The sequence below is a fragment of the Culicoides brevitarsis genome, chromosome 3 (genome assembly GCF_036172545.1).
Source record: "Culicoides brevitarsis isolate CSIRO-B50_1 chromosome 3, AGI_CSIRO_Cbre_v1, whole genome shotgun sequence".
In the NCBI taxonomy this organism is placed as follows: domain Eukaryota; kingdom Metazoa; phylum Arthropoda; class Insecta; order Diptera; family Ceratopogonidae; genus Culicoides; species Culicoides brevitarsis.
In genome coordinates, this window is record NC_087087.1 from 34,654,436 (window position 1) to 34,884,205 (window position 229,770).

Genomic DNA, 229,770 nt, shown 5'->3' on the forward strand with positions numbered 1-229,770 from the left:
TGAACGGAACAATAGCCGCAATAAAACATAAGCGATCACAAGTTTTTGTCGGTGTCTCGCGGTAATTTTAATTAAATTGTGAATTAAGTTGTTTTTGAACAAAAAAGTGAAAAAAGACAGAAAAGCTGATAAAATATGTGATGTTCTGCAAGTTTAAGGTCGAAAGCAGGGTTAAGTGCTTACATGAATAATGTGATTCAATCCAGAGGGCAAAGAGAATAAAAATATTCGTATCGCGCTTCACAAATTAAAATAACAAAATAATTGTAAGTACCGCATTTTTTTACGAAGACGTGCAATATGGTCTTATCTTTTATTATTTCTTGTATTTTTTTACGTGTCGTTTAATTAATTCCTTTTTGTAATGCAATTGCTTTTTGTGAAAGGAATAAAGCTTTGCATCCGTACATCTGCAAGTTAATTATTAATTTTCGATTTTAGCCACGAGGCTTTTTTGAGCTTGAAACTCGTAAATTACGATCTTACACCTTTTTAACTGCAACACCTTGGCTGCAAATAAAACATTGGACGAGAGTTTGTTTAACTTTAATGCGATTTTTTTATTTTCTTACAACAAGAGCCTCAAACAACGCATTCTTTCTTTCTTTTTATTGTTATTAAAATTATATTATTGTAAATTGATGATGATTGTTTGTGTATTTCTCTCTCGCACATATGAGCTTTTTCTGCATCCATAAAATATAATTAAAAATAACAATATAAGTACGCATAACTCATCATTTACATATTATTTTTTGTGGTATATGTTTCATATGCTATTTTGTTTTTGATGCACTTTTCTTTTAATTTTCTAAAAATTTAAAAAAAAAAAATTGTTAAATCAAATTTTTTAATTATTTTTTTAATAATAATAAAATTTTTAATATTATATAAAAAATTATATTGATTTAATTAAATAAAAAATAATTAAGTAGAATTTTAAAAAATTATTTTAAAAGTAAAAAGAGCATAAAATTTTTAATAATTTAAATTTTTTTTTTTCATCATTAGTTTTTAATTAATTAGTTAAAGATTATTTTTTTATTCTAACTTAATTTGTATTTTTTCTAATTTCTAAAAATTAAATTATTTTTTTATTTTATTTATAATTAATATTTTTTTATATTAATCGTTATAAATGAATAGGTATATGTAAATCTAACTTAATTTTAATCATTTCTTTCTCAAAAAAATTTTTTTTTAGTCTAACTTAATTTGTATTATTTTTTTCTTAAAATTTAATTAATTAATTAAAATTGAATAACTTTTAATTTTATTATTTTTTTAATATATGTAGGTATTAAATATAATTTTTAATTTTTTTAAATTATTTTATTTTAATTTTGTAATTTGATTTTAATGAATTAATTATTTTAATTCTAACTTAATAAGTTTTTTTCTAAATTAATTTTTCAATTTTTTTTTATTTATTATTTTTTTAATATTTTTATTTTTAATTTTTACTTTAATTTTATTTGTTATTATTTTTTTTTATTATTTATTTTTTTTTTAAATTTTAACTTAATTTTATTATTATTTCTAAAATTTCAATTTATTTTATATATTTTAGGAATTTTTTTATAATTTTTTTCAAAAATATACTTAAATAAATTTTTTTCGCTAATTCAATATTCTTTTTCTCTTCAGATTACTTGCATCTGTGGTTTATTGTGAGTCCCGTGGTGTTCACCGAAGATGCAAAACAGAGAATATGAATATTAATGTGTGTTACGATTATAATGATGGCAAGTACTTTATTGGTGTTGATACTTGAATTATTCGCGTTCGGATTCTAAGCAAACAAAACTTTAACTCTTTTTGCCATTTTTTCTCCTTTTTAGATTATATCGCGCGAAGCAGCCATGAACGACGACGATAAACGCTTCAACAATCGTAAAAAGAATTTATGACAAAGCACACAGCAGGTTATTAACGCGTCTGTGTCCGTTTCGTAGTAGCTCTCAAAAGGCTTGGAGAACGTTGAAATATTAATGAGTTTAAAAATTATTGCTGTTCTCTCTCTCCTGCGAATTTTTACAAATGTGATGTGACTGTAATTACTTCGAGATTCGTGGTGTGTGCGAATTTGCCTGACAATAATGCGCAAGAATGCCGAGACTCCAACGACTCCGATGCATAACATAATTCAAAAGTGCTGCCTTAATGTCTAGCACAACCAACCAAACTATTAACTTAACGTTCGTTTCGTGTTGCGTTCCATGAGGTACACGAACGACATGACGACGGTACGTGCATGCATTTCAGTTCAGATAAGATATTATTTTTATGTTTTGTGTTTTTTTTTTGTAGCCGCAAAAAATTCTTTGGTCAGGTATGTTCACATATTGGATCAGACAACAACAACTAAAGATGAAAAATTACTTTTTAGGCTTGCATCTGCTTTTCAATAACATTGTATCGCTTGATTTGGGGCAGCAACGAGTCTAGCAATAACTGTCAAAATCAATAATTGAATGTGATTATCGCCTCTTTGACGGGTCTTTACGTTGAAATGATCAATGAATGGAAAAAAATCGTACTAAAATGAAAAAAATAATATTTTTTAAGTTTTTCGGAATTATTTGTATCATTTATTAATATAGTTTAATTAATTTTATTGAAAAAATTAAAAAAAAAAATATTTTTTTTTAATCAAGATAATTTTTTTTTATTAATTATAAATTTTGTTTAATAACTTCTAAGACTTTGAAAAATTATTATAATGAAAAAAAAAATATTTAAAAATGTAATTTTATAAAAAAAAAAAAATTAAAAAAATATTATTTTAAAAAATTAAGTTAAAATTTAATTTTTTTTATTAATTTTAATTTAAGTTTATAACTTTAATAACTTTTTTAAGAAAATTATCAAAATTAAAAAAAAATAAATAAAAAAATTATTAATTTTATGATAATTTTATAAGTTATAATAAAAAAGTATCAGAAAAGATATTTTTAAAAAAAACCTATAAGAAATTTTTAATTTTTTAATGAACAAGTTCATATTTGATAATTTTTTAATAGAATTTTAAAATTTTTGACAAAATTAAACATTGATTAACAAAATAATTTTTATGATTTTTCAATAAAATTTAAAAAAAAATTATAAAAAAAAATAAAATTATAAAATAAAATTATAAAATAAAATTAAATTAAAAAGAAAAAAAATTAAGAAAATGTTTATAGAAAGTATCAGTTCAAAAAATTTATGTTCTTGATAAAAGTTTTAATAATTTTTAATAAAAATATAAAAGTTTGGCAACAATAAAATATAAATGAAAAATATTTTAAAATTTTGATTAAAAAAATATTTAAAAAATTAAAAAAATTATAAAATTTTTAATAAAATAAAAGAATTTAGTTAAATAAAATTAAATTTGGATTTAAAATTATTAATTATAAAAATTTATTATTAATTATTTATTTAATTAAAATATACAATTTTTAACATTTTTGTATCTTAAAAACTCAATTTTTTAATTTTTTTCAAAATTAATCGATCACACACAGAAAATTAATGAAATAAAAATCATTTATTAATGAAGAAAGTCATGAAAGACCACACCTTATATTAATACCATCATCATCAAATGGACAGATGGATGCTGTGCGAGTGAATAATAATGATTCAACAAATGAAAACAATCACAACTACACAAGAAGACGAAGAAAAAAAAATTAAAATAAAAAAAAACGAACTTACCTGTGTAAAAAAAAAAGAATTAATCAAGAGTAAACCATCTGAGGATTTATTTTATTTTATTATTATTTTTCTGCCTTTGCGTACACGACAACGCACAAACATGTAAATGAATCGGAAAGTAATGAAGAGTTTATTCACATTTGTACATTTTGCTCTTTTAATTGTTACTTTTTGGTGCGCGCGTGATTTTTAATTTTGATTGTGTGTGGATGGAACGCCCGAGATAGAGTAATAAAAAATTATTTCTGACCTCTTGGCATTTTATACAAGAAAAAAAAATTTATTCACATTGAATAATTTCCGTACCGATATTTAAGAGGATGGTCACTGAATGAAATAGTTTCGAGCGATTTATAGAAAAACTTTTTCTCATCGTCATCGAGTTCATCTTCATATTTCAGCGTTATCTCGCATCTCATGTTAGTTCGATTATATTTAATTTTGAAATAACAATGAAACAAAACAAAAAATGTATCATTAAATTTATCTACGAGAAGAAATCGGTAAACAATTGACGATTAAAAAAAATATTCTAATCATATACCACACAGTGATTCTCAAATGAGGCTCTCTTCATACATTTAATCATTATTTGTTAAAAAAAATAATTTAAAATGAGGCCATGGAAAAAAATCCATACGTAACTGAAAAAAAATAAAATTAGTGATGTGACGCACAGATTTATTTATATTTATTTATTTTAATTTTTTCTCGATTTGAATTGTTTCGTAAAAAAAATCTGATTTTAGTTAAGAAGAAAAAAAAAATACAAAATTAAAATCTTTAAAACGACAAAAAATATTCATCACTGATAGAAAGGAAGGAAAAAAAAATATAAAATGTACATATTTTTAACTACATATTGTTATGTTTTGTCCAAGCAGTTGGAGTGACGGAGGAGAGTGATGCATTTTTTGTCTTATTATCATTCTTATTATATTTATTTATATTTTTTTCTACCTCTTTTTTATTTAATATAATACCTTTTAAAAATTCTCTTTTATATTATTTTTATTATTATTATTTTTTTCAGTGCAACAACAAAAGTTAACTTTTTTTTTGTTTCAAACTCGTATTTATTATTTTTTATTATTGTGTTGTTGATGAATCGTTTTGCATACTAAACAGAAATGACACAGAATATAACGAAGACGACGACGTTTTTTTAGCATTTTTTTTATTACTATTATTTTGGTCATGGCTGCTTATTTTTCTCTCTTTGCACGCTGCACCATCATCAAAAACTTTTAAATATATTTTAATATCGTTTGTTTTTATTTTTTTAAGTGCATTTAAGTTATAATGAAGGAATGGTCTCGAATGCATTTTTTTATGTTTTTTTGGTTAAATTGTCCTTTGTTTGAATTTTTAATGAAAATTTTTATTTTAATGAGTTTTACGGGTTTTTAACTAAATTACATAAATTATTTTAAAAAATTAAATTTTTAATTATTAATAATTATTTTTTTTAAATAAAATTATTATTATTAATTAAAAAAAAAAAAAAATAAAAAAATTTGATTTAATAAATTAAATAATTATTATTTTAGAAATTAATATAATTTTTAAAATGAAAAATAATTATTATAAAAATTTAAAAATATATATTTATTTATATAATTTAATTATTTTATTTAATAGATTTATTATTTTTTTTTTTAAATAATTTTTAATTTATTAATAATAATAATTTTTAATAAATTTATTTTTTTTATAAAAGAATATACTTATTTATTAATTATATGTCAACATATATGTTATCTTATCTTATTAAAAAAAATATGAAAAAAATCAACTTCCTGACAAAAAAAAAATAAATAAAACGACACAGACAATAATTTCTTTCTTAACAAGTCTTTCAATACAAAATAAACATACCTAGACGACAAACAATAATTTTTGATTTAACATGCACTATTTCATTCATTTTTTTTTATTTCATGAATTATCTGTCGATACATAAATATATATAAAGTTTTTTGTGAACAAACAACAATAATAATAAAATAATTTAAAATGCGCTATCAAAGATGTGACAAACTGTGTGTTGTAAAACAAATAGTGAAATAAATGGTCGATAAAATAAAATGTCAACACACTCACATGCATCTGGCTTATTCTACCATAAAATTAATTCCATTTATAAATTACATTTATTAGCTAAATAACAAATTAATGTTCATTCAAATGCAAATGTGACTTTTTTTTCGTACGTTATAAAATATTCAAACGTGCTCGCTGCTGCCCTGCAAGAAGTTAATGATAAATTGAATATGAATAAATGAGGTTGCATTATATATTTTAAATTGAATATTTATCAAAAATGTATGTTTTTCTATTCGGATAAAGAGTTAGATGTATTTTTCGCAACGGAATGCTCGACGCGCATTAACTAATCAAGCGCATTCATTCATTTCGTTTGCTCGCCAATTTACATAAATAAACTTGAAATCACTTATTTTTGGCATCGAGTCACACATGCTGAAATTTTAAAATAATAGTGCGTCGTTATCAAGTGCAGGCAACAAAAGAACGAAGGTATCTACAGAGAATTATATTCATTTGAGAAATTTGTATAAATTGCATGAATTTTGAACTAAAATTATTTTGCATAAAAGAGAAATGTTCATAAATTTATTATATTCATTTAGAGATATATATGTTGTATATTTTAACTTATATAACATAAATCATAATGATGATTGTTGGAAAATGTGTTTCGGTCAAAAATGAATAATGTGTCAAAGGGTAAACTTCAAATACTCACAAAAAGCAACATATTTTAATATATATTGCTGGCGGGCTTGTTAATTACGACTACTAATGAACGCTTTGAAAACTTTATCTTTGCTTTATTGTTCTTCTCGTCATCAAACAAATTTATTCACCGTAATAATAATTAAGAACTAACATCACATATATGCAAATATAACATTTAATATTATTAATTGATTTTTTCAATGAATAAATAATCATATAAAACTAAATATATAATAATATTAAAATATTAATATATATTTGAATATTTTTATTTAATTTTTTAATATTAATTAATTAATAATAAATATAGATATTTTTAATTTTTATTTAATTAATTAAATATAAATAATATAATAATTTTTATAATTTTTTTATATAATTTTTTATATTTTTAACTATAATAATAAAATTTTCATATTTTAATATTTTTTTTACAAATAAATACTTATTTTTAATTTATTAATTTATTTAAAAATTGTTGTTTTTTTTGTAAAAATAAAAATTTTAAAATAATTTTATTCAAAGGTGTTCAATTTATTTTTTTTTACGAATACGACATGAAGTTGAGTTATTAACCACCCAAAAGTATCACTTGTTTAAATGTTTGTATTTTTTTGCGAATATTGTTTCTTTTATAAAATTCTTCTTTAACAGCATAATTTCTGTTATCTTAATTTTCTCATATATGTCCATTAAAAAAATTTAAAAAAAACTTTTTTTAATAACAAAAAAAGACAAGTATCAAATTATAACGATGAACAAGAAAATCTGTTTAATCAATGTTTTTTTTTTTGCTATACTCAAGTTGCTACGCTAGGATTTTCCATTTAATGATATCATTGAGCATAATTTCTATATAAAAATTTATCATACTTTATTAGTGGAGAAAAAATTTCCCGAAAATTTATCGCCAAAAGACAATCCAAAAATATTTTTTGGCATTAATCATGCATTTCTTGTGAACGCAAAAAAATAAAAGATAAAACTTAATGACTACTGAAAAATCTGGAGCAAAGTTATTATTATTATTAATGCACGAATTATTTCACAAATTAGACTTTTGTTTGATGAATGAACAATGGGGACAAAAAGCAAACAAAATGAGACAATTTTAAGAGGGTGACGTTAAAACTAAAAATTTTAAAAGAAATTTCACTATAATTTTTCTCCTTGTTGTTGTTTGTTATCGGGAATATTGTGGGAGGAAAATCCTGGGAGGCACTGAAAAAAAATTATTATAATGAAGCTGATATCTTTTTTCACAGAGGTTTGATTTGATTTTTCTTTTCCTTCTTTTTTATTATTTTATGTTTTATTTCTTTGTTCTACGCTTCTTTTAAAAGAACGAAAAAAAAATTTTTTTTGTAATACAAAAAAAAAATAAAATAAAAGAAGCGTAGAACAAAGAAATAAAACATAAAATAATGCCAGAGAAACTTTTCATCAATAAAATTAATGATCTCTTTAAATACGAACAAGACGATGCCGAACGATTTTTTATTATTTTAATAGGGGTGCCAAGTAGAGAATATTCCCGATAACAAACAACAACAAGGAGAGAAATTATAGTGAAATTTCTTTTAAAATTTTTAGTGCTTTAACATACCCTCTTATATGTCTCATTTTGTTTGCTCATAGTTGGGGTTCCTTGTTCATTCATCAAACAAAACTAATTATGCGAAAAATGTTTGCATTAATAATACTGACAGATTTTTCTGGCAAAAAAATTGAATCGAAAAGAAGCTCAGTATAATTAATGCCTTTTAATATTTTTATTTTTTTGCGTTAAATTTGCATGAAAATGCCAAAAAATTTTTTGGATTACTTTAATAAAGTATGATTAAATTATCTTCAACGTGAATGTATAATAATAAATAAAATAAAATGCTATCCAAGCTCAATATATCATTAAATGAAATCCTAGCGTAGCAATACTTAATTAATGAATAAAGTTTTATTTTCTTGTTCAAAAAATTTGATCATTGTCTTTTTCCAATATTATTAAGACCAAAAAGAAAAATTTTTTTTTTTCTTATTTTAACGGATATATAAGAAATTAACTTAACAGAAATTATGCTCGTTAAAGAAGACATTTTATAAAAAAGAAAAATATTCGCAAAATAAACATGTTACAAACTTGTTAAACAAGTGATACTTTTGGGTGGTTAATAACTCAACTTCATGTCGTATTCGCAAAAAAAATAAATTGAACACCTTTGAATATTTTTTTATTACATTTTTAAGTTTAATTTCGAGTTTTTAATTAAAATATATGTTTTTTATGATTGAAAAGTAATTTTTATAATAATTTAATTATAATATAACATATAATATAATTTTAATTATAATATAAAAGTAAATTAATTAAAATAATATAAAAATAATATTTGTTTTAAAAATTAATTAATAATTATGTAATACATATTATATTAAATTTCAAATAATTTTTAACTTTATTTAGCTTATTTTATTAAACTTTTAATTTTTTTTAAAATATATTTTTGTAATTTTTTACAATTTTTAAGAAATTTTTTATTAATTTCTTGATGAATTAATTTAATTTCTTTAAAAACTCTTACCAAAATCAATATGAAACGTTAAAAAATTAATTCTAAAAACAAAAGACAAAAATCTCTTAATCCAAAAAATACATCAAAGTCTCACTTAACACCAATTAACCCCTTTTTGCTAAACAAACGCACTCAATTCGACAACTTTATTTACATTTTAAACCGACACCAGCTAAAAATCTCTATTTATTACCATTTATTATGTTTTTAAATGCTCTTTACACACCACATTATCCTCTTTTCATCATTTTTCACACAATGTAAACAATTTTTCCGAGTATCATCCCCAACGTATATTCAAATTTTAACCCTTTTTTCCATTCATTAACATCATTTATTATTACTGCTCTCTTGTTTCAATTCACAAACCCTCTGGCGATACAATTGATGTCACTCGAGCGAACCGGGAGAGAGAAGAAGGAGTAACTTGCACGCAAATACAAACATTTTATTAGGCCGGCAGCAAGCAGATATCATTCATAAAATAATAAATGAACGACAATTAGTACCATTTACATGCCATTGACACAGCTTTTCAACCCTTTTTCGCCGTACTTGAGCAAAAGTAAGTGTTGAAATTAATTATGAAGTGTTCGAACGAGGGAGCAGCTTCCCCATAATGAAATGTATTATTTCAATATGACTTGATGATGATGATGATGTTAACAAGGATTTTGAAAGGGGAGTAACAATCATAACAATTATGATAATAATAATAAAAATTAATCAGCTTCGTTAACAAAAAAAAAATAATAATAAAAAAATAGAAAAAAAAACATTTTTTGAAGTTTCAACTTATTAAAAAAAAAAATTAAAAATATAAAAAATTTTTTTTTTTTAAGTTTTCAACTTCTTCACGAAAAACATCTTACACGTCATAACTAACATTTTTCTCCATGAAACATATGCTCTGAGACGTATAGTTTTCGAGATTATCTCTGAGCAACAAATTTTGTAAGGCAAAATCAATATAAAAATTTTAAAAAATTCAAAATTCAACATTTTTATCATCTTTAAAAAGGTAAGTGTGAGACTAAACAAATATTTTTTTTAATTTTATCACAAAAAATTATAATTTATGCTCTAAAAGTAAATAATTTTTGTTGCAAGACATAATAGTTTATTTCCGGTTCAGTCGAAAAAAAATTCGATAACAAATGTTTGTACAATTTTTTTTATTATTATTTATAACATTAAACGTAAAATTTGTTGAGAAGGACATGGTCTGACAACTCAACTCAAAATTTCGTGAAAGGGGTTTCGTTGATTTTATCTGAAACGTAAAAAAATAAAAAAAAATGATCAAAAACGATCCGATTATATTTTTTTTATTTTATCACGTTTGACTATTGAATAAATAAATTGAATGTTTATTTAATAATATTTTATTGTATGTTTTTTTTTTCGTTGAATATTATTTATAAACAACTGCGACTTCCATTATTTTAATAAACTTCAGTCTTCTTACGCACAGAACTTCACACACACGGTAAAAAACATAGTAGAGAAGACAATTATTATCATACTTACTCGATCAACATATTATACAACAACAAGCTCGTTTTTTTTTAAATATATATAAATTTTATATTTTGTTTTGTTTTTACTTTTAAATATTATATTATACACCTTTTTTATTATTTTTTTATTTTTATTATTATTATTGTATTCCCAATTTTCTTAGAATAAGGCGTGATTATGTTTATTATAAATGTACATAATAATATAATAAAGAAGTGAAGCACACACATACAACATCCTTCCTTGCACTTACGAGGCATTGTGAACAGCAACAACAACAACGTCATTGATGCTATTATTTTATTTAAAGAGTATGAAAAAAATTACATTTTTTGCGCTGTTTTAATGTATATAAAAGTTTCGCGAAACAAGAGCTCTTGTTTACCATATGAGCATATCAATTGTTTTATTTATGTATATTGTAATGATGTGTAACTTCAACACCAAGTATAAACATGTTCCTTTTTTTTCGCTGCAATTGTGTGTGGAAGGAAAGAGATTGCGCTACTCATGTGAGATAAAAAAAAATAAAGTTGATGCAGAGGATGGGAGTGATGATTCGCGTGATGTCAGGTAAGAATTTTACTTTTTCCAAAAATATATTTAAAAAAATATATATTTTTTTGTTTTTTAATAATAATTTAAAAAATGAATTTTTATGTAATTTAATTAAAATTAAAAAAAAAATAATTTAATAACTTAATTCTATTTTTTTTTAATTTAATTTTTTTTAATAATTTAATTTAATTTACAAAAAATATTTATTTTCAATTTAAAAAAATATTTTTTTTAAAATTTTTTTACCGTATTATATATGATGAAAATTTAAGTTAATAAAAACTTTGTAACGCAATAACTCAAGTTTGGTTTCAAGAATCTCTTTTCGGATTTTTGTAGTTTATCAATATGAGCTTAAAGAAGGTTTTGTACAAGAAAAATTAAAAAATATTTTGAAATTTTTTAGAAAATTAAGAAAATATAGTTTAAGGTTCATTGCATATCTTAAGGAGCTATTAAATTAAATTTCTTTAAAAAAAATTATATTAATTGCATACTTTCAGGATTTTATATATATTTTTTGTAATTATCAAAATTGTGAACATGTTCATTTATACCTATTTTTTTTTAAATTTTTTTTTTCTAAAATCTAAGGAATAAGAATTTTAGGTTAAAAAATATTTTTCTTAAAATAATTAATAATTAAAATAAAATAATTTAAAAATTGAAATAAATTAAAAATTAATTTAAAAAAATAAAAATTAAATTAATTAATAAAATCATTTTTATATTTATTTATTAAATAATTTAAAAAATAATTAAAATAAAATAAAACTTGAAATTAATTTTTTTTAAATTATTAAAAATATACATATTAGGTATATTATATATATTATTAAATTATTATAAAAATATGATAAGGATTTTTTTAAAAAATTTAATTTAATTTTTTTTTCAGAAATTCGTTAAAATAAAACAACTTTTTACTGTACATCGCCGCTGTTTCCATCACCGATATTGATAAGCTCCGCAGAAAATGTCGCGCAAAAACGACAAAAATTTTAATCCTTTACATTACCGCGCATTGGCATATGGTGCAGCAGAATATGTAACAACAGCATGTTAATCTTTTTTACTTGATTTTTAATTCATAAAAGGAGACTTGAAGCTTGGGAATTTAATTAAAATCTTGAAGAATCAAACAAAAAAAACTTTGCGGCATTTTGTCGAACATTAGCTCGAGCTGATCATCAGTCATTGATAACGCATGTCGTACAAAATGGATCTGAATTGATGTGCAAGAAAAATACGGAAAATTTTAATAAAAAGTTGTTGAAATGAAATAATGATGAGACGAGTTGAAGACAAGAACAAAGGGGTTCCCAAATGAAATTGTATCGAATTTAAATGTAAATTAGATTTTATTTTGCATGTGAGCACACTTCGTATATATCTTGATTACGTCCTTCATATTTCAAGCACAAGAGAAAAGAACGTACCTTAATTTCCCTGTCCACTGAAGACTTCGACGACGACAAGCGTCGTGAATGTTCATGAGTTATTTTTATTGTAATAATAAGAAGAGAATGCAGAAAATAAATAACAATTCCATTGAAAAGATTAAAGCAAATTTTAATTGCACATGAGTTTATTATTATAACCATAAGCGAGTAACGTTGCGTATGCAAACGAGATCTTTACAACACAATTTACAGCACTTGTAATATTTATTATTCCATATAATTCCCCCGATGTCTCGAAAGAAGAATGTAACACAAAAAATACACCCAAGTAACGAACGAACAAAGAACGCAGCATCAGCAACGACCGAACCGGAGTGCATTCAAATGAATTCCTTTTAAGATTACGATTAATTATGTGGCTTGGCTTACACCGAACCGGTTATTTGCATATTGTTGGTGGCTTTCTTCAGAATATTTTGACGAAATCTATGCAAATAATCATTTATTATTATTACACAGTCATTCCTTCCTTCGTCTCTCTCGCGCTTTTCTTCCCTATGGGCGAAAAACGGGTCAAATTGAGTCCTTAAGGGATCAGGTTGACCCCTCAGGAGTCAAATTGTGACATTTTTTTTTTAAATTTCGACACAATTTGACTCCTGACGGGTCAACCTGATCCCCTTTCGAGTTGGTCATCCACAGACCCGAAAAATTGAGACCTTCAAGAGATCATTCTGATCTTTAAAGATCATTTTGATCCCTTAAGAGATCAATACGAACCCTGAAGGTCATTTTGAATCCTTTTAAGAGGTCAATTTTATCCCTTCAAGAGGTCAACTTGATCTTTTAAGGGGACCAACTCGAAAGGGGATCAGGTTGACCCCTCAAGAGTCAAATTTATCTCTAAATGGAATTTTTTGACCCCTTAAGAGATCAACCTTTCGAGGATTTTGATCCCTTGAAGAGATACAAGTGACCTCTTAAGGTTCCATATTGATCTCTTGAAGGGTTTCATTTTTTTGGGTCTGCTGCTTAAATTCAAAAGGGGATCACGTTGATCCCTTAAGGGGTCATGTTGAACCCTCAGAAGTCAAATTGATCCCTTAAGAGATCAAAAAATTCCCTTAAGTGTTCAATTTGACCCGTTTTTCGCCCATAGGGTTTCATTAAAAGCACCTCGAAACGACACAGTGTGATTAAATTAGTGCTAAAATGCATTTGCCAATGACACTGACAACTTTGTTGGAGGTGACTGAATTTTCTCGGAACATGCAATTCTATTGAAAAACGATCATTCAATCCCGTTTCCTGCTGCACTAATTAACGTCTTGCCACGTTTTATAAAATTAATTCCTTGATTAAAACTCGATTTTTTTCTCGGAATTTTGCTCTGCGAAATATAATTATCCCGATAAATATTTAATTGCATAATTATAGAAGACTCGCAACAAAATTAACAAAACATAAAAAAAAATTGCCGAAGAAACGTAAGGCACGTCAATGTTTTCGTCAGTCAATATAATAATAGGTATTTTCAAAGGTTTTTTGTACAAGTGACCAGCGTACAAGGATGCAACAATGTAGATTTTTCGTGCTCTTCCATGATCATGAGAGAAAGAGCGAGAAGTTTGTCTGTCGCCTTCAACAATCGGCTTGTAATCTCATCGCAATTCAAATTAAAAATGAAGATAAGTGTTGTATTTTTTTTTTTTTTGCTTTGCTTAAAAAGTAATTTGTAGCTCGTGAATTGTGCGAAATTTACATTTCTCAGTCGAAAATTAACTTACAGGATATTTTTTAATAATTATTTTTTTTTAAATTTAATTAATATTTAATTTTAATTTTTTTTAATTTATTATTTTTTTGTTTGTTTTATGATATAATTTTTTTTTATTTCATAATTTTAATTTTCTTTTTCTTTAATTTATTTTAAGATTAAATTTTTTTTAATGTTCTTCAATTTTTTTTTATTTTTTTTTAATTTAATTATTTTTTAATTTATTTTATTTATTTTATATAATTTTTTTTTTTGTTTATTTTTAAAAAATTATTTTTTTATTTTATGATTTTAATTTTTTTTAAATTTTCTTGAATTTTTTTTAATTAAATTTTAATATTTTAATTTTTTTTAATTATTTTTTATTTATTTAATTATTTTAAAATTTAATTTCAGACTTTGAAACAACTTTGAGTCCATAAGAGTTCAAATTTGTGTCTTTGAAATCAAGTTTGAGACTTTAAGAGAAATTTTTGGGACTTCAGGAGCAACATTTAAGACTTCAAGAGCAAAATTTAACACTCAAAAAGGTAAATTTGCATAAAATTTAATCAAAAATGTTAAAAATAATTAAAATTTTTTCAAAAGTTCTTCTAATATTTTTTTAGAAACGTCACGAGAAACGTAAATTTCGCACAATCGCATCTATCTTGCACCAAACCTTCACATAATAATTGTCCGATGAGTGAAGACTTGAAGAGTAAGTAACGAAGAATTAGCACCCAGCTATGAGAACATCATTATTTCCTTGTAATTTGTTAAAATGTGTAGGTTGAGTACTTGCTATTGCTGCGCCGAGCTGAATGAAACATGATCTAGCGTTTGCCCCGTAGCTCGTTTCAATGCGTTTCCAATACATTACGACGACGATGCGAAAGGTGAAGGACCCGTAATTGAAGCAAAGAAATTTTCATATCTCACAATTTCCTCGTCGAATTTCTTCAAACAGAGACACGTTCTGCCATCTCGTGACCAACTGCGAATTACATTTTCCCTTCTTGCACATGCAACAATCAGGAATAACAATTTTTCGGTAACAGGCTAGCATGTCGTGCAGTTTGCTGAATTTTTCCTTTGCGACGAGGACGAGCTGTTTAGTATGCAAAGTACATTGTTTTTATCAAGGAGCAACAAAAAAAGATTAATTTGCATAATTCTACCCCAATTTTTTATATTTTTCCTGTGCTATACCGTTTGTACATGGAGACACGAACGAAAATATGTCTAAATAACAACCAAAGGTCGTTCAGGAGAATCTTCGAGATAAATTACATGATTTAAGAAATATTTTTTGCATGAAGAAATTCGGATAATTTAAGCAAATTATGATATTTTCTGTAAAAAAAAATCATAAAATTAAGATTTTAAATGAAAAATTAAAAAAAATATTTAAAAATCTTAAAAAAATAAAAAAAAATTTTTTTTTTACAATTTTCATCGAATAAAAAAAAATAAACTACATAACTTCTGCAGTAAATCGGAGAAAAATTTTTCTCATAAATAACATTCAAATTTATAGACAGACATCATCACATTGAAGGAGAGACATTTTTATTGATTTTCCTTTTGTCGATTTTTTTTTTGCCTTCTTGGATTTCTGTACAATATTACATTTGAGACGAGCAACAGAAATTTAATATTTAGCGTGAGGTTGTGAACTCTCACAGTAGCACATGAAAAAAAGTATGAAAAAATAATAAATTTTATAAAGTTTCACGATGTCGATGATTATTTTATGACTGAGAATGACTTGAAGTAATGTTTAAAAATTTAAACGGAAATAAAAAAAAAGTGATTGAATATTAAAAGAATTTTTTTATGATGAAAAATACAAAAAAAAAATATTTTAATAATTTTTAAAGAATTTTCATTTTAACTTCAATTTCTTTAGATTTTTAAAGAATTTTATAATATTAATAATATTAAATTAAATTAAAATAAAAAAAAATAATAAAAAAAAATATTTTTTTTTAATTTAATTTAATTTAATTTTTATTTAATTTTTTATTTATTTTTTTTTTTATTTTTTTTTTTTATTTTATATTTGAGTTTTTAAATTTTCTTTGAAAAAAATCTTTAAAAGGAAAGATTTTAATTCTGTCTTATTCAATAATTCATTTAGAACGCTTCCATACAAAAAAAATCTTTTTACAGGAAAAAAATACAAAATTTACAACATATGAGAGAAAAAGAGACTTAACAAGTAATATTGCATGTAATTCGATTCCCAATCAATATCCTTTGAAGTGAAATTCTTTTCAAAAAAGCTTCGACAAATCATCTCTACTTTTCTCTCTGATTGAATAAATAAGAGAGAAAATAATTAAATTACGTCATTTGAACAACAACCCCTTCCATTCACCCGTTCACAAAAACTTTCTCGATAATCAACGGAAAATAAAAAAGATTCAATTAAATAAATCAATAAATGAGATGCATTTATTTAACAGGCACGTGTACGAAATTCGCAATAGTTCTGCGAAAATAATCCTGCGAATAAATAAAAAAAAACTATTTAAAAAGTTTGGTGACATTTAAAAAATTTGTTTTTCCCTCGAAAAAAAAATTTATAAAAAATTCGGGTATTTAAGAGTTTTTGACAACCTCAAGGGACAAAAAAAGTCCTTATGAAGTAATAAAAAAAATGTTTATAAAAATATGCGCGATTTCTAGACTCACATAGCATGTCAGACAACAATTATATCATTGATGGTTATAAAGTCTAGATAATGAATCCTTAAAAAAAATGAAGAAAAAATATAATTCGTTTTGTGTGAGTCGTTGTCTTGTGCCTGCCGCATGCTGCTCGTTGTCTATGTCGTTGTCGTCGTCGTCGTCAAACAAGCGAACGAACGAAAAAAATGAAAGATAATAACATTTTTTTATTGTTCACATTCATTCATGCAAAATTTGCAATTCTAAAACGAAAAAAAAAATGAAGAAATACAATGAAAAAAATGAATGACGAGTCGCATAACGAAAAAAATGAAGAAAAAATCAAATATATTATAAAACGCTATCAGAACATTAATAAGCTGTATAATGATAGAAAAAAGAATGAATGCACTTTAGAATCTCATTTTCTTTTATATTTCGCTCTATAATGTCATTAAAAGTAGATGAAAAAAAAATATTTGAAAAAATATTTTAAAAAAAAAAATAAAAAAAAAATATTTAAAAAAATTAAAAAAAAAAATTTAAAAAAAAATTAATTTAAAAAAAATAAAAATTTTAAAAATAAAAAAAAATTTTTTTGAAGTTTTTAAAAATAGATTAAAAAAATTAAATTAAAAAAATATTAAAAAAATAAAATAATTAAAAATATATATATTAAAAAAAAAATATTAAAAAAAATTTTTTGGATTTATTTTTAGGCGCAAATTTTTTTCGCGAATAACATCAAGCACGTCATAACTAACATTTTTCTCCATGAAACATATGCTCTGAGACGAATAGTTTTCGAGATTACCTCTCAGCAACAAATTTTGTAGAGCAAAAACAATATAAAAATTTAAAAAAAATTATAAAGACCCTTTATCTTCATTCTCTCATACTTTATAAGACTTCCTCTGTAAAAAATTTAAAATTCGCAATTTAATTACGTGCATCTCTTGTCAAAAAATGTTCCCCCATCAGAAAAATGTTCGACACATGTCACAGCAGATATTCGCAATTTCGCAAAAAAAAAATATTTAAAGTTTTTCACTTTCACTCGCGCATTTAAATGACATGACAGTATAATGGATGTTTTGTATTGATAAGAGAGAAATGAGATGAGAGTGCATTAAAAAAAATTGCCACCCCCTAAATTTTTTTTCCTGTTTCGCACTCTTAGATGAGGGGTGAAATGCATTATTAATGTTGTTCTTATTTTAACTTTTTTTTTGTGTGCTTGTGAATTTTAATTGCCAAATGATGCATAAAATCAATCGATCGATATATTTAAATGAGAATTGATGACGTCGACTTCTCGCAAAAAAAAATCTCGCATTGAGACAAATCAAATTGCGATAAGAATCAAAAGAAGATCGACTACGTGTTCTATTACTTTTATCGATTGCGCTGAGACGGATTTTCCATCATGACGGAGATAAAGAAGGAAATTGTCGTAAGAATGGCAAAAAAGGAGAAGAAGAAGTACGACATCAAAGCGTCGTTTATAAATGCATGAATAGTTCGATAAATTTGATGAACTAATCAAATAGTGTAACGATTGTAATAAAAATGGCAGTTTGAGTTGTATTTTGCAGTGAAACGATGACAAATAAATTACGACACGTAAAAGTAGTAAAAAAATGAGAGTGAGAAACGGTCTCGAGTAGATTACGAAAAAAAATAAATAAAAAAAACTTACCAAAATTTATTCGATGACGAGTCTTCTAAGTGTTAAGGTAAGGCAACAAATTCTATCACCTGAAAAAAAAATTAAAAAAAAAAATTATTAAAAAATTTGATTAAAAATTTAAAAAATATAAATTTTTTAATTTAAATATTTTTTTAAATTTTTATTTAATTTTTATTTTAATAATTTTAAATTAATTTTTTAATTTAATTTTTTTAAATTATTTTAAATATTAAAAAAAATAGTTAAACAAAAATTATTAAAAAAATATTTAAAAATATTTTTAAAAATATGAATTTTTTAACCAAATTAAGGAATTTTCGGATTAAAAAATATTTTAAAATTTAATTCTTTTATTACTTTAAATATTTTATCATATTTTTTCTAATTTTCTAACATCTCAATAAACACTAAATACCGACTCAAAACTCACAATAAAACATTTAAAATCAACAAAATGCAACTTTAACGACTTTTTATCAAACTAACAAAAAAATTATATCACAACTCATCATAAAACAATAAAATATAGCCATAAAATTATGAAGTAGCTCCCAATAAAACCCGTCAGTCGTCATTCCTAAACTAGGTAGCTAACAAAACAGCTGGATACGCCGTCATTATTTTAATAGTCCACACTTTTAATTTAGAACCTATTTCATTAACATTATTATTATATCATAATATAAATATAAAATAAACTGAATATTAATTAACGAAAAAAATATTCTCGTTCCATAAAAAATTCATATTTATAGACTTGCTTGTGTAGGTTGTGTTTTTCTCAAAAAAAAACGTTAATTTATCGCATTTTTAATGAAAACTGACAGTGAGACCAATACTGTTCCGCGCTCAATTAACACAAATAATAATTTTTCTTTTTATCTTTGCGAGAAAGTTTTTTTAAACAAACATTTTGCGAAAATTTTTAATTTTTTTTATAATTTTGTCTGAAGAGGATTCGTTCAAGCTATTAAGTATAAAAAAATAATAAAAAAAAAATAAATCAAAAATTATTAATTAAAATTAATTTAATAAAATTAAAATTAATAAAAATTTTCAAAATTAAAATTAATAAATTAAAAAAATCTTGAATTGTTTTAAAATTAATTTTTAATAAAAAAATTTAAGTAAAATTAAAATAATAAAAAAAGTTATAAAAAAAATTTAAAAAAATTAAAAATGCAAAAATAGAAAAAAATATTTAAAAAATAAAAAATTAATTTAAAAATTCTTTTAAAATAAAAATAACAAAAATTTTTAATTAAAATTTTTCATATAAATTAATACAAAAAAAAATAAAAAAAAATATAAAAAAGCAAAAAAGAAAAATAAAGAAAATATTCAAAAATTAATTAAAAAATAAATAATTATTAATAAAAAAAAATTGTTTTAAATTTTATTATTAAAAAAAAATAATTAAATAAATTATAAAAAATATTTAAAAAAAAATAATACAAAAATAAAAAAAATATAAGAAAGCAAAAATAAATTTAAAAAAATAATTAAAGATTATTTTGAAGAAAAAAAAATATTTAAAATACGTTCAAATCCCCAATTTCTCGAAACTCTTCATATCATCTTCTTAATATTAATAATAAATTTATTTGCGTGTCTTCGTGTTTTTTTTCTTCATGGGTAAAAAAACTGTTGATTATTCATTAAGAAAAAAATCATATCGACAAAACAGCAGCTCGCCATAAATCACTCGGAATAAAATTTCAATTTCATGTTAATTTTCCAATAATGTTTTCGAGCACACACGAGACATAAATAGCAGCATTGTCTCTCTCTCTAATAATAATAATAATAACAAGTTTTCAGTGGTATTTTTGTCGTCGTCATGTAATTCGGTAGTTTATATGATAATTGAAATGAAAAGGAAAACCGAACGATGACAAACGGGTAATGTTTACTTTAAATGGCACAAGTTCTCGTTCGTCGTGTGCTGAAATCAAATCAACTCTTGTTATAATGAAACTATGTGTGTTTGTGTGTAATAATAGGAAAATAAACTAGAAATTTTGATTGGAAAACAATATAATGTAAAAATTATGCAACATTTTTGTAATAAACTTGGAAAATTATTTACGTTGACTTTGTTGTCAGTCGATTTTTGTGTTAAATTGTATTTATTTACTTTGTTATTTTTTTTTCCTGACTTATCAATATTTATTAGAAATTTTTCTGAATCATCATAAATGTTAATGAATTTTTTTTTTTCTTAGAAGAAATATTTCTTGTCGCCCACGTATTTTTTTAATTACGCGCGTCGATTTTTTTTCTTCATTTTTTTTTCGTACCCATGAGACACACAGATCGCTCGAGAAAAAAAAAGTCATATGCATATCTTTATAATTAATGATGAGAGCGTTGATTAATGAAGTACTTATTTGTTTGTTTCTGTGGAGAATTAAAAAGACGAATAATTTTTCTGCCACTGCGGTTGTTGTGACACACACGAGAAGCGACGATTATTAATAAATAAAATAAATTCATTCGATTCGGGACAATAACCTCATATTTTTATTAATATTCCGAGGATTGTGGATAATTTTTAATGAATCGAAACAATATAAATGATCGCGAGATAAAGAAATCCTGGATAATAACAATAAAATGACAATAAAAATATAATTTTTATTTTAAAATAATTAATGAAGTGAGAGCAAATCCATTAAGGATGGACATAAATAGTGATCGTTACGGTACGTCGCTGGCATATGGAGAGTACATCAAAAACCAGTTGGACCATTAAAAGTGATTTGGCGGAATGTGCCAACAACAACAACATGCTGCAGAACTACGTGTGTCGAGTTTCGTTGTACGAACGCGCGTCAGAATTTTATCGTAATAATCATAAAACATTGCCTTGTTAGTTTGTTAATGCATTCACGGATTTTTTTCTTAAATGTCTCTTGCGGTGACAATTTGTCTAAATTTTGTCTTTATCATTAATTTTAAAAATTATTTTAGTTTCTTTAAATAAAAAAAATTATAAAAAAATTTAAATATTAAAAAAAAAATTAAATTTAATAAATTAATAATTAATAATAATAAAGAAAAATATTAAAAATTTTTGAAAATTAATTTAAAAATATAATAGGAAAGAAAAATTCAAGATTTTTTTTTAAACAAAATTAATTTATAAAAAATTATTTAAAACTCATTTAAAATGAAATTTAAGATATTTAAAAAAAATAATAATTTGAAATATATTTTTAAAAAAATTAAAATAACAAAATAAAAAAAATAAAAATTTATTTAGACTTAAAAAAATTATAAAAAGTAATGAAATTAATTTAAATTTTTAAATTATTTATAAATTTAAGAAAATTATTTAAAATTAACTAAATAAATTATTTTATAATTTTAAAAAATGTTATAAAAAAAATAAAATTAATTCAAAAAATAATTTTAAATTTTTAAAATAAAACTATTTTTTTTAAATATTTTAAATTGGTTTTAAATGAAATTTGAAATATTAAATAAATTTTGAGATATTTATTTAATAAAATATTTTTAAAAAATATTTAAAATAAAAAATATTTTTTTTAAAAAGCTTAAATTTAAATTTAAAAAAAATAATTTGAAATAAAAATTTAAGCAATTTAAGAAAATTAATTAAAATTTGTAAATTTTAATTTTAAAAAATTAAATTAAATATTAATTAATTAAAAAAAAATATATTTTTAAGCAAATTTTAAAAAAATTAAAAATTTAATGTAATTTATTTTCTTTAAAAATTAATATTTGAATAAAAATACGATTTTATGCTAATCTCAGTCAACTTTTAACACAACTTCTTAATATCACATTTTGATGATTCTTTTTACACTTCTTTGTGTTAAACATCTTGTTGCTTGCCTTTATTTATGAAAGGCAACAATATGTAAATTAGTGCAAATATCACACAAAAAAAATAATAAAACAAGGTAAAAACAAATTATATTGCATTCCACGAGGGCATAAAAACGAAAATTAATTAAAAATTCTTTGTCTCTTTATTATTTTTTAAAAAAAATTGTGAAGAAAATGCGAAACCGAACATCGAACTTGTTGGTTTTTATTCAAATATTATTGTTATTATTATTGTATGTAGTTATAATAAAACAAGATTATCTTCGAATTTTCGACTCGGCAATGCAAACAACATCATTTTGAACAACAAACATTCACTTGTCTTGTCATTTTAATTTCTCTTAGAGTAAAAGAGAAGAAAAAAGCGATTTTTGATGATTTTTTGTTCGCTAAAGCCACACCTGTGTTTTTAATTTATAATTTTTTTTTTTTTCGTATAAATATAATATTGGTGACACAACGTTCGCTTTTTTTTCCACACACAAAAAATGCTCTAAAAATATTTTTGTGACAATAAATTAATATTAATTGCGATATTATTTATATATTTTTATCTTACGACACATGATTATAATTTTTTAATGTTAGTTGTGACAGATTTGGATTATGATACAATGTTGTTTTGCACTTTGCGTCACATTTTTTCGAGGAATTTTTGGTTTTCTTGGAAAAGTGTGACTTTTTTCCAACGGCTAATCGCGTTTGAATGCGCAAGGAAGGAAAAATCAACAAACAACCACTTGTTTGATCCCGTAATTAGCTAAGAAATTAACTAATAGATGTCAGTCCATTGTCCGAGTGAGAGAAAATATTTCATTTTCTTCGTTTTTTTTCGCACACATGTGAACACAATGCACCGTATGAGGCTTTTGTGTGGCATGCGGTATGTGTTTTGACCACCCTTCGCAAACCACAGCAACCACGATAATAGAAATGACCATTACGTAGAGGGATAAATGTTAATAGACTTAATTGGCGTTACAATGAAAACAATTATGATGAATTTTTGGGTGAATCATACCTGTAAAAAGAGCAACGTTACAGAAAAGGTGAGAATTTTATGCAAATTTATTATTATTATTTTTTTTTCAACAAAAAAAAATATTTTAAATTATATTTAAATATATTTTTATTTTTATTAAAATTAATTATTTAAATTAAATTAAAATAAATAATTAATTAATTAAAAAAATAAAAATCCGAAAAAATTATTTTAAAATTTAATTTTTTTCAAATTATAAAAAATTAAAAATTTATTTTAATTTTTTTCAAAATTTATTATTTTTAAAAATAATTTTAATTTTTTATTTTAATTTTAATTAATTAATTTAAAAAAATATTTTTTTTATTTTATAAAAAATTGAAAATTAGAAAAAATTATTTGTATTAAAAAAAATAAAAACTTTAACATTTTAACAAAATTTGATTTAAAAAAAAATATTTTAAAATTCATTTCATTTTTTTTTTTTTTCAAAAATTAATTTTTTATTTATTATAAAAAATGTAAAAACAAAATTTTAATTAATTTTTATTTTTTTAATTTTTTTTCATTTAATTTTTAATTAATCTTTAAATGAAAAAAAAATAAAATTATTTTAATTTTTTCATAAACAAAAATCGATATAAAACGATATTTTTAAGCCGTTTGTTGTAAAAACAAACAAATTGCAAGTCGTTTTATCGGGTATCAGTGTAAAAAAAATTACTAATTGGCTTAAATTTTCTTCTACAATTGAAAATACTTTTCACACCGCATAAGACGACAGCTTGAGCCTCTTTTCTTGTATTTTCATAACGAGAACTGCATTAAAGTGTAACCACATCTTGACCTATGTCAAGTAGTCGATGACGCATTTAGCAACAGCTGATCGTCACGGCTCCAAAATTTTAATTAAATTTAAAAAAAAAAAAATTTTCGGTAATTAAAATGACACAGAAAAAATCACAGTTACACGCGTCATCTAAATTAATTTCCTCGCGTTTCATCATCATCCGACGACGTCTCATGAATTTATGAATATGTTAATTACTAATTATTCGAGTGTCGTTGAAGAAAATAATAATTAACTTTAATAAACATTTTAAATTACTCGCAAATTATATTTTTGTGTGTTGCCATCAAAATTGTGCGCGATAGACATTAATATCTCTTTTAATACGTTGTTTTATTTACACGACACATTACAAATTAGTGAAATTATTAATAATAGAGAGCGCAGTGCACGGTCAATGTAAATCATTTTTATTGCAAAGCGTCATTGATGTTTCTTCAAAACGCGAAAAAAGGCACAAGTTTCATGAAAACAATGTGAAAATGTGACTTTTCTTCATAAAAAAACGTGCAGATGCAACTTGATTAGAAGGAATTTGTCGAAAGATACAGAAATAATAATTATTTAATGGATTTGGCAAACATTGATGAATTAAAGACGGAAACAGTTTCTTTACAACGACGAACATAGTCGACAATTAATTTTGCTGATAGTCACTTAATCCATGAGACGCTCTTCTTAATTAAAAATACAAATATAATTATTCGTATTCGTGACGATTCTGATCTGAAGATATTGGTAAAAAGCTCCGAAAAGGTTTTATTTTGTCTTTCAGAACAAATTTTGGGTAAGTTTTATTCGAAAAAGTCTCAAATTTCTAAATTTTATTAATTTTTTTTAATTTAATAATTTTCTTAAATAGTTTAAATCTAAGTTTAAAAATTATTTTAAAATTACATTTTTAATTTCATAAAATTTTAAATAATTTTAAAATATTTCTTAATTTGTCAATCTTTTTTTTTTATTTTATTTCTAAACCATTTAAAAGCGCATTTTTAAATATAACGGATTTTTTATTTGAATTTGAAAATTAATACAAATTTTTTTAAGGCAATAACTCAAATTTACTTCACGAATCTCTTTGGTTTCTTTTGAAAAGTATGAAGATTAGTTCCGAGAATGTTTATGTAAAGAAAAAATAGAAAAATCAAGTGAAAACTCGTAGAAATTTAAGAAAATAGAATGTGAGCTTCATTGCATACTTTAAGGAGCAAAATTTTTTTCAATTAATTCATTATGAAATTTTCAAAAATTGAATCAAAAATATTTTGACATTTTCAAATCTAACTTAACTAAATTTGGTTCTTAAAGACATTTTATAATAAATTAATTTTAATTTTTAAATTTAATTTTTCACAAATTTTAAGATGATTTTCAAGTTTTTTTTTTGTACAAAAACATTTTTGAAACTAATCTTGAATCTTTTCAAAAGACTCCAAAGAGATTCGTGAAGCAAAATTTAATTTATTGCGTTACAAAATTTGTATGAATTTTCAAATTCAAATAAAAATTCCGTTATCTTAAAAATGCGCTTTTAAATGATTCTTTCGTAACAAAGAAAAGGGTTCGAACATCTTAATGAATTCATAGACAAAATAATTTGTAAAGTAACTTTAATTAAGACAACGATAACGATGAGATAATCTCCGAGCTACAACGTGCCGATGAATACTTTTAATTAGGAAGTACAATTATTATTACCGCTATTATCTTAAATATTTGTCATAAAAGCGACAACAGCATTTAAATGATAAAGATATACACAAAACAGTAAATAAATTCCAATTAACAACCAAGACGATACTTTCGCTGCATGTGTGGGGTACATTGTTGCTAATTTTTCAGCATGCATGCGCGACTCATTAAGGTCAGACGTAATCAAGTTACGAACGAAGAACGAACGAATGGGGTTAAGAAAGTCTTTAATTAAACAAAATATTCGCGTAACGAGCTCCTTGTGTGCATCGTCTATCGTCGTCGTTGCCATATCCTTGCCGAAGTAATTATTTCGTACACACATGCGGCGATAATATCGTAGCAAGTTGCGGTCAAGCAAGAGTTGTAAACTTCTTACGAGAGATAGGATCTTCGTGTGTGTGCGGGGAAAAACAAAAGCAAGAAATAAAAACGGAGCAAAGAGTATTTAGTTGTGTGTTTTTTAATTAAATTTCTTTTTCTTTGCACACAACTATCTATTCTGAATGACGGCAGCACACTACTAATATATTTGATATTTAATTAAAAGCAAAAACTAGATTAGATAAAAACCGGAGCATGCTTGATGAGGACGTTTCTTAAAAAAAAAAGTTCGAATAAGAGCCGCATTTTGCTCCGTGAGGGAACGCAGTCCGGAAACTTGCTCCATGAAAATTTATCCCCCTTTTATATCAACCTCAAACCCATTCATCCAACATATCTGATTTACGCCACAAACACTCACTCACACACACATTTGCACTTAAAATGCCGCACAACAGAAATATACAATTTAATGTGTAGACTCATTAGGACATCGATCGTTTCGCTGTTGCCTTAATTAACTAAGTTTTTTCTTATATTAAATGTTCTTTCTCTCCAACTATTTCTACCAAGGATTTTTCAACTGTTTTTTTTTCCGATGATGATGCATGTGTTGTCTAAAAACTTTGTGGAAAGTACTGAAAATGCATATTTTTTGGAAAAATAAGACGGTACAGAGAGACTTTTTGCACAAAGATAATAATCAATGCATGTCCAAGTACTTTATTTTTCCTTAACCTTTATATCCTGATTTTAATTGAGAACACACATGCATTCATTTTTACGTATGTCTTGTGAGGAAATGTTCGCATTAGAGAGGGTCAGTTTAACCAATTTCTGTTTTTTGACAGAATAAATTTTTATCCATTTGGAGCAAGATTTGACAAAAATTGCTTTGACACAATTTTTGACACAGTTTTTGACACAGTTTTTTTGCTCTTGATTTAGTTTTTAAAACAAAACTGTGTCAAAGAAAAAAAAATTTTTCAGTTTCAATTCTTTGGCAGTTTTGAGTTATAAAATGCTTAAAAATGATAAATTAGAGCCCTCTGATAAATTTTTATCCATTTGGAGCAAGATTTGACAAAAATTGCTTTGACACAGTTTTTGACACAGTTTTTTTGCTCTTGATTTAGTTTTTAAAACAAAACTGTGTCAAAGAAAAAAAATTTTTTCAGTTTCAATTTTTTGGCAAGTTATAAAATGATTAAAAATGATAAATTAGAGCCCTCTGATAAATTTTTATCCATTTGGAGCAAGATTTGACAAAAATTGCTTTGACACAGTTTTTGACACAGTTTTTTTGCTCTTGATTTAGTTTTTAAAACAAAACTGTGTCAAAGAAAAAAAATTTTTTCAGTTTCAATTTTTTGGCATTTTTGAGTTATAAAATGATTAAAAATGATAAATTAGAGCCCTCTGATAAATTTTTATCCATTTGGAGCAAGATTTGACAAAAATTGCTTTGACACAGTTTTTTTGCTCTTGATTTAGTTTTTAAAACAAAACTGTGTCAAAGAAAAAAAATTTTTTCAGTTTCAATTTTTTGGCAGTTTTGAGTTATAAAATGCTTAAAAATGATAAATTAGAGCCCTCTGATAAATTTTTATCCATTTGGAGCAAGATTTGACAAAAATTGCTTTGACACAGTTTTTTTGCTCTTGATTTAGTTTTTAAAACAAAACTGTGTCAAAGAAAAAAAAATTTTTTAGTTTCAACTTTTTGGCAGTTTTGAGTTATAAAATGCTTAAAAATGATAAATTAGAGCCCTTTGATAAATTTTTATCCATTTGGAGCAAGATTTGACAAAAATTGCTTTGACACAGTTTTTGACACAGTTTTTTTGCTCTTGATTTTGTTTTTAAAACAAAACTGTGTATTTTTCAGTTTCAATTTTTTGGCAGTTTTGAGTTATAAAATGATTAAAAATGATAAATTAGAGCCCTTTGATAAATTTTTATCCATTTGGAGCAAGATTTGACAAAAATTGCTTTGACACAGTTTTTGACACAGTTTTTTTGCTCTTGATTTAGTTTTTAAAAGAAAAAAAAATTTTTCAGTTTCAATTTTTTGGCAGTTTTGAGTTATAAAATGCTTAAAAATGATAAATTAGAGCCCTCTGATAAATTTTTATCCATTTGGAGCAAGATTTGACAAAAATTGCTTTGACACAGTTTTTGACACAGTTTTTTTGCTCTTGATTTAGTTTTTAAAACAAAACTGTGTCAAAGAAAAAAAATTTTTTCAGTTTCAATTTTTTGGCAGTTTTGAGTTATAAAATGCTTAAAAATGATAAATTAGAGCCCTCTGATAAATTTTTATCCATTTGGAGCAAGATTTGACAAAAATTGCTTTGACACAGTTTTTGACACAGTTTTTTTGCTCTTGATTTAGTTTTTAAAACAAAACTGTGTCAAAGAAAAAAAAATTTTTCAGTTTCAATTTTTTGGCAGTTTTGAGTTATAAAATGCTTAAAAATGATAAATTAGAGCCCTCTGATAAATTTTTATCCATTTGGAGCAAGATTTGACAAAAATTGTTTGACACAGTTTTTGACACAGTTTTTTTGCTCTTGATTTAGTTTTTAAAACAAAACTGTGTCAAAGAAAAAAAAATTTTTCAGTTTCACTTTTTTGGCAGTTTTGAGTTATAAAATGCTTAAAAATGATAAATTAGAGTTTTTTTTGCTCTTGATTTAAAAACAAAACTGTGTCAAAGAAAAAAAAATTTTTCAGTTTCAACTTTTTGGCAGTTTTGAGTTATAAAATGCTTAAAAATGATAAATTAGAGCCCTCTGATAAATTTTTATTTTGGAGCAAGATTTGACAAAAATTGCTTTGACACAGTTTTTGACACAGTTTTTTTGCTCTTGATTTAGTTTTTAAAAGAAAAAAAAATTTTTCAGTTTCAATTTTTTGGCAGTTTTGAGTTATAAAGTGATTAAAAATGATAAATTAGAGCCCTTTGACAAATTTCTATCCATTTGGCGAAGATTTGACAAGTTTTTGAAAGTTTTTGACTCTAATTTAGTTTTTTTGTCAAAGAAAAAAAAATTTTTTCAGTTTCAATTTTTTGGCTCTTGATTTAGTTTTTAAAACAAAACTGTGTCAAAGAAAAAAAAAATTTTTCAGTTTCAATTTTTTGGCAGTTTTGAGTTATAAAATGCTTAAAAATGATAAATTAGAGCCCTCTGATAAATTTTTATCCATTTGGAGCAAGATTTGACAAAAATTGCTTTGACACAGTTTTTGACACAGTTTTTTTGCTCTTGATTTAGTTTTTAAAACAAAACTGTGTCAAAGAAAAAAAAATTTTTCAGTTTCAATTTTTTGGCAGTTTTGAGTTATAAAATGCTTAAAAATGATTTAGAGCCCTTTAAATTTTTAATTTGGAGCAAGATTTGACAAAAATTGCTTTGACACAGTTTTTGACACAGTTTTTTTTGCTCTTGATTTAGTTTTTAAAACAAAACTGTGTCAAAGAAAAAAAAATTTTTCAGTTTCAATTTTTTGGCAGTTTTGAGTTATAAAATGCTTAAAAATGATAAATTAGAGCCCTCTGATAAATTTTTATCCATTTGGAGCAAGATTTGACAAAAATTGCTTTGACACAGTTTTTGACACAGTTTTTTTGCTCTTGATTTAGTTTTTAAAACAAAACTGTGTCAAAGAAAAAAAAATTTTTCAGTTTCAATTTTTTGGCAGTTTTGAGTTATAAAATGCTTAAAAATGATAAATTAGAGCCCTCTGATAAATTTTTATCCATTTGGAGCAAGATTTGACAAAAATTGCTTTGACACAGTTTTTGACACAGTTTTTTTGCTCTTGATTTAGTTTTTAAAACAAAACTGTGTCAAAGAAAAAAAAATTTTTCAGTTTCAATTTTTTTGGCAGTTTTGAGTTATAAAATGCTTAAAAATGATAAATTAGAGCCCTCTGATAAATTTTTATCCATTTGGAGCAAGATTTGACAAAAATTGCTTTGACACAGTTTTTGACACAGTTTTTTTGCTCTTGATTTAGTTTTTAAAACAAAACTGTGTCAAAGAAAAAAAAATTTTTCAGTTTCAATTTTTTGGCAGTTTTGAGTTATAAAATGCTTAAAAATGATAAATTAGAGCCCTCTGATAAATTTTTATCCATTTGGAGCAAGATTTGACAAAAATTGCTTTGACACAGTTTTTGACACAGTTTTTTTGCTCTTGATTTAGTTTTTAAAACAAAACTGTGTCAAAGAAAAAAAAATTTTTCAGTTTCAATTTTTTGGCAGTTTTGAGTTATAAAATGCTTAAAAATGATAAATTAGAGCCCTCTGATAAATTTTTATCCATTTGGAGCAAGATTTGACAAAAATTGCTTTGACACAGTTTTTGACACAGTTTTTTTGCTCTTGATTTAGTTTTTAAAACAAAACTGTGTCAAAGAAAAAAAAAATTTTTCAGTTTCAATTTTTTGGCAGTTTTGAGTTATAAAATGCTTAAAAATGATAAATTAGAGCCCTCTGATAAATTTTTATCCATTTGGAGCAAGATTTGACAAAAATTGCTTTGACACAGTTTTTGACACAGTTTTTTTGCTCTTGATTTAGTTTTTAAAACAAAACTGTGTCAAAGAAAAAAAAATTTTTCAGTTTCAATTTTTTAGCAGTTTTGAGTTATAAAATGATTAAAAATGATAAATTAGAGCCCTCTGATAAATTTTTATCCATTTGGAGTAAGATTTGACAAAAATTGCTTTGACACAGTTTTTGATTTGGTTTTTTTCTTGATTTAGTTTTCAAAACAAAACTATGTCAAAGAAAATTTTTTTTTTTCAGTTTCAATTTTTTAGCAGTTTTGAGTTATAAAATGATTAAAAATGATAAAGTACAGCTCCTCTGATAAATTAAAAATTTTTTAAATTTCTTAAAAGTTAGGTTCAAAAATAATGAAAAATCCAAAAATTAACCAAATTCAACCCTCTCTAATGAACTTTTTGCCTCGACTCTTGTGCTCTACAGGACATAGATAAATTACGAGATACACAACACACGTTTTCAACACAAATCTACAGCAATCCGTGAAGTATATGTGGTGCCAAATTGACTTCTAGCCAAGTTGATAGTAATTACTGATTACAGAAAATGCTTTTAATTGATCCCTTTGTTCTGTAAAAATTTCATTCCATCTATTTTTACTCATTTAGCAGCATGCTCTTAATGAAAAATTAACCCAGTTAATATGACAAGTCCATAAAAAAATAGACATGCATGCAAAAAAACATAATCCGTCTCAAATGTTGTCTGGCTCGTTTTTTTTACACGACTGCAACGAAATAAGGAAGGAAATTTATAATTATGTTTGAAAATATTCTCGACACACGATATTAAATTGTTGTTGTTGTTTTGCAAAAATAAACAAAAAAGGGGTCAGTTACTCACGTCACGTCATTTTGGATGGAAGAACTTCAGACGGTTACAATTTTGTGGTTTTCTAAGCTGAATGGACAATTAAAAGCGAGGATATTGGATGGAAACATGCAAACTTTGTGCATATGAAATTTTTTTTGAAGAAGTTTCGAGTGCAATCAAGTGTTAAATTGGTTTTAAATGAAAATTCTTCCTAAAATATTTTTTTTCTTTGTTCTTCGGCAACAAACATCCCTCTAATTTGACCGAACGATACAAGACACCCCATAAAAGAGTTTTCCATGTTTTTAGTGTCGACGCAAGAAGACGAAGAACGAGAAGGAGGAGGAAAAAAAGAAGAAAATGAGTATTAAATACCACATATGCCAGCAACGCCACTAATTAGTTTTGTTCATTTAGGACTTTCAGACGTTGTTTGTCTATAAACACGAGTGTGCAGCAGACTAGCAAACATTAAATATTGAAAGAAAAGGAGCGCCCCGCACACAGCCACTCATTAAGCAATCGATCGTTTTTGTTTGAAACTTGTCTTAATTAACCCGGCACAGACACAGAGAAGAACAACGAATCAATTAAAAGGAAAAGTCGAGTTTTCTTTCGTATTAATCAAGTTCGAGTGTCAACTTTTCCAAACAAAGAAAAAAATACTTACACAAAAAATTCTTCGGTTTTTGTGTTAATTTAGATTAGATTCTGCGATATCCTCGAGAAATTACATAATTTTTATGCCGGCGAGTGTGTAATTATAGCAGTTAGTCTCGATTTTCGATTCAATATTTACATTTCCTTCACAATAAAGCACTGGTTATTACAGATTGAAAGATAACTTTGTCATAAAAATGTCTCTTCGTGCATTTATTGTCGGTTTTGTCGTCATCATGCCCCGCAATTCTACTCAATTCTCGACTAGACTCTTATTTATTAATTATATTTAAAAGGATTAAGCCACTAATTGAATTAACATTGTATTGTTGTTGTGTGTAACGAGAGAAAATATTTTTCATTTGTTCACAAAAGTTCTTCGTCGTGTGCGATGTTTAATCACATTTCACCCTGTTGTGTGTCCTCTCTGTAAATATAACGCAAAGAAATTATTATGGAGACACACATTACACATTACGGGGCAGTATGTGTGGGGTGGTAAGTTGATTTTTAGCATTTGGTTTGGTGGTAATTAGACACAACGACGAAGGGTAAGCATGTGAGTTGTTAGGCAGGGATGCGTTTTTATGTTGAATTTTCATTAAAATTACGAAAATTTTATCTTGAAACATTTTTTCAGAAGAAAATTTTATTTTTATTAATTATAAAAGTATTTAAAATTGTTAAGATTTTCAAAAATTTCTCAAAAACGTTCAAATTTCATTTTTTATTTATTTAGAAAGATTTTTCTAAAATTTTTAGTTGAGTTCATGAAATGCAATAACTCAAGTTTTGCTTCAAGAATTTTTATACTGTTTTTTGTAATTTTTTCCTAAATCCTTTAAGAAGGTTTTTGTAAAGAAAAATTTAAAAAATGTATGAAAACTTCTCAGAAAATGAAGAAAATAGTATGAAAACTTCATTGCATACTTCAAGGGGCATCAAATTCATAATTATTTGTAAATTAAATTTTACTTCGTTCTTTATTTAATTTTTAATTAATTAAATTTTTTAAATTATTTTAATTTTTTTAATGGAAAATAAATTTATTTTATTTTAAAAAAAATGAATAATTTTATTTAATTTTTTATTAATTTAATTTATTTATTTTTTTTTTAAAAAAAAATTTTTATAAATTAAAAAAATTAAATTAATTAATTTTTAAATTAAAATTTTTTTATTTTAATAATTTTAAAAATTTTTTATAAATTAAATTTATTTATTTAATTCAATTAAAATTATTTAAATTCAATTGAAAATTAACTAATAAAAAAATTAAATTGATTAATTTGAGTTTTTTTAATTAATTATCTTAATTAATTTAAATAAATTTATTAAATCCAAAAAATATACTTTTTTTAGTAGAACGAAGTATACGGATCCAATTATTTGATTTAAATCAAAAAATCTAACCAAAAAAAATCTCTTTAAAATCCAGTTTTAAAATTAAAAACGAAATTTTTATACAAAAATTTGAACAACATTTATAATAAGTGCATGTAATGAGCTCATTAAACTCTAAATTATAATATTTTTGAATTTTTTCGAAATTTCTCATCTATTAAAGGATATAACAAAAACGCATCCCTATCTAACAACTATCGCCTTCCATGTACGGATTGTACGATGAATCACGCTCATATGTAATAAAATATTGTAAACACTTTTTTTTCGTTACATTTCGATTTATTTTTCTTTTTTTTTTTTGCTTTACGATTTTCCTTCGATACGAGACGTTCACTAATCACTTCACTTTATTTTGCATTAATTTTCACTTCCTTTATCGCTGCATTCATCACTGCGAATTTCTCGCGAAGCGCAACACGAGAACGAGGTTGAAAGGTCCACAATATAAATTTATATCCAGCAATGATTAATATCGACAAGAAGGTAATTCACATTCGCATTGTTTTTGCACTTTACGATTATCATAATGCGGTATCGTCACAATCATAAATTGAATAAAATTGCATTTTATTTTAAGGAGTTTTTAATGTATGATCTTATTGTTTTCATTCCGCGTCGTCCATATGCCTCGTGTTTGTTTATTTTGGTTCGTTGTTTAATGATTGTTAACACTAGTTCTGCACTGCATGCAATTCTTCGTCGTCTTCGCACCAAAGTGGCAAATAAAGGAGGTACTTAATAATATTTATTTCTCACTTTTTGTTATTATTTATGAGATTCGTCGTATTTCTTGCCGTTTTTCCCGTAAAACAGCAGCAAAATTTATACACCGCTGCTAACAACTACGAGCAATACGCTCTGACTGTCTTTGCGTTTGCCGTATTATTATTATTTTCTTTTAGTGTCCGTTTGTGCGCGTGCATGCCCACAGAATCATGTGTTGTTGGTCACAATAACACAAAAATTACACAGAACATCGACGACTCGCACACAAAAAAAAAAGATTATATATAGTCAGTCGGTAAGTCCATTTCACATATCATCGCGTTCGTTTTGCGAGCAGAGCACGACTTCGACAAACACACATACGAATGCCATATCGCCAAGTGTGTGAGGCAAGAAGTGTGGAAAACACACTCATCTGGACAATTTTCACCGTGCACGTTGTCCGGCACGACAGAATTTATAAAAAGAAAATTATGTGTGTTTCTCTCTATTTTTAACACGCTTCTCTACGACTTGTTTATTACGCCATGCAGTGATGTTCCTCATGAAAATTGAGTTGAAAAATCTAAAAAAAAAATTAAAAGTCCATTAATTTTCTTATTTTTAATTTTTTTTAATATTATTTAATTTAAAAAAAAATAATTTTTATTTATTAAAATAATTTTTTAAAAATTATTAATTAAATAAAAAAAATTTTTTCTTTTAAATTTAATTAATTTTTATTAATTTTTAAATAAAAAAAAAATTAATTAATTTAATTTTAATTTATTATAATTTTTTACTAAAAAAATAATTTTAAATTTATATTTTATTTAATCAGAAAATAATTTATTTATTTAATTTTTTTTTATTTAAAAATTATTTATTATTTTATTTTATTATTTTTTTTTATTTTAAAATAGTTTAATTTATAATCGAAAATATTATTATTTTTATAAAAAGTTAAAAAAATTTTTTTTTTTTGCAAAAATTAAATTTTTATATTTAGTTTACTTACCTGATTTTTACTTTTGAATTTTCTTGAGACCATTACCTAAAATTAAAAAAATAAAAATTTGTTAAATAAAATAATAACTTAGTTTAAATTTTTAAATTAGAATTTAAATTTAAAAAATTTGAAGAATTTTTTTTATAATTTTTAAAAAATTAATTAAATTTTGAAAAATTTTAATTTTTAGCCCCTTTTGAAAATTTTCATATCCGCTACTGACGAATCATATGTTTTTCACTCACACCAAGGAAAATTTCATGCATTTTCCACAGATACCGCCGTACAACAACATAAACATGTGATTTACACGTTTAGTGTGAAATGCAGAAAATTGTGTCTGTCTTTCACGTCGCCATCAGTTGCCGGTTTTTTGCTCTTCGGAAAAACGTGTTCATAGATAAATACTAAATGACGAAGGGAGACTTCATGATGTATGTCAAACAAAAATTCAGCTAATCGCTTTGAAGTCGACAAATGTAAATGAGCGGCAAATTCAAGAATTCTTCCTGTCACTCAATTAAATTCCATTTTGACTTCTTCTCTCTCTCCCGTTTACGAATCAATTTTCATTTCAGCGCGAAAAAAACGCAATTGATACTGAATTTCAATCGAGGTGCCCGCGTAAAAACGAGTCAAAAATTATTTATTCGCGAATTTCAATTATTATAAAATATTGAGCGAAAAATAAAAGAGAGACCGATTTCACATTTGAAAAAATATATAATAAATTTCGGCATTTTTAGTGTCTATGCGCGTCGCTCTGCATGACTTCCAACTGCCTTTTTTTCCCTGTGTTTTGCGTCTAATGCAAGAAAACATTCAAACATACATAAATTGAAGTCGATCAGAAACTGCAGTTTGATGATAATAATGATCGAAACCGTGTGTTGCGATATTTTTGCGGAATTATCATTTTGATGCCACTTTTTTCCTGCCATGTTATGTACATGAGAAAATTATTATGCTTCACTTTTTGGTTAACATTCGTATATATTTGGAATTATTGGTGACGGTGAATTCATCAAAGATTTCTTTTAATAGAGCATTTTGGTGAAAAAATTGATTTTTTCGTTTGAAGAGGTTTGTCTGAAAAAAAAATATGGAAAAAAAAATAAAATAATTTGAAAAAAAATTCAAAAGAATTTTTAAAAAATTTAAAAAAATATTAACAAATTTATAAAAAAAAATTATTTATAAAAAAAAAAATTTTTAAAAAATTAAAAAAAAAAAGAAATTTTTAAATAATAAAAAAAAATGATAAATATTATTAAAAATATAATAAAAAATTTAATAAAATATTTTTAAAATATTTATAAAAAAATTTAAAACTTTTTATAAAAAAAATTAAAACTTTTTATAAAAGAAATTTAAAACTTTTTATAAAAAAATTTTAAAAAATTTTTAATAAAATTTTTAAATTTAAAAAAAAATTAATTAAATATTTTAAAAATATACCTATAAAAATATTAAAAATTTGAAAATGATAAAAAATTAAAAAAAAAAATAAAAAAAAATTAAAAAAATTTTTAAATAATGAAAATTTCAAAAAAAAGCTAAATAAATTTATAAATTTTTTTTTTCAGAAAAATTTTTAATCTCTTTAAATAAAATACGCTTAAGTATTTTGTTTTTCATGAATAAAAAAAACTTTTTGACTTGATTTATTTCCAATTGACATTCACAAATGGAATAAAAATCGCATTTCCGGTCAAATATTCATTAAGGACTTTTGAATATCAAGACAAAAGTTAACTGCCATAAATTAAGAGCTCTCTCAAAGAGATGAAAAGTCATAAAAAAATTATTATTAATAAACACGACAACAACCACGATCGTTATACTTAATTGCCATACACGATTTTTTTATCGTCCCATATTTTTATGAACTATGAGATATTTGTCTGGTCTATTTTTAAGCGAAATTATGAGAATTTTAATAAATAAAATTAAAAAACTCATGACACAACAATTTTTTGTCTGTTTTTCCATTTCATTATTTTATATTTTATTAAAAAATTTATTTAAAAACGAATTTTTCTCTCGAATGTGTGACGAAAGAATTTTCTTTTTGATGATTTTTTCTCGACGATAATCATCCCTTTGAAACCTTTATTTATCGCGACACTTTTTATTTTTTTTTCTTTCCTTGATGGAGAGATGCGTCTTCTGAACATGCATAATATTAAATTTCAGATAAAATTCGAAGAAAAAAAAAGAAATGAAATGAAATTGAATGAATGCCGACTTTAGCTCGAGAGACATACACACAAAATAATCGATTTTAATGTAAGTGATTGGTCCCTTTTCTGCAATCTATTTAAAAATTCCTTTCCTTGTGTGTGAGCTTGGCTCCTGCTTTTATTTTCAATATCTTTTATTTTACATACCATGGCTTGTGTGACTTTGAGCTAAGAGAGTAATATATAAATTCTAATCTATGCAATATATTTAATGGTTAAGGAATGGAAATCGGAAAATGGGAAAAGCATTAAAGCATTTTACTTCGTTCCGTGCCTTTCTTTTATGTATGCAGATTCGTCGTCGAACAATAATATCTTTTCTCTCGATTTTGTGTGTGTCTCTTCTGTTTAAGTCTAATGTAAAACACATTATAAATATTTCGGATTTTCATTCCAATAATATATTCCCTGATATAACATATATGGCATCGGTATATGACAAGTGTGTAGTTTTATTTTTTTGTAAAAGGGAAATTTTAAGAAAAAATTTCAACATTGATGTCTGTCTGAGTTAAGTAGAAAATTACTTTGAAAAATAAAATATTTTTTTAAATTTTTTAAAAGCTTCTAAAAAAAATAAAATTAATAAATAAAATAAAAATAATTTTAAATAAAAAAAATTAAATTAAATTTAAAAAATATAAATTAAATTTAAAAATAATAATTAATAAAAAATTAAAATAAAATAAATTAATACTAATATTTTTTTTAATTTATTCTAAATTAATATTAGTATTTTTCAAAAAAATAATTTTAAATAAAAAAAATTAAATTAAATTAAAAAAAATTAAAAAAATTTTTAAATAAAAAAAATATTAAAAAAAAATAAAATATTAAATTAATATTAAAAAAATTATTAAAAATACTAAAATTTAAATTTATTAAAACTTACCTCTAGTTTTTCAATTTTTTTTATTTAAAGCTCTTTGTGATATTTTTTTCATCCTTATTTTAATTAAATTTATACATCTTGATTATATTTTTAATTGAAAATATTTGGACCTGTATACTTCGTTCTACCATAGAAACTTTTTTCATGAAAAAATAAACTCCCAAAAGTATGCAATTAACATAATTTTCAAAAAAAATCAATTTTATACCTCCTTAAGGTATGCAATGAAGCTTACATTCGTTTTTCTTTAATTTTTGCTACTTTTCTCATACTTTTTGAAATTTTTCTGATACAGAAACCTTCTTAAAGCTAAAAAGAAATAATTACAAAAAAAATTTAAAAAATTCTTCGAGTAAAATTTGAGTTATTGCATGTCAAAATTTGTATGATCTCTTGATGATCAAAATACGATCTCTGAAGAAAATTTTTTCTACTCAAGTTTTAATAATTTTTTTTATTATTATTTTACAAATGAAATACTATTGAGCCTTGCGTTCTCTCTCATGGTCTCCATACGACGACGAAGAAAAAGAAGAAAAGTACAATTTCAAACAAATTCTTTAATCTTTTACCATTTTCCGTACACGAAACCTTCGAGAAAAACTTTGCAAAAAAAAAGTGCAGCAATACCACACGACTTGAGCGAGACAGGATAGGAGGATTTTCATCCTATTTGACTAAATGGATGCTGCACAGACAAACTGTAGCAAGAAGTATTGTCTCTCTCTTGTTAGCCTTCGTCTTTTTTTTTCAAATTTTATTTTTCTCGAATAATATGTGAATATGTAAAATTTTTTAAATCCTCATGCATATATATTTTGCTCAAACGATTATAATAGGAAAATGTACATCTGTAAGTATTTTGTAAGAGGAGCTTCAGAGTCAATGTTGATGACGATGCGATGATAAAAGTTGCATAGAATAAAAGAAAAATTATCTCCTGCATGCCGAGACAAGAGGAAAATTGCTGAAATTGAGTGGATGGACAACGTCGTCTCTCTCTTGCATTTTTAAATAAGTGCAACGAGGAGGCGGCATCGGCAACGTAATCACATTTAAATTGATTTTCATATTATTAAAGTCTGAGCCCAAGTTTCAACAAAAGATGCCAAGCTCTTTCTTGGAAGTAAAATAAGAAAAAAAAATCTAAACAATAAAAATGACAACGTTCTTTATGGTAAAATTGCCACCCTTTTTGCTCGAGGCACACATACGCATGCCATTAACTTGGTCACCCGCTGTATCTTTCGCTTCTTCATGTACATTTATCGGCACAGAAAAAAATCCTCAATTCCTTATTTTATTTTTATTTTTTGGGAGAAAAAGAGATTAGATTAAAAAATGTTGAGCACAAAATAAAATAAATATATGACTTTCGGAATAAAATGGATTCTAATCATCATATATTATGCATTATGTAGGATTTTTCTCAAAAAAAAAAAAAAATAATAATAAAAAAGGGTGATCAGCGGCGTGTGTGTGTTCGTGTCCTCAACATGTCCTCATATGCGAAAAAGATACAAAAGGAATTTAATTTTTTTCTCGGCGTTATCTGTGGGACTGCGATTCGGGGCAAGAAATGAAAAATTTAATCATTGATAATGTTTTTTCTCCCATTTTTTCAAGGGTTTATCTTTTTAAAAAGTAATTTCAATTTTTTTTCGTGAACCACACTTTTTTACGCGCGGTGAAGATAAACAAAACAGCAAAATTTGGTTAGCAGCCAAAATATCCGCTCTCGGTTCTGAAAATTATATTCAATATTCAATCCATAAATTTTGCGCAAATACAAAAGAAACAATATCGTCTAATAAATTTTATGTGCGAGGAGCTTTTTCAGAACAAGGCAAGACGAAAAAAAACGGAGAGAAGAAACGCAGGCAGGCAAGTATTTATAATAATCGAAGAAAGACGCGGCAAATTCAATAAATTCAAAACAAAAAAAAACCTGTGCATGGCTTGCTGTAGCAGCAATAACATGGTGCTTGAACAAATTTTCCAAGAATTGAAAACATCATTGAACATTTATAATAACAAATAATAATAATAAGAAAAGAATGAGAAGTCGATGGAAATGTGTGTGTGTGAATTGGATGCGAATGAGAAAAAAGATGTTTGGTTTTTTTTTTTGCAGGACTCATAAATTATTTTTGTGGGAACGGATTTTTTATTTTAAACTTTGTAAGTAACCAAGTTGAAGTTTTTCAATGTTTTAAATGTTTAAAAATTAAAAAATATTTTAAAAATGACAAATTGTCAAAAAATAATTAATAATTTACAAACAAAAATAATTTTTTAAAAAATATATCTACTTAATTTTTTTTCCATTATTAAGAAGAATAATAAAAAAAAATTATTAAAAAATTATTTAAAAAAAAAATGTAAAAAAAATAATAATAAAAATAAAAATTATTTAAAAAAATTTAAAAATTAAAAAAAAAATTATAAAAAATTGTTGTAAAAAAATTATTTTAAAATACATAATTAAAAAAAATATTTTTTAATATTTTTTATGAGAATTATGTTGAAATAAACATTTTTTAAATTAATATTCAATACAAATTTTCTGAAATTTGTGAAAAAATAAGAAACTCTATATTTTTATTTAAATAAAAAAAATCAAAGATGTAAAAAGTAAAAAATCTAAAGGGCTTCGTCTTTATAGAAATTTAAAACAATATGAAGGAAATGCTTAATAACATTTTGTAACAAAGAAAAAAAAATTATAGGATTTCTTATTTTTTACATATTTTACAAAATTAGTTATTATTTTGATTTTTTTTAAACAAAATTTTTATAAAAAATTTAAAAAGTAAGAAAATTTCGAATTTTAAATAGATTTTAACTTGTTGGAAGCAAGTTTAAATTTTTTTTTTAAATAATTTTTTAAATTAAAAATTTTTTTTTTAATAATTTAAAATTTTTTTTTAAATATTTTAAAATAAATTTTATTTAGAATTTAAAAAAAAAAATCCTTTTTAAAATTTTTCAAATAAATTTAAGCATAGGTACAATAAAAATTTAAAAAAATATATTTTTTAAAATTTAAATTTTTTAACGATTTCGCTTAATTTTTTATCAAATTTAACTTTTTACTTGATATTCTGTTGATTTTTAATAAAAAATATTATTTTACAAAATTAACTTTAAACAACTAAAAATTAAATTTAATACAAAAAATAATATTTTAATAAAAAATTAACATAAAATCTTCAAAAAAAAAAAAAATTAAAATATAAGGAAAAATTCAAGTCTTCCATTACGCGAGTAAATAAATCCATTCACTCTGTAGCCGGCACATCATGAAATCTTTAATAACACAAAAAAGTGCTCTACATACAACACTCACAACTAGTCACTTAGTCTGGCAGGCAGCATGGGAGCACAACAACACACGACGACGACGAACAAGGTGAAAAAGAGAATATCATTCGAAATATTTTCTCTGAGCATTTTTTTTCGCAACTTCTCTCGAAACCCATAGCTCTGTACTGACGACAGCAACGTAGTTCCGAGTAAACATTATTAAAATCGAATATTTACCCGCGCGCGCGAGTTTGTCATTTTATTTCGCATTTACCTCCGCACACATTAAAAGTTTTTAAAGTTTAATCATTTTCTGCTGTGTTCTCGTTTTTCATATACACTTTTTCTCACACAAACACACTTTTTGCCATTATATTTATCTTTTTTCCTCCGCGTTCATTTATCCATTCATTTTAAAGAAGCGCGAACCTGCACGCACAACCGAAATGAATGAATGAATAAATGAGAAAAAAAAACACACGGGCGGAGTCTATTTTGCATATTGAAATTTTTAGTATGCGAACCAATCGTTGTTACGTTACCAAGGCATGTCTGTACGCTGCTCGTGACGTTAAATTTTTCAACGAGGAGCGAACGCGTTATCATTATGTATTACTTTTAGGTGCCAGAGACATTTTCATTATGTGTTTAAATATAACGACGCGCGAGTTTTTCCTCCGTGCTCGACGTGCCAAGATGCTCGAGACAATGTAGAGTCGAGGTAATTCCATAAAAGTAATGATAATGTTGTTGGAGAAACTTTTGATATGATGCTTTTTAGTGTAAGTAGTTGACAAATATATGCAAGAAACTCCTTCGTTGATGAGAAAAGTTTTCTGTGTCAGAGACTTTTATTATTTCTCGAAGGAAATTTACCCAATAATTCCTTAAAAATCCCTTAAAAACATTTTTTCTCTTTAAAAATTTAATTTTTTAACCAAAATTTCAAAGAAATAAAAAAACGATGATGACCTTCGACGATGACCAAACAACATTTGACACACATTTGATACCTTTTCAACTCATCGTTCACCTGTTCGAATACACAAACCGAAAAATAACCCCAAAAAAATAACCGACAATGTCCAAATTCATGACATAACAGCAAAACACATGTTTGGCACACACAAAAAAAAACTACAACTACCTCTAAGGCATTTTTTTTATTGATATCGTTTCATTCACCTTTCTGATAAATTCTGATAAAAGACGAATTTTTGTATGGAAAAACAGTGACCTATCCAATATTTATTGACAGATGTTTCTATGGAACGTACGAGCGAATTTTCCGTGTTACGTCACATTCCTTGTCTCGTATTTTTTTTTTGTATGCTTTTATTGTATTTGCTCTAGAAGATTTGTTGTGACCTTATAACGATGAGAACGATGCGTCTCCGAGCATATGTTTCATGGAGAAAAATGATTCTTATGACTCAAGGAAGGTTTAGCGCGAAAAAAAAATTTCGAAAAAATTTTCACTGAAATCCTCTTATCTGAAATATATAAAGTTTTGACAATATATGTATATTTTTTACATTTTTAATTTTTTTTTTTTTTTTAATTTTTTTTTTTAATTTTTTTATAATTTTTTTTTTTTTTTTTTTTATTTTTTTAAAATATATTTATTTTAAATATTTTTTTATATTGTTTTTTAAATATTTTTTTTATTATTTTTTTGATTTTTTTTTATATTTTTTTAAATTTTTTTTGAAATTTTTTAAAATTTTTTTAAAATTTTTTTTTTATTTTTTTTAATTGTTTATTCAGTTTTTCTTTTAATTTTTATTTATTTATTTATTTTATTTTTTTTTTTTTTTTTTTAGAAAAGGTGAGTCTGGACATCAGTTTCAGGTACATAAACGCCGTTTTTTTTTGAATGAAATTTTTTTTTATGATCGTCCATTTTTATTTTTTTTTTTTGTGGATTCATGAATGCATAAAATATGCGATTTTTTTTCGACCAAATGATATGTTTTGGGTTGTCCAGAACGGAAAAAGGGCATTAAATTGGCCCATTGTTTTTAAATTTGATGATGATTAATGTTACGTCTCTCTTTCTCTCTCGGTTTTATGGAAATTTTATGTTGATGAACTTTTTGCGACTTGTTGATTTTTTGGTCAAGAAATACAAAAAAAAAAATATGTCCCTCGAGAGTTTTTCCCATTTTCACATCATGACCATGAACTTTCGTGTGATAGGACATAAAAAAAACATTGATTTTTTTTTGCGTTCAAATTTTGCTTTCACTTTTTTTATTATTGTTATTTTATGTAGTCGCTCGTAGGAGTTGTCTGACGGTTTGTTGTGTCTGTCTAGAATATTTTATATAGTTTTGTGTCGTTTTTTTGTGTGTGCACGTCACCCGGCAGATGATGACGACGACATTTTCATGCTTTTATGTGCTTTGGATGATGTAACGGAATTTGCTTCGGAGAAATATTCAATTGCGGTTAAAACGGAAAATCAAATTAAAAATATGTTATTGTCACCACGGCACCTATTTAAGCTCTAAATTAAGTGCAATTACGGGCATTAACAAAAAACACACAATGAACGCATATTACACGGAAACGTAAAATTATAACAACAACTAGTCACATTGTCAGTCACTTAATCAAAGCTAATGATACCCATCTGCGTTTTTTTTTGTGAAATCTCCCATATTTATTTAATTTAAATTGAAATCAAGCCAGAACCGTGATACTCTGGTCAATATTTGAAACAATTTATTGGTCATGAGCATTTAATAAACATATTTTTTTTTTCGTTTTGTAAAAACAAAGGTGAAGTTTAAAAAAAAAAAAAAGTGCAAAGCCATGCGCAACGACATTGTCTCGTTCTCGTATTTTTTTATATTTCTCATATTATTATTATTATATTTTTTGTTTATACCCCAATATAACCTTTAAATATGAAAAAAATAAAACTCGCACATATTATGTATTATTTCTTTATTCAACATTTCTCGGAATTACTGAAACATAGAGACGACCACATATCTACCCATTTCGTTTCATTTCACATGTTGCTTGTGACTGTGTATATTTATTATTATCTTATGATTATTTGCATTTTAAATGAAATAAAGAGGAAAAATTATGTTGTATACAGGGTTTGCATTAAATATGCAAAAATAAGAAGGTTTGTATAGATTTTTTTTTTCTCTCGAAGCACTGTGAGAAGGAAATTTTACTTATTTTTTTTATTTTCATCAAAATTAAAATATTTTTTTTTATTAATTCAATTTACTTAAATTTTTAAATAAAAATAAATAAATAAAAATGAAAAAAAATATTAATAAAAAGTAAAAAAATAAATCAGATAGAAAGCTTTAAAATTTGGTTAAATTAATTAAATTTTATAAATTTATTTAATAATTTTTTCAAGCACTTTGAGAAAAAATTTTTTTTATATTTTTATCTGAATTTTTTAAAATATAAATTATTTAATTTTTAGTTAGGTTTTTAAATTTCATAAAAACAAAATATTCATTAAGGTTTAAAATAATTTTTTTTTCAAAAAATTTGGCTAAAAATAAAAAAAAAATATTTAATTAATTAATTTAGTAAATTTAATTAATTATTTTCTATTTTTTAAATTATTTAATTTGTTTTTGATAAATTTCATTAATTTAATAATTTTGGTTTAAAGTTAATAAAATTTTAAATGTTTTATATTGACGTAAGTATTTTAAGTCAACTTGAAAAAAAATATTATTAAAATTGAAATTTTACTTAAAAGTTTTTATTCAAATTTTATACATTATACAGGAAGTTTTATAAATAATATATTTTTATTAAAAAAAAAAGTTTCGTAATTTAATCTTTGAATTTTAAGAGAATTCTGAGCACAATTTTTTTTTTCAATTTTCTTCAAACTTATGAAAAAAAAATATTTTAAATTTAAATTAAATTTAAAAATATTTTTTAAAATTTTTTTTTTTATTAAAAAATTTTCTTGAAATATTTTTTTTATTTTTTACTAAAAATATTTTTTAGATATTTATGATTTTTAAGATATTTTATTTCCTAAAATAAAAATAATTTTTTTTTTAATTTTTCACAACAAAAAAAAAATTTTTTAAATTTAAAATCTCAAAAAAATCAAATATTTCCTTAAAATAATTTTTTTAAAAATAATTTCCGACAATTTCCTTCTCACGATGTCAGACGTATTTATAATGTCATAAGTTAATGTTTTATATTTATTTTACTTTATTGAATTATAAATGCATGAATTTTCAGTTAAACAGATTAACAAACAAATAAAGAACTGCATGTTGTGCCCAGATAAGAACAAGGCCAATAATATACACACATCATCATCGACCGACACAACTACGAAAAAGCAAAAAATGCGATATTTGTATCAATAAATATGCATCAGAGTAAATATTGAACTTTGATCTCGAAAAAAAGAGAAAAACATTTTTTTTTGTTCCCTCTCCCATTAAATTGTTGACAAAGCACCAAAGAAACCGACAAAAGCTTATTAATAAATAGTGACGATTTGCCTCATAAACAAAAAAAAAGTCAATTACCTTGTGGAAAAAAAAGTCTGGCGAACGGGGAATCGTAATTTTTTTTTGTAAAAAGTAATAATTATCGTTAGTTGTTCGATTTGATGCATAAAACGGGAGAAATTAATTGCAACGTGTCAAAAATTTTGAGAGACAAGACATGAAAATTGTTACTTTTTGTCATCTCTCATTATTTCAACCTGTTAGGGGAACGTATTTCTTGCCCGATTATTTCTCGGCAATTATAATTTCATCAGCATGTTCGAGTTTAGCGACCGCCAACAATGGCTGCAACTCGTAGAGAAACGACAATAGACACTGTAATTAAATGCATGAAATGATAATTAACGCTTCGTTGCATCCAAACCTATGATTGGATGTCTGTCCTCATGCTTCGGTTAGACCATGAAAGGTGTTCTGATTTCAGTTGTTGACGAATTTCGTTGCATCACGTCATCGTGTCACTAAATAAATTTTGGAAAATTAAAATTCAAACTCACAAAATTCGTAGTTAGAAATTATTCAGTTGGAAATTTTTCGTGTGTTTTGATAAATTGTCACCTCTCTCGAGTTACAAAAATTCTGAATGTCAGCCGAACGAGAGAACGTGTGATGTAAAACAAATTTTCCAATTTCCCATTGAATTTTGTAGACAGACATCGTTGTCTAATTTATTATGCATCTGATAATTTGAACCTCTGTCTCTCTCTCGTGTACGGAGTTTGGTCTGGTTTTAATCAAAATTTAACACAGAATGGAATACAATTATTATTAAAATATTTTTGATTGTCCGTGTCACAGGAGATGTTCAACCTAAAATAATAAATTGTGAAAAAATTACTTTTCGCTGATGATTTTTTTTGCAAAAATTTAAAAGAAGAAATTTTAAAAAAAATTAAAATTTATTTTAAAAAAATATTAAAATATTATTTAAAAATAAATTTATTTGAAAAAAATTAATTCTAAAATCTAAAAATTAAAATTTTTGGATAAAATAAATTTTTAAATTATTTTTTCTTAAATTTTACTTCTACTTCATTTATTTTACTAAAATTAAATTTAATTTTTTTTTAATGAATTAGGATTTAAACTAAAATTTAAAGAAATTTAAAGAAATATTATTTTTAGTTCGAGTTTCTTAAAAATAAAATTAATTCTGAAATTACCTAAAACATTAAAATTTTTAAAATAAAATTATTTTCCAAAATTTTTAAATTAAAATACTTACTTGAGAAAAAAATATAAAAAGTCATATTAAATTAAAAATTTAAAAGAAAATAAAATGAAAAATAATTGAATTTAAATTTTAGTAAAATATTAAAATTGGCAGTAAAATTTCGTAAAATTTAAAAAAAAAATGAATTTTTAAATTTAATATTATTTTTTTTTTTTTTTTGAAAATGTTAAAATTTTCTGAAAATTTTTTTTTAAAAAATTAAAAATTTAATTTTTTCATTTAAACAAAACAAAAAACTATTAAAAACTATTAACAAAAAAATATTAAAAAATAATTGTTCAAAAATTTAAATTTTAAAATATTTTTCAAAAAAATGCGAAACTTTTCACCATTTCACACTTTCAGATCAAAATTTTGCTCCGAAGTTGATTCCGCACGATTTGTTAGTTAACGACAGACACACAGAGAATGATTTAATGATGCCAGAGAGTGATGATTATTACGATATAATGGAAAATATTCGAAAAATATGTAAATTTCGTCCGAAAAATAATGTTTATCACTCGATTCATTTTCATTACTATTATTATAAATTTCCATCATTTAAATATAAATGAAAATGAATAAATAATCGGCATGCAGTGGCAGGATAATAAATGTTGATTATGAATGCATAATTAGCAAAATCATTTCCAAATGGTGCAGTGACGTGTGTTTTATGACTTTTTCACGTCGTCGTCGTCGTTCATCATCCATTGGTTAATTAGTACGCATAATCACAGGCAGGAAATGAATTTAACGAATCCCGTATCCTGTTTTGAAATTTTCTCATTTGAGCCGGAGAAAAGGGTTGATTGTCATCTATATGCAAATGAGTCCCCCTTTTGACACGCGTTTCGCTTTTTCTACACAGAATCTGCGCAAATTTAATTAAAATTCTCCTACAACGGTGTTGTTTTAGTAATAAAGATAATTAAAAAAAGTGCTTGATTGGCTCCAATTTCAACGAGGGCGTAATTTTAAAGGCAAAAGAAAAAAAGGAGTGATGTGAAAAATTTCATTAAATGCACGTTTTTGTTCGTAATTAGAGGGAAAAATTACTGCCCACTTTTTTCTGTAATTTTTTTTTCATGGAGCTGCCCATTAACTTCATAACTGCTGAAACTAATAATCATTTAAATACAGGTATTGTCTTATTCTAATAAAGCCCCCGATATAATTGTATGTCGATAGTTATTTATAATAATGGCCTTTTGATGTGAATTGAATTGAGTGTGCAGGCACACATGAACTTTGTGGCGTATTTAAAATTTCATGCACGCAACAATTCAATGCTCAAGCAGTAATAATTTAATAAGTCACTTCTTTTTCTAATAATCTAACGTTTTTCTTACACTACAATGCGTCTTTGTGCAGTTTCGGTACAATATTGCTCGATTGCATTTATTCATGATTTTTGTTTAATTTTTTTTAGGGGTAGCAATTTCTTTTTGTGGATTAAAATGTTAGATTTGAGGTTGATCTTAAAAATTAATTTATTAAATTTTAGAAAAAAATATTTTAAAAAAAGTATTTTCGTTCAATAAAATTTTAAATAAAATAAATTTATTTCTAAAAATTAAAAAAAATAAATTATAAAAATGTTTAAGTCAAATATGTATTTTATAAACAAAAAAAAAATAAAAATTTTAAATAATTAATTTATAAAAAGAATTAAATTTTTTTTTTAAATTTTTTACTCTAATAAAAAATGTTTTATTTGCCTAATATTATTTATTTTGAAGATATAAAAATGTGTATGTTTAATAAATTTTTAAAATATTTTTTAATCGTTTAATAAAATATTTTTAAATTTAAAAAAAAATTAAAATCAAAAAAAAAACTATAAAAAATTTTTTTTAAAAAAAAAAAATATTAATATAAAATTTTATTTTTACAATCAAAAAAATATTTATTTATTATTGAAAAAATTTTTTTTAATTAAAAATTTTCAAAAATTGAAATATTTGAAATTTGATATATAATTATTATTTTTTTTTAATATTCAAAAATTTATTAAAATATAAAAATTAAAATTAAAAAAAATAAATTAAAATTCTCAAAAATTGTTAAATTTTTCAAAAAAATTATTTTTTCAGTAGTTTTTTTGTAAAATAAAAATTTAAAAAAATTAATAAATTGTAAATCTGTACAACTTTAAAAATTTTTACCTCATGCACTAATCTCTCATCATACAAAACGATTGCATTTAAAAAATAGAAATAATTTCTAGTTTGTACGTTACAATCATTATAATAATGCAAGTATTTATTTGCAAGCTTAATTTAACTTGATTAGTTCCTTACACAGAAACTTTGTGTACGTGAAAAGAAAAGATTTCGCTCGGGTACAATATTGTTCACCTTGTCATGCGGCGTGCATGCATGAAGTTGGATGACTCGAGAAATTATGCACATATTCATAGAGCGAGAGCGAGACTTCTTAATGATAATGACAACATTTTATAACAACGTAATGCAACTGATTATTATTCATATTTATGCGCGCTGCACGGAGAGACACACAACTTTAAGTAATAAATAAATGCTTGATTGAAAGCCATTTAATTTAATTTAATTTATCGATGCACATATTCGTGTCTTTGAAAATTATTTTTTTTTTCGAAAATTTTCTGTAGATTGCGGTTAGAAAATAAATAATGATAAATATTTGCATGTGTTTATGCATGAACTGAAGCTCAAGTCAATTTTAATTTAGTTCAAGTACCTCGTAATTTAAAGAAATTAATTTTCTCTCCGTTTCGTTTGCCTGCTCCATTATCGTCGTCGTCATGATTGTGTTTGTCATTATTACTTCCATCGTGCGCTATGCGTAAATGTTCAAAATGATGGATTTGATTCAATATGAAAATTGATTAAATTAAATAATTGAGGCTTCTTTTGCTTTGCTTACGTATGCAAAGTAGTTAAATTGTTAAGAAAGACTCATCATTATGGCGAGAGTAATAAATCACCCCATTTAGCTGAAGAAATCTCGCGATTGTGTGAGAAAAGTTTTCAATTACACGACAAAATGGCACAAAATTTAATTAAAGTTTCTTCGCTCGTCTCCGTTTTTATTTTTCTATTTTTTTATTATTTTTTTCTGAATGCACTTGTTCAGCTCAGAGGTGTGTGCAAAGTGCAAGACAATGGAAAAATTATGCGGTATGCACATAAAATGGGTATAATAATGACAATTTAATTTTTCCTCGCATTTGCATTGTGTTGGTCTGCTTCTTGTCTCTCTCCATCTCTCTTATTAAAAGTCTCGCTCGTATGAATGCAAAATTAAAATCCAATTACAGAAGTCAAATTTGCGGTTTATTTTATTCAATTTTTTAGTTTCGTTTCGTACGGTTAATAATAATTACCTACGTGATGAATAAAGAGACTAGAAATAATAATAATAATGAGAATAGAGGAGAAATGAGTTGATTGTTTTTTCAGTTTTTGTTGCGATTGCGATGGCAAAAAAATAATGATAATGGAAGAGATCTGCTTTGAATGTCATTTTGTGAGAAAATTATCCGAAAATTTAACAAATTATCAATTTAAATATTATTTTTGCCAAATTTAATTTTTTTTTAAATTTCATTAATAAATTATTTTGTTTATAAAATATATTTTTTTAAAATAAATATTAATAATATAATTTTTTATTAAAAAAAAAATTGTTAAAAATTAAAAAATATTTTATAAAAAAAATAAAATAATTTTTAAAAAATATTTATTTAGGTATCTTGGTTGAATTATTTTATTTAAATTTGAAGAAAATTTCGATAAAAATATTTTTTTTAAAAATAAATTTTTAATAAAATATTTTTTTTTTAATTATGTATTTTTTTTTTTAAATTTTTACCTAAATTTATTTAAAATTTTAATTTTATTTAATGTTTTAAAATTTTTATGAAATAAACTTTCACAACTTTTTCACAAAATTATTAAAAAATTTGTTAATCTTTAATTTTATTAATTATTTATTTATTTTATTTTTTTTTTCTTTTAGATATAATTAAATAATAATTAATTAAAAAATTAATTTATTTTTTTATTTTAAATATTTTTTTTAATATCATTTAATTTTTTTTTTTTTTTTTTTTTTTTTATAAATAAATTTAAATTAAACTTCAAGCAAATTTCGATTAGAAATTTTTTTATGATATTCAGTTTAAAATTTAAAAAAAAAAATTTTTAATTTTTTTAGATGATTAAAAATTAATTTTAATTCAATTTAAATCAAATTTAAATTAATTTTTTAATTAAATAATTAATTAATAAAAATTCAATTTAAATTTAATATTATTAATTTTTAAAATTTTTTGAATTATTGTTCAATTTTCTCACAAAATAACAATCCAAATTTTTTTTCAAAACTGTATTCAAACATGCTCTGATTTCCTTCTAAACATACGTTTCAAAGACATTTAATTAGAAATACAATTTCGTGACATCAACATGACTTTTTCGTTCATTTAATTACACTTTTCTACCACAAAAGTCGTTTTTTAAATATTATTCAGGTAATAATAATAACATGTCGATACAAAAAAAAAAATTTGTCATTCAAGATTTATTTTTTTTTAATTCTAGGTAATTATGAGAAGATCCGTTAGAAATGTTTTTTTTTTTGGTAACAAATGTTGAGGGAGTCAATTATTGGAACAAAAGACAACAAACACGAATCAACAGATTTGAACAAAAAAAAAACGTAAAGACAAAAGAAAAACAGAGACAACACGTACAAACAACATTTTGTCGTAAATGAGACATTTTTACGTGTCCTGCAAGGAATGCACGTGGTCAATGTGTGAAAATGCGAAAAGGGGACTTTTCTTCCTTTTTGATGTTGATATTTATCTGTAATTTTGTGGACATCAACAGTCAATTTCCAATACAATTAGTTGCGCATTCGTGCGGAATTGAGATGTTTAAGTTTCAATTAAGTGTCGCTTTTGGTAGAAGAAAAAGAAAAAAAATCTCAAAAGGAAGTGTTCCCGCATTGTTTCCTCGTTAACGACTGAAAATAATAAAATAAATGTCACCCATGATTAACGAAATTATTATTTAGTTAAAATGTTCTTGACTGCAACAACAACAACTAATTTAAAAAAATTTAAATCTTTGTGTGTGAGAAAATAAAAGAGAGTCAATTTCAGCTTCAATTATTTAATCACCAATCTAACGAGATATTTTTTTTAGGAAGACTGTTTGTGTGAGAGTTTTCAGCCCCAACGACCAGAGACGAAATTAATCTCAATAGCTTTCATTTTAAACCACAACAATGGCAACCAGATACCTATTGTTCAATCATTATTGCCTCAAATGTTTATGTTTGCTCTTGGTGTAAATTAAGAGCGTCGTTATTATTATTTCTATTTATTATCACATACGACATTTGATGAATATGAGAAGCCACTAAATTGGATAATTCGTCATTTATTCAATCATTTAAATGAATAATAACGCAGAGAGTGATACTCGAATCATTATAAATGGTGTCATCACAACAAACAAAAACATGATTTTTTTAATGGAGAACATACATTTTTTTAGAAGTTTTTGAAGAATTTTGTACTTTTGACGAAAAATATTTGATCGAATAATTTTTATCAATTGAAAAATTATTTTTTTAAAAAGATTTTGATCGATTTTAAAATACTAATTGAAAGAAAAAATTTTCAAAAATTATTTTTTGTTGACATTTCTTTGATTTTTTACTATTTTTAACGAAAAGTATAATAAAAAATTATATTTAAAAAAATATATTAAAAAATGTATATAAAAAAATATATTAAAAAATATATTAAAAAAAATATTTAAAAAAAAATATTAAAAAAAATATATTTAAAAAATATATATTTAAAAAATATATATTAAAAAATATATATTAAAAAATTATATTAAAAAAAATATTTTAAAAAATATATTAAAAAATATATATTAAAAAATTATATTAAAATATACATATTGAAAAAATGAGTTTTTTTAAACTTTATAGAATATAATTCTGATCAAATTAATACCTCAAAACGAGAAAAAAAATTAAACGTTTATAAAATAAAATTAATTTTAATTTTTTGTTAAATTTCGTTGAACTTAATCAAAGTTAATTTTTTTAAAAAATATTTTTGTTAATATTTTGACTTAATAGAAGTTCAAATTTAATAATGACTTGAAAAAAGTTATAAATAATAAAAAAATATTTTTTATCAAATATTTATAAAAAAAATATAATTTGTGTAAGAGCTTGAAATTTTTTTATATTATAATATATAATTTTTTAAAAAATTTTAAAGCTCAAAATTAAATAAAAGTCTTTTAAAATAACATTTTAATTAATATTAAATCAATTTTTGACGAAAAATGAACAAATATGATACCTTTGCTTTTTTGCTTCCATTCAAAAAATTCTCATCTAATAAGATTTTCATCAATTTCAAACCTCAAAATGAAAGAAAAGACCTTCAAAAATTACTTCCTGTTGATAACTTATCAATTTTCGATGAAAATGAACAAAAAACTTCAATTTCCCATTAAAAACCCTCAAATTGCTACACAATTTTTTTATATTTTCTCCTCAATAATCGAATAAATGAACAAACAGATGTTGCTTAATTCCACATCTTCAAGTTGTAACGACGCATAAGATGCTTCCTCTCGCAATGGGCATAGAAATCAGAGAAATGTGGGTCAACCAAGGTATCCTTTGGCAATAATTTGTAGACTGGTTCACCGTACCACGTTCCAACTTCCCATCCTTTGACGTTCTTCATGAGTTCAGCTTCCTCATCACGATTACGACGAAGTTGCTTGAGGTATTCCCTAAAAAAAAATTTTACCGTGTAAAAAAATCTAAAATCGAAATTCGCGACTCACCGATCGCGTTCCGCCAAGAGAATCGGATACAAGACATTCACGGCAGATCTGTTTTCGATATCTTCGCAATGAAGCTTCTTGTCGTTCAAGTAAAACAAGTACAAGGCTCCAATTGTGATGCCAACGTAACCGATGAACATTTGCCTGCCTGAAAAATCCAAAGAAAAAAATTGTAAACAAAAAATTTCGAAAGAAAAAATTTACACGAGCAAACTTACCGCTGAAATAAGTCTTGACTGGCACGCGTTTGTACACAATTTTCTCGTATCCGCCTTCAGGAGGCAAATCCTGAAGCCGTTGTGCGGCCTTCAAAATATCCGAAAGTCTCATTCAGCTGGATTTTTGTGGGGAATTTCGATGAAAAAGTCTTAAATTTTCAGCTGTGCTTGCATAACACGAAAAGAAAATCGCAACTTTGCTAATTCAAAATTCAAATGAGACGAATGAAAATGATAAAAGTCGATAGAGGGCGTTATTTCCGTTAAAAGCGCCCTCATTACGGAAATGCGGATAAGAATTGAACTAATTTTGAGACGAATAAAAGTGATAATTCTGCAGTGTAATGTGTTCGTGCGAATTTAAACGCGCGATCGGTGAGGCTTTCGTCCGGTTCACAACCCACACGGAGTTTGTTGTTTGCCGGAAAACAGTACTCTGAGAGAACACCTCTGAGACGAATGAAATTGATAATGGAATTAACCACGTAGGCTGATTTTCGAGCTCCGATATTTTTGACAAAAATAGTCACAGTAACTACCGAAAACAATGAACTAAATGCCCGTAAACTCCATCAGAGACTAACAAAGAGATATTTTTCGCTGGAATTGTCGAGGGTTTCGTGATTGCAAGCAAGGAGACAGGTAAGTAAGTAGTTCGCCAGCTGGCTTTCTTCTTCTTCCATTTGATGAGGTGTCTCTTTTTTCACCGAATTTTAATTTTTATTCAAAAACCTTTGAACTTTCCTCGATTTTTGAGACACTTGGGCAACGAAAAACCTCAATTTTTAATTTTTTCTTTTTTTTTCAGAAAATCCGGTCAAAAAATTGATTTTCTGCATCCCAAGGAGGAAAAAAAATCAAAGTCGTGGTATAAAAAACAGTAGATAGGTGATAAAGTGATTGATTTGTGATACGTTCTGTTGTGTTGGAAGTCTGATAATATTCATTAAGCATCATCATGGAGACCACATTCGACGTCAGTCAACTCAGTTTAATTATTCCGGCATTTGCCGTATCGATATTTGCCGTTTTGGTGTTCGTATTTGGCTTCAAAAAGCCCAATCCGCTGCCCGAATTCGACAAAAACATCAATTTGACAGAATCGGTGACGAAGCGAAAGAAGGAAAAGCATGCCGCTGCCACAAATGGTGACGTCAAAAAGTCGCAACCCAAGAAATCCGCAGAGCCGAAGAAGAAGGCTGTCGTTGCCGCCGCTAAAAAAGTCGCCGCTCCCGTGGTTGAAGAACAAAAAACCCCCAAGGCTTCCAATAAGCCCAACTTTGCTGAAATGAAGGCGCAAAAGAAGCAAGAACTCAAGGAATACAAGGAAAGTCAATCGGATGATGGTTGGACCGTGGTCAAGCCAAAGAAGGGAGCAAAGGCGGAGGAAATTAACGTCGCTGCTTTGGTAGAAGCTGCAAAAGCAAATCTCGCCAATAATGCTGACACCGGCAAAAACAACAAAAAGGGCGGCAAAAAGGAAAAGAGCAACGAAAAGGAGATTAAAAATCGCGTCAACAACGAGCTGAAGAAGGAAGAGAACATTAAAGCTGTCATCGAGGAGATTCATGGTAAGTTTTTTTTTTTTTTTTTAAATCCACTCCAAAAAAATTTTTTTTTTGAACTTTTTGTCCCATGCCATTGGTTTCGATAGCCGAAAATAAAAAAAATTAAAATTAAAATAAAAAAAATAAAAATTAATTAAAATTAAAGAAAAGTAAAAAATTAAAATTAAAATAAAAAAAAATAAAAATAAAAAAAAGTAAAAAATTTTATAAAAAAAACTTTTTATGATTTTTCAAGAAATTTATAGAAAAAAAATTTTATTTTTTTTTGAAAATGATAATTTTACAAAAATTTCCTTCTCTAAAGATATTTTTTTAAAAAAAAAGATGTTTTCAAATTTTTCTTATAATAAAAAATTATTTTTCAATTTTTTAGTTGAATTGAAATCAAATTTTAAAAAAGGAATATCAATGTAGATAACTTAAAAACAACAAAAATATTTTTAAAATAAATTTAAATTAATTTTAAAAATTTTTTAATTAAAACAAAAGTTTTTGGGACAAAAATTTAAAAAAAAAATTGGAGCGATTTGATTTTTTAATAAAAATAAAATAAAAAAATTTTTTTTTCAGCTGAAGTCACTCAACCAACTCAGAACAAAACAAAGAAAAAGGCTCGTCGTGAGTAAATCACGTCTTCTTTCCTTCTTCCAAACACAAAAATTCACAAAAAAATATTTTTCCTTTTTTTTTGTAATATTTAATAATTTTTCATGACTTTTTATTTTTATTTTACTATTTAAAACGCTTTTTCTTGTTGTTTTATCTGTTATTTTAATTTTTGTTTGTATAAAATCGCATTTAAAAATTTTTAGTAGATTGTAAAAAATAAGTTATCATGACTCCTTTTATTGCTCATTTATTTTCTGTTACATGGAGATGATCATTTATGTGAGATATTACACTTTTTTTATAATTTTAAATAAAATTTCATTTTGGTATAAGGTTTTGTCGCATAAGAAAAAAAAAATAAAATTAACACAAAAAGTGCCTTCTATAAAAATTAAGACAAATTTAAAAATTAAGGAAAAAAAAATTGGCAGATTTGGCTTTAATAAGGAAAGGACAGACATCAAATTAAAAAAAAAAGATTAAAAAATCGTGAGACGATCGATCGTTAAGTTCCGATTAACAAAAGTCTCGCCATGCACACGGGAAACAAAAAGGTGAATAAACTTGCCCGAATGATGATGTAACCTAATCGCATCTGAATAATAATTAAAGATGATAATCAGCAATAATTTTAATTGATAAGAAATTCGCGATTATTACAAAATCATCGATCGATCGTCTTTTCCTTTAGTACAGCTCTATGAAAAAAAATAATAATTGTGCATGTAGATATCAATATTTTTCTATCTTCCATTAAAAATTAAACAAAAAAATGATGAATGTATTCCTTATAAAGTGATAAGAAAATTTTAAAATGTTAAGAATTTCTACAACGAATTTCTAAATCTACTACAAAAAAAATCTTAAAATAAAAAAAAATGATATTCACATAAGAAGACAAGAAGACAACATATAACGTCCCGAGTTAAGCTTTTTTTTTCTTTGATGAGATAAATTAAAAAAAAAAAATAAAAATAAAATAAATAGTGAATGCGAGAATTGGAGCTCAAGTTCGTTTTTTTTTTGTTTGTTGTTCCCCGTTGCGGGATGTTTTAAATATATTATTATTGAAAATAATGAAGCCAAGTAATACCTTAAATATATTTTGTAAAACTAAGGTTAGATTTAATTATAAAGATTAATTAATTAATTAATTAAAAATAAGAAAAATAAATTTCAAAAAATGTTGAGAAAAAAAATTACTCTTAAAAAAAACAAAAAAAAAGAACACAACTAATAGACTACGAGAGAGAAAGCTCTATAATATCTTTTATACATATTGTAGATTATATTAAATATATTTATAAATATCTATAAAAAAATAACGAGACAGCTGGTATACAGGATAAAAAAAAAATAAATTTAAAAAAAATAATGTTATCACCATTTTTTGTTGTTTTCCGTTTTTTTCTATATTAAAGTAAATGTACTATGTTTTAATAAAGGTTTAAGCGCAGAGTAGGTGTAGCTATTATGATTAAAATATATCTTAAATTAAAAGATGAAATTAAATAAAGTATGAAAAAAAACAAAAAAAAAAATTCTTTTATTTCTTAAATTTATATCTTGAAGGAAAGTTTTATTTTTTTAAATATTTTTTTTTTTTAATTTTTTATTTTTGAATTTTTCTAAATTTAAAATGTATATAATTAAAATTTATTTAAATTTTTTTCAAAACATGAACATGAAAAATTTTCGATGAATTTTTGCTCTTGGCTTTTTTAATTTATTTTTCAATTTTTATTAATTAAAAACATTTATAAAATAAATTAAAATTAATTTTAATAAAAAAAAAGTTACGTAAAAAATCTGTAAATTTTTTTCGAATGTCAATTTGATGGTTCTCAAGCTTAAAAATTCATCAATATAAAAATACGTAAAAAATACGTAAAAAAATACGTAAAAAATACGTAAAAAAATCGTAAAGTCAAAAATTTATTTAAATTTGTCCAAAAATTGAAAATATAAAATTTTCGACGAATTTCAAGTCAAAAATTTAAATTAAAAAAAATCAAAATTTATTTGAAATTACCTTTATTTGAACGAATCTTTCATTTTTTTTTCGATTATGTTAAAACACATAATCAACTCGACCCAAATAAATATCAAAATCTAAAGGTACGGAAATTATTTATTATTATTTTAATTTTTTTTTTAGAAAAGTGAGAAAAACTATTTAGCTGTCAGTAAAGTACGGATGCGCCATTGCCTTTTCCGCACTAATTCGTAAGTTTGGTCGACAAATCAGCAATTTTTGCAGCAAATCTCGTCCTTTTGTGTTTAACCTTGGCACAACTTGATTCCATGAATTAGTTGGGGGATATGGCGGGAATGGTTTAAAATCGGGCAATTGTGTGAGTTCAGGCCAGCTTTCTTCCGTTGGAGTTCCCAAAAGCTTAAAAATTCTCTTCAGCTGATCATCGACATCTGAACCGGGAAACAAGGGTCTTCCTGCGTTCGCCATTTCCGCGAAAATACATCCAGCTGACCATAAATCGATACTCGTTGTACTAAAAAAAAAATAAAAAAAATCGTAATTTTTTGATGAAATTTGAAAAAAATGGGACTTACTATAATTTTGCTCCAAACAAGACATCCGGAGGGCGATACCAAAGTGTGACAACTTCCGCACTGTAACATTTGACGGGAATCCCAAACGCTCGTGCAAGTCCAAAATCAGCCAATTTCAGTTCGCCGTTCTTGTTGATGAGCAAATTTTGACTTTTTAGATCGCGATGCAAAACGTTGTGACTGTGACAGAATTGCAAGCCCCTCAGAAGTTGGTACATGAAAGATTTGACGACTTCCATGTCGATGTCGCCATTCAAGCTGTCAAAGTACTTTTTGAGATCCTGATCGCAATGCTCGAACACGAGCGTGAGTTTCTTGTCGGAATGCAAAACGTCGTACAAGCGAACGATATTTTTGTGTTTCAGCTCCTTCAAGAGACAAATTTCGCGGAGTGCAGATGAGGGAACTCCTTCGTCATCTTCGTCGAGACGAACGCGTTTTAATGCCACGATTTCGAGAGTGTCTCTGTTGCGTCCCTTGAAGACCGTGCCGTACGTTCCTTCGCCAATTTTCTCGAGTTTTTCATATTTTTGCATGATGTTTTTCGGTAAAAAGATTTTTTTATTGATTTAATGATGAGGTAACTGAAGGTTCGAACACGAATTTGGGGAGATGTCACGAAAAGTTTGAAAATTTTGACTGAAAATTATTAAAAAAATTAATTTTAAAATTAAAAATAAAAGAAATTTTTAAAAATTGAAAAGTTAGGTAAAAATATAAAATTTAGAGTATTTTTTGAAGAAAAAATAATTTAAAGTCACCTTATGACATTGAACAAAAGTACTTTTGAATCACTTTGGAAGCGATTCCTTACTCAAATCGCCTTTTTTGAACAATTTTCGGCAAATTTAACGGGATAAAGAAATAAAAAATATTAAAAATTAATTTTTAACAAAAATTTGTGTTAATATTTCTCATCTTATTTCGTTGCAAAAATAATTTCAGGCTTAAAAACCGCAATATTAGTTTTTGCCAATTCACTTTCGACGATTTCTTTCGAATTTTCATCCTTTTCTACGATTCGTTCAACGAGTTTCTTCAAATGCGGTACTATTCCATAAGCTGTTACTTCCTTCTGATCCTCCGGTAAGGCACAAAAGATCTTTACAACGCCTTTCAACAGAGCTAAAGCTTCTTGCGCTCCAATATTTTCCTCATTTGACATCATTTGAAAGAGATGCGAGTAATTTTTCAACGCAAATTCCAAAGTTTTTGTCTGTTCTGATAAACTAACGACAATAATTAGCATGGCATCCGTGAAATAATGACGAATTTCGTGATTCTTCGTGAGCAAAGTTAGTTCCTTGCGAGTACATTTAGTGAGGTATTCGCAAAAAGTAGCTGTGAGAAGACGTTTTTCCATCGCATTGAAGCCATCGGGATGCAAAAATCGCTCTAAAGTTGCTTGTTCTTGTCCTTTTTCGAGATCCAGCTTTTGCAGGTAATATTTTGTCAGCGGATGAGCTTCTTTTAGTTGGAGTTGAACAAAAAGTTTTTCTAAAAAAGAAAAAAAATTAGAAAAATTTTAATTAAAATTGAAAACATTTAAAAATAAAAAAAATAATTAAAAAATTAAAATTAAAAAATTTTAATTTAAAAAAAAAAATTTAAAAAAATTAATTAAAATTATAAAAGAATCAAAGATAAAAAAAAATAAAATTAAAAAATTTTAAAAATTAAAAAAAAAATTAAAAAAAAAAATTTAAAAAAAAAAAATTAAAAAAAAAATTAATTACAATTATAAAATCAAAAATTATAAATTATTAATTTTTTTTTTTTGATAAAATAAACTTACGTTCTGAAGTCGCGATGGGAAGAAAAACTTTAACAAGTCTATGCATGACGGCAGTTACAGCTTCTAACAACGAACTTGCCAAATCTCCATAGTTTTCGAGTGAATTACGAACTTTATCAAGTAAAAATCCAAAAGCAACTACCAACATGGGCAAATATTTGGCTAAACTAACAGCGTCGTTGTCCAAAATCTTCAGTAAAATTTGAGAAACGTTCAAAATTTTCTGTCCATCGGTTGTATCTGCGATATTTTCGATGAGAAATCCCTTCACAAAATCTTTTTGAGCGAAAATCGAACATTTATACACTTTGCTGAAGAAAAATCCAACTGCCGCTGAGTCGGAAATATCCATCAAAGCATTTAAAGATGCTTTAAAAACACTTAAAGTCTCGGAAACTTTCGTTGCAATCACAGAAAGAACTTTAACGTAATGCTCCATGAGTCGTTTATGGATGTCGGGATGGAATTTTTGCGAATTTGTGACGATATCACGTGACATGGAAAGGAACTGCTTTGGATTTTTTGCTACAGCTTTCAAAATTTTTAAAATTTCTGTATCTGAGTCGTATAAAACGTCATCGAGATCAACATCGAACTCGATATTCACATAAGGCTTTGAAAAATATGCATTTTGTGACTTGAGAAATTCATAAATTTCCGTTTCGCTCATGGAATTTATCACTTCTGATAATATTTCGCCAAGTTTTTCTTTGCAACTGTCTTCGAACTCTTCTTCGTCATTTTCTGCAATTTTTTTAATAATTAAAGAACAATTTCCGACATTCAGCATTTTTCGACAATTGTTTAAAGTTTCCAAACATTCCTCATTGTTGTAAATCATGTCGCGCGATAAAAATTCTTCCAAAAGTATTTTTGCGTCTTCAGCTGATAAAATTTTGTGATTGTCTAATTTTTCCATTAAAGGTCCGAGATTCATTGATTTGGCGAATTCCTCCGTGGATTGCGGCGGCGTTTGAATACTTTGAAGCTTTGGAAAGACGTCATGTTTGAGGGTAACGGTGCTCCATTGTAAGTCGATGAGGGAATGTGCAAGATGCGAAATTATGTGTTGCAAGGTATATTCGTCGTTGAGATGTCGCGGATCGGGAAAATCAATTTCGAACCAATCGATGTACATGTTGGCGTCAATGAGCATTGCGATGTTTTCCAATGTGTTAAGGAACATGTTGCAAATTTCCTGAAAATAAAAAAATAATAATATTAAATTTAAAAAAAATATTTTTTTTTTTATGAGAAAAAGCCGTTAAAAGTTTGAAATTGGAAAAATAACTTTATCAAATTAAAATTTTTTAATTACAAAAAATTTTATCAAATTAAATAAAATTAAAAAAAAAATTAATAAAAAAAATAAATCAAAAATTTTTAGTTACAAAAAATTTTATTAACTTTATATTTAAAAAAATAATAAAAAAATTAAAAATAAATAAATAAAAAATTTTTTCAAAAAATTTTATTAAATTAAAATTTTAAAAAATTTAATAAAAAATATAATTTAAATTTTTTTAACTTTTAATTTTTTTGAAGGGGGATTTTCTTGAAAAAAAAATTATAAAAATTTTTTAACATGTGATTTTTTTATTAATTTCAATTTTTTAAAAATTTATTTAAGCATCTTACTTAAATTAGGATTAAAAAGTTGAATAAAAAATGACGAAATATGACAAAAAATAATTAATTTAAAAACTTTTGAGTAACTTTAAGCACAAAAATAATTTAAAATTTACAAAAATTAAGCAAGCGATTCTCGCATAATCATCAAATACGAATAAATAACTTTGTAAACTCTAACAAAAGTATCCAAACTCAACGGAAAATGTCCTGCCAGTGTTAATCTGGTAGTTTTTTGTGCACTTTTCAAAAAGTAACAAAACATCTTTTGATCTTTCACAGGAAGCAAATACCATGGCACATCATAAACATTTCTCAAAAGTTGTTCAAGCTTGACTTCCGTGATGGTCCCAAGCAAATCCATGGAAAAGGTTAAAATACATCCAACTACAATGCTGATGTATCCAAAAGCCCAAAAGTGTTGCAAAACGATAAAAAGACTCAAACACGTGGTAATTGCCATAAAAGAGTGATCACTCATGTTTTCCAATGTCAATGTACTTTCGACACTATCGATGTATTCCAACAAAATTTGATGCTCCAAAAAGATGTTTTTTAACAATTCCGTGACTTGCTGAGGTTTCATCGCTTCGTCGTAAATTGCTGCTGTTAAAACCAATAAACGTTCCCTTAAAACGTCAATTTGGGCGCAATTTTGTACAAACATCATCAACACAAAATTCGTTACTGAAATTAGACCTCCTGTGAGAGCAACTGCTATGTAACCATGAAAAATCACGTGATATTCGAAACCGGGATGCGTTTTGTGATCCACATATGGAATGTAACATTCGAGAAAAATTTGCATCTTTCCTGTAACCAAATAGTACAAAAGAGGCGAAATTCCTTCCAACGCGAAAATAAAAGTATTTACGACGGATAAAGTTACTACAATTCTCTTTAAAAGTCTATAATACCAAAGTAACACGGGCAACGCTTCAGGAACTTCTCCCCATTTTTTCGTATATTCCAACAAAAAATCCTTCATATCAACCATTTTGGCATGAGTTGATGCCCAAGTCGTCATCCTTTGAAAAGCCATGCCATTAACCATAATTAATGAAATTGTAAAAATCACGTCATTCAAGTTGTATCGATTTTGCCATCCATAAAAAACGTAAAATCCAAAAGTAGATGCTTCCAAAGCGATCATTTGCCAAAATTGGATGCTTCGACTCCAACTCCATGAGGGATTCATGTAGTCTCCGACAACGAGAAAAGCGTATTTCAAAGTGAAGTTTATCAGAAAATTCACAGTTTCATAAGGTTCAAGACTCGTTTTTTTAAAAACTGACATTATTTTAGCATATTTGATGAAAGTTCGATCAATACTGAAGCTGAAAAGTGCAAAAAAGTGAAATTTAATAAGTTGTTACAGGAATTTTTGTGAATTATCGATTTCCATTTAGGTAAGTGTTTCTCGCAAGTTTAAAATAATTTTTAAAAAATTCTTGTGAAAAATTTAAAAAAAATTTTACTTGTAAAAAATGTTTAAATTTCAAAAAAATTCTTGTAAAATTAAAAAAAAAAAAAATTTGTGACAAATTAAAAAAAAAACAAAAAATGTTCTTGTAAAAAATAAAAAGAAAAAAATTTGAAAAATTTAAAAAATTTTTTTTTACTTGTGAAAAAGCTTTAAAAAAGGTAATTCTTGGTGAACGTTCGATCAATACTAAAGCTGAAAAGTGCAAAAATGTGAAATTTAATAAATTGTTACAGACATTTTTGTGAATTATTGATTTCCATTTAGGTAAGTGTTTCTCGCATTATCATTAAATATGAATAAATTCCCTTGTATAATCGCACAAATGTATCCAAACTCAAGGAAAAATGTCCCGCAAGCGTTAATCTCGCAGTTTTTTGCGCACTTTTCAGGTAATAGCAATACATTTTTTGATTTTTCACAGACAACAAATACCATGGCACGTCATAAATATCCATCATCAATTTTTCCATCTTGTATTCGATGATTGTTCCGAGCAAGTCAATTGAAAAAGTCAACATCAGCCCGATTCCAATCATGGCATATCCAATTGGCCAAAATCGTTGTAAGCAAACGAATAAACTTAGCAACGTAACAGCTCCCATGATTAAATGATCTGTCAAATTTTGCATCTGTAAAGCATTTTCGACCATTTCAAGGTACTTCAATAAGTTTTGATGTTCTCCGAAAATATTTTTGAGTGTATCCGTGACCTTGAGATCTTTTTTTACGATTTTCGTGGTTAATATTGTGAGACGAGCTCGTAAGATATCGATTTGCGCGCATCCTTCGACGAACATTATCAACACAAAGCTCGTTCCAGAGTTTAAAATCAGTGCAACAATCAACATTGTGTATGCATGAAGAATGACATGCATTTCAAAACCGGGACTTTTGGTATAATCGACATAGGGAATGTAGCATTCCAAGAAAATTTGCCGTTTTCCCGTCAATAAGTAGTATAAAATTGACAAAGATCCAACAAAAGGCAGAGAAACTATGTTCAAAACATCATAAGCAACGATCAGTCGTTGCATGAAGCGATTATATTTCAGCAAAATAGGAAATGCTTCTTCGATTTTTTCCCATTTTTCGGTGAATTCGAGCAGATAACGATATATTTCCAGCATATAAGTGTGACTTGTTACCCACGTAACTATACGTTGTGCTCCAATGCAGCAAAACATAAAAAAGCAAGTGTTCAAAATGACGATACTTAAATCATCGCGATATTGCCATCCATTAAAGATGTAACAAGTAAGGCAAGTAGCTTCCAAAAGAATCCCATTCCAGAATTGAATGTTGCCTTTTATTGTCCAATCGGGAGACATGTAGTCTCCAGCGATGAAATATGCAAATTTTTTTGTAATGTTTGAAAGAAATTCTATTATTTGGTATGGCTCGAGGTGCTTTTTCTTCGCTTGAGGCATTTTGAATGCAAACTGAAGGCAAAATGAACGCAAAATAGCTTGTGACACTATTTTTATAAGGTTTTCATCTGAAATTAGCGTGAAAAATTTAATTTTTTTCAAAGAATCTTACCTGTAATGTCTTCTCGTGATTGAATTCTTCCACGTTTTTTTCCTGTTTCACACTTTTTTCGTCCTTGACATCGACTTTTATTCCATAGAATTTCTCTAATTCGATATTTTTCGATTTTTCATCCTCGCCGCCATACATTAACATCCCCTTTTGCGTTACAGATAACAAATAATACATGACAAACCCGTAATATTTGCTCTTTTTCATCTGAGACCATTTCTCTAACTCTCCGGGAGGCGTATTAAAGTGACACAGGAGCGCCGCAATGAAATCCGAAATATTTTCCAAAAATTTTTGTTTTGTTTCCCATGCCATCGTTGCGTTGCACAACTCTTTCAAGTGCACGAGCACAGCTTTTAACAATTTTTGTACACGTTCGAGCAAAGAAAAAGGCTCCATAGCTCGTAATGACTCCAAAATATCGTCAAACCAAGCGACAATGAACCAAGAAGGCGCATACGAGACAATTTCCAAGATGAATTGATCCAAATTTGTGGCCCAAAGTACTTCGAGAAGCAAACATGGAGTCATTTTTGGCAATGTTCCGAGACAATGACTTAAATTCGGGTCATTTTGAAAGGTTTTTGTGTAAGTTCGTTCCGTATTTAACATCATATACCAAAAAATTTTGCGAATTTTATCACAATTTGTAACAACGAGCTTTCCATCATCCTCTGTGGCGAAGTCAGAACGTTTGAAATGCGTGGCAAGACGATTTGCGATTTCTTGAATGTATCGTTCGTTGCCTAAAATGCAAAAAATACATGAAAATCTCATTTTAAAAAATAATTCGAACAAAATTTACCTCCTTTGAAACGAATTTTAGTGAAATCTTTGACAAAATCATTCGCGGTATTCAGCAAAGTTGCGATTTCTTGAAATTCAATGCAATTTTCCATCGTTCCCGCATCCGAACAGATGTCTAATAGCTCTGAATGTAGCTTTGGATGAAATTTCAATGTCATTTAATGGAATTTTTCTTTGGTTTTTTGATTTTTAGCACTTGTTGTTGTTTTGATTTGCCGGTCTTTTTACCCTCATGCCCATTGATTGTCTGAAAATACATGCAAAATATTAAATTTAAGTCAATTTATTCAAGAAAAAATAATTTTAAAGTGAAATTTTGTATAAATTTCATAAAATAATTTAAAATTTTTGAATTTTTTAAACATTTTTAATCAAATATTATCCAAAATAAATCAAAAAAATTTTTTTTTACTTTTTTCATGTTTCAGCTTAAATTTTGGTCCATAGGGTGATTTAAGGCTGCCAGATTTTTATTTACAAATTGATAGAAAAGTTCTATTTTTGTGTAAAAATAGAAAAAAATTAAAAATTAAAGGATTGGCAAGCAAAAAATAATGGAAAATCTTCCAAATGAGGTAAATTTCGACTTTTTTCTCGTAAATAAATCAAAATTCAACAAATTTCTCTTCACAGCTCTTTTTAAAAATCTTCGAATTTCTCACGACATCCGATCGTCTTGTTATCAGCACCGTTTCTCGTCATTGGTTCGACTTACTTCAACTACCGACATTCGCTCAGGACAATCACATCTACCTGAACAAGTGCCTCATCAAGAAGAAACATCCGCCTTTTCGAACATTTTGTTGTCACAAACCCTCAAATCGGAAATTTTCCTGTTTGACCCTCAATAAAATCCATTTTGATCGAAATAACTTGACGGATGTTAAAAAATTTCTGAAAACACTCGGAAAAGATGTCCTGCATTTGACAATCGGGCTGGAATTTGATCTCACAATTTTTCCGAATTTGCTGAATTTTTTCCCGAACCTCAAAATTTTGTCCTTATTCGATTGTCAGCAACTTCACAGCATGACAAGCGCATTTCCGGATACTTTGGAGACCCTGAATGTTCGTGGATTGTCGCATAATTTCGAGTTTGCTGAAATAAACAAAATTCCAAAGCTGAAAACGATCAAAAGGGAGTACGTTAACTTTTACATGCTCACGAATCATGTTCCAACGGGCTTTATTCCGGCAAGTGACGAGCTAAAAAGCCTTCTGAGTGCCTTGGATGTGCATTGTGTGATCAAATCGAACTTGAATTATCTTGGAACGCATCAAATTACGCCAGAATTTGTTACTCATCTCACGTGTTCCATTGCCAAAGAGAATTTTTCCACAATTGGAGCCAAATTTCCGAATTTAAGGTCGTTTAGTGTTGATATCGCGACGACTAAAGACTGTTTCTTCGTACATGAAGGTATCGAGGGATTCAAAAAGGTTCATACACTGATATTGAATGAACAGGAAAATTGTGATAAAAACCCGTGTGATAAATGTTTCGAAACATTTTTGGAAACATTTGAAAATTTAGACAAATTTTCGATGCACAAAGCGATAAATCTGAAATTATTTCGAATTATTTTCGAAAAATTACAAAAATTGAGAGAATTGGTCCTTTTTTCGCCGAACAACGAAAATTTATACGATTTTCAGGTCTCGGATTTGCCGAAAATAACAAAACTGAAGCTTTGGAGTAACAATAACTCGTCATTAACGGATGAAATTCTCCTAAATTGGCCTAAAATGACAAGTTTAACGAATTTAGATATTGCTCTTCCAATGAAAAATGTAAGTTTTTTTTTTAATTTTTTCAGCTCTAAATGAAAATCAATAGTTTTGTCCGATGCCCCATTTTAAAAGTCGAAAATCCAATGGAGCAAAATAATTTTTGAAAAATTAAAAATATCATCAAAAATAATCGTTCATTGGTGTATTTTCATAATTTTTCAAAAAAAAAAAAAATTAAAAAATTTTCAAAAAAAAATTTAAAAAATTTAAAAAAAAAAAAATTTAATTTTCAAAAAAAAAATTTAAAAATCAAAAAAAATAAAAAAAAAATTTAATAATTTATTTTTCAAAATTATTTTTTAAAAAAATAATAAATTATTATTATTATTTTTTTATTTATTTTTGAAATTTTTGAATAAAATTCTTGAGTTTCATTTGGAACGCCCTAAATCGAAATTTAATGAATTTTCAGATTCAACCTGCTTCGTGGATCCGTTTGTGTCAACAATGTCCTTCGTTGACGCATTTCACGCACAATTGTCAAAAATATTGCGTAAATGATGCCATTTTAGTCGTTATGACGAAGCTCCTGCCCAAATTGAAGTATTTAAGTCTCACATCGGCACACAAATTAACGCCAATTTCCTTCGTGAGTCTCCGTAACAATTGTCCCGCCTTGCAAACTCTCCATTTGGGTCGAAATTGGATCGATTTGGGTACCGTAGAAGCACTTTTCACGCAATTACAGCAGTTACAACACTTGGAATGGACTGATGCGCAATCTTACTACCAACAAGTACACACAAGAGTTGATTTTTACGAAGCGAATCACTTGAAAAAAGCGAAAAAAGTTGGAAAAAATTGTCAAGAGAGAGATGAGGAAAGTGACGCTTCGTCTTCGAGTGATGAGGATGACGAGAAAAAGGTTTGGGGATGGATTCCGCAACAAGGATGGGGCTTTTGGCCTCGGGATAAAGTGAAAAATGTCGCGTTGGAACCGCAATTCGATGCGAGATATTGAAAAAAAAGTGTGAAATCAATGACTTAATACCAAGAATGCCATTTGTGTCAAAATTACAGATGAAATTGGTCTCAACAGAGCAATAAAATTCTTTTTTGATATGATTTAACGTTGAAGAACGATGAAAATTTTCATTTGTTATCCTTGTGAATGACTGTCGACCATTTTTATTATCATCTCTTTTTCATATCCATCCATTGTTTTCGCTTTTTTTGTCTCTCGTTTCTTTTTTTTTCTTTTTTGTCATCGTAAAACTGCCACAATATATTTCGTCATTCTCTTGTCAATTCAAGACAATTTATAGAGAAGTGACTTGTTAACCAGATGCGGATTAAAGGAAATCCATTGGGGGCAATTATTTAAGTGTTTTGAGATGAAATTTCATAAATATTTCCGTTTGAAGAATTTAATTTAATTTTTTCTTAAAAAATTAAAAAAAAAAATAATTTGAACTTTAATTTAATTTGAAATTAATTTGATTGATAAAAAAAATTTTTATTTATTTTTTTTATATTTTTTCATTTTTTTTTTTTTTTGTAAAATTTTTCAAATTTAAAAATAAGTTTATTTTTTAATTTAAAATCTATTTAAAAATTAATAAAAAAAATAATTTTTTTATTTTTTTATATTTTGTAAATTTTTTTGTACAATTTTTATAAATTTTTTATCATTTAATTTTTTAAAAAAATTTAATTTTTTTTTAAAAAATAATTACAAAAATTTATTTTTTAATTTTTTATATTTTTAAAATATTTTTTATATTTTGTAAATTTTTTAAAAATTTTTTATTTTTTTTTTGTAAAAAATTTTAAATTTTTTTGATAAGAAAAAACATTCCAAGCCCGTCAAGAAGCAACATTTTCAACAAAACATCGAGTATTGTCGTCTATAAGCATAATCTCATCATCATTACAGCCAACATTACACCAGATGTGATTTTCTTCTTTTGTTTTCGTTCATCAGACATCAAACTATTGCCTTTACTACTTTAGTTTTTTTGTCATTTTATCGTCTCTCTCGTCATACAAGCGGAGAAAAAGCAGCAAAATGATGATGATGATATGAAGAAGAGGCGTTGATTTGATTTAAATTATATTTTTTATCGTTCTCAATGAAATAAAATAATGATCTTGCTCAATCACTTCTCTGGCTTTGTCTCACAGGATTGCGATTAAGTGTGGGCTTTCGCCATGTAATTCAGTTTAATGACATATTTTTACAAGTGCGGTAATAAAAGCGGAGGATGAAAAAATTATGGTTATTTACTGTAACGCAAGAAAATCTTGATGAGTTCATGAACTTAAAAAGTCTCAAGAGGAAAAGATGGGCGAAAATCTCGAGGAAATTTTTTAATCCTCTTAAAATGTTCCGATGTGAAATAAAATTTAAAGGTAAGAAAATAGTCGAATTTTTCTTTTTTTTTTTCTCTTATGATACTTTCCTCAGAGGCAATTTCTACAAGAAAAGATTAAAAAGACAAGAAAGTTACAAAGGAAGTAAAAGTTCATGACAGATTTCTCGTGTAAGTTTAACTTTATAACTTTTTTAGTGACTGTCAAGAAAACTGACATTTTATGGATGGAACACAAGAAAGGACCAGAAGAAAAGTTCATAAAACGCTTAAAAAAGAATTTTTACTACCCACATTCCTAACCACATGTCGTTAAAAATTTTAAACGGTCCCAAGCCTTTGCATGCAGTGAATTTATTTGCAAAGTTAAATTGCCGGATTACTAAAACTTTTTCCTGTTCACGAATAGTTTTTTTTTCAAGTTGTCGAATTTGTATTTTCTGTAATTTTATTCTTTTTTAAACGAAAGATGATATTTTTGGGTTTATTAAAGTATTGTTTTAAATATGCTAAAACAAAAGTTTGACTTCGTTAACTTTTATGCGGTGTGATATTTTAACTAAATATAAATAATATCATCAAAAAAATTTAAAAAAAAAAATTAATTTTTATTTATTTTTTTTTTTTTATTTCTATAATAAAAATAATTAAAATTAATTTTTTTATTTAAAAAAATTAAAAAAAAAATTATTTTAATTATTTTGATTAAATATAAAGTTATTTAAAAAAAATTTAAAAGTTACGAAAAAAAATTATTTTTTGTTTTAATTTTTAAAATAATTTATTAATTAAAATATTAATAAATTATTAATTAATTTTATTATTTTTTTTAAATAATTTTGATTTATTAATATTTTTATTTTTATTAATAAATATTTAAATTATAATTTTTAAAAATTTATTAATATTTTAAATTATTTTTTAAAAAATAAAAAATTATAAATTTTTATAATTATTTATTTTTTAATTTTTGATATTTTTTAATTAAATAAATTACCTAATTTATAAAAATATTATGATTTTAAAGTTTTTTAATTATTTTTATTAAATTATTTTTATTCTTTTTATTATAACACAATTTAATTTATTTAGTTTTCATTTTATTTTTATTTTCATGGCCTAAAAATCCACATCACAAGCACCAAAAATGCAAATTCGGTTGCATCATAAATAAGAAGCATCCACACACAGAAACACACATTTTTCGGTACACATAAATTATAAATATAAACCATGGAAATGTTGTTTTACATCCAACAAACATGCTATTTGAACGAGATAACATGCGAGATGCATTACAACAAATGCAAACAACGAGAGAAAAGATTAAATGGGAACATTGTGCATTTAATTTAAGTTTATCACGTTTTGTTTTGTTTTTCATTCATTTCATTCTTTCTCGTTAAAAATACGTTTGTGCCTCCAACGGAGCTCGAAACGACAATTTGTTGAAAGAAATTGAGAATTTCTCTCAGTCCCCGAGGAATTGCGAAAAAAAGTTTATCTCGTACGAAATTAAAAAAATAAAACAATTAAAAATAATTGAATTTTCCACAGAGTCGTCATCGTCGGCATCATCATCATTTGACCAAACCAACCGGATCATGATAATGAATAAAATTAATTTGCAATGTAAATTCAATATAGTTGTCATTTTTATTCATATGAGCTTTTTTTTTCGTTGATAAGAACTAAAATGGATCAGACAACGGGAAATTAATATTTTTTGCTTTATGACCCGTGGTTGTCATGAGCGATAATTTTTAATAACTTTACATTTTATTACTTCCTTTGATGAAAATTGTACATTTTTTCTCAAATTTAAAAGTTTCCAACGACAATAAATCATTTCCGTTCGAGTTAACAAAGGACTTTAATGGAGGAAGATTCTCCGAGGGATTAATGGAGTTTACGAGGAATTTCCTTTTATGTGTTCCGTCATCAAAAAAAGAGCAACCAAAGGAATAATCTAGCCAATTTATATTGTCAGCAACATCTGACGACCATATTAATTTGAGTTGTCAACGTTTTTTATTGTTTGGGAATGTCAGGATTGAACGTGTCTGACCTGAAAATGCCCTCATAAAATTTTTTCTCATCAGACAACCTTCAAAAACTTTTTTTCCTGAGTTTATAACATATAATTAAATTCTCCTCTGAAAAAAAAATAATAATTCGTCGCAAGACAAGTCAATAAAAAATATTAAGCAAGAGAGATAATGAATAATTTATGAGAAAATTCATAAATATTTTAAGAGACTAATTTGGTGTAAACCTAACTGTGCTTGCTTGTTATTTTCTGCCAAAGGTACAAATTTTCTTCGCTGAAAAGGTAAAAGTTTTTTTGTAATAATATTAAAATAATTTTATGTTATTATTTTATTATTATTTTTAATAAAGTAATAATCGCCTTATTTTAAGCCTTTAAATCCTCACTGAGCATCAACTCACCTGTTGTCGTTATTTCAAAAAAAATTACTTTAAAAATTCATCCAGACAGACGGAAATTATTTATTATAAATTTATACTTACCATATTACCACAACAAACGATTTACGAGCAAATTCAAGGTTAGCTGTATAAATATTTTTTATTCATGATAAAATTATAATTTTAAAACAATGAAAATTTTGTAAGTGAAAATCAATTTTTATTTCAATTCTACCAAAGAAATAACTCTTTTATAATTTATTTTTGTTTTTTTTTTAATTTTCATTGGCATCGATGTTAATGTTTTGTTTATTTTTCCCTCTTTTTATTATAGTTTTATGTATTTATCATCATTATATATAATAATATACTATAATAGTAATGTATTGTTTATTTTAGTAATAAAATATTTAGCAATCAATTATATATAATTTTAATGTTATTGTTAAATTCCATTTAAATTTTAATAGTTTTTAGTATGATACGCGTTTTGTGCTGTTTTAATAGATGTTTTAGCATAGAAACTGCACAAAACATTGATTTTCATGATATAGTATAATAACAATAATGTATAACATTATCCTTAAAATATATGTTATAATGTTTTCTTAATGTATTTTTTTGTAATATATAATTTTAATATATATTATGAAAATATATTATAATTAACATTATATTATAATAATAAAATAATATATTCTCATGTGGCAGACAAAATTATTTTTTTCTATTATATGTATATAATATAAATAATATATTACTCATATGGCATAACAAAATTATTTTTTTCTATTATATGTATATAATTTGTATATTATATGCATATAACTTAAATTATATACAAATAATATACATATAATATAGAAAAATTTAATTTTTCCCGGCACATAATAATTAAATTATAATAGTTATATTATAAATTACAACATAATATATTATAATAATATATAATATATTATAATAAATATATATTATATTTTATATTATATTATATATATAAGTTATAATATACATTATAATAATATATTCTTATAATATATATTTTTAATTTAGTTCAAAATTTTTAAATAATATTTTTTTTTTTATTATTGACTTGGTCTCTTTTTTTGATAATTATTTTTTTTAATCTTAATTACAAGTTTAAATTATTAATTTTTGATATTTTTTGTAATTTATATACATGATACAAAAACAAATATTTTCCGTAAAACAAATAATTAATTAAACATTTTAATTAAAATTAATGAGTTTCCTATCTAAACATCTTCGATGATGCCCTCACTTTGCACCAACGAGTGAATATCGACAGCTGAGCGTGTTTTTCTTGGCGGTTGGGGCGGCGAAACGATATGTGGTCCAACAAATACCGAATTTTGTCGTGGCCTGTATGGGCGAGGTGAGTAACCATCGTAGTAATCTGCATAAAAACAAAGAAAATTAAATTAAAATTTATTTATTTATAGAGAAAATTTACTACTTACTTCGATATGGAAGTGTACATTGGGCGAAAGTTGGCATTTGTAACGACATACCCATGGACATTTTCGAGAAACTCTGTCGCTACATGAAAAACGAAGAAGAAGAAGACGATAAAAAGAGGATTAACGTTAGAAACTTTTAATTTTTCGAAAGGTTCTCCATCTGTGTTGTTTACTGTTCACTGGACTGACATTCAAATCGCACCGCAAAAAGGAAAAATTATATTTATTTGCGTGTGATAAAAATGTCAACCCACGTCTTTCATGTTTTGAATGTTAAAGTTTGGTTATTTTTTTCAAAGGATTTATGCAAAAAGCTGCTAGTTATCAATATAAAAAGTACAAAAAATGTAAAGAAATAATGAAAGAAGAAGAAAATGTAACGTGAAACTACTAAAAAGGTTCGAAAATTGACATTCTCGTTAATTACAAGAAGAAGGGAAAATACAAAAAATATAAAATAAGCATTAAAAATAATTAAAAGTCGTGACAACTTGACTTCTAAAGTTTTTTTTCATTTTAGGATTTTTTGCTGAAGCAGGTGAACTACAAACTATTAAGACAAGAATCAATCGGGGGTCTTATGTTGATTCAAGTCTTAATTCAAAGGCGGATTTCCTGTTTTTGGTGACTATTGCACTTTTTGAATGGTTTTTCACATCGTTTTTCAACTAAAAAAAAATAATAATTAAATTTAAAAAAATATTTAAAAAAAAAATCATTTTCAACCTCTTTTGATAAATTTTTAAATAAAAAAGTTAAAATTTAAATTAAAAAAATTTATAAAAAAAAATTAAAAATTTTTTATAAAAAAAAATTAAAAACTTTTTAATTAAATTTATTTAAATAATTAATTTTTAATTAAAACAAAAATTTTTTGATTAAATTAAATTTTTTAATTAAATTTTTAATTAATAATTTTTTAAAATAAAATTTCATAATAAATTTTTTTTCATAAAAAAGAACTCAGAAAATCAGAAATTTTGTGAAAAAATCATTATAAGTGCATTTTCTACATTTTTTATGAACTCAACTACTCTAATTGATTTTTGGTTTTGTTTCAGGAAAGGCAAAAATTCGACAAAAAAGGTCAAAAGCAGGGATTAGAAGAACAACGTGTGCTGGCGTCGTCGTGTTATGTTCGTCTTCCAATGAAATATCAACGAAATCTCTAACATTTAACTACAAGTTGCGCTGCTGCAGGTCTAAAAAGCATTTTTTTTATTCAAAATACAAAAAAACGTGAAAAGTGATTTAATTGAAAAATTGTTCGTGTTCCAGTTTGATCTTTGAAAAGCAAAGCTTTTATTTTTTTTCGTTTTTACTAACCTTGTACGTCGCTTGATCAACTGAAGCCGATTTAAATTTGTATTTTCCAACTTTTGTAAATTCAACTTGAGATGCATCAAACGATGAATAGCGCTAAATATTTTTTTGTACAATTTTTTTTACATTTTTAGAAAAAATTCAAGCTAATTCGTAACTAATTCGAAAAATTTTTTATTTGTAACAAACACGACTTTTGTTTAAAATAATTTATGAACAATAAGATAAATCTTTACAATATAAACATTTCTACAAAATTATGAAAAAGAACTTTACACATGAAAAAACCAAACGAACACACTCGGGAAGATGGATTCGACCAATTCAATGCGAAAAAGTAAGTAAATAATAAAAAGTCTTAGGCCTGACTTACATCCTCTAAATTTATTTCATTATTTGACGAAGTAGCTGTCGTATTAGTCTATGAAAAAACAGTTAAATTTTTTTTCATTTTTTTGAAAAGAAGGAAAGAAAGAAGAAAAATAATAAAAATCAATCAAAATATAAAAGAATAAATTCCAGATTAGTTTCATGAGAGTTAAAGTGGTTTCTTTTATTATTTTATATTTATTATTAAATTATACGATTTTTTGTTTTAGGAGGAAAATCAAAAAAGTTAAAAACATTTAAGATTTTTTTCTTATTTTTAAAACTAAATAAGACTATTTCATGATCGATGAAAATAAAAAACAAACCACAACTAACACAAAATTATTTTTTTTACAGAAAACACAAAAAAGAAACTTACTTGCGCCATGGATGGTAGCTGGTCGATATCGACGAGCGGGCACGACGATCGATGTTTCGCCTCGAACTTTGGCTGATATGGTTCAAGCATGCGGATTTTGCCCCAACGATTAAAAAATAATGCAATAGCACCAACCCAGAGAATGAGTACAAAAATCACTATTAAAGCTTCTTCCGGTCTTACGATTATTTTTGGTTCTGTTTCTGCAACGAGACACAAAAATGTTTATAATGTACCCATAAAATGTTGACCAAAAAATTTTCCACAAAATTATTATATTATGACAATTATTGTAAAACCTTCCTTTTTTATGCCGCAGACACGTAACATTGTGAACTTTTTTAGATTGGCATGGGAGATAATTAAAATATTTTGCATATTATAATACGAATGTGAGAACAAATTCCCAAAACAGCAGTTGAATGTGCGTTTTATGGTAAAACTAAAAATAATTCTGTGATGTAATGTTATGAAAATAATGGAGTCAATGGATTAAGTTGTCTGTCATGTGTGCTATTTAATTGATGTACATTTGTTAGTTGAATCCAGAGGGAAGTGTCCCAAAAAAGGATACAAAAGAATGTTGAACGAGATTTCTTTGTATTTTATTTTCATGGATTTTAAAGAATTTCTTTAACAATTTTAACAAAAATTTTAAAAATATTAATTTTTTTAATTAAAAAAAATATTTCAAAAAATTCCTTATCAAAATTAATTAAACATTTAAGAAAATATTTAAAAAAAATTATTTTAAATTTTTATTTTTTTTTTTTTTTTTATTAAAAAATGTAATTTTTAATTTTTTTTTCAAATAATTTTTTAATAAAAAAAATAATAATTCAAGAATTTTTTATAGATTTTTTTTAAATTTATTTTTTTTTTATCTAATTTTAATTTTTTTAAAAAAGAAAAATTTTTATAAAAAAATTTAGATAAGAGGTATAAGAGGATTTTGACTTAAATTTTTTTTCATCAATTTTTTTTGCTAACATCTTTAAATGGCTCCTGTACATCGAAAACGCAAAATTTTGAAAAAGTCCAAAACAAAAGTTGTTTCTAATGCCAAAACCTTCAATTTGAGCTGGAGAACCGTGATCTACAAAAGTTGAAAAAATTTTGAAAAATCGGTATGTGAACCCTCATAATAAGAGGATTTTGACTTAAATTTTTTTTCATCAATTTTTTTTGCTAACATCTTTAAATGGCTCCTGTACTTGTTTCTAAATTTTTTTTCTATTAATTTTGAAAAATCAATTTTTTTTGCTAACATCTTTAAATGGCTCCTGTACATCGGAAACGCAAAATTTAGAAAAAGTCCAAAACAAAAGTTGTTTCTAATGCCAAAACCTTCAATTTGAGCTGGAGAACCGTTTTTAAAACAATAAAAAAAATAAAATAAAATAAATTTTATTTTCAAATTTTTTATATTATTTTTTTAATTAATCTCAAAATCAATTTTAATATTTTTTAAATTTATTTTTTTTTTAAATAATTTTAACTCTTTTTATAATTTTAATTCTTTTTAAAATGTTTAAATGATTTAATTATAATTAAATTTAAAAAAAAAACAAAAGTTTTTCTAATGCCAATAACCTTCAATTTTTATTTGGAGAAAAAAAAAATATTTTTTTAAAAAATAAAAAAAATATTTTTAGTTTTTAATTTATTTTATTTTTAATAATTTTTTTATAAAAAATTCATAAATTTAATTATTTATATAAAAAAAATTCTAACAATTTTTCTCCGATACAAAAAAAAATTGGTGAAACTGAATAAATTTTTTTTTGTTTGTCTAAATCTTATAAGTACAAAAGAAGAAACAAAATTTTCTTCAATAAAAATTGAAAAGTCAAGCAAACCAAAGAACATAATTCTTTTTATTTCTTTATTTTTTTTATTATGTAGACTTGAAATTTTATTGGATCGACATCAGTATCAAACTTTTTTTCGTCAGTCAATGAACCTTCAGTCAATTTTGTGTCAAATAAGAAGGAGAAATCGCGTCCTTGGGGAATCACGTGTCACGTCAAGCATCATGAAAAATGTGATAAACCGCCTATAGCTAAGCCGGAGCGAAAGAATGTGCAGTTAATTAAAATGTTTCTGCCATTATTCTTTGCAAAGCTACGTTTTTCCTCACTCTGCAAATGATTCGCCATTAAAAGAGCTGATGCGAAAAAATTACTGAGTAGTTCGCAGAAAAAGAGAAACAAAAGAGACAGGAAGTGGATTAAACGAAGTATTAATTAACATAATTCATTGTGTCGAGTCTTCTACGCGCTTTTCCTCACAGTTTATTGCAAATAATTAACAAGTTGCTTACAACAAGGCATCACAGCATGAGTAACACGAGAAACGAGCAAGACAAAAGCTTGGAGATTTTTTTCCCTCATCTTTAAATGTGCTTATAAATAAATAACGACACGGAAATCCAAGATGAAAGTGCATGTACGGCACGACTTTTAAATTTTATTTTCTATTTTGCACTCTCCTTTCGAGTCTCCTGATGTTTTTCATGTTAAATAACAACAACAGATTTTAAAAAACATTTATTTTTCAATAAAAATTCTCTCTCTTGTCTTGAATGCACTTGCAACGAACGAATAATGTTGTCACCTTGTCGTTGTTGGTTGAAGCAGCAAACAATGGCGAGAAGAGGTATAAAAGGAAACACACACACGGAAACACATCTTGAAATATATCAATTATTAGAATCATTTTTTTTTCTTTTTTTTTTGTTTTATTTATGAAGTCGTTCTGCTTTTATTTACATTTATGTATGAACTCTTTTAAAGACATTTCATGAAAAAAAATTTAAAAAAAAATTTTTTTTTTATAATTTTATTTTTTTATAAAATCGAAAAATTCATTTTAAAAAATTTCAAAATTATTTTTTTTTATTTTTTAATATTTTTCTAATATATTTTTTTAATTATTTTTAAATTTTTATTAATTTTTTTTATTATTTTATATTTTTTAATTTTTATTTTGTAGTTTCATCCAAAATTTGATTGTGAGAAGTTTGTGAGCAAACTATACGTTTCCGAGCATATGTTTCATGGAGAAATATGTTAGTTTTGACTCAAAGAATGTTTAACGCGAATAAAAATTTCATAAAAAAAATCGAAAAAAAAAATTTTTTTTATTTAAAAGTTAAAAGTCAAAAATTTTAAAGCAAGAAAATTTTCTTAACTTAAACTTAAAAATTTTCAAATGTTTTTTTTTAATTTTTTAATATTTTAATTTTTTTTTAAGTATTATATTTTTTATTATGTTTTTAAATTTTGTAATTTTTTTTTATTTTTTTATTTATTTTTAAATTTTTAATTAATTTTTAATTTTTTTTTTAAATGCGATTTTATGCAATTTTTCTTTTAAAAATGAAAACTTTCTCACAATTTTGTATCTTTTTCTATTCATCATATGTTAGAAAAGTGCTCGGAAGGAAGGAAGGAACTTTTTGCGTGTGAAAAATTTATTTACAATTTTGATGTATGTCCTTTTAAACTCTCGACGATGCAAAAAATGAGTTCATTCTGAGTCAAATGCAAGTGAATTTAATCATTCAGAAGTGCATCTGCTGAGAATTTCCACACGAATGACCTTGTAATGGTTTGTCATCGCAGCTGTCGTCTACTTGAAAATGTGTGGTTTTGTCAATAAATTAAGCCTTTATCTGCTAAACGATAAAAAAAATGTTTTGAAATTCAAAAAAATCTTCTTTTCACATGCGATGGCCTTCAAGAAGATAAAACATGAAAACAAATGTTTAACAAAATTTTACATGAAATGAAGACATAAACACCGATAAGGCACACAATTGCCAATTGAGAGAAGACGACATTAAAGATTATCACAGGGATTTGTCGAGTTCATGGTTGTCGTGAATGACATCGATATCGCATCGCTTCGAGCGGAGTGTCGTTAAAAATGCAAAGAATTTCGCTCCGGCGAGAATTGTGTCGCCTTGTTTATAATAAAATAATTGCAATAACTCATACAAAATGAAAGAATGGCGGGGAAACTGCAGTTGTTTCATGTCATTTTAAGCATTGTCTCTCCGCAAAGTGCATGCTAGAATTTTCTTGGCTACCCATGCGATTATTTTCATCAAAAAGTACAGGAAGGACACGATATTTGCATCTTCGTGAATTTTTCTTTTTTGAATTTGACCTTTTTTGACCTTCATGAAAACTTTGAAATGCAATAACTTAACTTTTAATTCTCGAATTGCTTTGAAATTTTTTGTAATTTATCAGTTTTTCTCTAAAGAAGGTTTCTGTTTATAAAAAATTGAAATACTTTGAAAAAATTCGTGGAAAATCGAGATTTTTGTATGTAAGCTTCATTGCATACTTTTAGGGGCATCAAATATTTTCTTTACAACCGACTAAAAAAATAAGTTATGTTCAAAAAAGGGTCACTTCTGTGCATTCTTTTTCCCAATTTTCCTCGAGCATGTAGTTTCGCAAATCGTAATTTTCCTGTCAAGTCATTTTATTGAAGCACTTTATATACAATTTTTCTATTTCTTCTATTCATTCCAGTTTCAATACATCTGCTCATTATATTGTTATGCAAAGCCTCCAATATACATTTTCTGGCCTTTTTTATTAATGAAAAGTCGTACGAAAAACGTTTTCGCAACGTAATGAAAAAGGCGAACGCAGAAGCAGCCAGCTATAAAAATTTCCTTCTTACGAGACACAACAACATAAAATGCATGACAAATTTGGCTTTATTGTGCTTCGGGTATAAGCCTGTTCGAATGTTATTGCGACAGCTATTAAAATGAAAATTAATTCGATGTCACGCAGTTGGGAAAATGGGATTACAGCGCATTCCTGTTACTATTATTTTCAGCTTGGAACGGGATTAATTGATATATTTATGTCGTTTCTCTTCATTTTGCTCGCCAGACAAAACGGAAAAAATATTTAACGTTCTTGATTCAAGTCTTTTCTAAAAACGAAAGAAAAATAAAAAAAAATGAGTAAAAATTCTTTATTAAAAAAAAATTAAGAGAAAAAAATATCTAAATTTAAATTTTTCATGAATTATCAAAAAAATTAAAAAAAATTGAGAAAAAAAATCTTAAGCCAAATTTTTTTAAAAATTATTTTTTTTAATTTTTTGATTTTTTTATTATTTTTTAATTTAATTTTTTTTTAATTTTTTTATTTTTTTAATCAAAAAAAAATTTTGAAAAAATTTTTTTTTTTTTTAAAAAAAAAAAAAAAATCAAAAAAAAAAGAAAAAAAATAATTCAAAAAATTTGACTTAAAATCCTGAATTTAAGGAAAAAAAAATAACATTTTGTTAAAAAAAAAGTTCAAGAGATTTTTCAACAAAAAAAAAACTTTCAAAATCTTTCAGAAGTTTTTTCTCTTAAGAAAACTTTCAAGATATCAAGAAAGGACAAAACTTTCTTTTTTTCGTGTAACCGCCGAAAACTTTTCCTCCAAACATTCTTTGATGACACACACAAAACCACATTCCTCGTAACTCCATTAAACGCAAAAAAAAAGAAAAGAAGACATAAAACGTTCCTTTGATCCTCTTTTCATTGTCTCTCATTTGCTCGTCATTTTGCGTCTAATACTCGTCTCTACTACAATTTGATGATATAATAACCGTTCCAACCGAAAATAAATCCCTTACATTCTCTGCTGTGATATGGGTCCAAGTTCATTCAAAAAAAAAGTTCACATATGTTCCTCGTACTAAAAATATGAATATGAATAATAATTGAGATGATGTAGATAAATAACCGACCATCAGATGTTACGCTGCTTCTCTAACGAAATTTATGGAAAATTTTTCGCGCAAAAAAAAACTTTTTTTTTTCAAATTACCTGTGGGAATACTGGTTTCATTTACAGCTAAGGGTGAATTTGTCATGGTCTCTTGTATCTCTATCTCATGTGCTTCGGGTCCTCCGCTCCAACCGGTATCCCATTCTACGAAAAAATAAAAAAAATTAAACCTTGAACTTGAATATTTGTGGATTAATGTAAATTGTTTCTTTATCCTTTTTATTTCTTTTAAAAGTTTGTCATGAGGGATTTCCGTTTTTTAAATTGCATTTGTCGGCTAGACGAGATTGTTATTTTATCATAAATTGATAACGTAATTAGATTTGGGAATTGGGTTCGGGAGATAAAAAAAAATGATAAAAGTTTGAATTTTCCTCTTTTTTTGTTTTTTGGGTCAATTCAACAACAACCCGTTTATAGGTCAATGCGAGACACGTTTCACGTAAATTTTTATCGTATCGATGAAATAATCAAATTTTAAGTTCTAAAAGCGATCCAATCTGAATTCGTGACTTGTTCAGCTAAAAAAAAATAAAAATGTCATAGGAATGAATTTTTAACACAAAACTGAGATAAACGTAAAAATATTCATGTCATGGATACCAACGAAAAATATGCAAAAAAAATCTAAAAAAAATATTTTAAAAAAATTTAAAAAAAAATATTTAAAAAATATATTAAAAAAAAAATTTTTTTTAAATTAAAAAATGAAAAATTTAAAAAAAAAATCTAAAAAAAAATATAAAAAAAAATATTTTAAAAAAACATATTAAAAAAAAGTGTTAAAAGAGACTAAAAATAAAACAATTAAAAAACGAACTAAAAAGGATAAAATAAAGGCTTATATGGGGGTCCCGGATAGAGAACTCTAATTGCAAATCTGATAAGTAGGGGACCATAAGCGAAAAATTTTATTAAGTTTTGACCTAAATTTGATCTCTATACCCTTGAAAATATCAAAGTTAAATGGTGACAGACAAAAATTACGATAGTGAGTTATATAAAAATGTATAAAAAATGTAGATTTTCAAATGTAAAAACAAAAAAAAAGGAAAAATCTGAATATTAGTTACCTGCTGTGATTTTCGATTTATTCTGCTGTAATATTTGCTGTGAAGCCAGTTTTGTTCTGTAATGAAAAAAAAGGAGAAGAAAAATTATCAGACACTTTTTTTTCTACATTTTTCATACACATTTCAAATGTAAGTAAAACAAAGAAAAAAAACGAATTTATCAAGATTTTTTTCCGTTACAGGACACGTAATAGAGACAAGTCCCAGCTGCGTTTCCATCAGTAGTAATAAATGAGTCATTGCATTCAGTTAAACGAAATGATGATGAAAAGGGAACAAAAAAGTTCGTGATTTAAATAAATTTTGTCTTTTTTTGTTGGATTTTCTTATTAACGCTATTATCAGATTTCGTCAAGCAGTGTCGTGCTTCGAGTTCGAAAATATCGATTTCAACAGAAATAAATTAACTTTAATTATAATTAATTAACAGCGTGACATTGGAAAAAGTAATGAAAGAAAATTAACGAATATTGAAGGGATTATCGAGAAAAAAATTTTTTAAACCTATTTTAACATCTCTGGTCGAAAAAAAAGAAATCCAACCTTGATGAAATGCATTCAATTAGCAATAACAAAAAAACTCAGGATTATCAAGAATTTTCTCCTATAATTGGATTTTGTCATTTTCAGTAAATTCTTCGTGAAATGCTATTTTTTCATCATATTTCATCGTTCTTCACTAAATTTACTGTAAACAACGTTATTTCCGTTCCTTTGTCAAGTAAGTCGACATTAAGAAGACATCTAAATCCATTAAGTGCTTATGTATAAGTCTTGCTGTGAAACGAGCCTTAATGTTATGAAGAAAAAATTTTTTCATAGAAATGACATTTTTAATGCAGAAAAATTCATTTATCCGAGATTTAGACTACTTTTGAGCTTTATTCAAATGAAAGAAAAAAAAACTAATTCTTTAGTAGAACGTTCAAAATTTTTTTCTTCTATAAGACTTCAGACTCGAGATCTTCATAAAAATTTATTGTTATTCCAGAGGATATTGTGAATGTATTTTCTTGCACCCGCCATGATGATGATAATGGTTATTGTTATGGTTATCATTATCCATTGCTATTATTATGGAGCTCCTGAGTGGGTTTTCTTTCTGTGAAAAGTGATTTTTAGCTTATTTTCCATTAAATTGTGCAGGGGAAGTACCGTGAGTGCTTAATACTTCATTACGGACAATTTATTGATGATCAAGCTTTTGTGCTCCTTTAGGTATGCAATGAAGCTTACATTCAATTTTCTTCATTTTTCACAATTTTTAAATAATTTTTCTAATTTTTTTTTTTACAGAAACCTTCTTGATACAAAAACTGACAAAATACAAAAAACCGCAAAGAGATTCGTATAGCATAAATTGAGTTATTGCATTTCAAAATTTGCGCTCCTTTAGGTATGCAATTAAGCTTACATTTGATTTTCTTCATTTTTCATAATTTTTAAATAATTTTTTTTCTTTACAGAAACCTTCGTGAAGCAAAAACTGATAGATTATAAAAAACTACAAAAAAATTCAAAAAGCAGAATTTGAGTTATTGCATTTCAAAGTTTGTATGGCTTCGAAATATTGAAAGTATCAACAAACGCGAAAATTACTTCAAGCTTTGTGGTTTATCTTAATGGTTGATCTGATAAGCACGCTGGTTACAATATTAATAATTACAATAAAGCAATTACTAAAAGCTAATCTCTAAACGGTTATTATCATAATTTTGTGTGTAAATTAATTTTATGTACTTGACATCAAGATATCTTTAACCAAAATTTCAAACAAAAAGTTGAATATGAATGAAAATCGGTCAAAAAAGTAACAAATTCGGGAAAAAGTTACACAAGTCACCTGACAAATCGAAAATATATGACCGAAATACGTGCTCGTTGTTATCGACAATCAATTTTCAGTCCAAAAAATGTTCGTTTCGTTCATTTGAATACCAACAAAAATTCACCTTTAAATCATTTCTTTTGTTCTGCTCAGAGGTAAGTAGCATCCTCGTTTATCATTTCGTGTTATTTATTCATGTCCAATGAATGTTTTTTCCTCCTTAAAGGCATTTCATTACAGCCGACATCCCGCTGGAAAAAAACGTCTCAATTAACATTCACAAAACGTTCCTCAATTTTTTCCCGCTGCATAATAAATGGTTCCGATAACGAAGTGCTTTGTGCCTCAAAACACTTTCCAACAATTTATCTCCTTAATTTACGTGCAGAATTATTTTTATGAAAATTAAACGCGAAATGGCACACATTAAATTATAATTACTCTACTTGATACTTTCCGTTGTGTAAATATTTGTGTGTCTCAAGCAACTCGAGACGTCTATTTCGTATCATCATATCAGTTTACACGACGGCGTTCGTCAATTGTCATCTCAGCCAAGTCATTTCGCTCGCAGCAGGCACATAAAAGCACGAAGACACGTGAAACAAGGCGATAAATTAGTGGTTGCTGTGAGGTTTTTCTGGCAAGAGACACGCACTTGGGAAAAATCCGAAGAAAATTGTAACAACTCATTAACACCTAATTTATTGTTCGTAGGTTGGGTTTTGTTAATAGGCACTTTGGCGAATGCTTAATGGGTTGTCATGGCGGCAAAATGGGAAGCAAAACGTCGTTAAAGCACTTAACTAAAGTTGACAATATGATACTTTTTTTGAGAGCCGAGATATAATTGTGAGGAAAAAGTGTCGGGTTTCAGTGAAGATTTTTTAAGGAAGTAAAATATAATTGTTTGATTTTTTTCTGACCCTTCTTATAATTTACTTTTCATTATTTCTTTACAGATTTTAAAATACTATGTTAAAAGTATGCAATGAATATCATTTTTATGGAAAACTGAGTTTTGTGCCTTTAAGATATGCAATGAACCTTACTTGAAGAATTTTTAAATTTTCAATGAATTTTCCCATTCTACCCCTTATTTTTCTTCTCATAAACCTTCTAAAAATAAACAGAAACATTTTATAAAAAACTTCAAAGAAATTCACGAAACAGAGCTTAAGTTATTGTATGTCAAAATTTGTATGGATTTTCAAATCATTTTTAAATCCATACAAATTTCGAGGTAACTTAAATTCTGTTTCATGAATTTCTTTTTGGTTTTTGTCAATATATTACTTTTTAGAAGGTTTTTGAGTAAAAAAAATGAAGAAATATGGGAAAAATCATTAAAAATAGAATGTAAGCTTCATTGCATATCCCAAGGGTGCAAAAATCATTAACAAATTTGAGATGTAAGCTTCATGTTCAGCATATTAAGGAGTAACCCAAGGACCATGCAAATCAAAAACCTTGATATTATGCTTGGTAGAACCAAGATTAATTAAAAACAGGTAAACTAGCCAATATTTGAGACAATTTTCACTAAATTTAGCTTCACTGAAGCTTCAAGAGACATTTTTATTCAAACACGAGACATGTCATCAATTTTCCAGCAAGTTAACCTTTACGTGTCTTATCTACTTTGCGAAAAACCCAGACACCCCATAAACATTCACGCCTGCCACGATATGATAATTCACTGAAATTTATGACATGGAAACTCAACAGGTAGGCAATATCCATAAGTTCCATATGCTATATTTATTTATTTATTTAGTGTTTAATCATCGCAACAACTTTTTTTTTTAATGAAGCAAAAATTTCAAAGTTTTAATTTTAATTATCGTTCGTTATTATGTTCGATGATTCAATTAGAATCGATATTATTACTGCATTTTTTTCGCGCAAGACGATACAACTCTCAAATTGGAAAACTTTTTCTATCTTTTACAGACAAGTTTTCCAATCATTTTTGTACGTGCATTTTTGCAAAAATTGAATAATGGAGAAAATAATCAGACATGTCGTCGATTGATATCCAAACTTTTTTCGCATGTAAATTTCTGACATTCACATTCGTATTTTTTTTTTGTTGAAGTGCGAATAAATAAATATAAATAACGAATTCTGAATTTTCATGACACAATCAATACTCCGGTTGACTTTTAAGGTGTTTCAAAGTCGTAAAACTGTCGTCGCAAAAATATGAATAAATATAAATTGGAGTTCACTTCGTTTGATGTTTGACAATAACAATGAGAATTTCAAGAGGGACGGCAATGAGTGTTTACCCAAAAGGTTTATTTCGAAACATATTTGAAAGTGTAAACAGCACAAGTTTCCATGAGTAAGCAAATATTTACGCTTCCATGATTTCATGTTCTTTAACAATAATAGCTCTTAGTTAAATTATGAGTTCAACTAGATGATAAGAGTTTATAGAAGCAGAAGCATGTGAAAAAGGATGGTTTTGATTTTTCACATATTTGCAAGGATTTCAAGCACAAAGAAACTATTTAAAAATGACTGACAGGTATCTCAAGGGGATTTTTATCTCCTATTTTATGATTTTTAACTGAAAATTCAAACGTTTGAAGGTAAGTACTTTTCTTTTTATTTATTTATGCATGTGTGGTAACGTGCCATAATTGATTAAATTGTTGTGCAATCAAGCGATGATTTATTTTAAATTATTAATTTGTTCATTGATTTAAATTTCAGGTGTAAAGTTCTGTGAAAATCAACACGCGCGAATAAATTTATTAAAATTTCGTGACTAAATCCTTCAAAACCAAAATTTTCGTGTATCCAGCTTTCATGACGATGCCAAAACGTTCGATAGTCATCTTGTGAATTCCTCGTGCTGTGAGTCCTTTTTGAATTTTGTCACATTGCAACAACATTAAGAACATTTTTTGATTTTTTAGGTCCATCGCATACCATGGAATGTCATAAAGTGCCTCGTTGATGTCATTAAACCTATCCAGAACCTTTTCATTGAGATAACAGAGGATGTAAAGCAGAAAAATTCCAATGTTGAATCCTATGGCCTAACTAACACAAAACCATCAAAAAATCTCATGCCATTTATTTTTCGATGAAATGCTTTATAATGTGAATTTTAAGGTAAGTTCGTTGAAAAATCTGACTTCCAAACTCTTCATAAGTACATTTCAAAAGAAAAACCCCTTTAGATTAAATCTCTTAATGCCTTGAAAGCCTCCTTATACCTTTCCAAACACACGTTCATTTATGATTAAAAACATTTACAAACAAAAAATCCGATGAAATGACAAACATACGAAAGAAACATTTCTTTTTTTTCATAAGAAAAGCAGATTAAAACCTCTGATGACAGACACAAAAAAAAAGAATAAAAGGCAAAACCCTTATTTCATTAGTAATCCATTACATTAGAGTCACTTACGTTTCCTTTTTACCGCCTTTATTGACAAAAAAACGTCTCTTAATCCAATCAAAGACAGGGAAAAAAAATTGGAAATCAATGTCACAAAAAATCTTTTACGGTTCTTATCAAATTACCGCTTTGAATATTTGAATTCGCGTGATTTTGTTCAAGCCGAAAGCGTATTATTAGCATAAGAGATTTTTTGCACAATTGATTTTCAATTGGATTTCTTCTCGTTCATTTAGCTGTAAAAACACTCGTTTCGCGATTATCTTCTTTTCTATTTCATGAATCGGAAATCTCTCTTAAATTATTATTTAAAGAAGGATTATCCGCTGAAACTGTGATTATCATCATTTGTGATACAATTTGTTATAAATAAAAATCCACAGACCAATATTTCATTGAATGTTCGTTGAAGCGGTAATTTTTAATGAGTCCATACAATTAGGTCTCGCTAAATTTGTTATTAAATATTTGCTCTCAAATTTTATTTATTTTTTGACATTTTTTGATAAATGACGAACATTTTTTTTCTCGTGTCACATCAAAACCTCGTTTTCCGACTTGCCGAGTTCCGTTCGTCGTTCGTTTGCAGACAGCAAACTTTATAAATTTTATATCAGAGTCTTGTTTCCATGTTATTAATATATTATAAATGTTACGTTGTGCGAACACACATTCGTACATTTGAACTTTAATTCTGCCTTTTGTAAACTTGTTGCTCCTTTGTTAGGTAAACATGATGAAACAAAAATATTTTATATGCAAGCTGATGAAAAAAAGGGAACGTTTTATGAATTATTAAAAAGTTTCTTCCTTTTTTTTTTTTGGCCTGAAGGAAAGAGTGAACTTGGATAATTTTGCTCGCTTGTTTGATGACGACTTGATTTTCTTCAAAAGTTAATGAAAAAAAACTGTAACATATGGCAAGGCGTTTCCATCAGCTTAAATCAGTTCAACATGAAAGATACAAGAGCAAGGTCGAGGAAAAGATGCAGAACATCATAATATCATTAAGCTGAGACAAAGAAGGACAATCAACGTTGTGTCATCGGATGTATAGATGCAATGACATCCTCTCGAACAGCATTCGACAAGATCAGACAATGTCACACTTCCGGCTATTATGAAATTACTTCTTCTCTCGATTTTGTACGAGAACGTGTGTCTCATCCCTTCCGAGATACATTTCCGTAAATTGCAGAGACATGTTTGCCGTAACATGGAATTTTTCCAAAGGGATTTATTGATTTTATTGTCATGAATTTCATTTTTCACTCCTACTGACACTTTGAAGGAAGAGACGAAAGCAAAAACTGAAACTGATGATAAAAAGCAAAGTTTATCTCCTTTTGTATGTGAAATTTTGAGGCTTGAGCGCTTTTTTGATGATCTGTCAATTATATAGGGTAAGATCATATTTTAATTTTTGATAATTTTTAACATTTTTTCACATATTTCAGTTTTTTTTAAATATTTTTAGAAGACTTGGAACTAACAAAGCAATGATAAGAAGGAAGGAAGGACGAAAAACTTACAAAAAACGAAATATAAATCAAGCCGATGGAAAAAATCTCAAAAATTCAGGGTAAGTTATCAATTTCAAGAGAATATATTATAATTTGGAACTCTTTACGGCAATTCTTATCGCCGTGAAGAGTTCAGGAAATATTTTTTATTTTTTAGGAAATTGAAGCCAAAAAGAGATGAGAGTCATTCTAATCGACGACATCGACAGGAAAATGAGTAAGTTCTTAAAACTTTTTAGTTTTAAGTTAGAAATTTCTCGCACTTTTCGTTGTTAGGGTAGTTTATAAGTTTTTTTCAGCTAAAATTAAGTTTAGAGCAGTGTCGCTCTAATAGGGAAAGTTTTTTGATTCTTTAAGTCAAGGAAAGCTTCAATTATTTTTGTAACGGGAATTGTGTTCCTCAATAGTTTGTAAGGGATTCTGCTATAGAGCGTTAGGTAGTTTTAAGTTTTCTCAGGGTAAAATACGAAAAGTGCTTATTAGCTCAGGTTAGTTAGGTTCTTTCAAAAATAAAGAAAGAACTCTTGGGCAGCATTTTGGAATAATTTCCCTCATATTGCCTTCAGATTCAAACATTGAATTATTAAAGACAGACGAACAAACAAAAATTTTTATCTCAAAAGAATGCACTTAAAATGTAAACATTTGCATTTCGTATCAAAAAAGCGAGAGAAAGAGAACCGAACGACAACTTGCATTGGTGACGATAATAAGGCCTTAAAGCAAACTGCGTTGTCATTCCGTGTGGTTGTTGTCAATGAAAAACAGGAAAGCTGTGTGGTTGCGAATTATGTCAACATTCCTCTCAATCAATTGGAATGTCATTCGTTCATTTATTTACTTCTTGTGTTTATTCACGGGAAAATTTTATTGATTGCATTAAAGTTTATGCGGTGTGTCAATATTGTGGAAAAGTTCTACTATTTTCTTACTATCCGAAAAAAAAATGTTTAATTGAAAGAGACGTTCAATTAAATTTTATTCTCGATTTTTTCCATAGAAAAAAAAAATCATAGACTAAAACTTCAATGTCGATAAAAGTTCAGTCTACAAACGAGAGAAAGAAAGACAAATAAGCCGGAAACAAATTTCGTTTTAAACACAAATGAAGTAGAAAGATAACTTTTTTTTGTGATTTCAATGAAAAGTTAGAGGAAACGATGTGGTTGCATCCCATTTTAGCAACGAACACGGATTCGAATGACATTGCAATTTCTTATCGATCTGCAACGAATTTCTTTTTCGAATAAACAAAGCAAGAAAGATTTCCATTTTTTCCCAAATCTGCAAAAAACACAATTTTTCCGCTTCGGGTTTCGTTTACATTTTAATTAAACCCTCCTTGCTTTCTTCCTTTTCCTATAAATTATTCTACCATAACGTCGATTTTGCTGCTGGACAACCTCTTCCTTTTTCCTTTGCAACAACAAAAAAGGCAAAATCTCACATCAGGAAATTATTTTATGTCGAAAACTAAACTTCCATTGAATGCACCATCGAACAAGGATCCAATTTTGTTTTATTTTATGGTTTATTCTGTCATTTACGGTTTACTTTTTTTTCCTTGTTCGATGTTCGTTTGCAGCTCTTTATCGACTGAAACGACATTCGAACAAAGTTAATCTCTTTATTGGGATCATTAAATCGGGAAACCTGATCAGAATTTGATAAAAACGAGAAAAAAATGTGGAAAGAGACCTTAATGACTGTCATAATTACTCCAACCACAAAAAACACCTGCCAGTTACCTTTTGAATGAAAAACAATTAGTCGACATACTTCAGGAAAACTAATTATTTATAAAACTTTTCTCTTCTGGTTCTCTTCGGTCTATTGATTTATTATTATCCCGTTTCTTTTGTAGTTCAAGAGTAACTGTGACACAGAAATTTGTCTTTTAATTAGTTTTCTTCGACCAATCGATATTTATCTCCATTATTTTTCGTTTCACTGAAGATTTAAATGATAAAAATCTATCATTTATCACTTTTCAGAAAAATTTATTGAACTTTTATGGTTATCGCGCAATGATGAGTAATGAGAAATGATCGTAATAATAGTAATTTTATAATAATAATAATAGAAATTTCCCATGAAATTTTATGACGGGTACTATAAATGTCATTAAATTCATGTGCATTGAATAATACGGGATGACGGCGATGAAAAATGAACTTGAAATGGTGTCTTAAAAGAATAAGTTGACATGAAAGCGAATTTTTGTGATGGTTTTTATCAATTTTGATAGTTTTATGAGTATTAAAAGCCATTTTACGCTTCTCTCAATTTATTTTTTTTTTTTCTTAAAATTAAAATTTTTCTTATTTTTTTCTCTTCAAAAATAATTTTTTTATCATTTCAAAGGTTTTTTAGAATTTTTTAAGCCTCTATGATTTGAAAACTTTTAAAATGTAACAAAATTAATCTTTTCTATGAAACTTACGAACAAAAAGTTTATTTTTCATTAAGTCGAATCTTACCACAAAATCCCTTTTGACTAAATTCCAGTTAAAAATTAAGCAAAATTTGTTTGTCTTCTCTTCTTTAGCACTTTTAAGACTTCTTACAAACAATGATTGATTGTTTTTCGTCTATTACGACTTATTTATTTTGTCAGATCATTACTTTTCATTAACCGAAACCGAAATAGAAAGGGTCTGTTTATTCAAGAAATCCCTGAGAAAAGTGCCTGTCGTCTCCATTTGCTGATTTTGGCTCGTCATTGTCAATACAGTTAATCATCACGAATTCATTACGATTATATTGTTGTTTGTCATCAAAACAACGAGGGCAAGTAATTGACTTTTTACGTCTTATTTGATGCGATGACAACTGCGTTACTCGACAAATAACACAGAAGTTGATTTTTATTTTTTTTCTGCGTGAAAAATGCACAGAAAAAAAATAATATTTATGGCACTATTACGCCTTTTAATGAACTCCGAAAGACTGACTTCTGGCAATAAAAGTCGCATAATAAATCATTTTTTCCGCGTTTTGTGCCTTCTTCGGTCATTATTTCCGACTAAAACAATAAAAAAAATCAATGTTTGCTCCATATTCCGTAAACTGTCACAAAAATCTGTTGCTCCCAAACCAAATACTGAAAAAAAATTAAGTAAACAACTCCATTATTATTATTATTTTTGTCAGACACGACCAACACGAACCTAAATTTTTTCCAGTTTTTGTGTGTTTTCAGTTAATAAAATGATCCGCTGTCAACGAAACAGAACATTTTTGGGGACAGACAACAAACAGAGTCGAGTCAGATTTATGTGTACAGCTTTTTTTTGTATTTTTTGTTGTGTTAATGCAATCAATTCGATGCGAACGACACCATGTGCGTTTGATTGTTCTTCAATTTGCTCGGAAGTGAAGTAGACCAACATTATTGGATTTGAATTTTATTTAGTTTCACATTTTTTTTTCTCTCATGAAAATATTTTAGTTTGGCAGAAACTTGAGGTTTCAAAATTTCTTCTTGAGGTCCAAAATTTCTTCTTGAGGTCATAAAATTTCCTCTTGAGGTTCAAAAATTTCCTCTTGAGGTTCAAAAATTTCCTCTTAAAGTTCAAAAATTTCCTCTTGAGGTTCAAAAATTTCCTCTTAAGGTTCAAAAATTTCCTCTTGAGGTTTCAAAATTTCCTTTTGAGGTTCAAAAATTTCCTCTTGAGGTTTCAAAATTTCCTCTTGAGGTTTCATAATTTTTTCTTAAAAAAATTTCGCTTTTTGGCTTGATTAAAACGACAAAAAAAAATATTTTTTTCAAGGAAAAAATCGCTTATCGCTCATGAAATTCGGGTGTGCCTGTTTAAAATTTATTCAAAAACATAATTTTGCTTTATCAATGCACAAAATCAGCAAGCGTTACTCACGAAAATGCCGCAGGTCAGAATTTCCCTTACATTTGAATACAAAAAGAAAAATATCAGCATATTTTTGTCGTTCCGTTACGAATTCCGATAACACGATGAATTATGATCAATAACTCAATTTCGTGATTACTACAAAAAACGCAATAAATCAGTTATTAATAGAATTTTATGCAAATTTACGGATTACTTTGATTTTTTTTTGCGAGTTCGGTTCAAGGCATTGCCAAAGTCATGCGGCGGAAGAAGGTTTCGTTTCACGATTCGATTAAATAATTTGCTACAATTTCATGCGTCGTTAATGAAATAGAAGAAGAGACAAGACTTTGATTAATTTCGCAAATAAAGGGAAACATCGTGTCGGAAGTGGATCATTTGAATATTCGAACCATTTTTTCCTCTTCTTCTACTTCTTCTTTGAGTGCGACAAAAATAAATCATTAATCATTGATGACGAGACAGAACAACGTTGGATAATGATAATGTAATGGTTCACCAAAGTGGTCGTCATTCATTCAGAGTTTTCAGAGAGAAAGTGTAATAATTTGATAAATTATTTTTTCATTACTCAACATCATTTTTTTATGTCTATTTTTGTGCCGTATCGAGAGAAAATCGAAGACAACGAGAGCGTAAAAGGACAAACCGATAAGTGATTGATTCGATTAGCCTTTTTAAAAAATAGGAAAAGTGTGGAAATGACTTTCTTGCTTTGAAAATAAAAATTAAAACTTTTCTTCTTGTACAATGAAGATAATTTTCCTGTACTTTAGAGGTACTAAGTGATGAGAGATGATAAAAAAATAGAATGATGCTACTGAGTATCTTGTTGGTTTAGAGTTAAAATCACTCGAAAATGAAGGTTTTGTAAACGGTTTTAATAAACCGACTAACATTATATGGTTGAAACCAATTTAAGTGAATTGCATTTGGAATCCCTTCTTTTTTATTCAGGACGATCGGGATAAGTACCATACCATAAAAAGGAAAAACTTAAATAGTTTAGATATGTTCCGAAGAAAAAATGTGGATAATGTTGTTGAAAAGAAAATTTTAAACGCCATGTCATTTTGTACGTGCAAAAATAGAAACTTGTTCAAGTTTGAAGAAAAAATTGTTGGAGGAATCTCGAGATATTTTTTTTTATTTTTTATTATTTATTTACCTCAATTTTTTTTTTGAAATTTAACAAAAAAAAAATTTTTATTTAAAAAAAATTATTTAAATTTTTTATTTGAAAAAATTAATTTAAAATTTTTTATTTAAAAAAAAAATAATTTAAATTTTTTATTTAAAAAAATTAATTTAAATTTTTTATTTAAAAAATTTTTAAATTTTAAAAAATTTTAAATTTTTTGAAAAAAATAATTTAAGTTTTTTAATTTATTTTTTTTATAAAAAATTATTTTTTTAGATTTAAAAAAAAAATATTTTAAAAATTTTTTTTAAAATATTTCATTAAAATATTTAAATTTTTTTATCTTGAAACAAATGCACTTTTTTATTTTTTTTTTAATTTTAGTTTTTTTCTAAGTTTTAAATTTTTTTAAATTAATTTAATTTTTTAATGATGTTTGTTTGTATTTTTTTTTTGTTCTAAAATTTTTTTTAATTTGTTGCTGAAAATAAATGCAATAAAATAAACTGAAATTCGAGATACAATTTCACACTGAACTCCAACCTCTTCGAAAAAAAAAATAAAGAAAATACAATCGAAAGACACTTTTTTCTTCATACATACGAGTCATGTTTCCTTTTTTTGCACTTTTCTTCACGTGAGTGATATTTTCTCTCAAGAAAATTGTAAAAAAATGAAAAAAAAAACATTTGAAAAAAATTGCTGAATGATGAAAAATGTATCCCGTGTGATACGGAGCATATTGCGAGTGTCTTTAATATTTCATGACAACACAAAAAAAGATTCAATTTAATGGAAGATGCAGGATTAAATTTCAATCAATTTAAAACAATCTTAAAATGAGTGGGCTCCTTTCGCCCGTCAGACATTAATTTCCTTTTTACAGTAAATTTCCTCTGAGAGGATCGTTTATTTGTTTTTTTTTTATTTGTGAATCGCCATTCAATGCTCGAAACTGTAACTCATAAATAAATCGAGACCGGAATTGCCAATTGAATGGACAGAGAAAGAGTTCGATTGCCCATTTTTTCTATTGTTTCAATTCAACTCTGTTGAACAATTCGTAAAACACGAAAACAACAACAACAAACGAGTTTTTTTGCTCTGAATGCCTTTCCAAAGTCGAAATTGATTTTTATTGTGAAAAAAAATATTTATTACCTGAATTCGGTTGATTGGAAATTCGTGTTCACAAATATTGGCGCGATGAAAAATTGAATGCCAAACACTTCTCATGCATAAAATGCAAATTAATCGTTAAACTGCATCCAATTATGGCAAAAAGGATCGTAAATAATGATAAAAATCGCGCAAATCAATCACAATTAAGAGTTCCATGGAAGCATTTTCAACCACAATTTCGGAAAATGCTAAAAGTATGTGTGTCAACTACTGCAAGGCATGCAAAAAAATTAAAATCAACAAAACCCGCGGCGTATATTGTTGATCCAGAGAGCAAACAAAGTGCGGAAGTTTAATGCGATCCTTTTTTGTTTGTTTTACGTTTCAATTGGGATTATTTTTAACGGAATTTGTGACGCAATGAGTTTTTGTTCAATTTTTGAAATTTTTTTTATCCTTGAAACATTTTTTTTTTTGTAAAATTTAAACGCAGAAGTCAAAAAAGACCCTTCATTAATGAAAAATGACAAAATTACGCTCATTTAAACTTTTACGAGACATTTACTGCGATTCATCGCGACAACCAAAATTTTATTCATTCCATAAAAATGTTACCGATTGTCGGAAGGGCATTTCTCATCAAAACTTTTACTGCTATTTTACGAGAAAAAATTTTTATATTACAAAAAAAAAAAATATTTTTTTTTCAAATTTTTTAAGCAAAATTGCACAAAATTAACCTTTTTTAGAAAAAAAAAATTTTTTTTGAACATTTTCTCGTAAAATCGCAAATGGAGCCGCCTTTCACTTTACTTAAAACTCCTTTTGTTCATTTTAATTCTTTTTTTATTCGTATTTACAGGTCCATTAAAGGTTTATTTTACAACATAATCTCATAATAAGTAACAATAACGTTCATCGCTTAATTTTATGTAATTTTCGTCCTATTTTTTAATGCAAATTACATTTTTTTTTGTTGAAATTTTATTATTCCATATATTATTTCAACGCACAAACAAACAACCGAGTCGTAATAATTCGCCTTTTTATCCTCAGGGGCAGTTACTGTAGTCGGCATGAATGACATCAACGTGCTTTTGACTAAAACATGTGAAAAAATTACGTTGAAAGTAAAAAAAGAATATGATAATTTGTATGAAAATGTGAACTTTTTTTTTGTAAATTTATTTTTATCCAGTCTTTATCAAGAATTTTTTTTTATTTTTTTTGCTTATATAAAAGCATAACAATAGCTTCGAGTGTCTTTTGTTTACGAGCCGGCTTTTGATTCTATTTTTATAAATAAATTACAACAAAAAAGAATCTTAAGTAAGTGCCTTTTTATAGAAGCAAAATAATGAAAAAAAATCCAATAAAAATGAACTTCATTAATTATTTCACATCATCGCTCGGTAAAAACAACAAAAAAATGAAAAAAATCATCAAAGACTCATTTTTCCGTTAATTGATGATTGTCGTTATTTACAGCAATTATGGTTAACTGACTCGAGAAATTTTATTTCTTTATTTATGTGAAAAAATGAAAGCGGCAGACGATTTTAAATGGCAGAGTGAAGGAATATTGAACGCATCAAATGTCTAATAACCTTATTTGTTGTTGTTTTTTGTAATTTTATGATGTACTGAACTGTATTGGACAAGGATATGAGGAACGCAACCACGTTTCAATCAATCAATGTATCCTTAGAGCGATCGTTATCGTTGAAATAAGGGGAAAAATTGAATTTTTTTATTATTAAAGTGATAAAAATGATTTTTAATTTTAATTTTTTTTTTCAATTTTTAAAAAATTTAATAATTTTTAAATAATTTTTTCAGTTTCTCAAATGAACAATTGTAAAAAAAAAACCTTTTGAGTGTTTTAATAGAGCCTTATTTTAATAAAAAAGTAAAAAATAAATAACTTAAAGTAAGCTAATTTTTCAAAATTTTGTTCGTCTTTTCAATACCTTTCCAACGACACCTCAATCATCAAAATCGGTTAAAACCTTAATTAAAACTGGGTCAAAATTAAATTAAAATTAAATTAAAATAATTTCTTTTTCAAAAGCAAAAAAATAAAAAATTTTAAAATTTTTGAAAAAAAAATTTTCAAACTGACCTTCATTTCTTAAAAAAATAAAAAAATTGGCAACATCAAAATCATCATCGATTGATGCTTTATGCGAAAAATTTTTACTTCACACAACTTGCATTCGTTTGTCATGCCAGTGACATTTCAATTCACATCATACATTTTTAATGACACCAAACACAGTCGGCTACTCGTTTTGTCGTGTCGCTTCTTCTTCCAACTAAGTAATGTTGTCGTACAAAAACTTGCATGCATGTACGTTAAATACACATTAAAAATGACATGACAAACAATTATCGTTGAATTATGCATGAGGAGCAGCAAATGTTTCTTTTTTTCGTTGCGATGAACTAAACCTGAACTACTTTGACTTCTTTTGGGTCAAAAACTGCTTGAATTGAGAAGAAAATAAACTTTTTCCGACAAAAGCGAATAAATTGAAACAAACAAATAAAACGGAAGGACCATCTGTTTGTTAAATGCTCTCGAATAAAAATCTTTAATTTTTCTTTCTTTCGTATTTTCAGTATTTTTCATTTCGAGCAAAATATCGAAACATTTTTAAAATCCTCCACGCAAAAAATATGAGAGAGAAAAACGGAAGAGAAACGAAAATAAAACTCAAATTGAGTTTTAAAAAATGTTTTAATCATCATATAAGGAACAAGAAATAAAGGCAGCATGCGTACAAATTTTGGGTTTGTAATTCAACATCCTGTCTGCTAATAATTTAATGTCGGTCCAATATTTTGCCGTGCTTCTAAATTTAATGTTTCTCGTTATTTAGGAAACGTAATTTATGTTTTCGAGGAAAGATCTTTTTAAAATGGATTTTTTCCTTTCGTTTTCAAGTTTTTCACTGAAAGAAAAGGAAATCAAGAGGAACTTTTCAACAACACTTACAAAAAATGAGAAAATTCGTTAAAAGTTCTTGAAAATAAACCTTAACCTTTTAACTGAAGGAAAATGTTAAAAATTAGATTTTGATGAAAAAAAATTTTTATTGGAGCAGTGGTCTTCAATTTTAGTAATTTTATCATGTTAAACATGTATTAAAGGTTTCAAATTTAATTTTCATTTAATTTTTTTTATTTTTAAAAATATTTTTTCTAAAAAATATTTTTTTGTCATAAAAAATTTAATTAAAAATAAATAAAATTTAATTTTAAAAAAAAAAATATTTTTTTGCAGAATAATAATTTTTTGATCCACATTTTATATTTAAAAAAATTAAAATTAAAAAAAAAATATTTTTAAAAATTCAAAAATTGAAAAAAAAATTAATTTGAATGAAATTTCTTTGTATATTATTTTAAATTTGCTTTTTAAATATTTTTGAAAAAAAAATATTCAAAGCCGTAAAAGTTAAATTATTCGTATAATTCGTTTTACATGACAATTAAAAATTTTTTTTAAATGGGTTAAATGATAATTTTCGAATCATACGCTGAACTAACTCCATTTAAAAACCAATTTTCAACTAAAATTTCCTTTGACCTATTAAAACTTTCACAAAAATGATGATTTTTTGACTTTTAATTAATAGTTCTTTTGATTCAATTCATCGCCGCATTCAAAAAAATAACTTTTTCGTTCACTGCCTCGAAACCGCAATAATTAAAGGACTTTAAAATTACGTTACGTGCTAAAAATAAATTATTTTCTACATTTACCGCAAACATCATCATCATCAACGCCGTAATACGACAACAAAAACCAACAATAACTACTCATCAACTCTTAATGAACTGTAATTATATTTAATAATTGACATTAATAATACACTTTTTCCCATAAATTTATAGTTAATTCACTTCCCAGACACATTCTCGAGGGAGCGCAGAGGAAGAATAAGTGTGGCACGTATTTCAACCATTTTTCATTACACTTGAGACGAACAAACAAACCTTTTCTTCTGTCGTGCGAACAAGAAAAAGTTTGAAAAAAACTCTGTTATCACAAATAATCTACGGGATTTTCTCAAATTCACAATTTTTACTTCTTGACTTCGCCACAAAGCCCTGTGAAATTATTTGCAATTCCGAGCTTTATGTGCATGAAATTTGATAACATTTTACTACAAAAAGCTTATCATTATGTGAAATCTGAGCACTTTTGTATGTTTTTCACACACAAACAAGATTATCATCGCGCAATAGAAATGCGTGAAAATTCACGATTTTGTGGAAAACGGTTTGTGATTTAATGCCACACATAAAAAAAATAAAAAAAAATGGGAAGGGAAATAACAAGAAATTCAAATTCAGTTAAGTAAAGTGTTAAAAAAAAGTTTTTTCGCAAATGTTTACTCAATAAAATAAAAACACATGTCACACTTTCATTTTCACTTTGTAACTTTATGGAATTCGATTTGCTTCACGCATCACGTCGTCGTCATGGCAAATGTTGGTACGTTATGAAAATAAATATTTTTCAAGAGATAAATTTTGATCCTTTTACAGCGACAAATTTACGTTGTCGAGGTGCAAAGCGACAAAAACCGAAACACGCGTAATAAAGTCGTTAAAATATATTTTGCATGCCGCAATTTTACGATTTTCGGTTTTGGAAAATTTTGTATGTTTGTGAAAAGCAATCAGAAGAGAAAATTTTGTTAAATATGAAAAAAAACTAAAATTAAATATTTAAAAAAAATAAAAAAAAAATAAAAAATAAAATTAAAAAAAATTAAATTAAAACAAAAAATTAAAAAAAAAATAAAATAATTTTAAATAAATGTTTATAAAAATTTTTTATTATTTTTATTTATATTTTTTTTTTTTGAAAAAAAATTTTTTTTGCTTAAAAATTTTTTTTGTTTTAAAATTTGATCAACATAAAATTACTGAATAAAGGTAAAAAAAATTTCAACTCTTTTGCCAACTGAGCTCAAAAAACTGAACAAAAATAGAAAAAGTAGAAAAAAATCACAGCAGGAATCCATCTAAAACTTACTTTGTCCGTCAAAGAAAACAAAACAACAATGAAAATGCACACAAATTTATCGATCCAATTAGCCGTCACAACGAAACCACTTTCAAAGTATCAATTGACTTGACAAGTTTTCATTCATTCGTTCTCCTCTTTCCTCCCAATTCTCTTGTTTCGTCGTTGCCATCACTCGATCGAAGACGTTTTATGATTTTTATATTTTTTTTTATTATTAGAGATCGACATGGATGTCGATAAGGTTGTCTCGGTGCACGATAGAGATATAATAAAAATAGCTTATTAGGAACACGACGTGTTTTGGATAAGACAAGACGGAAGAACGATGCTTGAGAAATGATTTTTATGTCAGCAACGCGTCGTGTGTTTTAACAAGAAAGGACCATAAAGACATCAGAGTTGAGAGTCGGTTGATGTTTTTTTTTTGCGTTACTTTGTTCGTGACTTTATGAATTGAATGTGACATGAAAGATTGTAAAATATAATCAATGGAGACACAATGCAGAGGAGGGAGATTTTTACTTTTTACTCGATCGAATAAATAAGAAAAATGCTCTTTTGGAGAGTTTTTGAATCAATCATGCATTTAAAATTTTACAATAATATTGAGATATTTTTTTAAGAAAATATTTCGGGCATGAATCTTTTTTATTATAAGTAAAAAAAATGAGAAAAATTTAATTTTTTTCACAAAAAATTTTTTAAAAAAAAAATTAAAAAAAATAAAATTAAAAAAAAAATTAAAAAATATTTTTGAAATTTAAAAAAAATTTAAAATTCATCATTTTTTGGTCTTCTTCCATATTTTAATTAAAAAAAAAAATAAAAAATAAAAAAAAAAATAAAATTAAAAAAAATTTTAAAATTAAAAAAAAATAATTTTTAAAAAAAAAAATTAAAATTAAAAAAATTTTAAAATTAATTTTTTAAATAAAAATAATTTTTAATTAAAATTAATTTTATTTTTTTTTTAATTTATAAAAAAATTATTTCTCCAAAAAAAAATTAAAATTTAAGAACTTTTCAATTTTTTTTTTAAATTTTTTTTCTCTTCAGCACTTTTTTGTCCTCCTACAAAGTAATAAAAAAAAACAATGACTAAGAAAATTTCATCCGTAACAATAATTCCATTCACTCGTTCAATTTCCCGTCGTATTCCAAGATATTGACACAAAAGAGTTCGCATCCATCATAAACAATAGCTTGTAAAAGTCATCGTCAATACGCCAAGAACCGTCATAATAAACACTTTTTATTATACACGAATCGTTAACTGTTTATTACGAAGCTGCCATCAGCATTTTATGTCGTTACAAGGCGCGCGCTCGCACATGAATATTATATTAAAACGTTTCGATTGAATGAAAATTTATTTAATGTTTTTTTAGAGCAACGCAGAAGGAGTGTTCGCGACGAGTGCATTAAATTCACTTGACTTATTGAATTTTCCTTGGATGGAGACGCCTTTTACTTTTGAAAAAATGTGAAAAAAATTTCAAACCACGTAGAAATTTAGTTAGCTGCTGTTTATTTTGCGACGATGCTTGTTCCGAAAGTCACACATGAGCTGACATGACAGCACAATTTCATGTTTGTGGCATCTTTCATAAACTTTAAACTGTATTTTACATACTTTTCATTCACTTTAAAACGCAAGGCAAACACGAAATCATGTTGCACGAGTTTGTTCTATCTTCCGCAAACACTCACACATCGTTGTTATTGTTCTTGTTGTTCATGGCTGCAATGTGATATGCAGTTTTAACGTAATTAATGATGTAAAAAGAGAATTCCCTTGAGTCATTTTTCATAAAATGTGCAGTTTTTTCATCAAATTGTTTCGAAATGATTTTCGTTTCCCGATTTTTTTGCTTTGTTTTGCCTTCTAAGCCTCTTTTCAGATTATTTTGTTGTCATAACCAGACAAAAAACCCACAAAGGATTATGTGACATGTTAATAATTTCACGTTTTTTTCATGTAGCTGGTCAATAATGTAATTTTTACATAACGTATCTGTGCTTGACATGTCTCCTGTGGTTCGCAACAATGCAGCAAGTGATTCAAAATGTGGGCCAAGTACAGCTTTAACGTTTAATTTGATTATTTTTCATGAAATTTTGTGCCATTTATTGTGGAAAACAACAAAAAAACTTCAACCCTTGACCTTCCTTTTGTTGGTTTCATGTAACTTTCGTGCGAAATTTCTCATAATCACGTTCGTAACGATTTTCTACGAGATTTTCTCTTTCTTGTGAAACTCTTCTCATATTTCATTCATTCATTTATTTTTCATTTTCAGCAAAACTTATTGTTCAGACATGCAATTTCCGGCTAGATTGCATTCATTCGTGCGATGTACAAGAAAAAAGTTCACTGCACTGCAGGACTGTCTTAACGAAGGAATTTATGATTTTTTGTGTCTGTTGGTATTTAAATTTTTGTGTGATGGAGCGTGTGTAATAAATAAAGAGCTATTTTTAGGTATTTCGAAGTGCAATGCGGAGGGAAAATTTTTCGAAAAGAAGTTCAAGAAGGCACTTACTTTAAAAAAAGACAAAAGTGTGGCGAAGCAAAAACCAATGTTGCTTGGATTTCAGCCAAAAAGGTGATTTATGGAATTTTGATACGAAAAATGTAACGTTGGCAGGTGAGGGATTTGTTTCGTTCAGAAACAAAGATTTGCATAGTTTGTTAAAAAAAATGTGGTTTTGTTGCTGGTTGAAGAATTTACATGTTAACTTTTGTAACTTTTGTTGTGATATGAGAAGCGTGTTTGATTGATTAAAAAGTCCTGTTTGCTGTCATAGCTTTGAAAGTTGTTTTTTATGAGAGTTTAAAATATTATTTTAAGCGAAATTTTTAAATTAATATAATTAAATATTAATTTAATAAAAAATAAAATTAAATATTTTTACAAAATTTATTTTTATTAAATATTTAATAAATAAAATTATTTTTTTTACCATTTTATTTAATTTAATATAATTAATTTTTTTAATTATAAACTTATAAAATTAAATTTACCTAATTATCATAAAATTCAAAAAACAAAATATAAAATTTTTTATTAAATTAATAATTTAAATTAATTCAATGTACCTAATTAACAATATGAAATTAAATATTTTTAATAATTTTTTTTTAAATAAATTAAATTTTTAATTTTTATTTAATTATTTTTTTAATGTTAATTTAATCAACTTAACTAAATTTTATTAAAGTATTATTATTTTTATTGATTTTTATTAAAATAATTAATTTAAAATTTTTTTTTCTTTAAATTTTAAAATTAAAAATTTTTTTTTTTTTATTATTTTAAATAAATAATTTTTTAAAATATTGATAAATTAATTTAGGTATAATTAAATTATTTTTTAATTTTTTTTAAATTTATTTTTATTTAAAAATAATTAAATTAAATTAAAATTAAAAAAAATAATTTTTATACAAAAATATTAGAATTTAATTCATATGTATCATAAATATTAGTAATTTTCTTCTTTTTAAACAAAAATTTTCTATTCAATTGTCCTCGCTTCGTTGCACTCGGCAATTTTGTTTTCTGTTCAAGGCAAGTTACACATTATTTTTATATTTATAAAATAATTTCGAACAATTGATTTTCCGTTTTTCATGAAAAATAAAAAAAAACTGCCTATAGGACAATAATTTCGTTTGTCACACAGGCAACTCGTGTATTATGGCCATTATTATAGGTCAGCAGTCAACATTTTATATGAAGGTCTTCTTCGGAACGCCACTATATAATTTAGTTTTGTTTCCAAAATGATAAACGGACGACCATTTATTTTGAGTTTGACAAAGTACCCACATTTTCGTATCTCTTTGCATACAAAAGTGCGCTGCACATTTACGAGAAAGATTTATTGAATCTTGTTTACAATTTTCATATTAGGTAATTTACAATTTTACTCACATAACATGCATGAAATTGATAGGAAATGCACAGACAAGCTGATTTAATAACAAAATTGCAATGAATCTGTATCAATTTCAGCAGGAGGAGAAAGAGTCTCTAAAGAATTCGAGAACTTTGTGAAAATTAAATTTAAAACGTGTTTGTAATGAAAAACGGATGAATGGGAGTTGATAAATTGAAGTTTTTCGGAAAATGTGTTACTTTTTGTTCATTGTGTTTCAAGCTGTCGAAATAAACAGATTTTAAGTCTTTCATTAACTCGTTTACAATAAAAGCTTTTGAACAATAAAGTGTTGATAATCGGCTTAAGCTAATTTATGCAACGAGTTGTTGAAAAGCTTCTTATTTAAAGCTCTAAGTTTAAAATATTAAAGTTGGACCCGTAGATTTCGTTCTACCCATTGAAATTTTTAAAAATATCCTGAAAGTATGCAATGAAGCTTACATTCTATTTTCTTAATTTTTCATAAAATTTTTAATATTTTTTCAATTTTTTTTTTACAGAAACCTTCTTAAAGCAATTTCTGACTTATTATAAAAAACCACATAAAAATTTTTAAAGCAAAACTTGAGTTATTGCATGTCAAAATTTATATTTGGATTTTTTCAGGTGACAAAACCCAAATTTTTGTATGAAATGAAAAAAAATAAATAAAAAAAATTTATTTGGATCAACTCATTTCTTCGAAAAGGCAAATTATGACGTAAAATCGGACCTTTTTTCACCTTCACGTGATTCACTCAAGCAAACAAACAACATTATTTTTTTTTATCAATAACGATTTTGTGTACATTTTTTCTCTTTTTTTTTCACCTACACAACATCAAGTCTATCGATTCCTTTTTGGAAAATCACGACGACGTCGCCAATGATTACATTTTATCGAATTTGGTCAAATCTCGAACATCGGATTAATAATTCCGTCTATTTTTGAACAAGGGCCTATTAAAGTAACATTTATCACTGAGAGCAAACAAATCGCACAAAAAATAACAATAAAAGGTAATTTGAGTAATTTTTTTGTCGGTCAATTATACAGAGAAAAAAAAGTTTGAACGACCTTCACAAGGTTCTGACATTTAAATCAATGTCTGTTTTTCTGTTGTTACTCTTGTTGTTGTGGGTTATTAATCTGTCTCCATTGAGTTTTTTTTTTGTTATTGAGACGAAAAAAAAAGATATCAAACCGCAAAAACAATTTTTGGTTATCGACTCGGTGATTTATTGAAAGAGGTTCTGAGAAGGATGCAAAGATGTTTAAATTTATATTTTTAATAGATTTCGGTACTTTATCGAAACGAGTTAAAATGAAAATGGACAAAGGTCGAATTTATGGCATTAAAAACCGGAATTGAAAAAAAAAATCAATTTATGTAGGTTTAATTTAATTTAGAATTGTAAAGTCGAAAAAAACAATCCAAGCGTCAAAATAAGAAAATTTCTTCGAATTTCTTGTTTTTTATTAAATTTTTCTTCAGAAAAATAAAAATTCTTGTTTTTGACAAGATCTATTGACGTTTGAGTTAAATCTGAATAATTTGACGTCAGATCTCTCGAGACCTGAAATTTACTTAATGACACAAAAATCGATAAATTTAATTCTTTTCTTTTGTAAATTGACACAAAAACGAGACTTGAAGTTGATTCTCAATTAAAAATGTAAATAATTCGTCTCAAACTAAATATTTATTCAAATTTTATACAAACTTTTGTCAAAGTCGCACGACAAGTAGTTCAAACTTTATTTCAAATGGAAATTTTTATGTAAATAAACTCATTTTTCTTCAACTTTGTAAGCTGCAATGCGTTTTCAAGACTATCAAGAAAAAAAATTAATTTTCATAATTTTTTTGTTTATCGCTTCTGAGGGACTATTAGAGAAATAATAACCTCCAAGCTCGATAAAAGTCAATAAAGTCCTTTAATTAAGCCATTAATATCGAATATGAGCGCATATGAAGTAGCATATTTTTTTAATGGCCGAAAAAACAAACATCACTAATTTTAATTAACAACGCAATCGATATTTTAGGCATGAATAGTGTGTGTGACAATCATAATGACATATAACAATGTAGTTGCCAATATTGAAACTAATATGTGAAGAGGATCATTATCACAAATTTCATTAATTTGACGTTTGGTCATCAACAAAATTCATAAATCATAATTAAATTTGACGAAAATGAAGAAATTTGTGACAAAAGTTGTTAATGCTGCAGAAAATTAATGAATCAATGAGGAATGTCGTAAATTTATCTAATGTATTTTTATTATTTTGAAAAATAAATAAAAGCGAATCATTATAAAAAAGGGTAAAAAAAATTGAAAAAAAAATGTTTAAAGCATTTTTTATTCGACTTGATTTTTTTTTATAAAAAAAAATATTGTTTTTTTTTTTCATTTTATTTTAATTTATTTTTTTTTAAATAAATTTTTATTTAATTTAATTTAATATCTTAAAAAAATAAATAATTAAGAATTAAATTAAAATTAAAAGAAAAAAAATATTTTTTTTTATTTTTTTTTTATTTTAATTTAATTTTTAATTTGAGAATTTTTTTGTTTCTCAGTAAATTTCTTTAAAAATTTATTTTTTTTTCTATTTTAAAATTTTTGAAAAAATTATTTTTATTTTTTTTTCATTGACTCATATAATTTTTTTATAAATTTTTTTAAAATTTATTTTTTTAATTTTTTTTAAATTTAAATTTATAAATAAAAAAATTTTAATGAAAAATTAAAAATTTTAATTTTTTTTTTTTTTTATGAAATAAATTGAGCACATAAAAAATATTTTTTTTTTTAAATAAACTAAAAAAAAAGTTCAATGATAAATTATGCGATTTAAATCGTTCGAGCAAAAAAATGTTTTCTCTAAACATGCCATTTCTCATGATCATCATTTTACTCCTCCTTGCCATTTTTTGCACTCCAGATCTGACAAAAATAAATAAACATTGCAAAAAATGTCTATATTCTTAAGAGTTTTCTCATACATTTCCCCCATTGATGGCTCTTTCATAAAAATTTCATTCTAATACATTTTTTTGTGCTCATTTCTCTCTCGTTTCGCTTCTCCAGATAATGCTTTTAAACACATCATTTTCACACTTGACTAAAATCCCCCAATGATTACTGTCGATATTTTTTTTTTGCATTATTTGTCTTATTTTCCACAATTTTTCTTTTATTTTGTGTGCAAGAAAAATTTAAATTTGATATCAAAAAGTCTTAAATATCGATATTTCATGTTTCATTACTTTTTCAACATATTTTTTTGTTTTATCGATTCCATTCCGTTACAAATCCCATTTAAAAAGGGTTTTGGCCACACGTAAAAAGCTCTTCTTCTTTCACATGATCATCGTATTAGTATCGAGTTTAGGTGCAAATTCATGCCCCAAAAAATACACCTTATGAAAATTTAATGAAGTGAGAAACCGTTTTCTTTTTCGTGATGATGACTCGACAATGAACTTGGCTTATTTGTTGGTTATTATTAGATTTGGAGTTCATTGTTCATTCACGAAACACGAAAAAAGGGTTTTATTGACGGAAAATTAGGGAAAATTGGAATTAAATAGCCGTTAAATAGGAAATTCTGAATTTTAGAAGGAGAAAAAAAAATTAAATGGAACAAAGTTTTTATTTATGTTTTTTTTTTCGCTGTTGCCAAGAAAATGCACAATACCAGAGGCGAAACATGAACTTTTGAACCCTTTTTTATCGAGTTTTTATCGCATTCAAATTTACGAGACAGAAAAAACTTACAACAATACCCCAAAGTAATGTCCAGGTTGGAACATTTGTTAACTTGTCGAGAAATTCCTTTTGTATCGCAACGCCTTTTCCTCGTTCCTTCGTTTTTTTTTTATTATTTTACATTTTTTTTTTAGAGGAAGAAAGATAAGCGGAACAACTAAACCAAAGCAAGTGATACATCATTTTGTGTGAAATCGCAAGAGAACTTGTCTTGTCTGTGAATTGCTTGAGGGGAGGAAGTTAAGAGAGAAAAATGAAGCATAAACAAACATCGTCTTCCCATCATTTCTCAAGGAGCGGAGAATCACTGTCCATAAACTTCACAAAGAGGGGGAGGGAACGTGCAAACAAATTCCCATTTAGGTTAATGGTTATCGGAATCACTATCAATCTTCGCCGTCTATGTCCCGCAGATGCAAACGTAATAATGGAGACGTCAAGACATTCATTGATCAAGTGAGTAATTTACGACGACGTTCTTCTTCTCGTTTCTAATTTTATTACTACCTTACTACGTTACGAAGGTGTTTTTCTTAAGTTTACACCGAAAATCGCATAAAGGTCAGGAAACTCGATGCTTTTCGACATGAAACACGATAAGAGTACGACATGAAAGTCAAGTTCGAGTCGATGTTTAAATTATTCATAAATTAATCACTTTCCTACTAATTTTGTTTGTACATGATTTGAATTTATGAATATGGATTGAGCATTATTATTATGTAGAGTACTTTTTTAAAGGGAGGCGAATACAAGTTTTGTGAAGGATTTTTTTTGCTCCTCATATGATAAAATCGTTGTTTTTTTATTTCTTCAAAAATCGACCAAATATGCATGGAAATCATCTTTAGAACGCATAATTATTTAATTTTAGCTTTGAAATCCATCAAAAGTTGGTTGAAACTTGACGTGAGAAAAAAACAACGGTTTTTGCTCCTCATATGATAAAATCGTTGTTTTTTTTATTTCTTCAAAAATCGACCAAATATGCATGGAAATCATCTTTAGAACGCATAATTATTTAATTTTAGCTTTGAAATCCATCAAAAGTTGGTTGAAACTTGACGTGAGAAAAAAACAACGGTTTTTGCTCCTCATATGATAAAATCGTTGTTTTTTTTATTTCTTCAAAAATCGACCAAATATGCATGGAAATTATCTTTAGAACGCATAATTATTTAATTTTAGCTTTGAAATCCATCAAAAATTGGTTGAAACTTGACGTGAGTAAAAAACAACGGTTTTTGCTCCTCATATGATAAAATCGTTGTTTTTTTTATTTTATCAAAAATCGACCAGATATGCATGGAAATCATCTTTAGAACGCATAATTATTTAATTTTAGCTTTGAAATCCATCAAAAATTGGTTGAAACTTGACGTGAGTAAAAAACAACGGTTTTTGCTCCTCATATGATAAAATCGTTGTTTTTTTTATTTCTTCAAAAATCGACCAGATATGCATGGAAATCATCTTTAGAACGCATAATTATTTAATTTTAGCTTTGAAATCCATCAAAAATTGGTTGAAACTTGACGTGAGTAAAAAACAACGGTTTTTGCTCCTCATATGATAAAATCGTTGTTTTTTTTTATTTCTTCAAAAATCGACCAGATATGCATGGAAATCATCTTTAGAACGCATAATTATTTAATTTTAGCTTTGAAATCCATCAAAAATTGGTTGAAACTTGACGTGAGAAAAAAACAACGGTTTTTGCTCCTCATATGATAAAATCGTTGTTTTTTTTATTTCTTCAAAAATCGACCAAATATGCATGGAAATTATCTTTAGAATGCATAATTATTTAATTTTAGCTTTGAAATCCATCAAAAATTGGTTGAAACTTGACGTGAGAAAAAAACAACGGTTTTTGCTCCTCATATGATAAAATCGTTGTTTTTTTTATTTCTTCAAAAATCGACCAAATATGCATGGAAATCATCTTTAGAACGCATAATTATTTAATTTTAGCTTTGAAATCCATCAAAAATTGGTTGAAACTTGACGTGAGAAAAAAACAACGGTTTTTGCTCCTCATATGATAAAATCGTTGTTTTTTTTTATTTCTTCAAAAATCGACCAAATATGCATGGAAATCATCTTTAGAACGCATAATTATTTAATTTTAGCTTTGAAATCCATCAAAAATTGGTTGAAACTTGACGTGAGTAAAAAACAACGGTTTTTGCTCCTCATATGATAAAATCGTTGTTTTTTTTATTTCTTCAAAAATCGACCAAATATGCATGGAAATCATCTTTAGAACGCATAATTATTTAATTTTAGCTTTGAAATCCATCAAAAATTGGTTGAAACTTGACGTGAGAAAAAAACAACGGTTTTTGCTCCTCATATGATAAAATCGTTGTTTTTTTTATTTCTTCAAAAATCGACCAAATATGCATGGAAATCATCTTTAGAACGCATAATTATTTAATTTTAGCTTTGAAATCCATCAAAAATTGGTTGAAACTTGACGTGAGAAAAAAACAACGGTTTTTGCTCCTCATATGATAAAATCGTTGTTTTTTTTATTTCTTCAAAAATCGACCAAATATGCATGGAAATCATCTTTAGAACGCATAATTATTTAATTTTAGCTTTGAAATCCATCAAAAATTGGTTGAAACTTGACTTGAGAAAAAAACAACGGTTTTTGCTCCTCATATGATAAAATCGTTGTTTTTTTTTATTTCTTCAAAAATCGACCAAATATGCATGGAAATCATCTTTAGAACGCATAATTATTTAATTTTAGCTTTGAAATCCATCAAAAATTGGTTGAAACTTGACGTGAGAAAAAAACAACGGTTTTTGCTCCTCATATGATAAAATCGTTGTTTTTTTTATTTCTTCAAAAATCGACCAAATATGCATGGAAATCATCTTTAGAACGCATAATTATTTAATTTTAGCTTTGAAATCCATCAAAAGTTGGTTGAAACTTGACGTGAGAAAAAAACAACGGTTTTTGCTCCTCATATGATAAAATCGTTGTTTTTTTTATTTCTTCAAAAATCGACCAAATATGCATGGAAATCATCTTTAGAACGCATAATTATTTTAAAATTTTAGCTTTTTGAAATCCATCAAAATGGAAATCATTGGTTGAAACTTGAAATCCATCAAAAGTTGGTTGAGACGTTGAAAAAACAACGGTTTTTGCTCCTCATATGATAAAATCGTTGTTTTTTTTTATTTCTTCAAAAATCGACCAAATATGCATGGAAATCATCTTTAGAACGCATAATTATTTAATTTTAGCTTTGAAATCCATCAAAAGTTGGTTGAAACTTGACGTGAGAAAAAAACAACGGTTTTTGCTCCTCATATGATAAAATCGTTGTTTTTTTTATTTCTTCAAAAATCGACCAAATATGCATGGAAAAAATTTGCATGGAAATCATCTTTAAAATGCATAATTATTTAATTTTAGCTTTGAAATCCATCAAAAGTTGGTTGAAACTTGACGTGAGAAAAAAACAACGGTTTTTGCTCCTCATATGATAAAATCGTTGTTTTTTTTATTTCTTCAAAAATCGACCAAATATGCATGGAAATCATCTTTAGAACGCATAATTATTTAATTTTAGCTTTGAAATCCATCAAAAGTTGGTTGAAACTTGACGTGAGAAAAAAACAACGGTTTTTGCTCCTCATATGATAAAATCGTTGTTTTTTTTATTTCTTCAAAAATCGACCAAATATGCATGGAAATCATCTTTAGAACGCATAATTATTTAATTTTAGCTTTGAAATCCATCAAAAGTTGGTTGAAACTTGACGTGAGAAAAAAACAACGGTTTTTGCTCCTCATATGATAAAATCGTTGTTTTTTTTATTTCTTCAAAAATCGACCAAATATGCATGGAAATCATCTTTAGAATGCATAATTATTTAATTTTAGCTTTGAAATCCATCAAAAGTTGGTTGAAACTTGACGTGAGAAAAAAACAACGGTTTTTGCTCCTCATATGATAAAATCGTTGTTTTTTTTATTTCTTCAAAAATCGACCAAATATGCATGGAAATCATCTTTAGAATGCATAATTATTCAATTTTAGCTTTGAAATCCATCAAAAGTTGGTTGAAAAGTGACTTGAGAAAAAAGTACGATTTTTGCTCCTCATATGATAAAATCGTTGTTTTTTTTATTTCATCAAAAATCGACCTGATATGCATGAAAATTATCTTTAGGATGCATACTTATTTAATTTTAGCTTTGAAACCCATCAAAAGTTGGTTGAAAAGTGACTTGAGAAAAACAACGGTTTTTGCTCCTCATATAATAAAATCGTTGTTTTTTTTATTTCTTCAAAAATCGACCAAATATGCATGGAAATCATCTTTAGAATGCATATTTATTAACTTTTAGCTTTGAAACTGATCAAAAGTTGGTTGAAAAGTGACTTGAGAAAAACAACGGTTTTTGCTCCTCATATGATAAAATCGTTGTTTTTTTTATTTCTTCAAAAATCGACCAAATATGCATGGAAATCATCTTTAGAATGCATATTTATTTAATTTTAGCTTTGAAATCCATCAAAAGTTGGTTGAAACTTGACGTGAGAAAAAACAACGGTTTTTGCTCCTCATATGATAAAATCGTTGTTTTTTTTTATTTCTTCAAAAATCGAGGAGATATGCATGGAAATCATCTTTAGAATGCATAATTATTTAATTTTAGCTTTTGACGTGAAAAAAAACAACGGTTTTTGCTCATCAAAAAATTATGCATGTTGAAATAATTATTTAATTTTAGCTTTGAAATCCATCAAAAATTGGTTGAAACTTGACGTGAAAAAAACAACGGTTTTATGATAAAATCGTTGTTTTTTTTATTTCTTCAAAAATCGACCAAATATGCATGGAAATGCTCCTCATATGATAAAATCGTTGTTTTTTTTATTTCTTCAAAAATCGACCAAATATGCATGGAAATCATCTTTAGAACGCATAATTATTTAATTTTAGCTTTGAAATCCATCAAAAGTTGGTTGAAACTTGACGTGAGAAAAAAACAACGGTTTTTGCTCCTCATATGATAAAATCGTTGTTTTTTTTATTTCTTCAAAAATCGACCAAATATGCATGGAAATCATCTTTAGAACGCATAATTATTTAATTTTAGCTTTGAAATCCATCAAAAATTGGTTGAAACTTGACGTGCGAAAAAACAACGGTTTTTGCTCCTCATACCTTTTAAAATGAACACTTTTCAAAAATTTCTTTTCAAGAACAAATCTTTCCAAAAAAAAATAATCTTCTTAAAATTAAGAAAAAAAAACTCAAATATTTTTTTTCGACTTCAACTCGCCTTCCAAAAACTGTCATTTCAATCCCTTCTAAAATTTCATTCCATTACGGTTGGTGTGCGTTTTAATGATATGCTTATGGTATGATAATAGCATTAAAATGTACTTAATAAGGTTTCAACATGAACATAAAAAAATGATTGATTTCTTGTCCACACAGGCTTTTAACTCCAATGTTAAATACAAGGCAAAATCTGTTTGTTTTTCTCCAATGTTAAAAGTACGATAGTGAAGAGAACAAATATTGTAATCGATGATATTTTACTTTATTGAATTATTTAAAAAATGTGGTCGATTTCCACAGAACTTGTCGATATTCACATGAAATAATGGAAACGCCTGGTTAGCCGTATGAACTTAATAATAGAAAACTTATGAATAAAAAACGAAATTTTTATTGATGATAATAAACTACAATGTGTAACTAATAGGCGGACGTACCTATGTGAAGTAGATCTATCGATTTTCCCTTTTAATTCATTTATCATGAATATTGAAACTTTTTTCGGGCGAACAGTAGCGAAGGATGAAATGGAATGAAAGACGACATGATTAACACCAAAATCTGTCACTTTAACAAATTATTGCTTTTTTGTTCGCATTCAACCTTTTGTCATCTCCGTTTTTGATTCTTTCTATAAAAATCCACGTGCGTTCATCAATCATTTTTTTATATTAATCTAATCCGAAATTTGTTATCTCCTGAAATTTTCCAAATAAAAAAATCACTGCACCACAACCGCAACAGCAAAATTTAAATATTATCTCTAAAATGACTCCTAATCACGAAATAATATTTTTTTAACACAGCATTTTGTGGTTTTTGTTGATATAGGTTGAAATTCGGGGTGAGATTAATCAATCGTTTTTGTCTGTGGCTGACAGGAAGTTTATTATAATCCATGTAAAAAAATTTTTTTTTCAACCAAAATTTGCCTCATTGTGTGATTATTATTTATTTTGTTCATAAATATGCATTAATGTCATGACATTGTTTGTTAAAGTATAAAAAAAATATTTTTTTTTGCATATTTTTTTGTTATAAAACATGACAAAAAAAATCGTGAGAGAAAAAAATCAACAAAAGGCTTTGTGATAATAAAAATTTATTAGGGCGATGAAAGAAAGGGATGACAAAAAGTTTGCCAAAAAGGATTTTATTGTACCAAATTTTTTTAGTTTAAAGAGATAAAAGCGCATTTTTAGCCAAAAATATATTTAAAAAAAAATTAAATTTAATTTAAACAAAAATATTTTTTTTAAGAAAATGAAAATATTATGTAGTAAAAAATTTTTTTAATTTTTTTTAAACTAATTTTTAATGTTTTTTTTATTTAAATTTATTATTTTAAATTTTTAATTTTTTAAAATTTTTTTTTTTATTTTTTTTTCAATACCTATTTTTTAATTTTTTAGAATTTTTTAAATTTTTAAAATGTTTACAAAGTTATATTTTCATTTAAAAAAATTAAATTTTATTTTTTTTAAAATAAAATGAATGTATTTTTCAAATAAAATGAAAAAAATTTTTAAATAAAAAATATTTTTTTAAAAAAATAAAAATAAAATTTTTTTTTTTTTTTTCATTTTTTAAATTTTTTTTTTGCAATTTTTTCAAGTTAAATATTCAAAAAATTAATATTTTCTTTAAAAATAAAAAAAATTTTAATCCCACAAAATATTCGTAAGACATGATAATGTAACTTTTGTTCAAACTTTCCACGAAATGATTGACATTTAATTATTTTTATCCGATAAAAAAATCATAATTCAAGATAAAGTTGTCAACTCAATCCATTTATTTCCCAAATCTCCTCAAAAAACGAAAAAAAAATTCATACATGATTTATTATTCTAATTATTTATGAATTTAAACGAATTTCCCGCCTCTTTAATGTAAAAAAATTTTAAGAATTTTCTCAGATAAATAAATAATTAATCTCGACAGTATGGGAAATCCCAATTAAACTTGTCACTTATTCAAATTTTGATTAATTTTCTTTTAAATCGAGTTAAATGTGATGATAAATTCGACTACAACGTCTTTTACTTTCAGATAATGGCGCAATGAGTCGACTTTTGTCGTTATTTGTCATCGGACCGTCATCATCATCATCCGTTGAGTAACAACAGGCACAACACCATCGATTGCCAATGAACAAGAGAATTAAGATGAAGAGGAAAAAGGAAGCGATCCACGGCAAATCTTGCGAAAAGAATTCTCCTGACGTCATTTTTTGGGATTAATAACCGCTTCAAGGTGTTTGAACTAAAAAATTAGAATGAATCACATTGCCAATTATCGTGTTTCCTCTTTTTTGATGTGTTCTGGTCAGAGAGAAATTTTCATTAAAAGACCCAGAGAGTGCACAGACGATAAAAACTTATAAATAACGTAAGAAAGAGATCTTTTATACTTACATTTAAATCACTTTTTACGTTCCGAATGTTTTTTTGGAACAGTTGTCTGTTCTATAATTACTCCCGTGCGTCGTTAGCTGCTTTCTCGAACAAACAACTTTATTATTACAGAGACGGATATAATTTGTCTGGTTTTATTTTATATTATTTTTATCACCGCACTGCACTTTTTACATTTTATTTGACTTTTTTACATGAAAAACTTTTTTTTTGTGGCAAAAAAAACTTTTTGGCTGCAAGAATGGAGTAAAATGTAACCAGAATTATCTTTCGGATTAAAAATGTACTGAAAGAGTGCAGTTTATAAATATTTATTAGAGAGAATTTTTCTTTTAACGATAAATTTTATCAGAACAACAATGAGAAGAAACGTGAGGAGTGAAAGATTAAACTTTTTTTTAATTTTTTTTCCTTAGCGCTACAATATTAGACACATTAAAGAGAAGATAGGAAGAACATCGAACACAGAAGTAGCAGATAGTAGTAGTTGTTTGAGTTATAAGCTATCATTAATAATTGACGGCGTCAGTGTTGTTGAAAATTGTTCGAATAAATGCACTTTATGAATTTCCCGCTGTCTGCTTGTAGTAGTAGTAGTAGTCTGAAATGAAAAAAGTTGGAAATATTTCGTGAAAAGATAAACTTTTTTAATATGTATTTAGCACGCGGAATATACGTGAAGGCGATGATGATGATATTTTTTATTTTTTGAAAGGTTCAATTTTTACTTTTAAAATTATTTATTTTTTTTTATTAATAAATGTACGTAAAATGTAGTAAATGTTTACAATTTTCATATTTTCATGAAAAACGAGACATGAATAGAGATGTGATTTAAAAAGTTAAAATTGTATCGTGATGTGTTTGATATTTTTAATGGAAGTGTAAGAACAGGGCGTTTAATGAGAGTTTTTTAAATTTATTTATTTTTATTTTTACGAAGATTCAAATTTTTTTTTTTTTTTTAAATTTTAATTTTTTTTTTTTTTTTTTTATTTAATTTTTTTTATTATGTATTAAGATTTTAAAAAATTAAAATTTTTGATTATTTATGATTGAAAATTATTTTTTATTAATTTAATAATTAAATTTTTTTATTTTATTTATTAAACATGAACGTAATTTTTTTTTTTAATTTTATTTTTTATGACTTTAATAATTTTTTATGAAATAAATTTTTAAAAATTTCAAATAAGAAAATTTATATATCATTTAATAAAATGTTAGTTTATATTTTGTTAAAAATTTTTAATAAATTAAAATTTTATTTAAAAAATTTATTATAAAATTAAATAAATAAGAATTATAAAAATATTTATTAAAACAAAATAATTTTTAATTAATTAATTTTTAATTTTTAAAAATTGTTTTTAATTTAATTTAATTTTTTTTATAATTTAAAAATTTATATGGAAAAAATTTAAAAATAATTTTAAATGAGACCATTTCGAAAATTTATTTAATTAATTTTTTTTTTTAATTTTATTTATATTTTATATATTTTAATTAATTTTTAAACTAAAAAATAAATGCTCTGTAATTATTTGCACTTTACATCACATCTTACTTCACATATTTTCGAAGATTTTACAACATATTCATTTTTTCTCCTCATTAATGACTTCTGTTTACACTTAACACACGATCGATCGTTACATGCAAGTCATAATGTTGAAAATTATGTCATCCCAACTATTTTTCTCGTAGAAACCTTTTACTTTCAATCAGATATTTTCACAACTTTTTAGTTGCAAAAATGTTTATTTTATACAAACGACACACAAAAGCGAAATATTTTGAATAGTTACTCACTTTAATCCTGTTTTGTCACCATTTGTGCCGTTTCGCTGGATGTAAAAACTATTTTTCGTCCTCTTTTGTTACACAAACTTATTATAATAATTTTATGTGTTTTTATTTTCATAAAGCTTGATGTACTTTTCGACGCTTAACATTCACAACAAAAAAAATGTTTTAAATTATTCTAAGAGGAAAATATCTTCATTCACGTCATTAAACGATGTTGTTGAAAAAAAAATTTTTCAAAGACAAAAAATTGTTTGAAAAGTTTTTTTTTGTTTTTATCCTTTGAACTTGAATTTTAAGTTGAGATTTAAAAAAAAATATTTTTTTTAATGAGATGAAATTTATCACAATTTTTTTTTTAATTTTTGATATTTTTTTTTTATTTTTTATCACATTAAAAATTTTTCAAAATTTTTATTTTTTTTTTTTTTTTTTCGAAACACATCCGATACGTTTGGGATTCTGATAAGAACTGAGCTTAGGCACCGATACGAGATGACTGCCAAAAGAAAGCAAAAAAGGCGCGCGAATCTTTCAACGATTTGTTTGTGTTTTTAGTAAATTTTGACGAAAAGTGGTCCGTTTTAACCATTCGTTCCGCTACAACATCATGTGTTGACTAAAACACAACAATTCGTCGGTTTGTTAAGACAGTAAATGTGAAAAGTAACCGTGTACGATGTTGAGAGAGGAAAATCAGATGATAAGGTCGTTCGTGTGTGGGAAAAGTGCATTTTCTATAGAAACATGTGATTTTCCTCTCTCGCTCTCTCATTTTCCAAACGATGTTGGCATGCGTACCGATTTTACGGAACAATTTTTTTTATAAAGCCGCTTAAGCAAGAAAATTTCAAAAAAAAAAAAAAAAAAAAAATAAAAATTTTCAAAAAAAAATTTTTTTAAATTAAAAAAAAAATAAAAAATTTCAAAAAATTTGCAAAAGAAATTAAAAAAATTTTTTTTAAATTTGAAAAAAAAAATAATTAAAAAGTTTTCAATTTTTACTAATTTTTGTTTCGAACTTCATATTTTGACTTAAATTTTCTTCTTTAAAAATATTTTTCATAAAATTACTGAATTTATTTTTCAAAATATTTTGAAAGTTATATTTTATGAAATTTTTTTTTTGTTCTCGATTTTCATTTGGATGAATAAAAAGTTGTTCTAAAGATGATTTCCATCAGATAAAATTTCATGGCAAGACGCCTAAAAGTGAAAAAAATTAAATTTTTAAAGAAAACTCGTCAAATATTAAATTTTTCGATATGAAAATTTTCTCTATATTTTTCTTTTTATAACTTTTTCTCGTTATCTAAAATAAAAGATTTGAACAAAAAAAAATAATTTTGACATTAAAACAACAATTATCTACTATGATCTCCTTCGGTATCGTCTATCGGCGGATCTACTTCGGGTCCTACTGCGTCGTCGATGCTTTCGTGACCTTCCTCCACGCGAATCAGAACTATCTGAGCTGCGACTTCTACTCCGCGAGTATCTCCGTTTCTTTGATTTTTTACTTTTCTTCTCTTTTTTATCTTTTTTCCGATGCTTTCGTCTCTCGTGACGTCGACTATCATCAGAACCCGAGCTTAAAATCTCTATCGTGTTACAACTGACGGAATCAGGCAACGAGTGAACGGATTCTGCATCTGATGCGGGTTGTTCTTCGTTCATTGGACCAATTTTCGGGGCAATGGGAACAGGTTGGGGACCAATTTGCGCGACGGGATTTGTCATTGACGTCGTTGGTTTCTGAATTTTGTCCAAAAATGCCTTCGCCTTCATTTTCCGCTCCAATCGAAGTTGTTCTTCCTTCGATGCGGGTGTCGCAAGTCGTTCCCGCGCTGCTTGTGCCAGCTTATTCTGAATTTGTTCCTTTGCGCGACGAGCTTCTTTGAGTTTTTCCTTCAATTCTGACGTAAGGGGGATGTTGCCAGGCAACGTCGGGATTTTTTCATCATTTTCGCTTTCGGTATTGTGATCGCTCTCATGCAATAAAACGGGTTTCGCATTTATCACAGCCGACGCATTGTCTTCTTTGGGTTTAATGGAGAAAGAAACCGGCGCGGGAGTGTTGTTTTGTTTCGAAGCCGCCAATTTCGCCTTGATTTGACGTGCTTTGACGATATGCGGGGCAAGAGCTTCCAACTTGTGCAGGTAATATCCGTGAAAATCGTTTGTTTTTGCGAGAAATGCGAAACGGGGATCGTCTTTTGTACGATTTGCCATAATTTCTTCGAATTCGTCGCCGTTTTTGGCGACGTACGAAGCGACTTTCTCGATGATGTTTTGAATTTCAGACGGCGGGATTGATCCATTGTACGATTTTTCTTCCTTTTCTGACTCGGGTTCGTCTTCTTCGTCGTCCTCAGAGTCTGTGGCGTACGCAACGAGACCTTTTAAGCCTGAAGTTGCTTGAACCTGAGGTGTTTTTGCATCGCCATTCGTTTCTGACTTCGTTTCAGGCGCAGTTTTTGGTTGAATTGTGATTCCTGAGACTTTTCCAATTTTGTTCATGAGTTTGAAGTAGACACAGTCTTGCGATGGGATGTAATTTGGTACGGGAACAGAGTTTTGTTCCATAATTTGCTCCATATTGACAATCGGGGCAACCGATTCAAAAGGTCTTGCTGCCTCATTTTCATTATTTTCCGCTTCAGGCTTCTTTTCGGGATAAACTTTCGTCTTTATCGCCTCCAAAACGTGTTTATAATATGGCCATAGTCGATCGTCGTGTATTAAAAAGCTGAATTGCGGGTTATTACTTTGCTTCGCCTTCAGCAGAATTTCCATTTGAATTCCCTGAGATGCGATAAATCGTGCAGTCTTTTCAATTACGGCATGTTGCTTCATATTTTCAGGTACTTCCATGTCAGGCGGCACAACAAAACCCTCGGGCAACACAAAAGGCTCCGCTTCCAAGCCATCTTGCGATTCTTCGTCATCAGGTCCTTTTGGACCAACTGTCGCTGCATCTCCATCGTAATTAAATCCAATTTTTGCCCCATTCGAGTTGCTATTTTCCGTATCTGGTTGATACAGCTCCTCATCGACGTCATTATGGAACAAATCGTAATATCGCTCTTCTTCGCAAAGTTCTTCGGCTTTTCTCTCAGCGGGCGTCAAGCCTTCCAATCGATCACTGAAGCCTCCGGGAGGCGGTTCAAATTGCACCGGATCACTCAAAGCACCGCGCACATCGAAACGATCAACTTTCAGTGACGTATTCGAAGGACACGGAATCAAATGGCGTCCTTGGTCGATATAAAGTGCTTTCGCGTCGTCACGATACAGCTTGCACTGATACCCGAACACGAGCAACTCATTGTCGGGCGTCTCGCGATATTGAAAGGCAACGGGATCACGACGTAAAATCCCTCCAGGACGTCGTTCTGTCATCGAAAATCTAAAAAAAAATAAAATAAAAATGTGGCAAAGTCCCGCGCAATTTCCGCATTTTCTTACCAAGCAAGTACACAACAAAAACAATCAATTTTTAGCAGTTCAGGCAGCAAGTTAGAAGTTCACATGAGTCCTTAAATGCAAAATTTGAAGAAAAACTCGGAAAATTTTATGTTTATTACTTTTTACGATGAGGAGACTTTGTTTTGGTTTGCTCTGTCAAATCGCCTGTCAAACGAATTAATTCAAAAATAAAAGCCGTTAACCCATTTTGGTCAAAAAAATTCATCAATTTAACTTAATTTATTAATTTACTTCGAATAAACGAGGGAATTTCCGCGTCAAATCGACTTTTGTGCGAATCAACGACAAAACGCTTCATTTCCATCAAGTACGGGAACAAATATATCATGTCAAAGCATTTTTTCAGTCTACTAAGCAGCAATTCTAAATTTTGATTTTTTCGATAGTCGCTCAATGCCGTAAGAAATCCTTTGTAATTCGCGTGATCGACGTCGGTTTTCATGAGTTTCAAGAATTCCACTCGACAAGTAGGTAAAGCTTTCGCTTCTGCCTCAATTTCTTCCAAAGTTTGGTAATTTTCCTTGAATTTGTTGCGGCGACGCCATACTGTTACCGTGTCCTCAGCTTTGGAGTTGATCAGTGACAGAGGATTTTCCTTTGTTAGTTCTGCGGTGAATTTTTCGGGAGATTTTTCATCTGAATCGTCTAAATTTATGACTTCTTGTTTGATGTTTGGGATAATTTTGTATTTTTTGGGGCGATTTTGCTTAGCTGCGGGAGAAACAGCGCGTTTGTGGATGGTAACCAATGGATTTGGGGCATTATTGTTGTAAGAAGAGACATCGTTGAAGTCAATAGAGCTACTTTCTGTCTTTAAACCTCCGAAAAAGTCCTTGCCGTGAGGAAATTCGACTTTTATGTTGTTTCTTTCGTAATCCGCACGAGACCAAGATTGAACTTTGTTCGCGTTTTCGACGAAACTGAAAAGAAAAAAATTAATTTTACAACTTTAGGTCGCTTCAAATTTTTTTTAATCATTTTTTACATGCCCCATTTCAAGAATTGAAATTTCAATGGAGAAAAATTAAAAAAAAAATTAAAAATTTCATAAAAAATTAGCGTTTTTTGGTATATTTTCATAATTTTTAAATTTATTTTTTTTTTAACTTTTGTATTAAAAATGATATTTTTACAAAAATTTTCTTCTCTAAATTTTTTTTTTTTTTTTTTGAAAAAAATTGAACTTATGATTTAATTTTTAAAAAAAAAATTTAAAAAAGTTAAAAAATTAAAATTTAAAAAAAAATATTTTTAATTTTTTATAATTTTTCAAAAAAAAAAAATTTTTTTATGATTTTTCATAAAAAAAAAAATTTTATAATTTTTCATAAAAAAAAATTTTTTTTAAATTTTTCATAAAAAAAAAAAATTTAAAATCAATTTCAGTACAAAAGTTTAAAAAAAAAATATTAAAAATTAAAAAAAAAAATTTAAAATTTTCTTGAAAAATTATGAAAATAGACCAAAAAACGGTAATTTTTGATGAAATTTTTAACTTTTTTTTATTTTGCCCCATTGGATTTTCGACTTTTGAAATGGGGCATGGGACAAAAAGTTAAAATAAAAATTTAAACGGTCTAAATTAACAAAAAATGTCGTAACTTACTCATTTTTATCGGATAAGGCAATTTTGTAGTTCGGTACACGATCGTCAAGGTCATTTCCTTTCATCCCTTGTAACATTTCGCTCGCTTTGCTTGTTCCCTCTTCATAAGAAATTGGTTTCAACGACGGTTTAGGCAGCGTTTTCGCTGCTTCTTTAAAAAACATCGAAAGCTCCTTCATTATCGTGCCAAATCCCGGATTGAAACTTTGTTGCAAATGACCTTGAAGCCATTTGGAAAGTTGATCTTTTTGACGGCGATCATTAAAACGTTGATCGCACAACAAAATCGCTCCGTAATCGTCTTTGTGCCGAATTACACGCCCAATTGCTTGATTCACAGCTCTCGTTGCTTCCAAGCCATACCATTCAGCACCGCTTAAAATCTCATTTTCGCGCGTTCGATTCTCCTCCAGATAACGACGCTTCAGTACGACACGCGGATCTTTGACAGGAGGAAAAGGCAAACCCGTGATAATAACGCCTCTGCCATTCATGTCGGCAAAATCCAATCCTTCGGATACTTTTCCGCGACAAACTGCCATGAAAATTGCCCCTTTGCCATTGGGATCGTTAATTTTCGCGTAATAATTGTTCATGACAACTGTAAATTCCTCTTTGGTGCGTGGCTCGATGAAAATTGGCTTTCGCGCTGATATTTGAGACCACAAACCACTTGCTTGCCAATCATCCATACATTTGTTCATGATGAAGTACGATGGAAAGAACACCAATAAACCCGACGGGATCACAGGACAAAAGTTCATGATGGTTCGTCCCAAAGAAGCAACGTATTTGGGATTGTTTCGGTTTTCGTAATTCGAAATTAGTTGTTCGTTATCGGGTCCATGCGACACAATTCGGACATAAACTTGGGATTTTTTGATGATATGCGGGTTCTCGAGACGAACATTTACGGGAATGCCCAATTCGCTGATAAGAGGCTTCAATGGCGCCAATGTTCCGCTCGTTAAAATGACACTTCGAACATTTTTATTGAGAACTTGTGTCATGCCGAAGCCCGGGTTGAAACACCAATAACTTACAACTTTTGCATTATTCTTTACAGAAGGCGTCGGAGCTTTTCCCATTGCGGTCCAGCCATCGTTCTTTTTGTAGCCCTTTTCCTTCTTTTGCTCCTCAATGCCAATGTGAACTTTGTAACAGCGACGAACGCGTTCGTGAAAATCGCCTCCTTTGCCGGCAAAAACGATCGTAAGGACATCCGAAAGAAGCGACAATCCACCCGCATTTGATGAGATGCCTTTGCCTTGAGCTTGGGTAGCAGCAGTTATCCATTGAATCAAGTCGTCTAACAACTTTCGGATTATATCGGAGTTGCTTTCGTTGAATCCTGATCGGTTGAGGAGATCAAAGATGAAATTTCCTGAAATTATTTAAAAAATTTATCAAAAATGCGGAAATTTTCATTGGTTAGCTTCGAAAATGAAAAATAATAATTTTCAATAATTTTATAATACAAAACTGCCAAAAAATAGAAACTGAAAAAAAATTTTTCTTTGACATAGTTTTATTTTGAAAACTAAATCAAGAGAAAAACTATGTCAAAAACTGTGTCAAAGCAATTTTTGTCAAATCTTGCTCCAAATGAATAAAAATTTGTCAGAGGGCTCTAATTTATCATTTTTAATCATTTTGGAACTCAAAACTGCCAAAAAATTGAAACTGAAAAAAATTTTTTTCTTTGACATAGTTTTATTTTGAAAACTAAATCAAGAGAAAAACTATGTCAAAAACTGTGTCAAAAACTGTGTCAAAGCAATTTTTGTCAAATCTTGCTCCAAATGAATAAAAATTTGTCAGAGGGCTCTAATTTATCATTTTTAATCATTTTGGAACTCAAAACTGCCAAAAAATTGAAACTGAAAAAAATTTTTTTCTTTGACATAGTTTTATTTTGAAAACTAAATCAAGAGAAAAACTATGTCAAAAACTGTGTCAAAAACTGTGTCAAAGCAATTTTTGTCAAATCTTGCTCCAAATGAATAAAAATTTGTCAGAGGGCTCTAATTTATCATTTTTAATCATTTTGGAACTCAAAACTGCCAAAAAATTGAAACTGAAAAAAATTTTTTTCTTTGACATAGTTTTATTTTGAAAACTAAATCAAGAGAAAAACTATGTCAAAAACTGTGTCAAAGCAATTTTTGTCAAATCTTGCTCCAAATGAATAAAAATTTGTCAGAGGGCTCTAATTTATCATTTTTAATCATTTTGGAACTCAAAACTGCCAAAAAATTGAAACTGAAAAAAATTTTTTTCTTTGACATAGTTTTATTTTGAAAACTAAATCAAGAGAAAAACTATGTCAAAAACTGTGTCAAAAACTGTGTCAAAGCAATTTTTGTCAAATCTTGCAAATGAATAAAAATTTGTCAGAGGGCTCTAATTTATCATTTTTAATCATTTTGGAACTCAAAACTGCAAAAACATTGAAACTGAAAAAAATTTTTTTCTTTGACATAGTTTTATTTTGAAAACTAAATCAAGAGAAAAACTCTTGCTCCAAATGAATAAAAATTTGTCAGAGGGCTCTAATTTATCATTTTTAATCATTTTGGAACTCAAAACTGCCAAAAAATTGAAACTGAAAAAAATTTTTTTCTTTGGCATAGTTTTATTTTGAAAACTAAATCAAGAGAAAAACTATGTCAAAAACTGTGTCAAAAACTGTGTCAAAGCAATTTTTGTCAAATCTTGCTCCAAATGAATAAAAATTTGTCAGAGGGCTCTAATTTATCATTTTTAATCATTTTGGAACTCAAAACTGCAAAAACATTGAAACTGAAAAAAAAATTTTTCTTTGACATAGTTTTATTTTGAAAACTAAATCAAGAGAAAAACTATGTCAAAAACTGTGTCAAAAACTGTGTCAAAGCAATTTTTGTCAAATCTTGCTCCAAATGAATAAAAATTTGTCAGAGGGCTCTAATTTATCATTTTTAATCATTTTGGAACTCAAAACTGCCAAAAAATTGAAACTGAAAAAAATTTTTTCTTTGACATAGTTTTATTTTGAAAACTAAATCAAGAAAAAAACTATGTCAAAAACTGTGTCAAAAAAATAATTTATCGTAATTTTTGTCATTTTGAAATCATTTTGGAACTCAATATTTGATGAGAGGGCTTAATTTAAATTTTTAATCATTTTATAACTCAAAACTGCACTGCTAAAAAATTGAATGGATGTCTTTTGGATGGTTCTTAAGCTTGAATATTGACAAATAAAAAATACGTAATTTTTTTCAAAAATTTTTTTTTGCAATTTTCATTAAATATTTACCTGGATGAGTCGTTCCTTCATTCGTATCAGCCTTCAAATTATCAATATTTTCTTCCAATTTCATCAAAAGTTCTTTCAACGTTGCCAAATCCTCAATTGTAAATGTTTGTCCGTCTTCAGCTCCCCCAACGTCATCCACAAATCCCAAATTCTTGTCGTCATCCAATTTCCGCATGATGTTTGTGACTTCTTCCATACACAAAGCCACATCGCTACTCTTCAGTTGAATCGAAGCAGATTCCTCGCACATTTTTTCGACATTATGCGCCTCATCCAGAATCACAATCGAGTTATGGAGCTCAATATTATTCGCTTTTCTTGCTTTCGGATCCAACAAATAGTTGTAAGGCATAAAAATAATATCCGCCTTTTCAACCATCTCTTTCGACAAGAAATACGGGCAACATTTGTGTTTTTTTCCTGCGGTAACCAAATCTTCAATGTCCATAACGGAAGCTTCACGAAAATCCGGATGATCTTTCTTCTGATCGACACGCTGATAAAAGCCGCAAGTACGAGCTTGAACGTGAGCTCGACACATGTGAATTTTATTCGAGTTTCCCGATTCTTTTGTGACGTCGGGATGGATGCACAGCTGATCGCGTGATCCAACAACGGCAGCTTTCATGTAGGAATATGTCGTGCGTTTCATTTCAGCCATCGCTTGCGACAACTGTGAATGTGTTCGAGACGCGTAAATGATTTTGGGAACTCCCCAAGCTCCTCCTTTGGCTCCGCAAGCAGAATCCAGCTCTTTTGAGAAGTCATCTTGGAGGTTATTCAAGCAATTAGCGGGTTGAACCAAGCCTTCTTGCTCCTTCAACATATCCAAAGGTTTCAATTTGCTCGCCTGAACTTGTGCCTTCTTCGTTTGAAGCCATGCAAGACTCGAACAAAGCAAACAAAGTGTTTTTCCCGTGCCTGTAGGCGATTCCAAGACAGCATTTGTACTTCCTTGCAGTGCCTCAATGACTTTTGACATGTAATTTCGTTGAACTTCCTAAAAATTTCAAAGAAAAAAATTAAATTTTAATAGGAAAGATGAAAATTTCTGAAAACTCACATAAGGTTCGAACGGAAAATGCACTTGAACGCCGTTTATTTCGTATTCGGGCATCGTGATAGATTGTTAGGAAGTTGATTTGATGTTTTAATAAAAGAATTCCATTGAAAATCTCGATAAAAAATGATAATTTCGTCACAAAATGGAATCAAAACAATTCAGCGCCAATTTTTTAGCAATTTGCCTTCGTGTTAATTCATTTTTTTTAAGCCCAATGCGAATTTGAAGTGAAAATCTGTCAAAAGGGCGTGCCCAGCGCAAAATTCTTTCTTTTACGTCAAGCTCTCGCCTTGATACGAGCACATTTTCATTCGTGCTGAAAAATAAATACAAAATTTGTGGTTTAAAAGCCTGAAAACATGTCGAAGAGAGGAAGAGGAGGTTCCGCCGGAGGAAAATTCCGCATCTCACTTGCTATGCCCGTGGGAGCAGTGATCAATTGCGCCGATAATACAGGAGGTAAAAATCTGTATGTCATCGCTGTTCACGGTATTCGTGGTCGCTTGAACAGGTACGTACACACACACATGTTCCTCATGTTTTTCCGTCTCGAATTTCTTTAATTTTTCCGAATTTTCACGAAATTTTGATTTTTTCCGATAGATTGCCCGCTGCTGGATGCGGCGATATGTTCGTCGCTACCGTCAAGAAGGGCAAACCTGAGTTGCGCAAAAAGGTTATGCCCGCCGTTGTCATTCGGCAACGTAAGCCCTTCAGAAGGCGCGACGGTATCTTCATCTACTTCGAGGACAATGCTGGCGTTATTGTTAACAACAAGGGAGAAATGAAGGGATCCGCCATCACGGGACCCGTTGCCAAGGAATGCGCTGATTTGTGGCCCCGTATCGCATCAAATGCCAGCTCCGTTGCCTAAATCCGATGAATCCACGAAGAAGAAGCAACAAAACAAGTGTGTGTGTGAAATTAAGAACTTTTTTGTTAGAAACTCGCCTTACATCCGTTTGGGTTGTAAGATAAGTATCAAAACAATCTCCGCACATGCAAAATTTTCTCCATACCTTTATATTTGATTAATTCACACAACAACAATTCATTGGAAAATGTTCCCAAAATATTTGAAATAAATGACATGTAAATGTTTTTCAATGGATACAAAAATAATTTTTTGGATTTTTCATTTTTTTTTATAATATTAGGCGTCTCCATTGACTTCAATTTCTTTTGTTTTTTTTCTGTAAAATTTTAAAATCAAAAAAAAAAGTTTCATGTTCTCTTTGTTGATAAAAAAAATCTCGAAATAATATCTTAAATCTCAGATAAGAAATTTTTGAAAAAAAAAATTCAATACAAAATTTGTTTCCGCTTTTTGAATGAGATCTATAAATCTAACTTTCAAAATATTTCTTCAAAACTTTTCAAGTATCAATTCATCAAAATTTCAAGAGCATTTAGACCCTCAGTATTAATTTAAGCATCCATTTGCTTAATTTTGACATTCTGAGAGAAAATTACTTTATTAAATTATTCGAGTTAAAATTTTTGATTTTTCATGATTTTCAAGTTGAATTTTTTTAATTAAAAAAAAATTTTTTTAGTAAAAAATTTTCTGAATTTTTAAAGAAATTTTTTTCGAGTTCCTCTTATTATGAACATACCATTTTTCAAAATTTTTTCAACTTTTGTACATTTCTCCAGAAAAAATTAGAAACAACTTTTGTTTTGGACTTTTTCTAAATTTTGCGTTTTCGATGTAAAATTTTTTAGCAAAAAAAATTAATGAAAATTTAAGTTCCTTTATTAATTTTTTCAAAAAAATTTTTCCAGAGAAAATTACAAATAAACTTGAAGGTTTTGGCATTAGAAACAACTTTTGTTTTGGACTTTTTCTAAATTTTGCGTTTTCGATGTACATTTTAAAAAGCAAAAAAAATTGAGAAAAAAAATTTTCAAAATCCTCTTATTATGAGGGCTCACATACCGATTTTTCAAAATTTAAAGATCACGGTTCTCCGTCTCAAAATGAAGGTTTTGATGTTAGAAACAACTTTTGTTTTGGACTTTTTCTAAATTTTGCGTTTTCGATGTACAGGAGCCATTTAAAGATGTTAGCAAAAAAAATTGATGAAAAAAAATTTAAGTCAAAATCATCTTATTATGAGGGCTCACATACCGATTTTTAAAAATTTTTAAAAATTTTTTTAAAGAACACCAATCATTAAAAATGAGAAAAATTTAATATTTGCTCATAAAATTACATTTTTCAATAAGAGAAAATATTAAAAAAAAAATGATAAAAAAATTAAAATTTTTATATTTTGAGGCGATTCATCTTTTTGAAGCCTTTTTTATTTTATTTTTTATTATATTCTTCGTATATAGAATTTGATCCTTAAGAAAAATATAACTTTGAAAATATTTTTGTAACTTTTTTCAATTTATGAGTTTAAAATGAGTAAAAAATTTTCAAAATTTTGAAAAAAAAAATTTTTTGTTAATTTTTTAGGAAATTTTTTTTTTTTTTTAATTTTTTTAAGAAAATTTTTGAAACATTTAATACCTATTTGTTTTTAAAAATTTGATAGAATTTTTTTTTTTTAATTTTGTCAATATGATAAAATATGAAAAAAATTTCAAAAATCATAAAAAAATAAAAAAACTCAAAATTAAGGCAAAATTTTACTTTATGAAGCTTCATTCGAATTTTCCTCATAAATTTCCGCTGTAAAAAAAAATATTTCATGCATTTCATGATTTTTTCATCGCTTCCTAAAAATTGAAAACATTCCTTTTTTTCACTTCATATTTTTTTCTTTATATATTTTTAAATTATATCAAAAATTTCTAAGAAATAATATTTACAAGAAATCTACAACTTTCATATATTTTTTTTTATTTTTTTTTCATTATGCATAAAATCACGACAGTTGATCTACTTGGCTATTCCACCATTCTTGAATGCTGTCTGCCATACGTTTCCTTCGAAATCGGAGCGACTCGTTGATGCACATTTGCACAAAGGTGAATTTCGTGTCAAAATTGCCGCGTATCAGATCGAGATGCTCAATAAGTTTGCGATAATCGCGTCCCGGCTTTCGAATCTCCTTGAAAATCAAATTTCGTGTCTCCATGTTCTGCTGTCGAATATTTTCCTTCGTTTCGTCATCGTCTTCGGGGAAGTTGTTGTTGTTGTTATTGTGATTAATGTGATTCGTGTGTGGATTGACTTGTTGTGCTGCTAACGGAGTATTATTGTTGTTGTTGGCATTGTGATTCGTGAGCAGCGGATGCGGCGTGCTGTTCACTAAATGCACTGCTTTCGATGCATTTTCGTGTTCCTGAGCGTTGGGCGGCGCATTTTCCGCATCAGATTCGAATTCGGAGTGATTGTTTGCGGCGATGGGAGACGCAACGACGTTATTTGTGATAATTACGGGTGTTGATGATGTTGAATTTCCGCCATTGTGACAAGTTTGGAGGATTTTTGAGATCTCTTGCGCGTCATTCAGGTCGTTGTGATGATGCGAACTGCTACTTGCCACTTGCGGCGTGATTTGAGGCGTTAAAGTAGCGACAACGGGAGGGACGGAAACGATGGGAGCAATTATGGAAGCGGGATTTTGCCCATTTTGGGTTGCCTGAGAAGAAATTGGGGGCGCAATGACATTATTGACGAAAGAAATGGGCGCCATGAGGGTCGGCGGTTCAATCGGAGGTCTTGGGATTTGTACAGGAGGCGCATTTTCGGCATCATCTTCGTCAGTATCGCCATTTATGAAGCTCTGAACGTGCCCGTTCATGGAAAAGTCTTCGATAGCAGGTTCATTAAACTCGAAATCGAGTCGATTTTCAGAGGATGGGGCAATTTCTGACGTCGACATCACACTACTTGTGTCACTTGAAGCCGCATCGTCTTCGATATCACTTCCAATCGACATCGGCGATGGACAGGGACTGTCTAATAAAATACTCGAACTTTCACTGCTCGTACGAACTCGTTCATAAACGAAATCCTTCTTCAATGGTCCCGCTTTCCGCCGTTGTTTCGTCTTGTTTTCCAGTCTTTTTGGCATATTTTGTCCCGTCATGTTCTTCATGGGTGCCATTTCCCCGAGATCTGCTTCGTCAACCATCACCATGTTCTTGTCCTTCTTATAGGGGTTGCCGAACATGTGTTGTCTGACATTTGTCGGCTCCAATTCACGCAACGGCGTCTCCTTATTCTTCAAATACTCCTGATAATTACCCATTTCAGCGATGGGCAGACAATGTCCCGCATCTTTTGTGAACAAACTAATGCCATTTGTGGGCAAACGAAGGAAATTCTCTCGCATTCGAGCGACTTCGTCAATCAAATCTTTCCGTGGAATGTCGAAGGGGTTGCGATAATTCTTCGTCGCGACAGAATTCGTCAACGTTGGTACGGTAATCGTGTAATTTTCGTACAAATTGCCCGCGATATCTTGATGTAACTTTGTAAAAGTCTCCTTGAGCATCGGATGTGTCACGAGATCGCGTTTCAGCTGCAACCCAACATTCAATTTTGCCGTTTCGATTTGATGGTATGGCGGCTTCGGGAGTTTCAGTTGTTTGAAAACGCGCAAACAGAGGTTCTCCTGATCTTGTTTCGCCGTGTTTTTCATCGTTTTTAAGTAAGTAGCTATCGAGGCGCTCAAATAGTTGTCCAAATTCTCGGGCAGGATGTATCCCAAAAAGGGATATGGGATATTCGCACTTAGCAGAGCTCGTCGCAAAAAGGGACAATAGTACTGCGGAATTGCCCGCACGTAATTCGAAAACTTGACAATCCACTCATTGGGGGCACTTCCGTTGAACTTTTGAAAAAAATCATTTATCAATGGCAGTAAGAGATGATAGTTGTAAGGCAGCACGTACATATGAACGATTGTTAAAGTGCTATTTGCCTTCAAATAACCGAAAGGCATTTCGTTTCCGTGCATGCCATTCTGATTGGAAACCAATAAAGGCCATACTTTGTTCGGTTCTTTCTTCGACAAAATCTGCAACGTCAACGGGCATGCTTCCAACTCGTATTTATCGATGGGAAAATTTCTCACAATCGGCGGCTCATCGATGCACGGCGAAATAATTCGTATTTTGGGATGTGCATCACGCGGCGGGAGACTTGCTGATTTCGAATCTGGCCAATATGGTTCAGGAATGGGCCAATAACCGACAGGGAATGCCTTTTGCTGCGGTGCTTTGACGACGTAAATCATCTTTTTGGTCGGTTGAAAGGCGATATCTTGCACTTCGCCGTCTTTCATGTCCTTGAAAACGAGTTGATCGAAATGCACAACGACGCCCGGTTGAACTTTTTGAACCAAACTCTCGATGCATTGATTCAGCACGTATTGCGAACGCACTTTGTACGACCTTCCGCCAGTTACTTCGCACATTTTTTCGATCGGAGAGTCATCATGCGGGACTTTACCTTCGACACGTTCCTCCATACGGTTGCCTGCCATTCGTAAAACGAGCGAAAACAACCTTTGGTCCCATCGGAAAGGCTCTTTTGTGAGTTTTGCGCCCGGAATTTGCGCATGCAAGGGTAATACAATGTCATGATGGATCCCGTTTCGGTAAGAATATCGTCCGCCATCCGTAATTACGATTATAACTGATGGTTCGAGATAGAAGGGACATCGTCCTTGCCCGTAGGTGTCGATACCGGATACCATTCGGTTGAGATTGAGCAAATCAAAGGCATTTTTCAGTGCTTCGCCCATCGAAGTCAAGCCGTTACTTTGTAAATTCTTGAGTTCGTTCATGAAAGTCGCGTGATTTTCCTTCCAACCAGCTTTTACGTTGCCGGGGGGGTCTTCGAAAGTCAATAGCATGTAGCGATCTCCCATGCAATCTTGCGATCGTTGACGATACTTGAGGAACGTTTCAACTGCGCCCTTTGCAATGTCCAAGTAGCTCTTTTGTACGCCATTTACGTGAGCCTTTTGACTCATCGACGCCGATGTGTCGATCAGAAAGAGAATAATTGTCATGATGTTGCTGTCTCACATTGATCAGACGTCCTCGAACTAGATTTTCTCAATTACAACAACTCTGAAAGCAAAAAATTTGAAAAAAAAAATCACTCAGGATACGATTTTGATGATAAAAAGTACTCGTGTTGTTGTTATTTTTTTTTATTTGTGCGACACAATGTTTGTGTGACACAGAATATCAACCACCGTAAGAGAACGTACCAAAGAACAAACGAAAATTGCTTTAAATATTTATTCTTGCACATGCATGTACTACGGATATTTACGAGAGAGATGCCCCCCTTATATGTCACAAAACGCAGCGAATCAAAAATTGTGTCATAAGTTGAGCTTTTTCTCCGAATTTCAGCAAAACCCAAACGCGGTACACGCAAAAAATGATGCAGTAACAACAGTTAAAGACAATTTGAGGATTTTTCAGCAATTATTTTCCAATTTTTAGCGTTAAATCGTCACAAAAATACAGAGCTGTCCTTTCATCATTGCTGTTTTTTTTTATTAGAGTCATTCGGATTTCGAAGTGGGCTGCTGTCAAACGAGTCGCTTTGATGTGCAAGAAGGCATTATCCATTAAAGTCTCGAAAAATTGTTTTTTTTTTTTTGAAAAAAAAAAAATTTAAAAAATTATTTAATTTTATTTTTTTTTAATTATTTTTTTTTTTTTAAAAATTTTAATTAAAAAAAAATTAAATTTTTATTTTTTTTAATTTTTAAAAAAATTATTAAAAAAATTAAAATTAAATTAAATAATTTTTAAATTAAAAAAAAAATAAAATTTTTTTAAATAAAAAATAATTTTTTAATTTTTTTTTTTTTAATTTTTAATTAATTTTTAAAATAAATAATAATTTAAATATTTTTTTAAATTAATTTTTAAAAAAAAAAATTTTTTTTTAAATTAAAATTAAATTAAATAAATTTTTTTAAATAAAAAATTAATTTTTATTTAATTTTTTTAATTATTTAAATTTTTTTAAACCAAAATTTTTTTAAAATCAAAATTTAAAATAAATTTAATTTTAAATAAATTTTTAAAAAAATTTTTAAATAATTTTTTTAAATAAAATTTTTAATTTTTAAAATTAAAAAAAAATTAATTTAAAAAAAAAATAAATTTAATTTTTTTTTTAAACATTTTCCCTTTAATTTTTCCCCCTGATTTTCCGACGACATTAATGGATGACGCTCTTCAATTGGCAAAATAATTTTGCGTATGTTCCCACAGAACGCCATGCACAAAAATACACACACAGAGAGTCAAAGAGTACCAAAAGTTTTCCAAAACAATTGCGAGTTTTTGGAAAATTTCTCCGCAATGACGGCATGTCACGCATATTTACCTCGCACAACGAAAAGTCCTCGAATTTTTCCGAAAATCTCACTCAAAAGGGGCTTTCCAAATAAATTTCAGTAAACAATTGGCGAATCTCTCGTGTTAAACAGTTTGAAATTCGAATGGCAACTGATTTGAAACCGAGTCTCAGTCGGTTTTTTCGCCTCTTTTTGACAGTTTTCTTCGTGCACATCACTTCGATGTCAGCTATTGACATGAAATGGATCCGAGAATGGATGAACTTGAGACGCACAGCTCATGCGAGAAAAATAATAATAAAAACACTGTTGAATGTCATACGAAATTTGGGTAAATTCTTTAATTTTTCATAAATTTTAATTAATTTTTCCATTAAAAAAAATAAAAATTATTTTTTTTTAATTTTAAAAAATTTTTTTAAAGGAAAAATAAATTAAAAAAATTAAAAATGCAAAAATCAAAATTTTTTCAACGAATTTTTCAAAAATTTACGTTTGACGTTTGAAAACTGACAGCTGAATGACATTTTAATATAAAAACAAACGACTTTTTTCGATGTTGGAACTTTAAATTAATTGGAAATTTGTGAAAATTAGTGAAAAATAGAAGGAAACTCGTACAAATAAGATGTCAAATGATGGTTGCACGGAGAACTGTAACAGTTTGTTGGACACATACAAGCAAATTAACAAATCACTCACGGAGCAAAATCGTCAATTTAAGGAAGAAGTAGCGTCATTGCGGAGAGAAGTCAACGAATTAAAGATTAAAAATAACGAATTGACGTTCGAGATGCTGGAAAGGAAGAAAAGAACTCCCATGAGTTGTGACGATGCCCACGAATTGATCTCGTTCACGACAGGCGCCTTTGCTGCCCTCAAAAACATCGTCGAGGAAAGCGAACGAAAAATGTCTGAATTCAACACAAAAGTTGTTCTTCCGAACATTAGCGTAGCCTCGACATCATCTCTCATGAACGGAACTAATTTTTCATCGCCTTCTCGTACTCCCAAAAGTACAAATGTCTCCCGGATTCGCCCAATTATCCGTACTCCGAATGGATTTATGCAGAATGTCAGTATTTCGTTGCCACGTATCGACCCTTCTGTGCTGTCTTCCGCAACGGAGCGCTTAGCAAATAGCACTGTGGTGTCAGAAGCGCTTTCAAACTCCGATATTCCAGCCGAAAACACGACAATAATCGACCAAAATATGGAAGTTCCTGATCAAACGAGAGATGCGACACTGACTGACGAGCCTCCTCGCTTGCCACGACACACGAACGAGTTAAATCTCGAAAATACCGAAAGTCCTACCCCTACCTATTACGACGACGGAGCAGAAAGTTACGGATTGAGTGTCATTCCTGAAGTAACTGAGATCGAATATACGCAATACGAACCAGAAATACCCGAAAATGACGAAAGTTCGGGCGGCGAAGAAATCCAAAGTCATCGTTTGACGCGTCAATCTCGACAATCCAACAAGGAAAACAAAAATTTACGCTCTACCGGAAATATGTCGATCTCACAAGCGTCTTGTTCGACGCCCTACAACGCTGCGAATCCCCGCGAACGTCAAAGTGACATGAAAATAGCGAAAGTCGTATTGCAACAACTCAATATGGATGAATTGGAGCCAGCAACACGAACGAGACACAATTCGGAGAGCAGTGAGCAAAGTATCGACACGGAAACGTTGACGAAGAGGAAACGCGCTGCCAGAAAACGAAAGGAGTCGGAGCAGAGTGTCAATACCGATACAGATGACGAAGGTTCGAGTACATCTACGAGACCAAAACGACGCGTGACGCCTGTCAATCTCAAAGAACCTCCGCTCGGGAAGAAGTTACGACGACCTTGATTCTAAAAAATGTAGCTTTATCATTGATATTATTTATGATTGCGTGTTTCTAAATAAAATTCAGTTTCAATTTCAGATTTTATGCTGTTTTAATTTTTTTTCGATGTTTTCGAAGATTTTTTTCAAAATAAAAAAAAAAGTTTTGAATTACTTTTTCATACAAAAATTCTTGAAAATTGAAAATATTTTAAAAATTTCTTGAAAAAATATTTTTAGAGAAAAAATTCTTGTAAAAATATTATTTTCAAAACAAAACTTTAAAAAAATTTAAATTTTTTTTTTTTGAAAATTTCTTGAAAAAATATGGAAAAGACCAAAAAATGATCAATTATTCAATTTTAGCTTTGAAATCCATCAAAAGTTTGTTAGATCTTGACTTGAAAAATTTCATGACCGAAAAAATTTTTTTTATTTCTTCAAAAATCAAGAAGATTTTGATGGAAATCATCTTTAGAATGAATATTTATTCAATTTTAGCTTTGAAATCCATCAAAAGTTTGTTAGATCTTGACTTGAAAAATTTCATGACCGTTTTTATTTTTTCTTCGAAAAACGGTCAAGGAAAAAAAATTTTTTATTTCTTCAAAAATCAAGAAGATTTTGATGGAAATCATCTTTAGAATGAATATTTATTTAATTTTAGCTTTGAAATCCAACAAAAGTTTGTTAGATCTTGACTTGAAAAATTTCATGACCGTAAAAATTTTTTTTTTTTTCTTCAAAAATCAAGGAGTTTTTGTTGGAAATCATCTTTAGAAAGAATATTTATTCAAAAGCTTTGAAATCCATCAAGGAGATTTTGAATTTTTTCTTCGAAAAACGGAAAAAAAAAAATTTTTTTTATTTCTTCAAAAATCAAGAAGATTTTGATGGAAATCATCTTTAGAATGAATATTTATTTAATTTTAGCTTTGAAATCCATCAAAAGTTTATTGAAACTTAACTTGAATTTTTGCCCCATTTTTGACTTTTTAAATGGGGCAGAACAAAAAGTTCAAAAAACATTTGGATCGGCCTTTTTTTCATTTTCCATTCAAAAAATTAAATGTCAAACGATTGTCAAATGTCATTTTTGTACGAAAGGAGAAAGAAAAAAAAATCAAAAGGAAGAAAATTTTTGAATTTTCGCGAATTGTCCCGTAGATTTAAGTAGAATTCGTCGCAAAGTCAGGCAAATTGTTCGTAATGGAAGTCGCAAAGTCAGATGCGGTGCAGGCGCCCGAGATGAAACAAAAGAAAAAACCAAAAAAGAAAAAAAATTCTAAAGGCAAAAACATCGAGGAGGAAAAATGCACGGAAAACGGAGTCTCGGAGCACACAGAGCCGAGCGCTTTGACGGAAAACATCGACAAACTCAGTCTAAAGGTTGCGCAAGAACAACCATCGGCACCACCGAAACAAGTCAATGGCGTAAAAAAGCACAAAGAAGCCCTGAATTCATCGCCAACGAGCACGCAGGAACAAGTCACAGAGCCCCAAACACAAGAGAACAAACCAAAAATCGAATATAAGGAATACGAGTCGGAGCTACAGATGCCCGACATTATGCAACTCATACAAAACGACCTTTCGGAACCGTACTCCATCTACACGTATCGCTATTTCATCCATAACTGGCCAAAGTTGTGTTTTCTCGCGATGCACGAAGACAAATGTGTGGGAGCGATCGTTTGCAAACTCGATGTTCATAAAATGGTTCGACGGGGATACATTGCGATGCTTGCTGTCGACAAGGATTATCGAAAACTCAAAATTGGCACGACGCTCGTGCAAAAAGCCATCGAGGTAAGAAAATTTTTTATCTTTTTCATTAAAAAATTTTTAAAGTAATTTTCATTTTTAGGCAATTTTACGTGACAATGCCGACGAAGTTGTGCTCGAGACTGAAATTACGAATCGACCTGCATTAAGATTATACGAAAATTTAGGTTTCGTACGTGACAAGAGACTTTTTCACTACTACTTGAATGGAGTCGATGCTTTGCGACTTAAGCTTTGGTTTAGATAAGCAATAAACTTAAGATAAGACGACAAATTTCTAGTTTAACGATCCCGATGTCAAGTCATTCAACCACAAATCAAATAAAATGACGACTCTGTTGTATAAAAAATTGAATTTTTCATTTTCTTTTTAAGAAAAAGATTCTTTCTTCATATTTGGCAATTTTTAATTTATCAAAAAAAATTTGTGAAAATTTATTTTTTATTGAAAAAAAATTTTTTTCCGTATGAAAATTTTTTTCATGAGAAAATTTAATTTTTATGAAAAAAAAATGAAAATAATTTCTTGAAAATTATTTTTTTTTAATTTTTAATTTTTTTAGAAAAAAATTTTTATTAAAAAATTTTTCGTTTTTAAAAAATTTTTACGTATAAAAAAATATTTATTTTATGAGAAAATTAAATTTTTCATGAAAAAAATGAAAATAATTTCTTGAAAATTTTTTTTTTAAATTTTTAAATTTTTTTTTTTTTAATTTTTTTAGAAAAGATTTTTATTAAAAAAAATTAAAGTGAATTTTCATGAAAATTCTTCGAAAATTCATCCGTCACTATTGGATTTCGCGCGCAATTCAGTCACGAGCCTCGCAATTCAGTGTACTTGACAGCCATTTGACAGGAGAATCGCACCAAAAATTACCAAACACCGGCCAAATTTTGGCAAAAAACCACAAAAGCCTCATCTTAACTTTACGCGAAAGTTACAAAAACCCGTTTGCTCGCCATCATGGACGAGATAAAGTCGAATTTCGACCGAGAAATTGAGGCACAATTCACAGACAAGTACCCGAAGCCGAAACGTCTCAGTTTTGACTACCTAAACACAACATTCGAGAATGCAACAACAAAGAAACGCAAGCTGAGTGATGCTGGCGCCGAGAAAAATGACGAATTTTCGTCGTGTAATGCGAGCAATTCGTCTCTTAACATGAGTTCGTGGGAGACACGCATTCTAAAAGCGGATCTCGTTGAAGCCCAATCACGCATCATCTCGCTAAAGAAGGAAATTGAGCAACAAAACAGGATTCGGAGCGAAATGGAACTCAATTTTCAGCACAAAATTGACCAATTGACGAAGGAAACGACGCACAAAACCGCCAAAGTTGACGAACTCGAGAAAATGACAAAGGCTTTGAGAAAGTCTGAACGAAAATATCGCGAAGCAGCGACAAAAGCGAATGCGGAACTGAGTGAGTACAAAACGGAAGCGGATGAACGATATTTTACGCTGGAACAAGAATTCGAGGATTTTCAACAAACAGCGAGATCTTCCGAATTCGAGTATACAAACGAAATTTCCGAACTTACGCGAGCCTTGAACGAAGAACAGATGAACAAGGAGCTGTTGCAATCAGAAAATGCCCGTTTGGAAGCGAGAAATGCCGAACTGGAAGAACGTCAAGCAGAAATGGATGCAATCCGCAAGTCTTTCGAAGAGGAACAAACAAAACTCGCCCTCGCCGAATCAAAAATCAAAACTCTGGAATACGAGTTGGCAGGTTACGGCGAATATCAAGGCTTGGCAAAAGTCACGAAAGAACGTTTGAACAAATTTGACGAGATGGAACGCGAAGTCGAACGTCTCACGACGAAAAATAAGCAACTTTACGACTTAATTGGCGGCAAACTCCTGATGGAAGAGCAAATTCACGATCTCAAATCGCGTCTCGAGAATGCCGACAAGGAACGAGAAGAACTTGTGCAAATTCGCGTCAAATTCGACGCTTTGGAACAAGAATTGCAAGAATGGAAAAAACTCGCTGCTGATTACATTCCAAATGATTTCAATCCGGGCCCGGCAATGCTTCGACGAAAAATTGACGACATCTTGCAAAAAGACTTGCAAATTGCGAATGACTCGGCTGCGGCAAAATCCGAAAAAGCATTGATGGAATGCGAAAAAGACGAGCTCAAGACACAAGCGGAATTGCAAAAGAAACAAATTGAGGATTTGCAACGAGGATTGAAACATCATCAGACAATTTTGTCGCGATTGCAGAAGAAATTGCAACTCGTAGCGAAGGAACGGGATGCTTACAAGCAACTTTTGGACAATTACGAGAAGGATTTGACGAGTAAGTTGATTTTTTTTTCTATTTTTTTTATTATTTTAAAAAAAATAATGAAAAAAAATTTTCAAAAATTTCATTAAAAAAATTCATTCAATTTTCATAATTAAAAAAAAATTTTAATTTTCAAAAAAAATTGATTAAAAAAATTCATTCAATTTTTTTAATTAAAAAAAAATTAATTAAAAAAAATTTCCAAAAATTTCATTAAAAAAATTCATTCAATTTTCATAATTAAAAAAAAATTAATTAAAAAAAAATCCAAAAATTTCATTTAAAAAATTCATTCAATTTTCATAATTAAAAAAAATTTAATTGAAAAAAATTTCCAAATATTTCATAAAAAAAATCCATTCAATTTTTAAAATTAAAAAAAAATTAATTGCAAAAAATTTTAATAAAAAATTCATTCAACTTTCATAACTTATGAAAATTTAATTTTTAAAAAGTTGATATCAATTTTTTTTTTCTTTAATTTTTTGATAAAATTTTTCTTTTTAATTTATTTTTGTTGTTTTTCTAATGATTTTTTTTTTTAAATTTTTAAATTTTTATGAGAAGATAAGGAACAAATATTTTTTTCATTTCAGTTTCTTCCGCATCATCATTAAACGCTCCCGACTCACAAACTCGTCTCCGCATCGACAATCTCGAGAAAACACTCGCCGGTTACAAAGACGTTTGTGCTCGCCTCGAACAAGAACTCGAAGCTGCCAAAGCGACGCCTTCTGATTTCTCCAACAACATATCCGAGCAATTTGAGGTCATGAAAAAAGAACTCAATCTCATTCGTACGGAAAATGAGCGTTTACGCCGCCGCAAAGACGAACTCGAACTCGAGTTGGAAAATCACTTATTACGTGCATCCGTTATGGGACCTCAACAATCCAGCCAACAACCCTCGTCACGTAAAATTTTGCATTTCAGCAACAATCCTGCCAGCGAAGCGCATCGTTCGCACATGCTCGAAATCGAAAAATTACAAGCCGAAGTCGAACGTCTCAAGAAAAAGTGCAAAAAACTCGAAGAAGGCAACTTGGAGTTGACAACTCGCTTACAAGACGAATCCATGATGACGATGAACTTGAAGGACATCAACAAGCTAACGGAGAAAAACAAATCTTTGGAAGCCAAAAACAAACATTTGAAGGAAATTTACAAATCCATGTCGCAAGAACTGCGAGAAGTTGTCTACATGTTGTTTGGATTTCGTGTCGATCGTGTCGGAAACGGACTTTATCGTATCTCATCGATGTACGCGGATGCTCCTGAGGATTTTTTGAATGTTCGTTTGAGCCCCGAGGGATCTTTAGACTTGCTTGAATCCGATTATTATGAAAGTTTGTCGGATCTAATTCAATCGACGCTCGCCATGCACAGCTCGATGCCCGCTTTTTTGAGTACACTCACTTTAGAGTTGTTTAATCGCACAACGATGTGCATGTAAAAAATTTCGTTTTAGGAAAAAAATTGAAAATTGTAATAAAAAATTGAAATATCTCTTAATAATTCACGAATTTAATCAATTAAGTTTGAACATGGGTTTGAAGATGTTAAGGTAATGTTAAGGTAAGGTAATTGAAAAAATTTTCTAAAAATTTCATTCATTAAAATAATTAAGAAAAACTTTTTAATTAATTTAAAAAATAAATAAATAAAATAATTTTAAAAATTTTTAAAAAATTTAATTTAATTTAAAAAAAATTAATTTAATTTTCCCAATTAAAAAAAAAAATAAATTAAAAAAATTTCATTAAAAAAAATCATTCAATTTTCATAATTAATAAAAAAAAATGAAAATAATAAATGAAATAAATTTAGAAAAGAAAAAAAAATAAAAAAAATAATTGAAAAAAAAAATCCAAAAAATGTATTAATAAATTAATTTAATTTTCACAATTAAAAAAATATATTAAAAAATTTCTAAAATTTTTTTGGAAAAAAATTTTCAAAAATAAAATTTAAAAAAAAATAAAAAATACTCAAAAATCATTAAAATATAATTTTTTTTAAAAATGATCCTTCTTCAAAAAAAAAAAAAATTATGAAAATTGGTCGATATCAAATCAATTTTTTTTTTATAAAATTTTTTAATAAATTTTTTGAATCTTTTTTCAATTATTATTATTTTTTTTAATTGGTTCTTGTTGCTTTTCTAATGAAATTTTTTGAAAAAATTTAAGCTTTTTTACTTTTTTGAGAGAAAAAAAAAGTTAAATTATTAAAATGAAAAAAAAAAAGAAAATTGTAATAAAAACAGGAAATTTTTCTTAATAATTCACGAATTTAATCAATTAATCTTGAACATGGGTTTGAAGATGATCTGTTATGGTAATCGAAATCCATTGTTTGAACTTTATCGGATGTCCGACAGTATTTCGAGCACGTCCGTATGATATTTTGACCTCCTTTTCGCAAAAGTAACAACGATGAAGTCCTTGAATCAGCTTATTTCCTTCCATCAAGAGATTGTTTCGGTCTTCTTCACGTTTGTAGCGGAATCCAAGGCGATTGTAACATGTTTTCAGTATGTCATGGAGTTTCGATTTGAGTTCATCAGCTTGTTTTGGAGTAATTTGGAGAGGAATTGACATTTTTCCTTTACCTTTTGCCTTTGTAGCGATCGATTTCTTCTTAATTTTCAACTTTGGACTTTCATTTTGCTCCATTTTGACTTCATTTTCGGGTTTTTGAGGTTCAATTTCACTCTGATTCGTATTTTCCGCATCCAAATGTTCATCAGGGATCTGTTCAAAGAACGAAAAATCCTCCAAAGGTCCTTCGACATTTACCATTTCCATTACGTGATTGTCATCCATCATATCCAGGATCATCGAAACAACTTCCTCGTCGAAATTTGACAAATCCATGATATTTTGCGTGTCATAATTGAAAGGTCCCTTTAATTGCAACAACGTACAAGCATCCAAAAAGTCCAAATACAGTTCCGAGGGTACTTCAACTTCGCCACAATAGACATAGAGCAACAAATAACCCATCACATTTGACTTGATATCGGGCAAAATGAGTACGGGACACGTTCCTGGCGTCAAAGTCGAGATACAATCACGCAAAAAGTCGCTTGCCATGGCGAGAACAACTTGATGGCAGGAGAAATTGAGTCCTTCAGCACCTGTCTTGAGGATCAAATCGAAATTTCGACCTGCGTTGTACTCTCGTAAGATGGATTCTATCAAATTTTTGCCGTAATCAGCATCACAAACGGTAATTGACTCAGGATTCGACATTTTGGATCGATTTCACAAGAGCTTTTCCGAAAATCCTTCGTTATCTTCAAATGGGACCGTTATTTCTTGAGTAACTGGATGTCATGCGGAAATCCATAGTGACTTTTACCTCAGATTTGTTTACTTTTTTTGCTTGAGATAACGACAATCGACGATTTTTGATCGAATTTCACTTAAAAATCTCACAAAAATGGCAAATATTGCTGAAAAGAAGATGTGTCGCTTCTGTTTTGAACCTGATGCGAAAAAACTTGAAGATATTTTCTTGCAAATACCCGGAAAAACGCCTTTAGCTGTACAAGTGATGTCTTGCGTCTCGATTGAAATCTTTGAAGGAGATGAAATGCCCCGTTTTTGCTGTAATATTTGCCGAAAACTAATGGAAGTGATGCATCAGTACAAACAAATCTGCCGAAAATCTGATATTTTGCTGAAACAAAGTCAAATTACGGGAAATTTAACAGGAAATGTGTTCGAGTTGCCTTTAAAGCTACTTCGAGAGTGCTTACCTGATGAGAAAAAAGCTTCCAAAGTGACTTCAGATCAAAGTACAATGACAGAAATCCCCAAAAAAGTCGATAAAGCAACTGAAACGATGAAAAAAAGTCAAGTAACGAAGGAAACACAAACAATTGAGAAGAAAATTGTTTCAAAATCGGAGGATTTGAAGAAAATTTCAATTGAAAAAGCTCCAAAATCATCACAAACGACAATAAAAACTCATTTTCTGAAGAAAACTCCAACGGCAGAGACGAAAATTGTTAAAAAAGTCGAACCTAAAGTTGAAAAAGTTCAACCAGTGACGCTCGTAATTGAAAATGTCGTCGAAGGATCTCCCATTGAAGTTCAAACCTCCGAAGAGCAAATCGAGATACTCGAATTAACCCAAGATGAGTCCGAAAAGTTGGTTGAACAGCCTTTCTTGCTGAATAAATGTTACGAACAAACCACATCGAAGCCTGTGATTGAATTCAAAAAATTTGTCATGACCGACAATGGAAATTTTGAAGTTGAAATTCTCGAAGGGATCGAAGGTTCGAACGAAAAAGCCATTTTTTCGTGTGATTTTTGTTCAAAAACCTACATGATTAAACAACAACTCGAACTGCATTTGGAAACGCATTTCAAAGAACGCAAATTCACTTGCGAAAAATGTCAAAATAAATATTTGTCGAAAAATGATCTTGTGAAACACTTGCAAACGCATGCCTCCGAGAGACAACATGTTTGTGTCGTTTGTGATCGATCCTTCGCCCGAAGTGGTATTTTGAAGAGACATTTATTGCAACACGAGGAACATTTGACTTTTGTGTGTAAAAAATGCCCCGAAAAATTTGTCACAGATGCCGATTTGCAGAAACACGTTGAATTCGTGCATAACAAGCCTCGCCCGTTCCCCTGTAAACTTTGCGACAAATCATTCGCCTTCAAACAAGGCCTCGAACGACACATGCCCGTTCACGATCCCTCCCAAAAACCGCACGTTTGCGAAATTTGCAACGAAAGTTTCCACACGGCATCCAAATTGCAACAACATTTGCCCAAACACACCGGAAAACGACGATACGCCTGCAAATATTGCCCCAAAACCTTCATTTTATCGCATCATCTTTCGCGTCACGTTCGATCCGCACACAAATCTCTCGGAAATACATCGGTTCCGAAAAAAATCTACAATTGCACGGAATGTTCGGATGTTTTTACGGATCACGAGGCTTTTATAGCGCACAGTGCGGAACATACAACGCAAAATTTAATTTGTCCCTTATGCAAACTCAAATTCGACAAGATGGAAGATGTCGATTTGCACATTGAGGAACATGCCCTTGCTTCGACCCATTATTCTTGTAACACTTGTAGCTGTGCTTTTCTGTCGGAGGAACTGCTGGAAAAGCATTTTAAGGAAAATCATTCGTTAACGGAGGAAAATGTGTATATTGTCGAGACAAAAGCGGAAGATGACGACGAACCAAAAGTTAAAAAAGCGAAAATCGATGATGAAAGTTGTTTCAAAGTCCCAAAAGGGGTGACTATTAAGAAGAAATCCAAATAGCATTAATTTTTAATTTGAACGTAATTTTAATCAATTTTTTGATAAATTAATTTATTTTAATATGATTCGTCTTTTATTATATTTGAGAATCGTGAGTTAAAACATGAGATTTTTTGAATTTTTTTGATCTACAAAAGTTGAAAAAATTTTGAAAAATCATGTGAGCCCTCATAATAAGAGGATTTTGACTTAAATTTTTTTTTCGTCAATTTTTTTCGCTAACATGAGTTAAAACATGAGATTTTTTGAATTTTTTTTTTTTGATCACATTTTTTTCGTTAACATCTTTAAATGGCTCCTGTACATCGAAAACGCAAAATTAAGAAAAAGTCCAAAACAAAAGTTGTTTCTAATGCCAAAACCTTCAATTTGAGCTGGAGAACCGTGATCTACAAAAGTTGAAAAAATTTTGAAAAATCGGTATGTGAGCCCTCATAATAAGAGGATTTTGACTTAAATTTTTTTTCATCAATTTTTTTTGCTAACATCTTTAAATGGCTCCTGTACATCGAAAACGCAAAATTTAGAAAAAGTCCAAAACAAAAGTTGTTTCTAACATCAAAACCTTCATTTTGAGACGGAGAACCGTGATCTAGCTTAATTTTGAAAAATCGGTATGTGAGCCCTCATAATAAGAGGATTTTGACTTAAATTTTTTTTAATCAATTTTTTTCGCTAACATCTTTAAATGGCTCCTGTACATCGAAAACGCAAAATTTAGAAAAAGTCCAAAACAAAAGTTGTTTCTAACATCCTTCAAAACCTTCATTTTGAGACGGAGAACCGTGATCTAGTTGTTACTAATTTTGAAAAATCGGTATGTGAGCCCTCATAATAAGAGGATTTTGACTTAAATTTTTTTTCATCAATTTTTTTTGCTAACATCTTTAAATGGCTCCTGTACATCGAAAACGCAAAATTTAGAAAAAGTCCAAAACAAAAGTTGTTTCTAACATCAAAACCTTTTTTTTTTGCAACATCTTTAAATGGCTCCTGTAGACGCAAAATTTAGAGAAAGTCCGTTGTTTCTATCAAAACCTTCAGAGACTGATCTAATTTTGAAAAATCGGTATGTGAGCCCTCATAATAAGAGGATTTTGACTTAAATTTTTTTTCATCAATTTTTTTTGCTAACATCTTTAAATGGCTCCTGTACATCGAAAACGCAAAATTTAGAAAAAGTCCAAAACAAAAGTTGTTTCTAACATCAAAACATTCAATTTGAGCTGGAGAACCGTGATCTACAAAAGTTGAAAAAATTTTGAAAAATCGGTATGTGAGCCCTCATAATAAGAGGATTTTGACTTAAATTTTTTTTTCATCAATTTTTTTTGCTAACATCTTTAAATGGCTCCTGTACATCGAAAACGCAAAATTTAGAAAAAGTCCAAAACAAAAGTTGTTTCTAATGTTTAAACCTTCAATTTGAGCTGGAGAACGGTAATATAGCCCAATTTTCAAAAATCGGTACATGAGCCCTGATAATAAGAGGATTTTGGCAGAAATTTTTTTTGATACATTTTTTTCGCTAACATTGTGCGCTGAGTCATATTATACTTTATTTAATTGAAGCCATGAAGATTTTTTTTAATTAAAAAAATTATTTTTTAATTTTTGGAAACATTTATTTCGCCTAAATTTTTTTCATTTATTTCATCTCATGAAACTTTGAAGCGAACTGTTTTTTTTTTTTATTTATTTCTCTTTTTGACTTGTTTTAAGTTTTTTTTAATAATTAATTTTTTTTTTCTTGAATTCACTTTGACATTTTGGTGAGTTTTAAATTTTAATTTAAAATAAATCAAACAACTTTAATAAAAAAAATTATTAAATAATAAAATATCACAATTTGTACATAAATAAGAAGAAGGCAAAATGAATGAGCGCAACATATTTTTTTAAAAAATATTTTTTAAGAAAAATTTTTTTTTAAATTTAAAAAAAAATTGAATTGAATTAATTTGTGGTTTTTATGGTTTCTACATTTAATGTATGTATCTTTCTTTTTTTTACTCTACTACACATTGAATAATTTTTAAATATTTCTTTTTTTTTTAAATAGATTTTTGCGTGTGTCCCATAAATTTTGTTAAAGTGAAAAGGATGTAAGCTAATTTTTTTTTCAATTTTATTTGGCTTGCGCTCGTCTCGAGACTTCGATATCTTACTTGTTGCGACACTTTATGTTCCGAATAACTTTGTGCTGTCGAAAGAACATCCGATTTAGATGTCGTTTGTCGGAAACTTCTGACAATTGACTAGACTCTGTGGATGACACAACGAGCAGCAAAACACCCAATGCCTGAAAAAAAAAGTTTTAAAATGGAATTTACTCAATTTTTTGTGATTTTTCGTTACCAAAAACAGTATGATGAGAATCGTGTAAGCATGCAACGTTGACGATGGAATATTTTCGACGTCGAGCAAAGCTTGTTTGATGCCCATGTGATCCGGCATGAGTTCAAGTGCGGTCCTCAAGTGTGTCTGACTCTCTTGAAAGTGCCCGTACGCCTTGAAAATCTCGCCCAGCGTCAGATATTGCTTCCATGGCGACTTATCTGGCGGTTGTACCTCCAAAGATCTGAATTTTCATTAATTTTGTGATTTTAACGACTTTTAATGAAATTTCGGGAAAAAAAACTCACCGTCTTGTAAGATAAATGGCATCATCGAGAAATTGCAAGTTAAAGAGGACCCTTGCCAAGTTCAATAGTACCTCCGCATTCGTGGGACTCACGGCAAGTGCGCGCCTAAAACACTCGATTGACTGTCGCACGTCGCCCTTGATGCGCCAAAAGTTTCCAATTTTGTTGTAGAGCTGAACGGATTTGGGTTTTTCGCGTTTTGCCTTCTTCAGACGCCTCTCGAGCGCATCAATGTCAAAGGACTTTGTGTCTTTTTTCGTGTTAAAGAAGATGTACGATACTTCGGGCTCCGGCACAATGGGATGCGTAAAACGTTGTGCAACGCCAATCAAGTCGTCGTAATACGTAAAATTGACGGGTTTTCCGCAATCGAGGACTTCCGAATCGATACTGCTGGTCTCATCGGGGGGTGTTTGGTAACTCAAGATGCCCGCGTCGTGCAAGTTGTAACTACGAAGAACAAAAAATTAAAATCTTATCACATTCGACAACCACAAACACACAAAAAACCACATTTGTGGCTATTTATAATTACAGTGATTAGCTAATCATCGAAATTTGTCGAATGATTCACACGAAAAAAGGACTTACATCGATCCATTGACGACTTTTTGGTGCTGCAGGCGACCCGTGCAGATAATTTGGAACATTTCGTCGTGCATCTGTGTGTCGGAAGACATCGAAGCGACGTACGCGTCGTGCGAAATGATGCCATTTGTGCGAGGATCGAGTCTCAGGAGTGTTGTGGTGCGCGAAATCAGGAAAAAGTTGCCCGAAAACACGTAAATGAAGATGTACAGACCGACTGTCAGTTTATCCCGCATTCTGGAGCATATCTCATGCGATTAGCGCTCGAAACGATTGACTATTGACGCTGTTACTGCTTTATTTTGAGAAAATTTCAGCGCTGCAGGAGAGTTTTTTGATTGTTTAAAATTATTTTAAATATCAAAGTCATTCGTCTCACTGATGGATATCCCAAATTTGCTAAGATTTCCCAAAATTGCTACAACTATCGTCAGCTATCAAAAATCGCGATTTTCTAATTCAGTTGATGAAAATCTACCCAATGAACAATTGACACACGAGCTCATCCCATTTCACAATTGAAAATCTGTCAAAAAATTTGTAATTTTGTATTGGGCACGACTTGCCGTGACGCTAATTCAAGAAAAAAGATGGGGGATCGTAAATTTACGCACGAAGGTAGGGATTTTATTAAATTTTATCCTTAAATAAGCCTTTTTGAAGTTCAAAAATGTGTGAAAACGAAACTTTTGAACTCAGTGAAGAATTTAAAAGTTTTAATTTCTTGAGAAAAATGTTCGTTTTCACAAAAAAAGCTTTCCCAAACAAACTTTTTGTTGTTGTAGCCAAACGTTTACCATTTTTATCTCTCTTCCGCAGATATCGAGTCACAAATCCGTGACATCCAGGAGAAAAAGAAACAATTAGACAAGCAAGCCGAAAGTGACAAAGGCGTCGGATTGCTCGAATCTGGATATTTTGACAGTGAATTGTATGAATCGACAAATACAAACAGCAAATATGAGGGATATGTCACTTCCATCGCCCCAAATGAAGAAGAAGACGATGAGGAAGACGAAGGAATTCCGTTGCAAGGCAAACGGAGTGTTAATGCGCCTGCTGCTTTGTTAAATGATGTCGCTCAGGTAAGATTTTTTTCGTTTTTTATAAAAATTATTGTTAAAAATTGTTCATTTTTAGACCGATAAGGAATATGATCCATTCGCGGGACGTCGTCGCCTGACAATTGCTGAAAAAGAAGATGAATATCGTCAACGGAGACGCTTGCAAATCATCTCGCCTGAGAGAATTGATCCCTTTGCTGACGGTAGGTGTCGATTTTTCATGTTTTTCCGTGAAATTACGTTTTAGTTTTTAAAATTTAGTGTTAATGTTAGGCAAATTTTCCTCATAAAACTCTGAAAGAAACGAAAAAAGAACAAGCTACAAAAAAGGTGTGAAAGTTGCATGAACGAAAGATGGATGAATGTCATTTTTAACTTATTTTGAGGCAAAAACACGAAAAACTTACAGAAAATGTATTAATATGATACAACTTACTACAGGTTATTGATTGCCAAATTAAATCGTACACACGAGAAGGAGCCCAAAAAGTCAGCCCGCTGTAAATAAGAAAAAGTATTGAGTGTGATTGATTGATTTCCGCCAAAAAAAAAATATTTTTTCAAAAAAACAATCAAACAATCGCACTCGTTTTGTGTTATGAATGCGTATGAGTCCAATTTCAAGAACGTTATTAATGTTAAACAGCTTTTGTTTTAGGCAGAGTTCCCAAAATAAAACCCAAAAACTCTTTGAAATGAGCATTTTTCATGACACCGTGTGAAAAATGTCTTATTTTTCTGGGGGCATCAGAGAGTTGAGGCAGCACGTACGTATAAATTTTACAAAATTTTTGACATTTGATACGATTTCTTGTCTTTTTTCAGAGTTAGACTCGTGATCGCGCGTATCAAATCACAAAAATTTTGACCCTTTCTCTACCGTGTGTGAGTGATCGAAGTTTATTCGATAGAATTTTTGTAGAAAAAAATTTCTTCGATCACTCCTGACTTTGTAAAAATCCTTATTTCTGCGAGATTTTAATGCTTTTGTTCTTTGACAACTCGTTACAGGTGGCAAAACTCCCGATGTTGGCTCCAGAAGTTACACGGAGATCATGCGAGAGCAGCGACTCAAAGGAGAAGAAGCTGAAGTAAGATTTTTTTGGAAAAAAGTTTGAAATTTTTATTAAAATTTAATTTTTTGTAGTTACGGAAGAAAATTCAAGAAAAATCGAAAGAAGGAACTTTGAAGATCAGTGCATCGGAAAATGGTTCATCAGCTCCTAAACGTCGAGGTCGTTGGGATCAAACTGTAGAAGATGCTTTTGTTCCTGCGAAAAAATCCGCAGCTGGAGCTGCTACTCCGACATGGGATGGCGATGTAAGATTTTTATTTTTTCATAAAAATTTTTTGGATTTTTATTTAAATTAATTTTTTTTTTAATTTTTATGAGATAAATCTGAAATTGATTTTCTTAAATCAAAAAATATTAAGTTTTTGATATATTTTTATTTTTATTTTTTTTGAAAAGAAAAATAAAAATTTTTTAAATTGAATATTTTCTTACAAAATTTTATATAAAAAATTAATTTAAAAAAAAAATTTAAAAATCAGTTTTTTTAGTTTGAAATTTTAATTTAAAATAAAAAAATATTTTCTTAAATAATTTTAAATTTTTTAATAAAACTTTAGTGAAAATTTGTAAAGTTTTAGAAAATTTTAGATTTTTGGTCGTTTTTTTAAGAATTTTTTTTTCATTAATATTAGCTTACAATTTAGTTTTGATGTTTTTTTTTTAATTTAAATTTTTTTTTTTATTTGAAAAATTTTTTATTTGGAAATTTTTTTGATTTGAAAAATTTTTTAATTTGAAATTTTTTTTTAACTTTTTAAAATTGAATATTTATTTTCACTTTTTAAATATTTTGTTTTATGAAATCAAAAAAAGTTTAAATCTTCTATACAATTTTTTTTAATAATTTTTTCATCCAACAGAAAACTCCCGCAGATCATCGTTGGGACGAAACCCCGCATCACAAAGGCAATGAAACGCCTTCGACGCCCGCAGCTCGTATGTGGGATCCAACGCCGGCCCATCAAACGCCCGGAAGACAAGCGGGGGGCGCAGAAACTCCCGCACACGAGAAATCAACTCGCCGAAATCGTTGGGATGAAACTCCCAAAACGGAACGCGAAACTCCCGGGCATAATAGCGGATGGGCAGAAACTCCGCGTACAGATCGCATTGAAGCCGATAAAGTAATTGAATCAGGAACGCCGGGAACAGCGTCAAAAAGACGTTCGCGATGGGATGAAATGACCCCGAGTATGGCAACGCCTTCCGGAATGGGAGCAACGCCTCAAATGACGCCAAGTATGACGCCGGGAGCTACTCCGGGACATGCAACGCCTTTAATGACGCCCGGAGGTGAGTTGAAAATCGGAATTTTGTTCAAAGAAAAATTGATTTATTTAAAAAAATTACAAAGTTAACGTTTAAAGGGGTCTCCATGGAGATCTCATCATTGGATCACATCCTCTGCGTGTACAAGCTGCTTCAGTACTCATTGGATCAGCGGAGCATTTGCACATATTGCATCCGTCAGTCCATTGAACATTCGCAAAACCCACGCAATTTGGCATTGCGGGGATTTCTTGTGATGGCATGTTTGAATTTCCCTGAAAATTACTCTAAAATTATTTTTTTCAAAAAAAAAAAATTTTTTTTTTTTTTTCGTCAAAAAATCAACTTACCATATCATCAGGACATGGCAACATATTACAAACAGATTCTCCTGAATTTCCAACCGCGCACGTGCAATGATTGCATCCATCGTGGAACGACATTCCCGGATTATTGGCGCAATATTGCATTTTTGCCTCCAACGACATTCGAGCTGCTTCAGAAACAGCAACGAGAACGACTAAAACGGAAATTTGCTTGAACATGTTGTTGCTTTGTTCGCGGTTTAAAGTGCAATGTGCATTTCTGATGCATTTTATCGGGTTTTTATATCGAGATTTGATCGTATCTCAGAATTGTTTTCGCGCATCGACAATTTTTTTTATGACCAACGTGATAATTAGTAAGGTAATCGTCGTAGAACAAGCGAAACACTATTTTGTCGTTTGTGGGGTGAAACATGCCATCAACGCAAAGGATAGTCGCTTTTAAATGATGGCAATTAAAGTCATCGTTAACTTTGTAATTGGTTCTAAAGCCATGTGAAAAACCGGTTTCGCATTATTTGTTTATATTTGCATCGCATTTTCCGGTCATCATTTGACTTTGATCCGGAAATGCAATGTCAAGGATGAAAAGTTTCATAATTTTATTTACTTTTTTCTATTTCAACTTAAATGAATTTTTCTTTCGTTTTTCATATGAAATTGGTCGAAAATTTTAAAATTATTTTATGAAAATTTTTTTAATTTTTACGAATTTTTTTTGTGAAAATTTTTTAAATTTTTATATGAATTTTTTTTATGAAACTCTTAAAAAAAATTTTTTCATGAAATTTTTTCATGAAATTTTAAAAAATTTTTTTACATGAAATTTTTAAAACAATTTTTTTTTTATGAAATTTTTAAAAAATTTTTTTATGAAATTTTTTAAAAAATTTTTTTTCATGAAATTTTTAAAAAATATTTTTACATGAAATTTTTAAAACAATTTTTTTTTCACAAAATTTTTTTACATGACATTTTTAAAACAATTTTTTTTTCATGAAATTTAAAAAAAATTTTTTTTTTTCATGAAATTTGAATTTTTTAAAAAAATTTTTTACATGAAATTTTATAAACAATTTTTTTTTCATGAAATTTAAATTTTTTTTTTCATGAAATTTGAAAAAAAATTTTTCCATGAAATTTTTTAAAATTTTTTTAATTTTTTTTCATTAATTCAAACTTTTCAAACGAAAATCAAAATTTTAACTAATTTTTCATCTTTTTTTTTCAGGTACAACTCCTGTTGGTCACAAAGCGATGGTTATGGCAACGCCAACTCCGGGACATTTGGCTTCAATGACACCCGAACAACTTCAAGCATATCGTTGGGAAAAAGAAATCGATGAACGAAATCGCCCCTTTTCCGATGAAGAATTAGAAGCCATGTTCCCGCCAGGTTACAAAATTCTCCCTCCGCCTGCGGGTTACATCCCTCTTCGTACGCCAGGTCGAAAACTTCTCGCCACGCCAACTCCAATCGCCGGGACTCCCGTCGGTTTCTTCATGCAAAAAGAAACGGAACAAGTTGCAAAATTCGCTGACAACCAACCCAAGGGAAATTTGCCCTTCATGAAACCCGAAGATGCGCAATATTTCGACAAATTACTTGTCGATGTCGACGAAGAGAGTTTGAGTCCCGAAGAGCAACGCGAGCGAAAAATCATGAAATTGCTGTTGAAAATCAAGAATGGAACACCTCCGATGCGAAAAGCAGCATTGCGTCAAATAACGGATAAAGCACGTGAATTCGGAGCTGGCCCGCTATTCAATCAAATTTTGCCGTTATTGATGAGTCCAACGTTGGAGGATCAAGAAAGACATTTGTTGGTGAAAGTTATCGATCGAATTTTGTACAAATTGGATGATTTGGTGCGTCCATATGTGCATAAAATTCTCGTCGTTATTGAACCCTTGCTGATTGACGAGGATTATTACGCTCGTGTCGAAGGTCGAGAAATTATCTCGAATTTGGCAAAAGCAGCTGGATTAGCTACGATGATTTCGACAATGAGACCCGATATCGACAACATTGACGAATATGTGCGAAACACAACGGCACGAGCTTTTGCTGTTGTCGCATCAGCTTTGGGAATCCCGTCGTTGTTACCTTTCTTGAAAGCTGTTTGCAAAAGTAAAAAATCGTGGCAAGCTCGACACACTGGCATCAAAATCGTACAACAAATCGCCATTTTAATGGGTTGCGCAATTTTGCCGCACTTGAAATCGCTCGTAGAAATTATTGAACACGGGCTCGTTGATGACCAACAAAAAGTTCGTACGATCACAGCTTTGGCATTAGCAGCATTGGCTGAAGCTGCAACTCCTTACGGTATCGAAAGTTTCGATTCTGTGCTTAAACCTTTGTGGAAAGGTATTCGAACTCATCGCGGTAAAGGTCTTGCCGCCTTTCTCAAGGCAATTGGTTATTTAATTCCCTTAATGGATGCCGAATACGCGAATTATTACACGCGAGAAGTAATGTTGATTCTAATTCGAGAGTTTCAGTCGCCCGATGAGGAAATGAAAAAGATCGTATTGAAAGTTGTGAAGCAATGTTGCGCTACAGACGGTGTCGAAGCCCAATATATCAAAGAAGAAATCTTACCACACTTTTTCAAATTTTTCTGGAATCATCGTATGGCATTGGATCGTCGTAATTATCGACAACTCGTCGATACAACAGTCGAAATTGCCAACAAAGTCGGTGCTTCGGAGATTATAACGCGCGTTGTTGACGACTTGAAGGACGAAAATGAGCAGTATCGTAAAATGGTGATGGAAACTATCGAAAAAATCATGGGCAACTTGGGCGCTGACGACATCGACTCACGTTTGGAGGAACAATTAATCGACGGAATCCTGTATGCGTTCCAAGAACAAACGACAGAAGATGTCGTCATGTTAAATGGCTTTGGAACGATCGTAAATCAACTGAGTAAACGTGTGAAACCATATTTACCCCAAATTTGCGGTACAATTTTGTGGCGTTTGAACAACAAATCGGCAAAAGTACGACAACAAGCTGCCGATTTGATCTCTCGTATCGCAGTCGTGATGAAAACGTGTCAAGAAGAGAAGCTCATGGGACATTTGGGTGTCGTGCTGTACGAATATCTCGGCGAAGAATATCCCGAAGTACTTGGATCTATCTTGGGAGCACTTAAAGCGATCGTCAATGTCATTGGAATGACAAAAATGACACCGCCCATCAAGGATTTGCTTCCGCGTCTCACGCCAATCTTGAAAAATCGTCATGAGAAGGTGCAGGAAAATTGTATTGATCTCGTTGGGCGTATCGCAGATCGAGGACCCGAATATGTCTCGGCTCGGGAATGGATGCGGATCTGTTTCGAGTTGCTCGAGTTACTTAAGGCACATAAAAAAGCCATTCGACGTGCGACAGTCAACACTTTTGGTTACATCGCCAAAGCTATTGGACCTCACGATGTTCTCGCCACACTTTTGAACAACCTAAAAGTGCAAGAGAGACAAAATCGTGTTTGTACAACGGTTGCTATTGCCATTGTTGCGGAAACGTGTCGCCCATTCACCGTTTTGCCGGCTCTCATGAACGAATATCGCGTGCCCGAACTCAACGTACAGAATGGCGTTCTCAAATCCTTATCTTTTTCTTCGAATACATCGGCGAAATGGGTAAAGATTACATTTACTCCGTTTGTCCGTTGCTCGAAGATGCTTTGATGGATCGCGATTTGGTGCACAGACAAACGGCATGTGCAGCCATTAAACATATGGCATTGGGCGTTTATGGTTTCGGATGCGAAGATGCTCTCGTGCATTTATTGAATTACGTTTGGCCCAATATTTTTGAGACGTCGCCGCATTTGGTGCAAGCGTTCATGGATGCGGTCGAGGGATTGCGTGTCGCATTGGGACCCATTAAAATTCTTCAATACACACTCCAAGGACTTTTCCATCCGGCGCGGAAGGTACGAGATGTTTATTGGAAAATTTATAATTCGCTTTACATTGGGGCACAAGACGCACTTATTGCGGGATACCCGAGGATACAAAATGATCCCAAAAATGCATACATTCGATATGAATTGGACTATCACTTGTAGACGGTTTATTCGTAGAAAAGCACTTTTAATCCTCCTTTTAACTATTGATTATCTGTATGACACAATAAAGAGAAATAAAATATCAAAAAATTCGATTTTTAATTTTTTAAAGATTTTCAAACTAAATATTAAGGAAGTATTTTTTTTTGTGAAAATTTATCACTTTCTAAATTTTTTTTTAAATTTTATATAAATATTTAAAATATCCTTTAAAAATTTGAAAAATTTTATTTCGAACAGATTTTTGCTGAAATTCATTTTTATTTATTTTTTTTTTTTATTTATTTATTTATTTTATTTTTTTTTTTTTGAAAAAATGAATTTATTGTTTGAGAAAAAAATTAATTTTTTATTTAACAAAAATTCTTACTTTGCATCCCTTTGCATTAAAAATTTAAAAAAAATGAAAAATGTTTACTTTTGTAAAAATTGACAAAAATTTATTTTTTTTAAAGTGAGCTTATTCTAATTTCAAATAAAAATTTTTTGTAATTTTTTTTTTTTGAATCAAAAAAAAAAAAACAAAATTAGATATTATTTTTGTTTAAAAAAATTACTTATGAAAATTTTTTAATTTTTTTAGAATAATTTTTTTTTCGTGAAAATTTATTTTTTTGAATTGAATCAATTTAAAAAAAAATTGAAAAACTTACCTAAAAATTTAATTTTCAGAAAATTTTCACTGAAATCTTATTTTATTTAGAAAGATGTAAATTTATCGAATAAATAAATAATATAATTTTTTTTGAAAAAAAAAATTTTTTGAAAATTGAAAAAAAAATTAATTAAATATTTTTCATTTCAAATTTTAAAATGTGAAAAAATATATAACCTAGTTTTTGAATTTTTTTTGAAGAAATAATTTTTTTCATGAAAATTTATTATTTTCTAAAAAAAATAAATTTAAGAAAAAATTTAAATTTTAATAGATGGTCAAAATTTAGCAAAAATTAAATAAATTTCTTCAAAAAGAAAAAAATTAAATAAAATAAAAACATTTTTTTTTCTGATAAAATTCTTTTATTACCATTCGATCAGTTAACAAGCTAAATCATCTTTAATGAGTAATGTTATTATTTAAAGAGTTTTTTTTAAGAAAATAGGTAATAACGGCAATTGAAGCTCCTTGATGTTGTCATTAAACCGAAAATGTAACAATTAAACTTTTATGACGACTCTCTTAAAATTCTTATAATTTATTAAGTTAGTTGTTGTTGTTGTTGTAATTTGCGGCAGCGACTTTTTCTTCTTCATCTCCTTTTTTATGCAGTATCATGGATGTTGAGACGGAAGATATCATGAGCTAAGAAAAAGGATCCGCCCAATGGCTTGAGAACGAAGATTTGATTGAAAGCGTGTGGAGGATCGTCATCCGACTAAAAAAAAAAATTCGATTTCGTCATTATTTGAAAATAAGCGGGGGCGATGAAGTCATCGTTTTATTACTCACTTGTAATCTGCCTAAAACGTTAATCAAGACGCCGCCATCGAACATTGGTTGAGAGTCGACTGCTGTGATGATTCTATTGATTTTTTGAAATGTTAAGCTCTGAAAGTGAGAGAAAAAAGGTTCGGAATTCGTTTGGGGGAGTGAAAGAATTTTCTAGATATTTACCTGTAATTTCTCCATAATTTTAGGGGCGCCTTGCAATTGCATTCCCTCGAACGTCATAAAGCTCAATTCGGCCTGAAATGAGGGAAAAATTCAATGTTGAAGCAAAGTGTTCGAGCAAAAGTCATTTTTTGGTGAAAATTTCGAGCAAAAAAAGGGAAAAATCGCACTGTACTCACATTGTATAGATTTACGAGTTGACTGCGTTGATTGGGATCGTCAAACATTCCGTAATATGTTGTCACAAAGGACTTTCCGACATCTTCGTATTGCGGATTCAGAGTCATTTTACGAGATTTTTGTTGATATGGCGCCGGAAAAGGAGTAATAACAGCTCAATTTGACCGAAAATTCGTCGGATCCCAAGCGGTGTTGAAATAAACAGTAAATGGCAAATGTCAAAAAAGTGTCAAACGTGAAGTGTCAAAAATTTTAAATGTCAAAGGGCGTCATCCGCTTATGAAGTTGAAAATTTCGGGGGTGAGCGGATAAGAAATTTTTAAAATTTTAATATTTTTTAATCAAAAAAATTTAGATTTCCTCCCGTTAAATTTTTTAAAACGATAAAAAAATGTAGAAATTTTAATTCATTTTTAAAAAATTCCATTTTATGAAAAAAAAAAATAATTTATGAAAGAAATAAATAAATAAAAAAAATAATTCTGTTTGAAATTCAAAATTTTCATACATTTTCAAATTTTTTAATTTTATTTTTTTTTTTTATTTTAAAATATTTTATTTCAATTATTTAATTTTTATTTTTTAAAAAAAATAAAAAAAATCAGATAAAAATTTTTGTTATATTAAAGAAAAAAATAATTAATTTTCTTAAAAAAATACAAAAAAAAATAATTTTAATTTAAAAAAAATCGAAATCAAAAAAAAAAATAATTAATGAACAACGCCCCATTAAAAGTTTGACATTTATCAATTTCTTTCGCCTCAATATTTCAGTCAACTTCGGAACAATGAATCAATCGGACTGAAAATCGAATCGTCTCCGTGTTTTTTTGCAAATTTATCTTGTTCACGGAGCTCTGAGCGTCAAAAAGGGCTCAAAACCACTAAAAAAGGGAGTCTCTACTCCAAAACGTGAAGATCGACGGAATTTTTGTGCCCGATTAGTTGATAAGATTTAGAAAAAAAAAAATTTAGTGAAAGAAAAATTAATCTCTGCACGAAAAGAAAAAAAATGTTACCCACTTACAATAGAATGAACACAATCAACTCTCGCAAAATTTGGAGTTGTCGAAATCCGGAAAAGCTGCTGATCCTTTTGGTCGTCGTTTCCTTTTGCTTCGTGTGTTTCGGTGCGTTTTTCCTGCTGCCCGATAACTTTGGCTCGGACAAAGTGACGAGGATTTACAAGCATTTGAAGGATGCTCCGGAAATATTTCTGCCTGCGCCGCCAATTAAGCATGGCGATAACGACGAGGACATTCACATGATCAACGATCGCGAAAAGTTACGCGAGAAAATCAGCAACGAGATGGGTAGCGACATTCTCGAGAAGCCCGAAACGGCGAAGAATGAACGGGATGTCAATGAAAATGTCGTCGGAGGAGCGTCAAGTGACGAAGGAGCGAATAACAACAACAATGCAGGCGATGGACAAATCAAACCTCCGATGCAACAACCTGAACCGGGCTCGTTGGCAGCAATTAATGCCGTGAAAGATGCAACTTCGGCGCTGGATCATCAAATTCATCATAGCGAGGATAAGGATCCCGTGACACGAGAACGCAGAAATAAAGTCAAAGAGGTAAGCAAAAAAAATTGATAAGAGCGACGACACGTATTGAAATTGTTCAAAAAAATTTAATTGTTTAAAGTAACATGACGTGTCTTTGTAATAAATTCAATTTTTTTTTTAAATTTGCATCCATGTCATTCGATAATGTTAGCAAAGCAAAACGAATGAAAACCATCCGCAATTTCAATAAATATGTACATTCCATATTTCCTCGTTCTTTGAAATGAATACCATACAGTTTTGAGAAATTTTTTCATTCAATCGTGCACGTTAGAAATGTTTCGCTCTAATTGAGAAAAAAATTTAAAAAACTTTTTGAACAGCTGAGTGTATTTATTGAGCGTGTAATTTTTTTTTTTTTTTGATGTGTTTATTAAATAAATACTGTCGGCAGTGTAAATATTAGACAAAAATCACCAATTACCGTTCGTTTTATGGATGCTCACGCTCGTAATTAATTTTATCGATCCAAAAAAGAAGCTTTATGAGTGATTTTTGCCTTAATTAAGATTTTTTTTTATAATTTAACCAACTGTTCTTATCAAATTTGTGCGTGCGTGTCAACTTTTTGACCTTTGGGAATGTTTAAAAAAATCTCTGTATGATTGATGAATGGATTTAAAATATTTTTCAAGTAAATTCTTATCAATTACATCTGAAATGTTACAAATTTTGATGAGAAAAATCATTTTTTAATGTTTTCTAAAATAAATTTTTATTCAGCAAATTTATGTATTCAGTAAATTTTTTAATTCAGCAAATTTATGAATTCAGCAAAATTTTTAATTCAGCAAATTTTTTAATTCAGCAAACGAGTTTTTAGATTTTTTTAATTCAGCAAGTCTAATAAAATAAAAACTAATAAAATTTTCTGTCAGAAAAAAAAAATATTTTATGAAAGCATGAAACAATGCTTAATTTACGAATTAATCGCTTTCAGTTATCAATTCGCAGAAAGAAGCGCATTTCTAATCACAAATTTTGCATTAAAATAATAAAATTCAAATTTAAACCTTTTCACTATTTCAATGCACATAAATTTATCAAGTCTAATTGATAAATGAGTAAAACAAATAAACAAACACCTCGAATAAATTAAATAATAATTTTTTTACAGCGTTATGCAACGTATTAGATCAAAATTGTGTCATAAATGTAACGAAATTCCCATATCTCTGACACAGTAAACAAATTTTTTACATTGCACGAAACTAATTGTATTATTTATGTGCCTGTAAGCTCGAGTGTTGGAATGAATGAAAGGTATTATTTATTTGTTTGTGCATACTACTGCCTTAGTTTGATTTTTTTTTGTAAGGCATCGTGTGCCAGATTCCCATTAATTTGGGTATATAGAGAAACATTATCGATTTGTGTTCTTTTCTCTCCTTTACTCGAGTTGCAAAGGAAGAAAAAGTTTTGTAAATTTCCTTGACCGGTTGTTCATCAACTTCCGCAGTAATTTTTCTATTAATTTGATAAAAATAGATGAAACTCCGGTTGGGAAAAAACTTGTTTATTTATTTTTTTTTTTGTTAATGACAACTTGAACTTTGTTAACGAGTCAACAAATGACACCTGAAGCGAAATTTGTTTATATTTTTGGTACGAGTTTGTTGAACCTTTTTTTATTTTTAAACTATTGAGTTTGAAATAGCTCAAAAAGTAAGAAAATTCAACATTTTTTTTTTTAATTAAGCAAATTTCTTCATTCACCAAATTTCTTTAACTCAGCAAATTTCTTTAATTCAGCAATTTTTTTTTTAATTCAGCAAATTTCTTTTATTCAGCAAATTTTTTTAATTCAGCAAATTTTTTTAACTCAGCAAATTTTACGAATTCAGCAAATTTTTTTAATTCAGCAAATTTCTTTAACTCAGCAAATTTCTTTAATTCAGCAAATTTCTTTAACTCTTTAACTCATTAAAGAAGACCTATCGCTTACAGAAAATAAAAACGAGAACAATCCCTTGTTTGTTTTCAATTTCCGACTTTGCTTCCATTAATTTATCTATTTAGTTCACGTTCTTTTCGCTCAATTTTATAAATAATTTTTAATCTAAGCAATTATTATTTGCGGTTGATGTAGGTCGGTCGCTTTTAATTACGCGTGTACTAAATGCGGCACGACATTATTTTAATTGATGCAAAGATGTGCCATGTGCCGGTAGATGATGTAAGAATTCTATTCGAGTTACCTAACACGAAAAATTGACTTGGGCGTTGAAATTTATCTAACTCGACAATCGACAAAAAAATTAATTTTAATTAAGAATCGAAAAAACTCGTCTATGGAAGAAATTTTTCATTACCCTCGTAATTTTTTTTTTTCATGAACAGCAAAAAAGTTGATTTGCAAAAAATAGACAGTAGACGACCTTGGTTGTAGCCTAAAGTGGGCTTGAGCAGCATTATTTATTAACGACACGTATGCAATGCTGGTTTTAACGAGTGTATTGACCCATAATTGTGAGTTCGACATCGTTTCGTATATCAGTTTGATGGCATGTTTGTGTTATTTTTAGGTGATAATTGTGTTTGGAGAGGCTGATCGGGTGCGTGATGCGATGGAAGGGGGATACTTGCGAGTTACTTGTGGTCGTTAATTAAAAATATTATCTTTTTATGATGTTTTTTGATGAGTTTTACATGAAAGAGATACTAAAAAGATATCTAAGCAACATTAAAGGAAAGGAAAGAGGAACTACGACAAAGGTTAATGGTGTCAGATAAAAACTGAAGATAGATAATTTGATGAAAAGTTATCCTTGAGTCGGTCTGAAACACGAAAAAAAAATTAAATTTAAAAATATAAAAAAAATATAAATTTATATTTTTAAATACTTCAATATATTATTTCAAAATTTAAAAAATATTTAAAAATTTATCAATTAATAATTTTAAAAAATATAATAATTATTTTAATATTTTTTGATTTTTTTAAATTTTTTTAAATTTTTTAAAAGAATAATTTTTAAAATATTTTTTATAATTTTTGGAATTTTCTTTAAATTTTTTGAATTTTTTTTCTCAGATAATTCCGAAAATTTAAAAAAAAATATTTAATTTTTTACATTTTTTTTTATTTTTGAAATAATAATTTTCTTATCTTCAAAAAAAAAAAAAAAATTAATTATAAAATTTTGAAAGAAAAAAAAAATTTTTTTTTGAAAAATTTCGAACGAAAATTTTAAATAAAAATTTTTAAAAATGACCGGAAACTCAATAAAAATTAAAACAATTTTAACAAATCATCGAGCAGCTCATAAATCCATTGGTTGACTTACCATACAAATTACAGTTTATTGAAATTATTCAAGTGACGTTTCCATTGTTTTAACTTCACACACTTTTGATGCCCAATTAGCTTCGACAACTCATTTGTAAATAAACTCAAACAATTAGCAAACATTTCTTACCACATTTATCATTTCAGTCATCGCATAACTTATTCAAAAGCCCGACGACGAGTATTGAACGCCCTACATTACAAGCAAAAAATATCAATATTTATTTGTTTCTGACCAACATTGGTGCCCGCTGTGATTGGAATTGACATGATTCTTTTACCCAATGACCCAATCAATTATCGAAAAAAGTTCGTTGCGGCAAATTGGAGCTTTTTTCGTGCGTTCGATGAATTGAAGAAATCAACAGAATCACGCTTCATGTCGTTTAAAGACAATTGCTGTGAGTGTAATTGCCTGTCAAGTGTCTTCTGTGCATGAAATGAACGTGCAAATCGCGGTTACTTACTTATTTATAGATGCTTGGGAGAAAAAAAAGTGTTCACACGGTCGGTAATTCACGATGAACAACCGCATTTTGGATCGATTCCGTGATTTTTTGGCTATTTTTTGATCAACACACAACTAAAACGTGTAAGGTCAGGTGTTTGACAATAAATCAAGCTGAACCGGTTTGAGGGGTGATCCCAACGAACGATGTAAATTCATAAAAACATCATCTAAAGCGCATTTCCGACTGAATATTATTCAAAAACACCCATTTTTAATTTATTTTTTTGTTTGAAACGCAATGTTTTGCATAACAACTCGTCTATTTGATGCTCCAACACAAATTTATTCACGTTTTATTTGTTTTTTGAAGATGTGTGTCAAGCGCGTTTCAAGTTCACAGAAGGACGTTGTCCGATAAAAATAAATAATTTTAATCTTCTTGTCAGACACGGAAGTAAAGATCGAAGAAATGCATTTTCTGATGTAAAATTAATGCTGAGCCAATGTCATAATAGTTTAATGACTTCACTTTCTTACAAAACTGCGCGAAAAAGTGAAGTTGTCGTACTTCCTGACGAATATTTCCTGCAATTTTTATGCAAGAAGTTGATGCAATGTCATTAAGTCACATCGTTCGTAGCAGATTTTTGTCGTGTCAAAGCGCTTGAACTTTATCTTGCATAAAAATGGGTAAGATTTATGGCGCAAAATATGACAATGAAGGGAAATAAAAAGAGTAATAATTATATTTCTTTTCCTTTTTGCTCGGTTTTTGTTTACAAGAGGTCGAATCGAGTTTGAAAAATATTTTATAAAAATTTTTAATATTTTTTTTTTTGTTCAAAATTCATCTATTTTTTTTTTTTTAAAAAAATTTCAAAATTTTTTTGAAAAAAGTTTTATTTTAATTTTTTTAAAATTTATTAATTAATTAAAATTATATTTAATTAATTTTTAATTTAATTAATTAATTAATTAAAAAATATTTTAATTTTTTTTTAAAATTTTTTTTCATTTAAAAAAAATGTTAAAAATTTTTTAAAATTTTAAAATTTTTTTTAATATTTTTTTCATATTTAAAAATTTTAATTTTTTTTTATATTATTGGAATTATTAATTAAAAAATAATTATTTTAATTTTTTTTTAATAATTAAAAAAAAAAATCAAAAAATTTAATTTAACATTCTTTAAGTTTTCTAAAATTTTTTATTTTATTTTTTTAGATTTTTTAAAAAAATATTTGAATGATTTTTTTTTTCGATTTTATTTAAGATAAATTTTTTAAAATAAAAGTTCAAAGCAAAAAAAAACTTTTAAATTAAAACTTTTCACAAACTCTAAAAAACCTCTCAGAAATTACCTTTACAACTTTTTTTACAAACCAGCAGAATTGTGTGAACTTTAACAAGCAACGCAAAAAAAAAAGTAACAGTAATCTTGTTTTATGTCTCTCTTCTGTTTGCTTTTTTTTTTGTATGTGTCTGCCCTAAATAAATAAAGCACGTAAACGATCATACAGCAACTTTTTACAATTCCTAGATAGTACAATAAAAAATTCTTTTCTTTTTTTTTCATTAAATTTCTGGTTCATCTCAAGGTTTGCGTTTCTGTGTTCGATCATTTGTCTTACAAAAGTGTTCTGTCGTCATCATCTCTCTTTCTTATGCGATTTTTATTTTAAATACTGAACCGAATCACTGCCGGCAATGTCTTGCTGATTTACTTTTATTCAATGGGTTTTTGTCGTGCGGCATTAATTAATGATTGTGCAAATTGTTTTAAGGAATATTGCTTCTAATTTTATCTGTCGGATAAGATTAATTAGTAGTCTGGAATGTTTCGTCGCCTTTTAATTAGAGCTTTTGAAAAAAAAATTTAAAAAAATTTGTGTTAAAATGAATTTTTTTCGAGTAAATTGCATGTCGTGACGTCAAAATATGAACGGGAATCTTTAAACTTGAAAAGTTACTTTCCATTTTTTATGAGACCTGAACTGAAACATTTTTTTGTCTTACTAAAACAGTAAATAAACGAGTGATTGCAGCAGTTGTGAACAATTCAAGGTCATTAGCGATCGTATCGTATCACATTGTTGTTGTTACACTTAATTGATTGAAACAACTTTTTTTGTCATGCATCGTCAATTGTGTGGATCTCGATTGATACGCGATGTGTGATAAGAAAAAATGTGGATGTCGTCTATTATAACTTGATTTTTTTTTTGATAAAATTTGAATAATTATTTTTAAATTTTTTATTAATTTTTTTTTAAATATTTTTTATATATTTTTTTTTTTAATTTTTTTTATTTTTTTTATTTTTAAAAAAAAAATATTTTTATGTTTTTTAATAATTTTAAAATTTTTTTAATTTTTTTTTTTTTATTTTTTTATTTTTTTTTATATTTAAAATTTTTAAATACCTATATTTTTTTAAATATTTTTTTTAATTTTTTTTTTTTTGATAAAATTTGAATAATTCCTCCCGATAGATACTCATTATCTTATCTTTTTTCGTTTCAGATGTTGATGCACGCATGGAACAATTACAAAACTTATGCATGGGGCAAGAACGAGTTACGTCCTTTGTCGAAGAGACCTCATACGGGCAGCATTTTCGGGGCTTACGATATGGGAGCGACAATTGTCGATGCTCTTGACACACTTTTCATCATGGGCATGAAAGATGACTTTGACGAAGGGCGTGAATGGGTAGCTCAACGCTTCAATTTGGACAACGTCACGGGCGACATAAGCGTTTTTGAGACAAATATTCGTTTTGTTGGAGGATTTTTGGCTTTATATGCCCTCACAGGAGATCCAATTTTCAAAGAAAAGGCACAATACACTGCAGATAAGCTTCTCCCAGCGTTCCAAACACCAACGGGAATCCCATATGCTCTCATTAACTTTCGTACAGGCTCAAGCAAGAATTATGCATGGGCTAGCGGAGCATCTTCGATCCTTTCGGAATTCGGGACGCTTCATTTGGAGTTTGCTTATCTGAGTGACATCACGGGAAATCCCATCTACAAGGAGCGTGTCAACAATATTCGTCAAGTTTTGAAGGAACTTGAGAAACCAAAAGGACTTTATCCGAATTATTTGAATCCTAAAACCGGAAAATGGGGACAACGTAAGAAAATTTCATTAAAAAATTTTTTTTTTTACCTAAATTTTTTTTTTCCTTTTAGAACACATGTCATTGGGTGCCTTGGGCGACAGTTATTACGAATATCTCCTGAAAGCGTGGTTGCAATCCGATCGCGACGACGAAGATGGGCGTCAAATGTTCGACGATGCAATGGCAGCTATCATGGAGCACATGATCCGCAAGAGTCAAGGAGGCCTAACTTACGTGTCAGATCTCAAATTTGACAGATTAGAGCATAAAATGGACCATTTGGCGTGTTTCGCGGGCGGATTATTCGGTTTAGCAGCAAATACGTTAGATAATGAACTCTCGCCAAAGTACATGGAAGTCGCAAGAGGTCTAACAAACACGTGTCACGAAAGTTATATTCGCACAGCGACGCATTTGGGACCCGAAAGCTTCCGTTTTACCGAAGGCGTGGAAGCTAAAGCTCTCAAATCGCAGGAAAAATACTACATTTTGCGTCCCGAAACGTTCGAAAGTTACTTTATCATGTGGCGCTTGACGCACGATCAAAAGTATCGTGATTGGGGATGGGATGCCGTGCAGGTAAAATATTTATTTTGTTGTTAAATGAAATATTTGATGATAAAAAAATCAAATTTTAGGCCCTTGAGAATTATTGTCGCACTCCAAACGGATATACAGGCATCAAAAATGTGTATCAAGAAGATCCCGTGAAGGATGATGTTCAACAAAGTTTCTTTTTAGCTGAAACGTTAAAGGTAAATTTCATTTTTTTTTTGTTTTTCAATAAGTTTTTAAAAAAATTTTCAAAAAAAAAAAAAATTTAAAAAATTTTCAAAAAAAGTTTTAAAAATTTGGAAAACAAAAATTAAAAAATTTTGAAAAAAAATTTAAAAATTTTCAAAAAAAAAATTAAAAATTTTCAATACAAAAAGTAGATAGTTAAATTGTTAAATTTTTTTAGTTTTGATTTTCATTTAAAAATAATTTCAAAAAAAATTTTTTTTTTTTTCAATTTTAGTACCTTTACCTTCTCTTCTCCGACGATTCGTTGCTTCCGCTCGACGAATGGGTCTTCAATACCGAAGCACATCCGTTACCCATCAAAAATGTCAACAATCTCTATAGACCTGTCAGCGCAACAGTTCCATCTCAGTAAACCTGAGATGCAATTCCTCGCCAGTTTGCTACGACAATGTACATAAAAACCACCTTTAACTTAATAATTAATCATCCTCTAAAAAAAATTAGTTCGAACAAAAAAGAATAAAATAGCACACAAAAACAAAAAATTATTTAGAAAATTGAAGATTTTACTACAGTGTAGTAACGACTTTAATAATTCTTAAAAAAATTATAAATTTATAGTCGAAAGAGAAAAAAAAAGAGAAACAGATCAAAACTAGACGATATTTTTTGATACAAAAATATTGATGGAAACGTGTAAAAAAATAATAAGACTATAGATATTAACAAATTTATCGTATAAGTAGAGTAGCTTTAAAATAAATTAGCAAAAAAAGGGATCTAACTTTGTAAAAAAAAATGTTAAAATGCTTAATGAAAATGTTTTTTTGACTGAGAAAGTTTCATATCAGAAATTCTTTTAAAAATCATTGTAAATTTTGAAAATTTCTCTGAATTTTTAAAGACTGTACTGTGCCTTTAGACGTCACAAAAGCATTTTCATGAAGTAAAAAATCAAAAATGTAAAATTTATCAAGTCATAATTCAAAGAAAATAGTACCATAGGGGTTTAAGAAGTCAAATTCGAAGAAAAGGTCGCTTAAAGTCACTCGATCAATGTAAACGACATGCGACGATGTTGCAAAATTCAAAAAATGTTGAATTAGTAGGTTGGCGATTTTCTCGATGGAAACGTCTTGTATTTTTCAAACTCTTATTTAATTTCTCGAGATAATAAATAAAAACCCAGAAAATTTAAAAATTCTGTTCGAGTTAATTTTTTTATGCTATTTTCAAATAAAAATAAAAATATTCAAAAATAAATTTTTTATTGAATTTTGCAGTGATTTCTACTTAAATTAAAAAAAATAGAATTTCTTGAACAAAAATAATTAATTTCCATTTAAAATTAATTTTCTAAAAAATAAAAACGAACAACAAAAGAAGAGCAAATATTAACAAATATACTTATAAATTTAAAAAAATAAATTAGGTAATGTAAATGAATTTAAAAAAATAAAAAAAAATATATTAAAAAAAAATTAATCATTATAAAAAAAGATGCCAGTAAATAAAAAATAGAAATAATTTAATAACCAATTTTCATAGAAATTTATTCTTTTTTAAAAAATAATTTTTTTTCGCATTTTTTTTTTTTGTAAAGAAATTTCAATTAATTTCTATTAATTAATGAATATTAATTACTATTTATATTATTGTGATGTAAATTAATGTTAATGTTAAGTCCATATGTCGATGTTAGCATATAATTATTATTTTTTTATTGTTTACTAAAATTTTGTTTTTTGAACGCGATAATCATTTTTGATAATTAGAACCGATACATACTCATCCTTAAATATTAATATACCGTAGAGCAGAGAAAAATCTAATGTCCATAATTAACTTATATTTTGTACAAAATTTTTCGTTATTCTAAAAAAAAGACTTCTTCCAAGAAATATAAAGAAAAAACACACACATTAGGATGTAAGTAAATAGTAGAAAATGAAGTTTTCTAAAATAAAGTAAAAATTATTATTATTATTGAATATTAAAAAAATAAAATATAAAAAAATATCTTTATAGGGAAAAAATAATTAAATAATGCAAATAAATAAAAAAAAATATGTAATATAAAGGTTATAAAATTAAAAATAATTTAAACAAAAATAAAAATTTATTGAAAATCCAATTTTTACAATTTTTATATTGAATTTGCCCTACAAAATTTGTTCGTGAGAGGTAATCTCGAAAACTATACGTCTCAGAGCATATGTTTCATGGAGAAAAATGTTAGTTATGACGTGCTCAAAGTTTTTACGAAAAAAAAATTTTAAGAAATTTGAAAAAAATTTTACTCAATTTTTTTTTCTTTTATAGTCGTCCTCCGCAAATGTGACAAGTATATTTGATGTCTTTCCAATCGTTGATGCAATACGGAACCCAAAAGAACGGAGCCAAGCTGCATGTTTCAAATCGGACTTTAACTTAAAAATTAAATTTTCCAATGAAAAACATACCAAACACACAAACACATTGCCACAGCCATGAGATGTTGCTTCGGAGACATTTCGTAACCGAATTTTCGTTTTGTCTTGCCCGTACATGTTGGGCAAATTACTTCGCCTGTGGGTTGGAGCAGAGGATCTTGCATCTCGGGAATTATTTTTGCGACTAAAAGTTAAAAATTATGCGAATCACTTCGTTCGTGAGTCATTTTTATTTCCTTCCGTTGTAATTTTTATCAATTTTACGCGACGAATCGAGGCGAATCAAGGTTCTCAGAGTTTAAAAAAAAATTTTTTTAAAGTCACAGGTGTTTTTCATCAGAAACTACTTTGTAAGAAAAATATTTTCATCATTTTGACACAAAGTTGGGAAATATTTAGTAATAGATAGTAGAAAAAATCACTTAATCGCGGAGTGAAAGAGAAAACCCAAAGAACGAAATGTGCGTTGACATGAAACATATCGACAGACAAAAAGCACTCAACGCAAGTAATGTGCTAGAGGCCTCGCATTTGTATCAATTTTCTAATTTTCTCATATCAATATCAATTAACGCAAAGGCGGACAGAAAAAATCTTAATAAGTGAGAAAAAGTCAAGCGAAGAAATGAGATAAAAGTGCATTTTTGGACATTTTTTATCAAAAAAAATTTAAATTTTGTAAATGTTATTATAAAAAAATTACTTTTTAGCTAAAATTTTAAATTAAAAAATTTTTTTAAATTATATTTTTTTATTTTTAGAGTCACAAAAATTTTTTTTCAAATCAAATATCACAAAAATCGATGAAAGACAGACAACAAACAAACATTTTTCCCGCAAAACAACTTAAGCTCAATATGTTTCGAATAAACCTAATCACATTTCGTCGCTGATAGCACTTTAGTTATGTAAATATCGCGCATCACCTCATCGGGAATCATCTTGTTGACATCTTAAAAGCAGTTCAAAGTTGTCTTCGGAAAAAAATTCCCTCGAAAAATTTTCCGTATCTCATCCGGGTCGCGTTAAAAAACGTGAAAAATAACAAAAACGCATTAAAATTATTAAAACAAACAACGAATGGTTGACTTTGACACCATGTAAAATGCAGAAAATCTAACACGAAAAGTAACAGATGGATGGAGGACTTTTTACGAGACTCCGCCTTCGTCTTCTGCTGCTGAAACAGATAAAATATGAATAAATTAGTTTTTTTTTCTCTCGTGTAAATTATACAACCAATAGAATTGATACATTTAAGTGTGAAATATTGAATTACTTGGATTTGTTTTTATGAGATTTTTTGTTGTTTTTGTTGTTAATCTATTTATGAGTGTGAGAGATGTACAAAAAAAACAGTTGGTGGTTGAAAGGAGAAGAAGAAGAAGAAAAACACAAGAGATTTGTACATTTGTGAATCAACTGTTGACTTGTTGGGAAGTGTTTGCTTAATTAATTAAAAAAATTATAAAGGACTTTTTGAAAGACTTTGAACTTTAAAAAATAATAAAAAAAAGTGAAAATTAATAAAAATTGAAAAATAATTAAAATAAATGGTTGTTAAAAGTAAAAAAATGCAAACCATTAACAGTGAAATGGATGATTTGGAAGTAAATGTGAAAGGAAATAACCACAATAAACGATTGTTAAGGACACCTAAATGTGCGAGATGCAGAAATCATGGAGTTATCTCATGTTTAAAAGGTATAATTTTGAATTTTATTGATTCACAAAGCTTAAAACGTATAATTAATGATTTAAAGCATCAATTGAGTGCCTAAAGAGTTAATTATAGACCCGAAAAATGTTGTTTTTGATCTGAATTTATTGAAATTTTAAAATTTTATGCAATTTATATAAAAGATGAATGACCAATTAAGTTAAATATTTTATTTAATTAATTTTAAAAATCAATTTTATGAATTTTTAATTATTTAGAGTTATTTTTTTGAAAGTTTTTGTATTTTTTTATTGAAAATTAAATTATTTAATTTTTTTATTTATAAAATTTTATTTAATTAATTTAAAAATCGATTTTAAAATAATTAATAATAAATAATAAAAATAATTAATTTTTGATTTTATGAAATTATTTTTTCAAAATTTTTTTCATTACAATTTATTTTTTTTTATTAATAATTTTTTAAAAAAAATTTTTTTGTCAAAATTTTATATTTTTTTTAATAATGTTTTTTTTTTTGACGAAAATAATAAAAAAAATAATATTTTTTAAAACGAAAAATAAAAATTTTTAAAATTTTAAAAAATTTATCCAATTCGAAAATTTACTTATAAAATTATTGCCAAAAATAGTTTTTTTTGTATAAATTCATGGAAAATCCGCCAAATATGCAAATCATTCCTTTCATCAATTTACCAAATTTGCATTTTTTCCGACGTAATTGCCCATCAAAAACATTAAATGACTCCAAAATCGCCAATTATCAATTTTCTGCTCATTTTAACTGCACATCGCCATCATTTTATTGCCATTTTTCCGTAAATCCTATAATTAAATGCGTTTTTTTGTTCAAATTTCGCAGGTCACAAACGCTATTGCCGCTGGAAGGAATGCACATGCCCGCACTGCCTCCTCGTTGTCGAACGGCAAAAAATAATGGCACAACAAGTAGCACTTCGACGTCAACAATCATCCGAGACAATTGACGATACACTCCAGACAAAAGTCCATCATCTAATCGCACAAAAACGTATCTACCAGAAACACTTGAAGAGTCTTCAGAAGACACGCGATCTCATTCAAGGTACGCGTATTTAATTTTTTTTTTTCATTTTACGCTCGATTTAAACACACAAATCGACAGTTGGGTGCAGATTGTGGCGGCTTTATGGGCTTTTTATGTTTTTAATTGAATCATTTTCGGATTGAAAAATAAAATGGAAACATTGTTTATTGAAAATGCAACAATTATCACGCTTTTGGGTCGTAAAAAATGTAAAAAAGATCAGATTTCTCGGGATTTTTTGTACTTCCGATACGTTTTTTCGGATAAAAAAATAACAGAAAAGATGATTTAATGCACGATTGGATGCTTCATTAACTTTGATGTCGAACATCAGTCGTGTTTTGACGAAAGATTTATTAAGGACATAAGGAAATCCTTTAAAAATTTTTAATTTTTTTGATTTTTTCATGAAATTACCCCTTTTAATATTTTTGATTTAAATCTTAAATTGTCAAAAAATTATTTTTTTAATTTTAATTTTTTTTTTTATTTTTTTCACACATAATTACTTAAAAAAGTCATAAAAATTAACTTTACTCCTACTGCAATCCTTCCAAGGAGAGAAAGTCCATAAAAAAAACTATAAAACTTTTAACTTTCAAGACATAAATTAACAAGCAAACCATTCATAAAAGTTAAATATCGAATTTCCGTAACAAAACCCGGATAAAAATGCACATTTCGCCAAGGAATGTTACATTTCCAGACAGTTTGGCACCTAAACTCCCGAAATTATTAAGTGTTTCAATATGTTGTTTATTTTAAAATTTGTCGTTCTGACGTACATTCCTCATAAAATTCGTACAGAGTTAAAATTTTAAAGGAAATCTGACTAATATAGTGTGAAATGAACGAAAATGCAACAATTTCAAGTCGGTTCAAATTTCAATCTGATGCCTTTCAAAAAAAAACTTTAAGAGGGAGGCAGGCAACGTAATTAAGTTGGATTAGTTATGACTTGATGCACATTTTTCCTCTCTCTCCTTATCGAATACTGTTGCGGTAGGCGATTAAAGTGACATTTTTCTCCATTTGCGGAAAAAAAGTTTAAATATTTTACGCTTGAGTGACGCACTCGAGAAAGCAACATCATTGAAGAGGAACACTGAGCTCGAGTTCGTGGAATAATTCGAAAATTTATTCAGCTGTCGCTACATTTTATCTGTAGTTGAAGTACAAACCGCCGATAATTTGGTATTTATTATTATTTTATGGCAACATGGCATGGAAAAACTTTTCAAATTTAATTAAGGCACAAAAAAGTTTGTAATATTAAATTATTTGCAAGTTTTCATTGAAATATTTGCGTTATTTTATTATTAAAACGATGCAAATTGTTGCATTTTCGGGATTTTCGATGCAAGGTGCTTGATGAAAGACAAAATGTTGCGAAGAATTTGCTTTTGACGCAAGGAATTTTATTGAAATTGTTTGTAATAAAAGAAAATTAATTAAATTTTTAAATATTTTAAACTTCTTACCTATTTTATTGAAAAAAAAAAAATAATAAAATAATTATTTTCAATATTTTTTTTAATTTTAATATTTTTTTTAATACCTAATAATTATTTATGATTTATAAAAAAATATTAATTAATTTTTTTTTAATTTTAAAAATAAGATTTTAAAATAAAAATGAAAGAATTAATAAAAAATTAAAAATATATTAAATTTTTTTTTTCAATTTTTTAATATTTTTTTTAAATACAAATTAAAGAATTAATAAAAATAATCAAAATTTTCGATAAAAAATTAAAATGAATGAAAATTTATTTAAAATTTCTTTTTAAAAAATCGATCAAAAATAGATTTTTAAATTATTTTTTCAAAATTTTCTTTAAAAAAATATTTTTAGTCCTATATTTTAAATTTTTTATATTTTTTTTAATTTTTATAAAAAATTTAATTAAAAAATTTTTTTTCAATTTACAAATCTTTAAAATTTTCTTTAAAAAATTTTTTTTTGTATATATTTTAATTTATTTTTAAATTTTTTATTTTAAAATGTTAGAATTTACTTTAATACAAATTTACGCAAAAAAAAACAATGAATGAAATTTCTCTTCCAAAAAATTATCTCAAAATTTTAAAGTATTTCTCGTATTAAATTACTTACCAAACAGAAAACAAAAGCTCAAAAAAGGTTAAAAGTGACTCGTTTTCTCCAACTTTTTTTTATGAATGGTCCATTTATTTGTTATTATTATTATGCAAAAGGCACTTTGTCTCCCTGCAACAAAAGGAAATAATAAATCTTTGCAATTATGAGGGACAACTTGGATAATTTCGACCATATGTGACAACTTTCGTTCGTTACTTTATTCGAAATACCCAACTTTCGTAGACAACTTGGCATCAGTGTGTCAGCAGGATGTCTCGAATTATTTCTGTCTCTCTCTCAGATTACCAAAAAAACTGTTTCTTGACCCAAAAATTTGATTATTATTGCGAAAACGGGACGAAAATTGATTCCATGAAATATGTTTTCTTAAAAAAAAATCATATTTGAACAGGTTGTACGAAAAAAATGTGAAGAAGGAGTTTCAAACCTTTTTTCTGTGGAAAATTTATACATTACATAACTCTTGTGTGTCACATCTTGAGTCGAGACATTTTTTTGAATATTTTGAATGTCAATGCCGAAAATATCTCCTTACATAAACATTTGATTGACAGCTCTCAATATTCCGCCTGATTGCTTTCGAAAAATTTCATGAGAATTTTTTCTTCTATTGTAGGATTCCGTTACAACAACATTCCCTCAGTGCTTGCCGATCGCATTCGTATCCGCAAAACGTTTGCCGACCGAGAACTTACGCCGTACATGGATTTGCCAGCGATGCCTATCAATCCGCTGATGCTGCAGGACACCAACAAAAATGAACAGCATGCGATAATGAATAAATTTTTGTTCTTCAACAATAATAATGCGAGTGATTCCTCATCAGAAACGGAATTTATTGGATCTAATCGATTGAAAATGTTGGCAGATAATTATTTGCATACGCAGCAGCAGCAACAGTTTATTAATAATAATAACAGGCAGGAGGTGAAAATGATAGGCGACGAGTGTGGGACGATGATTAGCAACGTGACGAACACAAAACCGAAATTGTCATTTTCGATCGAAGCTATAATGGGAATAAAATAGGATTAATTATTATTATTTTAAGCTAATATTATTTTGTACATGTTAAATATATATATTTTGTATTTTATTAAATTATAATATTTTTTTTTATTTTTTGAAATAAAACACGGTGAGTAACTTTTCCCAAAATTAATACATTTATTAAAGTTTTCTACAATTTTTTTGTTGTAGATGATTTTTTTTTTCATTATTTTAATTTTATACAATTAGTTTTTGATAACAACATTTTTATTATTATTATTTTTTGTCATTTTTTAATACTTTCAAATTTGTATCCCATTTTCTTTTAATACACTTTTCAGTTTTTTTTAATGATCAATAATTTTTTTCAACATGATTTTTCAATATTTTTAATGTTTTAACAATTTTGGCTCATGAAAATATCTTTTTAATATAATTATCATTATGTTTATGCATGTTATTATTATATTATAATATTATTGTATAGTAATAATAATGATAATACCTCAATACACAATACAACAACAACTATTATAATCATTTTGCGTTAAATAGAAAGGTTGTCGTTACACATGTTGACACCAAATTTATATTGTTTCACATATTTTCATCAATAAAGTGTGTGTAATACGATAATAAACAAATTTAAAATGATACTTTATAATAATTTTATTATCTATATGATTATACATTTAGATTTTCAAAAATTAAATAAACATAATTTTTATATGTTTAAACAAATTTTGAACACTTTGAGCACTGAAATATAAAATTTTAATGGAAAATTAGATAAAAACATTTAAACATTTATTATTTATTTTATTTAATATATCACCGGTTTATATATAAATATGTTTTAATTATAATTTTAGTAGATATTTTAGTGTACTTTGTTAAACTTAAGTTAGTTGATTGTTCTAAATATGTTCCTTTAGGTAGTTTGGAATGATATGAAAGATATGAAAATTGGTACGTTTAAAGCTGGGTTCTGATATATTATGTATGTTATATGATTTTATCAACTTTAATGCTGATCCCATGAAGAACGTATGGTTTTTCACACTAATCTTTCCAAAAAGGATTATAGAATTTTGAGGTTTTTTTTGTTGAAGATTTTATTCTGTGAAAATAACAAATAATGAAGTATGGAAATATAATTCTAAAAATATAAAAAAGAGAATTTTCATAACAAATTTTATAGGATTATAAATATATTAATGGAAAATTGTCAGAATTGGTACTGAAAAGGAATTATTTTTATTAAGCTGCAAACAAAATTATTTTTTTCTATATGATATGTATAATATATATATATATATATTTTAAATTATATTATATTATATATATATATATATAATATAATAATATATAATATAATATAAAATATATATATTATTAATATATATAATATATATAATATAATATATATAAAAAAATTAATTTTGTCCGACAAATTATAATATCAAAAAATCAGTAGAAAAAAGTAATTTTTTTTTAAATTAAATTATTATTTTTTTTTAATTTAAAATAATAAATCTAAATTTAAAAATGTATATAAAAATAAATAAATTAAAAATAATAATTTAATCTTAAAATAATTAAAAGTCCTTTTCAGTAAGATTAGTGTCAAAACCGAACTTTTCCAAAATATTCGAGGAAATCCAAACCATATCTAAACTTTTTGATCATTTATTGTCACCTCTGGCACTAAGTTGCCTGGCCTATCTATCGCAGTTAGTAATATATATACGTAGAAAATGTTTCACTTTATACACAATCGCTTAAAAATTCCGAAGAATTCACAAAAGTCAATCAATACAAAAAGAAATTATTTATTTGTTTAAAATAGAGAGAACAAAAAATTGAAAAAATGTCACAGAAAATAAATGCGACATTAACCAATTTTTCCTCTCTAATGTTTAGGTAACGATTATATTGATATAATGTTTTATTTTGTATTAAAGCGTCGAAGTGTACATTCATGGAAGCAACCAACTCGAATGAACCTTATCTATGTCATTTTAACTCTTATCTGTAGTCTTACAAAATCTAAAAGAGACTGGGAGAGAGAGAGAAAGATTATTATTATTGATTTTATTCACGGAAAAATATATCTTTTATGTATGAAACTGATTTTATTTTTATATTTTTAAAACGAGGCTTCCTGTTTATCTTCTTCGTGCCTAACCGAAGAGCAATTTTTTATGCATTTTTAACGTCTCGTTTTTTCTTCACTTTTCTTACGATAGAGTTTAGAAGTTTATTTGTGTCAAAAGAGGAAAAGAAGGAGTTTGTACATTTTTTTTCTTCTCTTTCCTTTTCTTGGTCCATTTTTTCTTTGTTTTTTTAAGCACATATTATTTTTTTTAACAAATTTGAAAATACACTTTTTCTTCAAGCACAGTAATCACGATTATTTTCGCATAATTGAGCACAAATTTGGCGACCAGCGCGATTTTTGCTCACTTTTTAAACTTTTTTATTACCTTTTTTTCAATTTTTTTCTCAATCGTCGTCGTCTTGACGGTGTTTCTTATCCCAATTGTTGCTGCCCCGATGATGTGTGATACGCAAGGCATGCCACATCGCGACGGGTTTTCGCAAACTTGTTGTCAGCATTTGATGCCAATGTCGTAACCCCTTGCCGGAAGTGCCGCTTCCGACAATTACATGACCAATTGGCGTAATTATGGGTCTTCCATCGGGTCCATCGGTAGCATTAACGACTGTGAGACGTACTTGAATGGAGTTGAGCATGTAGGGAGGAACACTGAACATCATTGCCTCGTTGTAGATGGGACATCGTTCGCCACGCTTGATTGACGACTTTTTCTTGCACACTTTGCGATCGTTTTTCAGCAGGTAAACCTTTTATTTGATGAAAAAAAGGAAGTTGATAAAAGGAAAGGAGATTTAATTATTCAACACGTACCTTGACAAAGACATTTTGCAGCTCAGATGACGCTGAAACCTTGTCAGTGCTCGGAATACGCACGTTTCGCGCCTTGACAACGACAATTGTGAGACGCTCGGCGGTCGGTAAGTAGCTGAGGGAGAACATCAACTCACCCCAGTTGTAATGATTGTGACGCGAATCCGTTAATTGGAGCCATGTCGTGATGGGACGACTTGTTTCTGTGAGTTTTAGTTCGGCTTCACCTTTTTATCGTTTTCTTAATTAATTTTCGTTTAAAAAGAAGCAAAAAAAAGCAAATTACCAATTAAAGTGTGTGCCTTTGAGCTTTTGTGATACAAGTGAAACCATAGCGAGCGCTTTATTTGTCGATTTGTCGTCTTGTTGATCCAGAAACTGAAGGTCTCTTGATAACTCGGGCACCGGGAGTTTTTGAAAACCTTGAAAAGAGAGAAAAATTAAAATTTACAAAGACAAGGTAGCAAAAAAAAACTCACTTTTGTCTGTAACGGTCCATTATTGGCTTTCTCATCAGGCACCAAGTAAATTCTTACAAAAGTATCCATGGCATCGGACTCAGAGCTAACCAAGTCTTTGGCTTCCAAAACGTACAGAAAGAGTTCACAACCGTCTTCAGTGGCATTATTTCTATAAAAATTAAAAATATAAAAAAAAAAATTTTTTTTGAAGTTTTCAAATTCTAAAATAATGTTTATATTTTTCAAATTTTTATCCATTTGGAAAATTTGAAAAAAATTGCTTTAAAAAAATGATAAAAAAAATGATTTTTAAATTTTTATCCATTTGGAGCAAGATTTGACAAAAATTGCTTTGACACAGTTTTTGACACAGTTTTTTTTGCTCTTGATTTAGTTTTTAAAACAAAACTGTGTCAAAGAAAAAAAAATTTTCAGTTTCAATTTTTTGGCAGTTTTGAGTTGAAAAATGTTTAAAAATGATAAATTAGAGCCCTCTGATAAATTTTTATCCATTTGGAGCAAGATTTGACAAAAATTGCTTTGACACAGTTTTTGACACAGTTTTTTTTGCTCTTGATTTAGTTTTTAAAACAAAACTATGTCAAAGGAAAAAAATTTTTCAGTTTCAATTTTTTGGCAGTTTTGAGTTGAAAAATGTTTAAAAATGATAAATTAGAGCCCTCTGATAAATTTTTATCCATTTGGAGCAAGATTTGACAAAAATTGCTTTGACACAGTTTTTTTTGCTCTTGATTTAGTTTTTAAAACAAAACTATGTCAAAGGAAAAAAAATTTTTCAGTTTCAATTTTTTGGCAGTTTTGAGTTGAAAAATGTTTAAAAATGATAAATTAGAGCCCTCTGATAAATTTTTATCCATTTGGAGCAAGATTTGACAAAAATTGCTTTGACACAGTTTTTGACACAGTTTTTTTTGCTCTTGATTTAGTTTTTAAAACAAAACTATGTCAAAGGAAAAAAAATTTTTCAGTTTCAATTTTTTGGCAGTTTTGAGTTGAAAAATGTTTAAAAATGATAAATTAGAGCCCTCTGATAAATTTTTATCCATTTGGAGCAAGATTTGACAAAAATTGCTTTGACACAGTTTTTGACACAGTTTTTTTTGCTCTTGATTTAGTTTTCAAAACAAAACTATGTCAAAGGAAAAAAAATTTTTTTCAGTTTCAATTTTTTGGCAGTTTTGAGTTGAAAAATGTTTAAAAATGATAAATTAGAGCCCTCTGATAAATTTTTATCCATTTGGAGCAAGATTTGACAAAAATTGCTTTGACACAGTTTTTGACACAGTTTTTTTTGCTCTTGATTTAGTTTTTAAAACAAAACTATGTCAAAGGAAAAAAAAATTTTTCAGTTTCAATTTTTTGGCAGTTTTGAGTTGAAAAATGTTTAAAAATGATAAATTAGAGCCCTCTGATAAATTTTTATCCATTTGGAGCAAGATTTGACAAAAATTGCTTTGACACAGTTTTTGACACAGTTTTTTTTGCTCTTGATTTAGTTTTTAAAACAAAACTATGTCAAAGGAAAAAAAATTTTTCAGTTTCAATTTTTTGGCAGTTTTGAGTTGAAAAATGTTTAAAAATGATAAATTAGAGCCCTCTGATAAATTTTTATCCATTTGGAGCAAGATTTGACAAAAATTGCTTTGACACAGTTTTTGACACAGTTTTTTTTGCTCTTGATTTAGTTTTTAAAACAAAACTATGTCAAAGGAAAAAAAAAATTTTTTCAGTTTCAATTTTTTGGCAGTTTTGAGTTGAAAAATGTTTAAAAATGATAAATTAGAGCCCTCTGATAAATTTTTATCCATTTGGAGCAAGATTTGACAAAAATTGCTTTGACACAGTTTTTGACACAGTTTTTTTTGCTCTTGATTTAGTTTTTAAAACAAAACTATGTCAAAGGAAAAAAAATTTTTCAGTTTCAATTTTTTGGCAGTTTTGAGTTAGAAAATGATAAATTAGAGCCCTCTGACAAATTTTTATCCATTTGGAGCAAGATTTGACAAAAATTGCTTTGACACAGTTTTTGACACAGTTTTTTTTGCTCTTGATTTAGTTTTTAAAACAAAACTATGTCAAAGGAAAAAAAATTTTTCAGTTTCAATTTTTTGGCAGTTTTGAGTTATAAAATGATTAAAAATGATAAATTAGAGCCCTCTGATAAATTTTTATCCATTTGGAGCAAGATTTGACAAAAATTGCTTTGACACAGTTTTTGACACAGTTTTTTTTGCTCTTGATTTAGTTTTCAAAACAAAACTATGTCAAAGGAAAAAAAATTTTTTTCAGTTTCAATTTTTTGGCAGTTTTGAGTTATAAAATGATTAAAAATGATAAATTAGAGCCCTCTGACAAATTTTTATCCATTCGGATCAAGATTTGACAAAAATTGCTTTGACACAGTTTTTGACACAGTTTTTTTGCTCTTGATTTAGTTTTTAAAACAAGACTATGTCAAAGAAAAAAATTTTTTTCAGTTTCAATTTTTTGGCAGTTTTGAGTTATAAAATGATTAAAAATGATAAATTAGAGCCTCCTGATAAATTTTTATCCATTTGGAGCAAGATTTGACAAAAATTGCTTTGACACAGTTTTTTTTTTTGCTCTTGATTTAGTTTTTAAAACAAAACTATGTCAAAGAAAAAAATTTTTTTCAGTTTCAATTTTTTGGCAGTTTTGAGTTAAAAATGATTAAAAATGATAAATTAGAGCCCTCTGACAAATTTTTATCCATTTGGAGCAAGATTTGACAAAAATTGCTTTGACACAGTTTTTGACACAGTTTTTTTGCTCTTGATTTAGTTTTTAAAACAAAACTATGTCAAAGAAAAAAAATTTTTTCAGTTTCAACTTTTTGGCAGTTTTGAGTTATAAAATGATTAAAAATGATAAATTAGAGCCCTCTGATAAATTTTTATCCATTTGGAGCAAGATTTGACAAAAATTGCTTTGACACAGTTTTTGACACAGTTTTTTTGCTCTTGATTTAGTTTTTAAAACAAAACTATGTCAAAGGAAAAAAATTTTTTCAGTTTCAATTTTTTGGCAGTTTTGAGTTAAAAAATGATTAAAAATGATAAATTAGAGCCCTCTGATAGATTTTTATCCATTTGGAGTAAGAAGAAGAAGTTGAAAACTTCAAAAATGATTTTTTATACTTTTTTAATATTTTTTTTTTAATTTTTTTATTGATACTTTTCAAAATTTTCAAATCGTTGAAAGCGATAAATAATAAAAAAAAATTTCTTTAAATTTTCATTTTAGGTAAAAATCAAAACTTACTTGTCATACTGCAATCCAATACACAAAGCTCCCGTAATCGGTGGTCGAATTTGTTCCAAATCTCCCAACAACACTGACGACTCTGAGCTTACTGAATCCGATGACGTCGCTCGTTTAAGAGAACTCAAGCTGTTCGTATCGCCGCTACTTGTGCTCGAGTGCATCAACCCATTCGTCTGTTTCCCATACGAGTTTTGGCGAATCATGGCTTTTGTGTTTTCCAAGCTCCGCACGAACGAAAGATGTCCATTGATTTCCGCCTGTTGTGCGAGATTGTAATTCTTTCCGGAACGCGTAAGACCCACACTTGACGGCGACGACGTGAGTGTCGTACATTGCTCCAAATGCATGTCGGAAGGCGTTTTGTGTAAAATTCGCGCTTGATCGTGCACTGCCGTTTCCTCAGACTCGTGATGATTTGGCGGAAAGAAGGGATTATTATTTGTGGTATTTAGTTCCGTTTCGAGATTTAAAACGTTCACAAGTTCCTCGACTCTCGTTTCAGACATTGAACGATTTCGTAATGCGGGAGTTTTTTCCGTGCTTGTCAGCGAATCCAAGCACTTTAGGTTGTTCGTGAGATCTTCGATGGTGCTATCGAGATTCGAGGACATCGCTTTGATGTGATTCAAGAGCTCCGTTTTGGTTTTGTACCTTTCGAGTGTCGTCGAGACGTTGTTCGACGAAATTGTGGGCTTTAGATTTGTTTGATAATTACTATTAGATAAGGACACTTGAGCAGCTTCGACGTCATTCGGATGAAAATTTGCACTTTTATTCCGAAAAGACTCGGAAAGTTTGGAAATACGAGCTTCGCAGGCGCGCAATGGATCTTGCGTATCATCTATCATGTTTTGAATTTTGTGCGGATCAAAGCTGAAAATTTCCTCGTGATCATCAATGAAGGGATTTTTCGCGGATTTTAGTTCATCTTCGATCCGAATCAAGTCTTGCGGGTCTTCGGGATCTTCCAAAAACGGATTTGTACATTGTTTTTGGAGCGGAGGCTTGATACTTGCCGCACTCACGGGAGGCGTCAATGGAGGCAAAATTGTACGAGATGTTGGCGCCGACATTTGCTTCTTCGGCACGGGACGAGGAATGACGGTATTTTGTTTGCCATTCGCCAACGGAGCTGTATGCGGAGGCGGCGTCATTGGCATTGGGACACTTTGTTGCTTCAAGAGACGCTCTTCCAACGATCTGCCGGTACAAATTTGCGGAGGTCTCGGAGGTTGTCGTGTCGGTTGCGGCGGAATTGTGATGCCAAATGACTCTTGAGCGTTATTCCATGCGGGAGACGGCATGGATTTCATCGAAATATTGTTATTGTTGCCATATTGCTGCGACGCATCACGATCTACGGAATCGAAACGTTTGAAACTTCCGTGATTTCCGAGCAGAATTTCCGAATTACTTTGCATCAGATATCCGCCATTGGTGAAAAGAGCGTTATTGTGATTCTGCGAAAGTCCAATTTTTTCTTCGGCAGCTGTACGGAACCAAGATTTCGATTTTAGACCGAGAATGTGGCACATGATAAAGATGAGTAGGAAAATGAGAGCGACCAATAGTAAAATGGTCAAAAATGTTTCCATTGACAGTGTGTCTCGTTGCTTTGAGGATTTAAATCATAGAAACGAAAATTTCTGGCAGACTACTTTCTAAAATGCGATGAATGATTGTCTACTTTATGATGATGGGGCGCTCAATAATATCACAAGAATTTTTTTATATGATGTTCATGGCTACAACACAAAAAAAAGATGAATGAGGATTAATTTTGAAAAATATTTAATATCGGAGGAATGTTTCATAATGTTTATTTCTTGTCCCGTATTGTCTATGGATAAAAAGAATGTCAAAAAAAAAAATAAAATAAAATAAAGGAAAACGGATTTTCCAAGAAAAAATATTTCTATCAAAAGGAAGGATTAATTAGCTACTTGGCAACATGAATATCTATTGTTTATTAAGAAACAGAAAAAAAAACAATTTTCAATTAAAAAAATTAGTTCAGAAAATATTTTCTTTTAATTCAAAATTCAAATAAGTGTACGAATTACAGAATTTTTATTTATTTATTTATTTTTTTTATATTCTAACATTTTTTACTTGAATTTTTGATAATAAATAAGCTAAATATTTCATTTTGTACAAAAAAAAAAAAAAAAAATCAACAAAAATAGTATTTTTCTTTGAAAAATTTTATAACTTTTAAATACTAATATTTTAATAAAAATTTTCAAAAAAAAAAAAATATATAAAAAAATTTAAAATTATGAATTTTATAATTTTATTTATTTTTTTTTTTTTTTGAAATTTTCTTCCCTTATTATGGTCGCTTATTTTAAACTATTGAAAATAGCTAAAACCTGAGATTTTTATTGAAATTCCATAGAAAATCGATGTGATTAGAGAATATCCTAATTTCTATTTATTTTATTTTATTTTTTTTTTTTTTTTTATTAAATTTTTATTTTTTTTTATTTTAATTTTTATTTTTTTAAAACTTTTATTTTTTTTAAATGTTTTTATTTTTTTTTATTTTTTCAAATATTTTTTTTACAATATTTTTAATTTTATAAGAAAAGCTTTTAATATTGCTTGTTCATCAAAACATTATTATAAATTTAAGTCAAAAAGTTAAATATTAGATCTTAGAAGATTTTTGTTGATATAATTTAATTTTAAAAGAAAATAAAGATCATGTAACGATAATTAATCTCGAATAGTCTCTATTTACAAAAACTTGTTTATTTTTAAATATTTGTAAATATTTCAAAAAATTGTCGCGCGCTTTTTTAGAAACAAAAAATATTTGCGAAAAAATAGTATTCAAACATGATAAGATTTTATCTCGCACGCTTACTTTTTTTTATTATTTTTTTAATGTTGATAACCTCGATTTCCTTGAACTTAACTTGTAGTTTTTATGATTAGAATTAGATGAGAGTAATCCCTTTCATTTAATTTTTATGATTTTATCTTATCAAGTTCGCATCGCAAAAATAGTTGATTATATAATCCGTCGCATGGCAAGAAACTTATGTTAAGTAAATATTTTTCTAATTCTCATGTCAGATAGTAGTTTTTTACAATGGTAGTGTCTTTACAAGTTACATATGTAGCATCCATCACAACTTTCGTTTTTTTGGTATAAATAATGATGGTTGAGTTGAGATTTGTATCAGTTTTAGTTTTGAAAATGTTCCGATTACTTCTAACTCTTGTAAGTGTTTTAGCTGTTGTTTCAGCAGCTTCTTTAGCGGCAAGCGACAAACGTCGTATTATTGGGTAAGTTTTAATATTTTCATGATTTTTCAAGTTTTCTAATATTTCTTTTGAATAAATGTTTAGCGGAGGTCCTGACATCATCGACAATCATCCTTATGTAGTTTCTGTGCAATATGTCAACACTCATATTTGTGGCGGCGTCATTCTCTGCCCCCGTAGAGTTATGACCGCAGCTCATTGTTTGAACTATGAAGAAGATATGCACTATTATTCGGTTCGTGCTGGTTCGACATATCATGCAAGCGGCGGTCAACAAGTTGGATTCGCTTCATGGCAAAAACATCCAAGCTACGATGGGCATTACAATGATATTGCTATGATCAGATTGAATGCTTCATTAGTCTTCAATTCATTCGTTTCGGCGGCAATTCCCATGGATGGATCCTTCACGCCTCCATCAAACCAACAATATTCAATTGCTGGATGGGGAATTCTCGGAAATGGAACATCCCCAGCAAATTTGCATTCTGTATCAATCCCAAGATTCAACCAAACTGCTTGTGAAGCATTATATGGCGGATCTCCGCCATTGGTTAACAGCAATGCCCTTTGTGCCGGAGTACTTGGAAGCAAGGATACATGTTCGGGAGATTCAGGAAGCCCCTTGATGATTGGATCGACAAATATTGTCGTCGGAATTTCCGCATGGGGATGGGGATGTGCATCTGTAACCTATCCAGGAGTCTACACTCGTGTTTACAGCTATTTGACTTTCATTAATAACCAAATGCCTAACACTGAAGAGTGCCCAAAGTATAGTTTCTAATTTAGTACCTGATATTGATATATGTAGAATAGGGATTTGCAAATCATCCATAAATAAAAATCAAACTGTTTGATTCTAAATGATTTTTTGTTTGAAGTTTTCAAATGTGTAATTTCAAGGTTAAGATGATTTTTCACGACACACCTTTAACTCTTATCATTTCATTTCACTTGTAATACGGTTAATGAATCTTATCTTTTTTGCAAATGAGATTTCTTTAAATAGCTGAAAGTTTAAAAAAGTTGTTATTTTGAAAAATGTTGACTTAATGTCATTGAACGTTGATAAGCGATTCAAAATTTTTAAGTTTTTAATCTCAAAATACACAAAAATGTTTTTTTGCATGGTTTTTGTTATTAACTTAAATCAACATTATGTGCAAAAAAGCCTCTCATGGTTTCATATAAATTCGGTTGAATTTTTAAGTTTGAATCAGTCTTATTTTTGAAGTCAAAATGTATCGAGCAATTTTAATTATTTTGTGTTGCATAGCCTTAGTGCAATGCCAAGGCCCACGAATCATTGGGTAAGATTGAAATCTTCCTTGAAGTTGATTTTGAACTTAAATTTGTTTTTCTTTAGCGGGGGTCCTGATACTATCTCCAATCATCCTTGGGTAGCTTCTATACAATATGTCAATACTCACATTTGTGGCGGCGTGATTCTCTGCCCTACACGAGTTATGACTGCAGCTCATTGTTTGAACTATGAAGAAGATATGCGATACTATACGGTTCGTGCGGGATCGACATATCATGCGAGTGGCGGTCAAGTTATTGGAATGTATGAATGGAATAAACATCCGAGCTACGATGGGCATTACAATGATGTTGCGATAGTTAGATTGAACAGTTCTTTAGTATTTGGTACTGACGTTGCTGCGGCAATTCCTATGGATGGATCTTTCACTCCTCCGTCAAACCAACAATATGTGATTGCTGGATGGGGAATGCTTGGAAATGGTTCTTACCCTGCAAATTTGCATTCTGTATCGATTCCAAGATTCAATCAAACTGCTTGTGAAGCATTGTACGGCGGATCTCCGCCATTGGTAAATTCAAATATGCTTTGTGCAGGCGTTCTTGGAATAATGGATACGTGTACAGGAGATTCGGGAGGCCCGTTGATGGTTGGATCGGGAAATATTGTCGTTGGTATCGCTTCATGGGGATGGGGATGTGCATCTGTTACATATCCGGGAGTTTACATGCGTGTTTACAGCTACTTGACTTTCATTAATAACCAATTAGCAAGTTGTCCTACGTAAGGTTAGCATTCAAAAGTTAAATGAGCAAACTTCTTTATTTTATGTTTTTGAAAAATAGATAGAAATCAATATAATAAACATAAAAGTAATATTCAAATAATACATATGAGTTTTTGCTTAAAAACCTTCTTGAAGTTAATTTCAACACATTTCAAAAGAACCCAAAAAGATTTGTGATATAAAACTTGAATTATAGCGTTACAATGATCTTCACTTATGATTAGATATCATTCTTAACCTCAATTCATATCAAAATCGTTTTTCAAAAAAACGAGCCTTGTTACAAGTTATTTCGTTTCAAAAGAGCAAAAATTAGCAAAAAAATCTTTTTGTCGTGTCAAAACTTTTTTTTTATCACAAGCAAAATCCATTTTTACCTTAATTAAAACTTTTCGAGACTAAAGCTCATTCCTCAACATGTGCATAACAAAAACTTTTTGCTAACAAAACACATGTTTGACAATTTCATGTGAAAAACAAGAATCCCTCTGCTTTCCACAAGCACACACACATTTTTTTTTACAAATATCCCTCTAATCAAACCTAATATCATCAACGTCGTCGTCATCAGCATCATCGACATAATAATAATAGAGAACAAAACAAGAGAATCAGCAACAGCAGAAAAAAAGAGGCTATACCCTCATCACTTATGGATATTTTTGTTCATAAAAATTTTGTTGGATGAGCTCCAAACTCGAAAAATTTCCTTTTTTTTTCGAACAATCAATTTTCTTTTGTTGCTTTCGTTTGGATGGCTCTATTATTCGACGTTTATTGAAATCATTAGTGAAAAATCACGAAGCGTTTTTATTTAATTGGAGCGTCATCGCGAGCTGACCGGTTTTTTGTGTCAATTTGTGTTAAAAAAAATTGATATCTCCTTCCATTAAACATTTATTTATAAAATATTTGCTTTTTACCGAGAATACAAGTTAATGCCTGACTTAATTTCCTTTTCTTTCTCTCGCTTTTGTTGAAATCCTTTGAAGCAGACATGCAGAAATTATAACCTAATTTGCGAGGAAATCTAAGAACGACGTTCTTGTTTTGATAAAATTATTAAAATACTTTGCTGTCTTCGTACAATGCCTTCGAGGAGCGGATCACATTAAACTTGAAAGACTCATGTCCTGGCAAACAAGAAAAAAAAAATTTATAAGACTGTAAATGACGTAATTGTTGGAGCAATTTGTGCGAAAAAAAAAGAAGACTGAAAAGTGAACATTCGCTTGAAGATTGCGCTTGAAGCTCTTTCTTTCATTTGCTTTTTATTTATTATGTATTTTTTTTCTTTTTTTTCAGATGTGCTGTAACCTGTTGCATGCGTGAAGGAGGAACGAAACACGACAATCGTAAAATAAAAACGAGGACATGTTATCCTTGACCTTTTATTGCTTCGTTGTTTGGATGGAAATGAATATAGTTGGAAAACTGCAGTAAGGTAGTTTAATTAATGCGAAAATTATACAACTTTTACCCACATGCAAAGGTAAAAAGTGCATGTTAGTACTGAATATCCTTTTTTAAATGAACTTTTTTTTAACGAATAAACAATTTGAATTGAATAGAGAACCGGTTCGACAAAAAAAAACCGTTAAACTATAAAAATTCATGAGTGTTAGTGTTTGTATATGTAAAATTCGTATTTTAATATTTTGTCAGCGAACAGTAACAAAAAAAAACGTTAAACTATAAAAATTCATTAGTGTTAGTGTTTGTATATGTATTTGTATTTGTATATAACTATAAACAATATGTATAAGTATATAAGTATATGTAGAATTCCAAGACTTCCATAGAGACACGAACCAAAACAAAACGCAATTTACTTCAGTTCTTCGTTTCGGCAAAAATTGTTATCATTTAACTTAAAACTTGCTCAAATTTCGCTTCTGAGAAGCACTTTTAATTCGTTTTTCGTTTTAATGTTACTCCTAAATGCGCGACGTACTTAAATTGCGCGAACAAAAATGAATCCATCGTCTCCCATCGTTAAAACGAGTCGTGGCGAGGAAATCAACAAATGCTACACTTGCCCGAAACAATTGCAAGTTAAATTAGTAAGCGCCGAGTTAAATGTCTCAAAAACTATTCACATTTCGCCGGTGCGTGGCAGAACGCCGCAAACGCCTCAGCAAACGACAAAAGCGGCATCAGCTCGAAGTGTTTCGCCGTCAATTGATCGAGAAGCAGCTCGAGAGTTTATTCGAAAGCAACAGGAACAACGAAAAGCCATGGAAGCTGCTCGAAAATCTCAAAATGAAAGAGAATTAATTAAAGAGCGATTGGCAGCTTTGCAAAAACGTACTCGAAATCTCGTGCAACACAATGTCGAAAGGAAAAAAGCGACAAAAAAACAAAGTCCTTTGAAGAAAATTCCGCAAAATGTGAATAAAACACCTCCGAAAGTTATGGCTCCTCCTGCAAGAGTCCCGAAAAAAGTAGATAAAGAAAATTTTCACGCAAAACGAGTTGGTTTGGAAGAAAAATTATTGAGATCGCCATCAGGAAAATCAGAATCGCTTCAAAAAATGGCAAGAAAAGTCGATGCTGGATTCTTACAACCGACAGACTTGCTAAAATCCAATCAATCTCTCGGATTGTTGCGAAAAGGAGAAGCTTTGCTCAAGGATGACATTTACAGTCCTTTGAAAATTCATGACGCTACGGGAGTTAACGAATCTACAGGTAGATCCATGGATTTCGGTCGACCTTCGACCAACAATCAAACGTATGGCGATCTCACACTCGATCCAAACGCCACGAGTTTCATAATTCACGAAAATTCACAAGAACATGAAAAGACCTTGGGCGATAAACAGAAAACTTTTATCAAAAGTCCCGAAAAGAAGAAGGAACGAGAGATTCCTGAATGGTTACAGGAGACAAATGTGCAACAATATCCTTACAACTTCATAACAGCCTTGAAGAAAAAACTTTCGGCAGCAATGAAAGAAATTCAAAGTCCCGTAGAGCCCGCAAAAGAAACAGCAAATGTCGAAAAATACCACAAAATGGGACTCGTAAACGACAAACGAGACTATGAAAGTTGCAGTTTTACGGAATGTTTGTCGGAAAGCCTTCAATTGGGACCAGATATGAAACAGGACAAACGTGATTGGCAACGCAGACAAGAAAAAGGTAAATTTTCATCAAAATTTCGATCGAATTCAATTTTAGAGAGAAACTTTTCATGTTTTTCAGACAATATTAACACAAGTGTAACATCAATATCGTCTCCCGTGGCATCGAAATACGAAGAAAATGAAGATACGGATTGCGTGATTACTATTTCCGATCCAAATACTGTCTCTGAAGTTACTTCGTTGAAATCCGAGACGCCAGAAGTGGTAATTAGACCTTCAGATGTAACTCCTGAAATGAATCCTGTGCCATTTTACAACGAATTTAACGAGGTTCGAGAGAAAATGAACAAATATTTACTGCCAAGTACATCGAAAAATCCGAATTTAGTGGAAAAATCAATGGTAAAAGAGGATAAGACAAGAGAAAAACAACGAATTTCATTTGAATCTGACAATTTGAACAAAACGAGCAACGAAAACAAGGAAAATGTAACAAGTGATAGACAACAAATGTATGAAAAATTGTTATTGGAGTTCAAACAGAGTTTGAATAATTTCATCGAGCTGAATCAGGTAAGTTTTAAAAGCATTTTTCGACATTTTCGGGTAAAATTAACAAAATTTTCTACTTTTAGCAACTTCATGAAGCGGTTAAGAACCAAAAACGAGATATCGCAAAACGAAAAGAGGAAGAAGAATCGAAACCCATGCCATTATTTGATGTTCCAAAAGCAATAACGCCTCAAAAATTGTCTCCTCAAGCAGAAATTCAATTAGAACCTGTTACGCCAACAAAGTACAGTTCATCATTTGACTCCCAAATCATCTCTAATGGCAAAATATCCATCGAACGGCAAAACTCGACGTCATCCAGCAGCACAACGACATCAAATGGAACAACATCGACTCACGATCACAGTCAAGACAATCGAAAAAGTGACTTTTATGAACCGCAACGCTTCGAAAGAGAGTTTGAACGTGCCGTATCTCCTCCGCCGATGTCCTCAGACAATGTTGTCGAAGAAATTATTTCGCACGAGAGTCAATTGACGTCGTCAAAATCCGTTCCCATCATTCGCGAACACCGAGACAAAGCAAAAGCTCTTTCTCCGTACAAAAATATCGATAGCGGAACGTCGTCTCTGAAGGAAGATTCAGGTTCAATGACTTTACCAACGTTACAATCGTCGGAGAAACAAAGCACGAGTGCGGGAAATGATGAATCTTCAGTTCCAACGACACTTTCGTATCATCCGGATCCCAAAAAAGTGCCTGAAGATGAAAGAACTGACACGGAAATCGAGTCGTTGCCAACAGATGGCAGGTATGAGAGTGAATTTGAACGCGAATCGGAATCCGCTGTCGAAAGTAGCATTATGGAGATGTCAGCGAACGAGTCAAACCTGAATTTTAGTTATTCAACAGTCGGAATGGTTGACCAATTGATCTATTCGCAAGAGATGAAGGGCGAACAATTAACTGCGATTATCGAAAGTAAGGCAAAATCGATGATTGATCGTTTAAAGGGACAAATTTCCTTTCTTGAAGTCAAAAAGCAACGATGTAAGGGAGATGGAGCTGTAGAAGAAAAGAAATCGATTCGAAAAAAGCAACGAGCGATATTGATGAAGTTACATGAAGCAAGAAAAATTCTCAAAAAGTAAGTTTTTATTTAAAAAAATAAAAAAGTTATAAAATTCATTTAAAAATGGTCTATTTTTGGTCAATTTTCATAATATTTTGAGAAAATTTAAAAGATTTTATTTTTTTTCAATTTTTTTTAAATTTTAATATTAAAAATTGTATTTTAGCATGATTTAAAAAAAATTAAAAAATTTAAAATAAAATTTAAAAAAAATTTAAAAAAAAATTGAAAAAAAAATTTTCTAAGTTAAAAAATTTAAAAAAAATCATGAAAAAGAAATTTTAAAATTTTTTTATTTAATTTTTAATTTCATTTTTAATTTAATTGTTTAAAATAAATTAAATTTAAAAAAATATTTTTTAAAAATAAATTTTAAATATTTTTTTTTTACAGAATTGTTGAATCCGAGTCTCATCAAAAAGTGTTAAAACAGAAGACAACGAACACAAAATATCAAAATCTCTTTGAAAAAATTCTGAAATCACGCATGAAGGGACCAAATTCATCGCTTGAAAAATCTCAACCCATTAAAGGATTCGAAATTGAACCAAGTTTAGTTTTGGAGCGTCTTTTGAAGAAACGACAAGCTGAACTTGAAGCTCGAAAAAAGAAATTGGAAGAACTTCATCAATGGCAAGCTCAATTAGATGCCGAAGAGCGTCGTGTCATGCAAATGGAAGAAAAATTGCTCCAACAAAACATCGCAGAAGCTCAAGAAGCAGCACGAAACAACGTAAAATCGCCTAAATCTGTCTCTTCTCGCGAAGAATCAATCAAAAAATCGCCTTTTAAACAAATCTCAAGTGACGAGGAGGATTCTCGCATCGCAAAAAGACTCAATAACATCGAAAAAAGTTTGTCCTTGTTGGAAGATGTGCAAGACGAAGATGATGACGTTGTATTAACGGGCTACAAATTGAACAAATTATGGTATCGCCTTTCGGGACGCAAAGAAAAGAAATTTGAACCTGAAACTATTTATCATTTAGACAAAAAACGCGTCGCTGAGTTATACGAAGAAGCGAAAAATGTCGTTTTGAGTCAATTTGAGGACAAAAATCGCGTGAAACAAATGTTGGAGATGTCAAAAATGCAGGAAAGTTGTGTCGAAAGTGCTTTGGAATTGTCGCCGCATGAATCCCCAAAAGCTGGATCTTCAACAACGGAAGCTTCGTCGGTTTTGGATAAAGATCCGGATGAAATTGACGTGCCAGAAAAGGTTTTTTCGCCATTGGAAGTTAGTAACGTTACTTTAACTGAAGAGAATTTGCCGAAAATTGAGTCTGAGATTCGAGAATCGGTTGAAGAAGCTCCAAATACTCCAATTATGTCTGAAATTGAGCAAAATGTACAAGAAATCGAATCTGTTGAAGAGGCTGAAAAAGAAGTTGAATACTCGGATACGTTCAATCATTCCGAAGAAATTGCTGAAAATGTCGATCCCGATGAAACGCAGTATTTGGAAAATATTTCGTTTCCCAAAATTGACATGACCAACAACGATGAGACTTTTATCGAGAAATCTTTTGAGAATGATCGTCACGATTCGTCACAAGAAGTGCCTGAAGAGCTCACAAACGGAACATTAGACTCGTCAAAAGACAAAAAATCCGATTCAATCCCTGAAGAAGTTCTTGCAGTTGCTTGTCATTCCGCTACTTCTTCTTCAAGTTCGTCAATTAGCTCAAAAGTTGATACTGAATCCGATGAAATGCTCATTATGGCTGCCATTAGTACGATTACTGTTACTCCGAAAATGTCTTCGTCTCCGGTAGAGTACAAATTACCGGATATCATCAACGAAGCTGAAGTCCTGCGACGCCAACAGATGCAAATTGAGCAAGAAATCGAGCAATTACAACAACAAGTACCTTTTGTGTACTTGAAAAACATTCCGAACAAACCGCCGCCTCCTTATACCTTGCCTCCGCAAGAATCCAGCAAAAATAAGTTTCCCTCAACGACGAAACTTTCGATGCTCGTAACGAAACGCGTGGAAAATTTGTATCGTTTGAACCAAAAATCATCAAATATCATCGCGTTGGAGGAAGATGACACCCTTAACATTTATGAAAGACTCATAATTGATGTTTCCGATGAATTTTTCTACACATTTGAACGTCATCCAAAGCAAAATGGAATAATGAAAAATTCGCTGATCTTCTATAACCCTCCGGATGAGCTCCAATGTTTGCAAAATTTCATTTCCAACAAAGTTGAGAAGATTTGTGAGCCCTTAACGCGTGATGATTCGCTCGCTTTGTCGAGTTTGGAGGATTTTGCACCGCTAAATGCCTATTACAGTGGCAGAAGAACGCATAAAAAGGATTTGGTTGATGAGATTTTGATGCAGGAACTCATCGAAGATGACCCCAATTGGACTTATTTTGAAGAGGAAGAGACTGTGGTGAAAAATGACTTAATTAATGGCATCCTAAAGATGATTGTTGACGAAGCAGTGACGGAATTGCTTCAAATCATCACTTAATATATTGCTCAAATTTTGCACTTTTTTATTTTTTTGTTTGTTAATTGAATGTTCACTTTTATTTGCTCTGATAAGTTGATGATAAATAATAATATTTAATGATAATAAAGCTATGGAGATGTTAAATTTTAGTTTTTTGTTCCAATATAAGGCTTCAAATAAAATAAAAATAGTTTTGATCGATGCCCCATTTAAAAAGTCAAAAATCCAATAATTTTCATAATTTCCGTTTTTTAATTTTTTGAAAAAAAAAATTTTCAAAAAAAAAAAAAAAAATTCAAAAAAAATTTAAAAAAAATTTTTAAAAAAAAAAAAAGTTTTAAAATTTTTTTTTTTAAAAAATAAAAAAAAAATTTTAAAAATTTTAATAATTCATAAAAAAAAATTAAAAAAATTTTAAAAAATTTTAAAAAAAAAATAAAAAAGACACTGTTAAAAAAATATTTATAAAAAAAATTAAAAAAAAATATTATTAAAAAATTAAAAAAAAGGAAAAAATTTTTTTTTTGAAGATTTCAACTTCTTTAAACATTTTTATATTCAAAATATAATTTAAAAAAAAACAAACTATGAAAGATGAAACAAATCTCTCTAAAATATTAAAATTTGGGCAAAAAACATTTAAACATAAGTTATTTTAATTTCAATTTAATTTAAGTAAGACTTAAAAATTTTTATCAAATTTAATAATTTTTCATTTTCATTATCAATGCTCACGAGAAAAAAAAAGTTTTTATATGAAAATTTTCCGCCCATTTGTTTGTTCAACATAAGAAGATTAAAATTTGAATGAAAACTGATGGTTTTTGCAGGAAAAATATGAATAGCAAAAAAAATGTAGTTTGGTTATCGCCGTAAGCTACTTATGAAAAAATAGTTTTTATCCATAAAAAAAATGAAACTCATTCGAATCACTGTTTAAACAAAGCCACAAACAAAAAAAAAACAAAAAGCAAGAGGAAGAGTGAGATCATTAATTTCAATGAGACTCAAGGGGTCAGTAAAAGTTTTATGGAAGAAAATCCTTCACTTTTTTTTTGTCGTTCAGTAAACGTACAACTTTTGTAATAAATTGCCTCTTCTCGTTCCATGCGGAGGATTTTCATGTAAAATGACCAAAATGAGGTTGAAATAAAACAAATGATCAACATAAAGGGAGACAATTGTCAACAAAACTGGCACTTAAATTAATTCCAACTTTGATTTATTTGCGGCGCTGATTGAGTCGAGATTTTCTCACGAGTACAATTTTGAATTTCTGTTTTGTTTTGTTCTTTTTCGCAGAAATCATTAAAATGTTCCGTTTGTTAAAATAAATATTTTGCCAAAAAATGATAAATTTTCACACAGACCCAAAATGTTATGCCAAAATGCCTTGCAATAACAATAATGATGATGATGATGATGATGTTGATGTTGTTAAAAGGCTTTATGCTCCAGTTAATAAAATATAAAAGGCTTGTTGTTTTATGTAACAATTTAAGTGAAAAACTGAGTGAGGGTACACGTGACTGGAAAATGTTATGTAAATCAATGCAAAGTGGCACAGGTAAGAAATTTTCCTCTTCTTTCACTTTTTTTTTATTTTTCATGTCACTCTAACCAACCAAAGTTTTAATTTTATTTGTGGATTTTTTTTTAAAGAAATTTTTATTAAATTTCATGTGATTATTAAGTTAAAGTTTTTCGTTTGAATGTCATGTGTGATGAAAATTGTTGAATAAAAGATTTCGAAAATTATGAAAAGAAACGTAAGTAGATAAAAGCCTGTCTGTCAATCACTCAGACTTTGGTAAAAAAGACTCAATCTCGGCACAAAAGTTACGTTTTTCGTTCAGATTTTGTCTGCCCGCGCAAGAAAAATAATTCAAGTCACGTTTTTTTGATTATCGCAACGATGTTTTATTTTCTCGTGGGTATTTTTACAAAGCAAGTTAAATATTTGTTTAGATGCTAATCGTTTTATTCAAAGGTAAGAAGTTGCTTAAAGCATCATCTTAATGATTTTTTTCAAAATTTAGAGTTCGAAAGTCATTTTATCTAAATTTTTAATTTTTTTCATGATTTTTTTTTCGGGTTTTTTTTAGAAATTTAATTTCTTTTTTAAGAAATTTAATTTTTCCAAAAAATTATTTTTTTCTAAATTTTTTTTTTTTATATTTTTATTTTTAATCATTTTTAAAATTTATTTTTTTTTGTAAAACTTAAATTTTTGTGAAAAATTAGTATTTCTAAATTTTTTTTAAAAAAATACTTTTATTTGTATTTTTAATTTTTCTTTCTTTCTTTTATTTTTAATTTAATTCTTTCTTACAAATTTTTGTGAAAATTTTTTAAAATTTAATTTTTTTTCAATTTTATTTTTTGTGAAAACTAAATTTTTGTCTAAAATTTTTTAAAAAAATATTTTTAATCAATTTTTATATTAAATTTAATTTTTTATTAAAAATTTTTCTGAAAATTTAATTTTTCTAAAAATTTTTTAAAAAATATTTTAAATTATATTTTTTTTTTGAAATTTTTTAATTGAAGCAAAAAGAGAAAGATGCCATCCAAATCCATTGAAATGTGATGAAAATGACTGTTTTTGTCACAAAATTCAAAGTTATTCAACACGTTTCACAGTAAATTCCATTTCCGTTGATTACTGCCCATTTGCAGAGACACCCATTGTGTTTGTGTTTCAACAAATCTCCAAATATGACAATAGTCGACAATACGCAGTCCTTGATTAGATTAACGACACAATGAAGAAGGCGCTGTCTTTCACATGCGCTCGCAATGAAATCAATCATACCATTATTACTTCGCCCATTTTCTTCGCAAGACTCACAGTCATTACACTTAATGATGCCTTATCGACGAGCACCGAAGGGATAATGATGTCATTCCTCGCATGTTTGTGTTTTTTCGTGTGTTTACAAGAAGAAGCCTCTTCTTACCTTGAACTATGCCACATTATTCATATATCGACGCAAAAACAACGTGCCATCATAGTTTCCTCTCCTATTATTTTCATTATTATTAGCAATCTATGCAAATGTTTGTATATTGATCATCATCATCATCATCCCATAAAAGTTTGCGAACACACACAACTTCCCTTTATCACGTTCAAATAAATAGCTTCGAGTGCCTGCTGCTTGTTAATTGGATTACACATGCCGTTTCACGGATGGTACTCTAAAAAATAATCAATATGGATGTTGGTGCTGCTCCTCTTGGCAACGATTACGGGCGATGCGACAACAACTGACGATGCTATTTTTCAAGTATTTTTTAATAATTAGCTATTTTTTATTCGATTACGCACGCAAAAAAAAATCCACTCCATCATAGTCCATTAGAGAAAAATAACACGAGCCCACGTTAAACATTTTTTTCCTACTTCCGAGAATTACAGAGAAAACTGAAAAAAAATAAATAAAAGTCAGGATAATGTTAAGTGAATTTTTTTCCATCATATGTTTTTTTTAATTAATTTTTTATTCATTTTTCAATGAAATTTTAATTGATAAGCATGTCAATTTGTGCATTAACACAAATATTTATGGCTACTCGACACGAAAATGATTTATTATCGGTAGCTTGGTTACTTACTGCTCGTAACTCGTAAAAGTAACGCAAGCAACAAAATGGATAATAAAGAAAAAATTACTTTGATTACCGACCAATTGTTGCTTTTCATTGAGAAATTGAACAGTAACAGGCGATTTATTGAAGTAACTTTCAATTTTGGTACGAAAAAAATTATTTTTTTTATATAAAAATAAAGTATGCCCGAAAGTATGCAATGAAGCTTACAAATAATTTTCTTAATTTTCCATGAATTTTCTAATAATTTTTTAAATCTTTTCATACAGAAACCTTCTTAAAGTTATAATTTTTACATTACAAAAAACCTGAAGAGATTCGTGAATTAGAATTTGAGTTATTGCATGTCAAAATTTGTATTGAATTGCGTTGAAATCCATACAAATTTTGAAATGCAATAACTCAATTTCTAATTTACGAATTTCTTTGATTTTTTTTTATTCTATCAGTTTTTCTTTTATAAATGTTATTGTAAAGAAAAAAATTGAAAAAATTATTTGAAAATTGTGAAAAATCAAGAAAATTGAACGTATGCCTCATTGCATACTTTAAGGGGTAAAATTTTTGAAATACTATAACTCAAGTTCTAATTTACGAATTCTATTACGGGTTTCGGTAATGTAAAAATATAGATTTTAAGAAGGTTTCTGTATAAAAAAAATTAATAATTATTAGAAAATTCATGGAAAATTAAGAAAATGGTTTGTAAGCTTCATTGCATACTTTTAGATTTTTTTAACTGAAAAAATATTTTCTTGCTAATTCTAAAAAGTATTTTCCATTTTCTATCGAGCTGCACAATAAAATTGGTTCCATTACTAAATTAGAAACAAACTTTTATTAGCGTCATTCTGTTTCGCAGCAAATCGGATTTTTCCTTTGAAACTGAGTCTATCTCGTTCAATTGAAAATTCTCTTTTTTTTTCTCTTTTTGCGACTTGTTTATTCATGCCCTGTTTGCTATTTTTATTTTATATCAATATCGTGTGTGTGGGTGTCCTCGTGTTCGTTTGCACAAAGGGTTCAGTAACATTCGAAACACCTCACTGAGCAGAATGAGAGATATTTATAACAACAACAACAACAACATGGGAACAACACAAAAACAACCCGTGAATACCTTCGCACAGGAAGCGAAGAAGGAGTGAGGAGTTTCTTCGATATATATTGTGTAATAACGGGCCTTTGTTCAACAAACAATAAACACGGAGGAAGCGGCATTGTCTGTGCTGTAAAATGAAATGAATATATTTCTTGACTTTTATAAATTATCCTTGCGTTCGTCGTGCTTGTATTTTAATTTTTTTTCGTTCTGTCGCAATTTCCAGCAGGATAACAGGAAAAAACATAAATAAAATATAAATTTTAGCACACACTTGCACCTTTTAGACATTAGACGATGGCTGTAAGTTAAGAGAGAGCATTACTCAGGATATTACTAAAGCTTCCGCTCGACAAAAAGGTGACTGAAGTAGAAGTTTTATTTGGGTTGAAATTTAAGAAAATCAGCTCCAATGGTTTTTGAATGTCTTTACTCTTAAGGTAATTTAAAAAAAAAATAAATTTTATTATTCTTTATTATTAAAAAAATAAATTTATAATTAAATAATTTTAATTTTAATTAGAAATTAAAAAAAAATAAATAATTAATTAAATTCAATTTTTCATATTTTTTTGTAAAATTATAAAAAAAAATCAAAATTAGAAAAAAATAAGGTAAAAAAAATTAAAAAGATTTGAAAAAAAAATAAAAAAAAAGAATTAAAAAAATAAATAAATAAATTAATTAATTAAATTAAATTTTTGATATTTTTTATAAAATAATTTTTTAAAAAAATTATATTTTAAAAAATTTTAATATATTTGTCGGAAAAGGACTTTGATAAAAATTTCGTCAAATAACTTTTTTTTACCTGCTTTCCTGTTCCAGATTATAAATCACTTTTCCAACATTAACTCGCACATATCACGCTAAATAATTCTTTCCTTCTTTAATTTTGTAAATATTTATGTGTCTTCCACGAAAGCCTGTATTTTTTTTGCTTCATTATCATTCCATGAAGTAAGTCACTGCAATTCAATTACATTGCGGATGATAGCAATTTTCAAAAAAAAAAAAAGAAATGTTATAAAAATAATATCTGGTTCGTAATTGTGATTCATGTACTGCAAAACAGGCACAAATGGCACATTATTCCTTCGTATTTTTATTGCTCGTGTCAAGGGATGACTTTACTAACAGTCTTAAAGAAGTAAAAAAAGTAATGGATATTAAACATGCTTCCCACATTTGATTTATTTAATTGTTTTTTTCCACATTTTTTTCATTTCAGGCATGAATTCGACTGCTTGGAGCAAAAATTTTAACATTAACAACGAAATTAAAAACACAAAAACCTCGAAAATTATTTCCGATACAGATAATTAGCAATTGATTGGCGAAAAATATCCCCAACATTGACATTGGAAAATGGTTGCGAGCGACGAATTAACGCACGGAATGCGATAAAACGGGAATTTAATTAGCTGTCGCCATGGTTGGATGGATAAAAGTAAATCGACACGTGCCTTTGTGTCGGAAAACCGGAGAAAATTTACGAGATAGACAGACAACATAAATAAATAGTTTTGTTATCCCATTGTTTTGCTGCTGTTGCCTGTTGCGTAGCTTGGGCAAATTCCAACAACAAAATGCAAATATTAAAAGGGAAATGAAGTAATTAACCACCTTCCTTTATCTTGCTTCCAGCTGTAACGACGTTTCTTGATTGGATAGCAAATTTTTCGATGAGGATGAGAAGAAAAACAAAAGAAGCAGAAAAGAAGCGAAATTTTTACCTGAAATATTTTTTTAATGGACGTCAAATTACGCCTCGACGTCTTTTATGGCGCTTCTTGCAAATTTTAATTGGGTACCGTTAAATTTTTATTGTCAGTCAAATAAATTTCAACCTTGTTATGAGATGTCTTTATTACTTTTGTGGAGCAGAAGAGGAATTTTTTGTGTTGAAAAACTCTTTTTATTGTCTGTGGATCAGATGGCAATGTTCTCAGGTGAGTTGAAGGTTAAAACAAAAATTTTTTTGGGAATGTTATTGACTCTAACAATGTAAAAATATTAAAATTTTATAAAAAACTAACTTTAATTTTTGAAATTTTTAAATTTTTCTTAAATTTTATAAATTATTTAAAAAAAAATAAATTTTTAATTTAAAAAAAAAATAATTTTTACAATTTTTAAATATTTAATATATCTTAATTTTATTTTATAATAAATTTAATTTATTTCATTTAAAATTAATTAAAAAAATTTTTTTTTTCTATACATAAAAAAAATAAAATAATTGGTTTATTCATTAAATTTAATTCGAAAATAATACTTAATAAATTTGAATTGAATTTTATATTAAAAAAAATTTTTTTTTTAATAAATTTTTTTTTTCAAAATTTCAAAATTTTTTTTTTCGCCTGTACATCGGAAACGCAAAATTTAGAAAACGTCCAAAACAAAAGTTATTTCTCATCAAAATTTCAAAATTTTTTTTTTCAAAATTTCAAAATTTTTTTTTTCGTCAAAACCTTGTTTCTAACTTCATTTTGAGACGGAGAACCGTGATCTAGCTTAATTTTGAAAAATTGGTATGTGAGCCCTCATAATAAGAGGATTTTGACTTAAATTTTTTTTAATCAATTTTTTTCGCTAACATCTTTAAATGGCTCCTGTACATCGAAAACGCAAAATTTAGAAAAAGTCCAAAACAAAAGTTGTTTCTAACATCAAAACCTTCATTTTGAGACGGAGAACCGTGATCTAGCTTAATTTTGAAAAATCGGTATGTGAGCCCTCATAATAAGAGGATTTTGACTTAAATAATCAATTTTTTTCGCTAACATCTTTAAATGGCTCCTGTACATCGAAAACGCAAAATTTAGAAAAAGTCCAAAACAAAAGTTGTTTCTAACATCAAAACCTTCATTTTGAGACGGAGAACCGTGATCTAGCTTAATTTTGAAAAATCGGCTCATAATAAGAGGATTTTGACTTAAATTTTTTTTCATCCATTTTTTTCGCTAACATCTTTAAATGGCTCCTGTACATCGAAAACGCAAAATTTAGAAAAAGTCCAAAACAAAAGTTGTTTCTAACATCAAAACCTTCATTTTGAGACGGAGAACCGTGATCTAGCTTAATTTTGAAAAATTGGTACGTGAGCCCTCATAATAAGAGGATTTTGACTTAAATTTTTTTTAATCAATTTTTTTCGCTAACATCTTTAAATGGCTCCTGTACATCGAAAACGCAAAATTTAGAAAAAGTCTTTTTTGTAATTTTTAGTACATTGTGTTTATATGTTTGTCGAGCATATGAAGAATTGGCAATAATTTCTCTTAAACTAAACAATGACTCGGTACACAAACGGGTTATGTAACAAACATATACTACAATTCGAATTTGCTTAGCTAATTCAAGGTACTTTATTTTTTTTTAATTTATTAAATTAAATTGAAAAAAAACTTGGATAAATAAAAATTTAATTTATTTTATTTTTTTTATAATTAAATTAATGACCTAAAATAAATTAATTTTTAAAAATTCAACATTCATAAAAAATATTCACATGAAAAAATCAAAATTTTTAATTAAACCAAAAAATCTGTCATTTTTAGCCAAAAAGCAAACACAAAGCCCATATTTATATAACGACGTTAAATTTGATCCGAAAAATTATACGTCGTATTCATTTACAATTTTTTGTTCTGTTGCATAGATTAACTTTTACATTAACACTTTTTACCTTTTGCCAAAGTCCCGTATGGAACGTGTGTGCAAACAGGTGTTTGGTGTCGGTTTTTCATCTCATCCTCCGCAAACATTTTACGTAAATCTGACTTTTTTTTTTGTGTGGAATGAAACATTTGCACTTGATAAATATGTTGAAAAAGTAAACAGAATAAATTTTCTGAATGTTGGATTTTTTTTATTTTATTTTTTTTTTTGTTTGAAATAAAAACATTATCTGACACGATTTTATCTTTGCTTTTTTTTCAGAGAACTTTGACCTCAGATTCAACTTTTTTTCGAGCAAGACATGATGATGCGGTAATTTATCATTTTTTCAAGATGTTGGTTAATTCTTGATAATCAATAAGCAAAAAAAAAAAAGGAAAATGTTGCGTGACCATCAAAGCACACGAGACCAAGATGAAATATCTTTTATTGTATGAAAATGACATCAACAATGGGAATCCTTTTTTTTCGGAACAAGAATCCCTCTTTTTTTATTATGTTTGTTGTCCTTCTTCGTGTTTCCTTCTTCCGAGTTATTGAAATTAAGTCCAACCTTTTTTTTTTGCAGAAGCGAGCTTTGACCAAAAATTCCAACTGAGATTGTTAATGAAAATGAGTCGGTCAGTATCGATGTCGACATGAAAGGATATCCGAAACGGATGCTTCAAGAGACTTGTCAAAAATAGCTTTGAGATAATCGATATTTTGACCGACATAAGTGTATGAAAATGATTGAAATTGGATAAAATGGAGATTTTGAAGCAGAATTAATAAAACAAGAGTGAAGCACGTGTATCGCAACGTTTTGGTTTTCAATAGAATCGAAATGTAGAAATTAATCAAGTGAATAAAAGTGTTTGATAAATATTTCATGGAACGTAGCTGTTGAATGGACAGATCAAATAAAGATAGAAGAAATTCGAGAATGATGCAGATATTTGTTTCAAAGCTTCTAATGCAGTTTCGTAGAAGTAAGTAATCCGTTTTAAGCTTATAAAAGAGAGAATTTGTGAGAAAATTATTATTTTTTTTAACAAAACAAGATTTTTCGTAGAAATGTTTTTCAATTTAAATAAAAAGATTAGAATTTTTTTATTTAAATTTTTCCTTTCAATTTTGTTAAAATTTTATTTTATTTTTTTTTGTTTAATTTTTTATTACTTTTTTTTAAATAATTCTTCAATTAATTTTTTTTATGAGATTTAATTTTTTTTAATTAAAAATTATTTTTTTTTATTTTTTTTTTTTTTTTTAAAAAAATTTTTTTAATTTTATTTTTTTTTTATTTTATCCAATTTTTTATTAGTTTTTATTTAATGAAAAAAAAAATTAAAAATTATTTTTTTTACAAGTTTAAAATTTTTTGTTTACTTTTCTTTATTTTTTTTTTATTTCAAATTTAATATTTTATTAATTTAATTTTTAATTTTTTTTTTCAGTTTTATACAAGTTTTGAAACTTTCGAAGCAAATAGTCAACATTTCCATCCAAAACATGACATGAAAAAAAAGTTTCTCATCAACTCCCATCATTTAACACAAAATTCGATCAAAACTCATCGACATTTATCAATAACAATTGCGATATATATTCAACTCCCGATGGACATAATCACTTTTCGATCTACTTTCATTTCCCCATCCATTGCCGCGTTTTATTTATTAACATTTTTGTTCATTTTCCACACGATTGATTAGCATAGCGATAGCAGAAGCGTACCTTTCCTCCCGAAAAAATGGTATTTACATTGTCTAGACTCTTGAGAGGAAGCAAGTTGGGAAATTTATGTTTTCACATAAAATATTCATATTTATTCACGAAGCGTATAGTTCGTTCGTTCACTCATTAGCAATCAATTACTAACTTTGCGAGCTTTTTATGCAAAACACAAAAAATTTTTATCTTATAAGTTTTCTCTCAAAAAAAAATTTTTATTAGATGAAAAACGTTACAAGTTTCATAATTAATTTAAATCGCTGCTTGCTTATTTTATTGGGAATGTTTGTTTATTATGATTTGCAGTTAAAAAACTTTTTTTTTATTTTATTATTTAGAGCTCTTTATTACTTTTTTCACTTTTGCCACGAAAAAGTTCTTTTCTTTTAACAACTTTTTATGTAAATTGTTTGCTTACCTTTCTTTCTTTTTCTTCTTTTTTTTTTAGAATTTCACACACGTACGCACACAAACATGATGAGGAGAAAAGTGAAGAAGAAAGAAAAAAGTAAACAAGAAACATTGACCACCTTCCAGATATTTGCTCAAGCTCAACAATTATTTGCCAAGTACGAAGTACAGTGACAAAGCGGGTGGTTTTTAAATTGAATTAACGTCGTTTACTTTGCACTTAAAGAAAACGATAAAAATCATTGGATTTTTTTTTTTGACAAAGTTCGTTTAACTTAACTGCAATTTAGTTTTTTTTTCTTAAATTTTTATCAATTTTTTTTTTCATCTTTTTAATATGTTTTTTTTTTGTTAATTTTCTTTTTTTTTATCTGAAATTTTTTTTTTATTTTAATTTTTTTTTTAAATTAAATTAATTAATTAATTTTTTTTTAATTTTTTAAATTTTTTAAATTTTTATTTATTTTTTTAATATTTTTAATTTTTTTATTCTGCTAAATTTTTAATTTTGATCAAAAAAATATTTTTAAAAAATTTTGAAGTTAAAATAATTTTTTTTAGATATTTTAAAATAAATTATAAATTAAATTAAATATTCGATAGATAAAAAATTTAATATGAAATTATAAAAAAATCTTTAAAATGCGTGAATTTATTAAATTTAATGATAAAAGCTGTTGGTTATAAAAAATAAATAAAACAAATTAAAAGTCCATATGTCGTCGTCATGTCATAAGAGAAGCAGTGACTGTTTCAAAAACAAAAAGTTATGAATATTTGCATTGAAAATGGATACATACCTCAAAAGAAATAAGTTCAAAGCATTTAATTAAAAATATCAAGTGACCCGAATGAATATTTTGATATTCCATATGTTGTTGCTGCACAAAGTGACACAGTTTTTAATATTTTTTTTGTAATATTTTGTGGCTTCTCTGTCGCGGAAATTTTTATAGAAATTTTTTTATATTTTTCTACAGAGAACTATAATTTTTTTTTGCGAAATTTCCTTTTTTGATATTTTTTCACTTTTTTTGTACAATAAATTATTCAATATTATTCACTTATGGCAAACACACACGAAGACGAGGCAAAAAAAAGATGATCCGGGTTTATTCTTATTCACATGAGTGTTCGGCGGAGAATATGAACATTTATGATAAAAGTAGAAACCAGGCGTTTTTCTCTTCTCCACAAATTATTTATTCATGAACGACAATATCATCCTTGCTGTTTTCTCTGTTGTTGTTAGCCACCTGTGATATTTCTTTCAATTTTTTTCTGTTTTGTTATTTTAAATCTCCTACACTAAACATTTATGATATCACAGTTGGTGTTGGTCTCCTTTAGTAAACACACAATTTCTCGTGTTGCTCTCGTTTTCTTGATTAATTCAATATTTCACCATATCACGGATGTTCAACGACAAAACAACAACAACAACAAGGCTAGACGAGACCGATGATTAAAACGAGCCACAAATTACGCCACAACTCGATTTAATCAAGAAAATTATGTTTTTAAAAGGCTCGTTCGTACTTTCTTTCACTTTAAATATTGAAAAAGAAACTTTTCCTTTAAATATTTTTTTTTGTTTTTTTTTTTAGGTCTTACTCGCATGCCTTGCTACACCAAACTAAACTGATAAAGGTCTTTCTGCTTGCACAATGATGCATCCCGAACACATAGAAACCAACGAACAACGAACGGGAAAACTCGCAGCGTATGACTGATGATAATGACACCAGTAGCTTTCCCGTAGCTTTTGAGCTGGAAATGTAGACGATTAAACTTGAAACGAGCGATGCGTGTGTGTCGACGAACATATGGCAAGGTTAGGATTCTGCGCGTTAACGGGGGAATGTCATGTGCGATTATTCGCCAGGGTGATTTTTTTTCCTTTGATAAGCAAAGGAATTAGCTTTAAAAAAATAAATAGTAAAAAAATTAATTTTTTTCTCAAAGTCTTTAAACAATATTTAAAAAATTTTATGAAAAAAAAAATTTTTGTTCAAAAAAAAAAAAAAAAAAAATAATACATATTTTTAAAAAAATTTGAAATTAAAAAAATTATTAAATTTTTTTTGAATTTTGAATTAAAAAAAATAATTATTTAAAAACCAAAAATTAAAATTTTTGAAGAAAATTAAAATAATTTTTGAAGAAAAATTTAAATTTTTAAAAAAAAAAATTTTTAAGATAAAAATTAATTAAAATTTTTGAAGAAAAATATTAATAAAAATTTTTGAATAAAAAAATTAATAAAAATTATTAAAGTTCAAAATAATATGAAATTTTTGAAAAAAAAAATTTTTTTAAATTAAAAAAAAAATTAATTGAAAATTCTCAAAAAAAATACTCACCTGTAGCTAAATTTCAAAAAACCTTCACAAACTCACATTGTATTGCACTCCCGTTTCCCCGAATATGCAAGTACACAATCCCCCCCATTCCCCATAGAAACACGACAGCACGACTTCCCATCTTTTCCAAACATTTTCGCTTTATTTCAACATCAGATTCATTTAATTTCTATACATAGCGAGTAGTAGAGAGTACACATTGCTTAGAGTTTAGTATTGTACAATAAAATAATTTTAATCCCTTTATATATATTTTTGTATACATAAAAAAAAACTTTTTTTTTGTTTGTTTCTGTTTTGCTTGTTGTTGTTGTTCATTTCTGTCTGTTTCAGCACGCGACACGAGCTACAGCAGCGCCTTTTTTAACTTTTCAAAAAAATGTTGGTTAGTGTAAAAAAAAAGTTATCATTGCACAAATAAATAAATTATTCTCTTATTTATTATTAATGTTATGAAATATGTTTTAACGCGGGTAAAATAATATTATTAATGTTTGTTTTTCGTGTTCCTTGCGAAAAAAAGCACCTTACATCAAAATTATATCGATACACTGGAAAATCTCATTGATTGTATTTCTATTAATAATAAAAAATAAAAGAAGGATCAACATTTATTCGTTTCTTTTTTCTTTGTTGTTGTTATTTGATTCGAATACAGCACACACTTTTTTGTTGATTGTCTTCGTTATTTTTTCATATATATAAAAAAAAAGTATAATAACAATAAGTATAATAGAGATACGTTTTGTGTTTATTTCATTAGTTTTATGAAAAGTAGGTTGTATAGTACGTTGTGTGTTTGAATAAAGAAAAACAGGAGTAAAAGTTGTGATTCAGCCAATTTTCCGTTAGATGTCATCCTTAGGCAGCAGCTTCTTCTCCTTCCTATTTTTCGAAAAATTGTTAATAAAATTGAAATTTATAATTTTATAAGTATTTTTTTTTTTAATATGACGGACAAAATTTTTTTTTTTCTGTATTATATGTATATAATTTGTATATTATGTATAATATATATTATTATTTTATTTTTGATAATATTATTATTATAAAATTTTTTATTATAAAAAATATAATAATTTAATTTTTTTATCATTTTTTTTTAATAAAATAAATTTTTTAAAATATTAAATATATATATATATAATAAATATATATAATATAAATAAATTTCTTTATTATAACATATATATTAAAATATGCTATATATTATATAGAAAAAATTAATTTTGTCCGCAGCTTAAAAAAATAATAAAAAAGAAAAAGTTGAAGTATATTTTTCGTGTAGAATGAAACACATTTTTAACAATTTTTACAAAATTAAACGAAAAATATGAAAAAACATTAACTTACAAACAAAAAATATATATATCTTACCTAAGCAACCTTTGATCCAATGTTATTATTTTTCACAATAAACATACATTTTTCGTACAAACAAATATTTGCACATATAAACAAATAACCGAAACATTTTCCAAGATATATTTTTACACTTTATTAAACGCAATGACATGTTTTTGTTTGATCTTGTTGTTGTTTTTTTTTATTTTAATATTTATATTATTTTATACAAACTAAAGATTTAAAAATAAAAGTTGTTTTTTTTCTGTATTCTGTATATATATTATATCATTAATTATATAACAATGTATGATGATGGTGTACGCAATAATAAATAAATAAAAACAGAAAAAAATGTTAAACTTAATTATAATAAAATTTTTTATTTTATTTTGACCAAAGAAAAAATAAAAACAGGAAGTTAACACTTTTTATTATTATTTATATACGAAAAAAAATGAGGAGAGGATTAATTTTCTTTTTTTTTTTTTTAAATAAAAATACATAATAATAATTATTATTTCTTACATGTTTTTAAATAATATAAATAAATACACAACATACACTTTATTTTGTGATTTTATTACAATTACAAGAAATAATTTATCAAAAAAAAAAATAAAGACATTTTTTTTTACTCGATGACGACTTTGAGATGTGTGTTTTGTGTGCCTTATATGATGTCTCTATGGTATTTGTGTGTATTCATTTAAATTTATTTATTGGGTGTGAGTGTTTTGCATGGCATGTTTAGGCGTCAACTTCAACTTCTTCATGCACTTCTTCCTTTACCTTGGCGTCTCCGGGTTTGCCCTTGGACCAGTCAGGTTTTTTCTGAAAAAATATCAATTTTTTATTAATAAAAGTTATAAAATATATTTTTTAAAAATATTTTTAATGTTTAATAATATGTTGTATCATTAATATTGGTGCTGTTTTGTATAAGAAATTAAGAAAAAAAGAAAAGTCAAACGATTTTTTGCCAATTTTCTCCTCTAACTTGGCTTTTCGTTTCGTATTCTATAAAATTTATGGTAGAATGGTTGGTCGTTAGTGTTGTTCTTTGTTGGAAAACGGGAATGGAGCTTTATACAATCATAAGGGTTCGAGCAACGGGGTGATGAGTAGAATATTTACATTCGAGGAAGGGTCGAAGATGAGATGAGAAAATTTTTTGCTATCAACTAAAAGAAGAAAAAATGAAATTTTCCAATTTTTCTTGGATTTTGTTTCATTTTTTGGAAAGTATTTTTTTTTTTTTTTTTTTTGAAATACAGGATTTAGAAATAGTATGTATTCGTTCTATTCTAACATGATACAAAAGCACATAAAACATACATTTTTGTTAGTTTTTACATTTTTATTAATTTTCTGTCTCGATAAATAAAAAAATATTTTTTTTAACTTGAATTAGACAGAAAATTAAATTTAAATAATTTAATTAAAATTTAAATTTAATTATTTAAAATTTTATTTATTTAAAAAAAAAATTATTTTTAATTAGTTAATTTAATTTAAAAAAAAATTAATTTAAATTTAAAAAAAAAATAAAATTTAATTTAAAAAAATTTTAAATTAATTTAAAATTAATTTAATTAAAAAAAAAAAAAAAATTTAATTTAATTTAAATTTTAATTAAATTTAAATTTTCTAATCTAAAAAATTTAATTTATTAAAAGAAAGAACGTCTAAAGAACTAATTTTCTACAGATTTTTTTAAATTTTCCACAGTCGCAGTTCAATTTATTAATTATTACCTGCTTTGGGGCTGTCTGTAAAAATAGTGGGAAAAATAGTACATAAAATTTTTTGAAAAGTTAGAACAATACAGAAGGTATATAGAGAGTAAACAATGAAATTTTGGGTCACAAAATAACGGAAGACGTACGTATAAACATTTTATTAACATAAATTTACAAAAATAAAAAAAAATAAATTTTATTTAGTCACAAAAAGCAGTAAATAATTTACATCTCGTGTAGAGTGACGGAATCGTATTCATGTAATTTTTATAAATATTAGCAAAAAGCAAAGCACATTAGATTACAAATAAAGAGAAAAAAATATATATAATTAAAAAAAATTCTTGTGCAACATTAATTGCCTTAAATAATAATAATAATAAAAAAAAGTAAGAGGACACAAAAACGACGAAGCAAAATAGAAGATTACATACTGTGCAGGATTTCTCACCTCTAAATATTTTTTAAGCTTTTATTTTTTTATTACAAAAGACCGACACTGGATAACATTTTTTTTATTTTTTGGAGTTGTAAAGTATGAAAAAGACTCAAAAAACAAGGAAACACGGATGAGACAAGGAGACACAAAAAAATCGGAGAAAAGGTTCAAAAAACAAAAAAAGTGTTGTGTTTATAAAATTATAAAATCTTGTTCGAATATTGTCTCGAATATTAATTATTATGTTTAAATTACATAAAAAAAATCGTGAGACAATGAAAAAAATTTTTCGAGACAAGAAAAAAAATGTGTGTTGAGGTTTCTTTATTTTTTCTGCCAATCAGCCTTTTCCGATTTCTTAGCCTGTGTAGACAAAACAATAATAAGGAGACATGAGAATATTGTGTAACGGGTTTTTTTTCTGTTTTATAATATTTAATTTTTTTTTGTATTACTCATCATCATCCAATCGGAGCCAATTTTTTGTATTTTTTTTTCGAATTAAATTTTTTTTTAACCAATGGCGAGAGAAAAATCATGAAAAAAATGACTTACCTCCTTATCTTCTTCTTCCAAGGTGAATTCCTTCTTCTTGACAACCTTAAGTTGGTTACGGAAGTTGAATTCGGCGGCCTTCTTTTGTAACTTGGCGAATTTGTTTTCGTATTTGGAGACCTTCTTCAAGGTAGGCTTGACGCTGTTTTCGATAAAAAATATTTATTTAGCAATTTTTTTCTTTTATTTTAGGTGAAAGAAGACTTACAATTTACCGCGGAGGTCGTTGACTTGGGCATTGAGGTCGGAGATCTATTTGTGCAAGAAAAATTTGTGAAGGAACGGAAAAAGGGGGAAATAATATATTATTAAATGTTCAAAAATTGATTAAACTTAAAAAATAACTTATAATAAAAAAATAATTTTAATAAAAATAATTTAATTAAATTATAATTAATTATAAATTAAATTATTTTTATTAAATTAAAAATAAATTTTAATAAAAAATCATTTTTTAAAATATTAAAATTTAATGATTTTTTATTAAAAATTTAAAACTTAACTTAAAATTATTTTTAAAAATAAATATTAATAAACTATGCAAGCAATTTTTGTTAAAATTATAAAAAAATTAGTAAAAAAAATTATTTGCATGTTTCTAGCGTCGTTTTTTTTTCTAATTATTTGAAAAAAAAGCAAAATTGTATCATGCAGGAGCAGCTTTTCACATCTGTATGTTCTAATGTACTTTTAATGTGGGCATTTCAAGCGTTTTACGGGAACAACAGTTATAACATATTGTCTCAAAGGCATTTTGAAGCGAATAAAGCATCGAAGCACATTTAGCGAAAAGAAATTTTTTTGCATGCACAATTACTTTTACTTTTGGATTGAAGCATTTTTGCATGTATGAGAAAAAATGTGTGAGGTTAGTAGTCAGATTCTAAAATTAAACAACTACGTGTTGTGTATTTTTTTTTTGCTACATCAAAAAATAATGATTTTTATTAAAAAATACAAAAAAAAAATATTGACGACATATTTGGCAACGGTCCTCGTGCCAAATCACAGGAGAGACTTACAAAAAAAATTAAAAAAAAATTTTTTTCAAAAATACATCAAAAATATTTGTTATTTACGTTTTTTTTCCTCAACGATGACAAATTCTGTTCCATACAGATTTAAAAAAAAATTCTGTGTGTGACAAAAAATAACAAAAAAATTATTAATAACCACATATTATGATTTTTTTTACCCAGGTAACGATTTTAGGATTCAAAAAAAAAAACAAAATTCAAAAAATTCACAGGATTTGGAATGCGGCGCGTAAAAAGTGGATTTCGGAAATTCGGAGGTAGTATAATTACAGTATGGCACATGTATTTAGACAGTTGATAGTTCATATAAGTAAGTTTAATTTTTAAGTAGTAGTAACAATTTTTTTTTATATATATTTAATTTTTTTTTGGAAGTAACAAGAAAAGGGAGATGGTACTGGTTTAATTTTTTTTTTATAATTTCTTAACAATTTAGCCTGAGCTTATTTTTATCCTTAAATAATTGTGTCCGTGTAAGAATTGTGGAGTAAATTATTTACAATTTTTTTTAATGGATAACAAAAACAGTAACAATTTTTTTAATTTTAATAAAGGAAAAGAAATATTATATACAAAAGTTTTTTTTAAATTAATAAAAAAAGAAGGAACAAAGCTCAACACACTATAATAATAATTAAAAATTTTTATAATTTTTTTTTTAATTTTTGTACGAACAGTAGATTTTTTTTATTATTTAAAAAAAATTGCCAAAAATTATATTTTTTGTTAGATGCATTTTTTAGAGTCCCGCGAAAAGTCCCAAAATTTAATTAAAAAAAATTTAATCCTAACATTTTTAATTAGATAATCTCAGGCTGTTTTATTTTTTAATAAAATATTTTAAATTATGTTGTGTGCCATACTGTTCATACTATATTACCATCGATTTCGCGTGATCCGACCCGAAAAATAAAATTGTCTTGTTGTTTAATTTTTGGTTTTAAATAATTAGATACAAAATTAATTATTTTAACGTTTAAATAAAAATTAATATAATAATAAATAGAAAAAATTATATAATAATAATATAAAATAGTAACGAAGAAAATTTTTTATATATTATAAAAATTGAAAGGAAATTAAAAAAAACAACATGCGATTTTTTTATAAAATTTATCATTTTCGTGTGAAAACCTTTTTAATAAAAAAATAATTTTGTGTGGAGGAAGAAGAAAAAAGAATGAAAAAAAAATAATAAAACTTGAAACTAATAAATGCATCATACAAAACGTTATGTAGTTTGGTCATGATACAAATTCTTTCTCCCAAAAGATTTACTGTGTGTGATATTCGAGACTTTCTTTGTTTTTAAACAATTTTTTTTCATAATGTGTTTTTTTTTTCATAAAATATAAATATTTAGTGAGCGCAGATTATTCAAAAAAAAAAAAAAAAAAAAAAAAATTAGCCGTTTTTTACTTTTTTTTTTGGAACAAGTTCAGTAATGATCAAAGAAAAAAATCTTTCTATCATTACTTCACTCGCTTTTGTGTCTATCAAACTGCTTAATTTTGATATATTACAAAAAAAATTAACTACTGATCAACCAATTCAATATAATAATATACAAAAGTTAGTTGGATGCCTTGCTTTAATATAAAAAACGCGATTATTATTATAATGTGTTGAAAAAAAAAATTTTTTTTTATATATAATATAAAAATTGCTTCTGTTTTTGTATAATTTTTATTTTTTTTTCTACTGTTTTTTTCTGAGTGAGTGTTTCTTATTATATGAAGTGTGATCGAAATGTGTCCTATTCTTCATAATTTCTTTATGAATTACGGTGCAACTAAAGATTTCACTTTCTAGGGTGCATAATGAGAGGATATTGATGTTCTTGTCTCATTTTTAATAATTTTGAAAATGTTTACTAAATGATTTTTTTTAACAAAGGAACTAATAATGGGATGTAATAATAAAAATAAAGGAAAATTTTATAACATCAAATAATTGAAAAATAAAAGAATAAATAAAATATTAGACACAAAAATAATAAAATAGAAAAAAAATAGAAACCCGATTGTTGAAATTTTGTTGTTTAGAAACATACTCAGGTAATAAAATATAATAATAATAATAAAAAAGTAGCAATTTTAATAATAATAATAAATAAAAGGTAATCACAAACTGGTGTATTTTTTGTATATATATAATAATAAATAATTATATAACTTTAGTAGTAGTAACAAAATTATATTTTAATTGGTTTATATTTATATATGTATATAAAATTTATTTATATATAATTATTTTTATGGTAGAAAAATATATAAACTTATATATTGGCAGTACCTCCCAATCTCTCTTCCGGACTTCATATTCCAAATCCCATTTTTGGCCCTCACACAAATACATTCGGTCGTAATATTGCTTACAAATAGCCTTCAATTGGTCTGCATAAGAGGGAAGAGTAGAAGAAGTATCAATTTTTTGTGTACTTTTAATTTTATAACACTTCATTTTTTTTTTGTAGTTGACTATTTTTTACATATTTTTTTTTTTTTAGCATGAATGAATTAAATTTTTATCTAAACCATGTGCCATGAACTGATGAGCGAACGCGACGACGACGACGGTATTCCTTAATTTTAAGTCAAACCAAAAATCAAAAGAAAACGTGAGACGACACAAAAATCTATCACTTAAGTAATAAATAATTAAAAAAGTATGAAAATGATGTAAAAAAACAGGAAAATGTGCGAAAATATATAATATAATAATAATATCATATTCGTAACGTGATGTGTAATTAATTGTTTTTCAATTCAAATTTTAGCATTTTTTGTATTAAATTTCAAATCAAAATTTTTTTAATTAAATTTAATAAATATCCATCATATATATGTTGTATATTATGTATGATAATGTTTATTAAAATTAATTAAAAATTAAAGTATAGGATAGAAAAAATTTAGAAAATAAATCACGTTTTATTTAAAATCCGTGTAAATTGTGTATGATTGATAAAATTATGTTTATAATAAAAAAAAAAGTAGGGAAGCAGCCATATTACAACATCATAATAATAATAACTTCATATCACTTCAACCCAATATTCTATATTATTGTTTAATTTTTAATAATAATAATAATTCTTTTGAGTTTTTTTTTAATTATTTATAAAATAAAATAAAAAAGAAAAAAAACGTAATTGAAGTTTCTGAGTGAATCCCGTTACCTCAAATTTCTTCATTTGTTCGATAAGTTCTAAATCATATTTGTCATTTTCCAATCTGGATATTTTCGTGTGGTATTCTCTACAAATTGTTTGTAACTCAGCTATACATATAATAATATATAATAATAAAATTAATTATTTTTTTTTTTTAATATTTAAAATATATAAAAATTTATCAACAATGGAAAATACTGCCATATTTTTGATATATATTTATAATGAATGTCTCCCTGTATTTTTTGCGACAACAACGACGACCATGAATAATATTTTAAAATAATAAGAATTAGCAACTACATTCAACCATATACTAAAGTAAGCTCGGGCGGGGTAATAATTTTATAATATATATAATATAAAAGGTATTTATAATAAAAAAATATAAGGGAACCGTCTACTAATAATAATTATAATAAAATAAAAAAAAATAAAATAATTTTTTTTTGATGTATAACATTGTTAGAGCTATTTTTACCCATAAATATTTTTTTTTGTCTCTAAATATTTTTTTTGCTTGCAACATCTACTGCGCGCCTTAGTTGCGATAAATAAGCGATAATAAAATAATTAAAAAAAAAATAATATAAATAGAGGGGGATGTCTTGCCTCTAAATCCTTAAGGTCTACTTCATATTCACGATCAATTTTTTCTCTTTCCAATTTTCCGATTTTTTCGTGATATTCAGTACAAATTGTTTTTAAAGCAGCTAAATTATTAATAATTAAAAATTTTTTATAATATATATTTTTTTATAATTTTCTTAATTATGATAAAAAATAATGTATGATGAATCTGTGTAACTTTGTATCTCATATTTAATTTTTTTTTGTAATTTTTTCCCTGAGTGCGATCTAAGGTTATATCATTTAATAAATAAAATAAACGTAGGAATAAGAAGCAGAAAAGCAAGGAAACTATTCTATAGTTCTTTTCATAAATAAATATAAAATATTTAAAATTAAAGAAAACAAAAGCCAATGAATGTCTCGTAATTCAATTCATTTAATTAAAAAATATAAATGAGACGTGAAATGATGATTGATTGATATAACCTTAATTTTATTTCATTTTTAATGAAATATAAACAAAAATCAAAATTTTGAGGATATTATTTAGGGAAATCTAAATAAAACTAAAAAATGTTGGCAATGATGGTGCTTTTGCTTAAAATCTATAAAAAAAAATTTATAGCGATCCAAACCAACCTATTATAATATATATTTGGCTATAAATTGTCAGTTTAGCTCTTTTTCATTTATAATTCTTTTAATTTTTTTTAAAAAATGTTGAAAATTAAATTTTAATGATGATAAAAAAAAACAAAAATTAAGTAAAATCCAATTAATTAAAAAAAAAAAAAATCAAATAAAAATTTAGTGAAGAAGAAAAGTTTTTTTGAAGAAAGATTTAACGAACAACATCAATCGCAGTCAATATTATAAAATATATATTTTTTTAGCAACATATTTTTGTATTAATAATTTTGATTAACACGAATTGATAACAAATAAATTTGGAAATTAATTTATTATTAAACATGTAAGAAAAAGAGCCCGGTTTTTGCCAAAAAAAAATTGATGTCCATGAGTATAATTTTTTTAAGTGTTAAATTCGCCGAAAAATTAAAATTAAAAAAAACTCTTTGGACATCAAGTTATAAATAATTATTATTATGTTGAAAAAAAATTTTAGAATAAAAAAATTAAAAAAAAGATCGATAGAAAAATAAAAAAAAAAGTTAATTCATATATAGCATTATTCATATCGGTTATGCTTGTTTGTTTTTGTTTAAGAAAAAATTTGTCGGTTACGCGTTTTTTTTTAAATTAACTCTCTCGAATATATATAATTTTTTTAATTATAACAACAATATATCTTCTTTCGTCTATTTTTGTGTGTACCTGATGATCTTTAGCTCTTACAATATACTCGAGATCATACTTTTGATCCTCCAATTTTTCAATACGGCTATGGTATGCGCGAACAATATCTCTAACGGTGTCTAAATAATTGGTAAGTAAAGTTTATCGTCGTTCATATATAATAATAATAAAATTAAAAAATTCGTAGGCGACCTTGTAGAACATTTTTCATTATAAAAGTGATTGAAAAAAAAATTATATGAGATAAAATGAAGGAAATAAGGGTTGGTGTGTTGTTAAGAAACGGAAAAAAAAGGAAAAAACGTTACCTTCACTGGCGTCATCAACGTTCTTTGGTCTGCCACATCTCTCCTCAATAATACGTCTACGTTCAGCTGCCTTGCGTTCTTGTTCCTTCTTCAATTCCTCAGCGGCTTTTTTACGCAACAACAACTAAAATCGAAATTTTTTGACATTTAGAAGCGGAAATTTGCAAAAACATCAAAAATAACTCACTCGAAGCTTCTTTTTTCTCTCTGGAGTCATGAAACCCTTCTTGGCCTTCTTTGCCTTGGAGGCTTCTTCCATACGCTTACGTACTTCGGCACGTTTGCGCTCGATTTCGGCTTGTTTAGCCTTCTTAGCCTCATCATCAGCCATTTTGTTCTATTTGGTTTCTTTCTAAGAGCTACAAAAAATTTCCCAAATTATTATTGTTATTTTTTTTTCAAACAACAATGACGAGATAATCAAAGGATTTCACGCTAAAAACGATTTTTTTTTACATCATCGGTTAATTATTATATTTACGTAAAACGTCGAGCATCAATATCCAATTTCATGAAAAATTTTATTTTTGTGCAGAGAATTTTCTCTCACAAAATTTCGTTTTTTACTCGCAACAACACGCAACATGTGAAAATAAATATAAATGTATTTTTAGAAAAAATCGTACGAATTTCCACATTTTCAAAGGTCCAAACAACACAAATATTTTTTAGTGTTTTTTCGTTTCATTTCTCTTGCGTGCCTATGAATGTGGGTTTTTTGTTGAAATCTAATGATACGCGCAAAAATAATAATAAATTATACTGAGAAAAAAAGAAAGAAGAGGAAAAACGCCCACATGGAAGTTAATTTTGTGCGTTACTTAAGACTCGAAAATTGGAGAAATTAATGATTTTTTGTGGGAATTAACGTCAAATTTTGACCTATTTATTACTGTTTGATGGATTTTCGGGTAAGTTTTTAATAAAAATTTACTTAATTTCCAAAATTATATTAAATTTTTGTATTTATTAATTTTTTTAAATGATAATTTTTTAAATTTAATTTAATTTTTAATTTTTTTTATTTTTTAAAATTTATTTAAATTTATATTTTTATTAAAAATATATTTCAAAAATTAATTCAACTTAATTTAAAAAAAAATATATTTTAAAAAATTTTTTTTATTAAAAAAAAATAAATTTTATTAAAAAAAATATAAATTTTGTAAAAAGTTAAAATTATTTTTCAAAAGCAAATAAAAAAAAAATAAATTTTGTGAAAAATTAAATTTTTTAAACTAAAAAAAAAATGAAAATTATTTAAAAAAATATTTTTTTACAAAAAAAAATAAATTTTGTGAAAATTAAAATTTTAAAACGTAAGCAACATTTATAAATAAATATGAGACAATCTGAAAACACTTGTTGAAAAAAAATGTAGAAATCTATTTTTATTTATTATTTTTTTTTTAATTCAATTTTACTTTTTCTTCTCATTTTTTATCCATTCAGTATTTCAACGAAGAAGGAAAATCAGGACATTTTTCCGCATTTTCCTGCACTTTCGCCAGATGTCGCTGAAAATTTATGAAAATTATTGTTGCTGAAAGTCTGTTGAGCATTTTTTTTTTGTTTCAACATTTCGATCACATAAAAATGAGTTTGTGAGAGAGAACACGAGAGACGAAAGGCAACATCGTGTTATAATAAACAAAAGTGCGATATAAATAGATTTGAACGTCTCTCGTCTTACTTGTTGAAGTAAAGAAAGAACTTTATTTTTCAAATTTGGACACAAAGTAATTTTTTTAATGAATTTTTCAATGATTTGTCGCATATTTGTTACACTTTTGAGAATTTTTTGTGACCTTCGTACTTTTTGTGAGTCCTTCAATTTTTTTAGATTCAAAGTTCGTTATTTTTTTGAACTCGTCGATTTTTGAAAACACATTCGATGGCGATTTGTAGGTGTTCACATGCTAATTTTAGCTTAACTTTTCATCATCATCATCATAATTTTTTTTTCGTGAGTAAAATTTTTGATTTTTTCACTTTTTTAATTTTTTTTTAATTTTTTTAGTTTAAAATTTTTATTTTAATTTATTTTTTGTTCAATTTTGCACCTGTTTTGTCATTTTTTTTTGAATATTTTTCATCAACTTGTAATTTGATATCGTTTCTCATTCACACATTCCCTCTCTTTCGTCGACTTTTCTCTCGCGTTTTCGAATTTTCTTCATATATGATGATTTTTTATTTTTTTTTCTTTCTTTATATTTTCGTTTATTGCATAATTTCGTTTAAAACTTTTCCGTATTTAGTGTTTTAATCCTTTGATTGCGTCACACGGGCGTTGTTTGTTGTTGTTGTTGACAGAGACACTCACCTCACGAGGATAAAAATTGAAATGAGTTAATTTGGAAAAGTAGCTAGAAAATGTGCACTTTCCAAAACAGACAAGAGACAAATCGAAAAGTCAAACTGATCGATCCGACGGCAAACGGCTGACTAAACGAAACGACGACGACGTGATCAGGCAAGATCTTTTCTTTTTCATTCGCATACGTGCGTGCCAAGTGCTAAAAATGGAAACGAAAATAGAATGCGGTGTACGTGGCGTTGTATGATCGCGACGCAAAACTTTGTGAGAATTTTTTTTTGTTTTTGAGAATTAAATGAGATTACTTCATGTTTTGAATGCATTTAGCAGCTAAAAATTCAGAAAATATCGAAAATTCAAAGAAATCAAAGCTCATCGATCGATTTGGAAATCAAACATTATTATCGATTACGGATTCAACATCTCGTCACAGGTGTGATAAAATGTTTAGTAAAAATATCATTCAAAAGGAGAGATTATGAGTCGAAGAGCGATCATCTGCGAGAGACATTTCGGAGATTGCATTCATGAAGTGATGAGACAGTAGTTAGATGTCGACTTGGATTCGTGCCAATTTTTATATATTTCATATTTTTAATATGATTTTTGTATTTATTTATTTAAAAATATGTTGAAGAAGATAGAAATAGTTTCTTACTTTTTTTCGTATATAACGTGCGAAGAGAAAGTCATCACAATTTTACGAAAAATTTCAAAAAAAATTTTTTTCGAATTTTTAAGATAAATAATTTATTATATTTTTTAAATAATTTATTTTTTTATATTAATATTTTTATTTAATAATTATTATATTAAAATAATATAATTAAAAATTTAAAAAAAAAAAAAAAAAAAAATAAATTATTTAAAAAATAATCAAAAAAATTAATTATTAAATACTAAGTAAAAAAAAAAATAAAAATATATATAAAAACATTTAATTTAATAAATATTCTAAATTAATTAATAAATTAAAGATTTTATAAAATTTTTAAAAAATAAATTAAAAATAATTAAATTAAATATTTTTTATATTTCTATTTTTATTTATTTTTTTATTTAATTTAAATGTATTCAAATATTTATTATTTAATTACTTTTATTTATTAATTTTTTTTTGTAGTACATAGCCGTAAGGCAAATTTAAAAAAAAATTATTTTAATTTAAAATGAAAAAATAATAATATTAAAAAAAGAGACATTCAAAAAGATTCGAGAAGAAGAAATAGATAAAATTTAACGCAAAAAACGTTTTGAGCCTTCGTCAGTATTTAAAATTAAAATTTTTTCAACAAAGTTCGATTAATTCATAAAAAAAATATATGAGCTTCGACATGTAAAAAATTGAAAATTAAAAATTGAATTTAACATTTTAATTTTTTACCGCATTTCGAAGAAAAAATGCGGTATTAAATTCGACTTGTCGTCTGTGTGTGTGTGTGTGTGTGTGTGTGTGTGTGTCAGTAACGCTGTGCCCCAAAAAAATTTTTTTTATTTATTTAAAAATCATGGAGATTTTGATGGAAATCATCTTTAGAATGAATATTTATTCAATTTTAGCTTTGAAATCCATCAAAAGTTTACTTAAACTTGACTTGAAAAATGGATTGACCGTTTTTAATTTTTTTCCAAAAGTGAAAAAAATGACATGAACGGTTTACTTCCAAACGCTGATTTTTTTGTTTCGTCAAATATCGACCCAATATGAACAAAAAAAATTTTTAGAATATTTATTTATTTAATTTTAGGCTTAAAAGTGATCAAAAAATGACATGTAAAAAAATCAGCGTTTTTACTTCCAAACGCTGATCCAAATATGAACAGAAATCTTTAGAATGAATATTTATTCAATTTTAGGCTTAAAAGTGATCAAAAAATGACTTGCAAAAAAAATCAGCGTTTTTACTTCCAAACGCTGATTTTTTTGTTTCATCAAATATCGACCCAATATGAACAGAAATGAACTTTAGAATGAATATTTATTCAATTTTAGGCTTAAAAGTGATCAAAAAATGACATGTAAAAAAATCAGCGTTTTTACTTCCAAACGCTGATTTTTTTGTTTCATCAAATATCGACCCAATATGATCAGAAATCATCTGTAGAATGAATATTTATTCAATTTTAGGCTTAAAAGTGATCAAAAAATGACATGTAAAAAAATCAGCGTTTTTACTTCCAAACGCTGATTTTTTTGTTTCATCAAATATCGACCCAATATGAACAGAAATCATCTGTAGAATGAATATTTATTCAATTTTAGGCTTAAAAGTGATCAAAAAATGACTTGTAAAAAAATCAGCGTTTTTACTTCCAAACGCTGATTTTTTTGTTTCATCAAATATCGACCCAATATGAACAGAAATGAACTTTAGAATGAATATTTATTCAATTTTAGGCTTAAAAGTGATCAAAAAATGACATGTAACAGAAATGAACTTTAGAATGAATATTTATTCAATTTTAGTCTTAAAAGTGATCAAAAAATGACTTGCAAAAAAAATCAGAGTTTGAACCTCCAAACTCTGATTTTTTTGTTACGTCAAATATCGACCCAATATGAACAGAAATGAACTTTAGAATGAATATTTATTCAATTTTAGGCTTAAAAGTGATCAAAAAATGACATGTAAAAAAATCAGAGTTTGAACCTCCAAACTCTGATTTTTTTGTTACGTCAAATATCGACCCAATATGAACAGAAATGAACTTTAGAATGAATATTTATTCAATTTTAGGCTTAAAAGTGATCAAAAAATGACTTGCAAAAAAAATCAGAGTTTGAACCTCCAAACTCTGATTTTTTTGTTACGTCAAATATCGACCCAATATGAACAGAAATGAACTTTAGAATGAATATTTATTCAATTTTAGGCTTAAAAGTGATCAAAAAATGACTTGCAAAAAAAATCAGAGTTTGAACCTCCAAACTCTGATTTTTTTGTTTCATCAAATATCGACCCAATATGAACAGAAATGAACTTTAGAATGAATATTTATTCAATTTTAGGCTTAAAAGTGATCAAAAAATGACATGTAAAAAAATCAGAGTTTTTACTTCCAAACGCTGATTTTTTTGTTTCGTCAAATATCGACCCAATATGAACAGAAATGAACTTTAGAATGAATATTTATTCAATTTTAGGCTTAAAAGTGATCAAAAAATGACATGTAAAAAAATCAGCGTTTTTACTTCCAAACGCTGATTTTTTTGTTTCATCAAATATCGACCCAATATGATCAGAAATCATCTGTAGAATGAATATTTATTCAATTTTAGGCTTAAAAGTGATCAAAAAATGACATGTAAAAAAATCAGCGTTTTTACTTCCAAACTCTGATTTTTTTGTTTCATCAAATATCGACCCAATATGATCAGAAATCATCTGTACAATGAATATTTATTCAATTTTAGGCTTAAAAGTGATCAAAAAATGACTTGTAAAAAAAAATCAGAGTTTGAACCTCCAAACTCTGATTTTTTTGTTACGTCAAATATCGACCCAATATGAACAGAAATCAACTTTAGAATGAATATTTATTCAATTTTAGGCTTAAAAGTGATCAAAAAATGACTTGCAAAAAAAATCAGAGTTTGAACCTCCAAACTCTGATTTTTTTGTTACGTCAAATATCGACCCAATATGATCAGAAATCAACTGTAGAATGAATATTTATTCAATTTTAGGCTTAAAAGTGATCAAAAAATGACTTGTAAAAAAAATCAGAGTTTGAACCTCCAAACTCTGATTTTTTTGTTACGTCAAATATCGACCCAATATGAACAGAAATGAACTTTAGAATGAATATTTATTCAATTTTAGGCTTAAAAGTGATCAAAAAATGACATGTAAAAAAATCAGCGTTTTTACTTCCAAACGCTGATTTTTTTGTTTCATCAAATATCGACCCAATATGAACAGAAATGAACTTTAGAATGAATATTTATTCAATTTTAGGCTTAAAAGTGATCAAAAAATGACATGTAAAAAAATCAGAGTTTGAACCTCCAAACGCTGATTTTTTTGTTTCATCAAATATCGACCCAATATGATCAGAAATCATCTGTAGAATGAATATTTATTCAATTTTAGGCTTAAAAGTGATCAAAAAATGACTTGTAAAAAAAATCAGAGTTTGAACCTCCAAACTCTGATTTTTTTGTTACGTCAAATATCGACCCAATATGATCAGAAATCATCTGTAGAATGAATATTTATTCAATTTTAGGCTTAAAAGTGATCAAAAAATGACTTGCAAAAAAAATCAGAGTTTGATCCTCCAAACTCTGATTTTTTTGTTACGTCAAATATCGACCCAATATGAACAGAAATCAACTTTAGAATGAATATTTATTCAATTTTAGGCTTAAAAGTGATCAAAAAATGACTTGTAAAAAAAATCAGAGTTTGAACCTCCAAACTCTGATTTTTTTGTTACGTCAAATATCGACCCAATATGAACAGAAATGAACTTTAGAATGAATATTTATTCAATTTTAGGCTTAAAAGTGATCAAAAAATGACATGTAAAAAAATCAGCGTTTTTACTTCCAAACGCTGATTTTTTTGTTTCATCAAATATCGACCCAATATGATCAGAAATCATCTGTAGAATGAATATTTATTCAATTTTAGGCTTAAAAGTGATCAAAAAATGACTTGTAAAAAAAATCAGAGTTTGAACCTCCAAACTCTGATTTTTTTGTTACGTCAAATATCGACCCAATATGAACAGAAATGAACTTTAGAATGAATATTTATTCAATTTTAGGCTTAAAAGTGATCAAAAAATGACATGTAAAAAAATCAGCGTTTTTACTTCCAAACGCTGATTTTTTTTGTTTCATCAAATATCGACCCAATATGATCAGAAATCATCTGTAGAATGAATATTTATTCAATTTTAGGCTTAAAAGTGATCAAAAAATGACTTGTAAAAAAATCAGAGTTTGAACCTCCAAACTCTGATTTTTTTGTTACGTCAAATATCGACCCAATATGAACAGAAATGAACTTTAGAATGAATATTTATTCAATTTTAGGCTTAAAAGTGATCAAAAAATGACATGTAAAAAAAATAAAACCTGATTTTTTTGTTCGACCCAATATGAACAGAAATGAACTTTAGAATGAATATTTATTCCAAACAAAAAATGACTGATTTTTTTGTTTCATCAAATATCGACCCAATATGAACAGAAATGAACTTTAGAATGAATATTTATTCAATTTTAGGCTTAAAAGTGATCAAAAAATGACTTGTAAAAAAATCAGCGTTTTTACTTCCAAACGCTGATTTTTTTGTTTCATCAAATATCGACCCAATATGAACAGAAATGAACTTTAGAATGAATATTTATTCAATTTTAGGCTTAAAAGTGATCAAAAAATGACTTGCAAAAAAATCAGAGTTTGAACCTCCAAACTCTGATTTTTTTGTTACGTCAAATATCGACCCAATATGAACAGAAATGAACTTTAGAATGAATATTTATTCAATTTTAGGCTTAAAAGTGATCAAAAAATGACTTGCAAAAAAATCAGAGTTTGAACCTCCAAACTCTGATTTTTTTGTTACGTCAAATATCGACTGATTTTTTTGTTTCATCAAATATCGACCCAATATGAACAGAAATGAACTTTAGAATGAATATTTATTCAATTTTAGGCTTAAAAGTGATCAAAAAATGACTTGCAAAAAAAATCAGAGTTTGAACCTCCAAACTCTGATTTTTTTGTTACGTCAAATATCGACCCAATATGAACAGAAATGAACTTTAGAATGAATATTTATTCAATTTTAGCTTTGAAATCCATCGAAAGTTGATTAAAACTTGACTTGAAAAATTTCATGACCGTTTTTCTTCTTTTTCGAGGAGTACGAAAATGTGAAATTAGGGGTACAAAATTATGAAATATATGCATTTCAATGGAAAGTCTGTAGTTGATAAAAAGTTCGGAAAATTGAAATGAGGAGTATGAAATTGTAAAGTGAGGACAACAATAAAGATATGTATGTAATATCGAAATGCGGTATAGTATGTCGTTCTTTAGACAACTACTTTTTCTATTTTTTTTAATTTTAGTGAAAATTTGATTTTTTTGACAAATATTGAAATACGTTCGAACATTTCCTTGTTAATCCTTCATCAGACACAATTTCTTTGTATTAAAAAAAAATTCTTCCTTTGTTTATTGCTGACAATCCTCAGCTTCAGTGTCGCTATAAACAACAAAAGACGAACATATTAAAAATTTATTTTTGTTCAGTTTAATAATAGCAGCGACATTTTACGTTTACATCATATCATCGCATCACGCTATTGCCACACAGGCATACACAGCTCCAAAAATAAACTTTCAGTGTGACTCAATCTCAAATTTTTGGATGAGATCAACGAAAAATATTATTTAATTTTCACCTTAGCGCTCAACATTGATCCAAGTTCGTCTGTAGCTGCGAAAATTTTTGTTATTTAGACCTGAAGTGAGGCGTGAAGGCTTTTTTTCAGCATTTCTGCGTCAAAAATTTTAATTTTCCCGTTTGATGGTTAGAAAACGCGCCATTTCTTTGATTAAAACGCAGTTTTTAGCCTGATAGCTTATCAGACACGGAACGAAAAAAAAAATGGGAAGATAAGGGAATCCATGTTAATTCATGAAAAAACGTAGTATTTGCGTCTCCGAAGCTGCATTGACACACATTGTCGTCGACGTCATGTACAAAGCGGAATTTAACAATGAAAATGTTATTTTCATTCAATAAAACTGAGTTGAATTCGGTTGGCGCAGCTTTCAGTCATAAAAGCAGAGCGCAGTAACCCAGTTTTGTGAATCAATTTTGTTTGTCTCCCCAGCATGGCGTTCGTGTACGAGACAGGAATCAGCACGAAAGTAGGTCAAACTAATACAACTGCATTTTGCGGGATACGGAAATTTTTCAATGAATTCCCATCCAGAGCAAGTAATGAATGATTTTTGCGTGCGCGCTTCTCTTGCTGGCTCGTCGTCGTCGTCGTCGGGGAGACAAACGGGGAGAACGATGCTATTTTAGAAAATTTCGTATGAATGAATATTCCGAGGGATACACGTCAAGGACGAATTTTGCTATTTTTAGCAACATAATCGATCGAATAATCGTCCTCGTTGCCGTTCCTTCTTTTTTTTCCTTATTTTTCGTGTCTCATAAGGCGCAACAGTAATTTCTTTGTTACTTTTTATTTTTTTAGGAAGACGTTGAAGGACAAATCGTTGATTGGCGCCTTTTTGGTTTTTCAAACTTTTTTAAGATAATTGAATTTCGTTGCTTGCAAATCAGAAAACATCACAAGTCAAACAAATCAGCAGGTACGAGAAATTTTCTGCATGATGACGACAATAATTGTTGCAATAAAAGTGCATTGCCTGTGTGAAGTTGCACGTGAACTGCGTTGCTGCTGACGTCATTGAGTGAAAAGAAAATCAATATCGCTCCCGACCTATTTTTCGAGTGTGTGCATTTCGTGTACGTTGAGCTGATGATGGAAGTTTGTTGAGGAAGAGCAACTAGCAACAGCACGTCGGAATTTG

At 27.8% G+C, this 229,770-nt stretch overlaps 23 protein-coding genes across 39 annotated transcripts; 11 read left to right on the plus strand and 12 right to left on the minus strand.

The window, feature by feature from the left end:
* Window positions 1-54,241: 54,241 nt before the first annotated feature.
* LOC134834004 (NADH dehydrogenase [ubiquinone] 1 alpha subcomplex subunit 13) lies at window positions 54,242-54,995 on the minus strand. Its single transcript, XM_063848514.1, has 3 exons — window positions 54,788-54,995; window positions 54,570-54,717; window positions 54,242-54,515 (listed from the first exon to the last, which is right to left on the minus strand). The coding sequence occupies exons 1-3, from the start codon at window positions 54,897-54,899 to the stop codon at window positions 54,305-54,307; spliced, it is 471 nt and encodes a 156-aa protein (XP_063704584.1). The 5' UTR covers window positions 54,900-54,995; the 3' UTR covers window positions 54,242-54,304.
* A 263-nt stretch (window positions 54,996-55,258) lies between these two features.
* On the plus strand, window positions 55,259-58,180 carry LOC134833883 (uncharacterized). Of its 2 annotated transcripts, none has more exons than XM_063848366.1 (3): window positions 55,259-55,433; window positions 55,596-56,358; window positions 56,926-58,180. In XM_063848366.1, the coding sequence occupies exons 2-3, from the start codon at window positions 55,746-55,748 to the stop codon at window positions 56,979-56,981; spliced, it is 669 nt and encodes a 222-aa protein (XP_063704436.1). In that variant the 5' UTR covers window positions 55,259-55,433; window positions 55,596-55,745; the 3' UTR covers window positions 56,982-58,180. The 2 variants fall into 2 exon arrangements, with proteins under 2 accessions (XP_063704436.1, XP_063704435.1); XM_063848365.1 differs by having other exon boundaries at window positions 55,259-55,429.
* An 897-nt stretch (window positions 58,181-59,077) lies between these two features.
* Window positions 59,078-60,166, minus strand: LOC134833860 (cyclin-dependent kinase 5 homolog). The gene is made up of 2 exons (XM_063848338.1): window positions 59,536-60,166; window positions 59,078-59,474 (listed from the first exon to the last, which is right to left on the minus strand). Exons 1-2 carry the CDS (start codon window positions 60,069-60,071, stop codon window positions 59,141-59,143), a joined length of 870 nt encoding a protein of 289 aa, XP_063704408.1. The 5' UTR covers window positions 60,072-60,166; the 3' UTR covers window positions 59,078-59,140.
* Window positions 60,167-60,440: 274 nt separating this feature from the next.
* On the minus strand, window positions 60,441-67,000 carry LOC134833986 (uncharacterized). The gene is made up of 4 exons (XM_063848496.1): window positions 66,790-67,000; window positions 65,985-66,730; window positions 61,331-62,528; window positions 60,441-61,032 (listed from the first exon to the last, which is right to left on the minus strand). The coding sequence occupies exons 1-4, from the start codon at window positions 66,947-66,949 to the stop codon at window positions 60,455-60,457; spliced, it is 2,682 nt and encodes an 893-aa protein (XP_063704566.1). The 5' UTR covers window positions 66,950-67,000; the 3' UTR covers window positions 60,441-60,454.
* A 268-nt stretch (window positions 67,001-67,268) lies between these two features.
* On the plus strand, window positions 67,269-69,647 carry LOC134834234 (uncharacterized). Its single transcript, XM_063848819.1, has 3 exons — window positions 67,269-67,366; window positions 67,425-68,582; window positions 68,995-69,647. Exons 1-3 carry the CDS (start codon window positions 67,346-67,348, stop codon window positions 69,541-69,543), a joined length of 1,728 nt encoding a protein of 575 aa, XP_063704889.1. The 5' UTR covers window positions 67,269-67,345; the 3' UTR covers window positions 69,544-69,647.
* Window positions 69,648-74,428: 4,781 nt separating this feature from the next.
* Window positions 74,429-117,392, minus strand: LOC134835143 (uncharacterized). Of its 2 annotated transcripts, XM_063850011.1 has the most exons (7): window positions 117,160-117,392; window positions 83,766-83,821; window positions 82,732-82,836; window positions 76,877-77,079; window positions 76,502-76,549; window positions 74,806-74,884; window positions 74,429-74,741 (listed from the first exon to the last, which is right to left on the minus strand). In XM_063850011.1, the coding sequence occupies exons 3-7, from the start codon at window positions 82,775-82,777 to the stop codon at window positions 74,581-74,583; spliced, it is 537 nt and encodes a 178-aa protein (XP_063706081.1). In that variant the 5' UTR covers window positions 82,778-82,836; window positions 83,766-83,821; window positions 117,160-117,392; the 3' UTR covers window positions 74,429-74,580. The 2 variants fall into 2 exon arrangements, with proteins under 2 accessions (XP_063706081.1, XP_063706082.1); XM_063850012.1 differs by lacking the exon at window positions 76,502-76,549.
* A 2,824-nt stretch (window positions 117,393-120,216) lies between these two features.
* Window positions 120,217-122,573, minus strand: LOC134833833 (splicing factor, suppressor of white-apricot homolog). Its single transcript, XM_063848291.1, has 2 exons — window positions 122,434-122,573; window positions 120,217-122,374 (listed from the first exon to the last, which is right to left on the minus strand). The coding sequence occupies exon 2, from the start codon at window positions 122,365-122,367 to the stop codon at window positions 120,337-120,339; it is 2,031 nt and encodes a 676-aa protein (XP_063704361.1). The 5' UTR covers window positions 122,368-122,374; window positions 122,434-122,573; the 3' UTR covers window positions 120,217-120,336.
* A 63-nt stretch (window positions 122,574-122,636) lies between these two features.
* On the minus strand, window positions 122,637-128,578 carry LOC134833338 (regulator of telomere elongation helicase 1 homolog). Its single transcript, XM_063847631.1, has 4 exons — window positions 128,425-128,578; window positions 127,362-128,361; window positions 124,061-125,444; window positions 122,637-123,374 (listed from the first exon to the last, which is right to left on the minus strand). Exons 1-4 carry the CDS (start codon window positions 128,476-128,478, stop codon window positions 122,669-122,671), a joined length of 3,144 nt encoding a protein of 1,047 aa, XP_063703701.1. The 5' UTR covers window positions 128,479-128,578; the 3' UTR covers window positions 122,637-122,668.
* A 109-nt stretch (window positions 128,579-128,687) lies between these two features.
* Window positions 128,688-129,546, plus strand: LOC134833397 (large ribosomal subunit protein uL14). Its single transcript, XM_063847705.1, has 2 exons — window positions 128,688-128,935; window positions 129,028-129,546. Exons 1-2 carry the CDS (start codon window positions 128,784-128,786, stop codon window positions 129,296-129,298), a joined length of 423 nt encoding a protein of 140 aa, XP_063703775.1. The 5' UTR covers window positions 128,688-128,783; the 3' UTR covers window positions 129,299-129,546.
* Window positions 129,547-131,206: 1,660 nt separating this feature from the next.
* On the minus strand, window positions 131,207-135,848 carry LOC134835042 (integrator complex subunit 6). Of its 2 annotated transcripts, none has more exons than XM_063849893.1 (2): window positions 135,746-135,848; window positions 131,207-134,463 (listed from the first exon to the last, which is right to left on the minus strand). In XM_063849893.1, exon 2 carries the CDS (start codon window positions 134,400-134,402, stop codon window positions 131,301-131,303), a length of 3,102 nt encoding a protein of 1,033 aa, XP_063705963.1. In that variant the 5' UTR covers window positions 134,403-134,463; window positions 135,746-135,848; the 3' UTR covers window positions 131,207-131,300. The 2 variants fall into 2 exon arrangements, with proteins under 2 accessions (XP_063705963.1, XP_063705964.1); XM_063849894.1 differs by lacking the exon at window positions 135,746-135,848 and adding an exon at window positions 134,607-134,884.
* A 2,815-nt stretch (window positions 135,849-138,663) lies between these two features.
* On the plus strand, window positions 138,664-139,670 carry LOC134834354 (N-alpha-acetyltransferase 30A). Its single transcript, XM_063848986.1, has 2 exons — window positions 138,664-139,365; window positions 139,424-139,670. The coding sequence occupies exons 1-2, from the start codon at window positions 138,766-138,768 to the stop codon at window positions 139,586-139,588; spliced, it is 765 nt and encodes a 254-aa protein (XP_063705056.1). The 5' UTR covers window positions 138,664-138,765; the 3' UTR covers window positions 139,589-139,670.
* Window positions 139,671-140,216: 546 nt separating this feature from the next.
* Window positions 140,217-143,160, plus strand: LOC134833936 (mitotic spindle assembly checkpoint protein MAD1). Its single transcript, XM_063848444.1, has 2 exons — window positions 140,217-141,656; window positions 142,241-143,160. Exons 1-2 carry the CDS (start codon window positions 140,309-140,311, stop codon window positions 143,095-143,097), a joined length of 2,205 nt encoding a protein of 734 aa, XP_063704514.1. The 5' UTR covers window positions 140,217-140,308; the 3' UTR covers window positions 143,098-143,160.
* A 1,886-nt stretch (window positions 143,161-145,046) lies between these two features.
* On the plus strand, window positions 145,047-146,972 carry LOC134834556 (zinc finger protein pita-like). Its single transcript, XM_063849276.1, has one exon. It carries the CDS (start codon window positions 145,089-145,091, stop codon window positions 146,949-146,951), a length of 1,863 nt encoding a protein of 620 aa, XP_063705346.1. The 5' UTR covers window positions 145,047-145,088; the 3' UTR covers window positions 146,952-146,972.
* A 1,731-nt stretch (window positions 146,973-148,703) lies between these two features.
* LOC134834059 (uncharacterized) lies at window positions 148,704-150,639 on the minus strand. Its single transcript, XM_063848586.1, has 5 exons — window positions 150,564-150,639; window positions 150,188-150,503; window positions 149,597-150,046; window positions 149,310-149,532; window positions 148,704-149,253 (listed from the first exon to the last, which is right to left on the minus strand). Exons 2-5 carry the CDS (start codon window positions 150,418-150,420, stop codon window positions 149,116-149,118), a joined length of 1,044 nt encoding a protein of 347 aa, XP_063704656.1. The 5' UTR covers window positions 150,421-150,503; window positions 150,564-150,639; the 3' UTR covers window positions 148,704-149,115.
* A 122-nt stretch (window positions 150,640-150,761) lies between these two features.
* On the plus strand, window positions 150,762-158,079 carry LOC134835813 (splicing factor 3B subunit 1). Its single transcript, XM_063850783.1, is given in 8 exon segments — window positions 150,762-150,802; window positions 151,004-151,269; window positions 151,325-151,451; window positions 152,260-152,339; window positions 152,396-152,569; window positions 153,185-153,617; window positions 155,151-157,547; window positions 157,550-158,079. Coding segments are annotated over 8 exon segments (3,960 nt in total). The 5' UTR covers window positions 150,762-150,774; the 3' UTR covers window positions 158,005-158,079.
* LOC134835814 (U-reduvitoxin-Pr10a-like) lies at window positions 153,636-154,182 on the minus strand. 2 transcript variants are annotated; one of them, XM_063850785.1, is made up of 2 exons: window positions 153,944-154,182; window positions 153,636-153,868 (listed from the first exon to the last, which is right to left on the minus strand). In XM_063850785.1, the coding sequence occupies exons 1-2, from the start codon at window positions 154,136-154,138 to the stop codon at window positions 153,686-153,688; spliced, it is 378 nt and encodes a 125-aa protein (XP_063706855.1). In that variant the 5' UTR covers window positions 154,139-154,182; the 3' UTR covers window positions 153,636-153,685. The 2 variants fall into 2 exon arrangements, with proteins under 2 accessions (XP_063706855.1, XP_063706854.1); XM_063850784.1 differs by having other exon boundaries at window positions 153,636-153,880.
* A 935-nt stretch (window positions 158,080-159,014) lies between the features above and the next one.
* LOC134833087 (probable nuclear transport factor 2) lies at window positions 159,015-160,019 on the minus strand. Its single transcript, XM_063847271.1, has 4 exons — window positions 159,796-160,019; window positions 159,620-159,691; window positions 159,455-159,553; window positions 159,015-159,380 (listed from the first exon to the last, which is right to left on the minus strand). The coding sequence occupies exons 1-4, from the start codon at window positions 159,901-159,903 to the stop codon at window positions 159,267-159,269; spliced, it is 393 nt and encodes a 130-aa protein (XP_063703341.1). The 5' UTR covers window positions 159,904-160,019; the 3' UTR covers window positions 159,015-159,266.
* A 566-nt stretch (window positions 160,020-160,585) lies between these two features.
* LOC134833086 (mannosyl-oligosaccharide alpha-1,2-mannosidase IA) lies at window positions 160,586-170,252 on the plus strand. Its single transcript, XM_063847270.1, has 5 exons — window positions 160,586-161,378; window positions 167,633-168,245; window positions 168,304-168,812; window positions 168,872-168,988; window positions 169,252-170,252. The coding sequence occupies exons 1-5, from the start codon at window positions 160,809-160,811 to the stop codon at window positions 169,387-169,389; spliced, it is 1,947 nt and encodes a 648-aa protein (XP_063703340.1). The 5' UTR covers window positions 160,586-160,808; the 3' UTR covers window positions 169,390-170,252.
* Window positions 170,253-172,983: 2,731 nt separating this feature from the next.
* LOC134835553 (doublesex- and mab-3-related transcription factor 2-like) lies at window positions 172,984-177,307 on the plus strand. Its single transcript, XM_063850433.1, has 3 exons — window positions 172,984-173,113; window positions 173,953-174,174; window positions 176,895-177,307. The coding sequence occupies exons 1-3, from the start codon at window positions 172,984-172,986 to the stop codon at window positions 177,305-177,307; spliced, it is 765 nt and encodes a 254-aa protein (XP_063706503.1).
* Window positions 177,308-179,773: 2,466 nt separating this feature from the next.
* LOC134835554 (uncharacterized) lies at window positions 179,774-185,557 on the minus strand. The gene is made up of 5 exons (XM_063850434.1): window positions 183,965-185,557; window positions 180,680-180,830; window positions 180,487-180,622; window positions 180,201-180,427; window positions 179,774-180,136 (listed from the first exon to the last, which is right to left on the minus strand). Exons 1-5 carry the CDS (start codon window positions 185,500-185,502, stop codon window positions 179,774-179,776), a joined length of 2,415 nt encoding a protein of 804 aa, XP_063706504.1. The 5' UTR covers window positions 185,503-185,557.
* Window positions 185,558-187,130: 1,573 nt separating this feature from the next.
* Window positions 187,131-189,294, plus strand: LOC134835555 (transmembrane protease serine 9-like). Its single transcript, XM_063850435.1, has 3 exons — window positions 187,131-187,261; window positions 187,325-188,014; window positions 188,610-189,294. Exons 1-3 carry the CDS (start codon window positions 187,131-187,133, stop codon window positions 189,292-189,294), a joined length of 1,506 nt encoding a protein of 501 aa, XP_063706505.1.
* Window positions 189,295-191,144: 1,850 nt separating this feature from the next.
* Window positions 191,145-196,642, plus strand: LOC134835556 (uncharacterized). The gene is made up of 4 exons (XM_063850436.1): window positions 191,145-192,438; window positions 192,502-192,956; window positions 193,019-194,043; window positions 194,422-196,642. The coding sequence occupies exons 1-4, from the start codon at window positions 191,268-191,270 to the stop codon at window positions 196,514-196,516; spliced, it is 4,746 nt and encodes a 1,581-aa protein (XP_063706506.1). The 5' UTR covers window positions 191,145-191,267; the 3' UTR covers window positions 196,517-196,642.
* Window positions 196,643-209,503: 12,861 nt separating this feature from the next.
* Window positions 209,504-222,321, minus strand: LOC134833543 (troponin I). 13 transcript variants are annotated; one of them, XM_063847894.1, is made up of 9 exons: window positions 222,206-222,321; window positions 220,067-220,238; window positions 219,880-220,003; window positions 216,802-216,902; window positions 213,678-213,721; window positions 213,470-213,611; window positions 212,491-212,505; window positions 211,526-211,567; window positions 209,504-210,274 (listed from the first exon to the last, which is right to left on the minus strand). In XM_063847894.1, exons 2-9 carry the CDS (start codon window positions 220,208-220,210, stop codon window positions 210,251-210,253), a joined length of 636 nt encoding a protein of 211 aa, XP_063703964.1. In that variant the 5' UTR covers window positions 220,211-220,238; window positions 222,206-222,321; the 3' UTR covers window positions 209,504-210,250. The 13 variants fall into 13 exon arrangements, 10 of the variants coding, with proteins under 10 accessions (XP_063703964.1, XP_063703965.1, XP_063703956.1 ...); XM_063847895.1 differs by lacking the exon at window positions 212,491-212,505; XR_010162122.1 differs by lacking the exons at window positions 209,504-210,274; window positions 212,491-212,505 and adding an exon at window positions 212,927-213,277 and having other exon boundaries at window positions 211,263-211,567.
* Window positions 222,322-229,770: the final 7,449 nt, after the last annotated feature.

What these genes read in the sequence shown, in the direction of transcription:
- LOC134833543 (XM_063847886.1), bottom strand. Translation starts at nt 220,210, where the DNA reads ATGGCTGATGATGAGGCTAAGAAGGCTAAACAAGCCGAAATCGAGCGC. An exon ending in AGAGAAAAAAGAAGCTTCGA is followed by an intron (nt 220,004 to 220,066) that starts GTGAGTTATTTT and finishes TTTCGATTTTAG; the next exon opens with TTGTTGTTGCGTAAAAAAGC. An exon ending in AACGACCTCCGCGGTAAATT is followed by an intron (nt 213,612 to 213,677) that starts GTAAGTCTTCTT and finishes TATCGAAAACAG; the next exon opens with CGTCAAGCCTACCTTGAAGA.
- LOC134835555 (XM_063850435.1), top strand. Translation starts at nt 187,131, where the DNA reads ATGATGGTTGAGTTGAGATTTGTATCAGTTTTAGTTTTGAAAATGTTC. An exon ending in GACAAACGTCGTATTATTGG is followed by an intron (nt 187,262 to 187,324) that starts GTAAGTTTTAAT and finishes ATAAATGTTTAG; the next exon opens with CGGAGGTCCTGACATCATCG. An exon ending in AACACTGAAGAGTGCCCAAA is followed by an intron (nt 188,015 to 188,609) that starts GTATAGTTTCTA and finishes GTTTTTCTTTAG; the next exon opens with CGGGGGTCCTGATACTATCT.
- LOC134834059 (XM_063848586.1), bottom strand. Translation starts at nt 150,420, where the DNA reads ATGCGGGATAAACTGACAGTCGGTCTGTACATCTTCATTTACGTGTTT. An exon ending in AAAGTCGTCAATGGATCGAT is followed by an intron (nt 150,047 to 150,187) that starts GTAAGTCCTTTT and finishes TGTTCTTCGTAG; the next exon opens with TTACAACTTGCACGACGCGG. An exon ending in TTCTCATCATACTGTTTTTG is followed by an intron (nt 149,254 to 149,309) that starts GTAACGAAAAAT and finishes TTTTTTTTTCAG; the next exon opens with GCATTGGGTGTTTTGCTGCT.
- LOC134835554 (XM_063850434.1), bottom strand. Translation starts at nt 185,502, where the DNA reads ATGTGCCACATTCTCGGTCTAAAATCGAAATCTTGGTTCCGTACAGCT. An exon ending in ATGGACCGTTACAGACAAAA is followed by an intron (nt 180,623 to 180,679) that starts GTGAGTTTTTTT and finishes TCTCTTTTCAAG; the next exon opens with GTTTTCAAAAACTCCCGGTG. An exon ending in AAAGGCACACACTTTAATTG is followed by an intron (nt 180,428 to 180,486) that starts GTAATTTGCTTT and finishes AACGATAAAAAG; the next exon opens with GTGAAGCCGAACTAAAACTC.
- LOC134833860 (XM_063848338.1), bottom strand. Translation starts at nt 60,071, where the DNA reads ATGCAAAAATATGAAAAACTCGAGAAAATTGGCGAAGGAACGTACGGC. An exon ending in TTGTTTGGAGCAAAATTATA is followed by an intron (nt 59,475 to 59,535) that starts GTAAGTCCCATT and finishes TTTTTTTTTTAG; the next exon opens with TACAACGAGTATCGATTTAT.
- LOC134833087 (XM_063847271.1), bottom strand. Translation starts at nt 159,903, where the DNA reads ATGACTCTGAATCCGCAATACGAAGATGTCGGAAAGTCCTTTGTGACA. An exon ending in AAATTATGGAGAAATTACAG is followed by an intron (nt 159,554 to 159,619) that starts GTAAATATCTAG and finishes TCTCACTTTCAG; the next exon opens with AGCTTAACATTTCAAAAAAT. An exon ending in ACGTTTTAGGCAGATTACAA is followed by an intron (nt 159,381 to 159,454) that starts GTGAGTAATAAA and finishes TTTTTTTTTTAG; the next exon opens with TCGGATGACGATCCTCCACA.
- LOC134834556 (XM_063849276.1), top strand. Translation starts at nt 145,089, where the DNA reads ATGGCAAATATTGCTGAAAAGAAGATGTGTCGCTTCTGTTTTGAACCT.
- LOC134834004 (XM_063848514.1), bottom strand. Translation starts at nt 54,899, where the DNA reads ATGAGACTTTCGGATATTTTGAAGGCCGCACAACGGCTTCAGGATTTG. An exon ending in AGTCAAGACTTATTTCAGCG is followed by an intron (nt 54,718 to 54,787) that starts GTAAGTTTGCTC and finishes TGGATTTTTCAG; the next exon opens with GCAGGCAAATGTTCATCGGT. An exon ending in CTCTTGGCGGAACGCGATCG is followed by an intron (nt 54,516 to 54,569) that starts GTGAGTCGCGAA and finishes ATTTTTTTTTAG; the next exon opens with GGAATACCTCAAGCAACTTC.
- LOC134835814 (XM_063850784.1), bottom strand. Translation starts at nt 154,138, where the DNA reads ATGTTCAAGCAAATTTCCGTTTTAGTCGTTCTCGTTGCTGTTTCTGAA. An exon ending in TGCCATGTCCTGATGATATG is followed by an intron (nt 153,881 to 153,943) that starts GTAAGTTGATTT and finishes AAATAATTTTAG; the next exon opens with AGTAATTTTCAGGGAAATTC.
- LOC134834234 (XM_063848819.1), top strand. Translation starts at nt 67,346, where the DNA reads ATGGAAAATCTTCCAAATGAG. An exon ending in TGGAAAATCTTCCAAATGAG is followed by an intron (nt 67,367 to 67,424) that starts GTAAATTTCGAC and finishes TTCTCTTCACAG; the next exon opens with CTCTTTTTAAAAATCTTCGA. An exon ending in TTGCTCTTCCAATGAAAAAT is followed by an intron (nt 68,583 to 68,994) that starts GTAAGTTTTTTT and finishes ATGAATTTTCAG; the next exon opens with ATTCAACCTGCTTCGTGGAT.
- LOC134835556 (XM_063850436.1), top strand. Translation starts at nt 191,268, where the DNA reads ATGAATCCATCGTCTCCCATCGTTAAAACGAGTCGTGGCGAGGAAATC. An exon ending in GCAACGCAGACAAGAAAAAG is followed by an intron (nt 192,439 to 192,501) that starts GTAAATTTTCAT and finishes CATGTTTTTCAG; the next exon opens with ACAATATTAACACAAGTGTA. An exon ending in ATTTCATCGAGCTGAATCAG is followed by an intron (nt 192,957 to 193,018) that starts GTAAGTTTTAAA and finishes TTCTACTTTTAG; the next exon opens with CAACTTCATGAAGCGGTTAA.
- LOC134833883 (XM_063848366.1), top strand. Translation starts at nt 55,746, where the DNA reads ATGGAGACCACATTCGACGTCAGTCAACTCAGTTTAATTATTCCGGCA. An exon ending in TGTCATCGAGGAGATTCATG is followed by an intron (nt 56,359 to 56,925) that starts GTAAGTTTTTTT and finishes TTTTTTTTTCAG; the next exon opens with CTGAAGTCACTCAACCAACT.
- LOC134833986 (XM_063848496.1), bottom strand. Translation starts at nt 66,949, where the DNA reads ATGACATTGAAATTTCATCCAAAGCTACATTCAGAGCTATTAGACATC. An exon ending in TAAAATTCGTTTCAAAGGAG is followed by an intron (nt 66,731 to 66,789) that starts GTAAATTTTGTT and finishes TTTGCATTTTAG; the next exon opens with GCAACGAACGATACATTCAA. An exon ending in ATCACGAGAAGACATTACAG is followed by an intron (nt 62,529 to 65,984) that starts GTAAGATTCTTT and finishes TTTTATTTTCAG; the next exon opens with GAAATTTGCAACATGTTCCT.
- LOC134833397 (XM_063847705.1), top strand. Translation starts at nt 128,784, where the DNA reads ATGTCGAAGAGAGGAAGAGGAGGTTCCGCCGGAGGAAAATTCCGCATC. An exon ending in ATTCGTGGTCGCTTGAACAG is followed by an intron (nt 128,936 to 129,027) that starts GTACGTACACAC and finishes TTTTTCCGATAG; the next exon opens with ATTGCCCGCTGCTGGATGCG.
- LOC134833086 (XM_063847270.1), top strand. Translation starts at nt 160,809, where the DNA reads ATGTTACCCACTTACAATAGAATGAACACAATCAACTCTCGCAAAATT. An exon ending in GCAGAAATAAAGTCAAAGAG is followed by an intron (nt 161,379 to 167,632) that starts GTAAGCAAAAAA and finishes TTTTCGTTTCAG; the next exon opens with ATGTTGATGCACGCATGGAA. An exon ending in AACCGGAAAATGGGGACAAC is followed by an intron (nt 168,246 to 168,303) that starts GTAAGAAAATTT and finishes TTTTCCTTTTAG; the next exon opens with AACACATGTCATTGGGTGCC.
- LOC134833338 (XM_063847631.1), bottom strand. Translation starts at nt 128,478, where the DNA reads ATGCCCGAATACGAAATAAACGGCGTTCAAGTGCATTTTCCGTTCGAA. An exon ending in ATTTTCCGTTCGAACCTTAT is followed by an intron (nt 128,362 to 128,424) that starts GTGAGTTTTCAG and finishes TGAAATTTTTAG; the next exon opens with GAAGTTCAACGAAATTACAT. An exon ending in TGAAGGAACGACTCATCCAG is followed by an intron (nt 125,445 to 127,361) that starts GTAAATATTTAA and finishes AAATAATTTCAG; the next exon opens with GAAATTTCATCTTTGATCTC.
- LOC134835042 (XM_063849893.1), bottom strand. Translation starts at nt 134,402, where the DNA reads ATGACAATTATTCTCTTTCTGATCGACACATCGGCGTCGATGAGTCAA.
- LOC134835143 (XM_063850011.1), bottom strand. Translation starts at nt 82,777, where the DNA reads ATGACAAATTCACCCTTAGCTGTAAATGAAACCAGTATTCCCACAG. An exon ending in TGAAACCAGTATTCCCACAG is followed by an intron (nt 77,080 to 82,731) that starts GTAATTTGAAAA and finishes GTCTCGTTGCAG; the next exon opens with AAACAGAACCAAAAATAATC. An exon ending in AGCTACCATCCATGGCGCAA is followed by an intron (nt 76,550 to 76,876) that starts GTAAGTTTCTTT and finishes GTTTTTTCATAG; the next exon opens with ACTAATACGACAGCTACTTC.
- LOC134834354 (XM_063848986.1), top strand. Translation starts at nt 138,766, where the DNA reads ATGGAAGTCGCAAAGTCAGATGCGGTGCAGGCGCCCGAGATGAAACAA. An exon ending in TCGTGCAAAAAGCCATCGAG is followed by an intron (nt 139,366 to 139,423) that starts GTAAGAAAATTT and finishes TTTCATTTTTAG; the next exon opens with GCAATTTTACGTGACAATGC.
- LOC134835553 (XM_063850433.1), top strand. Translation starts at nt 172,984, where the DNA reads ATGCAAACCATTAACAGTGAAATGGATGATTTGGAAGTAAATGTGAAA. An exon ending in AGTTATCTCATGTTTAAAAG is followed by an intron (nt 173,114 to 173,952) that starts GTATAATTTTGA and finishes CAAATTTCGCAG; the next exon opens with GTCACAAACGCTATTGCCGC. An exon ending in GACACGCGATCTCATTCAAG is followed by an intron (nt 174,175 to 176,894) that starts GTACGCGTATTT and finishes CTTCTATTGTAG; the next exon opens with GATTCCGTTACAACAACATT.
- LOC134833833 (XM_063848291.1), bottom strand. Translation starts at nt 122,367, where the DNA reads ATGACAGAACGACGTCCTGGAGGGATTTTACGTCGTGATCCCGTTGCC.
- LOC134833936 (XM_063848444.1), top strand. Translation starts at nt 140,309, where the DNA reads ATGGACGAGATAAAGTCGAATTTCGACCGAGAAATTGAGGCACAATTC. An exon ending in TTACGAGAAGGATTTGACGA is followed by an intron (nt 141,657 to 142,240) that starts GTAAGTTGATTT and finishes TTTTCATTTCAG; the next exon opens with TTTCTTCCGCATCATCATTA.